The sequence below is a fragment of the Bacillus rossius genome, chromosome 1, assembly GCF_032445375.1.
Source record: "Bacillus rossius redtenbacheri isolate Brsri chromosome 1, Brsri_v3, whole genome shotgun sequence".
Taxonomy (NCBI): domain Eukaryota; kingdom Metazoa; phylum Arthropoda; class Insecta; order Phasmatodea; family Bacillidae; genus Bacillus; species Bacillus rossius.
In genome coordinates this window covers 96156360-96440760 of record NC_086330.1, presented here as the reverse complement: position 1 = coordinate 96440760, position 284401 = coordinate 96156360, and the positions used below count along the sequence as shown (strand labels likewise).

The 284401-nt window shown below is 38.9% G+C and overlaps 1 protein-coding gene and 1 non-coding gene across 2 annotated transcripts; both read right to left on the bottom strand.

The window, feature by feature from the left end:
* Positions 1 to 78100: 78100 nt before the first annotated feature.
* On the bottom strand, positions 78101 to 78172 carry Trnae-cuc (transfer RNA glutamic acid (anticodon CUC)). The gene has a single exon. It is a non-coding gene; the product is annotated as a tRNA-Glu (tRNA).
* Positions 78173 to 164867: 86695 nt separating this feature from the next.
* LOC134532216 (protein scabrous) lies at positions 164868 to 283519 on the bottom strand. Its single transcript, XM_063368667.1, has 8 exons — positions 283305 to 283519; positions 267382 to 267712; positions 199598 to 199666; positions 193770 to 194213; positions 193047 to 193193; positions 188510 to 188618; positions 187813 to 187986; positions 164868 to 168412 (listed from the first exon to the last, which is right to left on the bottom strand). The coding sequence occupies exons 1-8, from the start codon at positions 283517 to 283519 to the stop codon at positions 167979 to 167981; spliced, it is 1923 nt and encodes a 640-aa protein (XP_063224737.1). The 3' UTR covers positions 164868 to 167978.
* Positions 283520 to 284401: the final 882 nt, after the last annotated feature.

The following is a 284401-nucleotide window of genomic DNA, read 5'->3' as shown; positions in this document are numbered from 1 at the left end:
AATTTAAGATTACGCAATTCATAAAAAGGTCTTGCCTTGTAATTATTACTAGCTGCAGTACTCGGCGTTGCCCGGACTGAACACAGGGTGATATATTATCCGCGAGTTAAAGCAAAATTGATAGCGCTAAATTCCAGTGTGGTGGACACAGAGGAATGACACACAAATGCTGTCTATGACCTATGATTTTCTATTTATCCATGACGATCGGTTGAACGGTGTAGAAGTTGATGCACTGCAGTGCCATCTAGTTGCGAGTTATAGCAAAATATATCGCGAAAATATTCTCCGTGTAATATGTAGTTATACCAATTTTCATGACTATAGATTGAACTTAAAAGTTTATGTGTTGCAGTGTGATCTAACGGTGAGTTACAAAAAATGTATGGTATAAAAATCTTTTCCATAAAAAAAACACTTCGATGTGCCAACTTTCATGGCGATCGGTCAAACGGTCGGAGTTTATTGACGAAATACATGCATACCAACATCCAATTATATATATATATATATATATTTTTTTTTTTTTCTGTACACCTTTTTCTGCAAAAGAAAAGTGGTCGTACAATATTACGTTCCAGTTCATCTGAACTTTAATTATGATTGAATTTTTCTTTACTGGATCGGCTATCGTAACATTTATACATAACAAGAAAATGACAGCGGAATTAATATTAAAAACTCTTACAAAAATTCATTCCAAATAATTTACAAATTTATAAATTAACTAACTGCCGCTTGATAAAAATAATTCAAATTATTTTTACAATTGCGATTTTAAGAAAAAGAAGAAGAAAATAAAATATTTATACACACAACTTGTACTCTGTGAAAAATTTCGATAGGTTATATGTGTCTTTCGCTAGTTGAAACTCGCTCGCAATAAAGCGTTTAAATAAGCTGTCACTCGCCTTCAGTTCCGGTGTGAGACTCTTGCGGGTGCGCGGTCAGGCTCGCTCAGCGAGTGGACCACTCGCTCGGCGAGTCGCCACTGCCGTGCTCGCTCTCGTCGCTGCAGCACGCCCGGACACCTGCCTCCAGTCTCCTGAGCCGCGCCTCGCATGCCGACTCGTCCGACGATCTCGGCGACGAGTAGCACACGTAGCTGTGCGGACTCGGGGTAGGTCATGTAAAGTCGTGTTCGGTACAGCAGTGAACAACAACTTTTCAGCTAGCACCTCGCTTTGTTCGTGACTCGAGCCATGTCCGTCTGGTTGTCAAGAGTATACTTAAATATGGCCTTCTGCACCTTACGCCCGTCGAACACGGCTGCCTTAAAATTTCCACAGTTGAAGATTTGCTTAAAACTTTCGTCGCTGTATGGTAGGCTCATTTGAAAACAAGTTCCCAAAGTCTACTCGCACTGCGCAGGTCCCTAGTAGACTCAGCTGGTACGACTGCTTACCTCTTCCGCACCTGCCTACTCGTTCTCGGGCCTGGGCTTGTCTTCGCTGAAGATGGGCTAAGGGCTTTTCGCAAAATAACATATGGTGTCTTGCCACTCGTGGATGGCTAAGTCCAGCTGAAGTTTCACTGCTCCTCGGTCGAGCAGCGTGACGTTGCGTGGCAGCGATTCAGTGCGATGTGAATCCCTGCTCTGTCGTGCTGGTCGGTCGCTTGCCTTCTCGTTCTTCTCTCTCTTGCTGGCTTGCTGGGGTCCCCTGTTTAAACCCCGCGAGCCTGATAACGAACATTTCTTTCCAGAACACTCACTTGGTCACGTGGCGATGACGTCATGGCCGGCGCAGGCAGCCAACTTCTGAAAGTGGCGACGGGCTCGCGTGGCGATTTTCAATTAGGCGGGTAGCCTGCCCCCCGGCGCAAGCAGTGTGGCTAGTCTGCCTCCAGGGGGCAATACTCGGCGCACACCTAAGGTGCTTATACAAAACATCGTTGTTACGTTTCACATGTAATAAGCTCAAGACTTGGGAGAAATCTGACCCTCCCCCCTTGCCAAAAATAAGCCCCCCCCCCTGTTTTTCGGGGCAACGAGGAAAGTTTTGTACATTCATTTTGCTCCCCCCTCCCCCTGTTTAGTTCCCCTTATCGGATGAGAAGGTTGGGGGGGGGGGGAAATTCTAAGCCCCCGAATTTTCTGAAAACGGAAAGTACTCCCGAGGCATGTACCTACTTCATTTGCTACTCTTTCCTAATATATATATAAATATTTATTTCTTTTACCATACCTCAAATTTGTAATGGTTTGCGTCTTTGTGGCATTGATTTTCAACGAACAGTAATTGGGGCAACCCTCCTATCCCTTGCGTCCAGAATCTCCTGCACACGGTGTACCGCGTGCCCTTCGCCTGTGCTTATTTCAAGCATAAACTCACAAGAATTATCTAATCCTCAACCAGATATATAACATCTTATAAAATGAAAAAAAAATTAATAATATTTATTTTTAATAATGTATGATAATCATCCAATACGTTTTTTGAATGATTCTTACAAAGGGGAAGAATGAATTAAAACTTATTTTTGACATACACTCATTTTCACTGCGTGTCATAGATCTGTGCGTCGTTGTGCTGTCATTGTTTTGTCCAGATTATCTGTTTAGTGTCTCCTTTGGGTTCGTCTGTTGTAGGTGTGTTATCCAAGATAGTTTTTTTTGTGTGTATTTACTGTTCTTGTTGCAACTGTCCCGTCGATGTCAGCCCACTGTGTTCGACTGTGTTGTGATGTTTTTCTGACCAATTCCTTCCAGGGAATGCTCTGTGCTGTCACTGCATCTAACTTTTGACATCGTCTGATTTTGGCTTGTTTTGTGTGGTTTGTGTATTCATCTCTTTGTCTGTTCTTGAGGTTTATCTTTTACATTCAGTATAGACCAGAAATGGAATGTGACCAAAAATAATAATTATTATTATTTCTGAAACTGGAGAAGAGATATGTTAACTGCGCAGATACCAATTTTAGAACCCATCATTGACTGACTCGTTCGTGAAAAGAGGATGGACTTGGTCACATCACCATCCAATTTCCGAAGGAGAAAAAAATTCTGCATTTAAATATGCAACCTATGTGCTATTATGAATTTCAGTTTGTTAATATAATTTTTCTTTATAATTATACACTAGCTACTAAGCGGCATTAATTTTTTGAAAGCTAAAACAATCAAAATTAACAAAGAAATGGGGAAACGTTTATGTCGTTGTAGAAAGGCCGCTGTGCTAGTTTTGTGTTGTGTAAGTGCTTATTGGTAAAACTATGTGTTAATGTTGATTGTGTCCGTGTCTTAACTGTACAGTAAATGAAAGTACATACTGTAGGATACCAAAACACACACTTTTATGCATGGGCGTAGATCCCGGGGGGGCCAGGGGGGCCCGGGCCCCCCCTGGAATTAATGGGCCCCTCCTTGGGGGGGCCCACTTCGTGATTTTAAAGTTAATGGTGTACACAACATATATATATATAATTTATATATATATTTATATATTTTTATATATATTTATATATTTTTATATATATTTATATATATATTATTATTTACAACGACGACAGACACTTTGACATGCTTTGCATTCCTACCTTCGAGTTCCGTAGTTATTTTCCCCTACCCCTTCTGCGAAAGCCATGGTATGGAGTTTTCCAGTGAGAACTTTGAAACCCTTAATTCCCAGAAAACGTTCATTCCAAAGGACGAAGCTAGGGTAGGGTTCCGTTAGCTTTTCCTCCCCATTGTTACCCACACTACCTTGTCATCTGAAACGACAGTATTATAGGTTTCAGGTAGTCTGTTTTTAAAGTGGTTTTGCTCTCGTGTGCCCCAGTCTTCTGCTTTCTTGGCAAACATCAACATGGATAAGTTCGTGACGCGGAAGAAATGGAAAACATAATCTGATTCTCACCTGATAAGCTTGATTGTTTTATAAGTAGTGACTATTATTTAGGTAATATATATTTTATTTAAGTGATTATGTAACGTTATTTTTTCCAGTAAATAAACAACTTAATACTTTAACAGTAATTATAGCAGAATTTAGTTTATTTACGAACTGAAACTTATATACCATTTTCTGGAATTTTTTAGCTCATCTCCATTCTGTAAGGCTAGCTGCTCTGTACGTTACATGTGAATATACATGGAATAATTTTTTTCCTCGTCAATATGGAATTTAAAATCACTCCCCTTTTATTATCAAACGATAATTTTCACAATTCATGGCCGATAATCACTTTATAACATTTGTTATTTGATAACTGCAACACTGCACGAGTAAACAGAAGTAAGAGTGAGAAAGAAGTATTTAAACGTTACACATCCGTATTTAAGTTAATAAGGAAGCAAACGCGTCTCTTTAATAACTAATCAAGAGGCATATTTTAACTAAATAATTCACTGCCAAAATACTGATTATACTAAATATAAGCCGAGAAATGTATGTGGTTCAATTAGCTGTAGGATAAATTTCATAGTTCTATCTCCGAGATTTTTCATTTGTGTCATTAAGTTTTTTTTTCTTTTTTACCTGGTTGATGCCTTTACTAAATAAAATAGTCTTTAAGAGTTTTAATATGATTTGATCGTTCATTTGATGTTGATCCGTTTATTAGCTTTGGCGCTTTGGGTTTTTAGGGCGCAGTGTTATAGCGGCAACAGAAATACATCATTTGTGAAATTTTATTCTGTTTTCACGTTTGTTGTATGGGAGCCCCCCTTAAATATTTGTTTTATTTTAATTTAATCATTTATTTTTAAATTGAAATTAGAATAAACACTTTTGGAAAATGGTAATGTATGGGTGGGGTATTATATTCACGTATATTATTTTTATAGATTTTTTCATGGATATGTTATGTATTTAGGTTAGCAAATTATTCAAACATGTTTGAGAGATCACTTCTATAGTCATTAATTGATAATTACTAAAACATATGTTGCTCTGCTTTATTGTTAATATCACTTACGTAAAAATAAAGTGTATAACATACGAGCTTAATATCCAGAGAAGATTTGTTTCGGTTGACCTCTAGCGCAAAATTCTTAAATTAAATTCACGGGCCCCCCCTGGAAATCCTACAGATTTGCGCCCATGCTTTTATGTATAAACATAACCGAAAAATCAAACAAACATAAGAATGAAAATCGTATATATCAAACTTGCAAGATAACATAAAGGTGGCCAACTTTTTACCTCAAAATTCTCAACAGCTGGCAGGATAAATCAAGCAATGAAGTCATCAGAACACAACAAAAAAATAATGGAACGCAAAATAAGCAACGCTCAGAGCAAATAAAGTATAGAGTGTGACAATTGTTAAAGACTTTTATTTGTAGGCTTTTCGTCGCCATGTTAGTTACAACTTTGAACCTCCGGCTATCTACTACTTCCAGAAAATACAGATGGCAGCAGCAGCACTCGATGGCATGTTTGATTTATAGCATATCTGCGCACTTGCCTACTTGCGCCTTTGAATACTAGCTCACTCACACGTCTCGGCTCGGAGCGTCGAAATGTGGATTGTATTTTATTACGAAATGGCGGCAACATGCACCAAAAGAACTTACCATGGACGCGCCATATTCTTAACTAGTTCTTCAGATTGATGTCGCCAACAGCGCCACTGTAGTCGGGAAAGCGGGATATTCAAATATCATTTAAAAGAATTCGCCAGACAGGCGTACTTACCACATACGTTTACACTCGGATACTTGCAATTTTTTCTTATACACTCACACGTTAAACTGTCTACTCTTATCCTTGTACACATGTTTCAAATATTTGTGCACACAAAAAGTTTACTTTACCTCTGTCAGTGAAGTTTCACTTCCAATTCAAGTGGCGGCCACACACACTTTTTTTTAGAAGTATACTAAATAATGATCTGGCAGGTGTACGGCACGCTTTAAAACGAATGTTTGCACTTGCAAAATGCTTTGCTGGAGCCGATTGCGAAATGTAGCCAGGCCTTTATATTTGGGCCATGTTTGCAGAACTGAGTCTAAGCAAAAAAAAAAAAAAAAAAAAAAAGCAACACAGGCCGACGTAGTGTATATAAATAAAGATTTATGTATTAATGTTCCGTTTCCCTCTCTCGCGGCGCTCGCAAAGCCTGTGTACATGTCACGTAAAGCGAACGCTAATGAAAACATGGGTGTGTTTATTCACGCGCGCACACATAAATAAAATACATTGCTTCATCACGAACGACTGTATTTAAATCCACGGAGGTGGGCAGCTAGTTCCGCTCGCGACGCATAGATAGCAGCAGCGGTAGCTGCGACCGTGGAGCGAGAGTTGACCTTCGCCATGTTTGTTGGACCATTCAAATAAATTTTCTCTGTAATTAGTATTGGAGCTCCTTTGAGCCGGACGGCTCCGAGTCTGTCCGAATTATGCCCTCACTGGACGAATCTTTTTCCATCTACGTTTAATTTTTTTTTCCCCGCTGGTCACCGCGTAATCCTATATTCTCTTTCACAAACGAACACAAAGCGCGAGGGCGAAAGAGAGAGCAGAAAGAGTTCATGGGATAAATGAAAATGAAATAAAGAGAGAGAGAGAGAGAGAACAGAAGCTGTCTGTTCCGGTGAGCGGAACTAGGTCAAAGGTAAACTAAATTTTCGATTGCTGGTTCTATTTTTTGTTCTGTTTCAGTTCTAACGTGAACAATAAAAAAAAAGTTACATTTACCAAGACTTTCATTTTCAGAATCAACGAAACATCAACCTTTATTTCTTTTTCATTGCTGCAAATAGATACATTTATTTTTTACGGCAGTAATTTGGTTCGACTGAACTTTCACCCTTTGCAGTGTTGTGTTTCACGAGAGTGCGAACGCTCTCAAGATAGCATTTCTGACGTGTATCACGTTAACTCATGTTGCGGGTGACAGGATATTATTGTTTTATTTTTTTAAAAATTTTGTTGTGTTATTTCAAAAACCAAAAAATACAATATATTTTATTTCAGCTTATTCAATAAGATGATGATGGTGTAGATTTGGAATATGATGGGGATGCTGATGATGACGGTGCTGGTGATTATGATGGTGGTGATGGTGATGATGGATGTGATGGTATTGGGTGATGTGATGGTAGCAGTGGTGATAGAGATTATGGTTGGGATGGTGATTATGGTGTTTATGAAGCTGGTGGTGATGTTTGTGGTGGTGGTGATTATGATGATTGTGGTGATGCTGAGGTTGATGGTGATGGTGAAGCTGTTTGTTGATTGTTATGGTTATGGTTATAGTGGTGATGGTGATGATGGGTTGATCGGCGTGGAGTCTGGTACGGATCCACGGCGTGACTGGAGCGCACCAGGCGCTTACCACCAGTGCCTCCCACAGCGTGGCGGTGACCGGACAACACCACGCGGTCTGTACCTGGGAACGAACTTCTCCCGCGCTGATCGAACCCTCGGCGCTTGGCTCATCGGCCAGAAACTCTTAGGGCGGAATTCATAGTGGTGATATAAGCAATACTTGAAAAAAGTACTGCTTATATGCATGCTTAAGTATGGCATTAAATTCATAGCGAACAAAAAGAGCACTGGTTATTAGGACTACTTCAAGTAATACTTCACGAAGCACTGCGTCAAAATAGTACTGCTCAATACGAATTCTCAGTCATGAAATAAGTTTGCCTTGTTTCGCAAGTATTCATAATCAAATAAGCCATGCTTATTCATTGATATAAGTAATATAATACTTCATGAAGTCGGCTATCTAGGTCACTCAAGCACTGGTATGGATTTGTTTGTTGTAAGGAATAGATTATGTAAGGTATTAATTCCCGTTAATTTTTCCATATATTAAATTAAAATTGAGAGCGTAAACAAATTCAATTTGGGGAAAAGAAACGAAACAAATAGTTGCCGCTTAGTTTTGTAAACAATACAGGCTACATACATAACCTCTTCTGCAGCTAGCGTATTGTTTCGCTACCACCTGGTTAACTTCATCCACTTATAGATCTAGAGCTGTAGCAAACCGTATGTATTCGGTACTGAGTAACGGGTGCGCCATCTAGTAACCACTAACGAAACGTTACAAGTAGTATAGTAAAGTATGTCCGAGATCAGGCTTCAGGCTGTGGTGGTGGTTTCGGAGCCCGACATCTTGGATTGTGAAGTCACGGCGGCCATCTTGAATGAGCGTAACGGGACACAGCGTAACGGGACATAACGTAACGGGACAAGTAGATCACGGCGGCCACCTTGGATCCACCATTTTGGATGACGTCATTGTGTTATAGAAAATTCCGGCATTGTGTTGTCCGCCATATTGGATGATGACGTCACCGTTGCAATTATCGTTATGGTCGCCATCTTGAAATTGAGACGCCATCTTGGAAATCCGCAATTTTTATGTTAGAAAATCGGGATGAATTCCAAAATTCATCAAAAAATTAACTTATTCGAATTCTGATTGATTATATCGATCACCGTCCTCGGTTCGAACCCGGTGAGTGCAAAAAAAAACTAAAAATGGTGACAGGCTCCTTCCTCAATGGTGGATGCAGGCAGACTGACTCCTACCACTTTTTTCAAAGCATATATATCGGCAGCTGGTATGACGTCATGTCCGCCGTCTTGTCTTCGTCCGCTGGAGATCACCATCTTGTTTTCGTCCGCAAGAGTGTGCTGATACCATGTTAGTATAATTATATGGTCACCACACCCTTGACCTTGAAATTTGACCTTGACCTTGAAATTTGACCTTGACCTTGAAAATTGACCTTGACCTTGAAATTTGACTTTGTCCTTGAAATTTGACTTTGTCCTTGTCGACCATCATGGATCCGACAATTTATGTTCTGTACATGCTATCAGGAGCCACCACCTGCCGGAGTACGCCATCTTGTGTGTGTGTACTTGTATTATAGAGTACATTTCCATCTGGATAATTTTATTCTAACCCGCTACAGTGCAGTAATCATTTATTACGGAGGTGCCCCCCACCATCTTGAAATTCGGCCGCCATCTTGAAATCATGTAATAATGTAGCTAGATAAGCGGGAAAAAATCCAAAATTCATTAAATAAATCACTCATTAACTTACATATTGATTCGAACGATTCCTGTCCTCGGTTCGATACCCGATCGATGCAATAATGTTTTATTTTATGTAAAAAATAATAATTTCAATAAACCATGTTCAACATTCGTAAAGAGACTCTAAATCCTCTACTACCATCATCCCATCAGACATCAAGACCACCATATTGGAAATTCGTAATTATAATGCTAGAGATTCGGGAAAAAGTTCAAAATTCATTAAATAAATTTGTAATCTATATACTGATTGATTAGATCGACTAAGGTCCTTGGTTCGATCCCTGGCCGATACAAACAACTTTAATTTTAAAAAAGTACCAGAAAAGGGTAAGGTTCAGGAAATAAAACACCATAAAGTCTTTTACAAACATAATATTTATTACACAATTTCTATCCTACTACAGAATCACTTGCGAAAGCCAGCAATCTTATAAACATTTAGCCCTGCATAGACGTGCAACGACTACTTCTTAGCTCCAACATCTCCAAATGCTCCAAATGGCTCCAAATGCTCCAAACGGCCTCCAAATGGCTCTAACAGCTCCAAATGGCTCCAACAGCTCCAAATGCTACAAAAGGCTCCAAATGCTTCAAAAGGCTCCAAATGCTCCAAATGCTCCAAATGGCTCCAACAGCTCCAAATGGCTCCAAATGCTCCAAACGGCCTCCAAATGCTTGACAGCTCCAAATGCTACAAATGGCTCCAACAGCTCCAAATGCTCCAAAAGGCTCCAAATGCTCCAAATGGCTCCAACAGCTCCAAATGCTACAAAAGGCTCCAAATGCTTCAAAAGGCTCCAAAGGCTCCAACAGCTCCAAAAAGGCTCCAAATGCGCCAACAGCCTCCAAATGCTTAACACAACTCCAAATGCTTCAACAGCCTCCAAATGCTCCAACAGCCTCCAAATGCTTAAGACAGCTCCAAATGCTCCAAATGACTCCAACAGCTCCAAATGCTCCAAAAGGCTCCAAATGCTACAACAGCCTCCAAATGCTCCAAAGGCTCCAAATGCTCCAAATGGCTCCAACAGCTCCAAAAGGCTCCAAATGCTTCAAAAGGCTCCAATTGCTCCAACAGCTCCATCTTCAATTGGTTCCAACTGATTCGAATTACTTTTCTTATCGAACTTGGCATGATTACTAACATGTCTTTATTAGTATACATTTTGACTGGCAGTGGTAACGTATTTTGCACCTTTAAGTTATAAGTTTTATTTAGAAATCAGATTTCGATAAATGGTAGATACCATTTGTAAAGAAAATATAGTAATTTATCTTCAAGTTTAAACACATACATTTAATATAAGCCATTATTGTATGTAGCCAGCTTCCTTCAGTTCTTTGAGTATGAAGGATATTTCTTTAATGTTCGAAGAGTTTCCTGCACAAAGCGATCCATGTAGTAGTCGTAGCCTGTCAACCAATATGTTAGGATCTTCCCATGAGGTATAATCAATCTCTTCTGCTGCGTTCATCATCCTTGCATGTTTATAATAAATATTATTATCTCTGGTGTCTATCGTTTTAACACCAACCACGAGGTCACTTTCGTCATCGTGCCAGTGATTATCACAAGCTTGATCAGGATAATTTATTTTATTACGACGTTTCCATCGTTTTGGTCTCAAACCACCATCACAGTCTTCGCTCTTGCATGCTTTTGGTGCTTCAGCACAGTTCTCAATCATGTCAGCCTTAGATGTGCCAGTACAGTCTTCGTTCATGCCAGCTTCTGATGTGTCACCACAGTCCTCAATCATGTCAGCATCACAAACTTGATCAGGATAAATTATTTTATTACGTCGTTTCCATCGTTTTGGTCTCAGACCGCCATCACAGTCTTCGATCTTGCCTGCTTTAGGTGCTTCAGTACAGTACTCAATCATTTCAGCCTCAGATGTATCACCACAATCTTCAATCATGCCAGCTTCAGATGATTCATCAAAGTCTTCGACATTGTAATCTTCAGGTGGTTCTTCATCTTTCACATTTTCATGGAGACGACTAGATATTGGAGTAAATATATTTTCATTTCTAATGTGGTTACAACTTCCTTCGTTTGTTTTAAATTTTAAATTATTATCTTGCTCTAGATCAGTAATTTTAGCATTAGCTTTTTCGCCTTCGTTCCTCCTCCGCGATGTTGTAGCCCAGTCTTCGTTATCTTTATTCATCTTAATTGTACAGGTCTTGTAATGTCTATCCAAGTAATATCTTCTACCAAAGGATTTCTGACACTGACTGCAATGAACTGGTTTTTGACAAGGACCCAAATTACACTCGCTTCTCTCATGTCGTTTAGCATTCTTTCTCAAGGTAAACACCTTGCTACAGTATCTACAGTGATGTCGTTTTGATACAGCAACAAATCCCGAATCAGGATTCATATTAGTTACTGAGACTAATGCCAGACACAAACTAAGAGTTTTAAATTAGATATATTACTTAAATAGAATTTTTTAATTATTTCAACAGCGAGAATTAATTTATCTCATTCAAAGGTACTTGTTGCAAGTAGTTCTGCTTTTCACAACAGATGTCGCCACATGTTACTTGCAGGTAAATAATATTTAGTTCTTTTATTCCGGATAGGGGATGCTCACTAACGATCGCAAAAGAAGGATGGCTTCGCTTGACACCAAGGAGAAAGAATTTCGTCTTGTACGTTAAAGCTTCACAGAAGTCTCATGATATATTATTTGACCGAGTAATGATTTTTTTGTTTCCACTTGATAAAATCCTTAATGCACAGATCAACTTCTCATCTGTAACCAGAAGCACTCGGAGAATACCATCAGATGTCTAGTAAGGAATAATCAGAAGCACTAAGAGAAAACCATAAAAAAATATTGTCAAGAATAATAAGGAGCACGCGGAGAAAACCACCATAATATTGACAAGAATTATCAGGAGCACACGGAGGAAACCACCATAATATTGACAAGAATAATCGGGAGCACACGGAGAAAACCACCACAAGTTTTCTTTGATATCATAAAATTACAAAAAAAAAATTAATAAAAAATTAAAAATAAAAACAAAAAAATACAAAATTAAATTCTGGCTTGTACTAGAACTCTAACTTTGCACGTCAATGATAAGTTCACAAGCTAGTAGAATGGAAAGCTAGTGGAAATGTATTCTATAATACAAGTACACACACACAATATGGCGTACTCCGGCAGGTGGTGGCTCCTGGTAGCATGTACTGAACATAAAATGTCGGATCCATGATGGTCGACAAGGACAAAGTCAAATTTCAAGGACAAAGTAAAATTTCAAGGTAAAGGTCAAGGTCAAATTTCAAGGTCAAGGTCAAATTTCAAGGTCAAAGTCAAATTTCGAGGTCAAGGTTTAATTTCAAGGTCAAGGTCAAATTTCAAGGTCAAGGTCAAATTTCAAGGTAAAGGTCAGAGTTCAAGGTCAAGGTCAAATTCCAAGGTCAAGGTCTTATTTAAGGTCTAGGTCAAATTTCAAGGTCAAGGTCAAAGTCAAAGTTCAAGGTCAAGGGTGTGGTGACCAGATAATTATACTAACATGGTATCAGCACACTCTTGCGGACGAAAACAAGATGGTGATCTCCAGCGGACGAAGACAAGATGGCGGACATGACGTCATACCAGCTGCCGATATATATGCTTTGAAAAAAAGTGGTAGGAGTCAGTCTGCCTGCATCCACCATTGAAGAAGGAGCCTGTCGCCCTTTTTAGTTTTTTTTGCACTCACCGGGTTCGAAACGAGGACGGTGATCGATATAATCAATCAGAATTCGAATAAGTTAATTTTTTGATGAATTTTGGTATTCATTCCGATTTTCTAACATAAAAATTGCGGATTTCCAAGATGGCGTCTCAATTTCAAGATGGCGACCATAACAATAATTGCAACGGTGACGTCATCATCCAATATGGCGGACGACACAATGCCGGAATTTTCTAAAACACAATGACGTCATCCAAAATGGCGGATCCAAGGTGGCCGCCGTGATCTACTTGTCCCGTTACGTTATGTCCCGTTACGCTCATTCAAGATGGCCGCCGTGACGTCACAATCCAAGATGTCGGGCTCTGACACCACCACCACAGCCTGAAGCCTGATCTCGGACATACTTTACTATACTACTGTTACACACGGCTGCATCTCGTTACTCGCATTTTTCGTAAGTTATGTTTTACGCATGCGCGCGCATATTAGATGAATTTACGTTACAAAGAACGATGTTTGTTTATTAATTAAAGTATAATTTGGAAATTCGTCGTCCAAGTTTTTTTACTATTTATTAAAGGTATTGTGTGTGTAGACAAAGTTTGAGATTGGAACAGAAACAATGTAAGAAAGTATTTTTTACAATTTAGAAATATGTATGTTTTTGTTTTTTTATCATCGCGTATTTTCATGTTTTTTGTTCTTATCTTAAAAGAAATAATATAAAAAAGCCACTCTAATGAGATTTTATTGTTTCTTGGTTAACAAAACTGTTATTTATCAAATATTGTTAATTGTTTATATTCTATTTATTATTATGTACGCGACGTCATACTGTACGCCGCGTGCAGTACGCGTACGGAATACGACTCGATTCGTTGCTGCAACATAACATAGCATATGCGGTATCAGAAGTAACGAGTAACGTAACGATACGATAGTAACGAGTATAAATTGTTATAGTAACGAATACATACGGGTACGATTTTTTTCGTTACTTTTACACCTCTATATAGATCACAGACACAACATAATTTAACAACACAAACATTAAAACCATATTTATGTAGTGGTAAATTCGTTTTTAATACATGTTCATATTTATGTTATTCAAGTTCACTATCAAATCTTTATATATATATATATATATATATATATATATATATATATATATATATATATTTCTTGTGTGCGTGTGTATGTCACTGAACTCCTCCTAGACGGCTGGACCGATTTTGATGAAATTTTTTGTGTGAGTTCACGGGGATTCGAGGATGGTTTAGATTCACAATTGGATATTTTATCTCGATTCTGAGTTAAGAAAAAACTAAAAAATATAATGTGTGTCATAGATATACAAACTGTTAGTGTCATTCCTCTATGTCTGCCGAGCAATAGCTTTCAAGCCATTACGTTACGTTTTGCTATTTTAAGGAGCTAAGTAGAGAGTAAGAAAAAAAAAGCTCTTGACAGTTTGTAGTGTCGCCATATTTGTTTCAATTTTCAATACCGTTTTTGTATATTACTATTTAAATTGCAGAAAAAAATCATGTTTCATAGACACATAAATAGTGAGTGTGTCATTTCTCTATGTCCACGAGGTCTCGCCGCGTTATTTTCTCCTTGGGGCGAACCCGTCCGCTTAATTAAATAAACAGGTTTTATCGTTTAATGGTTTAATGATATATTTCATGAAAATCTGCTCTCATAAAAAAGTTAGTTTTAGACATTGAATAGGTGTCCTCTCTCTCTCTCTCTCTCTCTCTCTCTCTGAAGATCAATCTATGAATCGTTACAAATTTATTTCCTTTATTTTTATAGTTTGATTTGATACAATATGATTTCACTAAAAATCAATTTCTACCCCTTCCTATTTTCATTTCCACATTACGAAGTTTCACTTCTTCCACGCGGAGGGACTCCACGCAATATTTTTGCATGCAATTAAAAACTATGTTTTAATGATGCCAAAGAAGTATAACTTCACATGCGCGTACCTAAGTACACGCACCCATTTTTTAAATTTAATTTCTTCTATATATATTTTTCCTCTCTACCTAGGGCACTCATAATTCTTTTAAATTTCACGTGTATGTTTTCAATGTCATTCGAGGTGTATAATTTTTTTTTGTCAAATTGGTCATTATTTATACTTTGTTTCATTTAAGAAACATACGTATTTTAGGTATTATGACAAATAAAAAAAATTAGTTTCACTAACATTCTTAGGTTTTTATTGTGTGGATAGTTTCAAGTTTAATATTAAGTAGGTACATAAATTCTTAAACTTATAAATTTCTTCGAAATTTATTCATAGGTAGGTAGGGCCTACTAATATTTTCTTTTTTTGTCAATATTGTTTTTTTTTTACATTACCTACTTATTTGCAAGGAGTTTGGTTTAGTGTTTATAATTTATCTGCTGAGCGTCAAGAGTCTTAGGGCTGCTGAGACCGAAGACCAGAAATATTTATCAATTATGTAATATATTGTTGAAAAATTTGAATTTAACTATTTCAGGAAAGTTGATTTTTTTTATTAATTAGAATAGTTACGTGTAATTGCCATCTTCCTTTATTTCATATTAAACATTATGTTTGGTTGAGTGTGAGATAATTTTATTTATGTATGTTTTAATTTCATTTAATTTCTTATATATATTCTTACCTACCTACTTCTATTAAATTTCAGGCGGATGTTAACATTGTCATTCCAGTTGTATAATTTTTTTGTCAAATTATTTGTTATTTATACTTTTTGTTTCATTTTGGACTATGTTTTTTTTATACTTAATTCAAAGATTTGTGGTGTGTACAGGGAGTGATGTCTCTATTAATTTCTATACTCCTTTGGATAAGCGGAATATTGCCACCACAGTTTTACATATAAAGAAATCCTACAAATGTTTTAAACATTATGACAAATAAATATAGTTTCACAAACATCCTTAGTTTTTTTTTGGTGTGTATAGTTTGAATTTTAATATTATGTATGTACGTAAATTCTTAAACATAGAGTTATTTATTAATTTATTTAGATAATTATTAATAGGTAGGTAATAAGCTTTCTATTTGTCAATATTGTTATTATGGTAGATAGGAGTACAGTAAATGCCTACATTCTTATATTCCTTTATATCTCTTTCGATTTGGAGTGTTTCCGAGCCATTCGGGGTCCTCAACGTCAACCCCCCCCCCCCCCCCAGGTGGTTAAAGCCCCAAAATTTCGAAAGTTTAAAAAATTAGAAAAATCTATCTCTTTCGATTTTAAGTGTTTTCGAGCCATTCAGGGTCCTCGAACCCACCGCCCCCCTCTAGGAACAAAGCCCCAAAATTTCGACAATTTCAGGAATTTCAAATATCTATTCTTTCGAGATGGAGTGTTTCAAACCATTCGAGGTCCTGAACATCCACTTTCCGCAAAAGTGAAAGCCCCAAAATTTCTAAATATAAGAATATATATAAATTGGATGTTGGCATGTATGTCGTCGATAAACTCTTACACCGTTTGACCGATCGCCATGAAAGTTGGCACATCGAAGTGTTTTTATCATGGAGAAGGTTTTTATGCTAACAATTTTTTTTGTAACTCGCCGTTAGATAGCGCTGTAGCGCATCAACTTCTAAACCTTTCAACCGATCGCCATGGGTAAACAGAAAACCATAGGTCACAGATACACAAACAGTAATTATGTGTCATTTCTTGATGTCCACCACACTGGACATATCGCTATCCATTTTGCTGTAACCAGCGGACAATATATCACCCGGTGTTCAGCCCGGGCAAAGCCGGGTACTGCAGCTAGTAAAGTATAAATATCATCTTACGTATTAATTTCATTATTTTAATCGCATATATGGTTTGAAACGTGGGCATTTTTATTTTCAAACAGGTAAACTATGTATTTACAGCAGTATATTTGCTTGCGTTACGTTGGCACAAAATTCGTCCTTTACTTTTTGAGATACTTTATCAAGTACAGCATGGCCAATATAAGTAGTGCTTGTTCAAGTATTACTTCGTCAAGTATAGGTTTATGAATTCATTGCTGGAATAAGTACTACTTGAAGAATAAGCACTACTTTATAAAGTATTACTTATTCGCCAAACAACCCTTTGACTATGAATCCCGCCCTTAATGCTGGGCCCTTTTTTTATATGAAACAAAACACGGGTGCTCAATTACAACCTTCTACAAGTTCATGTAAAATAAACTTATTACGCATTTTGAGCAGAATGAACGTGACCCACAATACATCTAAGTAATATCAATATATGACTGTAGATCCGTGCCCTGTACCCAAAGTGTGGTGTTGGTGACGGTGTCTGCCATCTTAGATTGTAACATCACGGAGGCCATCTTGGACGACCTTGATCTTCAACATTTGCCAAAAAAAAATAATACTCAAAAAGTGACAAAATTTCCCAAACTTTCGTCAAAATTTGCCAAAATTTCCAGTTTTTGGAAACAAAGTCCACCTAGGTAATTAAAATAAAAAATTCATAAAAATAAAAAATTCTCTTTTCGGGGGAGAAATCCGAAAGAAGTCAGATATTTGAAATTCGAAATGCCTACAAATATTTGTATCTTAAAAACAATTCTACAAAGAGGCTTAGTTCCCCGTCCACAAGCCGCCCTAAGCCACCGAGTTCATGCCTTCGACCATTAGAATGCCATGGCCGCCATTTTTAATTGTGACGTCACGGTTACAAATATCATTCAGTTAGCCGCCGTGAAATTCCGTAATTATTATCGAAAAAATCGAAAAGAATTATAAAATTGATAGAAAATTAAAAAATAAAATTTTAATAAAAACACATTCCACCAATTTTGAAATTGTGATTCACGTCCGCCATCAATTCTGTCACATCCACCATCTTAAAAAATCAGTTATTATTAAACTAAAAAATTGAGAAAAATTAAAATTGTATAAATACAATTTTGATAAGATTTTAATAACAAAGGGACTTACATCATGGAGCTTGGAGTCTTTGGTTCTAACCTGGTGAAGGCAAAAAAACTACAATAGTAGTATATAATAGTTCCTCCTGGGACTGGCTTCTGGCTGACGTGCCTGTGGTGCCGACCGCCATCTTGGATTGTGACGTCATGGTGGCCATCTTAGATGTCTTAAACTTGTCATTTGACCTTGACATTTGAACTTCACCTTGACCTTCAAAATTGGACAATAATGACTCAAAATTTGCCAAAATCAACCAAAAGTTCCAGTACTAGGGAAACATTTTCTAAAAAAAATTGAAAAATAAAACATTTCTGTATTTCGAGGGAAAAATTCCCATTTTGAGTGAAAATTTTCCGTTTTAGACCTCAAAAATGCCAATGGTTATAAAATTCCTAAAAGTGGCTTAAGAGTCCTAAAAGCAAGCCGCCATTAGTCACCGAGGTCATGACCTTGACAAATAGAATGACATGGCCGACATTTTGAATTAAGACGTAACTGTTGCAATCATCGTTACGCCCGCCATCTTGAAAATTCATATATTTATGCTAAAAAAGAAAAACATTTAAATTTATAAAAAAATTAATTAAAATATAAATAAACACAATCCTCCAAATTGGATTATAACGTCTCGGCTGCTATATTAAAAATCTGTACTATCAAACAAATTGTAAAAAATTAATAAGAAACCAATTAATTAAATTTTATATTTATTATTAAATATGATGTCATAAATAAATATGGGTGCCTCCAGCAGATGGAAACAAGATGGAGGCTATAATGTAATAAATCAAGACGTGGCCTACAAAAGACGAAAACAGAATGGTGGCTGTGATGTCTTAATCAAAGATGGCGGTCTCTATCAGACTAAAACAAGATGGCGGAAGCGACGTCATACCAGATGCTGTAATATATTCCTTGATATTATTGATCGGAGGTAAGTCTACCGGCGGCTTCCGAGAAGGAATGATAAATCGTACTTTCTTTTTAGCCCTCATCAGCTTCGAACCAAAGACTCCGAGCTCCATGATGTAAGTGCCTTTTTTAAAATTAAAATCTTATCAAAATTGTAATTAAATAATTTTTTTTATTTTTCCAAATTTCTAGCTTAATAATTACTATTTTTTAGGCTCGTGGATGTGACATCATTGACGGTGGAATGTGTTCTTATAAAAATTTTATTACTTAAATTTTTAATAATTGAACATTTTTCCCCGATTTTGTCAATAATAATAACGAATTTTAAAGATGGCGGACGTGAAGTCACAATTTAAAAAAAATGCGTAATAGGTTTCTATTATATTATTTTAAATTTTATTAATATTTTAATTTATTTTTGATAATAATTACAGAGTTTCAAGATAGCGACCGTAACGACGATTTTAACGGTAGCGTCACAATTAAAAATAGTGGCAATGACATCCTAATGGTGGTCATAACCTCGGCGGCTTAGGAAAGCTTTTCGACGTGGAATGTAAGCCTCTTTGGGGAATTTTGTTTTTAAGGAAAAAATATTTTGAGGTATTTCGAAATCTAATTTTTTACTTTTTTTACGTCTTACTCCTCGAAAAGAAATTTTTTTTTTCCTATTTTTTAAAATTATTTTTTGGTGGATTTTGTTTCCAAAAACTGGAAATTTTGGTGAAAGTTTGGGAAATCTTGTCATTTTTTGAGTAATTTTGAAGGTCGAGAGCAAAGGTCAAGGTCAAAGTCATCCAAGATAGCCTCAGTGACGTCACAATCCAAGATAACGGACATCGACACAAACACCACACTCCGGCTCCAGGGCTCGGACATACATTTATATACTACAATATATAAAAAGGCCCTCTAAAATCAATCATGTCCAAACTAAATCTAATAACTAACTCACTATGCTAACAAAAAATTGAACCAGCCTTATTTGCTTTTTTTTTTTTTTCATTTTACTCAATAACTAAACTTGTCAAATATTAATCTGGTAGACTATTAAAGAAAATGAACAAATGCCATGTGTGCATATATATGTATTACAACCTCTGACTCTCCAGATAATTTAAGCTATCATCACATTGCACCGCAGGGTTTGAACCTTGCAATGAGTAGGCCCTTCGTAAGATGAGTCAGTGCTAAGGACATTTACGAAAAGTAAAACGATTTAGTGACAAAATTACAAGAAAAATAACTTCTATAAACGTATAATCACCATTTTGTCAAATATCGTTGTTGTAAATAAAAGATACTCAAAGACTTGGAGCAAGTTCGAAACAAAACGTGTTCTTCCAGACGTCTGCTCGCAGCTGGACAGCAGGGTCAGACGGCCGCCGATGGGCAGGCACCATTACCACGTCATGGCTGCACGCGTGGTCGCCGTCACAAAGGGAAAACTTTCGCCACTGCTGGAGTAGGGCTGACGGGATTACCGAAGAAAGACGAGCAGGCCACGTATCAGAACGAACTCGCCTTCGCCAAAGAACTCGGCGGCTGAGTTAGGCCACGGAGCTTGCAAGGCGCGGTTCAAAGGAAGCAACGTGAAGGGTTGTAAAGAAGAGGTGGGAGAGAGAGACACAGAGAGAGAGAGGATAGAGAGAATAAAGAAGTTCCTCCTCAGATGGCGAGGCCCCAACGGCCGACAGCATCTCGAGTTTCTGCCACCGCAACGCGCGGAACTTATTTTGAAGTGAAACTTCTTTACATCCGCTAAAGCGTAACGTAAAGTGAAACGTTCAGTAGTGGGGAGTTAGATGTCGGAGTTGAGGAGGGTAAAGTAGATAGTCAGACAGTAGTATATAATAGCCGGTCCTGCGGCTGGCTTTTGGCTGTGGATTGATGATTGTCGACCGCCATCCTGGATTGTGACGTCACGGCGGCCATCTTGGATGGTTGTGACCTTGACCTTTGACCTTGACCTTGAATTTGATCCTCAAAAATCGCCAAAATTTGCCAAAATTGGGCAAAAATTGCCCAAAATTCCTCAAAATTCGCCAAAATTTCCATTTCTGTGGAAAAAAATTCCGCCAAAAAATCTCAAAAAATTCCACAATTCAAAAATCAGGATTTCGAAAATCCTCAAAAGTCGTTTTGCCCTAGAAAGAACACAAATTCCTAAAAGCGGCTTAAAACTCCTAAGAGCTAGCCGCTCTAAGCCGCCGAGGTCATGACCTTGAAAATTAGGATGCCATGACAGCCATATTGGAAGATGACGTCACCGTTTCAATTTACGTTACGGCCGCCATCTTTAAAATCTTTATTTATTATCCGATTTTAATGAAATTTTTTTTAAAATTTATAAAAAAATTCAATTAATAAAAAAATATTTAAAAATCATACATTAACGACACGGAGCTCGGAGTCCTCAGTTCGAACCCGACGAGCACAAAAAAAAATTAAAAATGGCGACCGATCCTTCCCTCGTGGTGACTTTTGGCAGACTAACTCCCACCACTTTTCTTAAAGCATATATATCGTCACCTAGTATGACGTCATGTCCACCATCTTGTCTTCGTTGCTGGAGACCACCATCTTGTTTTCGTCGGCGAGAGTGCGCTGACGCTATGTTAGTTTAGTTCTTATCCGCTAGAGTGCAGTAATCATTTATTACTGTGACACCTGCCATCTTGAAATTCGGCCGCCATCTTGGAAATCCGTAATTATTTAGCTAGGAATTCGGGAAAAGTTCCAAAACTCATTAAATAAATAGCTCATTAATTTACATATTGATTCGATCCGCTCCTGTCCTTGGTTCGATACCCGATCGATGCAATAATGTTTAATTTTATGTAAAAAATAATAATTTCAATATACCATATTCAACATTCGTAAAGAGTCTCTAAATCCTCTACGACCACCATCCTATCAGACATCAAGACCACCATATTGGAAATTCGTAATTTTAATGCTAGAGATTCGGGAAAAAGTTCAAAATTCATTAAATAAATTTGTAATCTATATACTGATTGATTAGATCGAATAAGGTCCTTGGTACGATCCCTGGCCGATACAAAACAACTTTAATTTTAAAAAATACCACAAAAGCGACAGGTTTGAGAAAATAAAAAAAACACCACAAGTTCTTTTAAAAAAAATTATTACATAAATTCAATACACTACTACAAGTACAAAAAAAACACTAACAAATTACCAAAGCCTTTTGGATTCCTCGTTTCAAACAGTCTTCTTATTGTACGGACTAAGCCTTTTACATGACTTTAAATGTCTATCCGATCCGTTCATTACCTCAGCCAGAGACGGACTGAAGTCCATATCACCAGGGTCTCACTTATATAGACTCATCAGTCGGTACAACACATGAGTCAAAACAAGAACCATGTTCATTATACTCGCACTTAACTTTCTCAAAGCATTTTGTATAATGAAGATGTAAGCTATCAAGACGTGAAATTAGTTTTTTGCACTTATTGCACTGAAATTGTATTCTTTTAACATTATTAGAACAACTGCTTCTTTCATGTCTGCGAGCATTTGAGGTGATAGTAAATGATGCGTCACAGTATTTGCACTGACGCAATGTACGCTCTTCATTAGTTAAAGAATCCATTGCTGACGATGAAACTTCGGATGATGGTGGTATCACGTCTGTTGAAATCTCCTCCAATGTTGACATCGTCGTTGCACACGGGATCTGCTCCTTCTCTGTCGTAGCTGTCGTCAAGGTTCCCGTAGTCGATGGTACAACCTCCGAGTTCAACGTTAAAGACGGTAAAGATGCCATCGAGGTCTCAAGAACAGCTAATTGACACGACTTATGCACCAGAAGAAACAAACTAGGTGATCCTTGCACCGCTGACGTCAGAAACAAACTGAGCGTCCTGCTGTCTAGGACTCGCTTATATACATGCACCGTATGGAATAATACGCTAGTCAAATCAAGAACCATGTACAATAATACTAGAGTCAAATCTACAAATTAAAAAAGAGGATCATTTGATCGAAAAAAAATTCGATCTCTCCAATATACGCCAGGCTCCAAGAGCTACAATTCATGTCATCAGATCCATCTACATTTTGCTCCTATGCTTCAATTGACCATTAGCTGCAAGTGCTCCAACAGCTCCATCAGCTCCAACACGTAATGTACACAATGTACGCGCAATACATACAATTTACACGCAATAAATGTAATGATTACACAGTACACACAGGAAACGGAACGTACACACAGTACACACACACAGGAAACTGAACGTACACACAGTACACACAGGAAACGGAACGTACACACAGTACACACAGGAAACGGAACGTACACACAGTACACACAGGAAACTAAACGTACACACAGTACACACAGGAAACTGAACGTACACAGTACACACAGGAAACGGAACGTACACACAGTACACACAGGAAACTGAACGTACACACAGTACACACAGGAAACGGAACGTACACACAGTACACACAGGAAACGGAACGTACACACAGTACACACAGGAAACGGAACGTACACACAGTACACACAGGAAACTAAACGTACACACCGTACACACAGAAAACGGAACATACACACAGTACACACAGGAAACGGAACGTACACACAGTACACACAGAAAACGGAACGTACACACAGTACACACAGGAAACGGAACGTACACACAGGAAACGAAACGTACGCACAGTACACACAGGAAACGGAACGTACACACAGTACACACAAAGGAAACGGAACGTACACACAGTACACACAGGAAACTAAACGTACACACAGTACACACAGGAAACTGAACGTACACAGTACACACAGGAAACGGAACGTACACACAGTACACACAGGAAACTGAACGTACACACAGTACACACAGGAAACGGAACGTACACACAGTACACACAGGAAACGGAACGTACACACAGTACACACAGGAAACGGAACGTACACACAGTACACACAGGAAACTGAACGTACACACAGTACACACAGAAAACGGAACGTACACACAGTACACACAGGAAACGGAACGTACACACAGTACACACAGAAAACGGAACGTACACACAGGAAACGGAACGTACACACAGGAAACGAAACGTACACACAGGAAACGGAACGTACAAACAGTACACACAGGAAACGTAATGATCACACATACAGTAGCGGAAACACACACAGGCTTAGTTGGAAATCAGAATACAAGAAATAAAAACATTAAATTTTTACTTTTAATATTTTATTACTTCTCAACATTACACAAATACAAGTAAAAGAAGCCATTATTGTATGTAGCCAGCTTTTCTCAGTTCTTTGAGTATGAAGGTTATTTCTTTGATGCACGGATAGTTTCCTGCACAAAGCGAGCCATGTAGAAGTCTTAGCCGGTCAACCAATATGTTTGGATCTTTCCATGATGTGTAATCAATCTCTTCTACCACCATCCTACTTGCTTGTTTATTATAAATACTTTTAATATCACAATCGTCCCAGTGATCATAATAAGCATTATCAGATTTATTTATTATAACACGTCGTTTCCATCGTTTCGGTCTCAGGACATCGCCACATTCTTCGATCTTGTCACCTCTAGGTGCTTCATCACAGTCTATGCCTTTGTCAACAGCCTCAGAGTCACTGTAACAATCACTGTAGAAGACATCCTCTCCACCCAGATTACCGTATGAATTCGCTATCGATGATGTCGAAGTGTCTTCATCGTCTTCATGCTTCCTTTTTAGGAGTCCATCATTTTTACAAAGAATGGAGGATCTACTGAATAAAGGCTTGAATGTATTCTCACTTTTCACGGTGTTGATACTTCCATTAGTTTCAGTCTTCCCGAAGCCATTAGCATCCTTCAATTTATGTTCTTCCTCACGATCGGGTGAGCTAATACCATCACTCTCAGGACAAGGAAAATTATTGTCGTAATGCAGATCACTCTTCTTTAGTCTAGTGGATCCATCGGTGTCCTCTATGCCGTAAGTAGTCTTGACTTTACATGTTCTACCATGTCTTTTTAAGCTGTCAATTCGTGTTAACAACCTGCTACAACGATTACAGCTTAACATGTTGCGTAGTGGGTTTCTAGCACAATCATTCTTCTCATGACGTCTAGCATTCCTTCTCATGGCAAAATCCTTGCCACAGTATCTACAGCGGCTTCCTTCCGATTCAGCTGCAGATAACAAACCACGATCCATGGTAGCTTCTGTGACTAATGTTAGATACAAACTGTCAGTTTTCTCCAATTGGAACCATTTCTTAAATAGAGTTTTTGTAATATTTCATCAGCGAGAGTTAAGTTATCTAATGCAAAGCAAATTGATGCAAGTAGTTCTGACTGTCGTCAACAGATGTCGCCACGTATTGCTTTCAGGTAAATAATATCTATTTCATTAGTGTGGGATGCGGATCGCTCACTATCGATCGCAAAGGGAGGTTGGCTTCGATAGTAACCAAGGAGAAAAAAAAGTTCGTCCTTCCTGCTAGTGCTTCTCAGATTACTTAAGGTCCGACATCTCGAATTGTGACGTCACGGCGGCCATCTTGGATGGGTGTGACCATGACCTTTGACCGAAACCTCAGGAATGATCGCAAGCACACGGATTAACCATCAAAATATTGATAAGAATAATCAGGAGCACACGGAGAAACCCATCATAATATTGGCAAGAATAATCAGGAGCACACGGAGAAAACCGTCACAAGTTTTCTTTGATATCATAAAAATACAAAAAAAAATTAATAAAAAATTAAAAATAAAAAACGAAAAAAAAAATTCCAACATTCTGGCTTGTACTAGAACTCTATCTTTGCTCAACAATGAGAAGTTCACAAGCTAGCAGAATGTTTGAATTTTTTTTTCGTTTTTTATTTTTAATTTTTTATTATTTTTTTTTGTATTTTTATGATATCAAAGAAAACTTGTGGCGGTTTTCTCCGTGTGCTCCTGATTATTCTTGCCAATATTATGATGGTTTTCTCCGTGTGCTCCTGATTATTCTTATCAATATTTTGATGGATAATCCGTGTGCTTGCGATCATTCCTGAGGTTTCGGTCAAAGGTCAAGGTCACACCCATCCAAGATGGCCGTCGTGACGTCAAAATTCGAGATGTCGGACCTTGAGTAATCTGAGAAGCACTAGCAGGAAGGACGAACTTTTTTTTCTCCTTGGATACTATCGAAGCCAACCTCCCTTTGCGATCGATAGTGAGCGATCCGCATCCCACACTAATGAAATAGATATTATTTACCTGCAAGCAACACGTGGCGACATCTGTTGACGACAGTCAGAACTACTTGCATCAATTTGCTTTGCATTAGATAACTTAACTCTCGCTGATGAAATATTTCAAAAACTCTATTTAAGAAATGGTTCCAATTGGAGAAAACTGACAGTTTGTATCTAACATTAGTCACAGAAGCTACCATGGATCGTGGTTTGTTATCTGCAGCTGAATCGGAAGGAAGCCGCTGTAGATACTGTGGCAAGGATTTTGCCATGAGAAGGAATGCTAGACGTCATGAGAAGAATGATTGTGCTAGAAACCCACTACGCAACATGTTAAGCTGTAATCGTTGTAGCAGGATGTTAACACGAATTGACAGCTTAAAAAGACATGGTAGAACATGTAAAGTCAAGACTACTTATGGCATAGAGGACACCGATGGATCCACTAGACTAAAGAAGAGTGATCTGCATTACGACAATAATTTTCCTTGTCCTGAGCGTGATGGTATTAGCTCACCCGATCGTGAGGAAGAACATAAATTGAAGGATGCTAATGGCTTCGGGAAGACTGAAACTAATGGAAGTATCAACACCGTGAAAAGTGAGAATACATTCAAGCCTTTATTCAGTAGATCCTCCATTCTTTGTAAAAATGATGGACTCCTAAAAAGGAAGCATGAAGACGATGAAGACACTTCGACATCATCGATAGCGAATTCATACGGTAATCTGGGTGGAGAGGATGTCTTCTACAGTGATTGTTACAGTGACTCTGAGGCTGTTGACAAAGGCATAGACTGTGATGAAGCACCTAGAGGTGACAAGATCGAAGAATGTGGCGATGTCCTGAGACCGAAATGATGGAAACGTCGTGTTATAATAAATAAATCTGATAATGCTTATTATGATCACTGGGACGATTGTGATATTAAAAGTATTTATAATAAACAAGCAAGTAGGATGGTGGTAGAAGAGATTGATTACACATCATGGAAAGATCCAAACATATTGGTTGACCGGCTAAGACTTCTACATGGCTCGCTTTGTGCAGGAAACTATCCGTGCATCAAAGAAATAACCTCTATACTCAAAGAACTGAGGAAAGCTGGCTACATACAATAATGGCTTCTTTTACTTGTATTTGTGTAATGTTGAGAAGTAATAAAATATTAAAAGTTAAAATTTAATGTTTTTATTTCTTGTATTCTGATTTCCAACTAAGCCTGTGTGTGTTTCCGCTACTGTATGTGTGATCATTACGTTTCCTGTGTGTACTGTGTGTACGTTCCGTTTCCTGTGTGTACGTTTCGTTTCCTGTGTGTACGTTCCGTTTCCTGTGTGTACTGTGTGTACGTTCCGTTTTCTGTGTGTACTGTGTGTACGTTCCGTTTCCTGTGTGTACTGTGTGTACGTTCCGTTTTCTGTGTGTACTGTGTGTACGTTTAGTTTCCTGTGTGTACTGTGTGTACGTTCCGTTTCCTGTGTGTACTGTGTGTACGTTCCGTTTCCTGTGTGTACTGTGTGTACGTTCCGTTTCCTGTGTGTACTGTGTGTACGTTCCGTTTCCTGTGTGTACTGTGTGTACGTTCAGTTTCCTGTGTGTACTGTGTGTACGTTCCGTTTCCTGTGTGTACTGTGTACGTTCAGTTTCCTGTGTGTACTGTGTGTACGTTTAGTTTCCTGTGTGTACTGTGTGTACGTTCCGTTTCCTTTGTGTGTACTGTGTGTACGTTCCGTTTCCTGTGTGTACTGTGTGTACGTTTCGTTTCCTGTGTGTACGTTCTGTTTCCTGTGTGTACTGTGTGTACGTTCCGTTTTCTGTGTGTACTATGTGTACGTTCCGTTTCCTGTGTGTACTGTGTGTACGTTCCGTTTTCTGTGTGTACTGTGTGTACGTTTAGTTTCCTGTGTGTACTGTGTGTACGTTCCGTTTCCTGTGTGTACTGTGTGTACGTTCCGTTTCCTGTGTGTACTGTGTGTACGTTCCGTTTCCTGTGTGTACTGTGTGTACGTTCAGTTTCCTGTGTGTACTGTGTGTACGTTCAGTTTCCTGTGTGTACTGTGTGTACGTTCCGTTTCCTGTGTGTACTGTGTACGTTCAGTTTCCTGTGTGTACTGTGTGTACGTTTAGTTTCCTGTGTGTACTGTGTGTACGTTCCGTTTCCTGTGTGTACTGTGTGTACGTTCCGTTTCCTGTGTGTACTGTGTGTACGTTCAGTTTCCTGTGTGTGTGTACTGTGTGTACGTTCCGTTTCCTGTGTGTACTGAGTAATCATTACATTTATTGCGTGTAAATTGTATGTATTGCGCGTACATTGTGTACATTACGTGTTGGAGCTGATGGAGCTGTTGGAGCACTTGCAGCTAATGGTCAATTGAAGCATAGGAGCAAAATGTAGATGGATCTGATGACATGAATTGAAGCTCTTGGAGCCTGGCGTATATTGGAGAGATCGAATTTTTTTTCGATCAAATGATCCTCTTTTTTAATTTGTAGATTTGACTCTAGTATTATTGTACATGGTTCTTGATTTGACTAGCGTATTATTCCATACGGTGCATGTATATAAGCGAGTCCTAGACAGCAGGACGCTCAGTTTGTTTCTGACGTCAGCGGTGCAAGGATCACCTAGTTTGTTTCTTCTGGTGCATAAGTCGTGTCAATTAGCTGTTCTTGAGACCTCGATGGCATCTTTACCGTCTTTAACGTTGAACTCGGAGGTTGTACCATCGACTACGGGAACCTTGACGACAGCTACGACAGAGAAGGAGCAGATCCCGTGTGCAACGACGATGTCAACATTGGAGGAGATTTCAACAGACGTGATACCACCATCATCCGAAGTTTCATCGTCAGCAATGGATTCTTCAACTAATGAAGAGCATACATTGCGTCAGTGCAAATACTGTAACGCATCATTTACTATCACCTCAAATGCTCGCAGACATGAAAGAAGCAGTTGTTCTAATAATGTTAAAAGAATACAATTTCAGTGCAATAAGTGCAAAAAACTAATTTCACGTCTTGATAGCTTACATCTTCATTATACAAAATGCTTTGAGAAAGTTAAGTGCGAGTATAATGAACATGGTTCTTGTTTTGACTCATGTGTTGTACCGACTGATGAGTCTATATAAGTGAGACCCTGGTGATATGGACTTCAGTCCGTCTCTGGCTGAGGTAATGAACGGATCGGATAGACATTTAAAGTCATGTAAAAGGCTTAGTCCGTACAATAAGAAGACTGTTTGAAACGAGGAATCCAAAAGGCTTTGGTAATTTGTCAGTGTTTTTTTTTGTACTTGTAGTAGTGTATTGAATTTATGTAATAATTTTTTTTAAAAGAACTTGTGGTGTTTTTTTTATTTTCTCAAACCTGTCGCTTTTGTGGTATTTTTTAAAATTAAAGTTGTTTTGTATCGGCCAGGGATCGAACCAAGGACCTTATTCGATCTAATCAATCAGTATATAGATTACAAATTTATTTAATGAATTTTGAACTTTTTCCCGAATCTCTAGCATTAAAATTACGAATTTCCAATATGGTGGTCTTGATGTCTAATAGGATGGTGGTCGTAGAGGATTTAGAGACTCTTTACGAATGTTCAATATGGTATATTGAAATTATTATTTTTTACATAAAATTAAACATTATTGCATCGATCGGGTATCGAACCAAGGACAGGAGCGGATCGAATCAATATGTAAATTAATGAGCTATTTATTTAATGAGTTTTGGAACTTTTCCCGAATTCCTAGCTAAATAATTACGGATTTCCAAGATGGCGGCCGAATTTCAAGGTGGCAGGTGTCACAGTAATAAATGATTACTGCACTCTAGCGGATAAGAACTAAACTAACATAGCGTCAGCGCACTCTCGCCGACGAAAACAAGATGGTGGTCTCCAGCAACGAAGACAAGATGGTGGACATGACGTCATACTAGGTGACGATATATATGCTTTAAGAAAAGTGGTGGGAGTTAGTCTGCCAAAAGTCACCACGAGGGAAGGATCGGTCGCCATTTTTAATTTTTTTTTTGTGCTCGTCGGGTTCGAACTGAGGACTCCGAGCTCCGTGTCGTTAATGTATGATTTTTAAATATTTTTTTATTAATTGAATTTTTTTATAAATTTTAAAAAAAATTTCATTAAAATCGGATAATAAATAAAGATTTTAAAGATGGCGGCCGTAACGTAAATTGAAACGGTGACGTCATCTTCCAATATGGCTGTCATGGCATCCTAATTTTCAAGGTCATGACCTCGGCGGCTTAGAGCGGCTAGCTCTTAGGAGTTTTAAGCCGCTTTTAGGAATTTGTGTTCTTTCTAGGGCAAAACGACTTTTGAGGATTTTCGAAATCCTGATTTTTGAATTGTGGAATTTTTTGAGATTTTTTGGCGGAATTTTTTTCCACAGAAATGGAAATTTTGGCGAATTTTGAGGAATTTTGGGCAATTTTTGCCCATTTTTGGCAAATTTTGGCGATTTTTGAGGATCAAATTCAAGGTCAAGGTCAAAGGTCAAGGTCACAACCATCCAAGATGGCCGCCGTGACGTCACAATCCAGGATGGCGGTCGACAATCATCAATCCACAGCCAGAAGCCAGCCGCAGGACCGGTTATTATATACTACTTCAGACAACTGTTAAGACTCTTTGTGGGTTTTCCGTCACCATGCTTGTTACAATTGTGGACCTGTGGAATGTGCACATTGTTATCAAGTTTCATAGTTCAAAACGATTATTGGAGAAAAAAATTATCATTCGATTGGTACATTGAAGTGTGTAATTTCCGTTTTAACGCTTGTGGATGCCACGAAGAATTATTTTTTATTTTATCAATTTATTTATCCACGTACTGCTCGGCAAAGGATCGGTTTTCAACAAACACGTGTATTTAATGCACCTAACCCTAAAATTTCGAACAGTATTATTTTGTATTATAAATTAATATTTTAAAATATATAAAAGTTTTTTTAATAACATATTTTTCATTTATAATACACTTCCTAAATGGGCAATACTCTCGAAAACAATTTGTTTTAAGTTCTTTAGTAAGTCATTCTACGTTATGCTGGCTAAGAAAGTAACGAAATTTTGTAAAATGTACCTTTATGTTGTGGATCTATTAAATTAATTTTGTGCTTAGTAAGATGGTCATGATAAGGTGTCTGTTTCAATAGCTAATTCAAAAGGTATTTAGGTTTCTTATGAATGAAAATTATTTTTTCTCTTGCCTAGTTAGCCGGAGCAGTCGCTTGTTTGCTGGTCGAGTGACCCCTTGGAGCGGCAGAGGGCGACGAGCGAGAGGCTTCTGGTGCGGAGCTCGGAGCGGACGTGTGAGTAGAATGAAGCAGTGTGTTCGGACAAAGGTGCGTAGTAAGAGACGAACCTCAAACCGAGATCCAGTGGAGAGAGTAAATAGTGGATTGCGAAAGTGCGATTAACTTGTGGACAGACAATAAATTGTTGTGATTTAAATAATGGTCTAAGTATTAGATAATAAATAAAACTACAATAAATTGGGCTTTTCTTTCCGGACTTTGTTTTCCCGCTCGTAACAGTATCGTTTTAGCCATTTACACCATTTTAATATTCTGTGATAATCTTCTATTCAACTTTCATACACACCAAATACATGCGTTCTGCAGTTTTTGAATAATATTCTGAAGAGATTTTTCTGACCTTGTATTATAGTTATAAGAGGAAAGGACCAGCAAGACACAGATTTTGAGTTTTAGAGTGATTGGCAAAATATGTCGCCATGGTAACCGCTCCAATAAGGCACACACACACGCGCACATAAAAAATTGTTTCCATGAGTACAAAAATATTTTGTCATTTTATACCTACAATACTTTGTTCAATTACACCTTAAAAATTTTCATTTGACACCTAAAATAAACATTTTTTTATTTAATACAACATTTATCTGTTACGTTATTTTTGATGAATTTTATTTCAATTAATATTGAAAACCATTTTGCAGGCAGCACTTATAAATTGTTACCATGACAAAATAAAATTAGTGAGTTCTATATTGGTAAAGCTGTGTGCAGCTGGGCTGGACAGCACGGGGGAGTCACTGCTAAGGGTCTACCTGAAGAACTAAGGGGCTTCCAGAAACTTATATCTCCGTCTGATATTTCAACAACAAAGTATTTAATAGTTTTCCGCCGCACGTGGCTGCGAGTACACGCACCAACTTAAACGTCTATCCTTTTTAAGGAAGTTATATAGAAACCGATATGTGTCAGTTTGGTTTCAACAATTTTGAGGTCATTCTTTATTGTTGATCGATATTTATTGTGAAACTAGTTAGTTTTAAGGCGTCCGTTATAAAATATTTCCATAACAACCTTTTGATTAAATATACACTAAATATTGATTACAAATTAGATTTCTTGTAATATTATGCAAATAAAAATAATTCTTTATATTTATAAATATATAAAATTAAATAAAAAAATTGACAAATTATTGATTTTAATGAAGATCCTCTTGAAAAACTTCATTGCGTTATAGTAGTTAGGTTATGCCGATCCGAGCGCAGTGGCTGGTGGCAAAGGATTCAGGATTGGTGACCTTTGACCTCTGACGTCACTGTTATGACCTTTGACCGATGACATCATCACCGATTTCCTGGAAATTTCCCGATTTTCCGCCAATTTTCCTCAAAATTTCCCGTTTTTCCCTCAAATTTTCCTCAAAATTTCCCATTTTCCTACAAAATTTCCCTACAAAATTTCCCCATTTCAGGAATTTTCTAACAACCCGCAAATCTCCGGATAGTGGGTTGGTATCCCCCTTACCTACCCTCCCATCTCCGGATAGCGGGTTGGTATCCTCCTTACCTACCCACCCACCCATAGATGACATCACCGCACCCCCATCTTGGATTACGTCATTTCCGGCCACCATTTTGAATTCTAGAACTTTCAACCATTTTGTTTTCCAGTATTTAATATTATGAATTCATAGCCGCCATTTTAATCACACCTGTTGCAATTTTCGTTACGATCGTCATCTTTGTTTATGAATTCACAACAATCATTTGTTTTCGTCTGCTGGAGGCCGCCATCTTGAATGTTGTTACTATCGCCATCTTGATTTTTTTTTCTTCTGTGCTGGGGCCCACCATCTTGTTTTACATTATGTTCCGCCATCTTGGATTTCCCCATCTATGTTTCTGATGTTTTTTTTTTCCTAGAGAGTATCATCGCCATCGCTCTATTCATACACATAAGGTCGATATTACGTTACATACCAATGTTATTATGGTCCTTATCAATATATTAAAATATTTTTTTTATACAAAATACATTCGGAACTGCTGAGATTCGAACCATCACACAGCTCTGACCTTTAGGTTAGAAAACATACGCCTTTAACCGCTCGGCCATCAAGACAATTACCGATGTAAGAATTAAATAAGGTATATATATATATATAAAACATTAACACACATATTCGGACTTGTAATATTTTTATTGAAAGTAATAATAGCATCATCTTTTCGAGAATTATACGACATATATATTTTTATTATTGTTTCAATACTTGCTACCAGGAGCACTAGTGTCTAGCAGAGTGCAGCCGCCATCTTGTTTTCCGTATTCGCTACCAGGAGCGCTAGTGTCTAGCAGAGTGTGCAGCGGCCATCTTGTTTTCAAAATTCGCTACCAGGAGCGCTAGTGTCTAGCAGAGTGTGCAGCGGCCATCTTGTTTTCAATATTCGCTACCAGGAGCGCTAATGTCTAGACAAGTGCAGCCATCATCTTGTTTTCAATATTCACTACTAGGAGCGCTAGTATCACTTAGTACACACATTAACTGCCAGAGGGCGTCATATTAGTTTGATTCTGCCCTGCTGGAGTGTAGTGCTGTCTTGACCTATAACATCTTAAATATGTCCCTCACCTTGAACTTTCCACTATATTGGATTATAGCATTTATGTTCGTCATCTTGTCACCAACACTATCTTGGCATCATCACATTTCACATTACTGTCGACACCCTGAACTTCCCGCCATCTTGGACTATATCATCACATTTGACTTATAACATATCCACACCGCCGCCAACTTAGATTTTGTTATCACACACTTTAATCTTGACCACCAACATATTATATTATCATCTCATGTATGCACCCACCATACTTGATTATATTAGCATACTAACTTTCATCCTCTGCTAGAGTATGTAGCTTAATTATTCGTAATGAGCATCACCTGATCCTCCCAAATACTAAGATTTAAAAAAATGTATTGTCATTAAACTTATCACGGTCCTTATACCAAAGTCATACTGCAGACTGTGCACTGTAGCACCCTACTCAAACTGACTTACATAGCTTATGTTTTCTTTACATGCTTTCATTCGCGCTTACAATTTCTTTGAGGGCTTTCATTTGCGCTTACATTTTCTTTGCGCTTACATTTTCTTAACATGCTTTCACTTGAGACTACAATTTCTTTGAGGGCTTTCCTCTACACTTATGTTTTCTTTGAGTGTTTTAAGGTTCGCTTATGTTTTCTTTACATGCATTCCTTTGCGCTTACATTTTATTTATATTGTAACTCTGTATTTCATGTAAACAATATTTAAGTATCCATATATATTATTAATCTTAATAGCAAATGTTATGGTCATGCATGCATCCTTATTTTTATAGTTGTCACCATAAAGTAAGCAAGATAAATTAAGGGAAATTAAAAACATAGTATACATGAAACATTTATTTTATTTATAAAGTTTATTATATACACAGTCTTTTTACACAAAGATATATACATCTATTTATCTAGTGGGTCGAAATGGCTAATTCTCAGCTCCAGACGGTTCACCGAATTCAGCGTCCAACCAGATCCTTTACCCATATATTCTTCTTCTTCCTTGCAGAGTTTTTCAATACTCTGTTTAACTGACTGCTTCACGTCGTTTGAAGTATAAATTGCAGTAGCCGATGTCTTGAAAGCACGCTTGCTCACTCGATTCTCGTGCGGCTCCGGTTTACCATATAGACAATCCAACCATAAGTTATATTTTAAAGGCCCATGCGATGCTGTATCGTCCATAAGCTGTTGTATTATATTCTGCTCAATATCACTCAGAAAAGTGCAAATATATTTTGCCTCACTAAAAGTATTTAGATAGTAATAGTCTTTCAGAACTCCTCCAAATGTAGATTGTGCCAAGTAAAATCCATTAGCATTTGTCTGTAACTGACCAAGCACAGTGTTAGATTTATGTCCAGTTGACGATGCGGGTGGTTGTTGATGCTGATTTCCTTTAATGCCGGAGCCTGTGCGCATGGGTACCTCTAGTTTAAATTGAGGAGTCGTGACGTTCACATGCTGTTCTACAGGCAAGCGAACTACACCTTTACAAATCTTCATATGTCTTTTCAAATTATCTTTGCGAGTAAACCACTGATTGCACTTAACACACCGAATCTTTATACGAGAGGGACTCTTCATACATTTACTTCTCTCGTGCCTTCGCGCATGATGAGCAAATGCAAACATCATGTCGCAGTAGTTGCAAGAATGTCTATTTGATGTGCCTTCCATGTCTCGGTTAGCTGTGTCCAAGACCGATGGTGCTTCACTTAAGTTTGGTGTGCTATTTTCAAAATCAATGCAACGCTGTTGTGCTGATGTCCTAACTTTCGACCGCTTAGCTCTTCCTTTGCATATCTTCAGGTGTATTTTCAAATCATCATTGCGAGTTAACTTCTTCCAACATTCATCACATCTAATCATAGTGCGAGACGGATTCTTCAGGCAATTACTCTTCTCATGACGTCTCATATTAAAACCTGTTGAGAACATCATATTACAGTGCGGACACCGATGCTTGTTTGGTGGCGATGGCTACATGCAGGATTCCGAAGAACTCGCGGTAGGATCCATACTCTCCCCAGATGTCTTTGTAGTTAAACAAGAAAGATAGCTCCCAAGCGATGTTCACTATTCGGAGTCAGGATGACAACTAAGCTACTAATTCCGTCCACATCCCTACATATATAAAGACAACACCTACCCCCACTACGGCACTCTTCACATCATCAAAATGTTTACTTAGGACTCAGCTTACACAGGGTCTCTCTCTCTCTCTCTCTTCTACTCCAAATCATTCAACTATCATAGAAGTCTTGAAACTATCTAGATGATGCAGATTCATAACCTGACCAATTCAATCATGAGATGATTCTTGGTATGGTAAACACAACTAAAATACATCTCCTCCAGCTGCCATGATATATTATTAATAAAAAAAAGCCTAGCATCCTCTTAAATATTAACATCCTTATAGGACTTTGCACACCTCATTTAATTTCAAAAACTCCCAACCACTATATCTACGCGGAACAATAAATAATTAATACTATCCCAACTCAGTCTCACACCAGCATATTTGTGTAATATTATCCACTGTATTTTTTTCGTAAAGTTAGCATTCCAACATAACCTACTGACATAATACTTAAATAATGTTATGTAGCATTCCGTCCCATTATATCAGTTAAAGTTGTTACCGTGCATAACTATACTCTAGCCATTGTTCCAAAGCAGCCAGAATTTAATACTACTTAATATAATTCCATAAACATTTACCATATGCAAACATTAACTACACCATATTAAATATGTACTTGGTCCACTCAACAATCCAAAATGAATATCGGTCAAAAGGCAGTTTTAAATCTACGAGCCATAACATACATTCCTATTCCTCAGCCTGCAGTACCCAACATTCTTCAGCTTACAAACTCTTTAAATTAAACATTTATACATTTATGTACTTTCTTTCATGCTTTGAATGATTCTTGCAGTAAAGAATTTTGAGTCAAATACCACTTACAGACATGACCAGTCACATCATGCCATACAAAAAAAAATCACAGCACATCTCGACTTAACCATAGGATAAATCCATACAACATCTTCAACTAAATAGATAATACTTAAGATATGTACAAAGTCCGATCTAACATTCTGGTCGAGTCATTGCATATGAATACAAATATGAGGAGGGTACATACAAGCTAAGTCATTACATACGAATACAAACATGAGGAGGAGGGATCGTAGCATACATAAATTACACCCAACTTTACTCAAATACCAACTATATCAACCAGAAAGTAAATTATAAGAGTTCTGTTTCCAATTTAAATTACTTTCCGATCAATCATTCAGAAACCAAGGCACAAAACAAAACATAAAAATTTCGTCTAAGATCAAAAGAACTGCAAAGTCAACATATAATAAAACTGATGTCACAGTCTAAGCCATAAGATCTATGTCCATCGCATTTTTATCAACCTTTTCCCTTATCCACCTAAAGTGTATGAAATCTAAGGCCAGCAAAAAGAAATACTCGATACATATCGCCCATTTTAATTGTCCTTTTTCACAATGAAAATACCTGTAATGATTATGCGTAGAGATTCCGAAACCAATTTCTTACTTAAATAACAACTACTATGCCACCAATTCATATTATGAGTACTGGTAATACCACATATCCTTACCCACATAATACGAACGTAGTGTCAAAAAAAATTAATCAACCATCATTCTCAGTTCTCATATTCCTCAACATGTTAGTAGATCTACATAACAACAATATGTAAAGTCATATGTATAAGTATTTACAAAACTTGCACGAATCTAGAAGTTAAACCATACAGGCTAAACATCACTTTAAGACTTTTAAAAGCAGTTCACAACGAGTTTTCCCGAACGATGGAACATATATTTAGCTTTTGCATTGTTGCTAAGCTACATACATACACCCAAGTTAATGACATTAGCAATCATTCGATTATTGAGTAACAATATTGAAGCAACATCTATAATGTAATGTCAGAAAAAGGAGAAGTAAATGAAATGAGAAGAATCTAGAATTAACAACAAATGCTGGAATTTGGCGCATAGCTTAATTTTACTATCTATCACTGATACAGGTAGGTACATGATAGCATGGACAAGTTCTTGCACTTTCAATTACGGCCGATAATATTCGATGATTCTGGATTCAACTGCGAAAACATATCATGAAAAAAAATGTTCTTTATCAGGTTCTTGTAGTCGGACATTACTTAATGTGCCAAGTTAAATCTCTTTAGGTGAATATCTATTACACACCGTTAGTGAACAATCATTTCCAACTGCTTCACTTGAAAATCACATCATCATCATCATCAGGAAGCTGGCGAGATCTTGTAAACTGGAGGCCAGTCTCATAGTAGTTTGTGCTGGGCTGGATGCTTTCATAAGAATGAAATTATATGTTGCAGCGACTCATGTGCACATTCAAAATATCGCTTCGTGAAAACAACTTTCCACATCTATCACACTGATGCGACTTGGAGGTAGGATTCACAAGACAATGATGTTCTTCATGTCGCCGAGCACTACTGCTGCTTGCAAACTTCTGCTTACAATATCTACACAAAATTCCGGATTTACACTTCACAATATGGAGGTTAAAATTTTCTCGTCGCATCAACAACTTTCCACATCTGTCACACAGAAGTATTATATCGGGGGAAGTCTTCATACATTCATATTTTCCAACACGTGATGATTCTGGTGACAATATAGGTGATGTAGGCGTTGGTGATGACGGGTGCGATGACCTCGGCTTCATTTCCTGTGTAGTAGAATGATTCACTGCTAGTGATCTACCACTAAATATTTGGCCCATTGCAGGAGAAAAAATAACCCGGGAAGGCTATCCCAAAGAGTCTCCGCTATTTAAAGCCCAGAAACAAACTGATGGATTGCTATTTACATTGCGCCTTATATACTCTCGAAACCATGATCACATCATAATAACCAATTAAAGAGAGCCAAGTTCTCTTACATACATAAATATGTATTCACATGGACATTCACTGCACTCACTGAATACACACAATGACCATACAATGAGACTAAAAACTAGCTCCAAATGGATCCAAATACCTTCAGTAGCTATAATAGCTCCAACTGCTACCATAGCTCCAACTATCTCCAATAGCCCAAATAAGTTCATTAGCTCCAACTAGCTCCAATAGTCCAACTAACTTCATTAACTCTAACTAGCTCCAATAGTCCAACCAACTTCATTAGCACCACCTAGCCCCAATAGTCCAACTATCTCCAACTAGCTCCAATATCAACAACTGCTACATTATCCCCAACTAACTTCATTAGCTCCAACTAGCTCCAACAGCTCCAACTAGCTCCAATAGTTCCAACTATCTCCAATAGTTACAACTATCTCCAATAGTTCCAACTTCTATAATAGTCCAACTGCTGCAATGACTCAAAATGAATCCAACTGATAAAATAGCTGCAAACGGATCCAACTATCCAAATAAATCCAATAGCTCCAACTAGCTCTAATAGCTACAATAGCTTTAACTAGCTTCAGTACTTACAATTAGCTCCAACCTCATCTGAATCTAGCGCCTCAATTGCCCCATAGACTCCAAAGCACCAACCGATTTCAGATATAAGATTACACGAAATAAAAAAGTTTATATTCATATTAAAAATTTATTTCACAATTTTATACACGCTTCGGTAAAACATATTATTGTATGTAGCCTGCTCTCCTTAGTTAACGAAGTATAGTCAATGTTTCTTTGGTGATGTATACTTTTTCAGCATTTTGAAAAGCAAGTAGAAGCCTTAACCTATCGACCAATACATTAGGATCAGCTCATGATGTTTAATCTATCTCGCCTGCTGCTGCAATCTTCCTAACATGTTTGTTATTAATATTTTTAAGCTATCTGAAGTCTTCTGTTTTAGCAACCATCTCATTGTCTTCCACGCAGTGATCATCATAAGAATGACCAGGTTTATTTATTTTAACACGACGTTTCCATCGTTTAGGTCTCACCGCTTCAACATATTCTTTAATAGTTTTATCTTCGGGTGCTTCATCAAAGTCTTTGATGTTTTCAGTAACTCAACACTTCCCTTGTTTAGATCTCACAACTTCATCACATTCTTCAATCTTGTCAGTTTCGGACACTCCATCACATTCTTCAATCTTGTCAGTTTCGGGCACTTCATCAAAATCTTCGATACCTACGGTTCCATCGTTTAGGTCTCAAAACTTCATCACAGTTCATAATCTTGTGAGCTTTAGGAGCCGCATTACAGTCTTCGATATTGCCAGCTTCGAGTGCTTCATCAAAATCTTTGAAGTTGTCAGCTTCAGCCTATTCTATGTTGTTCATAATTTAGTGAAGGTAACTTGAATTTGGTGTAAATAATTTTTTTAAATTTCGAATGAAGACACTACTTTCATCATTAGATTTCAATTCTATTTCATTAGTGATATCTAGTTATAGTTGGTAGAACCAGCATTTTCAACTTCTAGTTCATAATAATTTTTTAATAATTTATCTTCTTTCCTCTTCTTTGCTGTTGTAGACCTGACATCGTTATCATTAGATAGCCTGGTTGCACATATCTTGTGATGTTTATTCAACAAATATCTTCGACCAAAGTATTTCTGACACAGATTGCAACAAAATGGCTTTTGGTAAGGACTTAATGTACACTCTGCTCTGTCATGTCGCTTCGCATTTTTTTTCCCCCCTCAAGGTGAATTCCTTGTCGGAATATACACACCTGTGTCCTTTCGACTAATACCAGATGCATATTGGAAGTTTTAATTTGTAACAAATACTTAAATATTATTATTTTAACATGCCATCAGCGGTAACTAATTTTTCTTTTTTAAAATATGTAGGTTGCAAGTAGTTTCGCTTCATGCTAACATATATAACCACATGCTGTGTCAAAGTAAAGTTTGTGTATAATTAGGTAGGATGCTCTTTCACAGTCACAAGAGATGGAGAGATTCGTTAGACCTCTAGGGGGAAGAATTATTTCTCAAGGAAAAGATCAGGTAACATACCGAACTGATGCTGGTAGCGATAAATAATCCATGTTAGCTTCTACAACCAATACAACTTATGTGTTATTTTAATAGTAGACTTATAAAATTCCAACACCAAGAATAAATGTTACTACTAAGATAAATAAAATAATAAATTGGAGAAGGAGATGTATCAATGTATTTGAATATTAGAATATGTCGTTGCGGATGAATGTATGTGTGTTGACAGCTTTCTTAATATTTTTTTTTATAACAACTGCCTGCAGTCAGCTAAAGAAAAATCAAGCTATAATAAAATAAAATATCTCCCACGACGGACAATTTCTTTTCTGATGTAGGTGGGCACCATATATATATAGTATATAACTTATGCTTAAGCATATAATATGCTTAAGCATAAATAAATTTTAATTTTAGATATGTTAAAATATATATGCTTCAGCATATGTTTTAAATATATATATAATACAAATATGCAAGCATAAAAGATATGGTGACCACCTACATCAGAAAAGAAATTGTCCGTCGTGGGAGATAATTTATTTTATTATAGCTTGATTTTTCTTTAGCTGACTGCAGGCAGTTGTTATAAAAAAAAATATTAAGAAAGCTGTCAACACACATACATTCATCCGCAACGACATATTCTAATATTCAAATACATTGATACATCTCCTTCTCCAATTTATTATTTTATTTATCTTAGTAGTAACATTTATTCTTGGTGTTGGAATTTTATAAGTCTACTATTAAAATAACACATAAGTTGTATTGGTTGTAGAAGCTAACATGGATTATTTATCGCTACCAGCATCAGTTCGGTATGTTACCTGATCTTTTCCTTGAGAAATAATTCTTCCCCCTAGAGGTCTAACGAATCTCTCCATCTCTTGTGACTGTGAAAGAGCATCCTACCTAATTATACACAAACTTTACTTTGACACAGCATGTGGTGATATATGTTAGCATGAAGCGAAACTACTTGCAACCTACATATTTTAAAAAAGGAAAATTAGTTACCGCTGATGGCATGTTAAAATAATAATATTTAAGTATTTGTTACAAATTAAAACTTCCAATATGCATCTGGTATTAGTCGAAAGGACACAGGTGTGTATATTCCGACAAGGAATTCACCTTGAGGGAAAAAAAAAAATGCGAAGCGACATGACAGAGCAGAGTGTACATTAAGTCCTTACCAAAAGCCATTGTGTTGCAATCTGTGTCAGAAATACTTTGGTCGAAGATATTTGTTGAATAAACATCACAAGATATGTGCAACCAGGCTATCTAATGATAACGATGTCAGGCCTACAACAGCAAAGAAGAGGAAAGAAGATAAATTATTAAAAAATTATTATGAACTCGAAGTTGAAAATGCTGGTTCTACCAACTATAACTAGATATCACTAATGAAATAGAATTGAAATCTAATGATGAAAGTAGTGTCTTCATTCGAAATTTAAAAAAATTATTTACACCAAATTCAAGTTACCTTCACTAAATTATGAACAACATAGAATAGGCTGAAGCTGCAACTTCAAAGATTTTGATGAAGCACTCGAAGCTGGCAATATCGAAGACTGTAATGCGGCTCCTAAAGCTCACAAGATTATGAACTGTGATGAAGTTTTGAGACCTAAACGATGGAACCGTAGGTATCGAAGATTTTGATGAAGTGCCCGAAACTGACAAGATTGAAGAATGTGATGGAGTGTCCGAAACTGACAAGATTGAAGAATGTGATGAAGTTGTGAGATCTAAACAAGGGAAGTGTTGAGTTACTGAAAACATCAAAGACTTTGATGAAGCACCCGAAGATAAAACTATTAAAGAATATGTTGAAGCGGTGAGACCTAAACGATGGAAACGTCGTGTTAAAATAAATAAACCTGGTCATTCTTATGATGATCACTGCGTGGAAGACAATGAGATGGTTGCTAAAACAGAAGACTTCAGATAGCTTAAAAATATTAATAACAAACATGTTAGGAAGATTGCAGCAGCAGGCGAGATAGATTAAACATCATGAGCTGATCCTAATGTATTGGTCGATAGGTTAAGGCTTCTACTTGCTTTTCAAAATGCTGAAAAAGTATACATCACCAAAGAAACATTGACTATACTTCGTTAACTAAGGAGAGCAGGCTACATACAATAATATGTTTTACCGAAGCGTGTATAAAATTGTGAAATAAATTTTTAATATGAATATAAACTTTTTTATTTCGTGTAATCTTATATCTGAAATCGGTTGGTGCTTTGGAGTCTATGGGGCAATTGAGGCGCTAGATTCAGATGAGGTTGGAGCTAATTGTAAGTACTGAAGCTAGTTAAAGCTATTGTAGCTATTAGAGCTAGTTGGAGCTATTGGATTTATTTGGATAGTTGGAGCCGTTTGCAGCTTTTTTATCAGTTGGATTCATTTTGAGTCATTGCAGCAGTTGGACTATTATAGAAGTTGGAACTATTGGAGATAGTTGTAACTATTGGAGATAGTTGGAACTATTGGAGCTAGTTGGAGCTGTTGGAGCTAGTTGGAGCTAATGAAGTTAGTTGGGGATAATGTAGCAGTTGTTGATATTGGAGCTAGTTGGAGATAGTTGGACTATTGGGGCTAGGTGGTGCTAATGAAGTTGGTTGGACTATTGGAGCTAGTTAGAGTTAATGAAGTTAGTTGGACTATTGGAGCTAGTTGGAGCTAATGAACTTATTTGGGCTATTGGAGATAGTTGGAGCTATGGTAGCAGTTGGAGCTATTATAGCTACTGAAGGTATTTGGATCCATTTGGAGCTAGTTTTTAGTCTCATTGTATGGTCATTGTGTGTATTCAGTGAGTGCAGTGAATGTCCATGTGAATACATATTTATGTATGTAAGAGAACTTGGCTCTCTTTAATTGGTTATTATGATGTGATCATGGTTTCGAGAGTATATAAGGCGCAATGTAAATAGCAATCCATCAGTTTGTTTCTGGGCTTTAAATAGCGGAGACTCTTTGGGATAGCCTTCCCGGGTTATTTTTTCTCCTGCAATGGGCCAAATATTTAGTGGTAGATCACTAGCAGTGAATCATTCTACTACACAGGAAATGAAGCCGAGGTCATCGCACCCGTCATCACCAACGCCTACATCACCTATATTGTCACCAGAATCATCACGTGTTGGAAAATATGAATGTATGAAGACTTCCCCCGATATAATACTTCTGTGTGACAGATGTGGAAAGTTGTTGATGCGACGAGAAAATTTTAACCTCCATATTTTGAAGTGTAAATCCGGAATTTTGTGTAGATATTGTAAGCAGAAGTTTGCAAGCAGCAGTAGTGCTCGGCGACATGAAGAACATCATTGTCTTGTGAATCCTACCTCCAAGTCGCATCAGTGTGATAGATGTGGAAAGTTGTTTTCACGAAGCGATATTTTGAATGTGCACATGAGTCGCTGCAACATATAATTTCATTCTTATGAAAGCATCCAGCCCAGCACAAACTACTATGAGACTGGCCTCCAGTTTACAAGATCTCGCCAGCTTCCTGATGATGATGATGATGTGATTTTCAAGTGAAGCAGTTGGAAATGATTGTTCACTAACGGTGTGTAATAGATATTCACCTAAAGAGATTTAACTTGGCACATTAAGTAATGTCCGACTACAAGAACCTGATAAAGAACATTTTTTTTTCATGATATGTTTTCGCAGTTGAATCCAGAATCATCGAATATTATAGGCCGTAATTGTAAGTGCAAGAACTTGTCCATGCTATCATGTACCTACCTGTATCAGTGATAGATAGTAAAATTAAGCTATGCGCCAAATTCCAGCATTTGTTGTTAATTCTAGATTCTTCTCATTTCATTTACTTCTCCTTTTTCTGACATTACATTATAGATGTTGCTTCAATATTGTTACTCAATAATCGAATGATTGCTAATGTCATTAACTTGGGTGTATGTATGTAGCTTAGCAACAATGCAAAAGCTAAATATATGTTCCATCGTTCGGGAAAACTCGTTGTGAACTGCTTTTAAAAGTCTTAAAGTGATGTTTAGCCTGTATGGTTTAACTTCTAGATTCGTGCAAGTTTTGTAAATACTTATACATATGACTTTACATATTGTTGTTATGTAGATCTACTAACATGTTGAGGAATATGAGAACTGAGAATGATGGTTGATTATTTTTTTTTTGACACTACGTTCGTATTATGTGGGTAAGGAGATGTGGTATTACCAGTACTCATAATATGAATTGGTGGCATAGTAGTTGTTATTTAAGTAAGAAATTGGTTTCGGAATCTCTACGCATAATCATTACAGGTATTTTCATTGTGAAAAAGGACAATTAAAATGGGCGATATGTATCGAGTATTTCTTTTTGCTGGCCTTAGATTTCATACACTTTAGGTGGATAAGGGAAAAGGTTGATAAAAATGCGATGGACATAGATCTTATGGCTTAGACTGTGACATCAGTTTTATTATATGTTGACTTTGCAGTTCTTTTGATCTTAGACGAAATTTTTATGTTTTGTTTTGTGCCTTGGTTTCTGAATGATTGATCGGAAAGTAATTTAAATTGGAAACAGAACTCTTATAATTTACTTTCTGGTTGATATAGTTGGTATTTGAGTAAAGTTGGGTGTAATTTATGTATGCTACGATCCCTCCTCCTCATGTTTGTATTCGTATGTAATGACTTAGCTTGTATGTACCCTCCTCATATTTGTATTCATATGCAATGACTCGACCAGAATGTTAGATCGGACTTTGTACATATCTTAAGTATTATCTATTTAGTTGAAGATGTTGTATGGATTTATCCTATGGTTAAGTCGAGATGTGCTGTGATTTTTTTTTGTATGGCATGATGTGACTGGTCATGTCTGTAAGTGGTATTTGACTCAAAATTCTTTACTGCAAGAATCATTCAAAGCATGAAAGAAAGTACATAAATGTATAAATGTTTAATTTAAAGAGTTTGTAAGCTGAAGAATGTTGGGTACTGCAGGCTGAGGAATAGGAATGTATGTTATGGCTCGTAGATTTAAAACTGCCTTTTGACCGATATTCATTTTGGATTGTTGAGTGGACCAAGTACATATTTAATATGGTGTAGTTAATGTTTGCATATGGTAAATGTTTATGGAATTATATTAAGTAGTTTGATGATGATGGACTGATAGTATTAAATTCTGACTGCTTTGGAACAATGGCTAGAGTATAGTTATGCACGGTAACAACTTTAACTGATATAATGGGACGGAATGCTACATAACATTATTTAAGTATTATGTCAGTAGGTTATGTTGGAATGCTAACTTTACGAAAAAAATACAGTGGATAATATTACACAAATATGCTGGTGTGAGACTGAGTTGGGATAGTATTAATTATTTATTGTTCCGCGTAGATATAGTGGTTGGGAGTTTTTGAAATTAAATGAGGTGTGCAAAGTCCTATAAGGATGTTAATATTTAAGAGGATGCTAGGCTTTTTTTTATTAATAATATATCATGGCAGCTGGAGGAGATGTATTTTAGTTGTGTTTACCATACCAAGAATCATCTCATGATTGAATTGGTCAGGTTATGAATCTGCATCATCTAGATAGTTTCAAGACTTCTATGATAGTTGAATGATTTGGAGTAGAAGAGAGAGAGAGAGAGACCCTGTGTAAGCTGAGTCCTAAGTAAACATTTGATGATGTGAAGAGTGCCGTAGTGGGGGTAGGTGTTGTCTTTATATATGTAGGGATGTGGACGGAATTAGTAGCTTAGTTGTCATCCTGACTCCGAATAGTGAACATCGCTTGGGAGCTATCTTTCTTGTTTAACTACAAAGACATCTGGGGAGAGTATGGATCCTACCGCGAGTTCTTCGGAATCCTGCATGTAGCCATCGCCACCAAACAAGCATCGGTGTCCGCACTGTAATATGATGTTCTCAACAGGTTTTAATATGAGACGTCATGAGAAGAGTAATTGCCTGAAGAATCCGTCTCGCACTATGATTAGATGTGATGAATGTTGGAAGAAGTTTACTCGCAATGATGATTTGAAAATACACCTGAAGATATGCAAAGGAAGAGCTAAGCGGTCGAAAGTTAGGACATCAGCACAACAGCGTTGCATTGATTTTGAAAATAGCACACCAAACTTAAGTGAAGCACCATCGGTCTTGGACACAGCTAACCGAGACATGGAAGGCACATCAAATAGACATCCTTGCAACTACTGCGACATGATGTTTGCATTTGCTCATCATGCGCGAAGGCACGAGAGAAGTAAATGTATGAAGAGTCCCTCTCGTATAAAGATTCGGTGTGTTAAGTGCAATCAGTGGTTTACTCGCAAAGATAATTTGAAAAGACATATGAAGATTTGTAAAGGTGTAGTTCGCTTGCCTGTAGAACAGCATGTGAACGTCACGACTCCTTAATTTAAACTAGAGGTACCCATGCGCACAGGCTCCGGCATTAAAGGAAATCAGCATCAACAACCACCCGCATCGTCAACTGGACATAAATCTAACACTGTGCTTGGTCAGTTACAGACAAATGCTAATGGATTTTACTTGGCACAATCTGCATTTGGAGGAGTTCTGAATGACTATTACTATCTAAATACTTTTAGTGAGGCAAAATATATTTGCACTTTTCTGAGTGATATTGAGCAGAATATAATACAACAGCTTATGGACGATACAGCATCGTAAATAATGCAATACTTTGAACATGTCTGACCATGAAACTCAATACTTCAACCGGTTTATTCAAAGAAATGGGGTCCAATCTAGTGAACCGAGAAACCGTGAAATTCAAATGAGGAATGGCAGAGGGCCAGTCCTCATCTAAACAATCCTCCAATGAGGGGAAAACTGTGTGGCTGGAAGCAGTCCGTGGAAAAATCTTTAATTTCTTTAACCTGGTCCAGGCTGCTGGGATCACATGAAGTAGTTGAAACTTTGACTTAGCTTTATAGTCACAAGGGTACAATTCATTAATTTTCAATTCACTATTCAAATACAATCGACAGTCACATGGAACTTCTATGTCCACAGCACCTGGTCGTTCTTCATCATCTATAATCAAAGTTTGGTTAGGATTCTTGGCACACTGTAACTCCACCTTGCCCCTAAGGTGAGTCAAAAAAATAGCGTTCCGGCCCAGCCTGCGTGATCATGAGGTGAGTTCCGGAACGGCATTGAAAAGTACAAAGTTCTGCAAGTCTTTCGATTGTAACCCCCTGAAACAAAGCTTTGGGGCACAATGCACTTCCCATGGTGTCTCCTGAAAATCTAGGCACAAAACACAAATTCTCCTCCAAAGGCCGGCAGTCCAACAAGTTACGTCCTTGGATCGTCACTAGGTGGTTACCATCCACCGCTAAAAAGTTTGGTTCATGTTCTAGGTGACATGTATTATTCTTCCAATGAAAAGGTATACCAACAAACTGAAACAACTTCCAATTAGAGCTATAGCGTACAATAGGGATTTTAACTGACACATACAGACTTTCTTTAAACGCATTACATCTACAAATGGGCAAATGGAAATAAGCCTGAACTTGGGTACTACTAATTGCTAATTTATAACCATCTTTAACAAGGATAGTTTCCAAATCCTGCAATTTTTCCTGCAAAAGTGCCGGCGTAATCAAAACAGAAGGAATCTTATGTGAGCGGCATTGATCCAAAACTTCAATACGAGTTAGAGTGTGAGCTTGCTTAGCTAACTGAGCCGCTAATAATAATTGTAACTGAAAAGAGTGACCTATTTCTTTTACCATCCCGGAAAAACGAAATGTCATTGCTTCTCTAAAAGTTCTCAGGTAATCAGTAAGGTTAGTGAATTTCGTTTGAACTCTTTTCAAAACACTCGTCATGGCTTCATTAACAACACTAATAGAATTACTCAAATTGGCAAGCGCCACATGGTCATCTATGATTTGTGCTTCCATCTGATCAATATGCAGAGCAATCTGTTGCTGATTTAGAAATAAACTTTCTACTTGACTGGTCACCGCCACATCACAACACCATCTTACAAAATCGCCAATAAAAGATAAGCCTCGCTTTTCTCTATTAACCACACTGTCATACTCCAAATTCTCACCAGCTGCATCATTTAGTTTATTCAACAGCATATCAGAATAAAACATAACCTGTTTTAATTCCCGGAAAACTGAACACCAGTCAGAGGATGCATTAGAGGGGCAAGAACTCAAAAGGGTTATCCCTTCATGAATTTCTGTTAATTGTAATGGCCAGGGGACCTTAAAATTTAAAGGTACCGATGAGGTATACAACATCACCTTTGGTAGAGGTTCGAAATGGGCACCAGCAATGACCCCCACTGTCTCAGGTTGGAACGGCGAATGAGGCGCGTCATCCCCTCGAGACAGCACCAGCATACCCATCAGTAGCCACCAGCAAGTTGTCTTCATTATGAGGGCCCGAGTGGCTTTGAGGGTACCTGAAACACTCTTACGAGCGACTTAAAAAAAAAACAAATCTTAAATTGACAAGTCACTATTAAACAAAATAACCCAGGACCGAAATGAAATGTATCACAGGTTACAATACACAACAAACGAACACCAAAAACAAATACTTGATGGCCTTACAAAGAATCTAGACACAATACAAACAGGGCTCACAATTAACATCACCATAAAAAAAATAAAAAATAAATAAATAAAACTCAGGCAGCAAAGAATGGTTTCATTCTTTCCACATTAGTTACCTCATAGCTAACTTTACCACGTTGACACTTTTTTAACTGATACAGATTATCAGATATTTTTTTCTCAACAACAAAAGGACCAAACCAGCGATGCAACAACTTCTCCGAAAGCCCCTTTTTCCGGATCGGAGTAAACACTAACACTTCCTGCCCCACCTTATAACTCACCGCTCGTCTTCGTTTGTCGTACCTACGTTGGTCTATTCTATCTGGCTTGGGATTATTATAGCAAAACACATCATCATGCAAAGGAACATTTTTGGTTCGTCTACGTAATTTTGTCTTAGGTCCTGAAGGCATTAATCTGGGGTCAGACTGTTGCTTCTTAGTCAAATCAATATCTTGCACAACAAAAACAGGTAATTCTAACGTTTTCTCTTTGCCCCTTAGGGTTCTACTACTAACTTCCTCTGCTAAATCATTACCTGCAAAACACACTGGAATTCGTTGATGCATCCTAGCCTCGTTGTGTGAATGCTCTTTTATCCTGACACAACCTAACCTCAAAGTAGGTTCTGATTCAATTTTGTTTACTTTAGGAGGATCATCTTGGGTTCCTGACTTCTGAACTTGGTTATCACCAGGGGGTGCGTTAATTTTATCATGTTTTCTGTGTCTGTCCTTAGCCTCCCTCACCTCTGCTCCTTGTACTGAAATGCCTGCAGTGGGATGGTTTATTGTAAATAAAGTATTTCTGTTTCCCTTACATGAAATTACTGCCTCAAACTTAGTAAGAAAATCACATCCTAAAATAAGACCACGGACTGGTGTTTCTACCAGTCCCACTGGGTGATGATAAAAAAATTGGCCTAATTTAAAACCCAGCATAACCATGTGATTCAAGTGGTGGGTTTGTGCAGACACCCCTGCTACAACTCTGTGTTCTGCTGGTTTCCAAAAACGTTTAGGAATTAACTTACTATCCACTAAAGATACAGCAGCGCCGCTATCTATAAAAACGGGGATCTCTGTCCCAAAAATCTTAGTTTTTAGACTGAACACCCCATCGCACTTAAAAAGGGACATTGTGTTTTTACAGAATGCATTCCTAGTCTGTGCATAACTTTTCCTGCCTAGTTTCCCTGTTTTCTGCATATTGGGCCTTTAAAATATAACTTATGGTTGGATTGTCTATATGGTAAACCGGAGCCGCACGAGAATCGAGTGAGCAAGCGTGCTTTCAAGACATCGGCTACTGCAATTTATACTTCAAACGACGTGAAGCAGTCAGTTAAACAGAGTATTGAAAAACTCTGCAAGGAAGAAGAAGAATATATGGGTAAAGGATCTGGTTGGACGCTGAATTCGGTGAACCGTCTGGAGCTGAGAATTAGCCATTTCGACCCACTAGATAAATAGATGTATATATCTTTGTGTAAAAAGACTGTGTATATAATAAACTTTATAAATAAAATAAATGTTTCATGTATACTATGTTTTTAATTTCCCTTAATTTATCCTGCTTACTTTATGGTGACAACTATAAAAATAAGGATGCATGCATGACCATAACATTTGCTATTAAGATTAATAATATATATGGATACTTAAATATTGTTTACATGAAATACAGAGTTACAATATAAATAAAATGTAAGCGCAAAGGAATGCATGTAAAGAAAACATAAGCGAACCTTAAAACACTCAAAGAAAACATAAGTGTAGAGGAAAGCCCTCAAAGAAATTGTAGTCTCAAGTGAAAGCATGTTAAGAAAATGTAAGCGCAAAGAAAATGTAAGCGCAAATGAAAGCCCTCAAAGAAATTGTAAGCGCGAATGAAAGCATGTAAAGAAAACATAAGCTATGTAAGTCAGTTTGAGTAGGGTGCTACAGTGCACAGTCTGCAGTATGACTTTGGTATAAGGACCGTGATAAGTTTAATGACAATACATTTTTTTAAATCTTAGTATTTGGGAGGATCAGGTGATGCTCATTACGAATAATTAAGCTACATACTCTAGCAGAGGATGAAAGTTAGTATGCTAATATAATCAAGTATGGTGGGTGCATACATGAGATGATAATATAATATGTTGGTGGTCAAGATTAAAGTGTGTGATAACAAAATCTAAGTTGGCGGCGGTGTGGATATGTTATAAGTCAAATGTGATGATATAGTCCAAGATGGCGGGAAGTTCAGGGTGTCGACAGTAATGTGAAATGTGATGATGCCAAGATAGTGTTGGTGACAAGATGACGAACATAAATGCTATAATCCAATATAGTGGAAAGTTCAAGGTGAGGGACATATTTAAGATGTTATAGGTCAAGACAGCACTACACTCCAGCAGGGCAGAATCAAACTAATATGACGCCCTCTGGCAGTTAATGTGTGTACTAAGTGATACTAGCGCTCCTAGTAGTGAATATTGAAAACAAGATGACGGCTGCACTTGTCTAGACATTAGCGCTCCTGGTAGCGAATATTGAAAACAAGATGGCCGCTGCACACTCTGCTAGACACTAGCGCTCCTGGTAGCGAATTTTGAAAACAAGATGGCCGCTGCACACTCTGCTAGACACTAGCGCTCCTGGTAGCGAATACGGAAAACAAGATGGCGGCTGCACTCTGCTAGACACTAGTGCTCCTGGTAGCAAGTATTGAAACAATAATAAAAATATATATGTCGTATAATTCTCGAAAAGATGATGCTATTATTACTTTCAATAAAAATATTACAAGTCCGAATATGTGTGTTAATGTTTTATATATATATATATATATATATATATATATACCTTATTTAATTCTTACATCGGTAATTGTCTTGATGGCCGAGCGGTTAAAGGCGTATGTTTTCTAACCTAAAGGTCAGAGCTGTGTGATGGTTCGAATCTCAGCAGTTCCGAATGTATTTTGTATAAAAAAAAATATTTTAATATATTGATAAGGACCATAATAACATTGGTATGTAACGTAATATCGACCTTATGTGTATGAATAGAGCGATGGCGATGATACTCTCTAGGAAAAAAAAAAACATCAGAAACATAGATGGGGAAATCCAAGATGGCGGAACATAATGTAAAACAAGATGGTGGGCCCCAGCACAGAAGAAAAAAAAATCAAGATGGCGATAGTAACAACATTCAAGATGGCGGCCTCCAGCAGACGAAAACAAATGATTGTTGTGAATTCATAAACAAAGATGACGATCGTAACGAAAATTGCAACAGGTGTGATTAAAATGGCGGCTATGAATTCATAATATTAAATACTGGAAAACAAAATGGTTGAAAGTTCTAGAATTCAAAATGGTGGCCGGAAATGACGTAATCCAAGATGGGGGTGCGGTGATGTCATCTATGGGTGGGTGGGTAGGTAAGGAGGATACCAACCCGCTATCCGGTGATGGGAGGGTAGGTAAGGGGGATACCAACCCACTATCCGGAGATTTGCGGGTTGTTAGAAAATTCCTGAAATGGGGAAATTTTGTAGGGAAATTTTGTAGGAAAATGGGAAATTTTGAGGAAATTTTGAGGGAAAAATGGGAAATTTTGAGGAAAATTGGCGGAAAATCGGGAAATTTCCAGGAAATCGGTGATGATGTCATCGGTCAAAGGTCATAACAGTGACGTCAGAGGTCAAAGGTCACCAATCCTGAATCCTTTGCCACCAGCCACTGCGCTCGGATCGGCATAACCTAACTACTCGTTATAATTGTCTCTGGGCATTCAATAATCTTTCTGGCTATGGATTCGATTCAATATACTTACATCAGGATGGCAACATTCGTATGAAGGTGATTCATTGAATAGAGTTCACAACAATATTAGCATGGTACAATTCAAATGTGCCTTAGCATATATTCGTGATCAATTTAATCCTGTCATTAGCGCTGGAAAATTTACACCACAGTTGTTGGTAGATTCTTATTCGCGAGTGGAGGCCAACAACTTTAATTATATTAAACAGACACACGCGGCCAAAACGTAGCAAACTAAGCCACGGCTCGCTGCTTTATCACCGAAAACTACTGAAACAATCGGCCTCATCAAAATATGACGCTATGTCCCCCTGCATATTATCTTTGCGTTACGGACTCGACAGCAATGCTAGGAGGAATAGGTTAGCAATGAGCGAAGAGCAATGAAAATGTTACATGAAGTGCATGAAAACAGAATTCACACAACATTACTGAATCAGACAGTGATGAGCGTACCTATTTATATTATGTATTTGCCTTCGTCTAAGCCTATATCTTACATTAAAGGATCTACAAATACCAAAACATGGTGTCGGTGAACAATATTATTAAAGTTGTAGTCATTCCCAACAGTAAATTAAATACAAAAAGTCGGTGATTTCACAAAGGAAACTGCTTGTAGCTACCAGTCACATTTATCTTCAGGCATTCCTTAACATCATATCATTAGAGACCGGAAAAATTCGCGAATTCTTTCGCGATAGGCTAAAATACAAATAGTTATACCTCAATGCTGCCTCTGCTATTCGCTCACCACTCACCTGGATGACTCTGGGCCAATGAGAAACGCCCGACCAAAGCTTTATCGAATCACAGGCTGCTACGTTGGGACGTCTGACAAGACAGCAGCCAATGAGAGGGTGACATTTGACCGAGTGTACGTAGAACTATGGAGTTCATCCTGGAGGTCATTGAACCCGCGAATTTTTCCGGTCCCTACATATAATATATCTCAAAAAAATTTGTTGTCTGTAAAGTCGGTTTACGGACGATAGTTTAACGTGACAACGTCATAACAAAACACTGATGAAATGATTGCATACTAAATGAATAAAATTGAATCATTCTTATTTTAATAATAAAAGAATAAATACCTACTTGAAATTATACTAGTAATCAGATTTTTAAAATGCAAGAATAATTAACCTTTATTGCCGAAACTGTTGTTGTAATAAGCAATGAAAACCACGTTAACTTTTCACTTCACTTTATAAACAGTCGACGAAACAGTTCACGTGTAGATGACTTGTAATTAATTTTAAAAACTGGCGTTTAGCTATAAGTTTACATATAATTATGAACAAGTTTTCATATAAATAAAATGTAACCAAATAGCTATCATCAATTATGTGAATCACCATAATTTTTTAGTCAATTGTAACATAACCTATTATTACTGCACTCGCCGACAGATGCTACTTTATTTAGTAATAAAAGAATAAATACTTGAAATTACACTATTAATCAGATTTTTAAAATGCAAGAATAATGAACCTTTATTGACGAAATTGTTGTTGTAATAAGAAATGAAAACCACATTAACTTTTCGTTTAAATATAATTATGAACAAGTTTTCATAGAAATAAACTGTAATCAAATATCTAACATAACCTATTTTTACTGCACTTGCCGACTGATGCTACTTTATTTTTAATAATAAAAGAATAAATACTTGAAATTATACTAGTAATCAGATTTTTAAAATGCAAGAATAATTTACCTTTATTGACGAAATTGTTGTTGTAATAAGCAATGAAAACCACATTAACTTTTCACTTCACTTTATCACCAGTCGACGAAACAGTTCACGTGTAGATGTAAGTTGTGTGCTGCCGCTGTCTTTCTTCTCCTCGGACGCATAGGCCAATCGAGTGGAAGAGAGATAGATGCGGCGCAAGCGTACAATGAGCGTAACGGGACACAGCTTATCGGAACAATGTGCGTAACGGAACACTTTTTCGTGCGTGCAGCCGGCGTTCATAGATTTATTAGACGTCACGTCAAAAAATGTTGAAACCAAGATGGCGTCTTTCGTTTCCTGCCTCTCAGTTTCACCCACCATGCTCGCTAATTGCAGATTTTTAGGAAGAAATAATTTGAAAAATGAGGCTATAAGACACATATTGTTTGCGTTTCCCAGCAGTGGACGAATGAAACTTCTGGTGAGTTTCCACTTTGAATTTAGTTAGGAAAATATTCATAATTAATGTATTTGCCTGAATAAATAGAAGTTCATTTTCTGGGAATAGGTTTGCACAGATTGTTAACGCATGCTAAATATCTCTTAATGTTTCATTAAAAAAATAAAATTCTTCTTCTTGAAAATCTGAAATGAGATTAGACAAAATTTTGATACATGGCAGTTGAAGAAATAAATAAGAATAAAAAACATAATCTGCCATTTGACTTAAACCCATGCAATTTCACCTAGAATTATGAAAATTTTTGATTTATTAATGCATCACTATTAACAGTTAGTAGTTATTCCACAAGTTTATTCACCTAAATACTTTCGGATTTTATAAATAGAGATACAGTTTTTTTTTGGTTATTGAGTGACTGTTTTTCCTGTAAAAAAGGTAAAGCATACTGCAGCATATTTTTACAAATGTATTTTATAACTGTTTTAGTAAACGTCGAATTTGTGTTTTTAGTTTAGCACCCTCCGTAACATTTAAGATTTGCTTAAGTTATTTAACAAAATATTAAAATCCTGGGGAAATCAATTTTTGTAATTCGTCTCTTTCCTTCCTCTTTAACCAAAGGAATCATGGTTTTTGAGTTTTATCTTGGTCATGGATGGCTATATATTGCCTTTTTTTATGGCAATTAATGAGTTAATTAGTAGTCAAGCCACTGGGATCTCTCTTGACATCTTTAGGTGGAAAAAAATCACGATGTGTTTGTTATTAATTACTGAGATTCATAATTAAATTTAATTTTTACCATGAGAATGAATAAATTGATTTGTAGCCAAGTTTATTTGTCAACAGTATAATTCAACTTAAAAAGAGCGTGATTGTGTTGATATTTTCCTGAATATAGACTAACAAAGCCAAATTAAAAATAGTTCTTCCAACCATAAATATAAGAATGAGTTACACTGTTTTGCAACCTATCTTCAAACTATTATTCTATTTTAATTTCTATAAACTCACATGTTCGGAATACGTATGTTTTGTTGCTACAGTTAGTTGCTCTGTTTTCGGAAACCCGACACCATTTTGGCAGAACTGAAAACAGGTTATGCACGTGTACGTCCCCCTTAACCCCCTCCCACGCAACTTTTTTATGTTAGATCCTACATTTCTCCCTATTGTTTCCGAGAGTTTTGGCCCATAAACCTCGTCTGGGGAACATAAATCTCCCGAACAACTTCCAAGTCTAACCATGGAAATAACAAGAGGGTGACGCAAAACTTCCGAGGAGTAAAAACAACGCTGCTACATTTATGGCAACCGTTAAGTAATTTTATCACGTTTTTGTGCACACCAACTCACTCTTAAGTTGTTCCCGCAAAGTTATAGAAGCTTTGCACGGGAAGAGTAAACGGGATAGTAACTAGGGCAAGTAACAGGATCGACTATATGGGTAGAGTAAACTTTTGTCAAAACAGTCTCACCAAATGATTCTTTAGTTTAAACGTTGCATTCAATGAGAAACTAACCTTGAAAGAATATCCAAGTTCTTTCGACTGTAATACAGCCTGGTGTATCAAAAATGCTTTTATTTTTATTTATTTTTTGTCTTTTCGGCAGTAATTTTTTAGCGTTCACATAATTTCCGCACTATTTTCAAGCAATTTTCAATTTTTACAAATTAAAGTGAATAATTTTTGAGCCATAGATAAATATAAAAATTTGTATACAGCAGTTGGGAGGCTAAATAACAGACTTTAATTAAATTTAAAATAAAAGATGGCGCCTCAAAGGCCACAAGGAAACATGTAAGGACGAGAGCAACTCGTTTTTTCACGAAAGGCTGCATCGGCGATTCTGTGAGGATCTTTGCGACTATTCGGAAGGACAGAAAAAGACTGACAGCATTTCATATCCACTTTTGAAACATTCTTAAGGCAGGTTGGCAAATAGCTTCTAAAGTCACTTGTTTAATGCACGCTATTTAGTGTATTTTTAAATTCCGAAGTTTGTTGAACTCTTAATTGCAAAATTGACTTGTGATGGATTTGCGTACACAACTATTAAGGCCCTACCACATTCGCGCCTTCACGTTTTTCTGATGGAGCAGATGCAAATATGGCATTAGATTAGGTTACGTGACCTATGATGTTAGGTGTTGATGGTAAAGTTGCGTGGAGCGATCTGTCTGGTCATAGCTGGAGAACTTGAACTTCCGAGGTCAGACAGCACCAACTGCATCTGACCGCATGCAATATTCGCCAATAAGAAGCACGATGAATACAAAAGAATTTAAGATAGTGCGAAAAAAATAATTTTAAAACAAAAATTTAGATTTTAGGGCTTTTATAATTTCGTCTTGGGCACCATTTTGTTGCGTTTGTTTTCCGTTAAGTTGCTTTGAAACTGAAAAAGATGTACCCAAAGAGGTAAATAAAAATGATAAAACTGTGTTTACATGAAAATAACATTTTTTCTCCAAATACCTATATACTAAACTCGAACAAATTTTCAAGTAATGTATCGAAATTTAACTAACACGAATTTAATTTAATCACAATTTCGTATAAATCTCTCGAGTGAAGCCAAGCAACCTACGGTGATGCCCTCGACGATTGATAATGCGGACCAGATACATCAGACACGTGAAAGTGGCACTCTGCTACAGGAAACGAATCAGGCAACATGGTCGAGCATCGCGGTCAGACAGATCAGCCAGACGCTACTGTGCGGATGTGGCAGGGTCTGTTAGCTTCCGAGAGAGGAACGCCATCGAGGTCATCAGAGACGAATGGAGGAACTGGCACATTCGCGCAGTCGCGTCTGTATGATCTGTCGGAGCTGAAGGTGCAGATTAGTTCCCGTCGTGTATTTGTATTTGTTACGAAAAAAAAATGGGTGCGTGTACTTACATAAGCGCTTTAGAAGTAATAATAACGTGGCGTAATAATAAAAAAACTTTAAATTTGCAAGAAAATAACTAATAGAAAAAAATAATAAAATTACGGGAGTGATATAATAAATACGGTTTGTAAAGTAAAAATTTAATCAAATAAATAAATAAATATACAGTATTTAATATTATTATAAACATGTGTATAAAATTACTTATTTAATTTTAGTAATACAGGCGGGATAAATTTTAATAAATAATGAAAATCATTAAGTATGCTAAGTGTTTATCTAATTTATTAATTGAAGTATTTATAAACAAGCAATAAATTATAATGAAAATAAATTATACATACAAGAACATAACCTTACTTATTTAAATATACTTGAACAAGTTTATAAACACAAATTCTGTCTTTAATTTTACAATAAATTAATATTTTTATTTCATAGACAAGTATTCAACATCAATCACTAAAGTATAATATTTAAAAGCACATAAATAATTTTATTTGTATGTAGTTTCTTTTTTATGTAGCCATTTTTCACCCAGTAAAATTTTTGTTGTATAGTGCGCGCGCGTCGTAAAAATTCATTTTCATCATTTTTTCATCACGCACCCAAAAAATTATAACTTAAAAAAAATCCTTAAAAATGTAATAATTGGTTTTAAAATTGAGAGTCATGAAAAATTGAAAGCATTGGCCCAAGAAATGTATCGAAATATTGCTCGATTGAACACAGAAAAAATTCGAATTCCATCGAACTCATTCTCGTAAAGTTCTTGTACAGCCCAACTCACTCACTGCCTGAAACTACAAATCAGCCAACAAACTCGAACCACCGTATGGCTCCCTTCTTGTAAATAATTTTGACATCCACCAATGAGGTGACTTTCTCTTTTTTCTTGTTTTAAGCGAGATGTGTGTACAAATGAAGGCGGCCGCTGCAAGTAGCTGCTGATGAACTGCCCTTCTGGTGTATCTACGGGATACGGATACGCTGTAACGTGAATGGCACGGTGGGAACTCCAACATGGTTGCACCGCGTCGTGTCGCAGGGATATAAGTAACGATGCCACGCAACAGATAACATGCGAGACCTTACCGTGCTGCCCTCTGTGCACCGTCTCGTGAAGCAGGAGCGTCAGACCGGCGAGTGCGGCGTGGTCAGCCGGAGCAGACAGACGCGACTGCACTGAAGTGTCAGCGCCTGAAGGAGAAGCGTCGAGACCGCGCGGTGACGGGACTCAGCTGTGGAAGAAACAGGAGCCCCGACACCATAACAGCGTACTTCGAACAGAAAAAGAAATTGCATTCTGTAGAATAATGCACAAGAAAAAATTAAGATCACACGAAAACCGATCCGGTATGGGGCAGTGGCTTTCGGCCTCCGTAGCATACCACTTAACCACATACGTGTTATACAATTAAACGTAAAGTTACAAGAATGCATACCTAATCTAACTCAAACAAAAGAAAATAAACAAGTACATGATCAACAACTGACAAAATACAATACAAACTAAATAAACAAACCAATTACTAGCAAAAGTATAGAAATATGATTCACGCATATTAAGCTACATGTTACTGATATCACAATTGCTACATTTTTTAATAGGACAGAAATATAAGTTGCCAAATACATTGTAAACTAGCGCTTGCTCATACACCAACAATCACAACTACTACAGTTTCACAACGACTCGGGGTTACATAAAAAAAACATTAAGGGACGGAGGATTCAATGGTGACTGTTAAACTTGCCCATATGTCTCTAATCTTAAAAAAAAAGTGAGAGGAGTATATCAATGTATTTCCTGCACCTGGGTCAGAATGAGGATTGAGTGAATGTCCGTCATCTTGGATTTTAACGTCACGGCAGTCATATTGTATGGTCTTGGCCTTGACCTTAAAAATTTGCAAACATTTGTAAAAAATTCGTCAAAATTTGCGACAAATTTTCAGTTTTTTTAGGAAAACAATTCCGCCAAAAAACTAAAAGTTAAAATATTCCCTATTTCGAGGGAAATATTCCCGTTTTAAAGGAAAATTTCACATTTTAGTCCTCAAAATTGCTAGTGGCTTGTAAAGTCCGCAAAGCGGCTTAAAACCCACGTCTACAAGCCGCCATAAGTCAATGAGGTCATTAGCTTGACAATTAGGATGCTATGGCCGCCATTTTGAATTGTTACGTACCGTTGCTGTTTTAGTTACTGGCCGCAATATTAAAAATCAGCAATTATTATCAGATTTTAATTTGAAATTAATAAAAAATTAAATAATACAAATTTTAATAAAACATTTTGATATGTTGGATTATGATGTCATATCCACCCTCTTGCAAATCCGTAAATATTTAGCTAAAAAATAGGGAAAAATTAATACTTAGAAAAAATATAATTAATCAAATTTTAATTTAAAAGCGCACTTACGTCATGGTGTCTTCGGTACGAACCCGGTGATGGCAAAAATTAAAAATAATGGTGACGGATCCTTCCTCCACGGAAGCCACCGGCAGGCTGACCTCCCACCACTAATGCCAAGGCATATTTATCTCCAGATAGTATGACGTCACGTCCACCATCTGGTTTTCGTCTGCATCCAACATTTTGTTTTCGTCTGCTAGAGGATGCTGCCACCATAATAGTTTAATTTTTACCTGCTAGAGTTCACTAATCATTTATTACTGTGGCGTCCGCCATCTTGAAATTTGGGTGCCATCTTAGAAATGTGTAATTATTTAGTTGTAAATTTGGGAAAAAGTCCAAAATTCATTTTTAAAAATCTGCAATCAATAGGGCCTATACTGATTTGTTCTATCAGTTCCTCTCCTTGCTTCGATACTTGATCAATGTTAACAAATTAATTTCACATAAAAAAATGTAGTCAATAAAATCAGCTTAGGTTCGTAGTCTACCAGCTCCAGTAAGCCGATGATGACATATTGCTCACCATCTTGGAAATTTGTATTTATTGAACTAGAAATTCGGAAAAAAATCCAAAATTCATCAAATAATTACTTATTAAAATAATGATTGACTCAATGGATTTCAGTCATTGGTTTTATTCTCGGCCAGTGGGAAGAGAAACTAAAACTTAGAAAAAAATGTAAATTCTGTTTAATTATCTTTCGTGGAGTTTATTAATAATTCTGTCTACAAAAAAAATACTCAATACAAGATAACTGTCCGTATAAATAACTACTTATGTATGGAGAACTGGGTTAGTAAGGGATAACCTAATTAAGTTATATTACAGAGTTATTAGTTATTAGTTACTAGTATTTACTTTAATAATAAATAAATGTACCTAACAATGTTTAATCCCAAGTCACTAGCATTTAAAAATGTTTATTCTCATATCCCTCAATGTCTGTCAAATTCCGCAGTTGACACTTTTCACTGAAGCTAGGCTCAACAGTGGTTCGCCCCTTACCTCACGCCTGTCCACACGCAGATTCACGCCCCTCAGTCGATGTACTCTCACGATCCAGTAGAACTCCGCGTCGCGCCACTGTTGATGGGGTCTCTCACCCTCTTCGCCGATGTCGCACTTCCCTTCACTCGCGGAACTCTCCGAACTCTCTCGGAACTCCCGCGGAGGCCAGCGTCGCTGCTTAAGTACTAGTGGGTCGTCTTTCCAGAACCGACGAGAGTGGCTGTGACGAGTCGCGTCATCTCCGGTGGACTCGATGCCCGAACAGTCCAGACGGTCGGCGTTCATTCGCCCGGGGACCCGCGGAATTACCAAGTTCACTCAGTGCAGAGGAAGGACGATGCAAGGGGAGTGGAGGGGGAGGGGAGTAGCGACGACCCCTGTAATCCGATCAGGCACACGTGGCATGCCTTGCGTCATTGGAGGGCAAATGACACGGTTCATGACGCCAGTGGCCTGGCAGGGCCGCCAGCCAGCTCCGAACCTGGCGCGTGTCGCTGTCCTGTCTGCGTTCGTAACAATATACTGTCGCTGTGCCTATCATGGAAGTATAATTTTTCGATACTTGGAATACCATCCAACCAGGTCTTGTACTATGTACTCGTACCACGAGGACAGGTCATGTACAATGTCAGACGTATGGACCAGACATCTCCGGACCACAAGACATTGTTCGTCGATAACAAATATAACATATTTCAAGCAGTCAAGACAAGTCTCCGAACTCTTAAACCTAAAGAATCGATAAGATCAATTACAAGCAATTAGACAAAATGAACTTGAACACACAATACACACAGACATGCAACGGGTATTGCAACGGGCATATAATGCAGACATTGAATATGCAGTCACGAGAACTTAGTTAGAAATAAGATTTAGTGAAAAAAATAAAATTCTCTTTAAAAATCCAAAAATATATATATATATATTATTTATACAAGTGTATAGGTAAATAAGTCATTATAGTATGTAGCCAGCTTCCCTCAGGTCTTTGACTATGAAGATACTTCTTTGATGTGCGAATATTTTCCTGCAGAAAGCGAAGCATGTAGAATTCTTAACCTGTCAATCAATACCTATGTTAAGATCTTCCCATGATGCGTAATCAATATCTTCTGCTGTCATATTCCTTGCATATTTATTATAAATATATTTAATATCACTATCGACCCAGTGATCATCGTAAGCCTGTATCAGAATAATTAATTTTATCACGTTTCCGTCGTTTTTGTCTCAGGGTTTCATCAAAGTCTTTATTCTTGCATGCTTTAGATGCTTCAGCACAGTCTTCGATCGCATCACCAGTTTCAGAGTCAATGTCGCCATCACCATAGAAGCCAGCGTCGTCACCCGAATTACTGTAAGAACTCGAAATCTTGACGTCGAAACTTGTTCGTCATCTAAAAGCTTCCTTTTTAAGCGTCCATCATTATTTCAAAGTATGGAGGATCTACTTATATGAGCTTGAATTTATTCTCACTTTTCATGATACTTCCATTGGTTTCAGTCTTCCTTAAACCTCAGCACCCTTCAATTTAAGTTCGTTGTCGAAGTCAGGAGAGCTATGAACATAATTACGTTCCAGACAAGGAAAATTATTTACATTATCTAGCACACTCCTCCTTAGTGTTGTGGCGTTATCGATGTCTTCTATGTCGTACGTGGGCTTGGATTTACAAGTTCCGTCGTGTTTTTTTAAGCTATCAATTCGTGTAAACAACCTGCTACACCGATAACAATTTAAAATTTCGTGTAGCGGGTTTTATGTACAATCATTTTTCTCGTGTCCTTCTCGGGACAAATTTCTTGCTGCAGTATCGGTGTCCTTCCGATTCTGCTGCGTACAACGAACCGAGATCCATATCAGTTTCAGTGACATGCCAGGTTCTTACTGAAAGTTTTAATTTGGATCAATTACTTAAATATAATTTTTATTTTTCGTCAGTGAGAGTTAATTTATCCCATTAAATAACTTGTCGCAGGTAGTTCCTATTCCTACCAACATATGGCGCCACATGTTGTGTTGAGGTAAATATTATTTATTTTTTATGCGGAATACGGGGTTTTGTGATATTCTCTCACGGTCGAAAGAAAAGGAGGGCTTCTCTAGACATTAAGAAGAAGGAAGTTCATCTTGCATGATAGTGTTTCTCAGCTTTTAAAAGACGTAGTATTAGACTGAGAAAATATTTTTTTTCGGATGCCACCTGATTTAAATATTGTAAGTACTGATATATCAACAAGAATTCAGCAATTTATACGAAATCCTGAATAAAATTGCATGCCTCTATTAGTAAAAAATTTTCATGCAGAGATTGATTTCTCGGAGAACATCAGCAGAAGTCTCGCCAAGAATAACCAGAAGCACACGGAGAAAAACCAACAGAAGCGTCACCATGAATAACCAGAAGAATTTGGAGAAAACAACATAATATTTACAGAAATAATCAGGAATACATGGAGAAAACCAACATAATAATGGCAGGAATAATCAGGAGCACACTTAGAAAACTAAGGCACGTTTTCCTAAATAAAATTTAGTGGACCACAAAAATTAAATTAAAAAAAATCTAAAAAAAACTTTAAACTTTACAAAAACAACTTCTGGCAGCTTGTGAACTTCTCCTTTGTTGAGCAAGAATAGATTTCTAGCACAAGCCAGAATGTTTTGTGATTATTTAGTGCTCACCTACGTTGTATAGGGATCTCCTGTGCAAAATTTCATGCTTCTTGAGCCGCCGGTTTAATCTGTGTGTTGTCTGTCAGCCAGTGTTAAGAATTTTATTAAGTATGTATGACATTATAATGTTATTAAAAAAAGTAAATATTTTTTTCAAGTTATGAGATTAGAGCTACGTCTCTAGAGGTTACCAATCGCTGACTCTATGGCATATGCTACTAAGCCTTTTAGAAATATAGAAGGAGAATAATTATTATAATCATTGTGTATCCTAGTTTACCAAATATATTCCAGGATAGATTCACTATCATAAAGTTTCATTTGGCATACCAATACGTTTGGCATGTACCCTATTGTTTACGAAAGTGAGTATATGCGGGTTTATGTCGCTACACATGGTTCCACCATCTTTGTGTCACATTTCCGTTAATCGACTTCAGTTCCATTTTCACGAAATTACTCCTACCTGGTGTCCTATACCGAGAGCTAAGATGTATATACAGTAAAAAACATTTCGCGAGAATTTACACATTTTCACGATTTAAGATTATTTTAAATGTCACTCACTTAACCTACCCAACCTTTCATTTTAACTACGATCACCTGAACTTTCGAAAACCTTCCAGCCTAGAAAAAAAGAACGAATTTTTGCGAGTATTTTATATATGCGACAGTCAAAAAAATAGGAAGATGCATGAACGCGGGTTATTGGGGCTTCTGCCTCGTGGTTTGTGAGTTTTAAGTTTCTCGCATCCAAACTCTTGTGAAAAATTTTAAACGAGGCTGTGTGGTGATTTGAATTTTTTCTAGAGGTGAATGCCAACTTTGGTGAAGAGGGCGTTAGCGTTAGAATCGATTTTCATCCGTCAGGTTAATTACTCGTTGAAGAGGACCGTTTCACTTATATGGGTTAGGATGAATCTTGGGAAAGAAGAGTGAATAGGATTTAGGGCTGTAAGGAAGATACATGACCTGCAGATAAGTTTAAAGTGGTTACACGTCCCACAAAAAAAAGACACCAAAAGCAAATTTTATTTAAACTGGATAGTAAAAAAAATGTTTGGGAAAGTAGCAACCAAAAAGGGATTTATAATCTAATTTTTCGCATAGAGCCATTACGAGCATAAATATGAAAGTTCGAATAACATTAAAAATATGTGTACATCGAGTGATTCAATTATCCTTGATGAAAAATAACAGACTGTAAATGCAATAACTTGACTTGGTGAGTTACAATTATTTTAACATGATTATTATTGTTTTATTAAAATTCCTACACAGTTTTCACAATACGTTTTTGTTATTAACACTTTATCTGTTATTTATTAAGAAAGTCACAGCCAAATTTTTGTCTGTCTGTTAGGGTCATAGTGACTCAAATACATGCATGTAATTTTATTTTTATAATCCCTGTTTCGAAATGTTTCTCTATAAAGGTCTGGAATTAGCGATGACGCGTAGGTAGTATTCGGAACTAACAACGTGATGTTTACGCGAATAAAACAAAATATATGTATACATATAGTTTTAATTGGTGTGAATGTTTATTTAGGCACAGAACAGAACCCTGCATCACCCAGTCAGTGCTCCCTTCCACAGGCACATCGCCGAGTCTTGCCGGAACCTCGGAGCTACTCGCTGCAGATTGGCCAGCCTAGCTCGCGGCGGGGCTGCAGTCGTAGGCGTCGACTTGCTTCTTCCTGCGTTTTGCTCACTCATTTTTATCTTCGGCGACGTTTTCACTGCTTCACAGTTATTCATGTGTAACATCTTAGCTCTCGGTACAAGGCATTTTGTAAGAATAATTTAGTGAATGGAACGGACGTCGCATGGAACGGAAATATGTAACCACTATCCTGCCATCTGTGGCGTGTGGCGCGAATCAATGTTAACAAAGCCAAAGGAAAACTTTATAGTATTAACTGTTTAATGAAATTTAAAAAGAGCACTATTTAAAAAAAATTCCTCCCCTAGGTTAGTATTTTTTTCAAGCTTTTTTTTTTTGTATTCGGAGTCGTTTCATTCTACAGTTTAAATTTCGCTGTGCAAATCGATTGATTCGAGAGTCGACAGCGAATTCTAGCGGCGGGTGCTGAAACTGCGAGTGATTCGCGTAAAAAAAAAAATTGTAGTTGAAAACCCAATTATTATTAGGCTCGGCATTATTTTAAAGAATTAAACGTTAAATTTCGTGTCCGGATTTCGTATTATAAGTGTAAGTACGAGAACACGTGAGGTTGGACGTGTCACATCTGTGGCGCTCGCTCACGTGAAGGCTACGTCCCCGCGGTCCCGCCCGAGACCGGGTCGGCGCGCGGCGGGGCTTGACGGGCCAGCTGCTCCTGGAGGCGACACCTGCTGGCTCCGCGCGAGGGAACACTGAGCGGCGACTCTGGCGGAGCGCGAAGCCGCGGCTGAGACACAGGCCGCTCCAGGGTCAGCACCGGAGGGTGGCTACACTCTTGGGAATTAAAGTTTATCTACTAACTTTTCAAACAATTCACCTCAAATAAACGAAAGTTCTTCGTAATTACCAAGAACTGGAATTTACGTAGAAACTACGGCGTATTTAAAATTTAGAATTCTGTATTTTTTTTCCTTCGTATGAACAGGGAAAACACATTTGTACAAGAAATAAGTCTGTTTTTTTGCATGATTCTTAGGGCGGTATTCCAAGAAGTTCTGGTAAGGTAGCGCATACGCATTGCCTTGTTGGGATACAACCGTAACCTGACTCGCGGGCCGTATTCCAGAACGCGTCCAAGCCGAATCCCAGTCAGGAAACAAAATTGGCAAACAGTTTTAATAAATGGTTCCCTGCGCGAGGCTAGAAACTGGTTACAGTGCATTCTAGCGGACGTTTCGCAATCATCGATACAATCGTTGCTGCAAAATACTAGAGGTAGCAGCATCATCGCACAGAAATAGAACCCCCTCTCTAATTATCTCAAGTAGTTTTTGTGTTGCGATTGTTTCTTCCTCATAGTGGGAAGCCTACAATTTACAGGAATCAGAGCCACACACGAACAATTCCGAAGTTCTCCGAAGTTTGCCGATCGTTCATGAAAAATAATTGCAATGATTTATATATTTTAAGTTCATAGAAAATTTTAAATAACGCTAACCTAACCTAAAAAACCTTCCCTTTTAGTTATGATAACCTAACCTAACCTAACCCACCCTCCCGGAAAAATCTTTAGCTTTAGTAAACTTCGGAACTGTTCGGGTTCTGGTTGTGGCCTTCATCCCTGTAAAATGCAAGCTTTCCCTTCATAACTGTGCTACAAGATCGCAAACTTGGCAAACATGAATGTGGTTTTGTCACGCTTTTAATTTACAATAAACGGGTTGCAAGTCAATAAATTATAATCCTTCTATTTATATATACAATAAATAGTTAACATGTGTACAAAATTTGCATGAGGAAACTATGGGTTCTTTGGTAAACATGTGGAGTAGCAGCCCTTGAAATTTCTTATAGAGCTTCTTAGCATTTTATTTAGCTGATATAACGATTTCAGTGTAATTTGGTAGTCTGTCCTTGTAGTATAACACACAGGGCACATATAAAATTAATGCATATTTCTCAAAAACTCCTATCACTGAATGAGATTCCTTGCAGCTAGCACGTCAGTCACTTTCATCATGACATGTTGTCTTTTTCGTTCTGCCAAAACTCAGCACTCGCAGCAGGTGATAAAAAAAAATGAAAATAAGGTTTTTCGTACTTAAAAGTAAAAACTATTCGAGGTTTCTATAAAGCTGAAACTGAACAGAATAAAATACTTGATGTCTTAAATATAAGCTAGAAAATTGTATCTTTTATTTTGGCAAGGTTTGATTAAGCGTTGAGCTATGAGTGAAGCTGGCTCACTGCTCCGTGCAGTGTCCACCCCGGGCGAGGGACAAGAGGAAAGGGAAGGTTGGACAATAAGGGTTGGCTGACGCGGGGAAGGGTACGAGGGGGAGGAGGGAACTGTCGTCTTCTCTCCACTGCCCGGTTGCCTTATCGGGTTTTGCCGTTGATCGGAAGGGCGGGAGTGCTGGGAGGAAGTAAGGAGTGGTCGCCCTTTCCGCCCGCCGATCAGCTGATGTGGCACGGCAGGTCCTTGGTGAGCCGCTGTGCACGCGACCGGAATATATCGAGCTCTATCCTCCGTTGTACCCTCTCTCCTTCCTTCCCCCCTCCCTGACTCGGCAGCCCCTCTGGGAGAGGCGACGTCTTCGGGGATAGAGTCGTCAGCGGCGGCGCAGGACCTCCCCCGCCGCGCCTTCAGGGACGCTCCCTCCACTTCCCGGATTAGAACTGTTTTTTATTTCTTTACGTGGACGTAATCATGCCAGATTGGCAGGTCGAGAATGTTAGCAAATACGCTGGAGACTAGTACCGGAAAACTCCAAGATATTGTTTTTGTGTGAAAACCTGGTGTTGTCTAGTCATTCCGATGGATGACAGAAGTTTGCTTGCTCTGTACGAACGATGTACCTATATGTTAAATACTTATGGTACAACATTACGACCACGAAAACAATTCTGAGGAAGTCTTCCAGTACTCGTCAGTGATGTGTAAACATCTAACCTCGGTAACATGCAAATTCACGTGTTCTCATGTTCCAAATAAACTTAAAATGTGAAACTCGGACGCTAAATTAAAGTTGAATTCTTAAAAATAACGTGAGCGTGATAAATATAAGAAAAAAATTATTTGGGGGGGAAAATGTTACAAATTTTTTCCCCTTCTTGAAAAATATCCATAATTCTGTTAAACAAGATGGTACTATTGATTTCTCAGGGCTAGCACGTCGCATGTAAATTCTTCAACACTGAACATGACACATATTCCCCTCGACCGGAATTATCATTGCCTGAGTTTATGAAGTTATACTTCTTAAGACACGTTGAGGGTGCAATTTTTGCATGCACCAGAAAAGCAATGAAATAAGTGCGCATTACACAACGGTAATTTGACAGGCTTTAAGACCAATGCGCATCCAAGCAGTAACTGCTATAGCCACGAGTAGAAATCGTCACAATGGCGGACCCATGTGTGGCAACATGCACCCGTATAAGCTATATGAACTTTCCTTAACATCCGGCAATGTACTAAGCGTAGTGATGTGCCAAAGTAAACTTTATGGTAGTGAAACTATCCTGGAATATAGTTAGTGATCTTGAATATTCATAATAAAATGTAATAGCAACTTTAAAAATACCTATAGGGCCTAAATTATTAACAAGGAAAATGTATTGAGACGAACATGGGTCAAAGATATTTAAAATTTGGCTGGTTTTCTAAGACTTTATGAACGTGGCGCTATCTTTCAGGTATTTTTCAAATTAAAAGATGCACACAAATAGATCCCAGTTTTTGACTGATTTTTGACAAGGAAATTTAGTAAAATTCTGCCCATCTTGTTAAAATTCACTAAACAGTTAATACTATAAAGTGTCCGCACACTTTAGAAGTTATACTTATATGGCATTACTAAAGTATTAAACTGAAAATTTTTAAACTACACATTATAACATTAAGTGTATTTTCAACATTATTGTAAATTTGTTTTTACTAAAAAAAAACTGAAATTAGTCTGTAAAAAATTCCTACAAACAAACCTAAACCTTTTTGAGCTGATTCAAAATTATTACAATAAAAAAGTACAAAGATATTTTTAAAAAATAAAAAAGGTTGCAAGAATTGAACCCCGCCCCTTCAGGTTCTACTACAAAACTATCGGGACAAATAAGTTCAGGGAAGAGATTATCAAAATTTTAATGCCATTTACCTAACGTATTTCAAAACTTACTATGATTATTTTACTTCACATATATTTCAGGGTATTTTCCCTATAATAAAGTTTAAATTGGTACACCAATACGTTCGGTATGTATCATATTTTTTTATGAAATTGACTGAATACGGGTTTAAGTTGCTACACGTGGGTCCATAATCTTTGTCGCACATTTCCGTTCATTGACTTCTGTTCCATTTTCACGAAATTACTCCTACCAAATGACGTATACCGAGAGCTAAGATTTTTACACAACACAAAACTTTATTTTAGAAAAACCAGCATGTTATTGTTCACAACCTCGCTTGTGTTGCTAGTATAGATCAATCCCGTGCTAGTCTGTGGTATAACTGATGATAGCTAACCGCGGCATGTACATTGCTATACCAAGCAGGAACCAACTCTAAAAATATACACCTCTACTGAAACTTTTCTTAACAGGAATCCGTTGAATTTTTTTTCAAATATTGATTATGTTTCGTCAGTAGCGAGATCATTATAGTAAGTGCCAAGTAAACTAACTAAATTTTATAGTTCTCAAAAATAGTCTAAGCAGATTCTGCCACTGTTTTTATCTACCAATGTCATGTGATTGTTAGTGTTCGTAAACAAGCATCATGGATGTGACATTAGAGGAAACAGGTACTCCTTAGAATACTTTTAAGAGCTGTGACATTTGAGAGAAGTAAAAAAAAAAGTAACATAAGGAGATACAGTAGGTACTAATGGCACTGATATCGAGAGCTGTCAAATCTGAGTCAAGTTACTTGACATAGGCTTTGGCGACGATATACGTAACTACACAGGCAATCAATACAGTAAGGAAACATTCCGGAATTTGCCTGGAGTGGTTTCAGGGGAATCAAAGTTAACCAAAACATCATGGCCGGATCGGGTAAGAAAAAATAATTAAGTTAACACCTAGGAAATGAAACTGCGATAGAAGAAGGAATCAAAACAGTAGACAATAGCCAACATAAATCAGAACAAGTAATTATTATGAATCAATGTCCTGAGATGCGTGCTTAACAATGGCTTTTTTTTTTCGCTTTGTTCGATTGTGCTATCTTTGTTGTATTGTCCTGAGTTGTTCACCTACTTTATACCTAAATATTTTTTTTTAAGTTCTTTGCCCATTTCTTGTTCTGGTATTTGTTTTATTACATATTTCTTGTCAATTATAGTTTAATGCGCTGTACAAATCCTGGGAACTGACAAATTGCGTATGGTCGTAATTCATCTCAGAGTTAACTGCAACTTCTTCCCCCCCCCCCCACCCCCCCATATATTAACTACAACTAACTTTGAATATTAATTTTAATGATATGACTTACATTAATATAAAAATCATTGAACACAAAATACTCTGAGACATCTCTCGTTGTTTCTAGATTACAGTGGCTAAGAATGTGTAACAGTGTAACCTAAACTGTATTTCCATGAATCACGACCATAAAAAAATTGCAGAACTTGCGTTGTGTTCTAAATAAACTAGACCTGGAATGTGTTAAGATATGTTTTTTTCTCTTACTTGAGCGTAAACGTACCCTAAAAGTATTTATCCTAAAAAATTAATTTTATTTTTAAACATTTAATACCAGTTCATCCGAAAAGGCTATAGCCATAAATATGGTTGGTCCTCTCTCCAGTCCCAAGCACATTCCACTTAAAGGTTTTATCCAAAAAATCGTTTGCCTTAACCGCATTTGCGCTAAACATCGTTTACCAAAATGTTTTGGCCCTAAAGCATCGTTTTCCATAAACGAATTTAACGAATTTACCCTAAAACATTTTTTACCTAAAGGCGTTTCCTTTAAATATAGTTTGTCCTAAACCATCGTTTTCCAAGATGTTTATGGACTAAAATCTTCGCTTGCCTTAAATGCATTTACACTAACACATCGTTTGCCTTATACACAATAGCCCTAAACATCGTCTGCACTAAACGTATTTTTTTTTTTTCTATAACATCGTTTCCCTAAAGGCATTTTCCTTGACTATAGTTTGTACTAAAATCATTGGCCCTGAACACCGTTGCTCTAAAGGGGCTTGTCCCCAAAGGAAGTGCCTGGCTGCTCGCGGGTCAGAGCGCGCGGCGACGTGGAGTCGACTGCTGGCTGGCGCGGTCCCCATGGCAACAGCGAGCACACTCCGGAGAGACTTGCAGATTCCCGCGTGCTAGCCGCCCCTCCTCGCGTCGATAAGGACCCGCGCTCGCCCAGGGCACGACCGCCTGCCGGGGCAGCCACCTGTTCGGCCCCGCCTCCCAGCCTCCTGAGTCTACATCATCTGTACAGGATGCCCGTGAAAGAATGCCACAGTTGTACATATTAATAGCATCAAATGTCAGCGTTGTAGAGTGTTGGTTCAAGGTCACAATTAAAAAGTAACTCACAGTTTTAGACAAGCGCATGCACGAGTATTGCACCTACACAAAATGGCGACACCTGAGAGTAATTTCCCAAATTAGTAGAGGGTGAACCTGTAAACTTTATTTGTCAATAGGATAGAGTCCCTCCTCATTAGAATCTCTTTGTACGAGTGTTGTTGACGTTGGTCACACAACGTTGAATTGGTCGCAATGGTCGAGACGACAGAGCTCTTTTTCGTTTGGCCTCCACGTTCACCTGACATAACGCCATGTTTTTTTTTCTTTTGGGGCTTTATAAAAAATAGTATCTATTTTTCGCTGCTACCTTGTTGTTTGCCAGAGTTGAGATACAGAATTGAAGAGTCTATTTCTGCTATTACTCCGGATTTGTTAACCCAAGTGTAGGAAGAATTTGACTTCATGCTGGATGTGTGCCGTATAACTAAAGGTGCACACATGGAAAGTTTGTAAGAAAAAAAAATTAGTTAGTTTACTTTGAATTTGATCTATGATTTGTTGTAAATAGACTAAATAAAATTGTTATCATATACCATTACACTTGGGACATTCTTTATGGACCTCCTGTACTAAGGATGAATACTTTGAGACCATTATTTCTTTACAAATATTTATTAAATACTAGCTTAAGTACCCGGCGCGGCCCGAGCTTTACACATCATTACATACCAGGCAAGTCTGTAGGACATGTACTTGAAAGACGGGAAAATTTGATCTGTAACGTCCCCGCAACCCGCCTTAGAGGCTGATTTTAGAAAATAATAATCCTTGCTCAGTTAATGTGTATGTAATATAAAGAACATCCCTTCCGAGTTTCCAGTTCGTATATGAGATTTACTTGAAAGATGGGAAATTTTTAATCTTCAACGCCCTAGCAACCCGCCTTTCTAGCTGATTAAGATCTGAAAGTGAGTAAAGAATTAAAAAAACGTTGACAGAAGACCCAGAAGACAATAATAATGCAATAGCCGTTGCCATGAAAACGAATAAAGCACCGACAATGCAATATCATTGACAGATAGGGAGATTTTAATATTTAACGCCCCCGAAATTCCCATTGGAAGCTGATTTTCATCAAAATTCTTTATTTGCAGATCTCTACGTAGCAAAATGAAAACACGTTCATAGCTTCAAGTCTGTTGGTCGTATAGCTCCTGAGAATTCGTAACGAGTGAGTCACTGATTGGTATATAGCGTCATACAAACTTTACCACCCCTTTTTACCCCTTTAGGGCTTGAATTTCTAAAACAAAATCTCTCCTTAGTGCACCTCTAGGGTACTCAAGGAATATTTCCTCCAAGTTAAAAATCTCTAGGTCCACCGGTTTAGGCTATGCGTTGTCTGTCTGCCACTGTCAGTGTTATGCAATACCTCAATTTATATATATATATATATATATATATATATATATATATATATTGTAATTTGTTTGAAGTAGGTACACACATACAAAGCATCTCTCTCTAATCATCTATCTCTTTTATCTATGTATATATCTATATCTATATATACATATATTTCTATCTTCATATATATAGGTACGTACATACATTTCTCTATTCCTCTTTATCTTTCTCTAAATTTATATATCCTTCTAAATCTCTCTGTTTCGCCTATATGTACATATATTTATATCACTCTAAATCTATCTATATGTCATATATATGAAAGAAAATATTAGAACTCTATGTTTTAATCAATTTTTATTTTGGTTTATTTTTTTACATGTCACAAGAGTGACATAGCCTGTATATAAAAACACGCGCGTATTCGACTGCAACGTTGTGTCAAAATTCCAAAGCAATAGGTGAAGAGTTAAGATTTTGAACGAACAAACGCGCGCGCGCGCGTGTGTGTGTGTGTGTGTGTGTGTATACACACACATATATATAGTCTCATAGCCGTAAAACGTCACACAAGTGTTCATGATTATGACCACTCGCGTGACCTTTTACAGCTCAAAGTAAATGCAAGATAGCTATCGAAATGTATAAACAGAGAATCACTACATTAAGAGTAACGACAAGAAGATGAAATAACCCTCTTGGCTTGAGAGGCCCAGCCTAACGGACAGAAGAATTGCCAGGACCGACTAAAGATGAACTCAGAAGGATTCGTTCAGCAATCACGTGATCTGCAGCCGACCAGATCGTTTGGGAAATTGCATCTCTCAATACGTAAAATTTTTTTGGCCAAGCTTGAACTTTTAACGGACGGACGGGTGAAATTATAACCTTAAAAATTATTTATTTGCAAGTCATTGGAATTTTTATATAAGATTTCAATTAGATTTTTTATCTGATTTCACAACATGTTTTTAACTCGCGTTGAAAACGTTTTTTATATTTTATATTTTCAAAAATTACGGAGACACAGTAGTGTTATTAATATAGTTACAAACGCAAGAGACCAGACCGCTATGCCAGGTTCTGAGCTGGCTGGAGTCTGCGCACGGCCACTAACGTCACGCGCCATACATTGACGTAAGGCATGCCAAGTGCGCCTGGCCGGATTACAAAGGTAATCGTAACCCCCCTCTCATCCTCCAACGCACGCGCTTCGTCCTGCCTCGGCACTGTTATCTATCGCTGAGCGGCCTTGAGAATTTCGCGGGCCGCCGCGCGGAGTAGTGAGAATAAACACCGCCTTTCTCGATGTTTCGGGCCTGGGATGACGTGACTCATCACAGCACTCGTCGGTTCGAGAAGGGCGCCCCCCTTAAGTACTCAAGCAGCTACGCCGGCCTCCGCGACAGTTTGGTGACAGAAGTTGGCGAGGGGTGCCGCGTGAGTTCTGCGATGAGTCCCGCGACAGTTCCGAGCGGATTCCGAGCGTTGGGAAGTGCGAAGAGGGTGAGAGACCACTCCCCCCCCCCCCCCCCCCCTTTTCTGAGAGTGGCGCGACGCGGAGTTCGACTGGATCGTCAGAGTGCGGCAACTGAGTGGCGCGAGACTGTGTGTGTGGACAGGCGCGAGTTAAGGGATGAACCGCTGTTGAGCCTAGCTCCAGTGAGGAGTGCGAACTGCGGAACTTGACAGACATGAGTGAACTGTTATTTATTATTATTTATAATTAATAACCTATAAAACTGTAATAAAACTTAATTGGGATATTCCTTATGAACTCAGTTCTCCCCACATTTTAAATTGTAACAATATCCTACGGTCCGTCGACAATATCATAATATATTTTAATACAATAAGAACTCGCATGCAGTTGATCCATAAATATTTGTTATCATTATGAAGATTGATTATTTTTTATTTAATAATATTGTGAATACAAATAGTTTAATGTATATATTTTAATTTATATATTGTGGCAGTAGATCGCCACCACATATGATACGCTAAGTGTACAGTGTGGCGATCAACAGGATCTGCCAAGTCTCTGCGTATGTGTACACCCCTAGGTGAAGAATGCAGCGCACCCTAGGGAGTTTCCATATCCCGGCTGCCGAGGGGATTATACCGCTTTCCCATCACTGGTGGTGTTCCAGGCCTGTGTAGAGATACACGTCAGTTCCAGTCTGCAGTTCTGGACTGCTTTCTCGGCATCTAGCTTCATTAGATTCTGTCATTGCTTTCGCGCATGTGCACAAGTAGGTTCATAAGGTAGGTTAATTAATTAAACAGAACAGCAGTAAAACCGCATGTCGCAAATATTAAATAAATGACAATCAAAATACGAGCGCAGGCTAGCCAACCACAGTTTTACAAGTACAAGAAATACCATCGCAAATAATATGCTTGTCGGGATTTTCGTTCTGGGATTGAAAAAATCAACAAATATTTCGTTCAATAAGAAATACATTTGAAAAATGTAACGCAAGAAGTAACGACAATTATCGTTACTTTAAGGCGGAAAAATGCAATTCAGTTACAGTTACAGTTACTGAAAACTTAATATATTGCGTTACCACGATCGTTACCATAAAAAGTAACTGTTACAAATAACGTCGTTACTAGTAGCGCGTTACTTCCAGTCCCTGATTAAAACTAAGTGTATTTGGGAGGGGTCTGGGTTAGGCAAAGACTCTAAGTGCGTATCAGGCCGAAGCCTATACGCTCTAATCAAACATAGTTCAGCCATGCGGGAGAGGGTGCATGCATCATGTGCTAGGAGGGGGGTTGGCCAGCCATGGCAGCAATTGGCGCCATGACTAACTCCCCTCACTGACTATTCTAGACTAAAAACTAGATAAGTTGAGCCCAGGTAAAACCTGCATAGACACAGGGAAAACCCTGGGCACTTACATGCGGGATGCAAAATTTCATGCATTAATTACACACGGGTTGGCTACGGGATTAGAAGGATAGCTCAGGAAGAAGAGTTGGAAGAGTAGAAAATATCTACTAAGCAAGGGCGAGCACTTAAACATGTTTTGTCCGCATTGGGGGTTTCGGGCATTACTGGTTTTTAGGGGGCGACTATCGTCGTTTCCCGCCAGGCTGCCAGCCAGCCAAGTTAATTGAAAGAGCATAATTATATGACCGCAGCAGCCAGGTTGCCCCAGCCACCACCGCCATGTTTGTCCGACACATTGTGCTGCCAGCCTGGGCATGTCAATCATTGGCTAGTCCAATGTTGCTTATTTGCACCGTCGAGTCTCTCTGCGACAGCTCTGTTATGAATGTAGTGTTTGTTCGCGCACTCTGCGCCGTCAGCAAACAGTTGTTACCAGTATACCTGTGGTGTATTTTAACGCGGGCCTCTTTCCCCGCAGAGTAATAAATAGCCTCATAGCTACGTATACTATTATTGAATATTCGTTTGTTTGTTCGAGTATAACGCAAAACCTACAGACGAGATTTTGTTGAAATTTGTTTAAAATCTAATTATTAGTCTTAGTCTGTCTCGCTACGATGGCAGGAGCCGGCGATATATAAGAATAAAACCACTGAAGTGTGTCTGGCTGTTTGTCTGTTTGCTTGTTTGTTCGAGCATCACGAGAAAACTACTGGACCGATTTTTATGAAACTTTTTATTTTAAAGCTTTCATTTGGAATTAAAAACTGTGTTCATCTTATCTCGCTGCGAAGACAGAAGCCGGATATGTATACTAACAATAAAACCACATTTTTTTTAACAACTAAGTGCAACCAATATAAGGAGAGCCAACACCCACTTATACCAATACTGCTATGTACCCTACACATAATCTAAGTGATTTAATTTATACAATCAATAATTATTTCAAGTTTAATGATAACGTTTTTATTACATGATGTGATAATTAAATTAAAAAATATATCACTGTGCGATTATTCGCACGGGGACACATACATTTGTATAAATAAATATAAGATCGAAAAAAAAGAGTTTAATTTTACAAAATACATACACTCAGAAATTTAATCAGTATAGACAGTTGGCAGCGTGGATTTTTAAGTCGACTGGTTGAAGAATGAGTGCATAGGAGACGGACGCGACTGATCGAGAGCTCACCTTTACTTCACAATAAAAAAAAAAATTAAAAAAAAAAAAACATTTTAAAATTTTTTTTACACTTATTGTAGGGAATCTACTGACTAACAAAAGTTTATTACTTTAAATTCCGGTACCGGGAATCGAACCCGAGCCTCCTGGGTGAGAGCCAGGTATCCTAGCCACTAGACCATACCGGATATGACTTTAATACAGGAATAGAATAACTGGCAACCTTCTCCAAAGCAGGACAATAAGACTAAGTCTTAAGGCCAAATATTTTAGACCTAAGTGTCTTAAGGCTAAGTCACGATATGCCAAACAAACTTACGACAAATAAATTTACACCAAATAATACAGATAAAAATAATTATTATGAAACAGTTTAAGGCCTGCATTTACTGTTGTTTCTAACAGTGCAGTTGGAAGGTTTTACGATGTAGGGTATAGCAGTGTGGAAATGTCCATTTCTCTGAAGGGTCTCGCATGAATGTTTATTACATTTGAAACGACTTGAAGAAAAAAAAATCCCTTTCGGCACAGCCTACAGACGTAGATAGATTTCGAATTACGTTACGTATTTATTCTGGAAATATTTTGGAAACTTCTATAACCTTCTGGAACATTTTAAGATCCTCATGTACATAACATATTTATGTTCTCCAATATTTCAAAATGATCGATTGAATATTTGCCCATTTTCCATGCAGCGAAAATATTTCGAATATTTTTAACTCAATGTATCCAACATTAAATAGTTTACAACACTATTTTTCATCCCTTGCACGAATAACGTGGTCGTATAAAAAATTTTCTTTGCGCCAATGCTAAAAATAATATTAATATGGTTTAAAATACATTCAAACGAACTTGATACTAAGAAAGATATGAATTGTTTAAAATTTCAACCCATGTTTTACAATAATAATTCGTTTCATCAAAAAATGTTTCAGCTAAAGTTTTCAATGACTTTTAGAACTCATGCAATAAATTATAACTGATATGATATAATATATTTTAAAAAAGATATTTTTATGATTATTTTTTATTTAATAATCATGTTATTTTAACCCCTTGCAGTAATGGTTGGGTAAACAAAAATTCTTTTAAGAATAGTTATAGTCAATATTTAGACAGTTAAACAAAAATAATAATGGATTCGATAGTGTACCGGGTAGGGAAGTTTGATTTATTTTCTTATTACAACCCCAGGTTTTTTCACCCCCTTGCAATAATGGTTTGTATTGTTATGATCTACCGGGTTCGTAAATGATAGCCCAATTAATAGATTTTACAACACACTACACAGTTTTATTGATGGCCACTACTTATGTCACTTACAATTAATCTTCTAAAATGGCCAATAATCAATTGCACTTAAAAAATAATGTTGCTTCCCCTGTCACTCGTTTTCACACACCGCACACCTCGCTGGGCCGCACCTCGGGCGCAACTCTCGCCGCAGCACCCCTCGTGGGTCTCCGCCGCGGGACTCCGCGCCGCACTACGCCGCCGCCGACGCACTTGCCTTAGCCGAGGATCCGCTCGACGCCTCGCTTGGAAATTAGCTCGGAACTCCGCCGCGCCCGCGACACTATCGCTCGGAAACTCCGCCGCGGGAAAACTCCCGACTCCCCTGAACTGACTCACTCACTGCCCTGGAACCTTCTTTCAAGGACTTCGCCACTCTACCGCAACTTTTCAACTTTTTTCTTGAGATAAAAGTTTTAGATTAACATTATAAGATTTGCAAACAATTTGAACGAATTTTATTGTGTACCTACTAAGGGCGTAATGATTTTTTTTTAAATGTTACCTCTTATTTTTTCAACCCCTTGCAGCAATGGGTAATCTAATCAAAAATAATTTCAGACCAAAGTTTTAGATAAAAATTATAAGATTAATACAAAGTTTGCACGAACTCCACGTTGTTCCTATGAAGGAAGTTATAATTTTTTTTGTCCTCAAACCCTTGTTTTTTCAACCCCTTGCAGTTATGGTTGGCCGTATAAAAAACGTATTCGGCCAAAAGATTTTTGTATTAATCCTAAGAGTTATAATACGTTCAAACGGATGTGATATTTTCCATATTATGGGAGTTACAGCGATTTTTCTGTTTTTCAAAAAACCTTCCCCATTTCTACCACTTTATTCGGATATTGCCCATTAACAAACACGACCAAGATTTTTAACTATTCGATTTTATGTATCAGTTTGGAAGTGATTTGTGAAAAATTGCGACAGCTATAGCGTCCACAAAAAAGTGGCGTATGTTTGTATATGTGTATGTGTGTGTATATATATATATATAAACTTGTGAATGACGATGATTTGGGGTCTATGGATCTGACAAATAAACTATATAAACATTTTTCGAAAGTCGCTCCATGGTAACGGCTATAATAGGTAATATTTCTTTTAAATCTACCTAATAAAGGCATCCCGCGATGTCCGGAGATTTTGGTTCCTATTTTTTCCGTGTGGGGACGGATTGTGAGTAGGCTAAGCTCAGTTGCTTTCGGCAAACACGAGTACACAAGGCACAGTTTATGGTGAAAGCTTGACCAACTATGAAACTAATACCTTTGAATAAGGGCAAGGAGTTACATTCTAAGGGGCCCGCAGTCAGGGGTTTATTTGTTATAGTGAGTCAGGAGGGTAAGGTCGATGCTTGCTGGTACTTCTAGCGATGTATCGTCTCTAAACGCAGGGCTCTGAACTGGTGCGCAGTCTTATCGTCGTGCATTTACCGGTAACCTTCATATTTTATGGCGAAGAAATAAAGATAAAGATGTAATACAAGTTTCTTGAGATCTTTCAAGAATATTAACCGGATATTTATTGCCCTAAAATGTATTCTGAAAACACACGTGTTAGCCATTATCACTCTTCTTAAAATACAGTTTAAAAACGAAATACGAAAAAAGAACTACTCAGCATATTATGAAATGTTTTTCGTAATCAGAGACGTGGTATTTTCTTCTGAAGCTCTACACACCGCATGTGTGCCCAGTATGTTGTAAGGAACGTGTTGTGTTTGTCATAGAAACAACATTAACTCGCATTTTTAATATACAAACTTATTTATTTTGCAGTCTTGAAGTGCTAGGAATGAGACAGTTCTACGATATTGTTGCTATATTCATCGAAAACAGAATTAGTACAGGCAAATGCTTTTCACCCCTCTAGGCTTTAATGAAAAAATATATTTTGTTTTGGAACAACAATGAGTGTTATGCTAGATGGAACCAACTGCATCAAAAAGAAAGATAATAATTGTATGATGAATTAAGTAATTGCATTAGCAGGTTTTACATTTATATCATTGCACTAATGATGATTTTTGTTTATAGTTAAATGTGGGTAACATATAGGGCAGTTATATAAATTACTGCATTCAGGTTCGAATTGGAATATCTACCTTCATCTATGTAAGTTTGTTTCCAGTTAATGCTCATGTATATAGACTTTATTACTGAAGATATTATTTGAAAGCTCAAATATCACTGAATATATATCTTGCTTAGACATGAATAAAATTATGAGCGTATAAGTAATTAATAATCTTTATTTCACAAGAACTTCTGAGAATTGAACTTAATGCCAGGTTAATAAAGACTAGTTTTGGCTGGTCACTCACGAACATACCAGTAGTCTTGAAGTTTAATACTTGTACTCCCCGATGAACTAACTAGCTGAAAAAATATTATATAAACTCTATACTGATAAAGTTAAAAGTTGTGCTAAAGGGATGTTACTATTTCGAAACTATTGATCACTGAGAATTGTATTTGGTTATTTGAAGAAATATGCTTGTGTAATCTAGGTCCACCTTAACTCCAGATTTTAATGAGTCATAATACTTTACAGTTTGGATTAACTCTTATGTGATACCTAAGTAACTAATGTTGAATATTGGCTACAATTTCGATTACATTATTTTATATTCTAAATAATTATAAAACTTGTTTATTAAATAAGTTCCGAATTGTTGTAAATCATCTCAAAAAGACACATTAAATTGTTTGACTTGGTTGTTAATTATATACAATTATTCTTTGCTGGAGTATTAGTAATAATTGAACAATTTACCTATGTAATGATCCCGTTATCCACCTATCATTTCTATAATGTGTTTGATAAAAAGCTATTTACCATTGAGAATAATCCATAATGTGAATTCAATAGCCTATGACAAAATAAATATAACCTTACATAATATCAGTAACCTTTAGTTTTTGCACCCATGTATTTTAAGAGAGATTGAACTGCCATCTGTAACACGAATATAACTGTATTTCATAAATGCTTTCACTTTTACAGTATCTGTAACGATGAATAATTTGACTGAATCATACAATATAAAAAAAAAAGATATTATAAAGCGTAAGAACATTAACATATAGTACCATAAATAGTGAAGTCTTAACACACTGCAATGTGCAAGTATTTATTAATAAAATGATCTACGATTCATAGCTGTTATGCAGAAAATACAAACGAGGACTGGTATTCGTTGTCCTCGTACAAGAATAGATCCAACTGTCAGCCAGGCTTTGAGACGGCCTGCGCCTGGTGCACTCTGAACACCACGACCACGTGACTGGCGCAGGTAACAAGCACGACTATTAATCACGCTCCGCCCCGTGTCCAGTGAAGTGACGTCCGCGTTCGCTGGTCCAAACTCTTCTCAAGTCAGCTTCACGATAATCCCTCCGTCGAACTGCTGGCGTGTTCATTTTTTTTTTAAACTAAAATACTGACTGGTGTTCAACCAGCCCAGTTGAGAGCAAATATGGCTAAGACGAGTAGAAACATTCGTGGGATCAATGACCTAGCTACAAACTGGGTCTGAGGATCTGTCATAACTTAGAAACACGCGACTTCGAAAACCAGGAACTATAATTATCTAAGTTATTTGATTTTAAATTATGATAGGTCTAAGTTAAGACATTATAAGCCATGGCAGTTCTAATTTGCGTGTTGATAAGTTATGATACCTCTATAAGCTATACTTTTCTAGGTTATAACGCCCTCAAGGTGTATGCTTCTAAGTTATGTGTTCCTTGGTTGACAGTTCTAAGTTGTGCATATTTAAGTTATTATCACTCTTGCTTATGGTAGTTCTAAGTTATTTGGATATTTTCAAGTATTCTAAGTTATAAATTCTAAATTGTGACATTAAAATTATGTGAGGATCCCACTGAGGCCAATTTCACTTGTACATTGGCTGCTCTCTCTCTCTCTTTCTCAAGAGAGATAAACATTTTAATTGGCTTGCCCGTGTCTGGACACTTATTTGTTTGAGGGTATAAAATTGGTTTAAAGTCACTTCAATATAAACTATTGTACCAACAGCGGATGAAGCTCAAAGGTATGCGCGTATTTAATAAACACCACCGCGAAATGAAAGCGTAAATTTTTCCGGTCCCATGTAAAACCGAATGGACACGAAGATTAGCGGAATCATCCATTGGCAAAAGAGACTTGAAGCACACGTGTATGTTTATTTAACTGCTATGATTGGCTTTCAGCTCTCTTGACACGCCCTGAGCGACTCCGAGCCAGTAATAAACAAGGAGAAGGAATGACTCAGTAATGTGTAACTCAGAATTGACCACTGAGATTATTGAAATGGCATGATTATAAAAAGAACACCCAAGTATAGGTTGGAACTGACAGAATCTGCCAAAAAAATCGTACATTTAGCTATAATGCCTACGTTTTACCCTTAAATATCTACGCAAGTAAACGTTTATAAATATTGTTTCAAGGTTTATTCTTATTTAAAAAAAGTCTTTGCTGCTTCTTAGCATATAGTGCGTAGTCAATATATGCCTCACCAAAATCTGATTGCTAGGAACTAGATCATTTCTCGTATTTTTGTATTCAAACGGCTAATATTTTCAGCACTGAACACGCTCTGAACAAGTACAGCCCAAATTATTCTTTGAATTTCCACGTCTGTTGTATAGAGCCGACGAGACTGCAAAGAGAAAATCGAAGTCCTTGATTGAAAATATGTTGCGTGCGGTTTAAAAACTCCGTCAAAATAACATACAGTAATAATAAAAAAAACTTTTCGTGGCTACCAATGCATACAGAAAAAAAAGTAAAACACTTTCTAAAATGATACGGTTAGATATTGCTAAAAATAAACATACATAGAATTAATTAAAAAATAACGAAAACGAAACAAAAAAAGATACATCATTAAACTTGCTACTCACTTTAAAAAGGACGCAAACCTGTATGATTCTAAAGGGGGCCGCGGAAATTTGCGGGAGGATGGGCGAGAGTTTTGCGCGTGGGGATTTAAATACACAACTCAACTCTGGATACGGTGCTTGTTTGGGCCTACATGCATGCAACAAGCAGAAAACTATAACATATCGCTGCCTTAGAACCAGACTGTTCTAACTCCACTTTGTTTATTTTTCTGTTTTTTTACATCGATTGTTCTAACTCCTATTTCTCTACCCACGCGTAGCAGCCGAGTCAAAATATTTTCATTACAATAGTCAGAAACAACACGTTCAAACTCCATACAAGATAGTCCACACAGAACCATATTGTTCCAACTCCATTACTGTAGTAACTTCAAGAATAAACATTGTAATATCATAGTGTGTCATGTACCAAAAACTGACCAATGTGATACGTGTCAAAAGTTAGAAACTCTAAAGGAAAATACTGAAAGCATACCAAATGAAAAACAACAGGTGTTTAATAAGCATCAAGAAGAAAAGTTTTTTGCTAGAGAAGAGAAACTTAAAGATAAGGCTGAAATTTTCCATCTCATTAACTATACAGTAGTGTGTTTCGATCTTCAGAAGGTACTTTCATGTCCACAATCCAGTACATCGGCTTTCTATTATAAACGTAAACTTTGTGTTTATAACTTAACAGGATATGATATAAGAACCAAACAAGGATATTGCATTTTATGGCATGAAGGTATTGCATCAGCTGTAACCAAACACTTGGAAGAGATAGTGAAAGAAACACCTACTCTAGAGCATACCATTCTTTGGAGTGATTCGTGTGTACCACAAAACAGGAACTCACTTATGGTGCTAGCTCTGAAAAACTTTGTTGTTAGAAATGACAATTCAGTTAATAAAATTGAACAAAAATTTCAAGAACCAGGACACAGCTTTGTGCAAGAGGTGGATAGTCTCCATAGCGTAATTGGAAGGCATTTCCGTGGGATTGAACTACGTAGTCCTCTTGCCATAGTTAGACCATTATTAAGCTGTCGATCAAGGAAAAAACTTAAAGTAGTTCAAATACGAGTTTTCAAGGATTTTAGAACTGTAGCCAAACTAACCAATTTGAACAATGTACCATTTAGTAGAGTGAAACACATAATTTATGAAATGGGAGAAGGCTCTATCTTGTTCAAAACAACGTTACAGCCCGCTGTTCCACTGAACAAAGTGTCTTTACTTTAACGAACGTCTTCACGAGGCGCAAAGAAAAGCAAAACGTCTTCTTTGCCATCTCCATCCATTGTGACAGGAAAACCTCAACTAGATGCAGCAAAAGTAAAGGACATTAAATCATTGTATAAATATTTTAGTGGAACTGACAAAATATTGTGCAACTCTATTCTCAAATAAGTTGTAGTTAGTATAAATTGTTTGAACTGAAATGCCTGTTATCATACTGTTATATTTGTGTAACATTTAAATTGATTAATTAAGTACTATAAGTTCTAATATTTTGATCATTAATACAATCTTTATACACAGGCAAACCTAACTTCAAAAGTTTAAGCATGGTCCAAAATAACAAATGTGGAGTTAGAACACTAACAAAATTTTATTCCTTTAAAGAACAGCTTACTTGTTCTAACTCCGGTGCACGTATTTACTTTATATAGTTTGTTTGAACAACTCAATGAGTAATTGTCTTCTAATTTGCAGGAATGGCTGTTCGATTATCAAACTAAATAAATACAGCGAGTTAATATAAATCAATTAAGGTACATACAAATTGTATCATTGTAAACTTTCAATTCACTCTCCTGAAAAATTTACAAAATGTGTGTTAGAACAATCTGGTTCTAAGGCAGCGATATACAGAAAGTTTTCTATTAAACGTAGTGTCAACGCTTATGTTTATCAATCTCGTTTTAGAGTCACGATTTTGATACCTCAAAGGGTCCCCTCAGTGAGGAGCTTCTTAATTCCATGATGACCGGGCCCTCTGCCCCCCTTCCCGGGATATTTACCTATGAACTCAAATAATAAGTGGTCTAATAAAAACAATTCTTTAAAAAACATGTCGCCAATGTTATCACCATCTCAGCCAGCTAACAGAAAATTTCTCCGCTGAACAATGCAATGTAGAAATCCAGTGAAACTAGCGGCAGATCTGTGAAGTTGGCAACATGGATCATGCAGCTTCACACGCGCCAGTCTCGCCAAGTGTTTGACCCGGGGTAAAGAACTCGCCCCTACCCACTCTGTTCGCCGCTAAATTACATTCGCGTGACCCATGGGGGGTGCCAGCTGTCGTCGCGTGGCCTGTTACGGTGTTGGGCGGGGGTGGATGGGGGGTAAGGGGTCAGTTTCCGCCCAACACATGGCGGTGCGTTGTCCGCGGTTAGGTTAGTTCCCGTCCATTTACATCTACGTCAGAACTTCGCCCGCCTAGTCACAGGAGTTGTATTTGCGTTATTGAGATGGGACGATAAGGTGCTTCTGGCGCGGTATCGCCTCTAAGCGCATTGCTGTGGACTGGCGCGCAGTCTTCTCGCCATGCATAGGACAACTATGAGATTTGAGTGGTAACCATAACATTATATGGTGGAGAAATGAAGATAATAAGAATCTGTACATTATGTTTGATGTCTGAAAACATGCGTTTAAGTCATTTTAATAAAGTTTATTAAACGAAATACGGAAACAAAACTACTCATCCGTCTTCAGTGTATACTTAAATGGTTTTCATAAACATAACCAGTCTTATATCTTGAGCAGTTTTCTAAAATTGTGGTTTATTCTGAAACTTTGTACACCGTACGTGTGCCCAGGTAAGCGGGGCACTCAGACATAATTACTAGAGCCATGGTTATTTCAGAGATTAATTTCCCTCAAGTTGCCTGTACATTATCAACCATTTAAAAGTGCTCATTGGTTGGTAGCAAGGTCGCATCCTTTGTCGCAGGTTCCACGTGATCAGGTAACTACTTATACTTGTTTATAACTGGCTCAGGGTCTTCAAGGGCGTGTCAGGAGAATTGTAGTCCAATTACCAACCTAAAGCAAGTGTACACACATAAGTGCTTCAAGTCTTTATGCTACCCAATGAATCCGCGCGATAATCATAGCTCTAATTATTGAATTCATTTCGAGTTTGGGTTGTGTTCAAATAAGTTTACCTTTCTACTACTTCTGTTATCGAGCCAAAGAATATCAGGACTATTAGCTAATCAAAAATAAATTGGACATACGGGAGTTTTGGATAAGAGGCATTCCAGTTAACAAGTCTCACAAGACAGAAGCCCACGAGTTGATCAAATTTTCCCGAGAGCATAGATTGTGGTTAGATTCATCCAACAGCTCACTAAGCACGCGTAATTAATTTTCCAGGTTACAATATTTTTTAAAACATTTTTGCTCTCTGTATACAGCATTAGGTAGGAGTAATTTCGTGAATAGAACGGAAGTCGCGTGATACTGCCATCTGTGGCGGATGGCGCGAACCAATATTCACAAAGCCAAAGGCAAAAATTTTATAGCATTAACTATTTAATGAATTTTAACAAGATGGGCAGTATTTTAGTAAAATTCTTGTAAAAATAAGGATTAAGGCTGGAAATGATATTTTTAAAGTTTTTTTTTCTCTTTTATCGGAGCCGTTTCTTTATACTTATATGGTTTAAATTTCGGTCTGCAAATGGAATGATTCACTAGTAAACGTAGTTGCTCCGGCAACGAATTATAGCAGCGGGTGCGGCGTCTACGTGTGATTTCCGTTCAAAAATTTAGTTTAAAAAAAATTGGTTGTCTGTAAAGTCGGTTTACGAACGATAGTTTAACGTGACAACGTCATAACAAAACATTGATTAAATGATTGCATACTTTTATGAATAAAATTGAATCATTTTTATTGAATTATCACTATTTTGTATGGATACAAAGAAGGAGTGAAATGAAATCTACAATTTAATTGATAAATTTACTTTTATTTGCACTCATTAATTCAAATATGTTTAATACTTTAACGAAGAGATTATTTTAACTATAACTTTTATACATGTTTGCTATTTAACTTCTTCCAATCTGTGTTATTCTGTTAAGGATAGGACGATGGTAGGAAAAGTAGGAAACGAATGGGAGTGTTTCAAGTTTAATGTGCCTCGAAAAAGTCAAATCGATGGTTGTTCCAATCTAGTGGAAGAGAGATAGATGCGGCGCAAGCGTACAATGAGCGTAACGGGACACAGCGTAACGGGACAATGTGCGTTACGGGCCACTTTTTCGTGCATGCAGCCGGCGTTCATCGATTTTTTAGACGTTGTCACGTCAAAAATACAAGTAACGTATATTTAACACGCTCGGCATTATATATAAATAATTCTACGTTATACTTCGTATCCGAGTTTCGTATTATAAGTTACTTTGCAACATGAGAACATATGAACTTTCTCGTTACCGAGGTTAGATTAGGTTACTGGTTAGTTAGGTTATTTAGGTTACTGGCGAGTACTGAAAGATTCGTTACAATTTTTTTTTAATTTGATATGTTTGGACCTGTATATTGTTTCATGGTGTTAGTTTCGAATGACACAAATTTACATCCATGCCTTACCTGGGACTCGAACCCGGAACTCACTTCGTAACCGAAAATCCGCGGAAGTATAGTACATCCACAGAGCTTGAAGGTGAGACTGCAGTGTGATGAACCTGGCAGAGCCGCTATTATTTAGAGGATTCGCCCTGCAGCAGAGTAGACTTGAAGCACATAGGTACACATCTGGTTCTTCTTGAATATCGGACTACGGTGCTCGCTACGCCCCTCTGACGACCCTGGGCCAGTTACGAGCAAGGAGAAGAAGTGGTTCCCCAACACGTGTAACTCGTCCAAGGATGTGAACTGGCTATAGACCAGTGGGTAGATATTTGTGACCTGCGTTAGATGTAATTCGCTTTATTGTACATAAGCAGGGCAGTGTCGTTTGCTGATTGGCTGCTACCACATCGTACGTTGTTTCTTGGTTCCTTATGATTAAGGCCACTACTTTTCGCGAAAATATTTCCAGACCAACTATGTGTTAAAACTTTGTAGCAATGCAGCATTGTCTTTGTTTCGTGGTTGGCTGGGCTTATTCCAGGTACATGTCTAATGTCAGCACACCACCAGTGTTAGCCATCCAGCGCGGAAGTAAACAGCACATATGTCTTCTCTTGCAAATTGATGCCAATAACAAGGGAACAATCGTTAGCGCAGGGATACCTTATTGCAATCTTATAAGTGATCAGATTATTTCGCGAAAAATCATGAAGAATATTTTTTTTTGCAAATTGGTCGTTGGGGTCTAGTCCTACAGGTAGTGCCGAGTAACACATAAGCTAATGACAAAAAATGTCGAAATTAACAACAGTTTGCAGCTTGGTCTGTTGCCAAATAGCAACGCGAATTTTATAGGTATCTACAAATACAGTTTGTCCATAAAATAATGTTCCAGTTATAAATTTTAATAGTATCAACTGTAAGCTTTGTAGTGTGTTGGTTAAAGGTCACAATTAAAGAGTAACTCAAACAGTTTTAGATAAGCCCATGCGCGAGTACAGCTTTGTTGTTTTATCTCTTGCCGCGCCACCTATATTGAAAGAATGATTCTTTCCCCAATAAGTAGAGAGTGAACCTGTAAACTTATTTGGATGGAGCCCCTCCCCACTGGAATATTTTTAACAAGAATGGTTTAACGTAGAAATCCCTCACCATTGTATTAGTCGTAATGGTCGATACGACAGAGATCTTGTTTGCTGGCCTCCACGTTCACCTGACATAACGCCATGCGTTTTTTCCTCTTTGGAGATTGATAAAAGTTCGGGCCTATATTCCACCGCTACCAAATGATTTGCCAGAGTTGAGACAAATTTGAAGAGGATTTGCTTCCATTACTCCGGACGTGTTAACCGAAGTGTAGGAAGAATTAGAATTTAGGATGGAGGTATGCGTATAACTAACGATTCCCATATTAAACATTTGTAAGAAAAAAATGGTTAGTTAACTTTAAATTTGATGTATGTTTTGTTGTAAATAGTCTAAATTAAAAGGTTATAATATTCCACTGAAACTGGGACATTCTTTTATGGACATCCTGTATTATTTTGGCAATTTAACTGTAGCTTGGAGTGAAATAAATACGTGAAATAATTGTGACTCTAAAAATTAGTGTTTTTTTTTCTTTCCCTGTCGTGTATGAACGTCAAGTTTCTGATCACATGCTATAGTCTGTCTCACTCTTAGACTACAGTAATGGTTCCCACTGTTGCCAGATTGATAACACCCAGCTTTTAACATTAAAATTACTATTTCGTATATTACTCATATTATAAGTTTATTATATTTTTGATATTACCAATTTGTTGATTTTTTAATACCATAAAGAAGTGACTTTTGATAGTTTTACAGTTGTATAGGTACATTATGAAAAAAAAATTATCAGTTCTAAACACCAATTATTATTTTACAGACCAAACTTTGTAGCAGTCGGTCAATATTAATAACAAAACATTCCATTAATTAATTTCTATGGTCGATTAGAGCTCAAATTTTTAATATTGAAATATATTAAAAAGACGTATTCTCTAAATTATTTAATATAAACTCTTTAAATTAAAACGATGGATGACCAAAATGGTTGAAGCCAAGATGGCATATTTATGATAAATTTTCTCAGAAGAGAGAATTGAATATTGCCAGATTATGCTCTAGATGAAATACAACCTGAACCTACATTTTAAAAATGGGTGCGTGTACTTATGTACGTGCGTGAGAAGTTATACTTCTTTGGCATCATTAAAAATAGTTTTTAATTGCATGCAAATAATTAATTACAATAAAATAATAAAAGGGCTGGAAAAATATAGTAAAAACAGTCAATAAAGTTCAGTTTAAATTTGAAAAATTAAATAAATAAAATTTAGAGAATAATAAATATAATTGACATAATTTGTACTATGTTTCCGTACCATGTGCGTCTCTGCCTGAGGACGGAAGCAGATAGCAGTTCCCGAAACGTCGCTTGTTTCTGTTTTGGTAAAACTATTGTGTTCGTTTGTCTTTTCGTTTTGTTGTGTTTTTCTCTCGTTTCAACTGTTGTGCTGAATTATTTTGGGTTCAATATTTTTGTGTTGTCATCATTTGTGTTTTTTTTTTTTTTTTCGTTCTCTTAGTACATTTTTCTTTGTTTTTCTTTGTTTGTTGAGCATATTCCTGTTACGGAATATTTGGTGGTGTTCATATCCTTGTTGACAACAGCAATTGTTTGCTTAATTTTGTGTGTTTTTTGTCTTTTTTGGGTATTTTTATTTATTTATTTATTTTATTTTTAGTTTTTCTTCAACAGAAAAAGTTCTTAGCAATGGCGTATGTCCAAAAACTTACATCAAGTCATGCACTCCCATTGCACAAATCTTTAAAAGATAACACAAATTTAGTATTAAATATTTATTAAATTTATTTCTTTATTTTGTAAATATTAAAAAACCAATAATAAATATTTAACATTAATAATTTAATAATATTTAGTATTAATTATATTAAATAATAATATCATACGGATAGTTAACCTCAATTATATTGGAGCACTTGAAAAAGTATAAAGGCACAATTTGTTTTCTAATATTTACGAATAGTAACAAATATTAATCAAAATATTCAATTTAAATCACTAATGAATTTAATTTATTAGCACATATATAATTCGCACTTGTATGAAACTAAAACGCGTGTTGTGAATATAGAAACTAGAAACATGTGGATAAATATTATAAATATGAAAACAGTGATTAGAGGCGACGAGCGTGCCAACATGCGCGACTAATAGAGGTTCTATTTCTATTTTGTTGGTAGCTTTTTTTCGAGACTTAATGATCGATTTAGCGGGGAGCTTTAACCTGTTAATTTTGTGTTACAGTGATGCGCGCGCATCTTAAAATTTGACTCTCATCATTTTTTCATAACGCGCCTATAGAAGTATAACTTCAAAATAATCTTATATAAAATTTACTTTTTAAATATTTTTTTTCTTTAATACATTTAATAAATATAAAAACCTTTTTAAATTATAAAGTTGTATCTAAAACTGTTGTGCTCTTTGCATGTATCTGGCAACAAAGACACCAAGCTAAGGACAGCGCTAATAGCAGATATTGTGCACTGGAAACAGAGAGTAAAAAAAAAATTACACATTTCAATCTAAGGATGAGGTGCGCTATATAAAAACGTCAGTAAATTGGCACAAGGGCTTCCCGCCAAGGGAAGAATCGTGAGAAAGGAAGGGCATCGCACAGTCCCACGTTAAGGGCTGGGTTGGCTTGTCGGGGGGGAGGGACAGAGGAAAGAAGGAAGGAAAGGGGGGAGAGACGCCATGTTTGGTATTCCGGGACGCCGCGCGGCGCGCTTCCGTGGCGGGTCACGTGACCGCCGCGAGGAAATGGCCGCGCTACGACGCGACATGTGCGTAGCACGCGCGTCACCCCCACCCCTCCCCGCCGTAGACTTCCTCCAGCCACTCGGGGGCAGCTGACGGGAGGCGCTGAATTATACCGAGCTGTCGCTTGCGAACACGTTCCTCCCGCGCTTCCCATGTCCATTGCCCTCCCCTCTCCCCGCGCTGATGGCCGTGGGAGAACTGCCGCCCGGCCGGATACTGGATAATTCAACACTGCTGCCGGCGGACCCCCGAGCCCTGGCGGCACGCGCCGGAACTAGCGCAGGCCCCGCGGCTACACCAGGGCGCGCGTTCACACTTCAACCTGTACGCCAGTTCATGATTGAATTAGCGGTCTTTTTATGCCGGCCAATAAAAACGGGCGAGAAAGCAGCCATGTTATTTAAGTTGAATTTTTGTATCCGTAGGTATCGTCTACATTTCGGTTTGTAATTTTGGTCGATTGATAACTTGTTTAACGGTGAAATTTGTTCAACGGTGAAATTGATTATGTACCCAACTTGAAATACCAGACATGATTGAACGTAAAAAAATTTCGTCTTTTCCGCTTGTAATCTATAATAATCCGTACACAAATCAGAAACGTGGATTTTTAACTTAAATATATAAATGATAGTTAATTCAAAGTTAATATAATCTTTTCCAAGCCATCAAAAAATGGGTTTACATTAGGAAAATAATTCGTGAATTTTGAATACATATTTATAAATTCGTGTAACACTAAAAATTAACCAAAACACATCAACATTATCAATTTCCGTAATCTTAACACAAAATAAATATTCAATCCGAGCTTCTTTTAATATTTTCGTGCAATGTCATTCTAAGTATTTTATAATTTCTTAACTTTATGATAGCAGTATTTCATACTCCTTTCGCACTACAGCAATGCCTGCTTTCCCAACGAAACATTTCGCGCCAACAACACATCCCACTGTACTCTTATTGGTGCTTCCCTTAATTCTTTATGAAAAAGTATAAAATATACCATCTCTGTTAAGTCTTAGTCAGCATATAATTCGCACAGACACGTCATAATTCCTACACGAGAATCATAAACCATTTCACTAGTATACATAGAGTCATATGTTAAGTACACGAGTAATTCTTAATTCTTAATTTTTAATCGCAAACCCACCTTAATTCTCTCTTTCCCTCTCTGCCATAGCGCTGTCCTTGCTTCGGTGTGCTCTGATAGATTGAAACCGGGAAAATTCGCGGATTCATTTCGCGACAAGCTATAAGCTAAAACAGTTTACCTTTCTCCTGCGTCTGCGATTGGACCACAGTTGAAGGCCTCTTGACTAGAAGGACTCTGAGCCAATGAAAAACCCGCAACGTGAGACGTATCGGATCACAAGCAACCCCGACAACAGGTCTCACTACTCAGTAGCCAATTTGCAGATGGCATTGTACGGAGAGGATTATGGAGTCTCACCTAGATGTCAATGAAACCGCGACTTTTTCCAATCCCTATACAAATAGCAAATTACTTTATCAAATAATGAAAGAAACCTTTATTTGCGTATGTGAAACATTGAAATTTGTAGGGTAAATTTTGGAAATACATTTCCTTGTTGTATTTCATTAAGAATATAATATTGATAATATTCCATTTTCACTTATAACGAGACGTAACGTCATAATGGTTTCCCCGTTTTTGTCAACAATCTTTTAATATAATTAAATATTTAAAATTTTGGCTATGTTTAAGCTTTTCGCATTATTTAATTGACTGTTTTGTTATTAATAGTGACCGGCTGCTAAAACTATTTTTTTTAAGGATTAATAATTTGTAGGGGCAGGCATTTTTCGCGAAAAAAATTTGAACTTCTATTAGACTATAACAAGGTATACCCGCACCAGCGGCTTCTTCCTTGTGATTGGCAGCCGTCTGCAAGAGAAGTCGTTGCTTTATTTGACCGAGCCACTCAGGACGCGTTTGCTTCCGCACTGAATTACTGTGATTAGTGCTGAAATAATCGACATGTACCTGAAAGGAACTTTCTCAATAACGAAACACAGACGATGCTACAGTATGCTAATTTTGAACTAGTCTTGGAATCTTTTCGCGAAATATGCATGCCCCTAATTATTGGTGTTAAGCACTGAATTATTCTTTTTTCTTTCAGAATGACAAATGTACTACAGTTAATAGACACTATTTTATGATATTAAAAAAATTAATAAATTGTAAAATTCAAAAATTAAAACTTATCATTAACGATGATATACATAGTAAAATTAATATAACAAGCCGGGTATTATCTATCTGCCAATAGTGGGCGCCATTTTCTCTGAACTGCAAACTAGGAGTGAGTCACTCTATAGAGATCGTGATTCATCAAAGGGGAAATGATGGGCTTTGAAACGCTTTGCTCGTATTTGCCACGTTTCCATTGATCGTGGGCTCTGATCGGCGAAATAAGCCCGTCACGAACACTTGACTAATGTTACAAGTACACAGTCAGAAATCACGGTAAATTATAGAACTTCCAACAAAGAAAGCATCTCAAACAAGGGAAGAGCCCTTCGTAGTTACATTACACGGATCATCGTAGAGACTTAGCCTGATTCTAACTTCTAAGTTCCAAGTTCCAAGTTCCTTTGTAAACAAGGAAAAACATTTGCGTGGAAATAACAGGAGTGGTTTAATTGTAGACTTTAAAAGTGGTTAATTCTGATGTAGAGCCACTTTTCTGAAAAATAAAATTAAAAATCCCCAATTTTTTTAATTCCTTAAATGATTTTGAACTATTTACTAAGATAACGTTATGAGAAATCAACTAGTTTACCAGTAATTCACAGTTTTAAAGAGTGGTTAGATATATGTTAAATACTAATAGGCCTACTTTTCCGCAAAAAAAATTTTTAAATTACTAAATGCATTTAATTAATTTCTAACATGTTCTATAATCATTCTGTAAAAGTGCATTGCATTTGAACAAGTGGTTTCCCGTAATAAGCTTTTTAAGAAGTGGGTATGTTAAGGTAGCCAAATAGAAAAAAAAAATAAACCGAGGAGTTGACAAACACAAGTAGCGTTACGAGCATTCCTTAGCTTCACTGCTGCGTCATTTCTACCTCCCCTGCCGGCCGTTACAACTAGCGTGTAGCATGCCACTCTGCGTACCTATCTCCCTACTTGCCAACTTCCCATTCGACCGCTAGCGCATGCGGTGGAGTGGCGTCGCCGCTGACTCTCTCCTCCTCTACCGGTTCCCCCACCATGTACCTTACTATTCCCCTCACGCGGTTGGAGTTTTCGTAACGCTCGAAAATTGTTGCTTCCCTCAGTAAAGAAGCTTCACTTCAAAACTGGTATGTTTGTGTGAATGGTTGGTGCAAAATTATTTTAAATATTACTTGTCGAGTAAATATCGTGACGTGAATTTATGTTGTACTTCAAAAGCGCAGCCGAGACTGTTTTCGCCTAGATGTAGCCCTGATCTTGTTGTCGACACCCTGTTTTCTTAATACTGGCTGCAATTTATTATTAGTAATAGCAAGAAAAGAAAATAACCAACCCGGTGTGTGAGACTGAGGCATAATATGCGACAACCGTCCACATTAAATTGTACATTTTCAGACAACATAACGTCTCGATGACAACACGTCATTATAGGACACACTTAGCAATCAACGGGGTTGTTGGGAAAGGAATGGCTTGTTCTAAGGAGCCGTCCTAGTATTTTTCTGAAGTGATATCTGCGAACCAATGAGAAACAGAAATGGTAATGGTCGAATCGGGTTCGGAACCCGGCTACTTCCTGACGCGAGTCTGTCTAAAGTACTAAAGGGCAACACTGGACATCTCTATGCTACCAACATTATCGGACGTGTGACATACCTATAGAGGCAAAGAGTGACAATACAGTTATATTTTAAAAATTAACATTTAAATTATGTGTTTAGTTATCATTTAACAAACAATTTTTCTTTCATGAGGACATTGGAATCACTGGAAATATATTGTTTCCATAAATTTGTATTAAGATTTTAAAAAATCCCAAGAAAAAATAACGTAGTTTACATTTTCATAATGTTGGTATCGTGAATTTCGAATGCAGTGCTAATACTGGCCACATCTTCTGCCAGCTATTTGACTGACGTGACAATGCCAGGTTTTTTTCAGCACAACCTTGTAGCTCTCCGGTTATATACTCTAGCGTATTCGAGTCCATGCGCTACCTCGCTGCGCATCTAGAAATGACGTGCAGGTGACATGTATGCTACGAGTCGTTCATGCGGATGTGTTAGTTCGAACAATGATGAATAATCCCGATGTACGCCGTGGGGAAGGGCGTAGCGGGTGTAAGGACGAGGAAATGGTTGAGGGAGAGAGGGGGGGGGGGGTCTACATTCGTGCGCACGTTTAATATTGATGGGTGGAAACTGGACCTGAAGCGGTGAACGTAAACAGACGCAACTGTCTGGCTGCGGGGCTTCCGAGTGACCGTTACTGGGATGTTTGTTCAGTCTTTTGGATGCGAGATCCACAGCACATGCCGAGAAACATAAATAAACAAAGCACGCTTCTGCCCGTTGGAGACGCTCATTATTTCACACACGTGAATTCGAAGTGATATTGCAGTGCGTTTCTGCTAGTTCGAACACGTATTAAAAATCCCATTAAAAATAATTACTACCCGCAAACACACACAGTCCTTTGGGCTTATTGTTTTATGTTTCTGCTAAAAAAAAAAAAAAAAAGTGTGTGTATGTACTTATATACGCGCGTTAGAAGTTATATTTACTTGGCGTACCTAATAAAAAACTAGCTTTAATTTTGCATGTAAATAATTAATATAAATAAAATAATAAAAGGACTGAAGTGATATATATACGGCTGGTAAAGTATAAATTCCAGCAAATTAAATAATTAATAAAATCTCAGAATTCAATATTAATATGAACACGTTTAAAAAATTAATAAATTTAGTAATATTTTTTTTAAAATTTTAAGTAATAATGAAAATAAATAAATTGTTAAGTAATTATTCTAAATGATTAATTATAATCTATTTAAATAATAATATAATAATTTATAATGAAACTAATTTACAAATACGGTATCATATTGTCTCTTATATAAATACACTTGGAAAAAAATGTATGCGTGGAGTCCACACACGACAGAAGTGAAACTTCTTGCTTATTGGGTATGAAGATAAATTATTAGTATTTTTTAATTTGACAATAGATAATAATTGAGAAGGATAAGGGTATATTCTCAAATAAAATTAAAAATCAAAGCCTTTTGCGTCCTGTACTATCGCATCTGTTCACTCGAAATTATTGGCGCCTCTTTTGGTGGTTTATTCTCACATTGCCTTTTATAATACCTTTTATATGCTTCTGCCTTTTTATTATTTTTAGGCATGATATGAAATAACGGTCTTGAGCTAAATCAAATGAAAGGACAAAAAAACTCCATTCGAACGTAAATACACTTATAAAGTCTATCTCCGAAGTATTATAATTCTTATAAGCGTTTGACATTTCAAATCACAGTGTTCACATATCAAAAAGAAATTACACTTATAAAGCTTGTTCATATAAAAAAAACTACTCTTATAAAGCTAACCTTTTAAGTCCATACGTCTTTTTTTATATTTTCAATAACACTATTCACATAAAAACAAATGATATTTATAAAATTAGTTGCACAAATCAATAACTCGTTTCCACTCGAATAAATTAATTGTAGCTACATTAAATGAAAAAAAAAAGAACATGGTAGCGCTAGTCATTAGCCGTTACGAAATCTGAGGTGCATACAAACTGCGTCATTTCTATCTCTCTCCTGCCGGGCGTTACAACTAGCATATCGCATGCTACGCTACGTCCCTATCCTCCCACCCCTTCTTTACGTCTTCTCATAATGATTTTTCTGTCTCCTCTCACTCAATTAATTATGATGAATAAGTAAAAGTAAACAATTGAACATGGTGGGATATTGATTATTATATTTAGGATTATTCAATACGATGCTTGCAAAAAGAGCCTCAAACGGGTGAAAGTATCAAGTAGAAACGTATCGACATCGAAAGTAGCCTCTAGATACCAAAAAAATATTTATACTTTCCACTGTACTTGCTTTTTGAAAATGATCTCAAGAGAATCAACTCGGAGTAACAAAACTTTCAAATACTTGCAGGTGATTCTGAAGCTAAGCCAATTTCCGAACAAAACAAAATATTGAAATGCTTTTCAAAATTCCTCATATGTTTTTGAATAAAGTAGTTTATCAGTAGGCCATGTAGCCTCGAAGATATGTAGCCTCATAGTCAGTTGAAGCCAAAGATATTTGGAGCCAACGATAGTTGGAGCCAAAGACAGTCGGAGCCAAAGACTGTTGGAGCCAACAACAATTGTAGCCAAATACTGTTGAAGGCATTAAATCCTACTTTATCTTGCGTCCGATCGTATCATACTAATGGGTTCGTATCCTACTGAGTAAAATGTACGCGCAAGTGTACGTTCTGTTCGTTAGTTATGCTTTATTTTTTTAAGTGCTTCCAAATGTGCTTCATTTTTGTCGAATGTGCTTCTTTTTTGTTGAATGTGCTTCCTTTTTGTCGAATGTGTGTCCAAATTTTCTTCCTTTTTTTTAACGTGCTTCCAAATGTGCTTCCTTTATTTTTAATGTTGTTTTGACTCGTGTATTAATGAAAAAGGTTCTTGTTTTGACTAGCATATTATTTGGTGACTGTAAGTATATAAGCAAGGACTAGAAGACGTGACTTTCAGTTTCTTACTGGCAACGACGGTATAAGGATCACCTAGTTTGACTCGTCTGATAGGCTATATAAGTCAACAATTACCTATTTTTTGAGAACTTTAGGTCATCTGTACCATCTTTAACATCGAAGTCGATTGAATTTTTCCCATCATTGATGGAAACCTCGATGGCAGCGATGACGACGGTGGCGACGCAGATCCTATTGGTATCGTCGACGACAACTACGCAAAACTTTATGGAACTGTACCATCGACATCGGGGGCCCTGAGGCTTCAACGATGGCGACGCAGATCCCTATATAATGTTTAATATCGTTACCGACAACATTAAAGAAGACTTAAACAGATATGGTTCCACCAGCAGAAGAGAGACTAATTTCTGAAGAGATGGCTAGAGGAAACGTCGATGAATGACGTTTCGCCAGCGAAGAAGACTTCAATGGCTGGTGATTCGTCAACAACTATCGAGCATCGATGTCGTTACTGTGGCAAGTTTTTCTTGAACAACAGTAATGTTTGACGTTACGAGAAGAGAGAATGTGTTAAGAATCCTCTTTGCAAAATGTTTGGCTGTGAGAAATACCATAAGCAGTTTTCCAGAAAAGATATAATGAAAACACACCTGAAGACATGGAAAGGTCGTGCTGCACGGCAGAAAATAAAGCTTTCGCTGAAACAATGATGCATAGAGTGCATAAGAGTATACCGGGAATTGGTACAACTGGTTTGGATCTGAAAGGTTCATCTTCATTGACTAGACATCCTTGAGGCTACTGTGATATGCCGTTCGCATTTTCACATGATGCACGAAGACACGAGAGAATTAGTTTACGAAAAATTCTTCTCGTATGAAGTTTCACTGTGATAAGTGTCATGTTTGGTTCACACGTATTGAGAGTTTGAGACGACATGCGAAAAATTGTAAAGGTGAAGTCCAAGTGCCTATTGAGGAACTACATGCAAACATCTCAACTACTTAGTTTAGGTTGGAGACTCGTATGCTTACAAGCACACAAGCAGATTGGCAGCAACCGATTGCGATGACGCCTGGGCATGAAACTAAATCCAAGACTGTGCTTGGTGCATTAAAGTTAAATGATAATGTATTCTACTTGGCGCAATCAGCATTTCGTGGAAATTTGAAATACTAACGTTATCTAAATACCTTTTCAGTCAAAAGGATATTTGCACGTTTCTTGACGATAACAAGCAGAATATTATCAATCAACTTATTGATGAAGTAGCAACGTACGGACCTTTAAAATACAACTTGTGGTTGGAATGTGTATATAGTAAACCGTATCCATTCAAGGACCAGGAGAACAATTGCACTTTTAAGATTATGAATACTCCCATCTATAGTTCTGACAATGTAAAGGAGTCTGTTAAACACAGTATCGAGAAACTCGGTCAGGAAGAGGAAGACTGTCAGTAAAGGATCTGGCTGGTCTCTGTCTTCAGCAAACCAATTGGTGCTGAGAATTAGTCAGTAGAGTACTAACTTTCGTAAGTGTTCCTGTAGGGGAGTATCATTTACATAATAAATTTTTATTGGCAATTTTGTTGTGTTTTTCTTGAACCTGTCAATTTTATGGTAATTTTAATTAAAATATTTTTTTGCATCAGTCAAGAATTGAATCAAGCACTGTATGCAATCGAATTAATAAGTAATTTATTTTAACAAGTAAATTAATTTATTTTAACAAGTAATTGATTTGATGATTTTTATTTTTTTTTCGGAATTTCTAGCTAAATAATTACAGAATTTAGATATGGCGGCCACGACAGCCGGCAATGTGGCGGATGTCAAGGTAATAAATACTACTGCACTCTATCGGTTAAAAATTAAAATAATATGGGGGCAGCGCCCTCTAGCAAACGAAAATATTATGTTGAATCCAAGATGGCGGGCTTCATCAGACGAAAACAACATAGCCGCCATGACATTATACTGGCCGAAATAATATCTGCCTTTGTATTAGTGATGGGAGGTCAGTCTGCCTGTGGCTTCTGAGGAGGAAGTAGCAATCGCCATTTTTAATCAAATGACTTCATCAGGTTTGGATCAAGGACTCCGTTTTGTACGTTTTTTATTTAAATTTTGTTAAATTTTTATGAATTTTAAATTTTTTCTTGATTTGCTAGCATAAAAGTTTGAATTTACAAGTGATGTCACTATTAAAAATGACGGAAGGTTCTGGAATCCAAGATGGCGTGTGTAACATGAAATAATTTGTTTCAAAGTTTTATTTAAACTTTATTTCAGAATTTTAAAATTTTTTTATTTTTTAATAATTAATTACATGTTAACCCGCTCCGGAAATATAACCAAAGACCGAGATGTATTAAGTAACTTAACATTTGAAATAAACCATTTTTTATATTTTTGAGAATATTTTTCGAATTTATAGCTAAATAATTACAGAATTTCAAGTTTACGGTCAAGGTCAAGGTCATGACCTCGGCGGCTTAGGGCGGCTAGCTTTTAGGAGCTTTAAGCCACTTTTAAGAATTTTTTGTTTTATCTGAGGCAAATATATTTTGAGGCATTTAGAATTTAGAATTTTTGAGGAATACGTATATTGGAAATCTTCCCTCAAAACGGGAATTTTTACCTCGGAATAGGGAAAGTTTAGGAATTTTGAGGCTTTCTGAGTCATTTTATTAGGAATTTTGAGGGATTTTTTTAAAACCAAGATGGCTACCGTGACATTATGAGGGTCGGCCATTGAACCCATTCTCAATCCTCAGCCTGGAACCTGTTTCAGGACCGCCATTCCTATACTACTGCTATTTAACAAATACTATGATACAGTGTCAATAGTTGGTTAGAATGGATTTATTGAATTCCTTGTTTTAATTTCTAATAATTCTGTGGAGCCGCAATCCCATATTTCAAGTACTTCAAATGTAAAATATTACCTTTAGAAACGAGTAGAGCAATTTTTTCTAATGCTTAAATAGTGCATCCAAGACTGTTTCTCACGAGAGATATTCCTGAACCTGTTATTCTCCAGACATCCTCATGTATATGGCATAGCCGAGGATGTTTTCAAAAAGACAGATATTTAATGTCAGTACATTACTGTCGGGGCCAAGACTGGTTTCCACCTTAATTTGTTTTTCATTTCAAGTGAATATTGTTCAAAATGTTCAATTTCCTGCCAATTTATCCCAATAGTTTGTTACGGATGTAATTGTGTCGCCCGTAACGTTCTCATTTGCGATCCCGGACTTGACTTTAAGCGTAGCCCCTGGTGGCATACCAACCGCAACTTTTCCGTGTTCCCTGCAGTACATCGGCATCCCTGGAAGGTTAGACTTCCCCGCCTCGCTTCACGTCCCTCCGACGTGGCCGGAAGCCAGCTCCATCACGATCCTGTGGTTGGATGTTCTCAGCACTTCTAGACGAAGAAGTTCGTTACCCCTCCGGGTATATAAGCCCCTCCAATAGGCGGACAGGGAGAGACGACTACAAGTCTCCGCACCGAAGCCACCTCCGCCTTGACCGCCCACCGCCACACGGAAGTTTGGCCTTAGCTGCAGAAACTGGTAAGAAGGAACTTTGTTATTTTCGAGTATGGACTTGGTGCAGAAACAGTCGGCGACCGCACGGATCATCCCCGAGGACTCGTCAGACCACTCTACGAGGTAACTCGCTCGACTGCTGTTGGACGCCACTCGCGCCAACAAGTTGAACTCGCGCAGAGAGTAATTAGTGAAAACTCGCGCTGCAGTTTTTGGAAGGTAATAGGAGGAACTCGGCGATGACGAAAATTGGTTACTCGTCGGACGAGTTCGAATAACAAGAGCAAAGTGCAGGACAGCCACATAGGACAGCTGAGCAGCAACGATGGTCGAGGACTGGTTGGTGAATGACAGCGCTAATGAATGTGGTGTTATCACACTGGACAGTATCTGGGATCCACGTACTCGGACAACTGGTTGGTACAGCAAGCTGTGATGGTGGTGTTGTGAACTGGCTCGCGGTTCAGTGAGCGAGGGCTGAGTGGTGCTCACTCCGAGGCAACGAGTGCCTGGCTGTGGCGAGACCTCGCCGCACAGGTCGGTCCCTGGGGCGGCAGGAAGGAGCCGTCGAGCTCAGCAGTTCGGGGGAGCGAGTGTGCGACGACTGGAGAAGGCGACTCGCTGTGGTGCCGACTCTCAGACCGACCAGGACATTGGGGCGAGTGTCAGCCTAGTATTCACCCTCGTTGTAGAGGAGGACATACTCGTCGTAATTAGTCCTTTTAATAATTTATATCAACTGTCGTTTGGCTGGCATTAACTTTGTTCGGTGGACTAAAGATATTGCGATTCAAGTCTGGCCGGTGTTTTATTCAGTCAGTATTATAGTTGTGTATCCATTCAATCAGTATTATATTTGTGTATTTATTATATCAGTATTATATTGAATATGAATTAGTTTTAATGTTTTTCAGAAATATCGAGTTAGTAGATATCTCCTGTCACGTATGAAAAGCCTTGGGTCAAGTAATAGTGTATTATTTGTTGATGGCGATTGAAATATTGCTTGTAACCAATTTTTGAATAGTAATTTCAAATTACAACAATTTATTTTGAGAGTCAGTTATTGATATTTTGAAAAATGGCCCAAATAATTTATCTCCTGTTTATTAATATTTTAAGGATAATTTTAGAGGCTTGTATTGTTATTGTTTTATGTAGTTTAATGCTTTGGTTAATAATTATTTCTTATTGAGGGTTCACAGCAGTTGAGCCTTGAGAGCGAGTACAGCATTGTGAAACTAGAACACTCGTTGTAACCAAGCGAACATGTGTAAAATCGTACATCTTGTAGATCAATTATACTGTGTTTAAAAATAAATGTATACTGCCTGCATATATTGTTCTATAATCAAAAACTATTCCTGTTGTTTCTATTTGGGGCAACAATTTATCTTGCATTTGTTGTTGGGTCATACATTTTATCACTAAATAAATACTTAATTTTATTTTTAAACTGTTAAATTATAATCATGTAATAATTATGATCACTTGCCTAACTGTTAACAGCTGTTAGATATTATAAAATCGTTTTATCCATTACTGTGTGCAACGCCACGGTGATGACAGGCTTTATGTGTGCCAAGGCAAGATGATTCTGCCTTCCGCGCGATGAAGGTAAAAGGATCACCACAAACACTCAGTCCTGTGCCCGGAGAGAAGGTTTGAAAAATCCCCTCCCCGGCTGAGAATAGAACCCGGGCCACTTGGCCCTCCAGCCAGACCCGCTAGCCACTTTTTTTTTTTTTTTTTTTAAGTTTATTAGTTTATTGTGATATCATGTGCATGTACATAACATTACAGCTCACATCAGATTACAGTCAGTACAAATGGGTTACACGATACTGATACCTTGCCCCTGCGGATTAACACAGTCCCACACCATCTGTACAAATTTCAAAACATGAAAAGGTAATGTCCAAATCTCCTTCTTAACGTATTGTTCTTTACCATAGACCATCTGTCACGTCGTAGCTGGGATATGAAGTCCCGCAAGAAATATGGCACTTGAGTTTTGAGCACAAAATCGATCAAATTCGCCATCAGCCACACAGCCGCCCGCCTCTTCACGGTAGGGAAGGCCGTGATGTCGAGGTAGCACATGCGGTCCGCGCACACGTCTCGTGGAGGTAGGCTGAGCAGTCTGGAAAGTTTGGTTTTACACCACTCCCACAAGGGGTGCGAGAATGAGCAAGCACATATGCGATGTAGGGCGGTGTCACGGTAGCCACAGAGTTCGCAGTGGTCATCCTGGGATAACGCAATGCGTTTCTTGCGATAAAGGGTGGGTGTCAGGTCGTTGACAAACGTGAAAGCTGCGGCACGGAGATGAGTAGGTAATTCAGGATCAGAAACGTTTTTCCATATGTTCAGCCAACGCAAAGAAAGGATCTTATTCCGAATATTCGGCGCAGAGGGTGTTGCTCGTCGCTGGAAACCATAAAGTTGTCTTGTGGAGACATGCGTACCTTCGGGAAGTTCGGAAATCGTCGTGCGAAGGTGATCGGCGGCGGACTTGTAGTGTCGGGGTAGGCGCTCCCTGGCGCCCCATGCGGCTGTGTACAAAGCCGAGGAGCGACCACCCTGTAAGACACGTTGTATGACGCATTTCTGGAACAAGGCTCGTGCTTTTTGCTCATGCTCAATGAGTCCGAGACCACCGTTACTGACAGGCATCGTCAGCTGATCGCGGCTGACCTTGAAGAGGAATCCTTTCCAGATAAACCATCCAATGTATTGCCTGATTTGAGCTGCAATCGCAGCTGGCATGGGGAACACCTGTGCCATGTACCAGAGTTGTGAAAGGGAGTACATGTTAATGATATATACACGTTGGATGATGTTGAGGTTTCTAAGGTGTGACTCAAGCAGGCTACCACGAACTTTCCGCACCACTCCGTCCCAGTTCTCTTGAATGGTATGTCCGATGTCACCCGTGAAAAGTATTCCAAGTGTCCTGATCGCATCCGTAGACACGAATGAATGCTGTGGCACAATCACATCTGGCGCTGCTTTCAGATTCAACACTTTGGTTTTCGCGAAGTTGCATTTTGCATGTGTTGCCTTGTGGAAGGCCTCAAGAATAGCATGAGCGGCCGTGAGTTTATGTTCACTACGCACAATGACCGTAACATCATCTGCATACCCAATGCACGTTAAAGGATTCCCTTGAATACTCAGTTCTGAGAGAGTAGAGTTAAATTTCTTTATAAGGGGCTCAATATAAAGGACGAAAAGTACCATCGAGAGCGGGCACCCTTGTCGGACAGAGGAGCGAATCGGAAATTTGTCACCAAAACAACCATTGATGGACATCTTCGAGGTTAGGTTCTCACGGAACGTGCGTAGGACAGCTCGAACTGTGGGAGGGAAGCAAAGGTGCTCGAGCACCCTGTCGAGAAAGCTCCATTGCACCCGGTCAAACGCTTTCTCCAGGTCAATGTTCAGGAGGGCGACAGCGCCCGGCGTTGTGCGCGCCAGGAGCTGCACATCGCGGAGCACAGAAGTGCCTTGTGTGATGGACGTCCCCTGCACAATACAATGTTGGTCCGGCCCGATGACATCAGACAGCGCTGATTTAATACGATTGGCATACAACCGTGCGATGATTTTGTAGTCAGCACACAGAAGTGTGATAGGCCTATAGTGGGCTACTTCACGTGGCTGTGGTACCTTGGGGATGAGCACAATGATTCCCTCTGTTTGCGTGCTGCACAGACGCCCTCGTCGAATGACCGTGCGCGCCATTTCGCAAAATTCCTCTCGAATCGTTGGCCAATAGTGCTGGTAGAATTCGTAGGGGATACCGTCCACACCAGGGGATTTGGTTTTTGGGGCCCTCCGAACAATGTGTGTGATCTCTTCGTCAGTTGGGTCGGCCTCCAGATGGCGCTGTGCTATGTCGTCAAGGCTGCTGTCATACACATCGAGGAATGACGTCCCTTCATCATAGTCAATGTCGTGGTCCGCATAGAGTTCCCTGTAACTACTTGTAAATACTGTGAGGATGGTTGTGGAATCCCTTACGACCGTGCCATTCGCGTCCACAACCGAGCTGATGTGCCTTCGCGTTCGCCTCTTCCGATCTCGCATGAGGGAGTGAATGCTAAGCCTTTCTTGCTGTAGCGCACTCTTGGTGTTGTTGAATACAATGCGACTTTCCATGTTCGCTCGGTGTATGGCGATGATCCGTTCCTTAAGGCGACGGGCCTGATCCCTCAGATTGGTAACTGCGGTTGGATGCGTACTTAATTCCCGCAGGGCCCTCTCGTGCAAATAGAAAAGGGAGTCCTGCTCCCGTCTACAACGCCCGCCATGGTGCTTAAATAATTTGGCCAGACCTGGTTTGACGCAGCCATCCCACCAATCCGCTGTGTCCGCGTATCTCTGTTTACATCGCAACCAATGAGACCAGCGCCGATGAAAATCATTGTCCACTTCAGTTTGACCCAACAAGCGTGTTTGTAGTCTCCAGTAGTTACGCCCAGGTGTGGGTGAAACCTCCGGAGCAGCCACAGTACAAACGACCATGTAATGATCTGTGACAGCCACTGGCACCACATCATATGATCGCGCGTTGTGTCGATGTGTGCGGGACATATAAAACCTGTCGAGGCGCGAACTAGATGAATAGGCATGAAAGGTGTAATGTGGTGTGGGTACTTGAAGAATGTCGACCATGTCTTCCACAGCAATGGCAGTAATGAGCTCCTGCAGTGCCGTGTTAATGGGGTAGTGTCCACCAACGTGATCACTGGGTTTAATTATACAATTGAAATCTCCACCTAGAATAAGACCCGTGCCATCATTCCTTATAAATGGAAGGATTTCCTGGCGAAAAAATTCCTGGCGTTCTGTTCGACGCTGAGAGCCAGAGGGGGCATAGACATTCACACATTGTCCGATGATGCTCCTGCCAGTAGCGCTGGAGGGATTGAGCGCTATGAGTGTGCCAGAGATTATCCTCCCAGATGCGTGCGCTCTGATGTGCGTGAGTTCAAGATGGTTCTTCGTGACAACAATGGTTCCTCTCCCTTGAGGGCCGATGTTGGGGTACACATTATATTGGTCAAAATATGGTAGCCACTCTAGCGCACACTCTTGTAAAAATAGTACGTCGATAGCATGCGCACGTACAATGCTGTGTAAAGCATGAAATTTTAAAGGAGCTTCAATTGCACAAATGTTTACAGTGGCAATTGTTAAAACTCTAGTCATCCGCTACGTCTTTGCTACTAGCTACGTCATCCCCTCCCCCACTCTGTTCCGTTATGCTGATCGCGCCCCCCTTGATTTGCTCGATCGCATGCTGGGCAATGCGGAGTGAATATTCACGTTGTGAACGCGGGCTGTCCGGTAGGGCGGTGTCGCAACTGGCTGGACTGCGACTCGCATGACGGGCCTTTTTGTCCCTGCGCCCGCTCGGGGGCCGTTCACGCCCACCGGACTTTTTGCCTGAGCGGGGGTTGGTGGAGTGTGCCTCCTGTGAGCATTCGGACATTCCGTCATCCTCCATGTCCGTGGGCGTATCGAGTCGTAAATCCGGGGCGGGCATGTCCTGTTGAGTCGGAGCAAGAGGTGATGCGGTAATGGTGGACAGCAGAGTTTTGAGTGGGACCGCCACATAAGGCCTCTCCTCCCTGTCTTCTGACGTCAGAGTTTGTGCCGGCGGTTGTAAGCTCGCCCCAGAGGTGGTGGGCCGGTCCCGCACTTCGTGCGGTTCTGTCGAGCGACTGCTCTGCGCGCCACTCTGCAGTGTCTGCGCCCACGTGCTCGGCGCGCCCGACCGCTCGCGCGGAAGAGTGGGGCAGGCCGCGCGGTGGTGTCCCGCCTGCGAGCAGTGACTGCAGGTCTGGAGTTGTCCGTCATACACTACGAACCCGCGATGCCCATCGACTACCAGCTGTGAGGGAATATTTTGATTGAGTTCCATTTTCACTATTCGTACCCCTGTCTTGGCTTTGAACTTGCGATACACCCCCCACATTTCGTCCACGCACGTGTGTATCTTTCCGTACGGAGTGAGCGAGTAAACAATCCGTTCATTTGGTACTTCCACGGGAATGTTTACGACCCTGACGGTTTTCAGGTTGTCTAGCGCCAGTTCTATGTCTACTTGTAGTGACTCACCGCTCGCTGCGTGTATCTGAGACGTTCCGCCGGTCTCTCGGATGATCCTCTCGCAGTGTAGTAGTAATGTCAACTTCACAAAGATGCACCGTTGGCGTCCGTCGACCTGTACAGCAATCACTTCGTCATCCTGCAGCCCAAGGGTCTCGTCGAGCCATCGGAGTAAGTCCAACGCGAGCGGTTTGGTTTGACACTTCACGCGAAGGGTATTCACTCGTGGGGTCGGTTGGCAAGTCGCCATGATGGTCCTGCGAAAGTCAGTAAGAAGCCTTTAGAATACGTTACGTGTAAGCCGCACGACACTTAACTCGCTCTCGCACTAAACCAGGAGAGTAACAGCGCACGAGACACGTCGCGTCGCACACGCCACTAGACCAAGTGGGCACACAGTTTCTTTTATAACACTTAGCAAAGATATGTTGAGAAAATTTAAGACGAAACATAATATGCAAGAGTGCTGTATGATAAAATTACAGGAAAAACTTTCACATAAAGAAATGGCAGTAAAATGAAACAATTTACATGGCAGTTGAGACACCGAAAGAAAGCTTAGTTTGCCTCAACAATATATTTGTTTGTAAATGGCCAAGTAAATGCATACGGTTGATTCAAGCAAATGTTTTATAGTATGAAGGATTGTGTTGGACCGAAAAAAAATGTTTTGTCAACTAAAATAAATACATATATACTGATAAGGGTACACTATCAGTTGTGCTGCACAGAACACTTGGTATGACCAAACAAATATTTTGTTACATCAAGCAATTTTTTGTTTTTCCATACACAAATAAATATTTGTTTGTCTCAAACAAACTCTTTACTTTGGGGAATAGGCCTTGATTGCGCGTATTTTGAATGTCCCAAATGATTCACGTCAGTCACCTTTCAAGCGCGCTGTGTTAGCTCTTGCTGACATGCATGCTGTCCCCGAATGCAGAGCAGCAGTTCTGTTGCCGATAACCTTACAAATCTTTATTTTGGTATGCAAAATAGTATCTTGGTGACCCACAAAAATTGTTAGTAGGGAGAGCGAGAGGACACTGGATATTACTGCTGGCAACCTGTAGCCCACGGTCCCTCCCCCCAATTCCCACATGCACCCAAACAGGGTCATCCTGTATCATCTCCCCCCCCCCCCTTTTTCTCATGGAGTTTGTTTGGGAAGAATTCCCCCTCCCTGTGGGGTGAGAAAGTAGGGGCGCTGTGATTGGTCGTGAGTAGGCAAGGCCATGCTTTAGGTGCCACGCGTGGCAAAAATGACCGGATTTCCTCCAGCCAAGGTTGGGGAGGGAAGGTGGTTCAGCCGAGAGGCAGGAGCTCCTGGACAAGGAATCTCACAGTTTACCCTTGTTGCCACAGTCCCACCCTCCTCTCCACCAAACATATCCTCCCAGAGGCGTCGAAGCAGCGGGGACACTGGCAGGACCTCTCTGGACATTTGCTTGACCGAGAGAACATATTAAACTGCCGTGACCGAAGTCTACTTGTAGAGTGAATGAAGGATGAACCTCCTTCCTTCCCCTCTCGTCCGAAGAGGAGTCTAGCCGAACCACAGCGACCTCCCAGTGATATGTGCCTGGAGGGAAACCAGTTCGTCACCTCTCCCAGTGCACATGGGTGAAGCTAATGCGATGACTGAGTCACAGCCTCCCTGGAGGCTAAATGGTGGACTTGTAGACCGTGTGTGAGGCAAGAATCGAACCCATCTTCCCCTTTTCTATCCGTTCGGTACAGGAGGCTTAGCCAGGACACAGAAACCTCTTAGCTCTAGGCGTCGAGATGTAAAATGAAATACACTCATTAAGTGACCAGATAGCCTGGATAGCCCAGGATAAGCTAATGTGAAGGTGATGACAGAGAAAACAATAATTTTTTTTTTCTCCAAACAGTAGGTAACCACTCACCACCTCTCCTTGCAGACCGGGAGAGGCTAACGTGATGACCAATTCGCCGCCTCTCAGGAGACTTCAAGGTCGAAGAATAATCGAACGTCTGTCTCCCTTACCCTTTCGTTCATTGAGAGGAGCCCTAGTCAGTACACAGTGATTTCCCAGTGCTTCATGAAACGACATGAATTTCATTTTTGTATGTAACCAGTTGTCGCCTCTCTTAGCACCGTCTAGTACTAGGATTCGAGAAAAAGTCCCATAGAAACGGAAGACAAAGCTAAACCAAGTAAATTTGTGTATTGTACAATAACTTTCCGTTTTCTCAATACGCCTTGCAAAAATGTGTATTGCAGAAATAGCCGCGGGGCCCAACGATACGTAGGTACTTTCGCTCTCTAGGTTTTTGCTAAATTGATATACAAATAGAAGTAGCAAGAAAAAAAATCGTATGTTTTTTCATGCCTGCACAGTGAAGACAAGTGTGACCCAGAGTAAATTTGCATTTACACATATTTTAAATTAAGGAATAGAAACAAATAACTTAAGTGTGGATGTGAGGTTAAAAAAAATCATTGTGCGTTACTCTCTGGCCTCCCCAGCTAAGCCAAATGCATTATCGAATGAGTTTTCTCTTCAAATATTCAATTAAATTAAAATTCGTATACACATTTCCAACAGTGTTTGTGCAGTTTTTAGTTTGATTTTGTGTACTCTCCAAACTCCCTTTCCTTCTTTCTATAAAGTTTCATTTATAACGCTCGCAGTGGTCACACACACATTTTTTTTTAATCCTTCAAAGCTAATTTTGAGACATTGTGATGCCAACAAAACTTTTGTTTCTAGTGTACCTACCCAGATAATATTCAGAAGTTGTAATATGTTTTTGTAGACATTAGCGCTGAATTCTCGCTAATGGGTAGAACACTAATGAGGTATACCGAAAAGCAAATCGAACTCCTATTACAGATCCAACGATTAAGAGAGATCAAATTATTCTAGTGACTGGTTCGAAGTCCACGATAATTTTATAGATCGGTGCTTGAAATCCTAAATTTACGTAGCTTTATATTATCGTGATTTTATCGTTACTTTCCTGTGATTGTGCTACGTCGAGTTAAACATGTAAGAAACTGGATATACACGGTACATGATTCTAAATTCTACGACACAGAACTAAAACTTAATTTTGTGGCAAGTAAAGGGCTACAAGGGCGATACTGTTTCGCGTGCCCAATACCTCATCGCCTCCACGTGCTTTTACCGCAACAGCTGGGATGAGGAATGAAAATGGATTCAGACGGAGCGGAAATCTTCGTGTCGGGGACTTCCCCACGACGACGACGACGACAACAACAACAACAACAACAACAACAATAACAATAATCACTCCCAGACGCCCCCACTCCACAGTCCCTCTCTCACCGGGCAATGCCTCGCTCTTAGATTGCACTACATGGCATATGGCTCCCACTGCTGCCAGGTTGATACTACTCAGCCTGTTAACATTAGCATTATTATTTCGTATAATTTAATTATATTTTCAATTATACCAATTTTTTGATTTTTCAACCATAAAATAGTGCATTTTGATAGTTGTTAAAGTTGCATTGGAACTTTATAAAAATTATCAATCCTAGAAATAAATTATTAATTTACAGGAGAAACTATTTGTAGCAGTCGGTCACTATTAATAACAAGGCATTCAATTAATTAATTGACATGGTCGTTTAGAGCTCAAACTTTAAATATTGAAAGATATTAAAATGTGATGAGAAAAATGGTTGGAACCAAGATGGCGTTTTTGTGATAAATTTTCTTAGAAGAGAGATTTGAATATTTTCAGATGATTAACTGGATGAAATACAAGAACCTGTATTTACAAAAATCTAATTCCAAATGGTACTCTCAAATATTACATTTTGTTCTTCTTTAATGCTTTAATTTTTTTTAAAATTTAAAGTGATGCTCTTTGCATATATATGGCAATGAAATACGCCGAGACAAGGACAGCGCTAATAGCAGATATGGTGTATCGAAAAGAAAGAGTACCCTAATATGATGAGACGTGCTATACCCTCTCTCGCGTTCCTTCCAACACACCGTGCCAGAGTAACGTCAGTTCAACCAGCCCCGAATCGTATGATTATTTTCCTAACCTATTGTATTCTAGGTGTGAAATGTCTCATCTCTCACGCTTTGTTTGCAGTGCAGATTTGATGGCTACCACTGTTGCCGGATTGACACTACCCGGCTTGTGGACATTTAGAATCTCGTTTTGTACACCATCGCTAAGTATAATAAGTTTAATTTTTTTAATTTTTAAGTTTCCTAACAAAAAATAGTTTCTATTGACCGAATTATAACAGTTGCCGTCATTCGGAGGGAAGAGAGGGAGAAAATAGTTTTAATCTTTACATTAATTATAATTTAATAGGAGAAATTATTTGTAGCATTCGATCACTATAAAAACAAGGTATTCCAATAAATTATGTGCTATGCTCAAACAGACACAACAATTTTAAAATTGAAATATATAAAAAGATTTTGACAAAACGTTTGTAACCAAGATGCCGTATTTTAGTTACGTCTCCTTAGAAGTAAAAACTGCGTGTTATCAGATGATTATCTTGATGAAATACAACAAAGATATGGATTTTAACCATTCTAATTCCAAATTTTCATATTAAAAATACAACGCTTCAGATACATTAAAAAAAATTCATTTTAAAGTTTTGTCACAAATTTTTGTACTATATGGCGTATATCTGCCAACAGAGCTCACCGTGCACATTGGAGAGCGAGAATGAACGCCCATTTAAATGCACGCTGCAAACTAAGGATGAGACACCCCCCTCCAAACTCTACGAGTAACGTCAGATGAACCCAGACGCCACGCACTGACACTACACGAACCACGAAGACTGGAACACAGAGCACGGGGCGGTCAACACAAATGAAACTACTCTCATTGGGGGCCGAACATATGTTCCTGAAACCTCTTTGCTCTGCTTTCTCCCCACGTTGTATTTCCGATTGCACTCAGCATAGTAGGGGTTTGAGCCCTGACCGCATCATCGCCTACTTATTAAATGAAGCCCTCGGTATGGTCACCGGAAGCAGCCCATGGTTCGTGCATCGTGCACCCAGGAAGTGGGCAACAACAATCCATCACCTGTGACTCCGCGGCCCGCGGCTTGGTGTCGGGTCTGGCTGTCCCGCTGGGGTGACTGCACAGTTGTCGCGGTGTCGTCCGGCTAGTGCCGCTTCACGCGGGGCCGGCCAGCTCGTTCCCTTCACACGTGGTACTGGCCGCGCTGCCAGGTCAGTTCACTGTCTGCATTGAGACCGTTCACACGGGAGCAACTTTCGGCGCGGCCGGAATAGTTTATAGAGATGTCTGATCATAATTTTGACACGGAACGGTTTCTTTTAGAGATACAGGGAAGTCTTGCAGCATGGGACATCAGTTTCGAAGGAGTACTCAGACATCATATTTTAATAACTGCAGTAGTTTATTAAATGATGTTAAACCCATTCGCATAAAAATGTAAAACTTATCTGGACTATTCCTAAGATAATTATAGGCATAGTTAGTAAAAAAATCTCTTTTTGATGACCGGTCTTGCATTAGAGAATGAATCCAAAATTTCCTTCTGCGACGCTTTTTGTTAAGTAAAAACCACACAGCAAGCGCACCTGCATCTTCAATATCCATTTTTCTACTGAAAATATTTTGACTATTCTATGGTGGCGCCAGCTCGTGTGATACGGCCCTAAGGATTCCGCCTACTTGGACACACACACAGTGGGCAGAGCTTCAGGGAAAAAAATGGCGCGTTTTATAAACTGCTCAATATTCCAGTGGTGTTTGTGTTCGCTTTGGGTGGACGAGTAGTTCTGTTTCCGGATTTCGTTTTTAAAATGGATTTTTGGGGGAATGAAAAGTACTAAAACGCTTGTGTTCAGAGTAACGTTTGGGCATGAAAGACCCAATAGAGATTCTTGAAAACATTCAAGGTCCTTGCATTTCACCTTCATCTTCATTTCTCCGCCATATAATGTTATGGTTACCACTGAATGCACGACTAGAAGACTGCGTGCCAGCTCAGAGGAGACACCACGCCAGAAGCACCAGCCAGCGTCGCACTCATCATCCCGCACCAACACAGACACACCCCTGATTGGTCCTAGCACAGCAGAGTGTGGCAGTGCTGCCAACACGAGTTGTCTGTATTTGAAAAGTTCGATTTGTTGGCTTGCGTTTAAAGCAAACACAGGTTCGAAAGCCCTGATTTTAAAATTTCACAGTCAGTTCGTAGTGTTTTTATTCGCCGACCCGCGGCGAGGTTAGGTTCTTTATTACAAGGTTTATTAATGTCTGAATTGTTCAGATCTGTGTTCCCGTGAGAAACTCCTTTTCAATTCCAACGCCTGAGGCAGTCCAGCCGACAGCTACTCAAGGCGCACTGGCCAGCCCGTGGGTCACGAGAAAAATAACTCTCATGCCGAGATTGTATAAAAAGTACACACGGAGATAAAATAAACTTTACTGTCCCCGCGGCGGGCGCGTTAAGACCGGGGCTACAAACTTTTTCCATTTGCGGTCCGCGGGGCAAAGTAAACACGTCGGCGAGCGAATCGACGAGCGAAACAGTTCGCGCGCGAAATGAAGAGGGCGCTCTTCACGCGAAGAGACGGCGAAGAGAAGGTGAAGAGCCGGGAGGGACGTGCCGTGGACCGACCCGCTGAGCTGTTCCCACGCTTCTTAGAGCGGTCCTTGGTTTAGAGGAGAGAGAGAGAGCACATCCCACACGAAGATGGGAGGGGGTGAAAAAATACAGCGAGCACAAAGCTTGATAAATTCGCGGTTGTTACTCAGCGGCAAAAGCTACGATCCTCCGCGCTGGAACAAGATATATTTCCTTCTCCTGCCGCATTTTGGAGAGAAGGCAACTCCCCCCCCCCCCCCCGTTTCTTAGGTTAGCACAATCGCAGCATCTAACCTAGACTCGATTATTCTTCATTAACTCCTTTTTCTTTTCAAAGGCTGCAAAACAACCTGCGGTGGCATCACCACGGGAGCAAGTGAAAAACAAAATTGTGAGCGCGTCTTTCAGTATTCGCCAGTGATATGTATATTTATCCTCAATAACGAGTAAATCCGTGTGTTCTCATGTTGCAAATACATTTATAATGCGAATCTCGGACACGAAATTTAACGTTAAATTCTTTAAAATAATGCCGCCGAGCTTGATAAATATACGCCAATTGTGTTTTCAATTACATTTCTTGACACGAATCACAGATAGTTTCCGCAAGCGCCGCTTGAATTTACTGCCGGAGCAGCTACTTCGACTTCCATATCATTTGATTATATAATGATAAAAGCGAAAAAGACTTGAAGGAATACCAAACCCCGGCTTTGGACCTGATTTTTGACATGGAATTTTATTAAAATACTGCCGATATTGTTCGAAATGCATTAAAAAGTTAATACTATAATTTTTTCCTTTGTCTTTGTGAAATTTTATTCGCACCATCCGCCACAAATGTCAGCACCGTGGTTACACATTTCCGTTCCATGCGATTTCCGTTCCATTTTCGAAATTACTCCTACCAAATGCCGTATACTGAGAGTTAAGATGTTTCCACACACAAAAAAAGTCTTGCTGAAGACTGATGTGTGCATGAAGCATAAGTCATGTAAATGCTTGAACTGAAATAACTTTACTTTGTCACTTTATTTCTAATCAATTTTCAAGGAAGGGGCACTTTAAGAGCCGGGTGCTCTTGTGTATAGTTTCTGTAGGGACTTAACGTAAATACCAAGGGCTGGCTTGCATGTGATACTGCGTGAAGCCACTTACTGTCTGGCTGATTAGTGCGCTTTGTTTGAAGTACACCCGACGCATTAGTTGGAGTGTAGTGTTGTCAGTGTGGAAATCCTTTTAAAGAACAGTTTTTCATGGAAGCGACAGTATGTAATGACGGCTACTCTAATTAATTCTCATTAACCATCATCAGGCGTAGTCAAGCACCATTTCCACAATGGTTATGGTGTTGACGTAAAAGGTGTCTTAAACTACGTCAAAGAACGCCAACTCCTGGTAATTCCTAACTAAATTGTTAATATCACAATAATAATATATCCAGGCATATGCGATATTTTACAAACCAAGGAAGAACTTTGTCGCAGTGAAAACATTTTTAAATGTGACTCATATTGAATGGCTTGAGCTTCACGTGAATTTATAGTAATAACGCGAAACATGCTCAACATCCTTAATACAAAGGCTTAATTCAGGCAGTAGCCAACAAGCTTACGGGAAGATAAAACTAACAATACTGGAGTTTCGAGTATCGACACTTTATTTTTGCTTTTTTCCACTGTTTTCTTTGTGTCATATTCATTTACATTTCTTTTTTCAGGTGATTGTTAATTCCTTTAAATAAATGTTTTGGGAATCTCAAGTTTTTATTGGATATCTTGCGAGTCCTATTTTTTTTTTACATTTGTGGACATTTTAACTGATTTATGGTCATTTTATCACATTTTTTTGTTTTTTATTTGTGTGGCACCTACAGTTTTCGGACGAAAGCCACAACCACTACCCGAACAGTTACGAAGTTTACCGAAGTAAAGTGTTAGGTTAGTTTAGGTCAGTGTCATAATTAATCTAAAGGATGTTAAGGCAGGATTATAGATGAATAAAATATGTACTCTATGCCAGTAAAATATATAAATACTTGCAATATGGTGTTTATTCACGCGTGATCGACAAAATCGCAACTATTCGGTTGTGGCTCTCATCCCTGTTTAGTTTTCAGTGCTTAAATAGCATTAACACTATGTTCTGCGCACTGGAGTAGAACTGTGCCTTTCCGCACCTCGCTGCTCTTTGGGCGACAGTGCTGCCGATCACCGCATGACCCGGGGTCAAAGCCGGAGGTAGTCTTACAGTGAGAACCTCAGCGGCGGGAAGTTGGTAGTCGTGCGGCCTGGAATTCGTCGCACGGCGTCGGCTGCCGGAGGGACTAAAGGTTGTTTGAACACGGCTCCGCCGGCTGGATGACGTACAGGGGGGGGGGGGAGGGTGCTGACCACAGGGTCCCCTTTATTGATCAGGACCTCGCATCCTGTCAAGAAGTTGGTCAGAAACCGCAGTACGTGAGGGGAATCCGCGCAGATAGCCCCCCCCCCCCCCCTTCCCAAGGATGCCCCGCACCAGACTCTGCCCCGCCGCAGGTGCCGTACCACGGACATTCTCAACTATGTTCAAGCCTCACACTTACTGCGCAAACTGTTTCATATCAAGCTGCAGCTTCCCGGGCAACGTGATTCAAGTCACAAAAACAGTTCAGTAGGTAGCCTACCTAAATCAAGTTTCTGGCAATTCAAAAAAAAAAGTCTTAAGTCCACAAAAAAAACTCTGTTCTTTCTTCCACTTCCATTTTTATTTATTTAATTTACTTACAAAACAAGTTCATGTAACAAACTAAAAGTACTGACAATACAATACAATACAAACTAAACCAACAAATCACTTTTAAACAATAAATTTTTTTTAACCTATATGATATTACAACTGAAATTTCATAAGATTGCTTAAAATATATATAATTCTATAATTGTGATGGAATTAAAAACATTTTGTGCCGGAGCCCGGAGGAGTTCCCGTGGAGAACCAGGCGTGTGGGACTTCCTGAGAGACATGCTGTGTTTCCTGGGGCTAGGCGGGCCGGTGGCCCCTCGGCGGGCACCGAGCGGGCTCCGTGAGCGAGGACTGTGCATCGGGGACTGTGTCGAGCAAGGAGTGTGAGGTACAGTGTTGAGGCAGAGGTGCGCGGCAAGAGACGAGCAGCGGGGAGATCCACTGTCGAGCCGAGCTCCAGTGGGGAGAGTGAACAGTGGAATTATTAAAAGTTTGATACAAAGTTATATTGTAATAACTTAATAACAGTGTAAATATTAGTTCATAAATAAAACTCTAGTTAATTCATTGGGGCATGGGCTTAGATCCCAAAAGGCAGGGTGAAAAGGGGGGGGGGGGCTTTAGGCCCGCTTGCGCTTGCAAAATCGTGACTGTGAGACGGCTTTAATGCACGTAAACATTAAAACTACGTATTTAGGAAAACATTTGTTTCTATAAATTTTTCTTTTAAGTATTCTGCTTATTGTATTTATATAGGCCAACATATTGGCAGTATACAACATTAAAGCACCCCATCCACAGATGACTTGTGCCAGTTACCCCCATGCCGAAACTCTTGCAATGCCCTCCTCCACAAGAATCCATCGTATGCGCCCCTGCAATGGGCTATCTTTCCGGAGGTGTTTCTAACTTGTAACAATTTGTTTGGACTCTATCCTGCGACTAAACCACGGAAACATTGCGTAAGCAAACATAAATATAGTTTGCTGTGTGTCACCTACATTTCATTACTTTCCCCAGTAATCTGGTTAAAAAGGAGACGGCATTCAGGGATTACTTCCTGTGCGGGTTTGTCATGAAGGCAGTGCTGTTACCTATTCCCAGTGCGAACATCCACCGAATCGGCGGCTCCTCCTGCCCGCGAGGGCCGTGGATGACGAGAGTCGCTACAATTGGTCCTCGTTGGGCATTCTGCACGCCTGGTGAAGACATCGGGCGAGACGGCCCCCCCTGCCCGTCCCTCAGTCCCGTGGGTGTAGCCACGTCGCCGGAGGGCGAGAGGCGAGTGCACCTAAATACGTCGAGTGAACAGAGAACCATAGAACTCTTTCTTGGGTTCTATGGTAAAGTTATAGATATATATAATATTTCCACCTATGTACTGACTCATCACGATATCTCTGCAACCATAAGGCCTAGAGACTTAAAATTTTGTAGGAATATTCCTTTCGCCGAGTAGAGGTCAGCTAAGAACGTATTTTTCGAAATTCCGCCCACAAGGGGTTTGCGGGGGCGTTAATAAAAAAATTCACATTTTCAAGCTATAGCTCTTATAGGTATAAAACTTGGCCCGAATATTCTATTTGGCATGCATGAAATTTACCAAGAACGAATTTTATGAAATTCCACCCACAAAGGGCAGTGCGGGGGCGTTCAAAAAAAAAATAAACTTTTAATCTATAACTCCTACAGGTTCGAAATTTGGAGAAATTATTATTTTTGTCATCTTGAGTTCAAATGAGAACGAATTTTACAAAATTCCACCCACGAAGGGCATTGCGGGGGCGTTATAATGAAAGTAAAAAATAAATTACTAATATAGTTCGGGTTATAATCAATAATAAAGTTAATATGTAGGATTATATACGGGTTCAAAATTTAAATTGCTGATGTTGACAGAAATATTCTTTTGTTAAAGTAATTAAATAAGTGTTGTAAAAACATAACCACAATTCTTTGTTTTTGTTTTTTTTTGAAAATCCACCGGAAAATTGTAAAAAATTCGTTCAGTTCGTGAGTTCTGCCGTCACAGGTATTCATTTCAAAAATTCTGCATTAAATATGTCAGTGTTTTATCAGGGGTTATCATATATTTGGTGCATTAATAACCGTAAAATATTTTCATAGCATAACATACTTAACCGTTAAAATTATCAAATTGGAACATTAAATTGATATCAGTACGTAGTTAATTGATATAAATGCCACCAATGAGGCACATAAATATTGGCCGGCGTACGCACAACGCAAGCCAACGACATCATCGTTGAGTAAATGAGACTGACTAAGAGCTTAGACACCGTTTGGAAGAAAATTAAATAAGAATTTCTCAAGCACGATACATTGTGACTCCAGAACAATGAATACAGTCGAGTTCGACTCGCTCAGTTGAAGCCTAAACACAAAATAATTTGGACGGTGACAAAACAGACTGCCAAGCGTGACATTACGACATAAACGTTTGGCATTCAGATAAGATTCAACAGTCAATCACGCCGCGGATGTATCGGTTGATTTCGGAACAATGAGCACTGTTTGTCAACATTGCAATGATTTGAGATTTCCACATGAACCACCAGGATTATGATGTACGAGCGGAAAGGTCAAATTACCACCAGGGCCACTGGCATCATTGCTTTCTGGCCAAGAACCTCTATCAAAGCATTTCTTGCATAATATACAAAAGGTACAACAATTTCTTTCAAATAACATCGTTTGGGGCGAATATAATCGAAGAACGAGGTTTCAACCCAAATTTTAAGGTACATTCTTCTTCAACTGCATCACACATCACAAAACGTTTCACCGAGGCCCATAAATCAAGTATTTGTTTTCTATTTTACATATTCATCACCAAGCTTTGCAATGAACGCATTAAAACAACTAATGATTAACAAAATCCCATTTATTCCATTAAATTAATTATTTTACTAAAATTTTGTTTTTTATTTAAAAATAATTTAAGAAAATATTTGGTTGGTTCAATCCCTTCTCGACGAACTGACTGAACATATATAATGAAAGAGGCACTTCAACGCATGCCGGGCATTAGCTAACATAACCAAGTAGTTATGTTAGTCATTTTTAACGTATTTTAATTGTCCCGACATTCAAAAAATAAGGGGCAAATGACATCTCCCCTGAGGGGGCAGAGTGGGATTTTGAGGAACCCGAATGGTTTTCAAACACTGCAAATCGAAAGAGAATCAACTTTCGAAATTTTTGTAATTTTGTGGTTTTGACCCCCACGATAATTTATATAATTATATACACCAACCTCCATGAAAATCAGAAAACATAGATATTTTAACACGGAGAATATGTTCGCCATATCCATTTTGCTATAACTCGCCACTAGAAGGCGCTGCAGCGCATAAAATTCTAAACCGTTCATCCGATCGCCATAGGTAAACAAAAAAAAATAAATAGGCCATAGACATGAATAAATATGTACATTTTTTTTCTTTCATAGGTCATAAACATACAAACAGCAATTGTGTTTCATTTCTCTATGTCTACCACACTGTCATATAGCACTACCCACTTTGCATTAACTCGCGGACAATGTATCAGCCTGTGTTAAGCCCGGGCAACGCCAGGTACTGCAGCTAGTGTATATATACAGGTTGGCCATGAATATGTGTTACACATTGATAGGGATGGTAGATGCAGATGTGTGGAAAACATTTTATTAAGAAACCCATGTCCGGAAATGCATCCTTATACCTGAAACTGCGCAACAAAGTAACAGGGGTAGGTAGGCAACTAGGCGACAACAAGCCAGTGAAAACATGTTGTGTTGTCTTACCTACTACCCGATTTGACGATCAGTAACCGCACGAATCAATGTGCATGTGTTACACTCGCTATTGTCGCAGTTGCAGAGGCGACATGGATGGCTACACACTGGCAGAGCTAGCCGATGTGTATTTTGTGTATGGTGCAATGGAATAGAGGCGGAGAGACAGTATCGTGAGAGGTTCCCTAACCGACGGCACCCTGCACACACAATGTTCTCACGCATTGCCCGCCGTTTGCGGGAAACGGGTTCCCTGCGCGTCACGAAGCCAGCAAGTGGTTCGAGAAGAACAATACGGACACCTAGCTTTGAGGAAGATGTGCTGAAACGAATTCAGGACACACCATCTACCAGCACACGGGCGATAGCACATGCCATGCACACTTCCCGTCAATCTGTTGCACTGGTATTAAAGAACAACTTCTGTGCCCGTATCATGTACAGAAGGTACAGACCTTACAAGAAGCTGATTTTCCTGCACGACATGCGTTTTGCCGATGGTTGCTGCAGTGCTGCGAAAACGTGCCACAGTTCCTACAGCATTCTGCTTCACCAGGGATGGCTTGTTCAATACCCGTAACACTCACATTTGGGCCGAGCAACACAGCCACACGACGTATCCAACCCGCCACCAACAGCGATTTTCAGTGAACATCTGGGCTGGGATACTAAATGACAGTGTACTAGGGCTACACATTTTGCCACCACGCCTCAACGCTGCAGAGTATCTGCGGTTTCTGTGCGATGTTTTACCTGACATGTTGGATGACGTAAGTCTTGATATTCACGCGTCATTGTAGTTCCAGTGTGATGGAGCACCAGCTCACTACGCCCTCTGTGTTCGAGACCACCTGATCAGAGCATTTGGACAGCGGTGGATAGGACGGGGTGGTCCCATTGCCTGGCCACCGCGTTCCCCCGACCACTCGCCTTTGGACTTCTACCTTTGGGGCCATGTGAAGTCCTTTTTGTACGCCACTCCTGTACATACCATGTATGAACTGGTGGGCAGGATACATGCTGCGTTTCAGACCATAGGAAACACACCAGCTGTCTTTGCCGATGTGCGACGCAACCTGTTACGGCGCTGCACTGCATGTATCGGGTGTGGCGGAGGACATTTTGAGCAGAAAATGTAAAGCGTACGAATAAACCTGCATAAATACAGATACACATGTGTCGTTATTGACATCCGTCGTCACCGTCCCTGCCAGGTTGCCGACCTACCCCTGTTATTTTGTTGCGCAGTTTTCAGGTATGCGGATGCATTTCCGGACATGGGTTTCTTAATAAAATGTTTTCCACACATCTACATCTACCATCCCTATCAATTTGTAACACATATTCATGACCACCCTGTATATGTATGTACGTATGTGTGTGTGTGTGTGTTTTTTTTTTTTTTTTTTTTATGTGTAACATCTTAGCTCTCGGTATACGTCATTTGGTGGGAGTAATTTCGTGAATAGAACGGAAGTAGCATGGAACGGAAATGTGTAACCATGGTTCTGCCATCTGTGGGGGATGGCGCGGATCAAAGTTCACGAAGCTTAAAGGAAACTTTATAGTACTAACTGGTTAATTAATTTTAACAAGATGGACAGTATATTAAAAAATATTACTTATGGAAAATCAGGTCCAAAGCCAGGGTTTCGTATTTTTTCAAGTATTTTTCGCTTTTATCGGAGCCATTTTATTATATATTTTAAAATTTCTGTCTACAAATAAAATGATTCTATAGTCGACGTAGCATTCTTGCAGCGGGTACGGAAACTACGTGTGATTCCCGTCCAGAAATGTAGTTGAAAACACAATTTTCGTTTATTTATTACGGTCGGCTTTATTTTAGAGAATTCTACGTTATATTTCGAGTTCGAATTTTGTATTATATTTTTATTTGCAACATGAGAAGACATGAATTTTCTCGTTCCTGAGGTCAGATGTAACATATATTTTTCGAGTACTGAAAGACTTGCTCACATGTTTTTTTTATATATATTTCAAAGCGATTTAATTTTTTCGGATGTAATATGATTAAGTATGCATCATTACTAAAATATATCGTGAAATGAGATATAACACGTATATTTAGCATAAATCTCAAGACATCCAAGTATTTTTTTTTATCTTGTCCTTGACTCACAATTTTAAAGGGGCAACCACGAATCGGTAGTGATTATAATAATCAATCTGCAACCTAATTAGATTCTTTAATAGTTTGTATCTATTACTTAAGCTACTGCACTATGGTACTCTTTAGTAATCTTACAATATGACAGTGATTGGCTACTGCGGGCATTACAGGAACACTTTTGTGTTACCATAGACCTGTGTAGCTTGTCTCTCTGTAAACAGTTTTGGAGAGTCGAGGATACGTTAAACTTAGATACTGTAGTGATTTGACGCCAAACCCAATAGTGATTTATAAATTCCACTCGTCTTGTTTTAGTGAAGGAGTAAAGGTGAAAAGGGGGGGGGGGGGAGAATCGTTATCTGCTCGTGCGGCGTGAATCTCGATGTAAACGACCGAGCTGACATTTTCCATTCGTGCAGGATGTACCTCCACGGCAGGCAAATCACGACAGTTCGATAAAGGGAGGATTGGAAAACTTTAAGCGGATTTGTAAAAGTTGAAGGCAGGTAGGTTTTTCTTTTCTTCGAGGCATGGTTTTCGCCAGAAAGTTTTAACTTGGCAAGAATTTGAAGATTTCTGTAAGCTATAAACTTTTGGGCACGGCCTCGATGCCTAAACATTTCTGAAAGTGTCAAGCGTATGCCCAAAAAGTATTTTCTGTGCTTTTACGGAACATTCCTGTAGAATCCAGTAGCTGTCAAGAAATAGTTTGTAATACAATAAAAATATTGTAAGTTTGTACAACACATGAATGTGGTTTGTATTACATATGTAAAATACGTTTTTCGAGATAATACTGACCATTTCTTACGAAAATTGACGCTTAACTATATATTTTAATTAAGTTTTCATTCTAGCATATTTTTTCATGTTAAATATAAACGAATATTTAATAATTAGATTGCATTTATTTTTGGCTTATTTATGTGCACAGTTAATACTGAAAAGCTATTCAGGAAATGGTAAACAAACAAATTAACTATTGTAGGTACTGGAAAACACAAAGCATAAATGCCCGGGTAAAAATCCGAACCCAGTATTACTGCGAACAATTTTTTTGTAGAGATACATTTTTTTTTCATGTAAATGTACAAATGATCAAATATCTGTAATTTTACATGAATATTGCTGTTCCATTTACAAAAAATAATTACCGTTTGGGAGAGAAAATGTACCTAGCTATGTATTTCCACAGTGCATTTCTACTCACTACGTGAGAAAGGGCTAGAGATTAGAGAATTAATTAATTTAATGAAATGTTTAATCGAGGCCGCATGAAGGAAAAAGCATGATTTGGATGAGGAAAATATCACTTAAAACAACTGGGTGAATTACAATGGTTGATATTTGAAATATTTTCTGTGAAATAAGTAAATGAACACTGCAATGTTTATTATAATTGAAATAATAATTGTGAATTTTATACACAAGTTGGGTAATATATAATGTATAAGGTAACTTGCCAAAATCCACTATTTTGTGACAAAATCTCGTATTGGGACCTCTACGCGGATGACTTTGTAACATAAATGGCTCGTACCCGCCATCTACTTCGTGTATCTCGACAGCTATAGGCAACAATTACCACCTACATGCATCAATTGTTTTAGCAGTAACGATGTATTTATTAGTTTAGATAGATTCATACACGCTCGTTTTCTAAAAGATAGCTTGCGACGATTTAGGACATCGATAACGGCGTCAAAATAAAGCTTACAATACATCTTTGATGTGTTAGAATTGTTGTATTAAATTGTAAACCTTGAGCAGGCCACATTCGTCACAGGAACGCTGGTTTATTGATACTACACTGAATTACTGTTGATGAGAAACGTTGCAGTTGTGTTGGGCAAGACGGTCTAGTTGCTGGATGCCGAGGGAGGGGAGTAAGGAAGGAGGGGCCTCAAGTCTGCCCGAGGGCAGGCTCCTTGCTAATTACTCTCTGGCGGAGTCAGTTACGCGTGAGCTTTGTCGCCCCTTTCCCCCCTCCCGAAAACTAAATATCCTCCAACGACCACCAACAAACAAGATTCTCCACGAGCGATGCTCCCTCCCCCCTTCTGCCCCTACACAACTGGCAGCCTCATCGCGTGGTCAGCCCGAAGTAAGTAATTAGTCTCTATACAAGACGTGCCCACGTATGACACCTAGAAAAACAAACTGTTCTTAGGTTCAAAACATTGTATCATTGAGTTACTAACGACATGCTACCTTTAATTTTGTATTATATAGTATGTCCATAAAAGAATGTCCCAGTTATAAATTTTCATAGTATCACCTGCAAGCGTTGTAGATATTTTGGTTCAAGGTACAATTAAAGATTATATCGATTAGGAAGTTTGTACCTTCGCAGTTATCGGTTGGTTAAGGATTTGTATTAGTCTGGAGAGTCATGAGTTATACTAGTCCATGCTTATTCTGTTCCATACCCACGCCATTTTAAATAAGAACGTTTTAGATAAGCGCATGCGCTTGCTGCGCCACCTTCGCAAAATGGCGACTCCTGAGCGTAAAGTGTTTAGTATTCTGCAATTTGCTAAGAGTGAATCTGTAATTACATTTCAACGTGCGTTTCGTTTAATATTTAATTGTTATCTCCCATGCGGCAAAAGCATCCGCCGATGGTCGGGATGACAGAGCTCTTTTTCGCTAGCCTCCGCGTTCACCTGACATACAGACAAGTGATTTTTTTTCCTTCAGAACTGTATGAAAGATCGTGTCTACATTCCGCCGTTACCTAACGATTTGCCAGAGTTTAGACACATAAATGAAGAGGCTATTGCTTCCATTACTCTGGACTTGTTAACCAAAGTGTGGGAAGAATTAAACTTTAGGTTGGATGTGTGCCGTAAAATAAAATTGCACATATTGAACATTTGTAAGAAAAACTAACACTCTGAACTTATTTCATATCTTATATCTTATTTTTGTGAATCGCTGAACGAGTTTAGTCAGTTTGCTAAACTCATCTTGTTATTTAATCATTACACGCACTGAACATGTGTATGTGCCCGTCACCAGTTTACGTTTATGCTAACAGACTAATTTCATAATCATGAGTGATAATCAATTAAACATTTAATTATTTAAATAAAGAATTTAAATGTGATGTGCTTTTGTTAAAAAAAAATTCAAAAAAAAATTTGTTTTTGGCGTAGTGCACTTTTCAGCAGGTGGTAGCCACGTCTGCATGATTACATTGAAACAAGAGGAAGCCGTTTTCTTCAAGATAATAGTCTGCACCATGTTAGTTAGACGCTCAAAACTTTGGTTGAAGTGGACTGAGAAAACCGTTGCTTTGAGAAAACTGTTTTAATTTTTTTTTTTAATAGTGAAAGTGACTGTGTTTACCGACTGAGATTCTAACCAACATCAGACGTGATCAAGCACAATTTCCGCAATGTTTTGGGCAAGAGAATATGGCGCTGGAAAGTTAAAAAAGAAACCAACTACATCACAGCATGCAGTCGTTTGCCAACCGCTAAATCCATGCATTTAAATAAAGCGGACACCAATAAACTGCGGTTTGTCATGCATGTAAGAATATGAGACACCAACAAGCAGCGGGTGGTCATGCATGCATTACTGCATGGACACCGCGTGAAGCCACGTTTTGTCCATATGCTATGTTTGCGAGATATCCAAAACCTTGGGTGAAGTGCAGTGTTTGCCTTTTAGAAATTTTTTTAAATATGTAACTGTATTTTATGGAAACGGTTGTTGATGAGTAACATCTTAGATCTCAGTATACAGTAAGTGGTGGGAGTAATATCGTGAATGCGACGGAAGTCAAGTATAACAACCGCAGTGCTGCCATCTGTGAGTGTTGGGCAATGGGAAATAGTTTTTGAATTTTAACAAGACAGGCAGTATTTTATTAAAATTCTTTGTCGAAAATCAGTTTTTAAAGCCGGGGTTTAGTTTTTTTTTTCCAAGTCTTTTCACATTTATCGTAGCCGTTTCATTATATAGTTCAAATTTCGCTCTGGAAAACTAACTTTTCTATAGTAATGTAGCTGTTCCGTCATTTAGTTCTAGCGGCAGTTGCAGAAACCATGTTATTCGCGACAATAAATGTATTTGCGTATATATTTGTCATGCTCAGCGTTATTTTAAAGAATTCTACGTTAAATTCCATGCTAGAATTTCGTTTAATAAGTGTATTTGAAACGTGAGAACCGAGGTTAGATGTTACACATCTCTGGCATGTACTGAAATACTCGCTCACATTTTTTTTTTTAAACGACGGGAGTTCAAAGTCACACATAATAACCATGATCACGTGTGGTCAAGCACCATTTCCACAATGTTTTGGAAGTGACAATAAAGCGGTAGTGAGGCAGAAAGTTATTTCAACCAAATATTGTAATAGAGGCGATATTTGCGTCAACTACGTCACAGCATGCCATCTCCTGACAGTTAATAACTTAATGCTAACCAACTAACATTTTTCATGAGAACGTGGATTGACCGTGTACTAAACCGTTTCATAGCCTAACCAAAGTGCCAACTGATTCTTCACGATACAGCGGTCAATTAGCAACGCTGTTCCTTTGTTCACTCTGCGAGTGTGGCCGTGTTCACCGTGCATTTGAAGTCAAGTATTCCACGAGAACAACAGCAGCGTGGAAGAAGTGTTTTAACGTTCAAAGTATCTGTAATTAACAAAATGTTTTTATAGGACAAAAAATATTCGGTTAATTCACAGAAACGTAGTTATAAAATAAGGATCTAATGTTCTCTTTTTTTTTTTTTTTTAAGTATGGGACATTTTCCTATCTTTTCAACCCCTCCATGAGTCAAGGTAGCAGATGATTATTTTCAATTGACACTTCTCAAAAAAATTCTTCAAAAAAATTTATTTCGTAGCAGATATGGTATTTTCGTCCACCACATTCAATGCGGTATTCATGGATATAAGAAGTATGGAAGTTGGTGTGTACAATCTTTGCCATGTTAGCACTTGAAGTCAAAATGGGAACGACCCCTCTTCCCTCTTTCCTATCTGTATGGCATAACAATTTTTGATTATAACAAAGTTTATGCTAACTTATTGCATATGTGTTGGTATTGGGTCTGTTTAGCAATATTTACTACATTATGGAATCTTTACGATTCTTCCTAGCGAGTTATTTTCAGGTTATTAAACAAATTATAGCATATAAGCCCTTATACACTGTAAGAAATTACAGTAAATTTACGGAATTTTCAACGAATAATTAATCTCAAATAAACGAAGAGTTCTTCGTAATTTTAAATAACTAAATCTTCTTAGAAACTACACCGTATTTGGATGTCTGAGTTGTATGTATCGGTCCAAAATAAGATTAATTAACACTTGGACAAAAGAAGAAGGTATGATAATATACCAAGAATTTGTTTGGATTCATGTTCAAAAAAAGTCATATCAGTGTCCGTAAATTTACGAAGATCTCGGAATAATTAGTAGCCAGTGTTCTTCGTAAAAAGAAGGTGAAAATTTTTAACAGTGTAAGCTAAGATTTGGTTTGCTATTCAGTTGCTTGCCAGTTGACTTTAAATTCAGAACAGACACGTACTCCATTGACTAATACCTCCATGGCGGGAATGAACTTAAAGTTTTAGTTATCCTTAAATTACTTTTTTCTAGAATTTCGGTGAAGTGGGCTTATCTTCAGTTTTATTTTTGATTTCGTTGTGTTTACTGCGTAGTCACTGAGCATTTTACAGGAAAAGTAAAGCGCTAAATTTATACGTACTTTCTCATGTTTCACTACTAGTTAAAGGCACCCGCTAGCCCCTGCCTGGATTCCAAACTTCGTGTGCTGAGCGTAATTAGGAGGCGCCTGATAGAGCGGTCGGAGCGTGGGAACACGGAGGATTAAGCAGCACTCCGAGGAAATTACTTGAGGAGAAAGTAATGACCAAGAACGAGGTGGTTAGGCGCAGGGACTAGTGAGGCAAGGACACGGAAAGAAAAAAGAAAAACCTAACTAAACAAGCGAAGTAAAGAAGTAGAACTCGAATATATACCTATAGTTTTACTCTCACCCAACGGAAAAGTCGGAAACCGACAGCAAAGGTGATGCACATTTGAATAGTGTATACTAATTTATTCAGGATTACGGTCACGTTAGTTTGGGATTTCAAATGTTCAGCGGTTTTTCTATTCTTCAAACTCTTGTCATCTTATTAACATATTCTGCTGATTTTTCTCTACCAGCTTTCAAGCGCCTTAAGTATAGTAAGTATTATTTATATTAAATGGTACAAGTATAAGTAAACATAAGTAAACATTTATGTTCTACGAGATTTAAAAAAACAAAAAAACAAACAAATTGTTAACGAAAGTTAATGTTTCGCAGATAAAGTACAAACAAATAAATCATAAAATTTAAGTGAGACACTAAAACTTAAATAAATACTACAGCCATTTTCTTACTGATTCAATTAATCTATATTAAATATAGCTATTCACGCTCCTAAGATAATAGTATTTTTAGTGAATAAAAATCAAAATATTGGAAAAAAATACACGTATAGTTAATTCAAACGACTATGGCATTGCTGATATTCCAGGCATCCAGGAACCCTAACTTAGACACTCAATAGAATATACTTGACATATGTTGACAATTTGAGCCCCTGTAAGACATTATGTGAAAATAAGTCTAATTCTGTGCAGTTGTCGTCAAGCAGAACTGTCAGTAGATGGTTTTAAAACATCCCTTTTTATTTAATTCTAAATATTTTCTCTATTCATTAAGCAATGATGCACCAATTCTCATTATTATTTTAATCATATTTGACTGCTCAGTTATACTATCTCAGATTGGCTTAATAATTCCATATAATAATAATAATACAAGAAATAAATGAAACTTTCAATATGAGTAGAGAGAACAGCTTAATAAATTGGTGTTTTAAAAATTATAATACTCTCACAAACTGCAGCCTTTCACTGAAATGAAAATTAAATAAAACGGTATTTTAAATTTATTATAATATTTAATTTTAACTAGTATTTCATTAAAATTAAAAATTATTAGTATTCTTGTCCTAATTTTGGGAGAGCTGTAAATATTTAAACATTGAGGGTGTTTTAAAAATAATTAAAATAATAATTTTAGTTTCATTTTGTCGTAAATATTAAAAATATGTTTGTATTCTTGTCATGAATTTTGTTTAGAAATTTTCCACATTTATGTCTTTGTCCGTGTGTTGTGTTGCTATGTGCATTGTCCCTGTATGTATATTATCAATTGCATGTTTGCTTTAACAGTGTTTTTTTTATGTAATTATGTGTTTTGTGTGTTATTGTGTGATTTATAATATGTTTGATTATTGTCTCATTCTGTTAATGGCCTTCAGCTGTCGGATGGCATAAAACCAAAACAAATAAAATAAACTGAAAATGTTAACAATAGTTAGAGTGCACTGTAGTATACATGTTGCTCCAATTCTACGGCGTGGAGGTGTATGACCAGCTGTCGTCATTTTCTCACGCCAGGGTGATTCTGCAATGGCTTACTGTCGCCTTTCGAAGCGTGGATGGGAAGAGTTCGCACTATACCTCAGTCCAGAGCCCGGGAATTCCGACTTCTTGGGCAAATGGTCGGACAGTTTATAACGTAGGCCATTTACATACTGTGAGTACCTACATTTATGAATAGGTCTGTATTGTATCTATTATTAATAGCCTAACTCTGAGAGTCAGCTATAGCCTACAGTTCAAAAGCAACATTCAAACATGCACTGTAGTATATATATTTTTTTACATAGATCTATACATCTATATATATTTTTACACAAATTTAATGTTTTTCCAGCTTTCCAGGTTTTCACTTCCTTACCGTATAAAAACGCTAATTATTACATATATGCAGAGTCTACATAACAAATTCGTTAGAACCATTTGAAAGAGCGTTAAATTTCCAGTAACACAATATATTTTTCAAATTTTCAGTCTGCTGAAAAAAAAATTGCTCAATATCAGTTCAAACATTTAAAAATATAAAAAAAAACCTATAATTCGTAAAATTGCACAGTAACTTCTTCATCCAATAGACTTTACATTGCTATAAGTTTAAGTAGGTTTAGTAATTAGCAATTTTATGTTTTAAAATATGGCTAAAGTGAAACTTTTTTTTAGAGTGGAAAGGGATTTTCAGTGAAATTTTAATAGTGGTACTAGTTATTTTTATTTAAAATTTAGTAAATATAAAATCAATAATTTATCATTTCTAAAATTGTAAATGTTCCAATAACATGGTTAATTTTACAAAATAACTCTGAAGATTTATAAAAGGTTGTTGAACAGGAAACGTAACGCTCTGTCGTACGGTGCAATCGGATTTGTTGCAGCCTCGGCATGTGTGTATCTCCTGAATGAAGTAGATTTTTGTGAATATTTTCGAAACGACGTGTGCGGCTCACGGCTCCCTGCCTTCCTGCGAAGCGGAATTGAAGCAGGGGGAAGGGGCGAACGCGCGGGGCAGTTATCCGCGCCCTTTCTTCCTAATACCATGATCCGCGCCGTCCAGACGCCCGGCGACCCTGCGACGCCTCAGTGCGCCTCCCACGGCTATTTGCATGTTCATTTTCTATGTTTGCCAGTTTTATTATATATATATATATATATATATATATATATATATAGAGAGAGAGAGAGAGAGAGAGAGAGAGAGAGAGGCATTAATGGATAAAGTAAGTCTTTATTTGTTGTCAGCACGTAATAACGTGCTCATCAATACTATCGTGAAACTATAACGGTGTGTTTTTCCACATCTATTTCTGTCTCTGTCTAAAAATTTGTGACGTCACTCTGGAGAGACTTTGTTTAGTTAGTATAGGAAAATATACGTTAAACTGTGTAAACAAGTTGTTGAAACAATGATTATCAACAAATTTTTAAGGTTCTGGCATCTTGATTTCCATTAAATTAAATTAGGAGATACATTTGATACCTGTCATTAGTTTAATTGCCTCAATGTGTTGTCCATAATACTTGTTTATCTTCAACGTTGTGTTTATATTGTTACGTACGCAAACAGGACCGCGACAAGCGCCAGGTTTGGAGCTGGCTGGCGGCCCTGCCAGGCCACTGACGTCATAAACCGTGTCACGTGCCCTCCATTGACGTAATGCATGCCACGCGTGCCTGGCCGGATTACAAGGGTCGTCGCTACCACCCTCCTCCCTCCAAGCACCCGCGCGTCGTACTGCCACGGCGCTGTTATCTATCGCTGAGCGACCTTAGGAATTACGCGGGCCGCCGCGCGGAGTAGTGAGAATGTACGCCGCCTTTCTGGACTGTTCGGGGGTCAGGTCGGCCCAGCATGACGCGACTCTCCACCGCCGTTCTCATCGGTTCTAAAAAGACGACCCACTAGTACTTAAGCAGCGACGCCGGCCTCCGCGGGAGTTCCGAGAGTTAGGAGAGTTCCGCGAGTGAAGGGAAGTGCGACATCGGCGAAGAGGGTGAGAGACACACTTGAGAGTGGAGCGACGCGGAGTTCTACTGGATCGTGAGAGTGCGGCAACTGAGTGGCGAGAGACTGTGTGTGTGGACAGGCGCGAGGTAAGGGGCGAACCACTGTTGAGGCTAGCTCCAGTGAGGAGTGCGAACTGCGGAACTTGACAGACTTTGAGTGACTTGAGAATAAACAGTTTTAAGTGCTAGTGACTTGTGATCGGAATTTTTTAAGTATATTTATTTATTATTAATATAAACACCAGTAAATAATAAAACTGTAATAATAAAACTTAATTGGGCTATCCCTTACGAATCCAGTTGTCCCTTCATAATAGGTCGTAACAATATGTTTGCTGTGTTGGCCATATTTGTTGTTTGCCTGCATTTAATCTGTCTCGTAGTTGTTAGGCCACTGTGTTCGTCTGTGTTGTTATATTATTTTTCATGACTAAGTTCTCTGAACAGAATTCTTGTGGTGTCTGATATTTAGAGGTTGAACATTTTTTGTCCGTGCTGTCGTCGTTGTGTTGTCCATAACACTTGTTTAGTTTCTACGATGGTTCCATCTGTCCGTCATCAGCTGATTCAGTCTTGTTTTATGCGAATTTTTATCTTTATATATATTCGTAATTTTTCCATAACAAACAATGCAAAACTGCAATGGCGTATGTCCAAAAAGCTGCTTTAAATTAAGTTTTCATTTGTTTATTATTGGTAGTTATATTCATTCATTACGCTTAATTAAAAACGGGGTTATAGTTATCAATCTTTAAGACATACTAACCCTTTTTACCCATTAGGGGTTGAATTTCGCAAAGTTAAAAATTGTGCTTGTAAGTTTTCGTATGTTCATTATTGGTACCCAAAATCATCCCTTATGCTAAATTGAATTTGGAGATATAAGTATAAACTTTTAAAACATACTTACCCCTTTTCACTCCTAAGGATTTGAAATTCGTAAAATATAAAAATTTTCATGGGTAGTTTTCGAATGTTAATTATTGGTACCCATTAACCTTTCTTAAGATTGATTAGTTTCAGAGATAAAATTAACCATCGCAAAACCATATTTACCCCCTTTTCACCCCCATAGAGGTGGAATTCTGTTTTTTGTCATAGCCTCGTTTTTAAGTTAGCCAAAGAATTTTTCATTAAAAAAACTTTATTAAAATACGTATAGTAGTTTTCTATTAATGCTCGAACAAAGATAAACACACAAACAGACAAAAATTTTAAAAACTATATTTTTGAGTTCTCAGTAATGCAAATAGCCGTTTGCAATAATGTTTTCATCATTTCACCCAATGTACAGACTTTTTGCCTCGAATAGTTGTATTATTAATACCTACATATTACCTATGTGAATTAGTAGAAATTTATTTCTTAACAAACGTAATTAACAATCAATCCAGTGGACTAAGCTATGTATTAAAAAATATTATAGCAATATGATAAACAAATAAAAAGTAATCTTTTATTTGTTTAAAGCACAATTTGTATAATCCAGAAACCTGTAATTAGAAAAAAAGTACTTTATTGTGTCTAGTTTTGAACCACGTTCATTAACATTACTAACCATGTACTATAGAACCAGTGCGCTACGAAGTCTGACGGTATATTACAAGTAGAATATGTATTATACCGGTTGTAATACCTGTATCCGTAAGTTTTTTAAAACTTGAAATTACACTTTTCTATGAAGATTTTAGTTTACCAATTATAATCTAGAGTAGTTTCTCTATAATACAGTTTAATTTGGCACACCAATACGTTTGGTATGTCCCATATTTTTTATTAACGTCACTATTTATTTGTTTATGATCATACACGTGGGTCCGCCCATCTTCATGTGAAAATTTATTTGCATGGTGCGTGCGCATCGTAAAAATGCACTCTCGTCATGTTTCCACAACGCGCTTAAAGAAGTATAACTTCAATAAATCGACTTGTTTGTCTGCAAACTTGTAGAGTCTAGAACGGTACCAGAAAATAGAAACGTGAGTGGGAAATATATGCATTCGGAAAATTTTCTGGCAATATGTAACCACATATTTTTGTCCGTAATACGTTCCTTTTTTTTTTTTTTTTTCAAAAACCAACATAGATAGCGTAATATTTTTGTTATTAGTTAGCATTTTCCTACCCATCTCTCAAATTTTAATTGAGCCATTAAGTGTTAAAGAAAAAAATGCATGTTTTTTGATTATGTTTGTTTAAAAATGTTGATAAAGTTTTTTATATGTTTATGTGGGAAATATAACTTTGAAGATTTTACAGTTTTGCAGAAAATAAATTTCAGGAGGATTAACATCTCTACCAGAATATAACGCGAATTATGCACGTATATACACACTATTTATAATTGACGTGATAAATTTCTTTAGTGTAGTATTTTAATGATAATAGTTTCATTAAATTAAACTAATCTTTACATATATCCGTTTGAATATAGTCTGCACAAATACAATTATTATCTTCCAAAACGAAAACTACATTTATTACAATCAAACGTTTTAGGTCAAAAGTAAGAACTACTATTTATTTTATGACAATATGTATTATAATTTATTACAAAAATAATAAATGTCCATTTTCTATGTACAAATAAAACTTTTCAAAATTATCACTCCAAGGGCAAAAATTGGATGATTCGTGACTTAATGGGCCCAATTAAAAATATCACGGCGTCAAATTAAAAGGCTTCTGTTTGAAACACCAATGCCATGCGTAATGATTAACTCTAGCTGATTCTGAAAGTTTTATTTTCACATGTGCAGAAGATAAAAATCAGCCCATATCGTCATTAACTAAAGTTAATTCGTCGTTGTCCCATTAGTATATTTTACCGCTTGTCTACTGTTAAGTTTCTGGCCGATGAAGCAACATTTTCCGTGAAATAATGGAAAACAGCACAGGGTATATAGTATGGGACTGAAAAAATAATATTATTTTATGTCCTCTAAAAAGGTGGACTTAAAAAGTACTATATAAACTCGGGCAAATGTCACCTGCTTATTGGCTAATCGTTTAAAAAACATCTTAACTGATTTTACCGTGGTTCCATACCATAGGTCGAGTGTTTCTCAAAACGTCAGAAGTTACCGTAGCCCTTTAAGATGCTTATCCCCCCCCCCCATAAATTTAAATTTTCTCGTTTAAATTAAACTTGAAGGTAATCCATAGCAACCAAAACCCTACAGCTACTCTCTCCACATAAACCGCGTGCAGTCGTAGAAGCTATTCAGAGATAAAATTGTTTGCACCCTATCGCGGAATGTGACATTTTCCGGTCTCTAATAATGGTACGTCACTGTTTCATCAAATGATGGATTTAATTCACTATCTCGCGTCGCTGCATTATGAAACAAGCTTTTAAAAATGTGAGTTGTGGGTGAGTAGGATGATCCACTTGAATAACATGTTGGAAGCGCCATTCCCTACGTGCTTAGGGGCGTAGCGTGGGCAAGACACTGCGGCAGTGCGGCTGAAGGGCTGTATCCTGCCTACCCCCTCCCCAGCCCCGCTATCGCGACCTTCATTTGTTACCGCGGTACCCGCGTGCGCCCCGCAGCCTGCGCGTAATCTTCCCGGGCTTCCGAGAGATTACCCCTTTCCCTCTCCCCCCATTACGTCCACACTCTCCTCCCAAACCTCCTCCCTCCTACATCAGCACCTCTCCCACTTCCCGCACCTTCTCCCTTCACCAGTCACCCACCATATGCTCTCCACCAACACCTCTCACAACACTTTCCATCACTCCAACCAATCCCACATCCACATCTCTCATCTCACACCTCCTCCACTTTGCTCCCACACATCCACCCATCTCTTCCCAACACCTCCTCTACTTCTCTCCCACACATCCTCCCCTCTCAACCAATACCTCTCCGCCTATCCCACACCTCCCCCAACCACGTCATTCCCAGAGACTTACAGTGAAATTTGGAGAACTATGAATTCACTCTCGAATAAGGGCAAGGAGTTACATTGTAATTTTAAAGTAGGCCTGTTTATTTTATAATGCTTGAAGTCTCATAGATGTTATGCAGAAAATACTAACCAGGACTGGTATGTGTTGTGCTTGTTCAAGAATAATTTTATCTGTCACCAGCCGTTCTGACATCTTAAGCCTTTGGTAGGAGCGTACGCCGAATTCCATTTCGGGGGATAGAACCACTTCTCCTGCTGTTTTCTGTCAAAGTCTTTCCATTTGTTGGTGGGAATGATATACTTGTTTTTAGGAAATCCGGGGAAGGGGGTTATATTCCCCATCAGCCCCCTCATTTTGCGTAAGCCTCTGCCGAGTGAATCTGGTACCGACGAATTGCATTAAAGGATGTGTGAAACATTCGCATCGCAGGAAGCATTGGTACACATTTAAATAGTGAGGGCCCATTTATTATCTTTCATGGAGTACCATATTTAATATTAAAAAACAACATAATTTATCACTTTCCCCTTCTTTTTATACCATTTTAAGTTTATGATAGAACAAAATAACCAGCAAATGCACATTGTATCATGGAAATTGTGTCTACTTCAACAATAATTTAAATTAAATTCACCTATCGAAATAATGCAAAATATGTGTTTGGTTTCAATTTATTTTTTAGTTTGGTAGTGACGGCAATCTTGGATATTTTTCAGAAGACGACCTAACCTCAGCAGTTTGTATATATTACCATATTTCCCATATATGTATAAAACAGTTATTTGTAGTCAATAATTTTTTCCTAGAATGTAATCTTATAAAAATCTTGCCGAACCATCCCTTTTATTCTGTTTCATAATACTACAATTTCTAACCCAGAGGCCAACGAAATAAGTTCTTGATATGATACTTTTTACAAAATGGTGTAAAAATACTGGTAACAATTATATATGTTATATATGTTGACTGTATTTCGACATGTTCAGTGTATTGATGTGAAAGTGGACTATTTTCACCACTCAAAAATGTTTTGCACCGCCTGGATTACTGTATAAGTAAGTATTCAACATTTTATTTCGAACAGTGAATGAACATGTACATTGTAAGACACCGACACTCAAACTTTACTGTACAAACCTAACCAAAAACAAAGCCTGAAATCTGATAATCGTACATATGCTTGCAAGACAACTGGGCAATATAAATTAATGTAAACTCTATAACGTTTCATGCCTGACTTTCAAATACAATACACATCATTTGCTGTTTGTTTCAAAGCATGCATTACATGAAACTAACACGAAGGAAGAAGTAAGGAAGTTGGTGTTCGCAATCTTTAACATGTTAATACTTGAAGTAAAATCAATTTTTGGTTCTAATGAAGTTTTAATGTTTTTCCTTGCAGGTGTGCTTTTCTCTGACTACACGGTGGAAGTTTTAAGATTCTTCCCAGCGAGTTCCTTCCAATCTATCAAACAAACTTCTAGTATATTATCGACTTCTTTTACGTGGCGAAGTTCTGAGTGTGCCGCCTTGTCTGCCACTTAACCACAGACATGTTATTCAATTAAACGTAAAGTTATAACAAAACAAACATACAAAACTAAGCTAATATAAATAACAGAAAATAAACAGAAACGTGATAAATAATTAACAAAATACAATAAAAACTAAATAAACGAACCAATTACTAGCAAGTAAAGGAGCATGATCTCTCATATTAAAATACATGTTACTGATATCACAACTGATACTTTTTTATAGTTAACACAGGACACTAATATATTTAACAAAAAAATTGGGGTGTTGCTGTGTCGTGGACACGGCCGTGTGTTGTACGTGAATAAGTGTACGTAACAGGTAATATTTTCTATACAAAATATAAAATACACTATTTTATATATGTTAGAATCTTTTTTTAACACTATATATATTCACTGTAACTATTTTACACTGATGTTTTATGTATGCAATCGATATATTTTGACGATAGCTGACGATTGATACCCAATCGAACATCGTAGCTTCTCCGAGTCAAAAGTTATAGGCCTACTAAATGGAAACCTCGAAACGCAGCAATATGACCTCCAAATGGAGGCGCTTCCCCCTCCACCGCGCGCGATGCGTCACAGTCCTCACTTAACGTAACGAATTCTTTGATCCTTTAGCTATCCAGTGGAGTAATTAAATTTTGGATGGAGATGATAGATATGTAGCTGCAACACCAAACTCTATACCCCGATTTTGTTATCATTCGTTTTTGGAATTGCCTCCCAATATGGAAACAATTTTAAAGACGTATTCACGTCAAAATTGAATATAAATTCCGTGCCAAATACATTAGAAACTAGAAACTATTTACCATTAATCTCAAGATCAGAATTTTTAACCCATATCAAACAATTCAAATAAGCGTGCCCGCACACACACTTGCACAAAGCTCAAAAAATAAGTATCACAAACACTACTTACTCCACTTTGCTAAATTGTATTGTTTTCTGAAATTTTTGATAACAGATTTCCTGATACGAAGTCACGGTTTTATTTGCTATCCAATCGCTAACCATTGTGACTTCAACGTCAGAACCAACACCCACTCCTTAGAAATGGAAAATAACGATTCGATATTTAAAGCAGTTTACTGAGTTCTTTTTTTTTTTTTTTAAATTTTTTCGCGCTCCCGCTGAACGAGTTGTCGCGCTCCCGCGCCCCGTAGTTATGACGGGAAGGAATCACAGCTGCCGAATACCCAGCATGCCTGGGCGCGCGTGGACGCATTACGCATTCCTCCGCTTCGTCGCGGCGGGCGACCTGCGAGTGTGTGCGCATGCGCGTGCCATCGCCTCGTCGCGTGCAGCCGCGTGCCGAGCTAGCAGAGGCGTCAGTGAACCCACATGACTGCATCTGTGGCCAGGCTCTCGCAGTGGGGTGTTACACAACCTATATGTAGTGGAATTCCATTTGTGACTTTAGTGTTTTGAAACTTAGAATAAAATTATTTTGCTTTCTTAGTAAAAGGATGGTTTTAATATAGAGCACCTCCACCAAGCCTCCCCACAGTATTATGTGTGAAGGAGAGATAGGAAATGAAAGACGCTAACTTCTTTTCAAACATTGTCCGGGAGAATATAGTGTACCTATACAGATTATACCATAACTCAACGTCAAGCCGAGAACAGCTGATAGGACACTAAATTACGGCTTTGAAACCAAAAACCAAAATTCAAATTATTTCGTAGTTGTTGAGTTATAGGACTATTTTCAAAAGTTTTTAAATCTCACTCCTGCATCAAAATCATAAGAACTGCATCAAAATCATAAGATACTGAGACTAAAATTTCGCTAATTAAAGCAAATAACTTGCTTTTACCTGCTTATTTTTACAATGAGAATAGTCCAAGTCACCTGATTAAAAATGGTTGTCGCTTAAGTCATACAAATTTTTTTTCCCCAATCTCTTGTTTCATTTTTAATTGTTATCAATAGTACCTACAGTTATTTATATTTGCGTAAAAAAATTTTTAGTCACACTATCTAATAATTTCATACAGGATAGGAATTAAAACACTTTTGAAGAAAATGTCTATAACTCGAAAACTACAACACATTTAAAATTTTAGCTTTTTGATTTTAAACTGTAATTTACTGGTCTATCAAAAATTCTAGACTTGATGTTGAGTTATGGGACACCCCGTAATTTAGTGAAATACCTTAAAGTTATTACTGGTTTCTAAAAATGTACTCTGTGAAGTCATTGGCGTCTGTAATTTTATTTTGGAACTAGCTGCCCGACCCGGCTTCGCACGGCTATACTAATGTAAAAAAATTAAGCCACATCTCCCATTTACAGTAATGGGAAATTAAAAAAATTCAGTGAAATTTTATTACAATGCTGTATAATGTACCGGAGAGAAAATGAATAGCACCGATGGTTTCCCGACTCGTGCTCGCAACGTACAACTGATGTACCCGTACTTCGCTACGGCAGTCTACAGGCAGATCACTCTTGCGCCGCTCATTATACATGCCCCTCCTTGTGGGTACGCCACTGCCATGCGATGCCCGTTGCCATGGAGACGCAGAAGGCATGAACAATGCAAAATCCTGTTCTCATGCAGACAAAGTACCCACGGTTGCCTGGTTTTAACCACCCATTGGATATAATTTTCGGAAAATGTCATCCTGCGTAACATAAGGAACATTACTGTGAAGTTACAAGTCTGTAATATATATACACTTGAAAAAAAGGGCAGTAAAAACAAATTAAACACAGAGAGAGGAAAAAAAACAATAGTTTACGTTTGCGATTTAAAGTGATAAAAAGTATTTAAATACTAATTGAACTCTTATGAGGGTACTGATTGCTTCGTTTTTAAAATCACACGGGTGTTTTTTTACTTGTATGGGAAAATTAAGAATGATAAGGCATATAGTGCGTGGGAACAATGTTAATAGGCAATAGGAAATAAACGTCTAGCGCCAGCGGCATTGTCAACACACACTTCGTACGTGTACTGCATGTTGTATCTAACCCCCTCCAACGCATTTGATTCTAAATTACACTTTTAGTAAGGATCCCTAATGTTATTGATAATATAATATAGCCTATAGCCTTCCTCGATAAATGTACTATCCAACACGGAAAGAATTTTTCAAATCGGACCAGTGGTTCCTGAGATTAGCACGTTCAAACAAACAAACAAACAAACTCTTCAGCTTTATAATATTAGTATAGATGACGACTACTTTGACATGACATTTACACTTTAATGAAGTCAAATTTTCGAAATTAATAGATCAATTTTTTCATTTATATTAAACGATTAAAAAATGTGAGCGAGACTTTTAGTACTCGCCTGCAATGTGTAACATTAAACTGCAAACACGAGCAAAATCACGTGTTTTCATATTCCAAATCTATACTAATATTATAAAGCTGAAGAGTTTGTTTGCTTGTTTGTTTGTTTGAACGCGCTAATCTCAGGAACCACTGGTCTGATTTGAAAAATTCTTTCAGTGTTGGATAGTCATTTATCGAGGAAGGCTATAGGCTATATTATATTATCAATAACATTAGGGATCCTTACTAAAAGTGTAATTTAGAATCAAATGCGTTGGAGGGGGTTAGATACAACATGCAGTACACGTACGAAGTGTGTGTTGACAATGCCGCAGGGGCATAGAAGTATATTTTCTATTGCCTATTAACATTGTTGCCACGCACTAGATGCCTTATCATTCTTAATTTTCCCATAAAAGTAAAAAACACCCGTGTGATATTAACAACGAAGCAATCAGTACCCTCATAAGAGTTCAATTAGTATTTAAATACTGTTTATCACTTTAAATCGCAAACGTAAACTATTGTTTTTTTCCTCTCTGTGTTTAATTTGTTTTTCTTCAAGTATATATATTTTAAAGTATATATATTTACAGACTCGATACTTCACAGTAATGTTCCTTATGTTACGCAGGATGACATTTTCTGAAAATTAGATCCCATGGGTGGTTAAAACCAGGCAACAGTGGGTACTTTGTCTGCATGAGAACAGGATTTTGCATTGTTCATGCCTTCTGCGTCTCCATGGCAACGGGCATCGCGCGGCAGTGGCGTACCCACAAGGAGGGGCATGTATAATGAGCGGCGCAAGAGTGATCTGCCTGTAGACTGCCGTAGCGAAGTACGGGTACATCAGTTGTACGTTGCGTGCACGAGTCGGGAAACCATCGGTGCTATTCATTTTCTCTCCGGTACATTATACAGCATAGTAATAAATTTTCACTGAATTATTTTATTTCCCATTACTGTAAATGGGAGATGTGGCTTATTTTTTTCCCATTAGTATAGCCGTGCGAAGCCGGGTCGGGCAGCTAGTACACTTATAATACGAAACTCAGACACGATATTTAACTTAGAATTCTTTTAAATAATGCATAGCGTGATAAATATGTACGCAAATTGTGTTGTCAAATAAATATTTGGACCCGAATCACACGTAGCTTCCGCATCCGCCGCTAGAATTCACTGCCGGAGTAGCTACGTAGACTTACGAATCGTTCGATTAGCAGAGCGATATTTTAAACTATTTAATGAAATGGCTCCGATAAAAGCTAAAAATATTTGGAAAAAAAAAACTAACTAAAACCCGGCTTTTGATCTGATTTTTGACAAGGAATTTTAATTAAAGTACTGCTCATCTTATTAAAATTCATTAAACAGTTAATACTATATAGTTTTAGTTTAGCTTTGTGAACTTTGTTTCGCCCCATCCGCCACAGATGTCAGCACGTGGCTACACATTTCCGTTCCATGCGACTTCCGTTCCATTAGGTACTCCTATTAAATTCAATATACTGATAGATAAGATGTTACACATAAAAATTGTTATGGAATTGAAAACTCTCTGTAAGCAATGTGGCATGTTTCGGTTGCTATATGTGCCAGGCATGTGTTAACTCTAGACCCGACCACAGAGCCAGGAAGATAAAAGAGTCGCAACTCAGTGCTATAAATAACGCTCTTATTTTATTTGGAAATCAGCGAACTATGCGATATTTATAAGCAACCTAATAACCTAAAAGTCGTTAAATTTGCGAAAGTAAATGTTGGCAACTTATTTTGGGTCTTTTTTGCTGGAAAGATTCACCATATAAATTTAGGATTATTTTTTTGCAATACGGAAAACCAAAACACTATGTTAAAATGTTTTATCGTTTGTTGAAAAAAATATATAAAAACTGTATTGCCGAAAATGTATGAGTGTTAAAAATCATAACTACAGTTTCAATTGAAAAAAAAAAAAACGAGCACATGCATGTACGTGTACACATGGCATTCATGTTTATTTCATTGCTACCAAGATAATTCAACATTGTCAAAAGTTCTTCCAAAGTATAATATTTTGCACATATACGCAAAACGCCACTTCGTTAATACAGCATTCCATAAATTCTGAACTAGATATGTTTGTGATATTACATTTTTTATTTATTTTGTTTACTAAAAACTCTATGTTTACTTTATATTTAAAACTTATTTTGTGATGTTGGTACTTCTGAGTGGCCATGACCCGCCTGGGCCCGGCTGTGCTGCGCGCAGGAGCAGCAGTGCGCAGGCGCAGATAGCGATCACGACGCGCGCTGTTCTCCCGGCTGTCGCGGCTCGTGGCCGCGGCGCTGGCGTCACTTCCGGCCGCGCTTCCTCCCCCCTCTCACTCCTTCCAACCTAACTTTAAACTGGTGCATTTGTAGGCAGGGATCCGGGTTAGGGAGGGAGGCCGAAGCCTATATGTCTAGTCATGCTGGGATTAGCCATGCGTAAGTATCGCATGCTTTGTTCGGGGACTGGCCAGCCATGGCAGCGATTGGTGACATGACCAACTCCCCTATCTGAAAACTGCGATAAGTTGGACCAAGGTAAAACCTGCATAGACAAAAGAAAAACCCTGGGCACAGACATGCGGGACGCAAGGGCATGCATTAATTGCATAGCAGTATACGGGATACAGCGGATGATATGGATGAAGAGTTGGTCAGATTATCCTCCCCAAATCGATTTTTTTTCCTAACCTAACTAAAACTAAGTGTTTTTGGAGGGGCCCGGGTTAGGGAGGGACCTAGGTGCTTCTCAGTCCGAAGCCTATACGTCTAGTCATGCTGGGATTAGTCATGCAGGGAGAGGGTCGCATGCATCATGTGCTAGGAGGGGATTGGCCAGCCATGACAGCGATTGGCGCCATGACTAACTCCCCTCACTCTTAAATCTAGACTATAACTAGAGATAGGTTGGGCCCAGGTAAAACCTGCATAGACACAGGGAAAACCCTGGGCACATTCATGCGGGATGCAAATTGGCATGCATTACGTGTAGGAATTTACAGGAGACAGAGGATGGTCTGGATGAAGTGTTGGACAGAGTAGAAAAGAGTCTACCATGCGGGGGTTGGGTACTTGGACTCGTGGTCCGCTTTTCTAATTGTCCAGTACTGGATTTAGTGACCAGGGACGCAAGCGCCCCTGGTGGTGAGTGGTTGCACTGACCACTCACTTCGCCGCCAGTCAGCATCCCCAAATCGGGCCCGGCGCACACACGCCGAGCCCTGCCGAGTACTGCCAAGCATTGCCGAGCACTGTCGAGCACTGTCAAGTACTGTAGAGCACTGCCGATTTTTTTTCTAACCTAACTAAAACTAAGTGTATTTTGGAGGGGTCCGGGTTAGGCTGTTGATTCGATATAAATAAATATGACATTCAAAGTTTGTAAAAGTTTTACCCTCAAGGGTGTAAAATAACAATAGGGAATAGTGTATGAAAGTTTGTATGGAAATATGTAAGTTTTAAGTGAATGTTTTATAAGTTTGCGACAAGAGACAAAATAAAAGAGCTATTCTGATGTAACATTTACGGAGTCATTAAAAATTTTTAGAAACTTGCCAAGGAAGGGGGGCGGAGCGCAGCGTGTTAGGTACGGCGCGGTGTAGGTGGGGAAATATGCCTAAGTGTGCTTACCCGAACGAACTGACACGTGAGGGCAGACGACTGTGTCACACGCATGCGAACACTGATTTTTTCCGCTGCAAATTAATTATTATTCACTGCAAATTGATTACAATTCGATTTGCTCACACGATTTTTTGTTTATTTAATTAATGTTCCTCGTGAAATACAAATAACTTTAAGTTTTTGGATTAGGTTATTAATTTTTTTTTCTTTAGTTGAGTCATTTTTTTGTTTATTTCATTCGTCAAAGGTAGATTACTTTCGAATTTAGTTAAATGTTATTACGTCATTATTATTTGTTGTACATTTGGATATTAGCTACTTAAATAAACTCATATTAATACTTTAAACGTTATGTACTTATATACTTCAATAATTTAATAAGCTCTTTGCAGTGAAACACTGCAAATAGCTCATTAAAGTATTTATACGTATGTGTCCTTTTTGTAAAATAATTAGCCTAAATAATAAAAAATGCTACCCATAGATACTATTCCACGCGGACGAAGTCGCGAGAACAGCTAGTAAATATATAAAACCAAACTTTGACACGAAATTTAATGTAGAATTCTTTAAAATAATGCCAAGCGTGATAAATAAACTGTTAAATAAAATACTCGCTTTTCAAATACCAAAATTTATGGATGCGAATCACACACTCACACATATGTTCTGCGCTCGCCGCTAGAATTCACTGCCTGAATCGTAAACATTGCTTGCCACCATACCCGCAGATAGCAGCTAGAGATGAGCGAAGCCGTAATTTTCCAATAACAGTTATGGCAGTTATGGTTCCGATTGAATAACTGGTTATTTAGATCGTTTACTTTATTAGTTATTGGGCATGAATGTCTGTTTCCGGTATTATCTATCCCAATTGCTAAGTGCGCCAAAAAAATCATTACATATTCAAAAGAAAACGATATTTGGTCGTGGTTGAAGACGTAATTATATACAATTTGATCCGAGCACCATATTTATTTACTTAATTACAAATAAATTTCAACTGATTGAATAAATAACACATTTAATATAATTTAGCTCATATTCCGCTTAAGTTTGATGTGTATACGCTGCAGTCTATTATTAAAATACTGCCCTTCTTGTAAAATTCACTAAACATTTAATACTATAAAGTTTCCGCACACGTTAAAAGTTATATTCTATGGCATTACTAAAATGTGAACCTGAAACATAAGTGGACCTGTATGTTTGTTTATTTGTTTTTTTCTTAAACGACTGTTGTAATCCTCCTGTAAATGCTTGCTACAAACAAACTTTAACCTTATTGAGCTGATTAAAACATTTTTGTTATACAATATAATGTTATTAAAATAGTAAAAAATGATCTCCAGAGATTAAATTCGAAACACGCCCCTTGAGATTACTAAAAGCGGGCTATACAGCATTCTAGAATTCTAGAAGGAGAATATGTATTAGGTATAATCAATGTAATACGATCTTTGTTAGGTATTTTTAAACTTGTAATTACCTTTTACTATGACTATTTTATTTTACCAAATATATTCCAGGATAGTTTCACTATCATTAAGTTTATTTTGGCACACCAATACGTTTCGTATGTCCCCTAATTATTACGTAAGTTACTGTATACGGTTTCGTGTCACTTTACGTGGGTCCGCCATCTTTGTGTCACATTTAGTTCATTTTCACGTAATTACTCCTACCAAATGCCGCAGATGGAGACCTAAGATGTTTACACGCCAAAAATGAACCCGAAGCTGCACAAACACGTATTATTCGGTGATGTGACTAGAGCAAAGTGAATAGTAGGATTGCCTGACGGCGTGGGAGCGGAGCTGCGCGCTCGTCTCGGGAACACGTCGCCGCCAGGGGTCGTCCACACGAGCCCTCGTAGACAGCCAAGGTAGCTCTGGCCTCCCCGCCGTGTAGCTATCAGGTGACAGTGCTACCACCCGCCTCCTGTTTCCTCCCCGCTCAGGCAGCCGTGGGACTGGCACTTGCACAGCTCATTATTCTACTAACGCTCCCCACCTTTAGTGTGGGCTGCACGGTGTGTGTGCGTGTGTGCGTGCGTTTCTGACAGAACTATTCGTGTAAACTTACAGATATTTGTAAATTTGTACATTTACACGGAAAAAAAAACTATGTCACTACAAAATAGGGTTCGCAGTAATACTGGGTTCGTATTATTACGAACACAAGAGACCAGACCGCGATGCCAGGTTCGGAGCTGGCTGGCGGCCCCACACGGCCACTGACGTCACGTGCCATCCATTGACGTCAGACATGCCACGCGTGCCTGGCCGGATTACAAGGGTCGTTGCTAACCCCTTCCCCCTCCACTTACCGCGCATCGTCATGCCCCGGCGCCGTTAGCTATCGCTGAGTGGCCTTGGGAATTCCGCGGGCTGTCTCGTGAGCGCACGACGCCCTTCTCGACTGTTCGGGTGTCGGGTCGGCCCGGGATGACGCGGCTCATCATCAGCCCCTCTCGTCCCTTCGAGAAGGACGCACATATGTACTTAAACTGGGACGCCGGCCTCCGCGACGGGTATTTGGGCACATGAGTTCTTGGGGCGGCGTGGGTACCGCGACAGAGAGTGGCGAAAGTGCTGCGGGTGCGGCGGCAGTTCCGAGCGGATTCCGAGCGAAGGGAAGTGCGACAGCGGCGAAGAGGGTGAGAGACCCCCCTGAGAGCGGCGCGACGCGGAGTTTGACTGGGTGACGGAGTTCGGCGACAGAGTTTGGTGACGGAGTTCAGCGACAGAGTTTGGCGACGGAGTTCAGCGACAGGCGCCGCGTGAGTGACGTGAAGAGTCCCACGACGGTGAGTGTCGTGAGGAGTTTGAACTGCGAACTTGCAAATATTGAGTGACTTGATAAACATTTTTAAGTGTTAGCGATTTGTGTTTAGTGTAAATATTAGTAATCAATAAATCCATTACGAACCCAGTTCTGCCCACATTAATAAATTGTAACAGTAATTTTACCCGGATATTTATACTTTTTGTTCTCCCGATACCTCCAATAATTAAAGTTATTAAAACCGTTCCCTGTTTATCGTTCCAGTATTAACTGCGCACATTAATAATCACAATTAAAAAATTCAAATTATTTAACATTCAATTATCTTTTCCATAGTTTAAAAAATATATATGCTTGAGTGAAAAAAACAATTCAAATATCTAATTATGCGCCAATTTTCGTAAGAAATTGTATTATCTCGAAAAACGTATTTCATATATGCGAGAATAACCACAGCCATGTGTTGTACAAAGTTACAATATATTTCTTGTAGTATTACAAACTACTTCTTGACACCTGGTTTCCTAAGGAATCTTTTGTAAAAGTAAATAATTTTTCTTCTGTGTTCCTCCTGTCTTCTCCAGTCTTAGACCAGGAAGGACCGGCAGAAAATGATATCTCCTCTGTGACAATTTTTTTTGTTACGCGAAGAGCATCAAGTTAGCTACCTGTCTGTTGTATGCACAAAAAAAAACTATTTTTGTCTATTTATGAGCAAGCACTTATCAAGAGCTATTTATTTGTTCAGCGAAAAGAGAGGTAGGTAGGGTTTATGACAATGAATCCTATTCCTAGCAATTTTAAGATATATTTGTGTTATGGAGAAATTTGAAGATTTCAAAATTAATCTCTGTAAAAGATTTTCTTACTGTCTGTTGGGTGCTACACAAACCATATTTTTAAGTAGGGCCAATTATTTTTTAAAATTCCAACAACACGCGTTATACATTTCCCCAGTCTTTGTCCTGGTGAGATGTAGGCCTACGTAGTTATCCTCCCCTCCTCGCTTGAATCCTGTCTGCTAGTGAGGCTGGAATCACATCACGACGCGATGCGCGCGACGCGAATAAAAAATTGAATAAAGAATCATGTTCGACACATCTGTGGCGTCAGCGCGTAAAATATTCGCAGACGAGACGTAAACTGACCACGGTAATTAGGGGATTAGACAAAATTTATCAGGGGATCAGAAAAAATAATTAGATGATAGTTGTATATTTGCACACTTCATCACGTTTAAATATAGGTGTACCTTTCAAATGTCCAGTCTTTCTATTTGTGATGTTCACTTCTAACGCACGTGGAGGACACTATTTTTATAACTTTTATAACTCTTGCCTGTTGCGTAATTTGAGAGCACCGCTAGTGCGAGTGGCTACCCTCCCCATTGCATAATTCGAAATTATATCAGGTGACATTAAGCGGAACAACTAGATAATTTTACATATAAATATTTTAAGATAATTTTTGGACTTCAAGTTTAAATTATCCGGGTCAAACTGCGCAAAACGATTTAGTCAAGTGACGTGACACCAAAATGTTTATGCTGGAATCACAACAGTGGAACGTCGCAGATGAGACTGACGCAACACTAATAATATAACTTCCTAGCTGAACACGTTCGACACACACTTATCCGATTAGAGAGATTTTCTACTTATATCGCGTCCGGCCGCGACGTTAGTGAAATGTTGGTCAGAATTTGGTTTTCGAATGGTGGCTAAACTGGTACATTGGAAATATTGTTTTTTTTTTAATGTTTTGTTTACAAAATTTACCTGTGAAACTTTTAAATGTGTTCACGCAGTGTTATTTTTTTCTAGAATGAACGCTGAACTTAATTGAAACATGTTTCTGTCGAATATATCGACTAAAAATAAACTTGTTATCATTGATGGCTGCTGTATGTGTGGGATGTGTAGTTATCCCTCCCCTCCCCCCCGTAGATGAAATTCTGTGTACGCTCCTGCTTGTGGTGCACATGTAATGTCCAGAAACATTTTAGATAATATAATTTAGTGATGGGTTAAAATCTCAATTTTCTCGAAACCAAATCTTGAATTCGAATCTCAAAGATTGCATAATATACCCGTCAAATCGTAATCTGGTTCTCAAGGATCAAAAATAAAATAAAATATAGGCCTACACTTAATTTAAAAATATTAACTATGGTGTTGAATAATTCAACTCTTTAAATGTTGTGTTCACAAATTAAGATTCCAGAATCACTAAATATTGTAAAAGAACAACATCTTGAGGAATGGTAACAGGATAAATATAAAGAAAAAAATTGACCTTGTATTCACAGGATAAAAAAAAAGCTACATCCAAAAAAATATTCTTACAAATAACATCTATATATGTGCTTTTAAATATTATAGTGATTGATGTTGTATACTGGTTACTATCATTAAAAAACATTTATTTATTTTGATTATTAGTGATAGATATTATGTTTATAAACTTTATGAAATTTATTTTCAGTGTATTTATACAAGTAAAAACCTGTTCCCTTATGTATAATTTATTTTCATAATGAATCATTGCATTATTAATGAATAATACCAATTAATAAATCAGGAAACAAATTCAGTATATTTATTGATTTCCATTATTTATTTTATTTTATCTCGATTACTTTACCAAATCAAAAAATAATTTTATAAATGTTTTTATATTAACATTGAAATCTGAGTATATATTTTAATGTATTAATTTGATTTAATTAATGATTTACCTAACTAATTAATATCACTCCAACCCTTTTATTATTTTATTTATCTTAATTATTTGTATGCAAAATGAAAGATAGTTTTTCATTACGCCAAGCAGTATAACTTCTAGCGCTCGTACATAAGAACACGCTACCTAATTTTTTAGTTCACCTTATTTCCTATAATATTTTTTGGAAACATTATCCTCGAATATTGAATCCTTCGAAAACTAAAGATTTGATGACGTTTTAGGATTTGATTGTCCCATCCCTAAAGGCCCCCACACACGATCAGTCCAGCTCGCAGTTTGGACTGAATTGTGGTCCTCTCCACACACGAATAGTCTTGTGATTGTGTTGGATGTATCATTTCATTGTAGAACTTAGAATAAACTTTGGATATTGCAGTTGCAGTTGCAGTTGCACTTTTAAGTTAGGAAAAAGAAAAAAAATTGCTAAGTAACCTAAGAGTATAAACAATTATGTATACCACGACACTTAGCTAATGGACTGATTGTTTGGAATGACAGTTTGGACTGGCGAGACGCTTTTCACACACTTGGCAGTTCGGACTGAGTGCTCTCGGGCTCCAATCAGATTTGATGTGAAGCCATCAGTTCGCCAGTCCATCAGTTCCAACTGATTATTCCACCGTCCTTGCTCGATGACGGCCTTGGGCCTGGTGCAGGCTAGAGAGCGACGAGTGGACTCGCGGGTAAGCGGGTGACTGTACAGTACCGCAGACTGGAGAGCGACGAGTGGACTCGCGGGCAAGCGGGTGACTGTACAGTACCGCAGGCTGGAGAGCGACGAGTGGACTCGCGGGTAAGCGGGTGACTGTACAGTACCGCATACTGGAGAGTGACGAGTGGACTCGCGGGTAAGCGGGTGACTGTACAGTACCGCATACTGGAGAGCGACGAGTGGACTCGCGGGCAAGCGGGTGACTGTACAGTACCGCATACTGGAGAGTGACGAGTGGACTCGCGGGCAAGAGGGTGACTGTACAGTACCGCAGGCTGGAGAGCGACGAGTGGACTCGCGGGTAAGCGGGTGACTGTACAGTACCGCAGACTGGAGAGCGACGAGTGGACTCGCGGGCAAGCGGGTGACTGTACAGTACCGCAGGCTGGAGAGCGACGAGTGGACTCGCGGGTAAGCAGGTGACTGTACAGTACCGCAGGCTGGAGAGCGACGAGTGGACTCGCGGGCAAGCGGGTGACTGTACAGTACCGCATACTGGAGAGTGACGAGTGGACTCGCGGGTAAGCGGGTGACTGTACAGTACCGCATACTGGAGAGCGACGAGTGGACTCGCGGGCAAGCGGGTGACTGTACAGTACCGCATACTGGAGAGTGACGAGTGGACTCGCGGGCAAGCGGGTGACTGTACAGTACCGCAGGCTGGAGAGCGACGAGTGGACTCGCGGGTAAGCGGGTGACTGTACAGTACCGCAGGCTGGAGAGCGACGAGTGGACTCGCGGGCAAGCGGGTGACTGTACAGTACCGCATACTGGAGAGTGACGAGTGGACTCGCGGGTAAGCGGGTGACTGTACAGTACCGCAGGCTGGAGAGCGACGAGTGGACTCGCGGGCAAGCGGGTGACTGTACAGTACCGCATACTGGAGAGTGACGAGTGGACTCGCGGGCAAGCGGGTGACTGTACAGTACCGCAGACTGGAGAGCGACGAGTGGACTCGCGGGCAAGCGGGTGACTGTACAGTACCGCATACTGGAGAGTGACGAGTGGACTCGCGGGTAAGCGGGTGACTGTACAGTACCGCAGGCTGGAGAGCGACGAGTGGACTCGCGGCCAAGCGGGTGACTGTACAGTACCGCATACTGGAGAGTGACGAGTGGACTCGCGGGCAAGCGGGTGACTGTACAGTACCGCATACTGGAGAGTGACGAGTGGACTCGCGGGTAAGCGGGTGACTGTACAGTACCGCAGACTGGAGAGCGACGAGTTGACTCGCGGGCAAGCGGGTGACTGTACAGTACCGCAGGCTGGAGAGCGACGAGTGGACTCGCGGGTAAGCGGGTGACTGTACAGTACCGCAGGCTGGAGAGCGACGAGTGGACTCGCGGGCAAGCGGGTGACTGTACAGTACCGCAGACTGGAGAGCGACGAGTGGACTCGCGGGCAAGCGGGTGACTGTACAGTACCGCATACTGGAGAGTGACGAGTGGACTCGCGGGTAAGCGGGTGACTGTACAGTACCGCATACTGGAGAGTGACGAGTGGACTCGCGGGTAAGCGGGTGACTGTACAGTACCGCATACTGGAGAGTGACGAGTGTACTCGCGGGTAAGCGGGTGACTGTACAGTACCGCATACTGGAGAGTGACGAGTGGACTCGCGGGTAAGCGGGTGACTGTACAGTACCGCATACTGGAGAGTGACGAGTGGACTCGCGGGCAAGCGGGTCCCTTCGCAGGCACTCTGCCCATGTGCTTGCACGACTACCCAGGCAACCATACTGTGTTAGAGCTTCGGTAAGACCACGTCATTTGAAAAAAATTCTCAATCTATCCGTTTAAGAATGCGCTGCGGGCGGATTGTTGCATTTCCTTATTTAATATTAAATCTCTGTTTTCAGAAGAGTAAAAATGGCTAAAACGCGTGTTTTATGCAGGAAAAACACCGTACAGATTCTTGAAAGCAGCACTCAAAGGACTTGCATTTCACCTATTATCTTCATTTCCCCGCGTTCTAACCTTACGGTCACCGCTCAGATCTCACATTTGCCCAATGTACGACGGTAAGTTACGGCGTGTGCGTCTATCCTAACCCTAGACCAAAGCAAGTAGTCGCCAGTAAAATAACCTGAGCAAAAATTCTAGCAGAGCAAAATAATAAACGTGACCTAGGATTCGCAAAAAGAAAGCACATTAAACCATTCAGAAACATTTACTAGGCTCAAAAGTGTATTGTATTTACACTCCAGTATGACTCGGATGCTTTCAGATGATTTTACAAACTATACAATACTTATTTCAATGTATTTTTGAGTTACCGTGCATAATTAATTACTTTTGTGTCTCAGACAATTTTTGTTTCAAATATCAAACTTAAACCTGTTCATAGGAAAGTTAAAAACGCAATACGGAATCATCTAAACAAATAAACCAACTAAAAACTTAAAAAAAAAAGGCAATGACTTTCAGACATTTCTGAGGTTAAAATTTTATTGATCCGTCTATCCGTCGAAAGTTAGAGCTTGGCAAGGTTTTGACGGACGGGCGGGATGGAATTCACGGGACCAGCTGACTGAACGCATGTCATGAGTTGAGCGTACAGACGCATGAAACGGATAATTGTGAGTCCAGCTTTGCTTAAGTGTAATAAGCAGCTAAGAGCAAACCAGAATAATTTTACTGAGATGTCCCGAGTCAATTAACCTCTGCAAAGAACTCTGAAGAACGAGGTGAAATTTCAACTAGAGTATATCATGTATTATCACCCAGTAGAAAAAAAATGTGCGTAGAGTCCACGCGCTACAAAAGTGAATCTTCTTGCTTATTAGGTATAGACAAATATAAATTATTATAATTTTTTTATGGAACCAGAGATGATAATTGAAAATATCTAAGGATGCGGGTATGATCACAATGAAATTACTTTTTTCCACACAAATAAATAAATTATAGGTTCTTATAACAAATGTATTAAATACTTTTTCTCGTACCTTTAAAAAACATACTTGCGCGAAGCACAGTTAAATCTGATTTTAAATAATTCTTCAACTTGAAACTTGCCGATAATTAGGTAGTTTATGCAGCATAACTAATCATCAAAATGGACGGCATGTGAAAGTGACAACATGGCATACGAATAGGACCTAGCTCACTGCTAATTTATAGAGCCACAGTCACCCACAGCTACACTCCGATCGAGAAATATTCACGCCTCTTAGATGAACTTAACATATCTACACGCTCGTGGGCTCGTAACTATAATACGGCGTGAAATTTAGTTAATCAAATAATTCGTGACAAATAATTACCCATATCTAACTAAAGTTTAAAAAGCTTTATACCAGCAAAAATATTTAGTTACACAGCTAAAACAATACTCGCATAACACTATTCAACCATACTGATTTACTCAAGTAATTAAATTAATAATACTTACATGTAATAACAATATTTTCTTGCGAATATAGCCCGTGGCGCGGTGCACAACAATAAGCTCAAACCCCGTTGTGCTGCCCTCTGCCCAAATACTCCCTAAAGTCGGGGTGACGTCAGGCGCAGGCGGGTCCCTACTGTGGTGACCCGCCTGTCCCTGCAGCACGACAGGGTTCAACCTGAGCCGCACGCCGCCACGTGGAGCCCGCTCCAGGCTGCTCCAGCGATCACCGCCCGCACCAACGGCCCCGGAGTGGGGATAGCGTGACGTCCACCTCCAATAAACAAACACGCATGTGTAAGTGCGCGAGTGCGCGACTAAGAAAGTGCGCAAGATAGCAAAGTAGCAAGAGCAAATGTGCAATCGTGCAAGCGTGCAAGCGTGCAAGGGTGCAAGTGTGCAAGTATGCAAGTATGCTGTGTAATTTATACCTTTCCCTGCTGTCTCCTCTACCGGTTCCCCCTCCACATACATAGATATCTCCCTTCATGCGATAGGAATTTTCGTAGTGCTCGAAAATTGTTGCCCCCTCAGCGAAGAAGGTTCACTTCACAAATCGTTCAAAATTATATTTTTTTATTATTGACTGCTGTGTGTACTGCTTCATAACCATAGCATAGTATATAAGGGGAGCACATTTAATTTACATGCTATAATGTTTATACTTTGCGAGGAAAATAAATATTAGTGTGGTATGGCCTGCATAACAATTATTACTGAGAAGTAAAATATTCATCCCTTGTTTCGAAAACAATATAGATGAAAAAATTCTCTGGCAACAGTAGACTACATCTGATAGTTTTTTTTTTTTTTTTGCTTTTAGCCAGATTTTCTTCTTTGAAAGAAAATCAAACTTAGAAATGCTATACTGGGAAGAATAGGATCCAGATTATATATATGTATATGTATAAAGATATAGTTTAGAAGTGTAACAAAGGTCCTGGAACAGCAGCATTCCAAATGTGAACATTTTCCTCGCAAACGGATGGTCCGATATGTTAGTCTGGTTGGCCTGTCTGCGTGGTTGGAAAGCCACGTGTTCAGTCATGTGGTCTAGACCCGAGGTGCTCCCACACATTCCTCGAACTAGACCTTCCAATCATCACTGCACTAAAATCCTATACATCACACTTCATATGTATCTGACATTCATTTTTTCCCAATATTACTTCAAGTAAGTGCCGGGACAGATCCTTTCGATCAGCCAATTAGCCACCTTTCTTCCAAAATTTCCCTGCACTTCAAATGTTGTGTGTATTTACGAACTCTGTCGACAAGACACAAACCAAATTTTAAAAAAAATGTTCGTAAGAAATAAACTTTTAAATTGTGCCTGATGACTCAATCTCCCTCTATATCTTACATTCAGGTTTCCATCCCTTGTCTGATACTTGGCCAGTAACTAAACATCAACTGTATTTGTGCTTAGAAAAATTTTAACGCGCATCAGCGCTGTTGCAGGATTAGTTGTTTACCATTTTTTTTTTTTTTAGATTGTAACAGAACTTTTCACTCGAATCGTGGACTGTTGTTTGAGTCCTGGGGTAAAATTATATTTCATTTTATTTGGGGCAATGGTACAAAGAGGTCTCGTATCCAGAGTTCTCAAGGCTGTTGATTCCTCTCCGGCAATAGTTATTCAAGTTCCAGGCAACTTCTGCAGTAACGGATACAGGAATTTTTTTTTCGGGAAGGAGGGGAGAAATTAAAACAGCAGAAAACGTTATAATATACAGAAAGTTTTCCGTAAAACATTGTTTTGACGTTTACGTTTATCAACCCCGTTTCACTTACACGATTTTGCAAGCGCAAGTTGGCCTCCTCAGTCAGGGGCTTGTTAATTCCCCGCGGGGAGGGGGGGGGGAACCTCCCCCCTTATCTACGCCCATGACTTGGCATATTAAAAAATTGGTACGAATAGTTTAAAATTAGAATAATAGCAAAAAAATATAAGGAAAAAAAACAGGATTTCTGGGGATAATCCCTCTTCCTTCTATTGTGTGTACCGATCTCCAATGAACTTGCCGGTGACACGACGAAAGCTTGAATTCAAATAAATATTTTTGAAGCTAAACATTATTGTTATCTTTTCAACCCATCCTCAAGCATGGAATAATCTGGTGGTTGGTGTTCGACCCTGGACTCTGCTCATCAGCGGTGCTGTGAGTCATAGCCTCCAGAGACCGGCTGACGTACTCCGAAGCCTTAGAGCACGCTCCTTGGACGGAGGGGGAGAGAAATTCTAAGCGCAGTGAAATAATCGATACATCACCTGATACTCGGTGGACGCCATCTGTCGTCAAAGTAGATGGAGCGAACCGCTTCAAAGAATGGGGAAAAAAGGGGGTGGAGTATAGTGGCCTCTCCTCACTAACCAGTGTTCAGCATTGTCACCATGGTCAGTGTGTCTGTCCGGAGAGTTCAGGTCGGTCCGATCTTTCAATGATTCTTGCAAAGTGGAAGATATTTTTTTGTTAGGACGTACCTACTGTATGTCATAGAGAAACCTCAAGAACGGATAACGCTAACACACACAAAACAAGCCATAATCAACCGATGTCGAAGGATAAAATTCATAAACTGCCCAGACAATTCCCTAGAAAGATTACACCACAGATAAACACAGTGGGTTGAAAACAAGACATTGTTTAAATTAATCATGCAATATGTGTATTTTGATTTAATACAATTTTTTTTGGATATACGCCATTACTATTATGCACTGTTTCTCAAAGAAATTATTCAAGAATGCAAAGTTAGAATTAAAAATGAAAAAATAAACCCACAGAGAACAAGCCTTAATCACCTGCTGTTTTCAGATGGGTCCAACGATAAAACTAAACACGTAGGCCTATTATTATTATGTTGAAAAGCCTACGTATTTTGTTGTAACTTACTCGTTGTTGTTAGCCCACTGTGTTAATCCACGCTGTTTATTTTTCATTACAAAATTCCTTCCACGGAATTGTTATGCTGTCTGATATTTAAAGTTTGAATGTGTTCGTCTGTGCTGTCGTCATTGTGTTGTCCATAATACCTTTTTAATTTCATCGTTGGGTCCATCTGCTCGATATCAGCTGATTTAGGTTTTTTCTCTGTGTGTTTATGTTTTCATTTTTATTTCTTATTTTGCTCTCTTGAATTTTTTTCCATGACAAAAAGTGCAAAACTGAAATAGCGTATGTCCAAAAAATTGTATTAAAACGACGAGACAGTTGCAATAAGAACAGTTAATAAATACAAAAACCGACCAACATAGCGACAAAAAGATGAACGCAGCAGATAATTTGCAATGTGTCCAAACAGATATCTTGACACACAAAGACGATAGCACAGACGAACAAAAAAGACTTCCTAAGACCAAACAGTTGGTATTTGGGCGCTTACTGTGTTCGTCTGTGATGTATCGTTGTGGTGTCCAAAATATCTGTTTAGTCAAATCTCTGGGAACGCATGTGCGTCTTTGTGTTGTGTTGTCCAGATTAACTGTTTGTATGGAAAATTATATGAAAAAAATAAATAAAAATCTGGTCGGATTGGCTTGAAATTTGGTATTCGTGCTTTTTGACATAAGTAAAGAAAGAATTTTTATCTTTTCTCGAAATTAAAGACCTAAGGGGAGGAAAGGGGTGACAAAGTTTGTATGGAAATATATATTTAAAAAAACCTTTGGAAATATTTACTGGAAATTAAATGATTTTCTCCAATACATTTGAAAATTTTTTTTTAGAATATTTATATTGAACCCTAAAAACAATGTTTGTTAAAGTTTGTAGGGAAAATTAAAAAAAATAAAATTGTGTCAGAAATACTTCAAATGTTGCATAACTGCTTCTAAGCACAATTATTTTTTTCTTTTGGAAATTCAATGATTAAGGGGGAAAGAGAATTATTTCTTTCTTTTTATGTCAATGGTAATAATTTTTCCTAACCTAACTTAAAACTAAGTGCATTTGCAGGAGGGGTACATGTTAGGGTGGGATCAAGGTGCCTCTCAGGCCGAAGCCTATACGCCTAGTCGTGCTGGGATTAAATATGCAGGAAAGGTTCGTAATCATCGTGTGCTTTGTTCGGGGATTAGCCAGCGATGGCAGTGATTGGCGCCATGACTATTTCCCCTTTCTTAGAGCTAGATTAAAACTATGCTAAGTTGTGCCCAGGTAAAACCTGCACAGACACAGGGAAAACCCTGGGCACAGATATACGGGATGCAAGGGCATGTATTAATTGCGTAGCAGTATACATGATACTGAGGATGGCGTGGATGAAGAGTTGAACAGAGTGGAAAAGAGTTTACGAATCTTCACGAAGATCGCCAGGTTGACTACCCAAAGGAGCACACACGTGAGGGCTCGCCTCACCGTCGTTGCATATTGTAGCAGCTTAGTAGGCTACATTCAGAATATTCAGACGTCTCATTCAGAGTAGCGCCATCTATGCATGATGATTTATTATTTAATAGATTAAATGTTTAATAATTCATATTTTGCGGCTTCGGAAAAAGGTATTCTGGTTGGTTCATGTTATTACACAATATTAGATCTATGTAATAAAGAAGTTTCATGAAAAGTTATAATACTTCAGGTTGTAGTAATAAAAAAAATTGTTGTGGCCGGCAGGGCCACATTTTTACTTGTAATTTATTTTTGTTGCTGGTCTCTAGTTTTACATGGTTTTTTATTTCACGTATTTATACGCCTTTTTTAATTAATGTTAATTTATCTGTAAATTTTTTTAATTATATTTGTTTCTGTTAATTAGTTATACGCCGTTTGGTAGCTATCGATTATGAGTTTAAGAACATCGATTGTGTTTCACGTAAATACCACTTGGCGAGCGCCCGGCGGTTGGCTGATGACGTCAGACATTCGGCTTGCCGGGAGTGAAAATCAGCTGGGGCCGCGTGGGGTGTGTGGCGAGCGACCGTCGAGGACAGAGCCATGTGACGGCGCGGACTGGTGTGCCGTACGGCAACGGGCGACGAAGAGTATGGGGGTGGAGGCTCCACGCTGGGTGACAGGGCAATGGTTTGCCCTGTGATACTGAACTTATCAAGGTAAAGAGAGGCCGCAATTTTGATTTTTACCCTCGTGGTGCTGCACTGGTTTTTGGCAAACCTAGTGAACTGTGTATTTTCCCATACTAAATTTTATTTGGACGGAACTTTTATTAGCCTGTTTGGTGAAGAGGCCCATTCGTTTCACACGTTGTTCCAGTGTGGGATTTTTTAAAAAGGTCGCCCGTTTGCCTGTAGTTGTAATAAAAGTATAAGTTTGGAAGAAACGAACATTTTGCAATTTGTTTTTGAGACTTTGTCTTCGGAATTTGCATACTTAAAGTTGGCTTTAGCTAATATAATCAGCTTATGCAGTATTATTAAAAGTATGCGATCGGTATTGGACTACATGCGCAGCCTGATGTTGGTTGGTGCGGCCATTCTACGTTTTTATGAAATCATTGGCAAGTTAATAAAGAAGTAAGACTTTGTTTGAAGTAGATGATAAATACTTCTGTGGTAACATAGTTATGTTACGTGAAGAGTTTTTGCTACATTTCCCTTAAAAATAAGATAATTTTTTTTTGATCATCGTTCACGCCTTTGTGAATTCGTACCTATGGCCCGGCGTGGCATTAGACTCTGGAGTTGGTGAGGAAGGTCAGGAAGCCAGCGCACGCCTAGGATATTAACTTTGTTTTTTGGCAAGTCTTTAGCAACGAACATCTGAAGAAAGACTAAACCGTTGATTGAGAGTTTAAGAACTTTATTTAAATAAATTTTTTGTACTTCAGTATTATTATTGTAGAATTTTTTATATATTTGTATTGATTGTCTTGTTTGATTTTTGGTATTAGGGCAGTCAGTTAAATTTGGTATTTTATAGTGGCCACGCCTCACGCCCTTTTGGTGATAATAGTTGATTACTTATTAAAGGCGTTGTTAATATTTTATATATATATTTTTTTTATACTTGTTGTTATCAGTATTTATATTTTTACGATTTTTTAAAGGTTATTGTTAGTATCGCAAATGGGGATAAGATGCTGCCATTATTAACGTCATCTTTTGTAACTAAGCTTGTATGGTTATGTATAGTAAATACTATTTTTGCAAATTTCTATTTTTTAATAACATACGTCCAAAGTCTTGCCTCTTGTTTGTTTAATGGTTACTCTGCTATTATATCCTTTGAAGTTTTTGGCCTGACCCCTGGGCAGTGGTGTGGGGAATTTATTTTGTTTAGCTTTTTATGCCTGGTTTTAATATTTATTTTTTCCCTTCGCGCCCAGAGTGAGTCGGGGACGCAACCCCTCTTCCAATTAAGGAGGAAGAAGGGTTACATTGTTTAGGTTAATGTATTGCCTAATTTTCTATTTTTCTTGGCGCTATTTATTATTTTGTTAGGTTTAAGCATTCATAAAGTACTTTATTTGATTTAAAGTATAATAAAACTAATAGGTTTAAGATCAGTCGTTAACGGTGGCAGGCACCGATCTAAGAGAAGATGGCAGTAGGTACCATGTGGCCTGTACTAGAGTGAGCTGCGACAGCAGCCTGATGGATTCATCACCATATAATAGAACCGCAAATAAGGTGTACGAATAAGTTCTTTATTAAATTCTAACGTCCTGTTCGCAGCTTTGTGTGTGTGGACTACACTGTGCAGTTTGTTTGTAACTACATACTTATAATTTCGAGAGAAAAAAGTGAATAAATCGTGTACTTTTTCTGTCTGCATCCGATTAGGAAACAAACTACCCATCCTTTATTTATAATGATCGCACTACCTGATGTAATATTACACACTTGACGTTTAGAATAAGAGAAACTAATGTTTACAAAAAAAACATGTGACCGAGTCTTTCATTCGCCAGAGATGTGTAACATTAAACCTCGATAACGAGCTGTAACATGTTCTCATGTTGCAAATACACTTAAAATACGAAACTCGGACACGAAATATAACCTTTGACTTCTGTTAAAAAAAAATTATGCCAAGGGTGATAAATAAACGCAAAATAAGTTTTTATCTACATTTCTTGAGGAGAATCACACATATTTTCCGCACCCGCCACAAGAATTCGCTGCCAAAGCAGCTACGTCAACTATATAATCATTCAATTTGCAGAGCTTAATGTTTTAACTATAAAATGAAACGGCTCCGATAGAAGTAAAATGACTTGAAAAACTATTAAACTCCTACTTTGGATTTAAATTTCAACAAGGAATAGTACCAAAATACTTCTTATCTTGTTAAAATTCGCTAAACTATTCATACTATAAAGATTCTCTTTGTGTCTGTGAACTTTGGTTTGTGCCATCCGCCACAGATGGCAGCACTGTGGTTACACATTTCCATTCCATTCACGAAATAACTTCTATCAAATGCCTTATACCAAGAGCTAAGATGTTTATACATCAAAAAATCCCCCTCACCCTGCTAAAAGCCCGTGGAACACCAGGTACTCTTATTAGTACAGTGTAGCCAGCAATGGGGTTGTTCAAAAACAGTTTTTAAATCATTTCAGTTTTAATGGCTTTTCCCAAAACCACCTCATGACCGATTTATAGTCAGAATGTTATTGTTTTATATTTTGACCAACTTTGTTGTTGGAAACTAAAGATTTCACCCTTACCATTTTTATTTTTATGGATGTAGTACATGTCACCAGTTTTGTGCATAAATGTATAAAATTTATTAAAATTGCGATATGTAACACATTTTATGCTAGTTAAATATATTCATCTAAAACATTTTTAATATTTTTACTCTTCCAGTATACTCTGAATGATTAATATTTTTCTTAAATAAAGAATAATTGACTGTAATTTAACTTTTATTTGACAGAATTAGGTAGTTCAAGTGAATTTCTCTGCACTAAGCCTTTTGTCTTAAATTTCTGTGTGGTGGAGTATTGACGTTTCGTGTTAACATATTTATAATTTATCTTCATTCTAAGATATTACAATAAATGTCATGGCATAAAAACGGTTACAAAAATTTTTTGCGTGTTTTGGTTCCCATCCATCCCTATTAAGAGAACTTCCTTGGAATCTGCGAGACACATCCCTGAATGTTGCCTGATGTAATACGACATAGGTGTAAAAGTAATGTGTCACTAAAAACTTGTTTCTTCTTTGCTCATATGCTCTTCTAATAGAAAAAAGGCTGCGTGTCATTTATCGCACAGACTCATGAGTAGAGACAAGATTAGGTGGTCTTATTTTTAGTACAATTTCTTTTTATAAATAGAAGATTTCGGTGTCATTTCTATTTTTATAAATACTGTTTTGTAATACTTGTATTTGTAAGCTGCATTTTTACGATAAAATAATTTGTAATAAATTTGTCTAAAACAGATAAATTCAGAATAATAAAAGTAAATTGGTGAGCATTTGTGGTTTAAAAGTCATTCAATTTAATATGTACAATAAAACAAATTAAATTAATTTTTCTTTTTTATTCAGTTTGGTACAGTTTTCATCCAGAAATAATTTCATTCATATAATTTAAAAAAATAAAAGAATCCCCTTTTTTTGTGATTTAAATTAGGTTTGGTTAAATGCTGCTTAATTCAATGATATAACTTGCTCTCGGTGCCATTATGGTGTATTAACTGGCATTTTGGTGTTAAGAGGTATATTGACATGCTTGTCGCTGTTATCACAATTCACCGTATATTCTTTGTCCTCACTCATGAGATAGGAGTGTTTGGAGGGGGAGGGAGGAGGAGCGAGACAATATTATTGTATTATAAGGCGTGTCTCTGGGTACAAAATTTAAAAAGGACTGCTATAGAGTGGTGGTTTCTTAACCATAGACTTGAGATAAGTTTTTTTGTTAAATTGAAGTGAATTAAAAAATTGCTCAGAATGCATTTAACTCTTTTACATTAATTTGAAATTGACTGACATGGCAGATTTAGGTAGTTGTCAACTTTTCTCTGCATGTCCACATGCAAATTAATGTTTGAATATTACATTTATCTGAAATCAAGGGAGTAATCCAGTAAAGTACTTTGGCTGACATTTTTAAGTAGATATTTTATTGATTTTGTAATACATCAACTTAAAATACTTTTGACTTACATTTTGCCAATATACAAATTTATCAACGATCATGACTAAAGGTACATTTACAATATATACAAAAACGCACCACATACGCAAAGTGATTCACAAAATCATTTTAACAAAATCCAACAGGTGTTCGCTAAACCATGCTTATGTACACACTCATAAATACAAGGACTAAGTAAATGCAGTTTTTACCCTGATGGGCTAAATATTATTTAACTTAAACCTACATCTAAACAAAAAAAATACTCTTATAAGCTACAACTTTGGTCTAGCCACGACGTTATGGCAAAAGAAGTATGCTCAACTTTTTTTTGAAATAGTACAAAATTTCTTTTTGCTGTATTATGAATATTTTTTTTAATACTTTCAACTATCAAACAATTTATTATACAGGTGACATAATTCTACCGACAAACTTTGACTGCAAGTTCATCACAACAAAATGTAACAACCCACAAAATATGTATCAAATAAAGGTGTTATCCCCAATTATTTCCATGAAATTATTTTGCTACAGTGCCAAAATTTGCTGTGGTGGTTGAACTTCGTTTAGTTAAACATAATCCAGACGCTCAGTGTTCTATCTTAAATTAATTTTCTATGGTTGACATTAAAAAAAGTTATTTTATTGTAATAAACATGCAGGCGAAGTTTATCGATGCAATTCAGACTCATTCTGTATATCATAGTATTAATTAGATTTACATGATCAGATATTTTATCAACCAAATATTATTCTGTGTACAGAAATGTAGATAAAATATTTTTGTCTGTTGAAAAAAGGGAAATAAGAAAAATCCATTAAATACTTGCAGAGTTAACAAACACTCAATGACATTTAAAACAAAAAATGCCAGTTTCATTTTAAGTCTTTTTTGTTTGTATACTTAACAAGTCATTACGCATTACGAAAGAGTATTGAATTTGAAGTACACTCTCCACTCAACTACACAAATGACTACAGAACACTCATATGGCAAGATATCAAATGTCCTTACTTAGCTAATTTCCAAGCCACATTTCCTTCAAATATTTAAACCATAAGAGCTAAGTAACCCTACAACTAAATTCACAGCCTTGGAAGGACTTAATACAGTACAGCATAAATACTATGACGTCATTACAAATAATATAGGCTTAACCTATAAAGGCAAGACAATGCAGCTTTAACACTTTAAAGTTCTACTATTATTAAATTAGTTTATTTTTTGGACAATATTTATTAATATTATTATCATTCAGCAAACATTTAAAGTCTGTGTTTAACCCTGTTAAAAACCGAACAAAGTGCAGAAAATATACATATTGTGATACAATGGTATTTATAAACCACAGTAAGCTACAACATGGGACACTTAATTTTTTTAACAATTATTTTGGGGCAATTAACATTACTTTGGGTGTAGCGTCAACTAAATTTTTAACATCATTACAAAATATGTGTTTTGGCACTGACTAAAACAGTGGAATTAGTTCACACATGAAAACACTAAATAACTTACAGTTTAACTTGAACTACACGAAAGAGTTAAAACATTTAATTTGCTTATGATTTAGTTACATGGCTGTAAATGAAAACAAAACATATAATTAAAAGAAATGGAACACTTCATCAATACCTATGAGGTCTGTATAAATATAATAAAATAATACATAGTAAGCACAGTGCATTAAAATTAGTGACTAGCAAAAAAGAAATTAAAACAACTAATCAATAAACACCCTTAAAATGTGCTCAAACAAATTCAGTCAGCACTAAGCAGTCTACTTTGTTTTCGCCTAATAACATTCTTACACACTAAGACTAAGTGGTGAAAAGTTGTATTACTTCAACTATTCTGGAACACTGGAGGACAATAGTGAAGTACACACTATTTTTTATAATTACCATAATATTTTTATTATGGCCAGGCAAAGGCGAACAGAATGTTGGTACTGGAAAATAAATGTTGCATTTCATACCTGATAGTCGAGTTTCCGAAACACAACTAACTACACTTGCGACAGGTTTACCCTACTCCCGCGCACTTGACGGATAGTAGTTGGTGTTCACACACAAACACACACCACGGCCGAGTGACATCGGTCAAGGAGGGTCGGGCATCGGGTTGGGTCCGTTGGCACAACCCGTACGGATTAGCTCAGCAATGCTGAGCTCTTCCGTTTAAGTTATTCTGTACGACCGATAGAAACCCGAGTATTTAGCTGAAATGGTATTCATGTTTATTTACATTTGATATGCGTTAAAACTTGTTCCAAGTATCAGCATACCAGGTGTTATAATCATTACTTTGTAGTTTATTTTAATTAAATATGTAAATCCTAATCGTGTTAAGTTCTCGGAGATCATTTTTGATGTGTAAAATCTTAGTTCTAGGTATACAGCATTTGGTAGGAGTAATTTTGTGAATGCGGTGGAAGTCGCATGGAACGGAAATTATTAACCACGGTGCTGCCATCTGTGATGAATGGCGCGAACCAAAGTTCACAAAAGGAAAGGGAAACATTTTAGTATTAACTTTTTAATGAATTAAAAAAATATATGGCCAGTATTTTAATGAAAATTCCTTGTAAAAAAATCAGGCCCAAAGCCGGGGTTTAGTATTTTTAAAGTTTATTTTTCCGCTTTTATCGGAGACTTTTTATAATGTAGTTTAAAATTTCGGTGTGCTAATCAAATAATTAGATAGCCGACTTGGCTGCTCCGGCAGTGAATTGCAGCGGCGGCTGTGGACACTAACCGTGACTCGCGTCAAGAGATTTAGCTGAAAACACAATTTGCGTTTATTCATCTCTCTCGGCATTGTTTTAATGAATTCTACGTTACATTTCGTGTCCAAATTTTCGTATTGTAAGTGTATTTGCAACATGAGAACACATGAATTTGCTCTTTCCCGAGGTTAGATGTTACACATCTCTGGCGATTTCTCAAAGACTAACTTTTTTTTTTAATTAATTTTTTTTTTTGAAAACGTGAAATTCAATTATATTGGTAGCAATTCGTTACATTTGAGTGAAATGTCCCAGTGGAACAAGATGCCACGCGCACGCCGCTTCACGCGCCGCCGGTGGCGCCGCACGCGGCCCGCCGCCGAACCTTCATCTCGGACCACGCCACGGCGATCCACTCGTTCTTGGCGGCGTCGAACCACGTGAGGCCGAGGTTGTAGCGGCCGTTGAGGTTGGCGTGCTGGCAGTGCGAGAACCACCAGCCGCCCTCGTAGTTGGCGGCGCAGTGCGTGTTGCTGATGTCGCGGTCCGAGTCGATGGCGCTGAACTGCATGCGGTTCTGGTAGTCGAGCGCGTCGCTGGCGTTGCCGCGGTAGCCGGCCACGTGCAGGCGGTAGCCGTCGGCGCGCGCCGCCACGCCGAACTCGGAGTACTCGGCCAGCCACGCCTTGCCGTAGATGTCCTTCAGCTCGACGCGCAGCGAGGAGCAGTTGTCGGCCGTGAGCCGGTGCAGCGCCTCGTTGCCGAGCCAGAACTCGCCTGCGAACACACGGCCCCGCCGTCAGCCACTCCGTGGCGAGCTTTATAGTAGTAACTGTTTCATCAGTTTCAACAAGATGGCAAGTATGTTTCACTTTTATCGGCGCAGTTTCATTACGTAGTTTAAAATGTCGGTATGTTAATGCAATGATTCAACAGTCGACGTAGCTTCTTCCGGCAGAGAATTATAGCTGCGGTTGCGGAAACCACGTATGATTCACGTCCAGAAATGTAGCTGAAAACACAATTTGCGTGCTTCTGTCACGGAGGGCAATATTTTAAGGAATTCTAAGTTAAATTTCGTGTCCGAGTTTCGGATTATAAGTGTAGGTATTTTGCAAAATGAGACCACATGATTTTGCACTTTACCGAGGTTACATGTCACACATTCTACTCGCAAGTACTAAAGACTAGCACACTTTTTTTTAGCTTTATTAATATTAATTTACACTTAATCACGTTAATTTTTAATAAGTAAATGTAAATAGTTAATAAAACCTTGCTTATATAACTAAGTCAACCTTAATAAAAACAATAACCAAGAAAATAAAAACAAACTTACAAACACAATACAGGCTTAATAAACCAAAAACCAGCAAAGCATAAAACCTAGTAGAAATTAAAACATACAAGATACTAAAAGTGATTTCACGTAGCTTATAGGATATTAAAAACATATTATAAAATCCCTAAATAAATCAATCATTAACTTGGTTATTTGCCAATACAGAACTGTCAATATCGCGTGTAATGGCGGATACAGTTGGTACTATACGCTTTGTTTGTAGCAGTTAGTGTTTGATAGTTCATTAATAGTTAATTCAAAAACATTTCCTGGTCTGATTTCAAATATTAACACGAAAGTTTTATAGTAGACAAACATCCGTGTCATAATTTACATTTTATTTTGACAGTTGTGTTGGCAAATCGCACGCCTCTCGCTCAGATGACAAGTTTCAGTGTATATAAGTTAGTCCTTGGGTTCAGCCCCCTCACTGAGCGTAGCGACCCTAGATAACTCCGCGGTGGTGGAAGCCGCGACGCACTTGAAGTTATCGCGGCAGGGCGCCATTTTTTTCCGCAGCACGGAGGGACGCTGACAACACCCTGAACTAGGGAAGGCAAACCCGGCTGGGAACCGAACCCGCGACCTCAGACTCGCCTACCGAGAGTCCTGACCACTAGGCCGAATAACAAACTGTTGACATTTGTGATGTGTCAAATCCCAATTTGCTCGAATCCGAATCTCAAATTCGAATCCCAAAGAATAACTTGAACATACCCCTAATCCGTATCTCGGTTTCAAGGGTCAAAAATAAAATAATGTCTAGTAAATTAAAATTTATTCTATGATGTTAAAACAACCTTTAAATTGTTGTTTAAAACACTCAGAAAATAATAGATATTGTAATTTTATTTGTATAATTACATGTTAAATGTACAATATCTTGGAGAATAGTAACAGGATATGTATGAACAAAAAATGTAAACTTCAGAGGTTAATAGTGTTATAATTTTTTTTTAATTTACTCTAGTTCGCTAATTTTTTTCTTGAATATCGAATCTACGAACATTCAGGATATGATGTTATTTGAAGATTTGAGAACTGGAGGATTTGGTTGGCCCATTCTTAAGTAAATTCTAAATATTTAAGGCCCCCGCCTACCCGGGCACACACACGGTGCGCAGAGCTTCAGAAGAAACCACGCCATTTGATAAACTGCTGCCGCTACCAGACTGGGGTCTCTTTACGAGAAGTATTTGAGAATACGCTGAGTGTGCATGAGTAGTTCCGTTTCATATTTCGTTCTTTTCTAAACTGTATTTTTAGAAGAGTGATAATGGCTAAAGGGCGGGTTTTCAGATAAATATATTTAGGCATGAAACACCGGGTAAATATTTTTGAAAGCACTCAATGATATTCCATTACACCTTTATCTTCATTTATCCGCCATATAATATCATGATTACTACTTAAAATCTCATAGTCGCTCTATGGATGACGAGAAGACTGCGCGACAGTTCAAAGCCATGCGCTTAGAGGTGACACCGCGCTGGAAGCACCAGCGAGCGTCGCACTTATCATCCCGCCTCACTAACACCAATGCACCCCTGGCTATACGGGCTCATTAAATGTCTGTTAGTTTATAAAGTACAGTCTTACAGAATATTCCAAGGCACAGTTATTCACGTGCCACCTAGATTTTAGTGGGCTCCGAACAATGTGGCTACCGACTCGGGTGCTCTTGAATGTGAACGATCGAAGCTTCAAATTGAAACCCCAGTGTTCCCCACGAGGGCATGGCTTGTTAGCGATCACGCATTGCCTGCCAGCCTTGACCACGGCTCGTCACGCTACGTACTTCCTGGCGTTGGTGGTCGCTGAGTTGTCGATGCTGAGTCATATGTAGAGACCTGTAAAATTCGCGTATTCATTTCGCGATAGGATAGAGTCCAAATACTTTTGACATTATTTTGCTTCAGTGATTGGGCCACAGTTTATCTGAAGGAATCTGGGCCAATGAAAAATATTTAACAGAAGAATTAGCGAATCACGATCATTCCAGTCAACAGGTGTTACGAGTCGGTAAACAATCAGCAGATGTAATTTGTACGAGTGCGTAGAGGATCATGGAGTCTATCCTTTAGGGATTTGAAATCGCGAATTTTACAGGTCTCTAGTCATATGTATTGAGAAGTGATTGTCAGTCTTCAACTGTAATGCTCGTCGTTGTAGGAAAGATTGATTACCGTAATAAAGAAACAGCTTATGGTTACACTCATACAGTGAATACATGCTACTGCGCACTGTCACTGTATAGGCAGAACGTTTTAATGTGTAAACATACGGCATATGGTAGGAGTAATTCCGTGAAAACGGAATGGGAGTCGATGAACAGAAATGTGATACAAAGATGGCAGACCCACGTGTAACAACATAAATCTGTATATAGTCACTTTTGTAAATATTAGGGGACAAACCAAACGTATTTCTGGGCCAAATGAAACTTTATTATAGTGTAACTACCTTGTAATATATTTGGTAAACTAAAATAGTCATAGTAAAAAGTAATCCCAAGTTGTAAAATACCTAAAAAAATTCCATTACAAATATTATACTCTTTATTCTCCTTCCAAATTACAAACTTGCTCGATAGTGCAGTGGTAGAAAGCGCGGTTGTAAAACCCAGGGGGTAAATTTTTAACGCGGCTCAAACATTGTGACTGGAATTTTTTTTTGTTTTTAAATTACAGATGATTGGATTTACAAATTGTGCTTTAAGCTAATATATACATTAATGATTTTATTTGTTTATCTTATTGCTATATCATTATTAAATACATGGCTCCGTCTACTCAATTGATTATTTCATACAAGGTTGGCCTAACTCCTTTATTTTTACTTAAAATAAAATAAATTACATTTACTAAGAAATGAATGTAAATTAATTTGGAAATGTATTAAAAAAATACTATAATAGTACAACATTAATTTCATATTTTATTATAATTTATAGTCATCTAACGTGTTCAGAAACTTTATAGTATTAACTTTTAATATATTTTAACAAGATTGGCAGCATTTTAATAAAATTCCTTGACGAAAATTAGGGCCAAAGTGGGAGTTTAGTGTATTTAAAAAAAAATATTTTTACTGCTATCGGAGCTGTTTCATTATATAGTTTAACATTTTGCCCTTCAAATCTAAATATTCGATAGTCGACGTAGCTGCTCCGGCAGCAGTTGGTCTAGAATGTACGCACTTGGAACACGAATGTTTATCACGTTCGGCACTGAACAACACGACGGATTGCCATGTGGTTTTTTTGAAGCTGGGTTTATGAACTACGCAAGAAACGCTATAACGCAATTGACTCATATTATAAATTTTTGAGAACACATGAGTTTGCTCGTTGCCGAGGTCAGATGTTTACACATCACTGGCGAGCACTGAAAGACCCACTCAATTTTTTTCCTTAATATATAATATATTAAAGATTTTAATTCCGTGCTCAAATAAATAAGTTAAGGTTTTTCCCAGGAGTATTATTTATGTTGGATGTTTGAAGATATATTTTATGATGATGAGATGCCAATATAAATTGAAAGAAAAAAGTTTTAATTTAAAAGTTTAGTTTCGTTGCGATGGTTATTAAACATGAAAAATTAAAGTACGTTTGGCGTCCGATGTTAGTTTCCACGGCAGACGTTGGCCGCAACGATCCACTATCCACTACTGCGCAGCTCCGTCCGCAATATACTTCCATGTCCAGTCCAGGCTACTCCAAGAGGATATATTTTTTTTATTCGTGTTGTCAGCCTGTAACAAATGAACATCGTAATGTGCCCGGAACCTTTGATGCGGAACACACGGAGAGTCGCCATGAGGCGTGGTACTGTCGAGGATAAAGGGTCCCGGAGAGGGGGGAGGGCACAACTGGCCTTTCTGCGGTCTGGCGGACAGCTGACGCCTTTGTGCGGCCAGCGAGAGAACACGCCAGTGCCAGGCACAGTCCCGCCTCCAGACGGCTAGTACCGCGAACAAGTCTTCAGTCCGGCATGTTCGGTTGCTGGATTGGCGATTTTGACGGATTATCGAACCTCAAAATAGTTTTTAAATAGGAAACCAAAGAAAAATTAATATAAAATGCCAGCGGCGGATTCAGGATATTTTTTTAATCGGGAAAATATGATAAAAATTGAATATTTAAATTTCAATACGTTTATTAAAAAACTACCATTATCTCTAACACACTGACAAATAGGTCTTCAGTAATATACACGCGGTTTCTCGTGGCAGTTGGCATTGCAGGTGTTGTAAAAACTCACCACAATATACAGCCTTCATTATATTTTTAAAATTCGTTCCCAACTTCCGAAAGGGAGATATATTGCCTCTATCCCCCCTCCACCCTTACGACCGCAACTTTACAGTAGAATGGTATTCAAACAAGTTGCAGTAAACTGCTCTATAGAAATACAAATTCAGACGTGCTTAAAGAAAGTCAGATACAACACGTTGGGTCCGTGATTCATATCTACCCCATTTTCAAATAAAGCAGTAGGAAAAACAGTACTAATGTGAACACCAACAGTAATGATTAACTATGAGCAAACTATAAACACCGAGTGCGCAGTGCTAAGACCTTGCGGCCAGGCTAAACAGCAGTATTCCACACTGTTAGAAATTACAATAAATTTATGGAATTTTTAATGTAATATTTAACTCAAATAAACGAAGCGTTCTTCGTAATTTCAAATAACTGAATCTTCGTAGAAACTACGTCGTATTTCGATTTTCCGAGTTGAATGTCTCGTTCCAAACAAAGATAAACTAACACTTGGACAAAGGAAGAGCGTTTTAAAAATATTTTTGAAACGTGTGTTCATATATATAGATTCTTTTGGATTCATGTTCAAAGTAACTGAACTGAGTGTCCATAAATTTACGAAGATGACAGCAGTAAATTTACGGAGATCCCTGGATAATTTGTAACCTTGCATTCTTCGTAAAATTGAAGGTAAAAGTTTTTAAAAGTGCATTAGGAAAAATTCTGATCGTGAACGGCTCGATTTGTGCCGGAATACAGATTTTTCCAAAACCACAGAATGTTGGGACAAAACCTTTCACGTTTTGGTAAAGATTTGAAACATGCAATGGAAGTTATTTACCTGTACGACTGTATGGAAAATTTAACATGCAGATGTATCTCTCATACATTTATATAGGAAATGAACCAAATTCATAGGTACATTTCCCATAAACGGTAAATATTTTTCTGTAATTTACAAGGGAAATCCTTGGAAACTCATTTGCCAACGTTAATACTTGTAAAACTGCAAGGCAGATCTTTGTAAAATTACAAATGGTGCAGTACACAGTACTATTGCATTATATTTTTAAATAACTTCCATTACATGTTTAGGAACGTTATCAAAAGTTTCTTACAGTGTGCGTGTTACAAGCAAACACTGAATAACAACGGAGCATTATTTTCCTTCGCTCTGGCAGATACAAGTTTAGTTCACAGAATACGGATCCCTCTAAATTTCTGTGAACTTAAAATTGAACTGGAGCAAGGTTGCTGGCCCTGTGAGTAATCAAAAATGTGAGCGAGTTTTTCAGCACTTGCCAGAGATGTGTAACATCTAACCTCGGTAATGTGTTCTCGTGTTGCAAATAAACTTATAAAACGGAACTCGGATACGAAATCTAAAGTAGAATTCTTCAAAGTAACACCAAGCGTTATAAATATACTAAAATTGAGTTTTCAACTAGAATTCTTGACGCGAATCACACGTAATTTCTGCGCTCGCCATTAGAATTCGCTGCCAGAGAAGCTACGTCGAATATCGAATCATTTGATTTGCAGAGAAAAACTTTAAACTAGGCCTATATAATAAAACGGCTCCGATGAAAGCGAAAAAGATTTGAAAAAAAAAAAAAAACGAAACCCCGGCTTTAGACCTGATTTTCGACAAGTAATTTTTTTGGACACTGTCCATCTTGTTAAAATTAACTAAGCAGTTAGTACTATAAAGTTTCCTTTAGGCTTCGTGAACTTTGATTTGCGCCATCCACCACAGATGTCAGCACCGTGGGTACAAATTTCCGTTCCATGCGACTTCCGTCCCATTCACGATATTACTCCTACAAATGCCGCACGCAGAGAGCTAAGATGTTACACATCAAAAAGAAAGACTCCTTTCCGTATTCGTCGGTGCCACAGTAAAAGACTGTAATAGACTGGGAGGAAAAGGTAAAACGGGCGTCTAAACGTAAGAAAATAAAGAATTTTTTTTCCCCCTTCAGACGAAACAGTCTTATTAGAAGTTAAATACGTTAATTTATGGTTTTCAGTTGGTTTATTATAACATTTCTCACAATTAATTTTGCTCCGTGGCGGAAAGTTCGAAGTTTTCTGAAATAAGAAATTAATCAGGAGTTTCATTAACCTCAATTTAACAGCGGAACAACGAGAAACTTAAACTGCAAAGTTTTACATTTTATTCCCTGCAGAAAATCAACATAAATTCCATTCTTTTACGAATAACCTGATGAAAAAATATTTTAGTTTTAAAAAATATATAAAGGTGGGTGCGTGTACTTATGTAGCGAGTTAGAAGTTAACTAACCTTGGTTTGCATGCCAATAATTATTAGAATTAAAATAATAGAAGGACTGGAGTGATAGTAGACATACGGTTGGTAAATTATAAAGTCAATAAATTTGAAAAATTAAAAAATACTACGTATTCAATATTAATTTATAAACGTGTACAAAATCAATTATTTAATTAAGTATAAAATAATTGAGATAAATTATAATAAATAAAAAATTAAGAAATATGCTGAATGTTTGTTCTAGTTTATTATTCTAATTATTTATCAATAATAATGTAATAATTTACTATGCCAGTAAATGATATATAGGTAAAATGACCTCACTTATAGAAATTCACTTGAAAAATTTTATAAAAACAATGTCTATCACTAATATTCACAATAAATAAATGGTTTTAATAATATGGACCAGAATTCAATATCAGTCATTAAAGTAAAAGATTTAAAAGAACATATATATATAATTTTTATTTATACATATGTAGCATTATCCATCTTCTGAAAATTTCGTTTCATGGTGCGCGCGCATCGTAAAAATTCACTCTCGTAATTTTTTCAAAACGTACCTAAAGAAGTATAACATAAAAAAACACACATTTATCAGTTACACGCTGAAGTTGAAAAGTTACACTATCCACTTCCTGGCTCCAGCATCAGATCAGTTCGATGGTACCAAATTATTGTACTGACATCCGGATTACATATACATACAAGCACTTGCAAAGTTTCAAGTCGATACGACAATTAGATGTAAGTTAAAATGACTACCAAGGTTTGTTTATATAGTTAGTTACAAGTGAGGCTAATAAAAGCGTGTTAAAAAGAATACATTGTGACGTCACCGTGTGCAGCCCGGAGTCCCACAGTTAATCTCCAATAAGCAAAACAGTCCCTGAAAATCCATCTGACAGGGGAGCGATATTTTTCCGGACGAGATCACTGCTTCCATAAACTGCCCCTGGCTAGCCATTCTAAACACAGAGCAAACGAACCCACGCACACTATCATTTTATTTTACGCCAAATTAATTTTTTAACGTCCCAAGGGCACAGTAATTAATTTTCCTTCCCTGCAGCGGTGTATCACATGACACCACAAACCCTGCGTGGAAGGAGGGGAAGCGCGTTCCCGGTGGGTATTTTTTCTTCTTCCGATAATTTTAGAGCCGACCCATTAGTTGAAATTGTGTTGTAATCCAACTGATTTAAGATCAAATTTTTTTTTTAATATTATATAATTACTGATTGTGTTATAATGACGACACAAGTTTTACGAGAAAAAAAAGCCATGTGAAAAAATATGTGAGCGAGTCTTTCAGTACTCACCAGAATGTGTAACATCTAACCACGGTAACGAGGTAATCCACGTGTTCTCGTGTTGCAAATACACTTATAATACGAAATAAACTGGGACCTCAGTCACGAAATTTAACGTAGATTTCTTTAAATATTTCGTGATCGATGAACGCGAATCACACGTAGTTTCCGCACCTGCCGCTAGAAGACGTTAACGGAATAGCTTCGTTGACTATAGAATAATTTTATTAGCAGACTGAAAATTTAAACTAGATATGAAACGGCTCTATAATATGCGGGGAAAAAACTTGAAAAAAAAAAAATTCTAAACCTCAGGTACGGACCTGATTTTCGACAAGAAAATTTTCAATTTTGTCCGTCCTGTAAATATTCATTAAACAGTTGAAGTTTCCCCTTGGCTTTGAGAACTTTGTTTCGCGTCATTCGCTACACGTGGCAGCACCGTGGTTACACATTTCTGTTCCATTCTTACCGGGTATACCGATAGCTAAGATGTAAGCAAGCATAGCTAAGAAATAAGCAAGCAGTAAGAGCCGAGCAGGTTACAGACGATTGCACTGGACCTTGTTAACGTTATTCTTTTCAATGTCCCTGGGGCATCGAACAACTCCACGAGCCATGGGTTACACACCCCTGTTATTAAGCCAGAGGTTGCGAGTTCATCTCGCTAGCTCAATACGCGGGATGGAATAACAAGAGTCATTAAATGAGTCTGCTATTGTCTCGTTTCTCTTTTGTTGCCGTCCGTTCAATAATTTCCACGTGCATCGTACGTGTATTATCCACGTAACGACGCACTCGCATGTGAGCGGGCAACAAAGCCGTGTCTGCGCAGAGGAGAAAACACGTACTGGGATCAGCGACATGCTGTTCAGGTGCCTACATGACTTTTAATAGACGCTGGGTTTCAGATCCGTTGTTGAGCTAAACGCACACACGCTGACCGTACGGCAGTAGGTTTATCGCATGGGCGCGCTGTGGCGTTCACTTAAGGGTGTGTGTCCAATTCCAGGTCATTATTTTATTTTTTCGTTTAACACGTTTTTCGTTTAACATCGTTAAAGTTGTAAAATTATTGTGTGGCTGACCTTCAACAAAATGATACTTAACGGAACTAACAATGTGGTCTAATGTGCATCCTGAGAACTACGGCTGTCGCAATCCTGTGGTTCACAATGCCAGCGAAATAGATAAAGTTTGTTCACTTTTTTATAAACATTTTTTTGCAGCTCTGCTAAACATATTCTTTTCATTATTTTTCCGCCAAATATGTTTATAAAATTACAAATGCATATCTCAATCAGAAATGTAATAAGAAATAGTTGCAAGGAAAACAAATAAAGTTATATTCGGGCAGGCCAATTCTTGTTTCAATATATATTTAAAAAAATGTGAGCGAGTCTCAGTACTTGCTAGTGATTTTTAACACTGAACACCGGTAACGAGGTAGTGTTCTAATGAAGCAAATACACTCATAATACGAAACTCGGACATGAAATTTAACGTAGAATTCCTAAAATAATGCCCAGCGTGATAAATACATACGCAACTTGTGTTTTCAACTACACTTCCTGACGCAAATCACATTGTTACGACACACCTGCAGCGACGTCAGCGCACATACTGGGACAGCGCTGCGGAGCGAGGCTGGCCCCCGGGTCGAGAGGGGGTAGGCACGAGGACTGTCGAGGTCTCAAACACGGCAGCCACGCCCGGTGGGGTGGCCGTGCCGAGACGGAGCCCGGTGCGCGCCGCCGCTTCCCGCCTCGCCGAGAGGTCTGCCGCGAGCGCGAGACAAGAGAGCGCAGGTAAGAGACTCACAGGTGTGATAGCGAGCCACGTAGATTAACTTAAATATATTTTATAGATCTAACTCAACGGGTGACGGCGTTTACAACTGTAATGGTTAGTACCTAGTAAATCGAAGTGTAACTGAAGTTAATGTCGGGACCTTATTTTATGTCCCCTTATTCCCTTCAAACCCCATTTAAGGAAGAAGGTAATAAGACTTTCATTTGGAGAGAACTCGACATAACAACAAGTAGTTTTTGCACCCGCCGCTAAAAAAACTTTAACGGAGCTGCTACGTTGACGATCGAATCATTTCATTACCAAACCGAAATTTTAAACTATTTATGAAACGGCTCCGATAAAAGCGAAAAAGACTTGATAAAATACTAAACCCTGGCTTTGGACCTGATTTTCAACGGTGAATTTTATTAAAATACTGCCCATCTTGTTAAAAATAACAAAACATTTTTTCCCTTTGGCTTTGTGAGCTTGGTTCTTCGCATCCGCCCCAGATGGCAGAACCGTGGTTACACATTTCCGTTCCATGCGACTTCCGTTCGATTCACTAAATTACTCCCACCAAATGCCGCATACCAAGAGCTAATCTGTTACACAAACAAGAGAAAATTTTGATTTTGAACACAATTACAGCAGGCTACAGACGGCAGCCACAGCAGCGCAAGATTTGGTATACTTTCCAAAACTTTTGTAAACGTTTACGTACATTATCACAATTTTGCACTTTCGCAACTCTTAATTTGCTACTCTAAACTCAGGTGTTAGCATTAGAATTGTGACAATTTGTACGGACAATTGCAATATAGTCATGTGTCATGTTTTTACTATCATAAACCCATTAATTAATTCTTATATTTCACTGAATTACTAAAGAACCTTTTTCACAACGCATGATCGCGCGTGTTTCAAACAATAGAGTAGGTGTCCTAGAAATGTCCCAAGCCTCTGTGATGAAGTTTGAACTCTAACTGCGCACTCAGCTCAACCCCCGGCTGCCGAGACGTCTCGGGCGACCAGCACGCACGGCTCTGCCCGGGACAGAACACAGCAATGAAGGCGGGGATAAAGGTTGGGGAGATGCGCCGTGAACGATGTCATTTCCTCCTCGAGGAGTGAGACGTGGCCGGGTGACTAATGGACTCCGAGGGCATTCACGCGCACGCCCCGCTGAGAGCCGCGCTTGGTTCCAACTCCCGACACGGCGCGGCGCGGCGGGCGACCAGAGAGACCGAGTCCTGCTGGCGGAACAACACCACTAAGAGAGATGTAGAACATTTTTGACACGTAATTGAGCAGTTGGACCGTACATTACGGCTCGGGCTCACACTCTACGTTGACTTCAAGGTTTTTTTTTCGACATTACTTATATTGAAGGGCTGCTTCTACAATTTTTAACTCATTACTTCCCTTGCGTCCTGACAAATATTACCAACAAGTATTCACTGGGGGTGTTATCATGTATGCTAAAAGGGCGCGAAAGTGATGATAATTACGAAGATTTGCGCGCCTTTTTACAACTAGGATATTACACAAAGTGAATATCTGTTATTAATTTTTGAGGAAATATTAATGCTAAAAAACGTACATTTCTAACCTCTGTAAACAATAACGCGTAGTCATTTAGTTATTTTTTAAAATAAGGGAAAATCATACAACATAGAGCACCCTATCCAGAAATAGATTTTATTCTTTACCCCTTCGTGTAAAACCATCAGACACATAAAATTTAACCCCCCCCCCCCCCCAAATCATTCAGTGGAAAAAAAAAAAAAAAACAATTCCCCATTTTTACAGACATCTCCACCTCTGCAAGGTCGCAGCAACTGTTGATCTGGCAACATCGCCGTTATAAAAAAGAAAAGGATGTGGATGAATTAAAAGGGGAGGGGAGGAAGAGAGGTGGTCGTCTGCTAATTAAATTGTCGTCACAGTTCCACTCTGCAGAGCGGAATAGTACTTTGATGACAGGGGACCACGCGGCCATTCCTTGTGTCGGCACCCCCGCTCGCCCCTTGTGCAACCACCCTTTCCCCAAAATCTGCCGCTCTCTGTCACGTGACGTGCGGGAAGAAGGGCGCCGCTCTTCCGAGGGCACACGCATCATCGCCCGTCAGCGAATAAACATTAATTAATTACAACTCTAATTAGTGGCTGTTTGAGTGAGGGTTTTTTTTCCGGTCGAAGAAACTCTGCGGAGAAACCATATCTACCATTGAAAGACGGAGCACAGAGCGATGTCCTCCGGCGAACCGAGACTTGCTGATGTTACTTGGCGCCAGATGATTCGAGGAAAGTTTGACGGAGACTTACAAAAAATCCCGGAGGAGAGAGAGAAAAAGTGAGCGGTCTTTCAGTACTCGCCAGAGATATGCAACATAGAGCAAATTCATGTTTTCATGTTGCAAGCACACTTATGAATACTTATTATGAAATTCGGGCAGGAAATTTAACATAGAATTCTTTAAAATAATACTGGAATGATAAATAAACGCAAAATGAGTTTTCATCTAAATGTTTTGACGCGAATCACACGTAGTTTCCGCACCCGCCGCTAGAATTCGCTGCTGGATAAGCTACGTCGACTATCGAATCATTTGATTAGCAAACCGAAATTTTAAACTATATAATGAAACGGTCCGATAAAAGCGAAAAAAGGCTTTTAAAAACTACTAAACCCCTGCTTTGGACCTGATTTTCAACAAGGATTTAAATAAATGTTAATACTATAACATTTTTCTTTGGCTTTGTGAACTTCGGTTTACGCCATCTACGACCGATGGCAGCATCTTGACTACACATTTCCAACCCTTGACTTCTGTCGCAATCACGAAATTACTCCTACAAAATTTCGTTATCAGAGAGCTAAGATGTACACACATTAAAAAACAGTACATGCATTTTTCGTATTTCTTGTAGTTTCATGGACGAGCTACGCGAACTTTTTCGTGGTAGTAAAAAAATTCTCATTCGCTTTCTAGTTGATATATCCATAAAATAATAGACGGTACAATGAAAAACCGTCGTCTTGACTGACAGATTTTCACGCACTAACGTAATTGAGCACCTTTAGTGCAACGGTGTATTCATAATTTATTAATTCGCATTTGTAAACTACGAAAAACAAATCTAAGAAACAAATTTACGGAATTTGCTGTTTGTATAGATGATGTATAATGCATTTGCAAGGCTCCAACATCTCTCTCCCCCCCCCCCCCCCCTTTCAAATCCTCGTGGGAAATACGACAAGTCAACATTATTCACAGACTGAATAGTCGAGAAAGTTACCCTTGGATTCCCCCTCCCTTGAGTTTTCCAATCGCGACCGTTTTATCAGTACAGCGATTTCCACTGCATCCCTTCTCTTCCATCCCCCCGCACACCCTTCACTTCCACCAGCCATTCCTTTTCCACGGTCGCACGCCTTGGCGGGAAGCAATTTTTCCTGCGCGGGTGCCAGGGCTCCTTGCTGAGCGAGTTACGCCCCAGTCGCGGACAAATCGCCTCCCTCAGAGGCGCTCCCTAGCTAACGACCGCCATTGTCCGCGATTCTATTCGCACCTCGCCGCCGCTCGGCGGAAAGACAGACGCGCCCATTGGCTCCAGCCTCGAGACGTCGCGGCGGAAGACGAAGAGGCTCCCTCGCCGGCAAGGCTGCCAACTGCTCAGCCTCGGGACATGGCGAGCAGTAACTCTGTCGCCTGCCTACGGGAGGGAAGAAACATCTCGCTCGATAAGTTTCCGCTGGTCTCTACGTACTCAATTCCGCCATTCACTGTTCATTGTGCGTTGGCACGTTTTTATAGCGGTCCATTACAGGGGGGAAAAAATCACCAAAACGTCCGTTGTAGAATTTCACACCAATTCATTCATTTGAAAAGAAAAAAATGCTAAATGTTTCGTTACGTACGACACCTTTTTTTAATGGTATGTGTTTGTGTACTAAATAATATCGAGATTGTCATTAAGTGTCAGAAATGCTAAGCAGTTAATTACGCTCACAGGAATTTGCACCAAAATAAATTAGACACGTTATCTTAGGTATACTGTGAATGAGAAATTGCGGTGAAATTATTTCTTGTGTTATAAAATATATACACACAATTCCCTAACACACAACACGAATAGTCAAATCTCTGGCAGTTGCTATATTACTAGTTTCACTTGCCGTTGCTGACAATCGCAACACTTATAATATGTTAGCGTTAGGCTAGGGGGGAGGGGGTTGGAAGAGGTGAAGTAAAGCGGTTAATTATGAGGGCGAGGGGGTGGGAGGGGCTTATCGCCTGGCGGCGCCCGCGGCTCGCCGGCCGACCAATGTCAATGTTTTTCTTTTTCTCGTCATTACTGTTAGTTCAGGGCTATTTATATTAATTTAACGCTTTACCTGTCTTAAATTTATTGTTCTGTTGCAAATATTTCCAACATATATTTAATAAGGGTTATATAATGGGTGTTAAACGAAAAGCAGTGTCTGAAATTATCACTTGCGTGACGTTTTACACCCATTATATAGCACTTAGTAAATACTTGTTGAAAATATTTGTAACGGAACAACAAATCAAGAGAGTTTTTGTGTTAAATTTACACAGACATTGACTAATAATAATGACGAGAAATCAAGGAAAAAATAATCAACTAGGTGTGTGTAGCCCCAACTATATATAATCAAGAGACTTTTTGTGTTCGTAGTTCTTTTGTTTACGCAATCAGTGTTTACGTAATATTTCTAGATAATTAAAATTACCTAGTGTTAGTTATAGTTAAATTTTGTTTAAAAGATAATCCGGCACTTCTGATGGACAGAACACACGTACACCTCACCCTCCATCGAATTCCAGTGTCTAGTGAAAGGCATGTTGTAGGGGCAGGAATCGTCACGGGCATCGCGCATGCACGTACACTGGTACGATGACGTCACAGGAAAAACCAATATTGAGCGATAATCACGTACAGACCTATCCGTAAGGTCAAACATTTTACGCGGAAAAAAAAATTTCTGAACGCCTATTAGACTGCAACAAGGTATATCCGCACCCGCGGTTTTTTTTTTCCCTTGTGATTGGCGGCCGTCTGCGTAAGAAGTCGTTGCTTTGTTTGACCGGGCCACCCAGGACGCGTTTGCTTCCGCACTTAACTACTTCCCTACTTCTGTGATTGGTGTTGTTAACAATCGACATGTACCTGAAATAATCTCACCCAATCATGAAACACAGACGACGCTACAGTTTTTTTTTCTTTCAACTAGTCTCGGAATATATTTTCGCGAAACATGCATGCCCGTATCTATCCGTTGTGGGCTGAACCATCGCTGACGAATTATCAGTCTCGTAGTCCCGTAGTTATTCACACGAGGCAGTTGGACCGAAAGGACAACCCGACTGCCGCGTGGAACGAGAGGCGAGCCGTGCGTGGAGGAATCACGGGCCCGCGAGGGCGACAGTCGACGCGCGACTGTGACGGCACACACTCCGGCACTCCGCTGTGCGAGCAGCCGTTGACCCCGGCGACTCTCGAGCGACAGGGCAGCCACCTTCCCGCCGAGGCCTGGCGCCGACCAGCCCGTGCTGGACACTCGTACTCAAACATTCTGCATTTGTTCCTTCTGTTCGTTATTGGCCTAGCTTCGTCCATAACAGGCAAACAAATTAACTGTTATCGAAACATTTAAATATGCCATACTTTATAAGTGTTTGAAATCGGTGTCGGATACAGGAATATTTTTCAAAGCGGTAGAGGAGGGTTTGAGGAAAAAAAATAGAAAAAAATGTTTAAACTCGAACACATTTAAAAATAATTAAATTACTATTGACCTTAACACACTGACATATATGTCTACAGTAGTATCCTTAGGCGACTTGGCTTCTCATACAGTAAATACCATCTTCACTGATATGTCGAAAATCTTTTCATAACTTCGTGGGGAGGGGGGAATACATCTCCCAATTCACTGCAACCCCCCCCCCCCCCTACTCCCTGCGTCCGCAACTGCTTAAAATGTCTACAATTTTAATTAATGAACGTACCAAATCCACGTTACTCTAGAAACAGTATCTTGGCACGAAATGATTTCGCTGAACACAGCTTTCTCGACAAATGCTTAATTAGTCTTGGTATATAAAAAATTAGGAAGTCCATCCTGTAGGTCACTCAACCCATGAGGTTTTCCTGCTCCAAGTCGTAATGTATGCCTGAGCGTCGAGTCCACGCACAACAATTCTGGCGTTAGCGTCACTTAAAGCTACCTACGTGTGCATGACCGTGATGTGTAAAACCATGCCTTTGCCCGAACAGCAGGAAGAAAAACCTTCCATGTGCGTGACACCTTCATAGTTTATACGTTTAAACCAACAGCCTGCGAGGAGTAATTATTATTTTTGTTTACCTGTTTTTTTTCAACAGTGTATAATTTTCTAAGAAAATTGACTTCCAAGCACACACAAAACACCGTTACTCCATGGCTCGAAAAGTAGAGTAATTGCTTCGAAGATAACCACTGCGTGACCAATCTAGACCCGCGGACAGAACTGTTACGAATATAGGGAAATAAAGACAACAACTGTAACGTATTTTAAACAAGGTTATTCTGAGCAAAATAAAGTTAAACCTAGCAACAATACTTGGCATTTATTTTTTGGTAAGTTACTAGTGACCATGATTACACCATGTGCCACCCACTTATATAGGTATATAGCTTCTCCCAAATGAACCACAATCGGGCAAATGCTTTGCTCGAAAACATCTAACGATTGTAGCACCTAACATATACATACATTCGAACCTACTAAGAGATACCAGCTCTGAACAGCTGGCACACTTGTTCTGCTGTAATTTGGTAACACCTGATGTTTATTTTAGCTTTAAAAAATATGTATGCCTTTTCTTCGTCATTACATACTATATTTTAGTGTTGATAAAAATTACTTTATGTACAGTCAATATTTTTTTAACAGTAACTCGGGATTGTATTAATATGTAACTAATTGTTAAAGGAGTGGCACTATACTGAGTTCTGGCCAAACTTTTTTTGTTTTCAATGGTTTCTCTAATCACTCCACGCAAATTCTGAGATGATTGGTCGTGGCTGGAGACCCTCTTACCATTTCCCTGCATATCCGAAAACCAGACTGGGCTCCAGAATCCAATAAATACCCCAGGAATGGTTATATTTACAGTAGCTGTCGTTTGTGTTCAAGAGCGTACGCAGAATTTAATTTTGTTTGTGAAAATGATAGATTTTTTAGAATTTCAGGAAAGGGGTTATATCCCTCATCTCCCTTCTCTCCCCTGCGTTCGCCCCTGCTGGTGTTAGACGCCATCTTGTTCATTGGCTTGAGCTATACGGAATGCAATCACCCAAGAACTATTTGTTTACCGCTGGCTCCAGGTCTTCCAGGCTGCGTAAAACTGTCTGTTTTGGACCAGTCATCCGAGAAGAAAAAAATGCACAGTTTTTGAAAGGTAGCCTGGATGTACAAAAAAAACAGTGAAATGGTAAGAGTTTCTAGCCATGACCGAATCGATCGCCGATGTTTCTGAGATGTGTTACTGGCGCTAATGACTAGAGACGAGAAAAATTCGTGGATCCAATTCGCAGCAGGCTAATAACTTTACTTTTGGGCTGCTTTTGGGACTGGCCTCTTGACTTATCCAAAAAAGGAATGTGAAACCGCCGGTGAAATTAGGAGCGCGAATCCATAGCAATCGAGCCCAGTCATTTTCATTAGAAGGAAATTAAAATGTGACAATAATCCTTGCAGTCTACCCTGGAGGTTACTGAACGCGTGTATTTTTCCAGTCCCTACAAATGACTAGCCACGATCATCTCACGAATTCATTTCACTCCAGGCTGAATTCAACTTGCCTATATATAATCAGGTATATTTTGTATGCTGATTGGCCGATAAAAAAGTTACATTTTTTAGGCGTGTTACACGTGATTGGTAGGGGCATACAATTTTTTTTCGCGAAATAATCTGATTGTTCAATAGACTGCAATAAGGTATGCCCTACGTTCTTTAAATGTTTCATACATTAGGGAATTTTGATTTAATGCAGTTTTTGGACATACGCCATTGCAGTTTTGCACTGTTTGTCATGGAAAAATTCCTAAAATTAAAAAAAATAATAAGATAACAAATTCACAGATAGGAGAGTGAATCAGCTGATTGAACAGAACTATTGTGCTGTTTGATATTTATATGTTAAACATTTTTTGTCTGCGCTATCGTCGTTGTGTTGTCCATAGTGCTTGTTTAGTTTCATCGTTGGTTCCGTTTGTACGACATCAGCTGATTCAGTATTGTTATCTGTAAATTTTTAATCTTAATTTTTTTTTCGGAATTTTTCCATGACAAACAGTGAAAAAACTGCATTTAATCAAGGTATTCCTTATTTGGCCGGGCCATTCAGTACGCGTTTGCTTCCTCACTGGATAGCCGTGATTGGTGTGCTGAGAGAAGAAGTGTACCTGAAAGACACCCAGCCAACCACAAAACCCACACAGAGTTTTAACACACAGCTGGTCCGGAAATCTTTCAGTGAAAAGTACATGGCCCTGGTGATTGGGTAACCACTTCTCCTTGTTCATAACTGGCACGCGCCAATAGCAAGTGTTGTCGAATCATCAATGTGAAGTGAACGTGTATGTGCCATAAGTCCTCTTTGTTACTCAATGACATAAACGTGGCAACTCAAGACCCAGTTTTTGACGGAACTAAAGATGGACTCAATGATACGCACGTCCGTCAAGCGTATTTTAATTTAAATGCTGTCAATAATTGTGAAAAATTAAGTTTTATAGGTATATTGGATTGATGATCATGGAAGTTAAGCACTTAATTAACCATTCAACTCAATTTTTTTGCTCTGATATTTATTAAAATGTTTTCAGATGTTAAAAAATATGTTTAAATGTAAATTAATAACATTTAATGGAAGCAGCTAAACAAATACATATATTCAGAAAACCTTTAAGACAGTAGGGGTAACTGGCAATAGGTTTCTTGTTAACATTTTGGAGTTTATTTCATCCTTCCGTCCGTCGAAAGTTGAAGCTTGGTATGGTTTTGACGGACGGGCGGATGGAACTTCAAGGGGCAATGTGATTGGCTGCAGCTGAGTGTGGGGGGAGGGGAGGCTTGGCGCGCTCACCGGCGGGCGAGCCGAATCCCGCGGCGTAGTCGGCCCAGTTGCGGTTGAACTCCTGCGAGCCGTCGACGCGGCGCTGCACCACGGTCCAGCCCTGGGGGTCGCACGCCGCCACCAGCGGCCCGCCGGGGCCCGGGGCGATCAGCGCCAGTCCTCGGGCCGGCGCGTCCGCGCAGTCTGCGGACACACGCCTCGTCACACACCGCCACTAGCTGGCATAGCCCTCCACCGGGGGATTGAGGAGCCCCAGATAGAAGTGGTGAATCGGGGTAGGCGCCAGCAGTACTGGGTCTAAGGGTTCAAGGCCCCATCAGTCAACTGTCTGGTCAGCTGAGGGAGCAGGCCGGTGGGTGGGGGGGGGGGGGGTTGCCCTGGTGGTGTCGATGCTGGGCTGGGTGGCCTCAGGGTCTCGACATAGCTGGAGCCCTAACAGCTTTCCTGGTTGGGTTTATAAGGATTGTATCCATCCCCTTCTGGACATGGGTAACACTGCATCCATCTAAAGCTGACCAGACCTCCAGTCATATTATGATTTATGCCTTAACATGCTAAAATTTGGAATAAACATTTCAAGATTAGAAATTATATCAAAAAGATGTAAAACTCCAAGGTGGTGGGGCCTCAAATCCCCCTGAAGGCTGTAGTGTAGTCTAGTGGCAGTGGCTGGTCAGGCTGTGCGCTCGAATGAGAGGGGCCTCACCTTGAGGCAGTCGCTCCACGATCTGCTGGTACTCGTGCTGCACCCTGGTGAGCTGCTGCACCACCGCCGTCATGGAGTCGTCCGTGCAGTTGTCCGCCGCGCCCGCCTCCTGCAAGAGGGACCACCGCCGTCACAGCCAGCGGCCCGCTGGGTCACACTCTCGCCTCCAGTGGAGAGGGGGGAGGGCGCGGCACGCAGGGTCAACTGACACAAGGTGCTTGTATCGTGTACACTGCCCATACTTTGGCCTATATCCGTGCAAAAAGCACAAAGCTTTAAGATACAGAATGTGTTCCCCCTCCGTCGATATCCCCGAGTTTACCCTGTCTCACCATTCCATAGATACTTTTCAACAAACTTAAATAACTTTCATGAAATGTTTTCACAATACATAGCTTGCCGTGTTACCATTGGCCCAGGGGCGAATAACTTCATCACCCCCCCCCCCTCCTCTTGTTATTTAATGTACAACTTTTTTCGAACCCTGCGCTCTAAATAAATCTAAAGACTGTAAACATTACCGTGGACATAATTGTAAATGGGACTTGCGCATATCACACTACTTGTTGCGTATCCTGTGAATTATATTTTTGTCCTATTGAGGGTAAAACCTAGCATTAAAAAATCTTTAATCTCAACTCCTGTGCCCGGGCCTCGGAATTTGATTTCCCCCGCCTCAACCACTCGACGACCCTGTTTCCATCGACATATAACAACTAACTATGCTTCTGTTTACCTCGAAATGGTCTGTAATTATTAATTCTAGATAATGTAAGTAAAAATCCTGTCAAGGACTACCAGCGACACGAGAATTTATGATTAAAATTTATACTGGTTTTCAAATACTGTACTACTGTACGAAAATTTCCTGGCACTTTTTCGCACCTAACATAGTGTTAATTTCATTGCATTTTCCACGTCAATGGGGACCCTTTCTTTCAGTCAATATCTAATTACTTTTTCTAACACGTTTACACTTGGAATAGGTTAAAGCTAGATTATTTGCAGTTTTTTTGGTGGGAATGACTGTCAAAAAACAATTCAATTTTTTTTTTAGATTATATGGAATGCATTATAAGCCCTACATTATGTAGGTATAGAAGGTTCTTCGTGACAAAATGGAACAAATGAAGGAGCTGGTGATGGGCGTTATTTTGATGGTTGCCAGCCTTTGAGTAGAAGTCCGAACACATCGCCTGCAAGGGAGTGCGTTCCGCCGCACTCATTTGAACCGCGCGCGTTGCGTCGCTCAGCCGCGCGCGCTCTACGGTGACACAAATAAAGAAAAGCCAGCTTCCACCATCTTCATAAATTGGCATACTTCTCCCTACACTTTCTTTACTTCCTTTTAAATATATATATTCATACGCCATTTTCTGTTTTTTTTTTGACTATGGACAAACAAATGCTTTTACATTCTGGATGATGTCAAACCGGCACTGTCCCTTTACTGGGAAATTTCCATGATTTTTCCAGGGTTTAAAGTAAATTCCCTGACCTTCCAGAATGTGGACACCCACGCGCGTGTACATTCCTCAGCTGACCACATCACCGGACGTTCGCCCCAACCTCCAGGGCCATGCCCATCTTCGGAACATCCCCTCGCAGAAAATGGGCTCCCCTCGCGGAACAGCCTTTGAGAAATTTAACACGCGCAATCAAAGTTCGCGGAACTCGTTTCTTACATCCATTACGTTAGGCGAAGAGTTGGGGCAGTAAAAGTAGGTGGGGAAGGATCTGATAACTGGCGAAATATCTTATACGCCTCGGCAAGCACGCGCTTTTCGTCGGGGAATAATTCCGAAGGCCTCCTTTAATTGCCGTGGAAACAGGAGGGCCAGGGAGCAGTAAAGGGGGGGGGGGGGGGGCGCCCGGGGCGTGCCAAAGAGACCGCGAATCTGATCGGGCCGGCGATCCGGGTGGTGTTTCTGCCACGGAGTGAAGGGGGAAGGGGGCAGTCCGGGCCGCCGCCTAATTGGACAGCGCCCGGACGCCCCATTAGAACGTCATCTTCGCCGGCCGTCGGGCCGACCCCTCTCGGACTCCGGCGAGTTCAAGGTCGCAGGCTCGCTCCTGCGGTAATAGTCGCGGACAGGCCGGCAAGAAAAGAATAATAATGGACAGGCGAGTGAGAGATTGACCGGATGCCCGAACCCCAGACAGAACCGAGGTTGTTACGCGCGCACGAAATTGGGCTGAGGCGGAATGAAGAAAATGACCAGATCTCGGAACAGTCGGTCTGAAGTGTTTTTTTTTTTTTTTTGCGTAGTCTCAAAGCAGAACCTTGCAATTTATGACAGCTTCTAGACAACGCCGCTGATAAGGCCGGTTTTGCAATGTAAGTATGTAAGATCTTTTTTTTCTTTTACATGATAAATTTGAAAATAACCTCCACTCTAACCAGTAATTAGTACTGGAATGTTTTTCAAATTGCTTTTACCAGTAAAAAAGAACAACACAGTTTAGCTAAGCAATGGTTGAGTAAAAAAAAAAAATGTTAGAATGGTTTAATATAAAAAGGGTAAGAAAGAGCCACAGAACATAGAGAATAATCTTGACACGAAGATCACTATTACAAGGCATACTAACTCGAATAAAAACATGTGAGCAAGTCGTACAATACTCGCCAGGGATGTGCAGCACCTAACCTCGGCAAGGAACAAATTCATGTAGTCTCATGTTCCAAATATACTTATATCACGAAACTCGGACACAAAATTTAACGTAGAATTCTTTAAAGTAATGCTGAGAGTAATAAATATAAGCAAATCGTATTTCCAACTACTTATCTGAACGCGAATCACACGTAGTTTCCGCAACCACCGCTAGAATATGCTGCCGGAGCAGCTACGTCGACTATCGAATCATTCGTTTTGCAGAGCTATAGGTTAAACTATATAATGAAACGGCTTCGATAAAAGCGATAAAGACGTGAGAAAAAAAAACCCCGGCTTTGGACCTGATTGTCTACAAGGAAGTGTAGTCTATTAAAATACTGCTCATCTTGTTAAAACTAATTAAACAGATAATACTATAAAATTTCTCTTTGGCTTCGTGAATTTTGGTTTGTGCCATCCGTCACATTTATGTTCCTTGCAACTTCCTTTACATTCACAAAATTATGCCTACCGAATGCTATATATCGAAAGCTAAGATGTTATACATCAAAAATGGCCTGTGGTCAAAATAATTTCCCTTCTCCTCCCTGACGTGTGTGGTCACGCTCAAGTTACTTGCTAACAAATTTAAACTAAGTTAATTGGGTTAGGAGAAGTGTGGCTTGATTTGAGGCAAAATTAATCAATTTTCCATCTGATTAACCTGCAAAGTTTCCGCTCAAGGCCGGTGTCACACTATGCGATTAAACTGAAGAGTTTGCCAGTTTCTACTCGGTGATATCTTCCAGATCAGTTCGAGTTTCATCTATTTACTTAGTGCATAATACACAGACCTGCATTTGCGCTGAAAGAAAAATGTTGGAAAGAATATTCAGCAAAAAAAAAAAAACCCCGCTGTGGAAGTTTTAATCACAGCTGCAGAAACGCATTGTGTGGCACCAGCAAAAGGCTTCCTTACACGGTAAACATTTTTATACATGGAACTGAAGAAATAATGTAAAATTACATATATTTGTAAATTTGTACATTTTCATGTAAACAATTATATCACTACATAAATAAATGTTCGCAGTAATACTAGCAGGACATTTATGCTTCTGTCCGACCTGACTGACCGTGTTGTCCGAACATGCTGTCTGATGCATTTTCTGCAGCAGCACGCCACATTCACTGCCTGAAGCAGCTGGTTCATTCGCTTGTCTGAAGCAGTTGGCTCACATGCTAATACATAGCGGGCAGCACGGTAAATTTCTATAGATATTTACCTTGGCTTTACTCGAGAACTTTATACAAAATTTAGAAAAGGGAACGTTTATTAATGGAATTTCGAATCTAATTTTTTTAATTTAACCGAGATTTTTTTATGTATATTTGTGTCAAACCTGTTATTTTCAAGCTTACATTTGTTTATAATTTTACATTATTGGGTGCTTGTTTTCCGAAAATGCTGCACATGACGAAAAATTAAAAAAAATTTTGTTTGGAAATAATTATTTTCGCGTGATTTTCAGTATGACTGTGTCATCATGCTTCTTATTGTTCATGATTGTCAGATGAATATAGATGTGTCTATCTAATCTCGGATTTTCAAGTTCGCCTATCCAGTCAGACATATCACTCCACGCAACGTTAACCATGAGCACCTGACGTCATCAAATGCCATATGTGCATCTGACACACCAGGCGGACGCAACTGCTCGAATGCGGCAGGGCCAAGTTTGCAATAGGGACTATAGGGGAAACGCGGGCAAGTGCTAGCGAACCTGGCGGTGCGGTGTGGAGTGTACCTACGTGTTTGAAGCGCGCGAGACTAGTTACAGCAGTGGCATATAGCGGCTGCGGAGAGGAAAACAGCTGGAAGTGTCTCGCGGTCCGCTCCACAGCTCCCCTCGCGTGTGTTCCGGCTGAGGCGGGCTCACCTGGCGCTCCTCGAGGCCCGGCAGCGCGGCGCTCAGGTTGGCCAACTGCGCGCGCACTGCGCCCAGGCCGCCGTGGAAGTTGTCGCACTTGTCCTGCAGGGCCGACAACCCGCCGCCCAGCGCCTTCACGCTCGCCCGCTGGTTGTCCTGCCAACACGTGCCGCCTCCCGCGTCAGCTAGTTCACACCCGCCACCCCGTGTTCAGTCCACTATTACAAATATACTTGGATGGTAAATAAATAGATTTATTTGTAGTCGTTCAATTTTTAATACATCACACCAGTTCGCATCTCAAGCCAAAATATTTACTACTGAAGCTTTATTGAAAGCGGTATCAAAATACTTGAAATTACAAGATGGGGCGGCCTAATTCCTCTTAGCACAGTTCTCAAAAGTAGTTAAGTACCAATGGGCGCAAATCTATAGGATTCGCGAGGGAGGACCGTGGAAATTTCCAGTGGAGGCCCGCGCGACCCGAGAGATTTGCACGCGGGGTTAACCGAAACGTCATCTCTGGATACGGTACTTCTTTGCTGTATACTGCCCGTATTTTTTGGCTATTTGCATAAATTAAGCAGAAAACTTTCAAATAAATAGAACTTTTCCATAAGACATGTGTAGTTTTGACATCAAACCCGTTTCACAGTCCCACTTTTGCAAGTGCAGGCAGGCAGGCATCGTGTGCTGCTTTGCAAGCGGCCCTTGATAGTGAGTTACACCTACCTGCTCCTCCTTGACGAGCGACAGCGACGACTCGGTCTGCGCCAGGCCGAACTCCAGCTTGGAGATCTCGCGCTCCAGCACGGGCAGGCTGCTCTCCACCTTGTTCTCCAGCCCCTCCAGCGACTCCAGCAGCTGCAGCTGCGACTGGTGCAGGCGGTCCAGCTCGGGCAGCTGGCGGCTGGCGTTGAAGGCCGTGGCGACGGCCCGGCGCGCCGAGGCCTCTGCCGCCTCCAGCCGCGCCTCCAGCTCCCCTCCCGCTGCTCCCCCCTGCTGCTGCTGCTTGGACAGCCGCCGCACCTGCCGCTGCAGCTTGCGCAGCGCCATCTCGGCGTCCTGCAGCTGCTTCTTCATCTGCCGCTGGTGGCGGAAGCGCGGGCCGTCCGCCTCGGGCTGGGGCGCGCCGATGCTGTTGTCCAGCTCCTCCTGGCGGTCGCCCTCGGCATCCTGCGGCCAACACTCGGCGTCAGGCGCGCGTCAGCCACCAGGGGTTTGTTTTGTGAATTCCCATCGCGCTGGACGGGAATGTTGTGTATCAAATAAATAAAATGATTTAACAAAATTATTTATTTGACGTGAATCCTATGGACGTTTTACTTGACAGTCGGGCAGCCACGCCAGAAAAATTACAACACCAAACCACGACAAAATCGGCCCGTCGTTCACAACAACTGGCTCTACTGACTCCAAATCAACATCACAATAATGAGAGAGCATATCCACGTCGATTACCAAACAATGTTCTCATTCTCCGCTGCTTCTCGCGAGGTGGACGGCTGAGGCTCGCTCCAGCGCAAAATTCGCGCCTCTTTCGAGGGCTCGTTTTGCCCCACTGGCTCATTCTCTGGGCTACCTTTAGCCTCATTCGATACCTACGACACTTCTCTACGTTTTTAATTGCTTTTGATCAAGCGATTTGGCTTGTTTTCTTTCTCTCAACTGGCACAATTCAGTGCTCACTCACGAGCAAATTAAAGTTTAAATCAAGCAATTCGGTCTATTACTTTCTGAGTTACAGCTCTCCCTGACTGCAATTCGACACTGCCCATTAATGCTCATTACGTCATCACTGCAAATGTTAACCGGGTTAAATCATACGTAACGACCACGAACCAAGTCTGTTCTACTAATTATATGTAAGTATATTTACTTCAACTCTCTAGCTTTCATAGATTAAGATATTTAAGCGGTGTCGAATCCTCAGCCGAAGTGACACCCAACCCGAGATTAAAGAAATTCGTATTCCTGTCGGAAATTCATGTAAAACACCAATTTAACGCATTCCAGGTGTCACGTCAACATAATTTAAATTAATAAGTAACACACTGTATTTTTTTATAAATAGAACAGAAATATTCATGCAAAAATTACAGATATTTGTCAATTTTTACATTGATATGAAACAACTGTATCACTACTAAATAGTATTCGCAGTGATACTGGGTTCAGATTCTTGCCCGGGCATTATACTTTATGTTGTGCCAGTACCTCCAGTAGTTAAAGGTTTTTGTAAACCGCCCCCCCCCCCCCCCCCCACCAATAGATTTTCAGTATTAACTGCGCATATTAATAAGCACGGTAAAACAAATAATGTCCAAAATTAATTATTCGGTTATCTTATCCATGGTTTAAAAAAAATTATGCTTGAATGGAAAATCAATCAAAATATAAAATTATGCGCCAAATTTCGTAAGAAATACTCAGTATTATCAATATCTTTCTTGAAGTATTACAAACTATTTCTTAGCAACTGGTTTCTAAAGGAATATTTTGTAAAAGTACATAAGATCGTTTTCTGTGAACTAAAAAAAATGTAAATTAATACATTAAGAAATATAAATTGCCGCGACTTCCAAGGTCAGGTGCGGCCTGGAGAAGCTAATCACTCCAGAGTATTCTTATAGCTATTGGGGTTATGGAAAAAAGAGTGAAAAAGGGGAAAAAAGGGGGGGGGGGGGGCTACAATAACTAGCAAGGGGTGTCTGTCAGTAAGCAAGGCGTCAAAACAGCTATCACTTGTCATTATATGTCGTTAGTAATTACCGTGGTTTTATTTTGGTTTGTTGGAGTTTATTTTTAACTTTGCAAAATTACTATTATATATCACGTAGTTCAAGTATAAGAAAAAGGCTGGTTCCTTTAACCTCGCCCCAATAATAGACGAAATAAATTGAAAAAATAAAACGATTATGACAAACAATGATTCAGTTGAAATGTATTCAGTTCAATGTCGATTCTAAACGATTCCAAAATGTTTAAATTAGAAAGGGTAACTATCTACAGTCAGTTGTGCTAACTATTACGACTTCGGATAACATGTGTGCATTCGTCCGTGGTAAGGTACATCTTAGCCAGTTCATAACATCACATGATTTTCAATAAAACTGATTGTGATATAACAACGAATAGTTAAAGAAACCCGATTTCATGTAGGAAATTGCATAACTTCGTTCTCTGTCTCGTGGTTTTGTAGTCATTAAAACAATGTTGTATTTAGTGAGAAAGCATTTGTAATACTGAAATATCTAAGAGTGTGCTGCAGATCAATGTGATTTCTAAAATTTGCAACTTTACGGACACGATATTTGTAGGTGTATATTTATGTACCAGAATCGTTCCTTCGGAAAAATACGGTAAAGCTAAACGAAAGAAACGATACTAGATTAACAAGCAAGCAGGAAAAACCATTTTGACAAACGATACGACTGGAGTAAAAGTACTGTTTCGTTGCAAACGAAATAGGTAAAGAAGGAATTGGAAGCTTTAGAGATATCGATAGGAAGAAATGAAAATAAACACAGATAGAAGGAATGAGGAAATAAACCGAGAAGATACGGTTATTGGACGTTACAAAACGGCAAAAAAAAAATGGCTGGGGAATGATCCATGGAGATGTTAAAGATGGCTACCAGAAAATGTAGTACATGGAGATAGAGGAAGGTTTCATAGGTTTCACCCCAAGGAAGGAATTTCGTCCATAACATATAAACGAGGAACGCTAGTTCGACGCTTATTCTTTCTTAAGCTGTGGTCACAATGCCACGACCAACACAACACGGAAAATCCGATTATATGTCTTACACCATTCCAGATCGACAGAGTTAATTGCGTAGTGTCACAATACCATGACAACATTAACACGGTCAACTGTAATATGGCTCTTGGTATATCATTCTAAGCCAAATATAGGCTTCGTCTATTACACAAAGCGAGTTTATTTTGGATACAACTAAGCAAGCTATAGATATGTTGATAAAGGTCAGAAAATAATTCAGCTGTTAGCTATGCCAAAAATAAAATTAAAAAATTTAATAAATAGTTGAAGTTACACTACAAATGTGATAATGTACACTAAATGCTAAATGTCCTTTTTTTTTCAGCATAAAGATTTACCAACTGTGTTGATATTTTTGAAGTTTAGTTCTATAAGGTTTTCGATTTGCTTTCCATCGTGCGGCACGACACCACAAATTATTAATAGAATCTACTTCTTGCAGACCGTCGGGGCGCGTATTTTGACGCGTTGACGTCACTGTGACCTTTTATTATATTGGCTACTGAGCGTGTCGGGCCTGTCGTGTCGTTTTCGTTATGGCATCGTGACTCCAGCTTAAATCTATTAGGACATTCAACTAGTAGACTTAATATTTATACCTAATGCTATGTTTAAAGGCCACATCATACGTACATATTTCTTCAACAAACGAGATCATTTTTTTAGCTTGGCTTGGTACAGTCAGTTTTATGTGGCTATTATTTAATGTATTAAATCAGTAACTGACTCCATACATCTGAGTCTTTTATGTCATTACTTGGAAGTCCTTAAGCAAAATCGCAGTAAGTAGTCTTAGGCCGGTGTCACTCTATAACGTTCTGCCACTGCAGTTAAAACTCCCGCGGCGTTGTTTGGCTGAATATTCTTTCAGCCGCTTTTCTTACAGTGCATAATTGATCTAGAAGAAATTTCCTGGTATTAAATGGCAACCGTTCAGGTTCAACAGCTCAGTGCGATAGTGGCCCTTATGTTGAATGACTCCTAGTCGTATGCCTGAATCGCGGAACTTCTGGCAAATAACTCGCTGCCTCGCCTACACACGTCCACGTGATGAAAAACAGTTGCTGAATCGCCGACTTTCATTATTCATATCGCGTCTTCGTGCTACAATATTCGCAGTCTTGTTACCTACAGCTCCTCCCCACAATCCTCTTCCGCCTTGAGAAGTTTTTTTTATTTTTTTGCATCGACGCGAAGACATTTTTCTTTGACGCAAAAAAAAGAAAAAGTACGGTGTAAGCGCGATTTTCGCTACCATACGCGGACAGGTCTCTGGAGACCGACAGTACTCCCAGCTGCAACTGCTAGTTGCCCTACAAGACGTGTAATTGTTTCCTTTGTAGCTGCCTGGATCCCGCCAGTGCCAACTGTTTCCTTGGAGTTTCTTCGCCGTCTGTCTTCACTCAAATTCCATTCAAGAAATACGGGGCTCTTTGCCAAGCCGGATAAGGAGGAGGATTGAAATCGTTACAGGTCGTACGAACAAACAGCCAGGGGCTTATTTGGTAGGTAATTTTTGGATAGCATTGTTGTCACAGTTTCAACCAGTTATTTTTTTTTAACGAGGCCGTTCGTTAGATTTAGAAGTGAAGCGACGAGTATCAGCAGAAAAGACTCCCTGTCGTGAAATAAAGCGAAAGAGACTAAAAAACACGACGGTGACCTTAAAAAAAATAAAGAACTTGGTTCAAAGCTAAATAAACAAGCCGTCTTCGCCGTCCGTAAACATGTATGGTTGGTCTACTCCTAAAGTACGGTAAATACAGAAAGCCTTTTACGTTCATCATCCTACAAGGTTCCCACGAGTTTATTCCAGCTAATTTCCTGAGTTCTTCCTCTTCTCCCTGTCCCACCCAAGGTTTTTTGCTGTCTCACTGATCTACGTATATGGCATGATAGAATTTATAGATCCCGATAGGATTGTATAGCATTTGGTTAAATAACAAACAATAGTAAAATACTATAAATTACCTGAACAATTATTTGTTTGGCTTATATACACATTATTAAAGAAACACATTTCAACAAAATGTATAACATATATGATTGACTATAAAATTCTTTCCTGCACAATATTATTATTATTAAGTATTCAACACTGGCAGCGTAAGAAATAAATCTAGCGTAGGTTGTTTGATCAACTTATTAAGAATAAAAATACATTATTAACTGCCAACAGCCGAAAAAATATAGATATTTGGCTGTGCTTCTAATGAAAACACAGTTAAAACAAGACAAAATTTTGGAGAAACAAAACTCTGAAAACTCTTCACTTGCCATTTCACTTGATACTTTTCAACTCAGGATTTTTTGAATCACTCCTCAACTTAGATTAATTTTTATGTAATACACTGTGCAAGGCTTTTTATCCACGAAACAAGTAAAATACGTATTTTGCACACCAGAAATAATTTTTATAGGTCCTTCTAGGATTTACAGCATTTGGTGAAATAACAAACACTAGTTAAATAATGTAAATGTCTTTAAAATTATATGTTTAGTTACTTTAAAGGTAATACAAATCCTATTCCGGTGTCTTCAACAAAGCAAAGAAAAGAAGGAAAACAGTTTGCTAATTCTTGAACTAACTGCCTAACCGCCTTTGACCGTTCAAATTTTGATTTCTCTATTCTTTCAAAAGCACGCAGCGAAGTAATAAACGTCAGAGAAGATCAGATATAGATTATTAACAGTATATGAACTCATAACTGCTTTCGAGAATTATAAGCGACCAACCACCAGCAGCCACATCCTGGACAGAGGCGGAACCACTGACCTTGAACGACCTCTTGGACTTCTTCAGCGCCTTGAGGGTCGTGGTCCAGTCCCGCTGAGCCGCCTCCAACTGCAACAACAGAAAGAAATAAATGTGGTTAAACACCATTATTTCATCTATGTCACTACATATCCATCAACAATAAATTTTTGGCTACTCTAAATTATTTTCGTTTTTCCGGGGCCATTGCAGTAGTCGTTATAAGGTTGTTTTTTTTAAATTGTATTTTATTTAATACTTCGCATATGCTCGGCGCAATTTCGTGTAGGTAATCGTATAGGATTATCTAGGTGTGTCATGTTTTGACGGTTCGATACACCTGTGAGGGAAGAACCACCGAGAAACTCTCCAGGGCCGTGTCTTGCGCACTTCTGCCGACTGGCAGTCGTGGGGCGACGAGTGAAGTCGCTCGCCGCCAGGAGCGCCACTGGCTCCAAGCCAGACGCGCACAACAAACAGTGTGGACCACAAGCCCGAGCGCCCGACCCCAGCATGTAACATTATTTGTGAGGTTTCCTAACCAGGTCTCTGGATTTGGCCCCCCTTCTTCCGGACCATCCTTCTTGTCCTGTACCGAACCTGCCTGCTTGGTTCTTGCAATAATTTAACCCCACAGGATTTTCCCTGTGTCCATGCAGGTTTTACCTGGGCTAACTTAACTAGTTATAATCCCCATATAAGATAGAGGCGTTAGTAATGGCATCAGTTGCTTGCCATGGCTATCCGATCCCCGAACAAAGCTCATGATTCATGCTACCCATTCATTCTCCATGGCTGAAACCCAGCAGAACTATGCGTACAGGCTTCGCCCTGATACACACTTAAGAGTCTTCTCTAACCCAGACCCTTCCAAACAAATACACTTAATTATAGTTAGGTTAGGAAAAAAAAAACGCTTATAACTCAGTACACGTGATAGAAGTGAAACTTCTTTGGCAATTCAAACCTTGACTCGTAAGTGCTCTCTTTATATATATTTAGTGTCAGAAACGTTACAAAACAAGGTTTTACGTAAACGTTGGATTAAAATTCGGCTTTGAAATTATAATCGAAATTTTACTCTCATCGCGCCCAAAGAAGTTTCACTTCAAAAATATTTTTTTACACATCTAAAACAACATATGTAACACGGTTTAACACTACTGATTCACACAAGTAATTAAAATATTACGAATTAGAAATAACAATATTTTATTGCGAATATGGCCCGCCGCACGGTGCACAGCAATAATCTAAAACCCCGTTATGTTGCCCTCTGCCCAAATACTCCCTAAAGTCGATGTGGCATCAGGCGCAGACGGGTTCCTACCACCGCGATCCGCCTATCCCTGCAGCACGGCAGGGTTCAACCTGAGCCGCACTCCACCACGTGGAGCCCGCTCAAGGGAACGGGGCCCGACAAGTTCTCTGCACCGTCCGCTACATATTTTCCATCCCTTTCGTATCAGAACTCCCATCGCACCCAAAAAAGTTTCACTTCAAAAATTATTCCTTTTGCGGCAGGGTGTTTTATCATATATTATCATCATCAATTCTTGTGTAAATTCTTACCCTTTGAGCTGCGTATGTACGTCGCGTCTCCTGGACGTGGAGCGTGGAAGAGGAAACACGTCTTCCTCGTCGAAGGAGGAGTGGAGGGCGGCGCCGAGCGTGTCGGCACGTAGCCGCGGCCCGCAGAGAGGCAGCCGGGTGTTCATTAAGGCGCGCTACGTGCGGGTACTCAATATTTACGTGGCGGGCAGTTACCGGAACAAGCGTCACGTGGCTCCGGAGATGACCTCGAGGCCGACACCTGCACCGCCCGCATGGGCCCCAGCAGTCGCGTCTATTAGTCGTCTCAGGCTGCTGTCAGCCGTTCACTTTCAAGGTTTTTGAAGTCATACTTCTTTACGAGAGTGAATTATTACGATGAGCGCGCACCATACAACGAAATTTTTACGACATGGAAAAAGGCTGTATACAAATAACAATTATATATATGCTTTTAAATCTTGTACTTTAGTGATCGATATTGAATACTGGTACTTATCTATCATTAACTAATTTTTTTATCGTGAATATTAATCATATAAATTGTGTTTATAAATTTTTTAAAGTTTATTTATATAAGTTAGGTTATGTTCCCGTATGTACGTAGAACGTAGTAAGTTTGCCTGTAAGCTTCCACTGACGCTGGCAGGGAGTGTGTGCGGAAGGTTTAGGAGTCTCATGGCCGTTTTCATGGGAATGTTTGTGAGGTTACGCTCCTGTATGTATAATTTATTTGCAAAATAATTATTTCATTATTACTAAATGAATAATTATAACACTAAATTAGAATACACATTCAACATATTTATTGATTTTTCATTATTGATTGAAGACACTGTTCTTTATCCCGTGACGGTCTCAACATTGATATTTTTTTTTGGAAAGTGCGCGCGAATTCCGACTCCAGGAAGGAACATTTCTAGCCGTCGGCTGTCGGCTGGCGCGCATGAATATTCCATTCCGCCCCGGCTGCGCGCACATACATCATCCCGGCGAGGCCCCGGCCAGGTCGCCCGGCTGCCGCGGGTCCCAGACACCGGACACGCTGCCTCTGTCCCCGACGTCATCCATCTCGCTCGCGGGGATCCCCCCCACCCCCCACACGCTCACGTCACGTCGAGTGTTTCACTTTCCGTGGAGTGCGCAGCATACCAAGGAGTGCACCACCACAACGACTAAACCACGCGACTTCATATACCACAGGGGCTTCTGTTCACGAAAAACATTAGAATACGCTGAGTAGTTTTGTTTTCGTATTCCGTTTCTTAAAAGAGTGATAATGGCTAAAACGCGTGTTTCCAGAATAATTTTCAGTCGTGAAAACCTCCGGGAAGATTCCTGTAAGCACTCAAAAAGGCTTCATATACATCTTTATCTTCATTTCTGCGCCACATGTCACGGTAACCGCTCGAATCTCATAGTCGCCCTACGCACGACGAGAAGACTGCGCCTTGCGCTTATAGAGGCGATAGCACTAGCGTGCATCGCACTTACCACCCTGTCACAACATTTCTCACCAGATATATGATAAACGTTATTTCAGTGGCGTGAAACGTTACGCAGGTGATTTAAATTACGAAAACATACGTGATTTTTTTCTACAGAGATCAGATAATATTTATTTAAATCTAGCAAAATTTGATACGAACCATGAAATGCAAGAGAGCTAACGTAAATCTACAATGAAACCCCATAAATAATTTTAAAGGCAAGAAAATGAAATTATCAACATTGATTATGAGACCAAGCATTAAAGCAAGTTTACGAGCCGATTTATTTTGGCGATCGGTCCACAGTTATTTAGATACTACCTTTATACCACGAGAAGAAAACTATACATTACACAACAATATTTCTGCGGAAATAAGCTAATAATGAAAGCTTTTCATCTTGAAAATCACGCACTGAGCACTCAACACAATTTATGGCATTTATGTTGCTTTTGGAGTTAAGGCATTAATAGCCTAAGGCATGATCTAAAGAAATTTACTGGTGTATATGAAACTTATGGTTATTTTTAGTTTCATTCACTAAAAATAAATATTTAATAATTAAATAATAGCCATAAAAAATTTCCACTCGACAGTAATGAGCATCGTGTCTCATTTTCCCTTTAAAATATTTTTAACGTCGTTATTAAAACGAGCTGGATGGATCTGTTATTACATATATCATGATACACGATAATACCCTGTAATTACAGATATAAAAATACACGATAATACCATATTGATGGTACTTTTGTACTAATGTGAATAGAGGCGGGTGGATAATCAATTGTGTGGGCAAGAGTATAATAAAAAAAAATAAAGTCCAGTTATTGAATATTCTATTATCTTTTCAATGGTTTAAAAAGTATGGTTGAATGAAACATAATTTAAAATATAAATTTATGCGCGAATTATCGCAAAAAGCACACAGTATAATCTCAAAAAAGTATTTCATATATGCAAAAAATACCATATCTAATTATTGTCAAAGTTATAATATGTTTCTTGATGACAATTACTAACTCTTTCTTGGCAATTAGCGTTTAAAGAAATATTTTGTAAAAGTACTGAACTTTTTTTTTTCTGTAAAAATACTGAAGGTTTTGGCCTTATAGAACTGCGCAGCTACTGTAGTTAATCGTTCAGTCATGACGTCACAATGGAAAAATTGACAGTACAACCGACTGTGTATGGAAGCCCTTTAAAGTTTTTTTTTTATTTTTTATTTTTATTTTTGTGAAAGCCAGATGCCGAGGATTGTTAGCCTACCTGTCCCACACAAAACTCCTGAAAGGACAAGAGGAAAGTTCGTATCCGAGTAAGGGAGGTCGCGCAGTGGGAATCCACGTGGAATTCCTGGCGGCACTTGGTTCTCCGTTGGGTGTGTGAAGCGGCTTCTAGGAACTTGTTATCAGCCTGCGGCGGCGGGAAGCAAACAGATTAATCAGCGGGGGCGAACTGTCAACCACTTTTTCGTACCTGGACGATCAAAAGAACCTCTCTTCTCCCCCTAACTCCTCCAGGCCCCCTCCCCTTCTGGAATGTGTCACAGAAAGGCATTCCTCGCTGGAGCTCCTATACACCTTCCCCTATTTTATCCTATCTCTTAAGAGGATGGAGAGAGAAATGTGAGAAAAAATCCCTGTGGGAAAAGGGCAACCTCCTCCCTCCAAAATGAAACGATTCTTTCTCCCCATCCGCAGTTTGGACCCTGTAGGGCGAAGGGAAGGCTATAACTGTATCCCTTAATGACCGACACTTACGACGAAAACAAATGTTAGCTGGCCGGGAACCTGGTCTTAAAAAAGAGAGAGAGCGATGAACTCATGTCAGTTCTTTGTAGAAGCGAGCGCACGATGTATGAATGAGCTGACATTTAGACCGCGAAGAACATTCCCCTCACAATAATTTTCATTTCAAAACGAATGTCTAGTTTAAGCCTTGGGTAAGCTCTGTAAGTCTTGGGTATTTTCTTTCCTGAGAAAGGTCCTGGAGAGATATGCCTAGGCGTCGGACAAATACTGAAACGAGTTAAAACTAGCCCCTAAGAACACCTTCGGAATTTTAAGGGGAGGTATGCCCCGTAATCTTGGCTTTTTCCATGTATTTGCTATAATTATAATTTTGAACTATTTATTCCAATTTTTGGCATGTCAAGGCATAACTAACATCTCTCAGCCTATACCTTGTTGCAACCACATAATTACTAACAGGCTCTAGTCTGTAAGCGCCGCAAGGAAATAACCTATTATTTCACGTGGGCGACTACAACTATATATCATGATAATCACACTAGCTCACAAGTTTCTACCTACACAAGAAGCCAAAGCTAAGTCTATGCCATGTCAAATCAAAAAATCTAGCACGGATACAAGCGGTATCAAAATATTGTAAATTGCAATATTATGGCGAGGCCTAATCCACCTTGAAGCATCAGACTATTTATTATGACGTAGCAAAAACTATGAAGGTAAGATACACGTCCCTGAGCTGCTTTCAAGATTACATACATGAATTACAATAGCTGAAAACTTGATGTTGAACACGAGTTTCAGCTGTAATCATCCAAAGCAGACATATAGAGTTTTACAGTTTTTCTGAACACTTAAAATTTTTTTGCCAGATGTTTTATTTCAGCTGATGATTCTCACTTGTTTTATTATGTTGTCAGTAGGAATAGGTCTAGACCAGAATACGTTTAAGTTAAATTTGTTTCGCACTAGTTCATTCGTAATCCATGCGCTGGCCGAACTAGTCGTTTTCTCTCCAGTGTTGAATTCGTTCCTCGTCGGAGACAAAAAGAAACGAGGAAGTGACATCGAAAAAGAATTTAAAAAAACCTACAAAACGGTACTTCGAAAGGCGAACATAAAAATACCGTTTTAAAAATGTTAACGTACATTTCCTAATCTGTTTACATACCCGGGTTAAAAGAGCAATAAAGATGTGGCGTGGTGAATTCTTCACTGCACCACCTCGTAAACAAGAGGATCGCACCAGCCGAGAGCTCTCGGGAACAGTTTTGTTTTTATCGTCGCGCTCGCCGACTACCAATGGATAGGGGGGAATGGCTGCACTACGGGGATGGGGGAGGGGGAGGCCAAATAAAGGCAAAAAGTGGCTGTTTGCCCGTCGCGTTCCTGGGCCAGGGCGATCTGTCTCGCCGTCCGACGCGCCGGTTCCCGACGACCGGCGGCGCGAGCTGCGTCGATCCATCGCGAGCCTCGTCGATTCATCTTGAGCATTCTCGATTTATCGCGCGACGGCACAGGCAGACAACCGCGCGCCAGCACCTCCATAGATGTTTTAGTCTATGGAGGGGGTGTCTGTTCCATGGAGGTAAGTAGTACGCTGTAGTTTTTTTTCTTTCGTAAATGGAACAGAAATATCCATGTAAACTTAACAAATATTTGTAAAATTGTACATTTAAATGAAAAAAAAAGTATCACTACAAAACAATGTTCCAGGAATGCTGGGTTTGTATTCTTACCCGGGCAGTTGTGCTTTGTGTTATCCTAGTCCCTCCAATTATGAAAATTTTTTGTAAATCGTTCCCTGAATAGCTTTCCAGTATTAACTGCGCACATTAGTACGCACAATAAAACAAATTAAAGTCCATTATTGAATATTCGATCATCTTTTCCGTTGTTTAAAAACATTATGCTTCAATAAAACATCAATTAAAATATAATTTTATAACCCAATTTTCGTAAAGGAATACTGAGTATTATCTCGAAAATATATGCAAAACAAAACCATAGTCATGTGTTGTAAAAAGTTAAAATATTTTCCATGTATTATAACAAACGATTTCTTGGCAAATAGTTTTCAAAGGAATCTTTTGTAAAAGAAAAGAATTCTGTTTCTGTATTGGGGCACTTTTTTTTTCGCGAAGAAAATCTGTTCGCTTATTAGACTGATATTAGCGGCCGTCTCCAGGAGAAGCCATTGCCCCATTTGACCGGATCATTCAGGATTGGTTTGCTTCCGCACTGGATGACTTATGATTGGTGAGCTGACAGTAGACATGTACCTGAAATAAACCCAGCCAGCCACGAAACACAGACGATGCTACAAAGTTTAGACACACAGCTGATCTGGAAATTTTTTCGGGAAAAATGCGTGGCCCTAGTAATTAGTCTATGTATTGACTAGGAGTGTGATAAAAATGTTGAAGTCATTTTGTTAGCTACACAAACTGTGAATGCATAAAGCCTAATGCTATAAGTTTGTTTGGAAGAATAGTTTAAAAATGCCATTACGAAATGAGAAGGGGCATGAATTATTCGCTTAAAGATTTAGAGACGCTGAGAGTAACATTCAGCGCGGAAGAAAAAGCGTCCTGGTTGGCAGATTTGGATGGATGTTTCAGTCTAATAGGCGAAAAAGCCTGCCCCCAAGGGACGCAACTCTGTAAAAAAAGGCCTGGGGATGTTTCCCGAAAGTTTTTCACGTTAGTTTTTTTTTTTAACCCGCACGATTCATCGCTGGATGGGTGCTTGTATTTTGTATACTGCCCATATTCTGGTCTATATGCATGCAACATGCAGAAAAAAAATTTAAAACATGCCGAAATGTTTTCCATAAAACATAGCTTTAACGTTTATGTTTATCAAACCCGTTTCAGACTCGAATCTGCAAACTCAGTTAGGGGCTTCTTAATTCCACGGTTTGGGGGGGGGGGGGCTGGCACCCACCGGGATCCACGTCCATGCCTGTCCAAATTTAGAGAGTGTTTCCGAGTGTTGTTCCGAGCCAGCTGGTGAACTGGAACTCCCAGACTGGCGACCGCCGGCTCCACTGAGAGGCCGTTGGGCTAGGACGCGGGGAGGGAGCATGAAGAGCTGGTTAATCGCCGGGGGCGGTTCCCAGAGACTCGCCTCCCCCTCCACCCCCCTCCCAGACACCTGGAGGGTCAGTGGCCGCGGCCGGTGCGCGCGCAGGCGTGTTTGGTCTGGAAACAACACACTCTCTGCCCCGAGTCAAGTCGACGCGGCCCAGGCCTGTGGCCGAACCGACCGTGTGCTCCTACTTTATCCCCTCGCTGCTCCTCAAACATTCACCGCACCTCGCCCTCCTGCCATAAACCCCTTCCGAGAAGCGGGAGCAGTCACCTCGCTAACCTCCTGCCCACTCGCGCCCGCTGTGATGCTGGGAACAGCACGCAGTTTTCACCCGAGCGAAAAAACAAAACGATCACACTTAAAATGTTTCTGTCATTTGAATAGCAACATACATGCGACAGACATTACATATTTACATAATTTTTGGTGTTCAATGTTTTAACGGCATTTGGTTGGAGTAATTTCTTGAATGGAATGGAAATGTGTAACTAAGGTGCTGCCATCTGTGGTGGATGGTGCAAACTAAAGTTAACAAAGCCAAGGGAAACTTGATAGTTTTAAATGTTTGATGAATTTTAACAAGATTGGCAGTATTTTTTAAAAAAAAAAATTCTTAGGTTCAGAGCAAGGGTTTAATATTGTTTCAAGTCTTTTTCGCTTTTATCGGAGTCGTTTCATTATTTAGTTTTAAATTTATGTCTGCTAATCAAATGATTCAGTAGTCGACGAAGCTGCTCCGGCAACGAATTCAAGCGGCGGGTTTGGAAACTAAGTGCAATTCGCGTCAAGAAATTTATTTTAAAACACAATTTGCGTACTTATTTATTACGCTCGGCATTAATCTAAAGAATTATAAGTTGAATTTCGTGTCCGAGCATCGGATTATAAGTGTATATGCAACATGAGAACACACAAATTTGCTCGTTACCGAGGTTAGATGTTACACATTTCTGGTGAGTACAGAAAGACTCGCTCACATATTGTCTAATAGTCATTTTTGATAGAAATATCTTGGATCCTAATTTAACGTTCATTGGGAAATAAATCACTGGGCGTGAACACATTTCAAATATTTCGTCAAAACATTTTTAGCAAACAACCCTTTTACAAATATAGCAATAATAAATACTCGCTCACGACGTGGTGGAAATATAAAATCCATCTAATGGGAATGTCTGTCACACCAGAGAATTACGCGTCAAAAACGTTACATTTTTTTTTTACGAGCGTTGCAAACCTTCGGGCTGTTGTTTCAGACTGAAGCTGTTGACTAAATTCTTTGTCCAAGATTAGGTTATTATGCGACATGACGTATTCAAGTCGACGTCATATGTTCGCTGTGGCCTTGAATTTTCGACTGGTGTTTACTGGAATGCGCGTGATTCTGCTTTGCTTTTCCGCTAGTTTATTTGCATCATAATTCTGATGCATTATTTCTCACAATCAATGTAACTATGTTACTAATACATTATGAAAGCTACTATCTAGCGGGTGGGACCAAAAATATTTAAGAAACTATGTCTCAAGCCTTGGAAAATAGTGTTTCTGTCCCATGGTCCTTGTTTCGGTGCACTCTGTTGCCAGATATTCGCCATACAGCACAAAAATTTAGATACAACCTTATAAGCCATGAAAATTTGGAATGAGAATTTTGGAAATACATGTTCTTGTTGCATTTCACGAAGATTACATATGATAATATTAAATTTTTACTTTCAACGAGACGTAACTGAAAAATGCCATCTTGGCGTCAAAAGTTTTTGTCAACCTATTATATAAAATTTAACATTTTGTCTCTTTTGATCACAAAACAATAAAACCTTTTACTACAAATAGTTTCTTCTAAGAAATAATAATTGGTGTTTAGCATTTAATAATAATAATTGTTTTTAGAATGACTACACTGAAATAATATTGCCAAAATAATCTATTTAACAGTCCTAGAGGAAAAAGTTAACAGTTATTATCATTAAAGATGGTATACAAAATAATAATTGTTTAATGTCAGCAAGCCGGGCAGTATCAGTCTGGCGCACGTTGCAGTACTGCGAGCTAAGCGTGACCGCGCGAGCGTTGTTCGCGGTCGAGACGACTCGTGCCACGCTCCGGACGCGGGGCCCGTGCTTGGAGAGCGTGCCGCCAGGCGACGTGACGGCGCTGGCGTCGCCTGTGGGCGGGGCCTGCTGTAATTAATTACCCTCCGCGGCTATCACGGGGGAGGGAAAACACGAGGCAAAACTGCAGCAGGAAGGGCAAGCCAGTAATCTAGATTCGCACGCCACTCACCCCTTCCCCCTTTTTCCCCCCTCATTCACGGATCAAAAATAAAACAACCGCATGCTTCACTCACGCGGGGCCGGGTCGTTGAAATTTCAATAGAAAAGAACGTAGAGTGACCTGTTCCCTAATGCATTACTGTAGAATAGGCCTATGGACAGGGATTTTTATACTGACTCCCCAACCAGATTAGAATCATAATCATAAGCATAATCCCTTCGTTAGAATTTTGATTGTACCGGATGTAAGAATTTGTATATTAGTCTTGAAAAGTTGAGAAAAAAAAATCCCGCGAGAGAGCTCTACTGTGATTACTACAGCCAACACGGGTAGCTGTATTAGTTATTTTTAACTGCAACATTTTTGTTTTCACATTCCAATACTAACTATTGCCAGAAGGCATGCTGTCACTTTACAACCCGCCATCGTCAAACTGCCAAACACAAAAATCTTCGGAAATGTTGATTTACCACGCCTAGTGATGGTTAACAAATATAAATTAGAAAAACCGTCGTTAAAAAAAAAAACCACTGACATAAAATACAATCATTAAGGGATCCTCCTAGTCATGGGTGTATTTGTGTTGGTGAGGTGGGAAGATAAGTGTGAACACCCGCTGGTGCTTCTAGCGCTGTATCGCCTCTAAGCGCAAGGCTATGGACTGGCAAACAGTCTTTTCGTCGTGTATAAAGAAAACTATGATATTTGAGCGGTGACCATTAACATTATATGGCGGAGAAATGAAGATAATGGTGTAATGCCAAGTCGCTTGAGAGCTTCAAAGAATCTGTACCGGGCGTTTCATGTCTAAAAATTACCTGGAAAATACGTTTTTGAAACATTTTCACTCTACAACCAAATACAGAAACAGAACTACCCGTCCGCCTTCAGCGCATTCTTAAATATTTTTCGCAAACAGACCCCGCTCTGGTAGCGGGAGCAGTTTTCAAATGGCGTGGTTTCTTCTGAAGCTCTGCACACTGTATGTGTGTGGGGTGTCGGCACAGCAGGACAAGGGGCTTCCCGCGGTGACGTGTAGACAGGGCGGCTCCGGGGCCCCGCGACGCCTTTTCAGTTCTGATTCTATTTTGTATGTTTTTTATGTAAAAAATATGAACATCATTGGTAATAGGAAGAATTATATTTATATTAGCAAATAATTTAAAGTGCTGGCCAATAGGGCCTACTTAAAATAATAAACCTTTCAAAATTTATATTCCCTTATATGACGTAATTTTACAGGCATCTGATCGTTAGAATTTATAAAATTAATCCAAGAGTAATTTACCAGGAAACGGGCATCAAAAATTAATAAGAATAAATTGGATAATCATCGTCGAAATTTAAGTTTCAGGTTAGCTAAAAAATATATTTTTTTTAATATCTGATTTTTAAAATTTTTCTAGGGATGGTCCCCGAACCCCCACCTCCTTTATCACTGTAGGAGGGTGGGGGTACGGGCGCAAATCTGTAGGATTCACAAGATGGCCTAGCGAAAATTTCCCCATAGGGGGGGACAAATTGTGAGTGGGTTTTAACCGACACAGTCATTTCTCGATAGCTTGTATGTTGTGTACTGCCCATACTGGGACTATATGCATGTAATAAGGAAACCTTAAAATATGTAGAAAGTTTTCTGTAAGACATAGTTTTGACATAAAACTCGTGTCACAGTCACGCTTTCACAAGCGCAAGCGGGGCTTCTTAATTCCAGGGGGCAGGCCTCCTCCACCCCCTGCACGTGACCGGTAACGCCCCTCTCAGTAACACTAGGGACGCCAGTGCAGCAGGGCCGGCGATGGAAGGAAGCGCCAGGGGTCACGGCGCGACCCTCCCCCTCGCTGGCACGAGGGGACGGGGTGACGGGGGGAGGTGTGGTGCCGGGGCCTGCATTCCTGCTCCCTCCGCCCCGCCGACCAAGCTGATTGTCGGCTCGTCGCGTGATTACACATCGCCGGCCGCTGCCGGGGTCGCTCCTCCTCACAGTCTGCACTCAACTTTATAACTATTTCACAGCTCCGTACCACTCGCCGAGCAAGTTAGCTCAGTTTCTACCGCCAGCACGGACACACGCCATTTGAAAACTGCTTCCGCTACCACAGTGGGTCTGTTCACGAAAAGTATTTAAGAATGCTCTGAAGGCGTACGTTTAGTTCTGTTTCCGTATTGTTTTGGAGAATGAAAATTGCCAAATCGCGCGTTTTTAAGATAGTTTTTGGACATGAAACGCCCGGTAAAGTTTCCTGAAAGCACTCAAGGACCTTGCTGTACATCTTTATGTTCATTTCTCCACCACATAACGTTATGGTTGCCCTACGTACAAAGATAAAACTGCGCGCCAAGTTCAGAGCCTCGCACTTAGTGGCGACACCGCGCTAGAAGCACCAGCGAGCGTCGCACTTATCATCCCGCCTCACTAACACAGCTACACCCAGAATAGGCGGGCCCCTTAAGGGCTATTTCTGTCAATTAAACATTTGCATTTGTTGTTCTGTCACACGTATATTCAATGGTTATTTGCCATGATTGTGAATAGTCATGCGCGTGATAACAATTATAAACATTGCAACAATTTTTCACATTGCAATGTTGCAAGAATGTATTAAATGTTACAGATGAGTCGTACAACATACATAAAAAAATCGCAGTCACAATCTGTGATTCATCGCACGAAGTATGTGTGATCAGAGCAGCAATATCATCGGTCGCAATCTTGTGTGCGACGTGACTAGCTTTCCAACCGATGTGGCAAATACAGAAGTTCGGAAACTCCGACTGGTCCCATACCACCAATGGCAGAGCAGCTTCCAGTAAACTGTGACTGCTCAAACAATCAATAGCAATGCAAGTAGCTTTGGATCCCTTGAAACTGTGATTGTTCCCACACAACCAATAGCTGCACACTTTTTTTTTACCGTCTGGGCCGCAGATTTTTTTTTATTCGTAAATACATCGAACCACTTATAGAATAAATAAATAAACTACAATAGTTATTGACTGGCCGATAGAGCTCAGCTCCTGTTCCCACCGAAACAAATACAAACTTTATGTATCTAATGAGAAAGAATTTTTATTTGTAATCCACGATTGTACTATTATTTTCTGGAGGATTCTTTAGCACGACTTAGCTATAATAACTGTTGCCTAAGAAAATGCAGGGGACATGATATTTACAACTTTTATTATTAACGTTTTGTAAAAATAATGTTTTTTATGGGCACATTTTGTAATTTATTTTTAATTTTAATAATACTAGTTTACACATATTATACGATAGTAGTTTTCTAAAACATATATATCATAATTACTTCAATATTAACTTAACGTTTTTGTTTTATTTTTGTTCTTGTAACAAAGTATCTTTATGTGGCAAACATTAGTAATATTAATTAGAATTAATTCATTAAATTGTGTCTTGATGTGGGCATGTTTTGAAAATACTAGCAATTGTAAAGTTGCGTCATTAGCACTTGCCGTTTACTCAATTATTACTTTCACCATTAGAGCAAACAGATACATCACAGCTAAAAATCACAGATATTCAGAATCACAGTTGAAATTGTGATCGTGTGTGTGTGTGTGTGTGTGTGTGTATATATATATATATATATATATATATATATATATATATATATACACACACGAGTGTGTGTTTGTTTAATCTCTATTAAATGTATCCGAAACATCCCGTGATGTATACTTTATAATAACGATTAAATACTTTTACAGCCATAACAATCTCTTTACAACGATATCCGACATGCCTGTGTAATGTTTTATTTTGAATGCCTGGAATACGGTGTTGGGCCACAGCAACAAACAACAACCGGCTGTCAAATTCCAATCGTTAGCTCGTTTGCGAGTCGCAAGCCAGGGACAGAACAGGAAATGCGTCCAGACGTCTGGGTTTCCCCCGGAGGAGGGGAAGCTGCGACCGCGCGCCCGCGGGTGTTCAGAACGCGCCGCGACGCGACTGCAATTAGCGCGTTCGCGTTCGCACCCGCCGCGTACGCGTCCACCCGGGCCGCAATAACACGCTCGCGGTCCCACGCCAGAGCCGGCAGACTGCGTTTATTAGGGTGGAGCCCGGCTATTACGTCTTCATCGTTTTTTTTTTATAAGATGGCGGGCGGGCCGATCGTTGCAACTCCCTCCCCCCCTCTTCCACCCAGAAAAACGGCTCCTCGTCTGTCCGAAGACGTGGCCGGAATAAATTCGGGCGAGCCTCGACTCGGGGCGTGCGAAAATGATAGCGGCGCGGGTTATTAGGAGACGGATGAGCCACAGCGGGAGGGGGGGTGAGAGAGGGGAAGGGGGTCCGGTCCAGCTGCCTCGGAGGAAGGTAGGGGCAGGTCTGGGGCCGACGGCAGCACCTGCCTGCCCGCGGGCCGTCTGGAGCGAGGCGCGCGGCGGCGTTGCCAACTGTCACCCGCCGTGACGTCACCGCACAGCTGGTCCGCGACCCCTGCCAGCCCAGAGCCTCTTCTCGTCCGGACCAAGCAGTAGAGAAGTAAACAGACACTTCACTCCCAGGTAGGGTTACCAGACGTCCGGCAAAAGGAGGACATGTCCTCCTTTTTATGTATTTTTTTGTGTCCGGCCGGATTTTCCTTAATGCTCCAAAATGTCCGGCTTTTTTATAAAGTGAGATAATTCCTGCAGTTACACTCTGAGTAAAATGCGCGGTGCGCGCTAATGCGCTGCCGCAGAGTCACCCCACTAGTAAGTAGTTCTATGACAGCTTGACAGGTAGCAGCACATGCAGAAACACGTGTGGTGTGTTGCAAGTTTATTGTAAATAATTATAGATGGCAGGAGGATGAACTATGAACGGCCAGCTCAACGCGTACACGCAGGACACAGCGCATGCTTAGTTTGTGTTGAATCGATGAATTCTGTGGTGTAACAACCACAAGTCCACAAGTCGTTTCTGCGTTTGTAAAAGCCACATCATTTTCTAATTGTTTATGCATTAATGCGGCGCTAACTTGTAGTAGTGTGATACAATGTCTAAAAGAAAGTGTAAATTTAGTGACACTTTAAAAACTAGATTCCCAAATTTTGTTTGTGGAAGAAGTGAGCATGAAACTAAGTGTGTGTTGTGCGACTGTTACGTTTCGGTAGCGAATAAAGGTTCTACAGACTTGGAACGCCACGTGAGTAGTGAGAAACACAGAAAAATTGTTCGCAGCTCTTCATCAACTACAACAGCAAGTTCTTATTTTGTAAATGAAGTAAACAGTAATGTAAGCGCCGCAGAAGGAGTATTGGCGTTTCACACCATTAAGCACCACCATTATTTTAAGTCAATGGATTGTACGTCTAGCCTGAACAGAAAAAATTTTGGAGACTCGAAAACTGCAAAAAATATATATTGTGCTAGAACTAAAGCCGAAGCAATTATTCGAAAAGTCATTGCTCCTCATGCAATCGACATTGTTGTTGAGACATTGGGAAGTATTTCATGTTTTGGTGTCGCTACAGATGCCAGCAACCCTGGATCAATGAAGATATTTCCCATTCTTATTCAATATTTTGACTGAAAAGAAGGCGGGACAAAAACCAAGGTAGTTGAAATACAAGCCCTAGAAAACTAAAGGTCAGATACTATAACACATTTTATTTTGATGACCTTAGAAAAATATGGCCTTGCCTCGAAATGTGTTGCGTATTCTGGAAACAATGCAAACGTTAACTTTGGTGGGCTGAACAGAAAAGAGGGACGAAATGTGTATTAATTTCTAAAAATCAGGCTCGGTAGAGACATCGTAGGAGTTGGTTGCCCAGCACATATTTTGCATAATACGTTGCAGCATGGTACTGACTTGCTTAAATATGATATTGAATCAATAGTCATGAAAATTTCAATTATTTTTCCGTGTATACAGTTCGCACAGAATCTCTCAAGTAATTCTGCGACTCAGTTGATCTAGATTATCAACAACTGTTATCGAACAGTAAAACTCGTTGGTTAAGTCTTTTCCCAGCTATTGAGCGAATACTTAAATTATTTACAGCTTTGAAATCCTACTTTCTTAGTCAACCACAGCCACCATACATAATCAAGAAATTTTTTGAAGATGAATTTTCAGAAATTTACTTGTGGTTTCTACACTCTCTTATGTCTGTTTTAGATTTAAAAATACAGGCTATTGAAAAGGAAATGAATTGTATTTTGGAAGTTATGAATCATCTGGAGGCAACACTTCATTGCCTCAAAGAAAGGCACCGTCACACCATTGTTCCTTTGAAAGTGAGAGAACTGATTAATAATAGCAAACAAGCCGGATTGTGTACGGAAGAACACTGTTCTGATTTTTTAGGTGAATGTCAGATTCTGTATGAAGCATGCATAAACTATTTAGAGAAATGGACAACAAATTTAGAAGAATTTGTGTTTCAAGTGGATGTACTTGAAATAGAGACGAAATATTGAATTCGACGATTTGTTACCAAGCATTACATATTTGAAGAACAAAGGTATTGCTGTCAATTTTGTCAGACTTTTTGATCAGTACTGTCATTTGACAGCATTCCACAAGGAACAAGATGAAAGTTTCTTTGATGGGAGTTTGGATGTGATATGGAAAACATTTTTTTAGTGAATGCGCTAATTCAGACCAATTCTCAGAACTTTTAAAAATATGTGAATTTTTTTTTTCTCTATACCAGGACACAATGCGTCGGTTGGAAGAATTTTTTCCATGATAAGCAGTCAGTGGACAAAGGAGAGAAACCGACTTCTACCAGAAACTGTCAAATCCATCACCACAGTAGTTTACAACTTCAAAGAAACAAGCTGCGAAAACGTTTACTCATATCTGCTTAAGAACCCTAAAATCTTAAACAAAATTAGTTCATCTGAAAAATATTAAATGCATATGTCTGCTAATTATGTAAATATTAAGCTTATTGGTGTTCCTGCAACAAAATATAACATTTATTTGTTATACACAAGAAGATTTGTTATTTTGTGTGGTATATGTAATATTATTTTGCGTTTTGGATATAGTATGTTTATACTGGGTTATTCACTTTTTGAACATGTGTTTTTTTGTATAGGATTGATGTACTTGGTTATTCACATCATCCATTGTATTAAAAATAGTTATCACATAAAAAACGTGTTTTTAATATGCTGTATATGCGCAGTTTGTTTGATTCTTTATATTGAAACTGCATGAAATGCCAAAACATTGTAAAATATCGTACTCCATTGTAATTAATTGTTTTTTTTTTTTTAATATATTGTCCTCCTTTTTAGTGAAATGTCCTCCTTTTGCGAGATGAATGTCCTCCTTTTTTATTATCAGTGTCTGGTAATCCTACTCCCAGGTTATAAACATAGTTCATTATTTGTTTCTCTGAAATCGGTCACTAATGATGCTCACACTACCAACAACACAGCTTAAACCCAAATAAATTTCGTTTTTTTCCTGAATTGTATATATCAGGATACAACCCACTAACTCACAGATCTACCAAACTTTCAAAACCAAAACTAGTTAATTATGTCAAACATACAGTTATACTTGGGCCGCTTGCAGTCAGGCAAGTTAAAGGCCAATCAAAATGTTAGCAGTTAATACAATGGAGAAATACTGACTTCCCCTTGCCTTCTAAGTTTATTGTTCAAGGCGCCCGCAGTCTCGCGTGTTTATTTTAAACCTTTTAAGATGCATGCTGATAAGACAGTGCGTGGAAAGATAAATGTTTTCATTGATTGATACTTACAACAAAGTTTTTAATATTCAAAAGCATTTTTCTTAACATTTTCAAAACTATAAATGAAACGACATAACATCCTGCGCTCGGTTTCAATGAAAATTCTCAAATGGCGTTCAAGAGCTGCAGACCTAGATATGCTCTCACCGGCCACAGAGGCGAAGACGGACTGTGTATAGACGTGAAAATAGACCTTGTAGTCACCCTCACCGGTTCAATATTACGAAGGAGTCCCACGTTAACTCTTAAACAACAGGGCTCTCATCAATGACTCGAAAAGTATAATGAGATGCATTTTTAAACAACGATGATTCTACAAGGAGGAATTTAATTAAAAGCGCAGGTTTTCGGGCAGCTCGTCGGGTCGTGGGTTATGTGTTGCCAACGTCATCATTCTAATAACAGCCTTCCCTGTCAGTGAGCCAAAGTTAAAAATAAAAAAATAAAAAGTGAAACAGTCGATATCCATTCAATGCGCCCTTTCACATCGTCGCTAATGACGTCACCCCTACCCTCTTCCCGCGGTGTTATTTTTTCCACCCCCTTTTCCAATAACCGCGTGAGAGCGCCGCCAGGCGGCGGACAAATGTCCAGGAAGACGTGTGTTGTCCTCCGGCCGAGTCGCGGGCAGTTCGCCGGGTCGCCGCCAGGCGCAGCACCGACACAGAACCCCCGACTGTGTCCACGTCGAGCGATCACGGCGTCGCTTCACTAGTCCACGAGGTTGTATTGGGAGACACTGTGATCCTTTGTTGGAAATGTTCGCTTCACTGTTAAACATTTTCACCTAAAATGTAATTTCAATATGAATCAACAACAATAATAAATAAAACATTACTCTAGTCATATAACTCACTGACTTACTCTGTAACGTTGAATGAATTCTGTTTTCATGTGCTTACATTGTACTATTTTAGTGGCTCTTTGTACCTGTTCCTCCAAGCATTGTTGCCGAGTCCGTGGCGCAAAGATAATATGCAGGGGACCATAGCGTCATATTTTGACGAGGCCGATAGTTTCAGCATTTTTCGTGTTAAAGTAGCGAGCCGTGGCTGTGTGTCTGTTTAATATAATTCAAGCTGTTGGCCTCCACTCGCAAATAAGAATCTACCAACCACTGGTGTGTCAATTTTCCAGCGCTAATGACAGGATTAAATTGATCGCGAATATATCCTAAGGCACATTTGAATTGCAGCGTGCTAATTTTGTTGTGAACTCTATTCAATTGAGCACATTCATAGATGGTTGCTATCCTGGTGTATACTGAATCGAATACCCAGTAAGGGAGATTATTGAATCACCAGAGACAATTAACACGCAATGTTATTTTTCAAGAGGTTCTTCGTTAAAAACAATTTTTTGTCAAATATATTTTTATAATTTAGTATATATATATATATATATATATATATATATATCAAAAATAGTTTTCATTGACAAAGTATTTAAATAAACTTAATTTTTATACATATTTGGAATATATTATTAAAGTGTTTGTTATATTCCCAATTTTTCAAAGGCGCTTAGGCGCTTAGACCAAAAAAAGGTTACTTAAAAATAAAAAATATAAATAGGGCCTACGACGTGTTTTTATATCTTATACTTTACTTAGTGTTTGATATTGAATACTGGTTCATATAATTAAAAAAAATTATTTATTGTGATAATTAGTGACAGAAATAGTGTTTGCAGATTTTTCAAATGTATTTTGTAAGTTCCCGTATACATAATTTATTTGTATTATAAATTACAAAATAATTATTTAATAAATAAAAAACTAATAAAATAGTATAAACATTTAGCATATTTATTGATAATATTAATCATTAAAATTAATCAAGATTATTTTACAAAAATAAAAAATTAGATATATGTGTTTACTTTAATTTATATTAAATGACTGAGTATGTGTTTTTTTAATTATTGAATTTAAACGTTACTAACTGTGTTTATTTAATTACTCCTGTAATTTTATTACTTTATTTCTACTAATTATTTGCATGCAAATTAAAGTTAGTTTTTTTTATTGCGCTAAGCAAGTATAACTTCCACGCTGTTTGGTGAACTTAGCGGGAGGACATTTTTTAAAAGTTTTAAATTATCCCACATCACTAGTTTCAGCGTTAAACTGACAAACATATCTTGGTTAAGCGGAGTCTGGCATGAAACAGTATACAGAAATTACCTGTTTTTGTCAAGGTTCTATTAAGAAACCTTTGGTCCAATCACCTATTTGTTTTATTTTATAAGTTAATTTCAGCTCACTTTGAATAATTTTTAGCAGGTGTTCCCATAATTTTTGTTTAATACTTAGCATCACTGCATTAAAATAATTAATATATTATATAGAATAATTTTACTTGTGCGAAGATAGCGAATTCTTGAAAGTCTCTACAATAATATTGAAGCTATTGTAGAACAAGACCACAGTGTTTATCTCACTCGATACGTGACTAAAAAATCCTCAATAAAATTATACGAATGCTGATGCGACACTCAGAGGCGAATTCAGGCTTCAAGACTCCGTCTGACATTCCATGTTGGTTGTAATAATTTTCTTCTCATTGATGCAAATTAACGTATTTTCCTGTACATATATTCTGGTAGCTTTCTTACATTTGTTGCTGGACCACCAATATTAACCATTCATGTTATTTTATGACTGTAAAAGATCACGCAAGTTTTCATAATGCGTGACTGATAGAGAATGTTCAGTAGATATAATTAGAGAAAATTTGAGCCGATACATACAACGCAACACAGCTATGGTGGTAAATGTCCAGGGAAAGCCCTCAAATGAAAGTGATGGCCATAAAATGGAACACCCAACATGGCGCGTGAGCCTCGACGGCGCGAAACGTGGCAACGCCGCCCGCACGCCGCGAGGAATGCCACGCAGCAACGCCGGCAGCTGGCGCACAAAGCGGCCGGGTGCTTCCCTAACAAACTTGTAAAGGCTATACACGAGGGGGGAGAGGGGGAATAAAAAGGCAGCTGGAACAGGAACTACGAGGAGGGGAGGGGAACAACAGCTTGAAAGGTGGCGTCAGGCGCAGTTGTGTAGTGGCACACAAACAAGCGGTCCGCGCAGGGGAGGGGGAGCCAGGTAGGACGACGTGCGCAGGTACAGTCCGCTGCTACTGCTGTTGCAGCCGCGCACACACGCACGACGGGGCGCGTTCCGTAAACAACGGCGAGGGGGCACGTTCCGATATCCGCCCGCGCAGCTGCACCAGATACATTCAAGAGGAGAGTTATGTACCGAAATATGCCATATTGGTTTCAACATTTTTTATTAAATAACATTTTTTTTTACTTTTAGTATTGAAGATTTTCCTTCGTTAAAGGTATATATATATATATATATATATATATATATATATATATATATATATATATATATATATATATATATATTCTAAAAGCCAGTGACTTTAAAGAAGAAACTATTTGTACACGACAGATGTATTCCATTTAATTTATGCTTTTATGTTATGCACAACTGTCAAAGTATTTCTGTTAGTAATATCATACAGTAGTAAAATGAAGGATGTTTCAGTCAAATAGTTCAGTATAGTGCATTATTAAAAACTCTTTCAATTATCTTTTTCAATTATTCGGAAAACATCTTAAAATAATTTTTTTCTTTATAAAATTGGTGGATGTGTTTGAGTGAAGACTTGTTTACCTCACGTTTGTTGTGATATTCTGGGAAAACGTAATTGCATATTCTAACACATATTCTAAATTTATCCAGAACATTTCAGAATTATGGGAAATAGCGTTTCTTCATCATCATATATTATTTCTTCCAAGCCACCTGGAAGCGAGCAAGCTCCGATAGCTTGACCGATATTGCGCTTATCAGACTGGAATATTCGAGTTAGGTTTCCCGCCACACAGTTATACGTGACGGGTAAGCCTAACACCAAGGTCATGGTGGAGTAAAATATATCCTGAATACTGACCGGAACAGTTAACCATTGCTTTATTCACATTACTGTGGGGCCCATGGGTTATTAATATGTAAATACCGTGATTACAGGTGCAAACCTTCGTATGTTTATGTAACTATACAACGTCTCTGACACGTCCCTAGGCGGTCTAAACTAATTACAAACCAAACAGCAACCAGAACGGTCGAATCTAATTCTGTTCATTCGAGGCTAAACAGGAGATAGACAACTACCTGGTCAGCAATTTCAGGGATTTTTTCCTGGCCTTCTGTAACAATTATTTTACATTTGTTGTATCACAGGGTCATTTTATATATATTATAAGCAAGGCACAAATCTAAGACTCTCAAGGGGTGCCGCACGACCCGAGAGTTTAGCGCGCGGATTTTAACCAACACAAGGCATCTCTGGATACGGCGCTTGTATGTTGCAAACTGCTTTATTTTGGCTTATTTTCATGCAATATACAGAAAACTTTTAAATGTACAGAAAATTTTACATCAAAAAATATTCTGACCCCGTTTCACAGTCAAGATTTCGCAAGCGCTAGTGGGCCCCTTCGGTGAGGGGCTTCTTGATTGCAAGGGGCACCCCCCCAGCCCCCAAGGAATTTACGTCCAAGAATTATAAGCAAAATTAAACAATATAGGAAATTTCTCTACCACGTATTCATGAGAATGCCCTGATTTTTTATGTTAGATAGCTAAAAATCCTTTTAGGAATTATTTTTGCATTATTTAAGAGTGCAGTCTCCAACTATTTATATTTCATGTGAGACTACACGCTTAAGTGTTTTCTATAGAATACAAAATGTAATCTAACAAAAGGCTGCTGGATATTAAACGTTTCGTGACTACCAAACACCGCTGCTGTTTATTTCGGGATTTTTCGTGGCTTCCGTGACCTGCAGACACCTTGCTGAAGGCGACAACCTGGCAACCTGGCAACGTGATTAACGACCGAGGAAACACATCTCCATCGAACCGGGTCACTGACCCCTGGTAAGCAGTATGCGCGGGTCTTCAACCACGATTTGCGTGAAGAGAGCCTGAATGACTATATTGTATTTTTTTTTGTAGATGGATAAGCAGTATTCGTGTAAAAATTACAGATATTTGTACATTTGTATATTTACATGAAAACAAATGCATCACTACAAATAATACTGGTTTCAGATTCTTACCCGGGCATTTAACTTTGTGCTGTCCCAATACCTCCAAAAATTAAAGTTGTTTGCACACTAATAGGCAAAAAAAAAGTTCAAATATTGAATATCCTATTATATTTTCCGTGGTTTAAATAAACATGTTTGAATGAAACATTAATTAAAATATCAAATATTACGCCAATTTTCGTAATAAATACACAGTACTATCTCTATATCTTATTTCATGACTGTAAAAAAAAATAACCATAGCTATATGTTATACAAAGTTATAATATTTTCTTGTAGTATTGCAGACGATTTCTTGGCAACAAGTTTCCAAATGAATCATTTGTAAAAGTACAGAAAAAATATTGTGTATGTAACCTAATAGATGTAGTTTTTAATGTATTGAAATGCACTGTAAGAAATATCAGTAAATGTTAGGACTTTAATGAAGAAAACGCCTAAAATAACTTAGGGGTCTAGTAAACTAGATATTCATAGAAACTAAGTGACATTCAGACTTCCTGCCTTTTAGGGAGCCGGTTAGTCAGTGGTTTATTGTACTGGTGATGCTCGCTGGTGCTTCTATGGCGGTATTTGCCTCTAAGCGCAGTTCTCTGAACTGGCGCGCAGTCTTGTCGAGTGCATTAGGCATTTATGAGGTTTGTAAGTTAACAGTAACATTATATTGCGGAGAAATGACAATAAATTAATAATGCAAGTCCCTTGAGTGCTTGCAAGAATAATCTGTGCCGAGTGTTACCTGCCTAAAAATATTTCTGAAAACGTGAGTTTTAGCCAAAATCACTTTTCTAAAGCTACAGTTTTTAAACAGAATACGTGAACAAAACTACAAATCCGCTATCAGCTTTACTTAAACAGGCCCCACTCTGGTATCGGGAGCAGTTTTCAAATCCCGTGTTAAAAAAAACTGCTCCAGATTTAATTAGAAACGGCTAATAACGAACTCTACTTACAACTTCCACATACTAACAGAATTTTTTTCTTCGTAGTTTTGATTTACAAAAAACTGATTCAAACTGATATTAACTTGTGGCTGAGCACGTTTGAGTTATTGATACGTAAAAAAACGTAGTCCAACCTTGGGTTTGTATTTATCTAATCACATGATGAAAATTTCTGTAGTGTCGAAGTCGTATTTTTAGTTTTATTTCAATATTCACCATTTTAAGGGGTCCGTAAATTTTACACATTTTAAACCATGATATAAATAAATTATTTTATTTCAAAAGAGAAATAAAGTACGTCAATCAGTTAGGCTGCTATTCATTAGAAAATTTCTCGAGGTTTTTGTACGCTGGTACGAGATGTCTTATTTTCGAAGTAGGCGTAGTGTACGAAAGGATAAAAAAATATATATCCCAGACGCAAGAGGCCTCCCCGTCTTATTAAGGTGGGGTCTCACACACCATGTTTGATTATTTTCATTTCCTCGTTATTCCCATTAGTTAGGAGTTATTTCTGAATATTTTTTAACGCTATCCTCACTTGCATTTGTTGTTCTGTCACTAATATTTTAAATAGATATCTACAAAGTGTTATATCATGGGTGTAAAAGTTCACGCAAGTGATTATGATAATAACAAACACTTGCGCAATTTTTCACAGATATCATATCACACTTGGTAAATATACATTGAAAATATTTATGACAACAACAAATGCAAAAGATATATAGTGTTAACTTGACTGATAGTAATGACGAGAAAATGAAGTATGAGACAAAGGGGCGCAAATCTGTAGGATTCTCAAAGGGGTCCCGCGGAAATCCGCAGGGAACTGGGAAGGAGGATGGGGGAGGGAGCGTGGCGTGAGTTTTAACCGATACAATTCACCTTTGGATATGGTGCGTGTATGTATGTTGTAAACTGTCCATATTTTGGCGTTTATGCATGAAATAAACAAAAAAACACTAAAATATAGAGTAAACTTCCATTAAACATAGTTATGACGTTTACGTTTATCAACCCCGTTCCACAGTCACTATTTTGCAAGCGCAAGCGGGCTCCCTCAGTAAGGGGCTGCATAATTCCCGGCCCCCTCGGGATCTACGCCCATGGTGTGACTCCACCTTAAAGCGCAGTTGAAGACGGCCCGGGTGACAGATGCGCCCTGGAGGGCAATGCGTACCCTTCTCCCTCCCCTCCTTCCCCAGGCTGAGGCGAGGAAGCGTTTTTTTTTTTTTTTTCCTAACCTAAGTTAAAACTAAGTGTGTAAGGGAGGGGTCTAGGTAGGGAAGACTCTAAGTGCGTCTCAGGGCAAGCCCTATACGCTCTAAACATGCGGGTTTTTAACCATGCAGAAAGGTCACGTGCATCATGTGCTAGGAGGGGATTGGCCAGCCATGGCAGACGTTTTCGCCATGACTAACTCCCCTCACTCTTAATTCTAGACTAAAACTAGATAAGTTGGGCCCAGGTAAAACCTCCATAGACAGAGGGAAAACCCTGGGCACATACATGCGGGATGCAAAGGTCATGCATTATTACAAGCAGGTGGATTACAGGAATAGAAGGATGGTCCTGGAGGAAGAGTGGGGCGTGGTAGAAGTTCTACTATGCAAGGGGTGGGGCACTTGGACTTTTAGTCCGCATTGGTTTGGTCAGGTCTGGTCTTTTTGGGGGCGGCTTATGCCGTTTCCCGTCGTGCTGCCAGTTAGCACTCATTGTGGCTGTGTAATATGATCGTGTAAGTGGGGCGGTCGCGAACTGTGGCGTCGGACTAGACTCCAGAGTGGTGACATAGCTTCAGGTCGACCTGTCGCCAGTAAAAGGCTAACCAGCGAGGATGAGGGGTAGTTGACGAGGAAAGGGGAGGGGTGACGAAAGAAGGAGGACGGAGGGGACAGGGAGTTACGAGCAACAGAAGAGCGATAAAGCTCCACGCGGAAACATCAGTTTCATTAACCCGGACCCCTTTCACAGCTCCTTGTCTCTTCTGGGTTCCCTTCCGCAACCCCCACCACATGACTTCCGTGCCGGACGGCTGCGACCAATCAGGCAGCTCCTCGGTCCGTAACGAGCGCTCCCGGCCGCCACTATCTTCCAAGTGTCACCTACCATAGACTCACACCCACCTAGACTGTCACCTACCATACTCACACCCATGCAAACTGTCACCTACCATAGACTCACACTGACCTACAATTATTTTCTTTTTTTACGCACTATAGAGGTACTTTGAAAAGCACCCATAGACGTATGATATTGGTTTCACATGTTTTATTTTCACTCTGTACGTTAGATATCTTTGCTTTATTATGAAAGTTAATTGCAACCTTTTTCTCTATGAGTATTTCAATTTGTCTTATACTTATTACTTTCTCGGAGTAAAATTTTATTAAGACCTTGTTTGGTAATGACCAATGAAAAATTACGTTACCACAAATTCTGTATTGTCTCTACAATATAACATTTAATAGATCGCAATTCATTGGCAGCTAGATGTGGAATAAATTTTCCTTTTTACATTTTTTTTTTTTTACGATTTCGAGCGATATATCGCCGAGCAAGGACACAGAATATTGAACTGTTTGAAATTTGGAAAGTCAGTTTTTGTTCGACTTTCGTCCAAGCTAGACTCATAATAGGTAAGCTCCAGAATATAGAGAAAGCTAAATGGAAAGATCGTCGTAAAACTTCAAGATTAAGGTAAAGGAGTTTCAGTAGAGATATAATATATTTATATGATTTAATTTTTGTCGGCACTACGATGTTTGAGAAGAGGTAGTGACCACCCTTGACGAATTATACTTCACGATCGACGTGATACAGGCAATAGTAATTGGCATTATATTTGAGAGTATATTCAAATCCGACGAAGTAAAAAAGAATAATATCAGTCCCACGACGCGGAAGGAAGGATGCACGCTACTTAAGGAGACATTGCGGATTAGGAGACCCGAGTTCAGCGCCCACATCACCACAATGCTGAAGGAAGGATGCCGGTCTTCTAGAGGAGACAACGCGAACCCCGGACCCGGAGTGCCGCATCCACCACGACGACGCGGGTCGATCAACGTCTGTTACGAAAAGGAGAGAACCAGAGCAGTGACTAGGGAAAGACCGCAGTGATTGCCGTACCAGTAAGACAGAAGGAGACCACCGATACGTAATGTCTTCTCGATCAGTTCCAAATCGAGACATGGATCACTGAGGTTTGTCTTCCAACCCCAAATTAGTCGAAGTTGCCCAACAAGGAGTCTGTTTTAATAATTGAGTAAAACTTACAACACTAAGTACCTTATTTCACTAACAAGCTAATCAAAAGGAAATTTTGCATAAGTAAATGATGATGTCTTAAGTGTTATGTCGTAGAACGTCACCACAATTTGTTTCATTGAGATATTTTCTTATTTAACTGATATTCAGTAAAAGACAATGTTAATGAGCCAATCGAGTCATGACAATAATAGTCAGTTTCGAGACCAGAGGATCCCTTTTGCACTAAAGTAAAGACTGAGACACTAGTTGGCATAAATATTGTTTTAAAAAACAAAATAGTGATAATTGAATAGCAAGTTGCATTTTATCGTCAAATTTGTTAATCGAAACAAAACGTATTTACTTTATTGATATTAAATTTACATGAACTAAACTAAAGACTCAAATACTAGAGATATCATTTTATAAGTAAAAACCAATGATACCACTAAAATACATATGATATACTGTAATACGTGTAATGTGTTGATATTTGTCTTGTGCAGTGTTAGTTTGTATGTCCATGTAAATAAGTACATTGTCACCATTGAAACACACGTTCAGATACAAGTAAAATAATTTTGAACAGTTTTTCTTTACTTTCAAGTAACTGTTGCTGCATTATTGTTTAAACACTATTACACTTAAATTATATTCATTCGTAGATATTGAAATCAATAGTAGAGTTTTGTAAGAAAGTCAAATTACATATCAGAAATACCACTTTTATTATTTTTAATATTTATATTATTACTTAAAGAAACTGATTGTTCATCTTAGAGGCTTAATATGATATATTTAATATCATTATTTCTATGAATATAAAATGTACATAGTTTATAGTTTCATAGCACATTCACACAATCGTCTTAAATTTTCCAACAAAACTTGCATTATCTGCTAGTTTTGAATTCTATTCAATATAAAGTGTCACTTCACGACTGCAAAAATACATCCAGGATTCTGACAACTGAATATTTGTACAAAATTAACAACAAAAAAATCAGACCTACACAAGATAAGTTATTGTGGTCTACGTGTATCTGTGTTTATTATGTTTATAACGTCACAACACATACTTAGCTGCTAAAGTCCGAAAGATCTTCTGCCTGTCTTATCGCATCTTAAATAGAGTTTACATCCAGATGCCCTTTAAATTAAACTGAATTCAATTAAATAATTTGAAATCTTTTTATTTTTACTGCATTTGAAACACACATTCTACACATCATCAATAGAGGTTCGTTTTGCTACGATGACAATGCAATGTGTGTCTTACATGTCCTTTAAGGTTGCCAAACTCTCCTGTGAAAACTAAGGAGCCGTTGTCAAGAGCGTGGAAGGAAGGGGGATATATTCTCCATCCCCTCTCGAAATCCATATATATATAGACAAAACCGGGTGGTCTGATAAAACGGGGTACCGCTGTTATTTCCACTATACCGTGCTGCCATCTACCTCTGATCGTGTCAGTTAATTACTCGTACGAGTACCGCTAGCCAGCAACAAATAGCGTGGCAGTCGGCAGCGTCAAGCATTGTCTATTGAGAAAAGTGTGTTTTCTGACTGATGTGATGTAATTTTTGGCTTTTGTTTGTATGATAACTGCAGATGAATGAAACCGCCAAACTATACAGGTGATTGGGCATAGAAATGAGTGTAGTATGCACTACAAATACGTGTGTGTACTAACTTGTACGTTTATCATCTTTCCTTAGAAATGAATTTATTTTGTAGCAAGGCGTAGTCTGACAAAACAGGGTACTGCGTGGTCGTTTAAAACAGGGTAGTACCCTGTTTTATCCGACTATACCCTGTTTTATCAAACCGTTTCTTAACTATAGTTTTAAGTACAATGATCATTTCATATTGTTACCCATAAGTTCCAAACCATTATTTATTTGGTTTCGGGCACAAATTAATGTACAGTATTTTATTTAGACAGTGAATAAACATGCCTTATGTTCGCCAAACCAACAAACAGTCTTGGTCTGATGCTATGAAAAATGCAGTTGCTGAGGTTTTGACTGCCAGAATGGGATACCTTAAGGCTTCTAAAATGTTTGGCGTCCCACAATCAACTTTTTAAAGCGAGAGTGAAAAAAGCCAGAACTGGTTTATCGCTTGAGGATGCTACTAAGAAAGGCAAGCACTTTAAAATTATCGCATTCTAAGAAGTGTAAAAAATAAATATGTATCATTTTTTAATATATTTATTGAAAAAAAAAAAACTAAATAAAATCTCTATTATTTTGCTGAATGTTGACTTTTTAAAATAAGAGAAAGTTTGGCCATTTCAAGCATCCACCAACCATTGGTACAACCTACCATGGCTGAATCTGAACCTATGGCCAGCACACCTGAACCTGCATCTAGCCAACGTGAATCTCATGGGCCATTTTCGCAGTGTCTTTTGGATTCAGAAGCATCCACATCAACAGCCACATCGGCATTTGCTGTGTCACCGAAAGACATTAAACCCATACCTATAGCTCAGAGGAAGGTTGAAACCAAAAATAACAGGAGACGTGGCAAAACTGTGATCCTCACAAGCTCCCCTTATAAAAATGAACTAGGCCTAATTGCTGCACAAAGTAAGACATCTGCGCATAGTTCTACTGCTAATCCCAAAACCGTAAAAAGAAAACTGAATTCAACTAGAGACAGGTCACATGTTAATGAGTCTACAACTCGCAAAGACCACAGTAATAAAAAATGCAGTAAAATATCCGTAATGACTCAGGACAACTCTGAAACATCTGATGAAGAGGAAACAAATGCAGCATGTATCTTCTGCTATGACTTGTATTCAAACTCCAAATTAGAAGAAGGGTGGATTAAGTGTGTTATGTGCGATGAATGGGCACACGAAAAGTGTGCAGGTATAGACAGTGATGATGTTGGTCCTTACACTTGTGATTATTGCCAGCGATAGAATATTGTTTTTGGTATAAATGTGTTGTATAACTTGCACTGATACTCAGAGAGTCTGTGATTTCAGGCATTTTGAAAAATGAGATCCTCAGAAACTGATAATGATGACATTTGACTTCCTTATTGTGCTATTTGTTAATGTATCATAGTAAACTGTAATATACATGCAAGTCATAAATCATATGTAATAACGTTGTCAACACTTTTTATTAAATATGTCTCAATTTTTATCGAAATACCTGCACTAATATGTTCGACATTGATGTACCCCGTTTAATCCGACCGGTATGATAAAACAGGGTACTTAGCAACATTAAAGAAAAATATTAATGTTTTATTTCACATTGCTTGGATCCGACTCTTCATATGCACAATATCAGTAGGGATATATATAGTGTTTCCTTGCAAATAAAGGATATTCAGGTATAATTACCAGCCACTTAATGAGCATATAAACACTAAGTACCCCGTTTTAGCCAACTCTCCCATATATATATATATGTATGTATGTATATATATGTGCACATATATATATATACATATATATATACACACATATAAATACACACACACATATATATATATACGTATATATATATACGTGTGTGTGTTATGAAGGTAATAATTAAACACCCTCATCGAAGTACAATGAACAGTACTTCAATACCTGTATTCTCTAACCCAGATATTTTTTGTTCGTTCTGTAGGATTTTTAATGTTTTTTTTTAATCTATGACTATAAATGCAAGAATTAGTTACTAAATTTGTTTGGTAATGTATGTACACAAGATTAATAACTAACGGTTTTCCTGATTTGGACGAAACAGTTTATTTATTCAAATTAGTATGTGTTTGTTTGAAACAAAATAGTATTTTTTATTGCAACAGTTTGGAATTTTCGATCGAACGTTATAGTCGCAAATCGTCGGCAGAACTGATCGAACGTGTCGTCTGGTGACGCAGTATTTTATTAGTGTGTACGTCGAATAACATATAATTGCACCAGTAAACTATCCAAAATAATTTTGAGAGTATTTTGAGAATGAAACGTTTGCAGTTACGTTTCTACGACCGACGGATTTGAATAGTTTTGACATCTTCGAGTAGACTGCGATACGAACTAAAAGGATACTGATTCGAAACTACCACCTACATCAAGATCAAGACATATTTTGTTCTATCATCAGTACAAGATTGATTAAGGATCTATTAAGAGGCCCAAACTACGACATAGAAGTGAGACGCCGTACTTGTGGAAGGTTTTTGAGGAGTGTCTTACGTCTGAGAAGGATCTTCGTGACAAGTATCGGCTTCGCACTGAAGGAAGGAGATCTCGGGTCCCTGTGATCACCGCCTGGAGGAGCTGTTTAATGAGCACCAGCCCATCGGCGCGGACGGAAAGCACTGCGGAGTCCCGTGTGTCTGCAGTATGACCCTGCCCCAGAACTTCTTGTCCAGGTGATCAGGTTCCAGAACACGAGGTTGGATCGTTCTATGGATTCTCAGGACACTAGCTGAACTGCTCGTTCAATTTTGTTTACCAACTTTAAAATCCTTCACAAGGATCGTTACAAATCGTCAAAGAGATTTTCGTTTTTTAAATTAATATTTTCGAAATGACTTCAAGTATGTGCACGGATTGAAAGTGCATTTGAGAGTACCTTAACTTGTTAAATATTTACTTCTCAATATTCGATGTATATAATTTTTTTTTAAACTTTGATCGTAGTCCTACTACTTAGCGAAATGTAATTTCAAACCAGAGGTCCATTTTCTCTACAGCTGAGTAACACACACACACACACACACACATATGCTAGCCCTGTCAAGTAATATTTTTGAATACATGTTTCGATTTTGTTGAAATAAGAGTTAACTAGCAATACTATAACAAAGTGATCTTGTTTGATTTTATTTAGAAATATTACATGAGTAATTGTACTTCAAGCAGACGTCTGTATTCAGAAATTTATTTGTGTCCAAGGTTATGAATTGTTCACTTACTTTGTTAAAGTTTTGTCAAGGGTTATGTTCTTGTGATAACGTGATAGAGTCAAGTTTGTTTTAGGAGTACGATGTTTTCATGATTTAGGTTAAGTTAAATGAAAATTTTGATTCATTTCAAAGGATTTGATGATATTATTTCAAACTTTGATTTTTTTCTAATAAAAGCGCCTACAATCTAACCTAATTATCATTCTTATTTGAAAGTTTAAAACAACACAATCAAATTAGGATTTTTTAATAGTAAAAGTACAGTGTATAGCAGCCGCTATACAAATCAAAGTTAGCAACGAAGAATTACCGGAATAAAACCAAAGTATATATACACGCATATATATACATATAAATGTTCGTTTAAAATCGTAAATCTTCGAAAGTTCTTAACCGATTGCTTTGAAATTTTGACATAACGTTTCATTCGTATACGCGCGTGTTTTTATACACATATGTCACAACTTTAACAGGTAAAAAGATAAATGATTTAGATAGGTAAAACATAGATTTTTAATCTTTTCTTTCATATAGAGTGACATATAGATATATATGTTGTAGAGATATAGAGGGATCTTTAGATGTATTGATAGAGATATACATAGAGATAGAGAGACACTTTGTATATGTGGTTATATTTCAAACAAAAATGACAAAAATAAATCGATTGAGGAATTGCAAAGCCTGCCAAGCACTAGTTTATAAGTATATATACACACATATATATATAATATTCCCACAAACAAAAGCATCTGTAAAAGTGGTTCTACTCCTCCGCTCTCCTGCCGTACACATACCTTTATTACCCCGTTATGTGCCGCACGGGGTGGCAACACTGTGCGTGCGGTGTTGTCTGACTCAGCGCCTGGCCCTCAGTGGCCGAGGATAGAAACAGAGAACCAGTCTCGCGGCATTCCAGTCGGAGAGAGCGCTGCCGGGAGGTCGCGTCACTTCACTCTTAGAAATTACAGTCAAATTATGGACTTTTCAACGAAGGTTGTCCCTCGAATGAACGAATTAGTTCTCCGTTATTTCTGGTAACTGAATCTTCACAGTAACTACATCGTATTCCAAATTCCGAGTTTTGTGTTTCTTAGTAAACAAGGTAAACAAATACACACGTGGAAAAAAAATCAGGAGTTTTTTTGCTGAAGATTTAACAGGTTTTTGAATGTTTTGTTAAGATACCAAGATTATTCTTTTGGATTCATGTTCCAAGTAAATGAACACAGTAACGTAAATTTACAAAAAAAAAAAAAAAAAAAAAAAAAACCTGGATAATTTTTAACCTGCTTTCTTCGTAAATTAAAGTTTAACATTTTTTTACCAGTGTGACTATCCGGCACAAGGATATGGGGGGGGGGGGGGGGGGGCATGGGAGAAACCGCAGCTCTGAATATAGATCTATTATCAACCGAACCGAAAGGAATTTCCAAGGTTTTCCCGGACTCTGTACCGTCAGAAAATACAGTAAATTTACGGACTTAGGAACGATGAATCCACCTCTAATAAACGTAGAGTACTTCGTGATTTCAGATAACTGGATCTACGTAGAACCTACGCTGTTTTTCAGCTACCGGGTTTTGTTTTCCGGTAAAAAAAAAAAACCATTGTAAACGCACACAAGGAAGAAATGAGTGTTTTTTATATATAAGTCTTAACCAGTTTTTGAATATTTTTTTTTTCTTATGTACAAAGTTTATTCTAGTGGACTCTCTTTCAAAGTAAGGAATTTTTTCACCCGTAAATTTATGAAGATAACGATACATTTATAAATATCGCTGGGCAATATGCAAACAGCGTTCTTCGTAAACTGAAGGTGAAAATGTTTAACAGTGTGGTGTTGTAATGTGACGGTTTAGTTCAGTGCCGCGCAACTAAGTAGGAAGGGGGGATAACTTGGTGCAAGCTTCCTTCTTACTGGATATTGAGTTTATAATTATTATTTTACAGATTAATATCTACATAATATTGAATACAAGACATATGCATATAAGACAAATATTCAAATATATGCATATAAAACACGTATCTAAATATTATTTTCTGTTATAATTTTTTTTTACTAATTTGTTTATGTTATTAGTTTGAATGGAATAGTGGCTGAATGAATCTTAATTATTGAGATAGACTTCCGTGATGTCATTGAAATCCCTTCTTATATTCTTTTGTTACAATTGCTGTCACCCCTCTCCTTTCTAGCTACAAATCCTAGGTTGCATTCCTTACCTAGTCTATAGTATTTTTAATGTTTGGCTGTCTCGTTTTCAATTTCCGATGGGGGACTTTTACAAATTTGAAAGATTTTTGTTTAGTTCCTAAGCCAGTTTAAAGATGGTTTTATCTTAGTTTATAAATAAGTAACCTTAGGGCATTGTCTCGAGTAACAGAGATATTTTTAAAATCGGTAGTGTAGTCTGTATCTCGTAGACACATTATTAAGGTCGGGTTCATAAACCAAATACGAAACGCAAGCAAAATAAAATGTAAAATAACGACGTTTTCAAATACCCGTTTTTATAAATGACTAGTGACCACCCTTGCTTCGCACAGATGCAATCTACTAACGTGGGGTCGTTTCGATTTAATAAGTACTAATATAGCAAGATCTCGTAAGAGATAAACTGACAAAAATAATTAGGTATCTATAAAGTAATATCGCGCTAAAGAGATCGGTTTGATGGATCGCATATGATATGATGTAAAGCTCAGTTTCAATCTAAATTAAATGCCAAAGTTAACGAACGTATTTAATTGGATGAAGTTTAATACAATGTTGGTCAAAATAGATTCACGAAAAAATTCTTTTTGAACCAATTTTGCAAGACAAAAATGATTACTTTCAGTGATCCGAGTTATCCTTAGAAGATTAACCTATGCTATCGTGGACTTTTCTGTAGGCCTATTCAATATCTACAGTTGTAGTACATTAATTTGATGTATCAGTGATGTATAAGTCAGCATTAGCCATGTAAGGACCCAAAAGTCCTTTTTTACAACTTCATTAAAAAATCGAGTTTTCTCTAATATATTTAAATTTAATATGAAGGTATTATACACAAAAACCTTTCGGAAGAAATTATCTATATGGCGGAGTAAAACCGCATCAATATTAATTTTGTAGTATAGAAGTAAGCCAACAAACCGACAGACGCGGATAGCAATTTTTTTTTTATACTATTTAACAAAGATAAAGAAGCAAGACGCAAAAACGCAACGCAAGCTTCACCCAACTTTCAATTTATTGAATTGTTCAAAAAACCTTTAAACATGCAGACGTTGAGATCGTAGAAGGTCATTTTCATCACACGTTTTATACAATTACCGTAATATCGCACGTTGAAAGTATTAGTTAAAATTATTTTCAACAGTATTTTAGTTTCAAGTTGTAGGGTTGGTGATGTCTTCAACTTGCGTGTTTTATAAACTACTGTAGTTTTCTTACGTTGTTTACGTGTTCTGTCCTTGTAAACTTGCTTTTGTTGTAAAGTTTTTTAACACAGCCTCAAACTATGGCTTTTTTTATAACAGTCGAGGTTTCTCTCGTCCTCACAGCTCTGTGAACCCGTGCCCTTTTCTTCCCTCACCCGCCCATCCACCTCTAGCCATTTCTTAAGTGAATTTCATTTCTGGAAGACTCAACAGGCCGCGCTAGTCATAAGATGTCTGCCTCCCTTACTTCCTCCCTCCCTGAAACTCGCCCTCTTTTAATTTTCTCGTCCATTTTCCCTCTCGCGTGTTTTGTTCTTCCCTGGAATTCCGGAGAGAGCAATAAAGCCTCTGTTGGCACAGCCCCGGAACGTACCCGCCATTTCGCAGCAGTGGGAGGAGAGGGACCGGGTCCGACGTCTGGGGTGTCGCCGGAGATATCGATGTATCGAACTCTCCATTTCCATTCCTCGAGCCACAGTCGTCCGACGCAGTCGATGTATTGCGAGGGCGCCCGCGATGTAAATCCGATACCCATGCGCGCGATCAGAATGCGGTATTTATGGAAACTGCCGGGCGCGCGCGCTCCTGTGGTTCCTGACTCTCCGAGCAGAAATGAAACCGGACTGATCGGTTCTCGTGTTCTCGGCCAGGGGGGGGGGGGTTGGGACTACCCACGCCGCGTTCAGAGTAGCACATACACTGTAAATGTCTGGTCTATTTTAACTAAGAAATTACCTCAAATAAACAAAGAGTTAGTCGTAATTCCAGATAGCTGAATCTTCGTTCTTGCTGAAGACTGAACCCATTTTTGAATATTTTTTTGGTTGGCATATTAATATTACTCTTGTGGATTCATGTTCAATGTAATTTCCGTACTTACAAATATAGTCTAATTAATAGCAGATTAAAGAAGATCTCTGGATAATTTGTAGCTAGCGTTCTTCGTATATTTAAGGTGAACATTTTTAACTGTGTAGCCTAAAGCTGGAGTCAAAATGCCACGACTAAAACGACACGATAAGCACGACAAACCCGACAAACCGTCGTACAGTTCCAGCAAGACAGAAATATTACCCATAAATGTCTGATTTGGCTAGCGGAAAATCGTTCCAAGCCAAATAATTCAGTACAATGCCGTATAGAATGGGCTAAAAACAGTGTAGAAGAGAAAAATGACATGCTATCTCAGCCCATGCTTTTTTTTTTTGCAGATTTCTGTAGTCTTTCAACCCAATGTAATATAGAATATCATGAGCCTGAAATTTATTAATTAAAAGTTCTTCGCTGAACTCGCCAATTCTTAAATTAAATCTTCACCAATCTACAATAACAACATTGACCATAAAGAAGATGATATCCGTTTATATAAACAGATGAATGCAAGCTACTAATATTGAAATGTACCCACACGTAAAACTAATAAAAATATGTCAGCATAAAGATTTACCAAATAGGTAAATGTTTTGTAAGTTTAGTTTTGTAAGGTTTCCGTTTCCGTTTTTCGTTTCTGTCGGGCGGCACGACACGACAAAATTAGAAATAGAATCTATTCCATGCGGGCCGACGGGTCACGTATTTTTTCGTGTTGACGTCACGACGACCTTTATTTGATTGGCTGCTGAGCGTGTCATGCCCGTCGTGGCATTGTGACTCCAGCTTTAGCTCTGTTGCAGGGCAACAATATGAAAATGGTTTCAAGGCAGGCTCGACCAATTCGAAATCACCAATAGGAGCACGCAATTTTTTTCTTATCGTGCTTTTATTACGGCTTTTTACAGTTCAACTACGTGTATAATTGATTACTTTCCGATATTATTCTTGTCTATGGAGTCTAGCTATACACAGATTGCTTGTAATTTTTTTAGACAATATCCTTAGCAAACAGCTCACACTTTCTTGCACATGAACATTTTAAATTACTTTAACACCTGGTTTTTTAAAAGTTGTCTTGTTTCAGTATTTGGTTGTTGGAAAATTAAAAAAAAAGATATATATATACATAAGAGGGTTTTTTTTCAACATCCTATGTGCTCTAAAAAAAGACAAATTTACATAACATAACTTTACTACCAAAAGTTCAGCAGGGTCTTACTTATTTTTAAACATAATCGCCAAAACGGATCGAGGCATTTGTCATATCGTGACACAAGCTTCTCGATGTCGTCTCAGAAGAAGTTAGCCGTCAGTGAGGAGAGATACAGGGCCAGCGCCTGGATCTCCCTCTCCCTCACGACGTCGCTGTTAGGCGGGTGGACTAATCACGCGGCGCACTGGCTCCCGCGTCAATAATAATCGCAAGAGATGCGAATAGTGGGGCAAAATGCGCCGCACTATTAGTCTATCCGCCTAACAGCAGCGTCCTGAGGAATAGGGAGATCCAGGCGCTGGCCCTGTATCTCTATTCACTGGCGGCTAATTTCTTCCGAGAAGACATCGAGAAGCTTGTGTCACGATATGACAAACGCCTTAACAGTTTTGGCGATAAAATTTTGTTTTATGAAAAATTTGTATTTTTTCATAGCACATAAGAGGTTGGAAAAAACAGTCCTCGTACATATACATCTACATCTGAAATAAACTTTGATTAAATGTATACCCACAACGTGAAGGCCTTAAGCTGATGTTCAGTGATCCCAGGGTGTAACTATGTTGGACTTTGAATTTCAAACTTTTTTTTTAGACCAATGTTGGAACAACCAAGATGGCGGTTATGTACGCGTTGGTCAGTAGCGCGGGAGAACCAAAAAAATTTTTTTTGCCGGGATGTACTAAGTAACACGGAACAGCTGTTTCTGTCACTGTCTCTGTCTGAATTTGATAAACATATTTCTCCATAAGAATGGATGATCTGTGAAGTGACGTGGGTTCGCGGAGCGCTAATACCCGTCGCGGCGACCACAATGACGCAGTTCATTGTTCCGTATCACGTATACGAGTTCATACCTTGATCCTGTGTATACTGGTACCGCGGTGCATGGTGCTTGCTGCCTTATGTCAGAAGATGCTGGCCAAACAAACGCTCGAAAATCACAAATACAAACAAATTATGTGCATGGTTCGGATTTAAAAACTTCTGGGGAAAAAATGCATATAACTAGAGAACTACGACATTTTTTGAATATATTTTTTTCATTCAGAACCGTAATTTACTGGCCTATGAACTTTTTCTCGGCTTGAGGTTCAGTTACGGACATTTTCTAAAAAATAAAAGTAAAATTAATGTCAACGGCCTTAATCCCCCCCTCCCCCAAAGTCGGCACGCGAGCGGCTAGATCGGTGCCGGATGATAGAATGCACCAAGCCGACGAATGCCGGGTTAACGAGAGTAGAACCCACGGGCCAGTCGCGCGCACACGGCGACCTCAATTGTGATTGCTTCAAGGTTGCCCGCATTTTTTGGTAAAGACTGTGAGGGCCGTTGTAGAAAAATTACTGCACACTCCACCACACTCCCTAAAATTTGTTAGTGACCAACCAAGAAAGTTGTTTTCCTCCAAAAATACAACAGTCAACATCGGAAAAATGTTTAACTCAACAATAATTAAATTAATTATAACAATAAAACGAATGAAATCCACACTACTGGCATATAACAACGTAAATATTATATGTATATTTCCATTTTATTTTATCTTAAAATTAGCGAAAACACAAACAATATACAATTTACCGAGAATACGTAAGTTATAATTAAATCTGCATGATATTTCTGAGAATTTAAATACGCAAATGTTGGCGCAAATGTTTTAAATCGTAATACAAAAGATATGACTGCATAAGATTATGATTTTTATTAAAACAGATATTTATGAACCCATAAACTGACAATTTTTATTTTTCTACTGTCGTATTGCCAACCAGGTAATCCCATAATCCCTGCAATGATAAACAACCTCTCATAAATAAGAAAACTTCAAAGCTTAGAACAGTACTTAACGAATACAACTTCAGTTTTAACATATTACAGTTGGAAGAAAAAAGACGGAATATGAACTTTATAAGGTGTTATGCTAAAAACACTGTATACGAGATGTCAAAATAACCGTAGACCGAACAGAAACCCAAGGGCGTAGATCTCCCTCTCCCCCCCCCCCCTCTTGTATTATGAAACCCCCTCTCTGTACGGGTCCACCTTGCGCTTGCACAAAATCGTGATGTCAAAACTATGTGTTATGGATATGTTCTGTACTTTTTAAAATGTTCTGCTTATTGCATGCATATGGGCAGTAAACAACAGAGATCACTAGTGTATGTTACCCCCACGCACCGCGGGGGCTGGCAACCCTGGCACGAAGGACTGCCCCGTGAGAGGGGGAGAGAGGGGTAGAGAGGGGGGAGAGGCTTCCCACGGGAGCCGAGGAGGAAGACCCTCCTGGGTATGCGGCGTCCCCCGAGTTCCCACAGCCGCTGTGTCGGCGGGCTCCCGGGGGAAAGTTCCTGCCACGGTCTGGGGGACCCACGGCAGCCAAGGTCACCCCCCCCCCCCAACAGAGAACAACATTCCTGCCATGAATGGGGCCAGTGTCGCGGGGGAGGAAGGTGCAGGATGTCACCAAACACGCCGAGCTCTAACGCATAGGCAGCCCACGCATTCACGAACTAGACCAGTGCGACAGGGCAATCAAAATAACCTAGCTGATTTCAAACACAGGCTGAAAACACCTACTACGCGACTTACGTACTGCGTGAATCTGCGTGTGATGTGTGAGTGACTGGTTTCCATGTAATACCTACTATCTACTATCTTGTTTTGAGGACGCGGAATTTTTAAAGTTTTAATTACTTTTCAGCACGTGTATGCCTATTGCTTAATTTTTGCTTACCTGTAAATTACCTTCTTTGTTAAATCTTAATTCTTATTTATGTCCTATTACCTATTTTATCATCTCTTATGTTCCTGTTTTGCTTATTATTGTACAATTTCAATGTATGAAATAATAGCAGAAAATGTGGTTAAGTGTAAGAAAAAGGCGTATCGCCTTAACTTCGTCACCAATAATGAAGATGGTAAAAAAAATAAACTCTGAGTTATTGTCACCTCTGAAAAACATACTGTAATATCACAGTATTACAGAGTACCGAAACTGTGCTGATTAAGTTTGATTACGTTTTGCCTAGAGATAACGTCATATGTGCTCTATTTACATTCTCCGGATGTTTGTTTACACGCTGTGTTTTGTTTTTAACAGTATTTAATGACTTTTGAGAGTCGTTGACACTATAAATTTTATTTAAATGATTATTTTATGAACATTTTCAGTCGTTAAATTCAGTTTATTTTTCTGTTTCTCGGCTGGTGCTTCGTGATGTCTGAGGCTTGCCGGCGCCTGTAAATAAGCACCTGGCGCCGAGTATTTATTACAATACGATTGGATACGTGTACTTAAGACCATGTTGGTTATTGTCTTATTGCATTCATTTGAATTTAACACGATTACTCTTGTGAGTTTTGTTTCATCTCAAATTTTCTCAAAAAATAATGCATTTACTAAATGTCATCTGATGATGAGGAGTTGTTTAAGCCCAGTACTGGGTGTCGTGAACACAGACAACGCCACGGTGGTTCTTACGCTTACCAAGACAGGACGATTCCCCTATGGTGATAGGGACATCACAAACACCCAGTCCTGAACTCACGGAGAAGGTTTGAAAAAATTCCCCTCAACCCTTTCCGGATTCAACATCAGACACGCCAGCCACTAGACTGTGTTCGTAATAATGATTTCTTGCATGATCTTTACACCTTGAGAATAATAATTGTTAAACATCTTATGAGAAAATTAGCGACCCAAGAACAAATGCAAGACATCTACAGAATAAATTTACAGGAAAACTCTTTAATAGAAATGACAATAAAATGAAATAACCAACTCGGCATGTAATATCGACTCTTGATTTGAAAATATTCCAGAACTGCTACATAAAGAAGCGTATATGTATTAATCGTAAATGTGGGCTGGGTGTTCGCCGGCGAAAGCAGTCGAACATGCACGAATGTTTCAGAGTCGAGGAAGACAAGCGCGGCCTGGAAACGCATGAACTGATTGGAACTGGTGAAGGAGAGGGATGGATGGCGTGTCATTAACATTCTGTTATAAGAACAGCTCCGCTTAAGAATTTACTATCAAGACGTGACATGTAAGTACTTATCGGTGCCGGCTTGATTCCGCAAGCAGAACACGTAGCACTGAATTCTCAAGATTAAAATTAGACCGGCCACGTTCAGCTCCACAATTTTCCTTCTTTACTAACTTTTTTTTAAAGTTATACTACTTCTTTTCGCGCGTTATGGAAAAATGAGGAGGGTGAATTTTTATGAAGCGCGCGCACCATGCAACGAAATTCACAAAGGAAGATGGCGTACACACGTGTTTGAACATAAACCCGTATATTGTCACTTTAATAAAAATTAGGGAACGTAACAATGATAGTGAAACTACCCGGAAATATATTTGGTAAACAAAAAAAGTCTTAGTAAAGAGTAATTTCAAGTTACAAAAACCTAAGGTTTTTGGTATCATAAAAATTATAATACATATTTTCCTCATAACTTTCTGTAAGGCTACGTAATGCAGTGCGCGATTAATAAGCTAATGGACCGTGGTTCAAAACTGGGCAGAAGAAAATATTTTTAAATTAAAAAAAATACATTTTACGGGTTTATACAAAATTTGCTTTAAGCAAATATACATAAGAATACGTTTTATTTGTTTATCTAATTACTATGATGTTTATATTAATATTGAGTACAGAGTACTTATTTAGTTCATTTTTGTTCTAATAAATTTAAAAAAAAATTAAAAAGAATTATAATTCTGACGTGGGTACATAAGTACATACACATTTTTTTGCTGCACACGTGAATTGAAAACAAAACAAAAAAATATTCTTCCCGACGTTAAGACTCGGCCACTTCATCTCCGAGCTGCGAGTGAAGCGGAAACTTCCCGCTGAATCATCCTGCAAGTCCCCACTGGCAAAACTGCCATCATTGCCCCGCACAGAATATTGTGGATTGTACAAAGGCTAATATTCAATTATTATAATCATCTTCATCATCACCATATTATTATACGCTGCAATCATTTTTTTTGTAAATGTAACAGAAATCTCCATGTGAAATTACAATATATTTGTAAATTTGTATATTTACATGAATAAAACTGTATCGGTACAAAAATAGTGTTTGCTTTGATACTGGGTTCGGATTCTTACCGGGAAATTTATTATTTGTGTAGTTCTAGTACCTCCAATAGTTAAGTTATTTGTAAACTGTTCCCTGAATAGCTTTAATGTACTAACTGCGCACATTAGTAATCATAATCAAACAATATAAAGTCAAATTATTGAGTATTAGATTATCTTATTCATAGTTTAAAAATATATATGCTTAAATAAAACATCGATTGAGCGCCGTTTTCTGTAAGAAATACTAAGTTTTATTCATAAAAACGTATTTTATATATGCAAAAATAACAATGGTCATATGTTTTATAAAGTTACAATAAGTTTTTATAGTATTACAAACTATTTCTTGGCAACTACTTTCCAAAGGACATTTTTTTGTTGAAGTAGAAATTTTTTTCCCTGTGTTAACAAAAAGTAGCTTCACGCAGTGGCCGTGCCGGAATGCCTACTTGGCCACCATTGGTTTTAATTGATCGTACATTAGTAACACTCTAAAACTGTTCTCAACTCACGTAAATTGACGAAGGAAGGTAGCCTACCGTAGGACGCCTGATGGATGTTTTGAAAACCAGCATGCTCCGTAAAGTGTTTTACGTGAGGATGTGTTACAGTGTACGTAAGTGATGAAGGACCTATGGCGAGGCTTGGCCGTGCAGAAGGAGGCGAGTGGGGACTGTGTTGCTCCTCATCCCCCCTGATACGGCGATATTGCTCGGCTCATCCGCGGACCAAACACGGTCCACGTTATGAGGCTGCAGCGTGACGGAGCTCTGCAGGTCAGCTCAGCACTTCCACATACATTCTGCGTTCTTTCTTCCCGCCCATAACATGCTATATTAACTTACTTGCCCTGGCATCTTATTGACTGCTCTACACTCTTAAAAATGTTCAATTTATTCCAATAGCAGAGAAATATAACTGTAGTTAAATTGAATTAAATTGTTTATTTTAACTCATAGATATTTTTTTTTACAATTTCATAATGTACTAAAATTTGCTTTAAGGAAAATGTCATAATTTTCTAAATAATACCTACTATTACTATGCACACATTTTACAATTAAATATTTTTAAAAATTTACTTTATTCAATATTTTACCACGGTGGAAAGGTTTTACTAAACTTTAATTTATGTATATATGTATTGTGTTCAATTTTGTATGAGATTCACGGAACAAAATAAATTGTTATAAAATTTTCGTACGGATACCATCTAAGATTTATGGTAATTGAGTTAACGCATTTAAACATTTAAGAAGAATTCTTCGTTTGAAAAGTCCGCAAATGTACTGTAATATCTAACAGCGTAGCTGCATGACAAGCTAAAATAAAGGAAACTTTTATTATCATTAATGAACATGTTTTCTGAATACTAATGTAGATTGATGAAGAAATTATTGGGTTAAAAAATACAAGGAATTTGGGAAGGGGGGGGGGGGGGAAGCCGAGCTGCCTCTTATAATACTGATTTACAAAAAAAAACTAGGAACTAAATAGCAAATAGAAATGTCACATTTAACTAGTCAGTTATTTAAATTAATTTTATAAGAGTCCCGTTTCACCAAGCCAGGATAGACTGTGACGCTTTTATTTTTGTTTATCTTTTTCACTGGATACTTAGAGCTCATGTAACGTGTCCAAAAATGGTGCATCTAGTGCTACGCCAAATCAAAAATTCTGGCACTGCTGTTTTGTCAACATTTTAGCGCAATCCTGGTGCAATGGCGTAAATCTGTAGGATTCGCGAAAATTTCCTGAAGGGGAGGGGGAAGGCGAAAGTTCTGCACGTGGGTTAACAGACACATCATCTCTGGATACGGGGCTTGTGTATTTTGTATACTGCCCATATTTTCGCCTACATACATGAAATAAGCAGAAAACTTTAAAATGTACAGGAAATTTTCCGTAAGACACAGTTTTGACATCAAACCAGTTTCACAGTCATGCTTTTGCAAGTGCAGGCAGGCCCCCCTCAGACAGCCCCCCCCCCCCCCCCCCGCGGTAACCACACCCATGTCCTGATTAAGGCTAACAATGTCCAGTTGAAAGCTGCGAATTTAAAATAATCTTTTTTGAAACGTGAGCGAAAGGACCCTCCCCCCCCCCTGATGTTTACTTTAATTAACGCGAGCCCATCCACGTGGGCTTACCTGCGCCTGGCGAGCGACTGGCTGCTGATCTGAAGTGAGAGCCCATCGATACATCGATAATGCAGATTAGCTTCGTTACGTCACACGAGCTTCGAAGTAATGATCTGTGTGGAGTGGGATGAGAGATTACGAGCTTGGATTAACAAGTCCGTCGGCGATCCCGGCTTAACAGTAACAATTACACCATTTCTTCAAATTAGAACCAATAAATTATAAAAAAAAAAAAAAAAAACTCATGAAGATACGGATCATGTGTTTTTTCTCTCGTGTCCTCTTGTATTACTTGAAATACATATTTTATTTTAATAATTTCGAGAATGTTAAGTTGGAAATCCAGAACAGTTATAGGCTTCTATTTTAAAATGAAACACTTAAAAGTTTCTTATCACACCTTAGAGTAAATGCAAATTTGAACACATACAATTAAATAAATACACAAATCTACCTACAAATAACGCAAGATGTTTTTCTTTTGAAATCAGCAAATAGTTGAAAACAATTTTAAGGAAAAAAGAATAATCATTTCAATTGATTTTAACAACGGAATTACATATCTACACACAAAATTAATCGTACCAAGCCATCTGTGGAATGATATGCCAGACTCCCTTCGGCAGAGCACGTCCATCGCGGTTTTCAAACACATTATCGCGCACTGCTTCACAAGAAGCAGACAGCTGGAACCCTGCCGCATTAAGAGAGGCAGCGGCGCACTGGAAGTGTGACCCTACCCAATCAATATTACCAAAGACTAGTCATAAGATGTGTATAATGTTAAGAAATAAACTTAAGTAGGTTTTTTTACGAATGTGAACTGATTAATTTTATTTATGGAAGGGCTAGCCTTACTTTTATGTTAGTTATTAAGTTTCTTTAATTGTTTTCTATAGCGTGGTTTAATATTTAGTGTTCACCTAATATTTTACTTTTTGTAATATGTAAAAAAAACACGAAATAATTGTAAACCGGCCCAGTGCTGAATTTTGTTCGTGTATAAATAAAATAAAAAAACAAAATAAAAAAAATCATTTTTTTATTTTAATATATATTTTTTTTTACGCAAAGGACATAACGAAACATAATAATCTACTGAGGAGAAAACATAGAATAAAAAAATTCTAGGCCCAGAGTTTCTAGGATATTGCAAGGTTTTTTAATTTCAACTTGTAACCAGTACAACTGTTTACAGTTATATATTATTATTTTTATTATGATTGTAATATTAATTGTATATTCCATGAGTGAATATTATGTATTTAATTGTTTTGATTGTAAAGAGGACAACCAAGGCATAACAAATATGACACATCTTATTACCATAGACGACACACTTTCAACTTCAGGGTCTTCTAAGAATTATTCCTTGGAAACTTTATTCATTTGGTCTAAGTTCGATTCTTTTACACTCCAACATCCACGTTTTTATTTCACTATGCAGCTTATTCTGTTTGCTGATATCGATAGCTCCTTGGTTGCTAGGGAGGCCAGTAAATAGATATTAGGAGGAAGAAGGAGACGCCATCGCCATCTTGCGGAGAGAAGACGTTTCTCGGGCTGGGGCGAACCAAAGTCTTGGTTGCCGCCCGAGAAATAGAAGATTTCGCGTCATCCGCGATCGTGTCCTGATTAGCATTCTCCTCTCTACGAGTTGAGAGAATTGTATCTGGATTAAATAAATCCTAGATAGGGAGTATCGGCGACTTCGAGTGCCAACTTCCGCGTCGGTCCCGTTTTCGTCTCGTTGTGGTTCCAGACATCTGAGGGCAGCGCCAGCTGAGATTCTACCACGAAGATTGGTGAGACCAATCCAGAATTCAACCAGATTTTCCAGGACGAGAGGGATGTCGAGTCTTCATCCGATACCCGGCGACCTCAGCACCTCTGTAGTTCGCTAATTACAGCATTACAGCATCCAGAGTTCCAGTGCAGCAGCAGACAACCTGGAGGTCCTGTGAAGAGAGCCTCAAGCCTCCGACTACGGATAGCTAGACCCGGCAGGACATTCAACGTGTACTAGTGACGTCATTTGCATCTAATTTCCGACACCTAGATTTGACACCTTGGTTGTTTCTCAATTAATCTCATTTTAAACATAACTTCACACCAATATTTAAGAACCATTAAAATCATATGTTTTTCAATTATTATTATTTCATTTATATGCAAATTTCCACTATTCCCGTAACACCACTAAATTTACTTTTTATAATTACTCTCCATACAGTAACCCAGGGCAGTGACGTGCTAGCTGGACTATCAGTCTGGGCAGAACATCCAGCAGTAGCGGTCCTGGTATTTACTGCAACGAGGGTAGGCGCCAAGAACCCCGTGAGAACACATTAATACAATAGCAAGGAGGTTTATTACAGTGGCTACCACAAGCTAGGAGTAGCAGCATAAACAGAGATTTGTTTCAAACTAGTTAATGATTTCACGCCGGTTTTAGTGAGAAGGAGAAATAAAAAAGCTTTAATAAGTACAACACGTCTAATTATTTCAGTAAAACTATTTATTTTTTCAAAAAGTAATACAAACGTTTTTCGCTGTAACAGTCTGAACAAACCATTAAGTGCGGAAAGACAATAAAATTCCTCGATGAATTAGTAAGTAGCCAGGGCTAAATTCCATGTTTATCACATCCTCTATATTCAACGTAAAAACCACTTTTCAAACGAATTCGCTAGAACTTCTTGAAAGGAGGAAAATTACGTAAGGGAATATCAGACGTGAAAGAATAAAGTTACTTCATCTTTCCTTCCTGAATGAACTCAGCAGCTTATGGAAATGAAATACCAACCACTTTCGGAATACTTAACGCTCCGTCGTCCTGAAGGTGTTTAACCAAACAAGCAAACGCACATTTACATTTCATTTTTAGCTTCTCTTGAATTTTAAGTTCTTTTAGCCTTTAATTCTAACAGTTTACAAAACTCGAAAGTTTCGTGGAGTCAGCGAATAAAGAACCTAATTTGTGTTGCAATTTATTCTTATAGATAAACATCAAATACTCTGCGACCTGAGATGCTAAGGAATTAAACGTCAGTATGGAAGACATAATAAAAAATGGAATGATTTGAACTGGCATTATCATTCTTAATACCATTACGAACATTTTTGTAATTTATAATAACATATTGGTAAAATTACAAATATAAATTTTAAAACTTTGGCAACTTACAATGAAGTAATAGTATGAGTTATTAGTCCTAATCAATAAATTTTAAACTGTTAGTCTTGTTAGCTAGTGGATGGCTTAGGTTAATTCATAATGCAATGTCATGTTTAAAAAATGCCTATGAATTATAACAGTCTTTGGTCCACACTTGCGTGTTATCTAACTCCATAGCTCTTCTGGCGTGGCGCAGTGACACACCAGTGTCAGAACTCCCTCGCATTTCACCTGGCGTAAACATCCCAGGAAATAAGCGTGTCAAGGACACTATCACTTCTCTGCGTCTCTAAGCCGTGGGAAACCTTGCAAAACTTTCAACTCTGCAGTTTTTACTGTGCACAGCGTCACGACACAGGCAACCACGAGCCGGCCGAGCATACAGGGAGAGTTGGACTGAGTTGCGGGTTCAGCGGGTAGTCTGCAACACAGTGCAGTTGTTCTTATTTGTGGTCCTTACAAGTTACGAAGTAGGCATAACTAAGCTGCGATATAGTAGGCTTGAACTACTTCACAGAAACATCACATGGATATACCTGCATATCAAATTCACAATAAATACTTAAAGTAAGTAAACAAGAAGGAAACGTCATTATTAAGCATTTTAGACGAGGTTTTTGATCACAATAGTTGTGCTATAAGGCCAGGTAATCGTATGATACCTCATCACAGGATCATACCCGCGGCTAGTCAGGATTTTCTGTACATGCCACGCTAACCTAACTTAACATGTCATAACTCAATAGGTATCTAACATAGATCATTCTGTCAATTTGCAGAATACTAAATACAAATGTGTTATTAAAATGTGTCTAATAAATCGCATGTAAAACGGATATAATTGGTTACCTATGCAGGAAATATTTTGCTGTACATTTCCAAAAGATTCCTTTGCCAAAAATAGTTTTAATACTACAAGAAAGATATTGTTACATCGTACAAACCCTGGCTTTGGTTAATTTTGCATTTACGAAATAAAATTTTCAAATAATACTTAGAATTTATTATTGAAATTTGTGCTTAGACTTATATTTTAATCAATGATTCATTTAAGCATTTTTTTTAAATCATGGAAATTATTACCATATATTCAATAATAGGACTTTATTTTGTAAAATTATGCTTATTAATGTGCGCATTTAATACTGGAAAGCTAGTCAGGGAACGGACTACAAATAACTTTAACTACTGAACGTACTGGGACAACACAATGCATAAATGTCCGGGTAAGAATACGAACCCAGTATTACTGTTAACACTATTTTGTAGCAACAGTTGTTTTACATGTAAATGTACACATTTACTAATCTGTAATTTTACGTGAATATCTCTGTACCACTTACAAAAACAAATTGCAGTGCAGGCGGCATATCTTCCGGAAGTGACGTGCATTAAGCGCGGTAGTTAGGAGACTGTGGTTAGGGAAATGATAAACAGCGAGGCAAAGGCACTAAGCAGGATGTAAGGTGGTAGACTCTGGGGGGGGGGGAGGGGGGGGGGCGATTAATCTCCGGTATATAGCGGCCCGAGGGCTCATTTTGAACACACATTCTGCGTTAAACGACACGGCAAACAAGAAAGGTCGTAGAGATTACTGAACATCATCAACAGCTGTAAAAATGCCACGCATATGTTCACATTCATGATATCTTGCGTGACCTTTTACAGCTAGAAAAAAAAGAAGTTTAATAAATAACTGGTAACATTTGAAATGTTACATAAATGCCAGAAGCTATTGCTATAAGTTTATAAATAGCTCTTAATAATTATTAGTAATGACAAGAAAATATAATCACCAACATGGTGTGAAACCGAAATTAACGACATCATGGCTACATGCAAACCATCCACCTTCGCCACGAGTTTCGGCATATAAATTAATTTGTGATTGAAAACAGTTAAAAAGTTAAAATAACTTTTTTTAAATATATGGATTGTAACAAGTTAGTTCGCAACTAAGAGTCTGGATGTACAAAAGACTTAAGCCGGCTTACGTCGTGAGTACGCCTGTATAATTTCATGCACAGGCTGAAGAAACATCTTTGGAACACCAACTTACCCGTGAACACATCGCGGCTTACGTACTGCTTGAATCTGTGTGGGAATGTGTGAGTGACTGGTTTTAATGTAATACTAATTATCGTTATCTTGTTTTGGCAACGATTGATTTTTGAGTGTTAATTATGTACTTTCCAGCACATGTATGCATATGCTTAATTATTAGTTACCCGTAAATAAGTTTTTGGTTAAAACATTTTAACTGTTACCTCTTTTCTTTGAACATTTAGTTTAAGATTAATTCTGTTTTCTATTTATTAGGTACCTACTTTTACTTTCTATTATCTTCATGCTATGCTTATTTCAGTAAAATTTAAATTTATGATACAATAACAGAAAATGCGGTGTGAAGAAAAAGTATCGCCCATATAAAAACGATAGTAAATATTTAAATAAATTATCGTATAATATTCCGAATCAAGAGTTTGTTTTAAATCCTCTCTAAAAATTATTTTCCTCAGACAACCAAATAAAGTTATAAGTAAGTAAGTGTCTGAAGTTGTTAAGCCTGGTTTAAAAAAAAAATCAATTTTTATTTTATCAAAACAACATTATCTGACGTAAATCGTTAGTCCACTAAGTGGTTAGATTCTAAACGGTTTTTTGTGTGTGTATGTATATAGATGTATATATATATATATATATATATATATATATATATATATATATATATAATGAATAAGTAACCCACGAAAATTAAGAATGAAGGAATCCGTCTGAAATAGTTTGTAAGTTAGGAACTCGTGTTCGACGGCAATGTCTGTTGGCGGACGGGGTGGTGGTCAACCTGTTCCGTGTGTATGAGGGGGAGGGGAGGGGGTTATAACAGCCGGCCACGTGCCCCATTAACCACCCATCTCCCCCGCCACTCGCCGCCGGGATAGCGCGTGGGAAAACAGGCGGGGCGAGCGAGCAGACATGCGGCCTGATGAAGGGGTAGTGGCGCCGCGGCCCTCCCCTGCCCCTGGGGTAGGAGATGGAAGGGCGATTCGCAGGATGAACAAGGGATGAAGCCTTCCCGCGGGCTTCAACCCCTCACGGCCGACAACCCCGGCGGAACACAATTAATAAAACAACATCACGCTAGGAAAAAGGGGAGGTGGGGTGTACTTTCCCCGCGGGTATTAAAAAAAACCTATCGAGCATGCGAGTAAATATATGTCAGCGTAGAGCTTCTGTTTAACGGTAAAAAAAATTAAATTAAATTTTTTTACATAAAAATTCGAAAGAAGAATAACCACAGAATCAAAATCATCAAACGAACAGAGATCACAATTATAGAAACCCAATGAGATTTGTCTAAACCGTATCATACAAAACTTCTGATGTGTGTTAGATTTTACTGCAAATATACTTTCTTAAACTATTTTTTTTAACAGAGAACACAAATTTAAGCTAAATAATGAACATCGAATGATAGAAAATTTTAATGGATAAATTCCGTTGAAACCAAGAAGGTGTATTCAAGAATCGTTACAGGAAGTTTCATGTCTAAAAATTCTTCTGAAATCGTTTGTTGTTTAGCCTTTATCATTGTCCTGAAATCACAGATTAAAAATGAAAACTGGAAACAGAACTACTCATCCTGCCCCGAGCGTTTTCTTAAAATATTTTCGTAAACAGACCCCGTGGCGTGGGTTCTTGCGAAGCTCTGCGCACCGTGTGTGTAGAGGCATGTATTGGCGTAAGTGGCGTTAAGCCCAAGAAACTGTATTAAATCATGGCTGTGATTCTGTGACTGGTGTGCTGACAGTAGAAATGTACCTGAAATAAACCCAGCCAACCACAAAGCACAGACAATGCTACAAAGCTTCAACGCACAGTGGAGCGACGTGAGAACTGGGCGGGGCCCCATCTTTCCCCCTCCTTTTTTCCTAACCTTAAGCCCTGCGGGCGGGGTTATCGTAGCGCCGCGATAACAACCACGAGACGACCCGAGCGTGGAAGAGTCCCCTCCCCTTCCCAAGGAGTTGTTTATTAGTTTTATTGTCCGTGTACTATCTGCCCGCAAATATTACCATTACGATATCACACATTTCAAATTATCAAGGTATTTTCTAAAACGTTATTTTGAAGCTGTAAAAGGTATGTTATTGTAAATGTGTTACGTTTTTCGTCTTCTTATTTTGTGTCTTTCTATGTATATCTTCTCTATGGAATTTTTATTTCTGTTTTTTTTGTTTTGTTTTGGTTATTGTATAGCGTCAACCTGTTTTTGACAGCAGTAAAAATTAATAAATAAAATTAAAAATGATGTATACTTGCGTGATATTTTACTGCTATCAGATAGTATTTAGTAAATATATGTTAATAACATTGAGACGAAGCAAAATGCTTGAGAGCTATTGTGATAAATTCACATGAAAAGCTTTCTAATAATAGAAACGACCAATATGTCGTGTGGTGTCAGTAACTAGAGGCAGCATTCTTTCACGGATTCATTCAACGACAAAGTACAGATGCAACACATACTCAGCTTCTTCACGTTGATAATTGAAACACAATTCGCTGGACACACTCTACAAAACGCTGAGCCAGCAATGAAAGGTTAGAAGCTGTAAGCCTGCATCACGTGCCGCTCAGTCTATAAACAGAAAAAAAAATCTTTGTACTTTTGTATAAAAGATTCTTTTGAAAACCAGTGGCCAAGAAAAAATTATAATACTACAAAAGGTATTGTAGCTATGTAAAACACATGGCTAGGGTTATTTTTGCATATATGAAATACGTTTTTAGAGATAATACTGAGTATTTATTATGAAAATTGGCGCATAATTTTATACTAGTCATTATATTTAAGAAAACAGTTTCCCACCACCTGGGCACATGTAAATTGATGAATACATGGGCATTCTTTATAATATACGGCCGTCTGGCTAACCACGGATTTTATTTGAGAGAATGCACTTGCCTATGGATCTGTCGACGTTTTTAGAGCGCCATAAATTAATACAAAACGCATTTAAGTGGGATGCTATTTATGAAAGTTATTAATTATATTAAATCAATCACAGCTATAGAGCGTCCCACTCTTAGTTTGCAATGTGATTGTAAATAGGCTCTCCCTCTCTCTCTCTTTTTCTAACACACGCCGACTGTTGTAAGCGCTGACCTTGTTTCTACGCGCGCTGTTGCCAAATATAATAAGTATTTGAAACTGAGGTTATTGTATATTGTTTATTGATTTATCAAGTGAATATTTCAATTTTCGTTTATGAATTCATATCAATGAATATGTGCGAATAGTTCTTCGTTTTAAGTTAAGAAGAGGTATGTATTACAGATTCATTAGTGCGATAGCATGTACAGGCCAAAAACATTATATATTACTCAAATGGATACTTAAAAGGGTTTAAATGCATTCCAAATTCAAAAGTAGGACATCACCCTGGAACTTCTTCGTAGCGTGTTAGAGGTCTGGCAACAGCGCGCGCCGTAAGTCGTGTATTGCAATCAGAGCATGAGACGATTTATAATTGTGAAAAAAAGTATTCAGTTGTATTCTTGTATGTGATGCAAAAAAAATGAGCCGTCCGGGTGGAGACGGCAGAGTTCGGCTACCCTTGGGAATTTTCGGTGAGGTCGCGGGTTTTATTTCCTTTTTCTTGGCCCTCGAATGTACGTACGGGCAAGCTGAATTTCTGGGCGTCGGCGTCGTGCGAAGACCGCATTCCTCGCGGCGATGCGCGGCGGAGGAATTATTATTAAAAAAAAACAAGCGAATTACACAAGACATGGGAATAAAGCACGCGCTCTTCCCGTGTCTACGAGTTTCTCTCCCCCACACCTCTCCTTCCATTTCCATTCTCCTGCCTCGCAGTCATCTGCACAATGCACATTAAAAACATTCCTTTTCGATTTCCCCCCTCCTCCCGAACGAACTCATTCCACGAGACTATGGTCTATCTCTCTCTCCTTCTTTGTCCGTAAAGAGCTCCCGACTAAGCCTAGGGAATAGCACGGCGGACACACAGGCACACAGACACACAGTGTCCCATGCGAGATGAATAGCCAAGACGTACAACGTGCGCATGGAGCTCCCTCGGGATCATACCGCATTCATGCACGGGTAAAAAAAATTAACTCGGTATCATACCGCATTCATGCACGGGTAAAAAAAATTTAAGTCAGGGTACCCACCATGGAAAATCATTTGGTACCAAACTCAAACTTTGCCAGGAAAAAGTACCAGAACTAAAGAAAATAACATGTAAGCGAGTCTTTCACTAATCGCCAGAGATGTGTAACATCTAACCTCGGTAGAGAGCAAATTCACGTGTTTCCATGTTACAAATACACGTATGATAATAAACATGGAATTCTTAAGAATAATTCAGAATATATACAGATTGTATATCAACTAAATTCCTTGACACGAAATCACACATAGTTTCCGCATTCACCGCTAGAATTCGCTGCCGGAGCAGTTACGTCGAATATCGAATCATTCTATTAGCAGACCGAAATTGTTAAACTATAAAACGAAACGGCTCCGATAAAAGTGAAAAAGACTTGGAAAAAAATACTAAACTCCAGCTTTGGGTGTGGTTTTAGACAAGGAATGTTAATAAATCCTGCCCAACTTGTTAAAATTCATCAAACAAGTTTATACTATAAAGTTTCCTTTTAGCTTTGTGAATTTTGATTCACGCCATCCGCCACAGATAGTAGCACCATCATTACATATTTCTGTTCCATGCAACTTCCGTTCCATTCACGAAATTACTCCTAGCAAATTTCGTACACCGAGAACAAAGATGTTACACATCAAAAGTACTAGATTGTTATTTTATATTGTTCTTCACTATTAAGACAATTTAGCAACATTGAAACGTTAATACAAAATAAACTCAAAATGTAACTTTTCTGAACGAACAATAAATATTAAAAGAAAAAAAGGCCAAACACTAATGAGGTGTTGTAAACGTCTATGATTGTTAGACCTCCGTTTTCGGTCTGGAAAGGCAACAAATTTCAGTTTTAAATATATTTTGCGCTTGACACATTGATTTACTATGTAATATTATATATTTTAAATAATACCATTATTATTTTTACATAGAGATGTTAATTATTTAATATTATAATTTACACATCCATAGGGTATAACTCACGAGGAGAAGACAAAAAGTATTCATTGATTTTTTATCACAGTTTGATAAATTTGTGTTTAATTATAGTCCATTTAACCAAAATTATTTTTAACTTGTTTCTTTATTTATTTTAAATCTAAGGTCACTGCTGGAAATATTCTTTTAATTGCTGCTGTTGAAAAAAAAAAGACGCACAGAACACCTTTGACTAAGATTGTTGAAAGAGGAAAATTTGCTCTTGTACAGCATTTAGAATTACAAATAACGTACTGAACCACTATAAATCTACAAAACGTACTAGATCTAGTACGAAAGTAATATCAGCGGATAACCTGTGGTTAGTTCAAGCGGGTTTGAAAAGAGCTTTATGAGGGGGTGAAGGGTGTAACATCAGCCATCAGCACTGTCTGCAGTTCAATCCCGGAAACAGAAGCACTGACGACGAGCTGGCAGATTTAACTGAGAATTAATATTTTTTTTCTATTTTGATTTACGATCACTACCCCCCCCCCCCCCTTTTTCCCAATTTATTTATATTTTGGGTTCTGTACCTCACTTTTATACTAGGTAAGGTGTTATTACACTTTGGGATAAATGAGCAGTTTCTAGCTTGTAGCTTGTAATTTCAGCGGATGAATACTACATTTAGAAGACAATATTAAAAAATAATTTTCAACACCAGGCCTACTACGGGTCATTGATGACTAATGGCTCAGAGACTGCCATGCTCACGCGACAGGTGTCACGGGTTCGAGTCTCAACTCCGGCACTGAGGCATACAGGATAAGCTTGTTTGTTTGCAAGACGTCCGACAATAGGTCTTGCTGGAAAATAGAATTTACGTGGTCATTCGAAAAAATTTTGTCACCTTAAATTAATTTGCATGGTGATTACTTCCATCAGAAGACTAAAACGTTCCCATATAATGTAATAAAATATTTATTTCAATAGCCTACTTATTCTCGCTGACTACTGTTAAATTTTATGGTGAATTCTAGAAGGGATTAATTACACTGGGGAGGTAAATGAAGTGGTTTACAGGTGCGCATTTTTTTTAGCGGTCTCCAAAGTTGTAACTGATGTCAGCTCCAATTTTCTTAGTTCGTAAGCATTTTACTGGAAATTAAATATGAATAATTTATAAACAAGTTTTCTCTATCAATGTGAAGGGTTTTTTTTTTCAGTTTTAAGGCTTGTATTTCATGCATTATTAATGTATTTTCAACAAGGCTATACGATAAGTGAGTAAATAGAAATGACTGGTCTGAAGTTTCAGTATGAGAATGACTATATACAAGGAATATTATATATAAGTTTCAAATTGAATGTTTTTAGGCATCCCGTTTCGTTTGGTATAGATAAAAAATAAACTATCACTTCGGTCGCAGCATGTTTATTTTTCCTTCGCTCTCAAATGCAAAGAAGAATATACATTTGGTTAAAATAGTTGGATTAAATTTGCAATACCCTTTCATCCGTGCAAGTTCATATTTGACAAAAGAAAATTTGTATGCTTACAAAAGATTCCTTTGGAAATTTGCCGTTGCCAGTTGCCAAGAAATAGTTTGCAATACTACAAGAAATATATCGTAACTTTGCACAACACATGGCTATTGTTATTTTTCATAAATTAAATAGGTTTATCTAGATAATATGGAGTATTTCTTAGGAACATTTGCGCATAATTTTATATTCTGATTGCTCTTTCATTCAAGCATATATTTTTTTAAACATGAAAAATATAATCCTATATTACATAATAATTGGACCTTATTTTATTTTACTATTACTATTAATGCGCGCAGTTAATACTGGAAAGCTATTCAGAGAATTGTGTCAGATACAAATATTTATTGGAGGTACTGGGACAGCAAACACAATGCATAAATGTCAGGTAAGAATCAGAACCCAGTATTCCTGCGAACACATTTTTGTAGTGATGGTTGTTTTCATTTAATGTACAAATCTGTAATTTTACGTGGATGTTTGTATTTTACTTTCAAAGCAAAATACACCTTTACAGGATGATGCGGTAAAAATGAAATAAACCAACACGACTGGTGCCACCGGTCATTGAACTGATCCTCGGGAACCGATACCTGGGCATCTCGGCTCGAAGCCACCTGAAGGGCACTCCTGCTAATTGCCCGGCGAGTCATCTCGCCAGGAAGCGGAACTTCGGCGCCGCGTCGGGCCCTCGGCCTGACTTACTTCCGGCCGAACGACCTCCAAGTTCCGCGACTGCCGAAAAGTTTTCAAACAAGACCTCCCCCGACCCTTCCCCCTTCAATCGCACGGGCTCCGCGGGAACAGGTGAGTTCTTATTTATTATCGCGGACGGAATGGCCGGGTTCGAAAACTTCTCCCTCTCTCTCCCGCACGGTTCGCAGCGCGGTCGCCAGACAAAGACCGCTTCGGGAACGCTCGCCATAAATCGGAGTGCCTCGCCGGCTAATCCCGCGCAAGTTCCGGGAAGGGAGGGGAGGGGAGCCCCACCAACCCGTCCGGAGCAAGAGGAAGGACCGAGAAGAGGCGCAGAGGAAACCAAGAGGAAGCGTTGGCGGAGCAGGAGGGCAGGAAAATTGTGTCCACGAAATTTTCACGGCCGGAATAACACTCCGAGTTCTGGGTAAACATCCACGCGAGGTTTTACGAGATTAAGATATTTCGGGACGAAAATTAACATATTCAAACTTCCGCACTGGGTGGAGGAAGGTAGGGAGGAAACAAAAATGGGCGAGAGCGAAGTGCGGAAAGGGGAGGAGTTCACCTAGGAGACGCAGTGCAGGGTATTTCACGCGCAGAAGGGGGTGAGAAGGGCAGGGTCGGGAACTTTAGCTCCGTGAAGAGGCTCTGCTCTGCAAACGATCTTATTCGTCGACGAGGTACAAGGGGCTAGCGCGGGGTGCGGGCGGAGGTGAACTGCAAAGAATATCCGTCGACGAGGAGGCTGGTCCTCCACGAGCCCTCGCGAGGTATTGTTGCGACTCGGGACCGCCCGTGGGACGAGGAAGATGAAGAAGGGCGGGTTGTGAGGATTTTTCCGCGAAGCCCTCTCGCTGCGCGAAGCGTCGGAAAAAAAATTCCAAACCCTGTTTGCCGGCGAGCTCCACTACAGGATAAAAATAGAACTTAGACTTTCCTTACTTTTTTTTTTTCGAGTGTCTGGGCAGAGATACTTCGTTTATTTGTTTCTTCCCGCAAAACATTTTATTGAAAGGTAACAGCACGATAACTTTGTTCAGACGATTTTTTTGGTCTATTTCAATTTGCCGACACAAAAATTAACTTCTAGCGAATAATGTTGTAAGAATGACCCACAAAATTACATAGCCTAATGTTTCCCAGCACTTATATGTCTTGATGTGCCTGGTAGATTCCGCACATTTCAGTCAAAATAATATTTTTTTTTTCAAGTGAAACTCCTTTGTAGGTGGAAGGGTAGTTCGAGGCAATGACATCAGAGCGCAACTTAAGTGCAACTTATGCTTATATTAAGTGCATCCATTGAGTGCGTGGGCGATCGATGACGGGGAGAGGGAGGCAGCTCAAAAGTGGAGTCCCCGGTGGCCTGTTAGCATTATTGCGGACTCGTTTACTAGCTCACTCGCACTCTCGCTCATTTGTACACATTCACAAACCTCTATATCTGCATCACCCACGTGTGTTGTTTTCAGGAGAGGAGTCTAAGGACGGATATGTTAAGTACGCAAGAAAAGTTACGTCTTAAGAAATGCAATTCGAAAAAATTCACTACCGGCGTTTTCAAATGCCCGTTTACAAACTACGCAAACACGCAAAAAACGCAACGCAAGCATTGGCCAACTTTCAAATTCCTCCGTTACCGCCGTCCATGTTTGAAGTGAGGTGTTCCGAAAACTTTTTAAAACGCATAGGTGATGTGTACGCAATTTCACGATTTTGTTGTTTTCATGATATTCATCACGTTTTCACTAATCAAACTTTGGATATGAATTTAAAAAAAAAATAAGCCAGGGATGTTTTATGATTTAAAATTGAAGGGTTGGTGACGTCTTGCTGTTTTCGTGTTTTATGTTAAAGGGCCGTGATTCTCTTGCGTTGTTGCGTGTTGCGTTCCTTCAGTTTGTAAACCCAGCCTGAATGGGAGATACACCCACTTCTCTCCCCCCTGGACTCCCGCGGCACGAACGAGGCTGGGGGCACGGGAAGCCTGACCGCCGCCCAGCGCCGCGCTGATTGGCGCGCCGGCGCCATGCCAGCGCGGTCTCCGCGGCCAACAAGCGCCTCGCAGTAACGACCTGCGACGTGCAATCTCGTAATTGCGCGTAGTGAGGGCTGACGTGTGGTCAGCGTCCGATCAGCTATCACAAACCACTGACAATCCACCTAAAATAGTCATTTGGCTGGAGTACAGCTTGTGTGTGCTTGGGTGCTGGTTCATGTTTATACAAACATACCGTTTCGCTCCGAGTATCATTAAATTACATTTGGCACACCTTACGTTCAACACTCGAGGAAGGACACTTGTCTACGCGGGTGATGTAGGGAGTGTAACAGAATACAATAAGACTATTTTTTAAAAACTATGTTTGTCTGTTTGAACACGTTATCTCCAAACCTACTGAACGAATTTTCATGGGGTTTTCACAGATAACTTGAGCGTAGCTTGAGACAACATTTAAGCTTTATTTCATCAAAATTGGTTCACGGAAAAACATATATATTAAATAAATTTTTTTTAGTCTTCTCAACTTATAAAACAGTTCGCAGAAAAGTCAAAAGATGGAGCTTCATTAGTTTATTTTTAAAAAGCTCTCACATAAGTTTTCAGATGTTTACTTCAGTGACTCAATCATCACGGCGTACTACACCTGATGTCGCTTTGTGTTTTAGATATTAAAAACTTAACGAAATTGCTTTGCTTCTTTCAACAGTTTTTATTTCTATTTGACGTTTTGGCAACGAGAAACGAATTTATTGGGTTTTCTTCGTAATTTGTGTGCCTACTTATTACATTTTCATAAGAAGTTAGTCATTTTTGAAGTTTTAATGTGGAAATTGGTGTTTAGGCTTGTGTTTATAAATGCGTTTTTGGAAAGTCATCAAATATGAGGGGAAATCCTATCGGGCACACGGCTAGTTTAACGTATTTATTCCAAACTAATCGATTAAAAGACCTGTAAGCATTGACGCCTGTCGAATGCACAAACAGTAAGAAACATGTAAAGTATAACCACCGATCTTCGTTGTTCGCGCGGGTGAAGGCCCGCTCGCACAATGACGCGATGCTTCGCTGTGACTCGTCTCCACGGGGGCGAGGGAGATAAGCGACTCGGGGGATGAACAACCACACGACGCGCTCATAAATAATGGACCGCGCCCTGGCACGAGGGAAACGAGGGGGAAGAGAGAGCGAGAGAGAAATAAAGACAGAAGGGAATCTCGAGGATAACGTTAAAGAAACGCGGGCGGGGATATATCCGAACGAATTTGCGAAAAGGTTTCGTCTCGTGGTAGAAAGGGCGGGAGTTTCTGGTTGAAGCCGAGGAGAAGAACAAGGCCTTAGGCTAAAGGATTGCAAACGTTGCTGTGTTTGGAAGGGATGAGACAATGCTAAAAGACGTGTCAGACAGAAAAAAAAAAACTCTCTTTGGATACCTATATAATGGGAAGTGCTTCAAGTCGACCAGAGGAACTTGTTAAAAAAAAAGTTAATTTTATGGTTTATTTTATTTGGGCTCAACTCGTCAACAGCGAGGTCGTTAGACGTAGCACACGTGACTCAGGACTTAAATACTGGGGAAGGATACAGCAATGTACTATGGTTTTACGGCACACAGAAACCACCCAAACTTTTCAGCCCGTAAAAAATTGGGTACCGTACCATTGTGCTCATGAGATTGTGTCAAGTCGAGGACTGGACACGAACACACGACCCTCGCCACCGTGTCAAGAAGACGCGGTCTCACATGCCAGGGTGATTTTTGTTTATGTATTATCGTCATTAATTTTTGAAGGCTTTTTCCACAAATACTTTCAACAGATATTCACTTTTTGTAATATCATGGGTGATGATAAATGCGAAGACTTGCGCGCATTTTTTTACATACTTACATGATATTACACTGTTGAAAATATTCGTGGCAGAACAACAAATGAAAGGAGGTATCAATTTAATAAAAGTAATGGTTAAATAAAATCTGCATGGCGTGGGAGACTGAACCTTAAGGATCTCATAGTGATCTTACGTTCTAATGTAGTAATTTATACGGTATGTATTTCATCGGCGAGTTCTGTTCTGTTCCACGCGCAGGTGCGACACGCCTACAACATTCGGCGCCTCCAGCGAGCCGAACAAACAGAACGTCTCACGTATACACAGGCCACGCGCTCGCGCCCCTAACACCGGACTAAAAAAAGACTCGAACTTTCAAATCAGTGGATAGAGAGCGCCGCATGCATAAAACATGAAATATCCACTAAAATGGCGGCGGCTTTTGCCCCCTGCGCTCCGCTGCGCGCCGCCCGCGCGCCCCTGAACCGACTTTTAGCGCTCGAGGAGGGGAGGAAACGGAACACTTTGGCGGCATAAAAATTCAGGCGGCGGGCGAGTCAAGCACACCGCGGACGGCGCGATGAATAACTTGTGACGAAAGACGTGGCCGCCGTCGAGTAAAGGCTGGGCGATCAATGGAAGGATTCCGAAACAGAATAAGAGCTCGCGAATACCTAATGGAAACAATTTTAAATGGGATAGGGAGCTAGTCTTTCAGTATTCGCCAGAGATGTGTAACATTTAACCTCTGTAACGAGCAATTTCACGTGTTCTCGTGTTGAAAATACACTTATAATACGAAAGCAGACACGAAATTAACCATAGGCTTCTTTAAAATAATTCCGAGCGTGATAAATATAAGCAAATTGTGTTTTCCACTACTTTTTTTTGGATGCGAATAACACGTAATTTCCGTACCTGCCGCTAGAATTCGCTGCCGGAGCAGCTACGTCGGCTATAGAATCATTCAATTTGCAGACCAAAATGTAAAACTATATGATGAAAAGGCTCTGATAAAAGCAAAGAAGACTTGAAAAATATAAAAAAACGACTTTGGACCTGATTTTTGACAAGATACTTATAAATATATTGCCAAAGCTGTTAAAATTCATTAAACAGTTAATACTATAAAGTTTCCCTTTGGCTCTTAAACTTTGGTTCGCGTCATTCCAGCACTGTGGTTACATATTTCCGTTCCTTGCGAATTCCGTTACAAACAATAAATTACTCCTAACAAATGCTGATATTGAGAGATCAAATGTTACACATCAAAAATGTTTTAATTATTTCACATAATGAAGGGATGAGGGGTAGTGTAATAACGATTTCATTATCGAATCAGAATTTAATAAAAATTTTCAATTAAAAGTTATTGTGAAAGTTAACGAAAGGTAATTTAGACGTAGGGAATGTACCGAAAATAAAATAATGCAGTTACTACGTCGCATAAAATAACTGGTACAGATAAAATAAACATACATACATCACCCTCGTCTGAAGTACATATATTTCGCTACCTCTTCAATATTTTGGTAATCGGCTCAAACCCAAATAAATATTAAGGAAAAGCGTAATAGCATGCATAAGTCCATTTTTAATAATTTTAAATTTGATTTGAAACGTATGTTATAAATCGATGCGGGCTGGGAAAAAAATAACTAAAGGAAATATATTAGAATCCTAAATGTTGAAACACTTAGGATCCTTGCTTGGTGACGATTTAGGTTTGTAAAATGGCAGTTCCGAACACACTAGGGGCCTACAAGCGACATGACTGTGATGGTGTTCTACTTTGTTGATCCAAGGAAATATCGAACTGCAGGATCTGATGTTCCAATGCGTGTTTTGGAACCTTAGTTCCTCCTACCGTCCCTGATGCCATACCTGACCTACGACACTAGTTGCACGAGACGAATCCGATTTCAGCGCAATGATACCGGTCAGAGGCCCGGAAATTGAGCGGATTCATTTGGCGTCAGGCTAGAATTCACATTCCTATATATAATGTGCCCTCGAATGCTCCCCTACTGGCTGAGTTCTTACTGCACAACCTCCTCTTCTTTGGGGTGGGTCAATATCATCCGGCCACTCTACAGCTAGCTGGCAGTTGCCTGTCCCACAGTCGTAGCGGGGAGTGGCGGAAAAATTGTGATCCACTCATGCTAAGGCATGGATGTTGGCAGTTTAAATGGTGACCAAAAGAGTCCGCAAATTTTCTGGGTCTCTACCTGCAGTTCCATTCATTCTGTCTCTATGCAGATGGATTAGTCAACGTTCCTAAAGTTCGGTAAGGTTTTTTTTTTAAAACTGCCTCTACGACATACGCAGATTTTAGGGCGGTATTCCAAGACGTTCGGGCAAAGTAGAGAATATGCACTACATTGATGGGATACAACCGTAACCTAACTCGCGGGCTATATTCCAAAACGTGTCCAAACCGAATCCCAATAAAGTAACACATCGTCAACCGTTTTAATTAAAGGTGCACTGCGCGAGGCTAGAAACTACTTCCAACGAATTCTAGCGGACGTTTCGCAACCATCGATACAATTTATTGTTACGGTAAAAATCCTGGAGATAGCAGCACCATCAGGCAAAAATGGAACCACCTTTCTACTTTTCTCAAATAATTTCTAAGTTGATTTTATTTCTTGTTATACCATTAAAGAATAGTTTCGGTTCCATAAGTTTCATTTGGAACACCAATAGCTTGGTACGTTCCCCAATGTCCACAGTTCACGATGCCTGAACAAGATCGTATGTGTTTTATGTATGTGCGTATGTGGGGTGAGCAAGCATATTAATATAATAGTGTTAATATTCGCTATTACTGCCTTGCTTAATGACTAAAAATTAATTTTAAAAGACAACCGACCTCCATTGTACTCAGTGAAGCAATTAAAAAAAAATAACCAAGCCAAGTAAAATATTTTATTACTAAGCAGCCCCATTAATTTCCATCCTACTGAAATATCTATGTGATGTTCTGATTAATCAATTGTTCGCATGGTATAATTAGAACTAAGATTAATGCTGCAGCCGAATGTAAACTTGCATGTTAGATGCGAACGCTGCTATCGATGTGTTCAGCAACAATCGATTGTCCGTGATCATGCGGGCACGTTAGATTCTGCAATAATTTTATAGCAAAGCTTACGGCATATATAGTACAACGAAATGTTTAACTAGTTTTACAAAAACAGAATGGAAATTCAAAAATTGTTCCTAAATTGTCAAACGCTGTATCAACAAAGCTGAGTATTTTGGGAACGGCTCAGTGCGATCCGTTCGGAGAATCAAAGCGATTATCTTCGGCGACTCGATGGCTGTCGTTTGCAGTCCAATCATCGTGGGCCGGCGGGCGCTGTTTTGTATCCCGCGCAAAGCAAAGCGCGCCACTCAGGCCTGAATCAATACCTGCGTGAGCGCCCGGCGAGCCGGCACGAAACAACACCGGCGCTCGTCAGCAGCGGAACTCGCGCATCCCCGATGTCACCGAGTCGAGAGAGAATCGTGTCGTTCGACTCGAGTCGGAGGGTAAGTCGTCGAGGTCTGGACGTGACGAACGAGTCGCTTGTAAGTTGAAAGTCGAAGCGAATGGGTCCAATCCGAATGAAATGGATAGGGGTCGGGGTTGAATGACGAAATTGAATGGGGTTTCCTCGTCGCGTTGAATCCAGTTGAAACATGTCGCGGCAACTTCCTCAGTCTTTATTCTCGAAGTCCTTGCGTGAACATCGCGTAGTGCTGCGTTTCAAGTGATTGTTTTGTATTAAATAATGGAGTGGAGAGATGAAGACATTTAGAAGTTCAGTGAAATAAACCACGTCCGGATTTCGTTGTGGGATTCAAGGGATAGTGCTTATAGAAACAAGGAAAAAACACGATATGTTAACGGAAATTGCCGTTTCATTTGTAATTGATGAGGAGCAAGAAGAACTCAAAATTAAAAAAAAAAAAATTACAGACCTATTTCTTGAAGGAAATCTCTTTCAACCCTTTCGACTCGTCCTCATCACAAAGCTGTTTGGACGCAATGAGGAATCAAACTAGCCGAACGGGAAAGTCGGAACAGAATGAGACGAAGGACGCCATTCGTCATCGAGTGGATGCGTCCTCACACGAGAGCTCTCAACAGCCTGTTCGGCTGCTCTTCACGCCGCTGTGTGGACCCGCGCCACGCGTCCGATCAGCGTGGTTACTGTTTTGGGGGGGGGGGGGGAAATAAAATAATTTTGGACCCATAAGTGTCGACAGACTTGTCAGAAACGTATGTCATTGAGCTCAGAGTTGGCATTTTATTGAAGTTCTATGACCCTGCCGCACTTGTTTTATTGTAAGTCAGAATACAAATGCGCAGAGTTATTTTTATCTTTCGTGAGTACACAGTGTGATAACACTTTCAGCCTTTACCTCAACTGACGTGATGGGCAAATAAACTTTAAATGTGTAGGTCGTGGTGTAGCCTACATTCTAGTCGATATCATTGTTTAGGGCTATGAAAAAAAAAGTTATATTAAGTTTTATGTTATAATATAAAAATTACATATAAATAAGTATTATAATTAGATATTGAGTTTATAAGTACATAATAAATAGTTTATTAAAATTAAAAATGAAAATGGTATCTTATCAAATATCAAATTGTGACTGAAATGTTAAAAATTTCCTCTGCCTGAAATGACTTTATTACAATGAACAACATTAACATAAGTAGTTTGTAACAAATGTAAATAATTTAAATGTAAATTTTTTAAACAAGCTGATTCGTACAGTACATGATTGGCCTGTGCGAAGAATACAAAACTACATTTTGTTTTTTTTTATTTTTTTTTATTTTTTACTAATCTGTGGTCTGAACTAACATTGGTCCCCTCCTCCGAATCAAACTTTTATTTTTTAATGTTTAGTTCCCAGCAAGATGCAGCATTGCACTACCCAGCACCGCCGCTTGCAGTGGGGAGAAGGGGGCGGGGGTGACTTGCCGCAGGAAACTAACTTTATAACTGTGTAATAAAGTTAGTGTGGAGTTCTCTTATAGACGGGGCTCCATAACACGGTCCGCTGATTTGGGAGGCATGAGGGAGGGGGAAGGGAGAGAGACGCATGCGAAATTCAAAACCGTGCCGTGGAAAATAAACAAACACCATAAAACTGGATGTATACATGAAAGTGGCGAGAGAATAAATAAACAAAAATAAATAAATCCGGTTTGCGACGATCCATGTAAAGGCGTCGTAAAACCGAAACTAACAGTGAGTTAACAGGATATTTATGCTGATGTGGGTGTAGGAATCAAAAGAGCTTGTGAACAAACCAGTGAGTGGGTGGTCCTTACAACTCACACGTTGGACGAAGAGTCAGCCAACATGCCGGAAATGAAATACACGATGATGATTTGGCTAAGAAAGTAATATAAATATTTTTTTTCTCTTGAAGGAAGTATTTCATTTGGATGCGGCATTGCCCAAAAACGAAGACTTGCAAATAAGAAGTAAAATCATACGTACACTTCCACCTTTTACAATGCGCTACACAAACATCCTATTTTCTTGTACACTCTGTCATTATTCGTGTGAAACAAAAACAGTGTTCCAAGAAGCTGAAGGTCGTATGAATAACGGGTTCGCATGCTGCTTGCAAAAGAGCCTCCGTGATATCACACAAAGTAGTCAGCAAACCAGAGCATGAGAGAGTTCTTAAAATATGTCATGTGCAATCCTCCTTAAGGTGAGGTTTCATGATGTCTGTATGCAGGAAAAAGCTATCATTTGTGTGATTAATAGTTTTAAGACGGACCCAATGTTTTGCATGGAAAAGACAACCAATGGTTGGGGAAAAATTGATAAAAAATTATTTATTGCCATTTATTAAATTTAAAAAAAAATCTTTATTACTCTACCTCTGAATAAAATCATTCAACGATTTTGAATCCATCACTTTAATGTGGATTCGTAAAATACTATCTCCCATATTATTTATAGTACTTGACTGGAAAGCGGGAGCTACGCTGCAGGCTTGCCACGGCGCGAGGCTTAGGCGGAGCGGAAGCGGACCGTGACCACGCACATCTGTGCAGATAATACCTCGACACTTCCGTGGCCAAAATTATAAATTTACCTAACAAATATTAAAAAAAAAAAAAATAATATTTTACCTATTTTTGCAATCGTCTGAGAAAAAAAATAATTAAGACAGTCCATCCTTCACCACCCTCCACACAGCTGTATACTAGTTCAAAACAGAATCTTGAATATGCCATTTTACAGTGTGTGGGACTATGCACTAAAAACAGGAGATAAGAGCTTTCAGTCTGGGTGATGGCATATCATCGGAGGATGACATTTCCTCCCTTAAAAAAATAATCCTCACTGAGGAATTTCCATGAATTTCACCGTTTTGAAGTAAATTCCCAGAATTTTCCCTGACAAATTTAAACTTCCATAACTTTCCCTGAAAAGTTACCAACTTCCTTGACAAATGACTTGTCGTTGACGGGTGTAGGGGTGTACGGGTGCAGGGGGCGGACTGACCTGCCGGGCAGCGGCGGCGCACGCGGCGGCGGCGGCCTGGCTGCGGCGGCGGGCCGCGGACACCTCCTGCCCCAGCTGCTGCTCCCTGGCGCGCGCCTGCTCCTCGCCCGCGCGCAGCCCCTCCGCCTCGCGGCGCAGCCCCGCCACGTCGCCCTGCAGCAGCCGCAGCTCGCCGCTGGTCTGCTCGCGCCGCTGCAGCTCGGCCGAGGCGTTGTGCGCCGCCTGCAGCTCCGCCAGCTCGGCGCGCAGCTCGCCCACCGCCGCCTGCAGCCACTGCAGCGTCAGGTGGTCGTTCCTGCGCTGGTTGCCCGTGGCGCCGCGCGCCTCCTGCCTGCGGGCACCCAGCACGCTCCACTTTACACCCCGCGCCTGCACGCCCGTTACACACCTGGTTCCCGTACTGTCCCTACTGCAATACTTCCAGTCGTGATCAAGTACCACGCACCCAAACAAACAACAATCACTTTAACATAAAACATAAATGAAAGGGAAAAAAACGATCACATCCCAAAAATACAATACATGAAAACAAACTTATAGGCCTAAATAAAATTAAAGAATATTCACTCCTCAAAAAATTTAAATAATTGCTATTATATATTCAACATTAAAACCAGAAACCAATTCAGGATCACCCATCAACAAAATAAAAAAGGAGTACGATTAGTATCAGCCAATAAAGAATAAAATAAACACAAATATCCTCAACAAATGAATATGCAAACGCACACGAAAGAAGCCAAAATCAGCAGATGTCAAAAAATAAAAAAAATAAAAAATAAGGACAGCACAGAAAATTCGACTGAAGGAACTGGTCAAAATTTTATTAAAGCACGCTCAAGAAGCCTTCTGTGTTGGTCTGTGCTATCGTCGGTGTAGTGTTCAGGTTGTCTGCTTTGTCACACTGCTGGGTTCGCATGTGTGTCTGTGTCATGTAGTGTTGTCTACATTTATATTTAGTATCATCTTTAGGTTCGTATTAGTCGCTGGGTTGTCCAATGTCGTTTTTTTGTCAATGTTTACTGTTATTGTTGCTACTGTCTCGTCATTGTCTGTCTGTGCTTAATAATTTTTTACTAATTCATTCCGTGGAATATTCTGTGCAGTCTATTTTTCTTTAAATCGGCTGATTTTGACTTGTTTTCTGTGTGTTTGCATATTCATCTTTGTTGACAATTATTGAAGTTTCTTATGATAAACAGTATAACCAGCAATGAAGTACATCGAAAACATAATCTTAATTTAACCTCACTCTATCACTACACACTTTAATATTTTCACTCTAAATTTACCAAGAACACTGGTTATAAATTACATTAGAGATAGGAAAAAATCATGGATTCATTTCGCGATAAGCTGGACTCAAACACATTTACCTTCAGGCTGCTTCAGTGATTAGACCACAGTTCACCTGAAGGACTCTGAGCCAACGGAAAACCCTCGACAGAAGAATTGCGAATAAAGAGCATCCCAGTTAACAGGTGTCATAAGTTGCATGTGCAATTTACCCAAGTACGTGAAGGATCGTGAAGTTTATCCTAGAGGACATCGAAATCACGAATTTGTTTAGGCCCTACAAATTATCCATAGATAGGGGCATGTACATCTCGCAAGGGGAAAAAATATCACTCATCAGACTGCAACAAGTTTTGCCCGCGCCAGTGGTTTATTTACTTGTAATTGGCAGCCGTCTGCAAAGGAAGCCATGGCCTTATTTGGCCGGGCCATTCAGGACGCGTACTTCCGATCAAAATCTCTGTGATTCGTGTATCCGACAGTGTAGACATGCACCTACGATGCTACAGCGTTTTAACACATAACTACTATCAAAATATTTTCGTGGAAAATATTTGCCTCATTCAATGGATATTTGTAAATTTGCAGATACTGAGTTTTAATACTCGTACTTTGAACATTATCTAAAAGAATAATATTGTTTTAAGTTTTAATAAAACCGTAAACTATTTATTCATGCCTATAGCGGAAGCACTCTCTCTTTCCACATGAATGTTACCCTACTTAAGTACAACGGGTAGCAGAAAATAGAAATATAATTCTGACGCATGGTTTCTACGAACTAGGAACTAGGAACTCTGCGTTTATTTGAGTTGAAATTATTCACTTGAAAAATTGTCAATTTACGAGAGTATTTTTTTTTTCAAGCATCGTACGGCCCCGATCACTTCACAGATTATTTTTTGTAGTTACAACAGGGTGTCCGGCGTAAAAAATAATATCTAACATCCAGCCTCCACTACCCCTATAGCTGTACTAGTTCAAACATAATTTTTTGCTTACACAATATTACAGTGTTTATGACTATGCACTAAATCACCATCTGAAAAAAAAAATAGCCGTGTTCAAATTCTGGGTGATGGTATGCTGGATCATGATATTTATCCATCAAATTACTATTACTGAGGAATTTTCCTTGAATTTTACAGGTTTTAAAACACATTCTCTAACATTCCCTGACCAACAATGAAAACTTCCCTGACTCCAGAAAGTGGACGCCCTGTGCAACTCCAGTGAGCGGGTTGCTGGAACCGCGCGATGGAAGAGAGAAGTGTCCGGCGCCTCAGGGCCTCCTCGGCCGTCGCGTCTTCACCTTCCGACCAAGAATAAAACTGAAACGCGCCACTGGGTCGATGAAGGTAACGTGTAAGCCCACTTTCGTTTCGTTTTACGTAACGCGAACAACCCGCCCGCCCGGCGAGTTAGAAAGCGGCGGCGGACCCAAGGTCTTGGCTCGGCCGCTACTGGTTCAGGTTCCATCCTCCAGCTCGAAGCAGTCTTCATGTTTACTTAAATACGGTACCAAGGTATTAAAAAACCATAATTTTTTTTTGTAAATCATCAAAACACTTCTGTGTAAAACATAAAGGATTATTTATTTTTCAAAACCTTTTGACAGCTGTTAGAGTACGTTCTTCAAATGATTCATGCAATGGAATATTGTGATTTAATACAATTTCTTGTACATACGCTATAGCGGTTGTCATGGGAAAAATTAAAAATGCGAAATAAGAAATACAATTGAAAACATAAACCCACAGAAAACAAGCCTAAATCAGCAGATGTCAAACGGATAAATCCAACGATGAAACTGAAAAAATAATAAATTCCTTCCAAGGAATTCTTGTGCTGCCTGATAATTAAGTTTCAATGTGTTTGTTTGTGCTGTCGTCGTTGATATGTCCTGTTTAGGTTCGTCGTTGGGTTTATCTGTTTGACATCAGATAATTTAGGCTTGTTTTCGGTGGGTTTATGTTAACAATTTTATTTCTCATTTTGCATTTATGATTTTTTTCCCATGACAAACACTGCAAAACTTCAATGGTGTATGTTCAAGAAATTGTATTAGATGAAAACATTACGCTGAAGACTTAACCTACTACAATCTGAATTTTGAAACAAACCCTTATCGAATCGTGGATTTATGTATCATATTTAAGCTATCAAGTTATTTGTTGAATAGAAATGTTAATGAGCTGCCGGAGAACTAGAATCAGTATGTGAAGTTCACATATAATGCTAGGCCAGAAATAATTAAATAAAGTGAAAGATTTTTTGTTAGGCTGCCCTAACAGTGCGAATTATAGCTCACCTAATCAAACTAACTTTAAGCCTTAGTTATAATTCGCCCTATTTCCAGGAAGCTGCTACACAGAAAAAATTCTATGTACCTATACAAAAGATTCCTTTGGAAACCAGTTGCCAAGGAATAGTTTGTAAAACTACAAGAAACATATTGTTAACATTGTATAACACGGTTATTTTTGCATGTATGAAATACGTTTTTTTCGAGATAATACTGAGTATTTCTTACAAAAATTGATGCATAATATTAAATTTTAATTGATGTTTCATTTATGCATAATATTTTTAAACCACGGAAAAGTTAATCGAATATTCAGCAATTAAAATTTAGTTTGTTGTATCATGCTTATTAATGTGCGCAGTTTATAGTGAAAACAAATTCAAAGAATGGTATACGAATCAGCTATTGGAGGTACTGGGACAACACAAAAAATTTGCCCGGCCAAGAATCCGGGTCCCAGTATTACTGCGGAAACTTTTGTGTAGTATTAAAGTTGTTTTCTTGAAAATGTACAAATTTACAAAAATCTGTAAAATTACATGGAATATTTCAGTTTAATTTACCTAAGTCTCTCCCGTCTGGTCACCATCTCCGAAAAACAAATTTCTCGCCGTGTCATCGCGACCAATAAGGACGCGCGTTCCTTTCTTCGCCCCCCCCCCCCCCCCCTACACTATCACGCGCGCCTAACGAGCGGCGGGACGAGAGCTGCGGAGGGACTTGTATAGAGGCTCGGCAGATTCCCTTTCCTTCTTCACCCTTTGCAGGTCAGGCCTTATGAAAAGTCTCGTCTGATGGGTCGTCTCAAGGGGAGAATTAATGTTTCATGTCGGGCGAGGGGGCGGCCCTGGCTCCCGAGGGCCGAAAATGGGGAGGGGGGGAGAAGCAATTAACCGAGAGTACAATGGGAGACGGAGGAAGACCTGGAGAGAGAGAGAGTGGTTGAGGAAGACCTGGAGAGAGAGAGAGAGAGAGAGAGAGAGAGTGGTTGAAGAGTCCAGGTAGCCGACGTGCTGGATAAAACATCTCCTCGCCGAGTTGGAACGGGTCCAAGGAGGCTGGCTTGCAGCCGGGTGGCAAACGACGGAAGTAACACACACACCTCCTCCCCCCCCCCCACAAAAATATTACAGTACTGCCCAAAACAATGTGGATAGCAATGTCTAAGTGCCTGCCCTTTGCTTAGTAGTTTCTTTCTAGCGCGACCAACTCTTATTCCTGGACCATCCTTATGTTTCCTGTGACAAATCTGCCTTGTTTAGTGCATGTATTTTGACTCCCACATGGCTGAGTCCAGTATTTCCTTGCAGGTCCATGCAGGTCTTACCTGGACCCAACTTTACTACTAATTGTCTAGATCTAAAATAGGGGAGTTAGCCATGGCATTAATTGCTTGCAATGGCTGGCCAATCCCCGAACAAAGCACACGATGCATGCTACCCTTTCTCCATGGCTGAAACCCAGTATGACTAGGCGTATAGGCTTCGGCTTGAGACGCTTTCCTACCTAGACCCGTCCAAAACAATTAGTTTTTATTTAGGTTAAGAAAAAAGAATATAATGGGTCCAAGGTATCCGTGATTGCTAGGACGTCACGCTCATGTGGCGTTGACTGGAGTTGTTATGAGATAAACTGAGTCATTCTTAGCTTAACTGGATCATTCTGAGCTAAACTGACTCATTCCGAGCCCAAATGACTGAATCTGATCCAAACTGGGTCATTCTGTGCTGAACTTTCTTATCCTAGTAAACGCCGCAGCCCCTCAAGTTACTCGTCGGATACACAGGCGGTGGGCTGCCGCGGCGAGTCGCTCGGGCCGGGTCGCGGTCAGCCGCGCCTGGGAGGCGCGCGGGAGCAGGTGCGAGCGAGGGTCGTTGATCGATGACCCGCCCGGCCGGGGTCACCACGCGTCTCTGCCGGCACCGTGCCTCCGGGCTCCGCCGTCACACCACGGGCAGTATGTGTGGATCAGAATCCCCGGCGTTAAAAACATAAAGCCATTTAAAACTGTTTCCACGGTGCAAACAAACCCTACACTTCGGGCAATGTGTCGGCCGTCCAACCTGCATGGCGCAACAATTAGCTGAACGGAAATAAACGGCTTCACACACACTTGCCACGCAGCCAAGCCCTCGCGGTTAGCCCGGTCTGTCTACACGCCTCTTCCGCATTTCCCTTGCTCGCCCCCTATCATTTCCTCGTCTAAACACTCAGTATTCTGTACTTGAACTAAGTTATTATTTGTTGTTTTAAATTTTTCATTCAATAAAAATTATAAAATACAATTAAAATAACCTTATATATAACCATAACATTATAACATAGAAAACAATAATATTTACTATCATAGCAGTGAAGGATGATTTCAACTAGAATGTACACCATAACACCATGACCAACTCATCCAAAGTCTGTACACAGTATTTTTTTTTTTGGAAATGGAACAGAAGTATGCATGTAAAATTACAGAGATTTGTAAATTTGTACGTTTACATGAAAACAACTGTACCACTAGAAAATAGCGTTCGCAGTAATTCTGGGTCTGGATTCTTACCCTGACATTTATGCTTTTTTTTATCCCATCACCTCCAGTGGTTAAAGTTACTTGTAGACCGTTCCCTTAATAGCTTTTCAGTATTAACTGTGCACATAAGCATGATACAATAAAATATATAAAAGTATGCAAAGATGTTCGTATTATAAGTATTATCTCATATATCCAAAAATAACCATAGCCATGTGTTGTACAACTTGGCAACTGGTTTCCAACGGAATCATTTGTAAAAGTAGGGCCTACATATTTTTTTTTCCTGTATAAAACTTACGCTTAGTCTGCCTTGTACATATTCAAACTGACAATGTTAAATGAAAAATACTTTAGTTTTAAACCTTCTTGAAAAAAAATACAACTGTTTACATTAGTTTCCATAAGCAATATAAGTACGATGCCTAGTGCGATTATGTAAAAACGCAGTTCGGAAAATCAGCCAGTGAAAGTGGTTTCTCCAGTGTGATTCAAATAACAAAAAAAAATTGTTGTAAAAGTTGCATGTTTGTGTTTCTGATTTACTTTCACAGTTACGCACGTACAAGGCCCACGTCGATTTTCAATTTCGACCTATGACAAACGACTACACAGTTAGGATAAAGAAGATCTTAAGTCTAACTTCTTAACGTTTGTAATGAATTATAACCAGGCACAGAGAGAAAAATGAGCAAAGTAAGGGCATTAGAATAATACTATAATAGGTTTGCACCGTACCAGTTAACAAACAGCACTACCAACAAAAGAATGTCATGTATACGGAACTATTAAAACCACATTTTATAACAGTGTAATATGTATTTGGAGGAAATGGTGTACGTAATCTTCATCCCTGATTATTCCTGCCCCTATCCCAACAAACTTGATGGTTGCGAGTACCGAAATTTTGTTCCATCAATCGTGCTTTCTTTTCAAATTATTAACTAATCTTCCAACTGCCCATGCACGGAAGGTTGTTACCCAGCGATTCGCACGCGGCCTTCGTTGATCGATAGATCGATTGTTTGCTAATGGGAGTGCTTCATTAAAAACCCAAGTGCCACGAGCTGGCGTGACTTTTAGCCCAGTTTGCGGGAGACCCACTGTTTCAATCAGAGAAATAATTCACCGCAATCCCGCCGAACGGGAAATCCTGTGAGATCGACTAGAAGTCGATACCTCTGAGCGACGGTGATTCGGTAGAAGCCAAAAAGATTAGCACTAAGGGATGTTGTCTGAGTTCTCTGGTTTCCAGGGGAGAAATTATTAATTTATTCCTTTTGGCGACACAAAACGAGAATGCAAATAGAATACAATGTGAGTTTGAATTACCATTTGCGTATCATTATTCAATATCTGTACAATAGAATGGGAATATTCGACCTTAAAAGCCCGACTTGTATGGCGGAGAAATGAAGATTAAGATGTAGTGCAAGGCCCTTGGGTGGTTTAAAGAATCTTTACTGGGGGTTTCATGCCTAAACATAATACTGAGAACATACGTTTTAGCCATTTTTTCTCGTGTAAAAATGGAGTTTAATAACGAAATCCGGAAACAGAACCACTCACCCGCCCTCAGCGTATTCTTAATTGCGGGATCCCCAGTCATCGGGGCAGTGTCCAAGGGAAACTGGGTAGACGAGGGGATTCCGTAATGTATTACCGCTGTCTTTCACAGCAAGCATGTGTTCCGGGATCTTGGCCAGGAACAAAACCCGGAACCTTAAGTGCACCAGACATGTATTCTCGCTACTGGACGAACAGGCTGAACGTAGTCGAACGAAGTTATTTCAATTGTCAGTTGTTTTTTTAGAGGCACCGAATGGTTATCCTACAAATTGTTACTCCTGGACTTCATGTACACCGCAACGTTTCCGAGCGATATTTGGGTGCCTATACTGCTAGGCGCTTGACTAATGTACGTTTCATTTAACGCTGCATGAACACAAATTTAGAGGCACGTATCTTAAAATTGCACTTGTACTGATAACATTTTCTTTTTAGTAAATCGATTATTTTCTAAAAGACTCAGAACGAGGCACAAAAGAGTTCTTACGCTTTGATGGTTGTTAAATTTCAACTTATCTAACAGATGAACAGCAACATAGAATTGTTTTTCTTCATCAAAATTACCTAAGTTGTAAACACATTAAATCTTTTTAACATCTTAATACTATATAAAACAGGTATGTAGTGCTTTTTTCCGAGATAAAAACTAACGTTAAAAATCAATCCAAGTGGTTTTCCAACTAGCATAGCTATGTATTTATAGTTACTTATATTTATCGTATGTAGGGTGGCAGTTAATTGAATATTTTACGAACGACTGTGTAAAGACTTCTGACTTCATCTGCACCAAAATAGCGTTTAAGTTCCCTCATGAATTCCCCACGAAAATTTAAGATTGCAACTACAAGTATAGCGGAAGAAGATATTCACACCAAATCAACATTTCAACTGTTCGTAGATGATATTTCAAGCCAAGAGTCTTGTTTAACCTTCCACGTACGACTTATACATACTGTAAATTTATGGAAAAGGTTTGCGCTTAAAGTACCACAAATGAACTTAAACCGCTTCTATAATGCCTAAGAACGGATCCGATCTCCGTATTTTCAAATACGGAACTATTCGTACTTCGTAAACGCAGGATTCAATAACGATCATTGCCAAAGATACAAGAAGAGTATCTACGCCTGAGAAACCCGATAAATGCTCGTTTCTATTGTAATCGAGCCAATAAACCAACAAACTTGAAAGTTCTTTATGGATTTACGAACATCTACACCAGCAAGAATACTTGTTTTCTTGATCTGATTTTAAAAATTCATTAATATGATAAAAATATCATTTTAAAGATTCAATTTCCAAAACAAACAAAAAACTAAATAATGATGTAACTATTTACGAAAAGTTTCGTAATTTTATGGATATTCCGAAAATTTATGGAAGTTTCTGGAGAACCTTTTGCCAGTAATTTTATGAAAAAGTGACAAAGCTGTAACGCCCCCGAAGCCAGATCTCTTACCAAAATATTAATTATTTGACTAATCACAGACATATTTCTAAAGCTCTGCGTGTCTCTTCATGGTTAAAATTATTAATGACTGGCTGCTACTGTGAATTCAATGACATTTAGAACTGAGTTAATTTTTTCTAAGAATTACTAAAACTGAAATAATACTGGCTTTGAAAATTAAAAATAGTAACAATTTTATTTATTTACTTTTTTTTTACACTTTGACTACAATTCACTGAATTAAACAGTGAAATTTAGCACTCACAAAAGCAAGCTTGTGTGTGAGTGCATCTAGTCACTTTAATCTACATGCGGTATTTTGACTAAAGTAAACATTTTATAAACTGTAACAATCAAAACATAAATAAAAATTACTTAATAAATCTTACATGTAAAATTATCCAGCCAAAGATTGGCATATTTCTGATATCTGCCTTATTAGCGATGAAACATTTACAAAATTAAACGTTTAAAATTTCAAAGGAATGAAAATTACTGTTGAAACTAATATGGGGTCTTTCGAAACCTATCTTTCCTCTTTAACTTTAGTTTAAGTTCTAAAAATAGCTGCTTAAAAATGAACAGTAATTTTTTTTTCCTCTCGTAGGTAGAAAAGCCGAATGGAAGGCGGGTGATTCGTATCCGCTATGTACACGTGCACTGTCTGGCGGCCTTTTCCATTCGCAATGATTAAAACGCCTAGGAGCCGCGGGAGTTCATTTCACCCGCGACTGGACGCCGTAATTCATATTCCGGGGCCGCTGTTGGGCGTACGCGAGGCGCGTTACGTCGCGGGGAAAGAGGATGGGGTGAAATCAAGGGGTAGGGGAGGAAGTGACGTTTGCAATGGCAGAAGTCCACAGGGAGCTCTCGTCACAACACACACACACACACACACACACACACAAGCATCTGACACATTCAGCTGATCTTATAAAAAAATTGCCCTTTGTTGTTTTGAAGTGAAACTTCTTTTCTGAGGGGGCTACAATTTTCGAGCGTAATGAAAATTCCGATCGTATGAGGGAAACAGTTAGGAACGTGGTGGGGGAACCGGTAGGGGAGTCGGCAGGGGAGAGGTAGAAATGACGCTGCATACTTGCACACAAGCATACTTACACACTTGCTCAATTTCATACTCGCATACTTGTACACATGCATACTTGTACACTTGCATGATTGCACACTTGCATACTTGCACACTTGCATGATTTCACACATGCATACTTTACACTTGCACACTTTCATACTTGCGCAATAGCACAATTTTGCGCACATATACTTGCATATATTTTTTTCTATCTGCGACCTAAGTCCAAGAGAATTGTTTCCTATGCCTAATAATATAATAAGCAAGAAGTTTTACTTCTGACGCGCGAGGACTCCACACACACACTTTTTTCTTTGATTAAAATTTTTGTTCACACCTCATCAAGAAATTCTATAACTATAAATCATATAATGACATTATTTTCTTAAATTAGGCAAGTAGTTAAGTTTTATTTTGAAAATTATTACCAGCAATAATTATGCCACGGAAGCTTGTAGATTGGAAGTGATTTCATGAAATCACTGAAAATCAAACTCAGGATGGTCGGGCAAGGATTAAAACTCAGATCCTTAAGTAGCATATTTTTTTAAAGTCAAAATTTATGAGCCCACAATCTCCCTTTCAATGATTTAGTATATAAAAAGTTAACATACAAATTATTATTTGACTGTTTAGTGTCCATGTGACCTATTAGTGGCTCATATAGGCAAATGCAAATTCACATTCCCACATTATCCGGGACTAAAACCCGGAACCCTACCGAAAGTCGGAGTCGGTTTGGCTGGCAAACCAGTAATGAAAAATCCCCAGTCTTTTCCAGACTTGGAAAAAAAAATCCCTGACCATTGATATTATTTGTCGCCAATAACAAATTGAAAATCGCGACTCGTTGGCCTACCACAATTCACTATTTTGTCACATGACTGTTGATAGCACTGAAATCAGTGGCGCGTAGTCGAAGGGTTTATATAGGTCCTTATAATCAAAAATTAATGGGAGGGAAACTATTTTAACACTTAGAAATAGGCTGGCAAGGTGCAAGAAAGGATTTTTTAATGGAACCAGTGTAAAGGTCTGTGCTTTAACTTAAACTTTACATTCATCTCATCATTAAAAATAGTCATTTTAAATATTCCTTATTTAAGAAATTATTTGATTTTCCCTTGACTTTTCCCTGTTTACCCTGTTGGTAGACACTCTTGGGGTGCAACGAAAAATCAACTTAAACATGAGACGTGATTAGATTCGTATACGATCGTTTAAATTTGACATTTTTTTGCCGTGCGGAAATCTGTCCTCTCCTCTGCCTTGTTGAGTAGTTGGGTGAAAGCTGTAGAGAGCGTACCATAGACCAGGCCATCTGCATTAATTTTACAATTACCTGAAGTTCTGGAGGATGAAAAAAAGTAAAAAATAAAAGACATGTGAGAAAGTCTTTCACTACCCTCCAGTAAGGTGTCACATCTAACCTCGTTAACGAGCAAATTCATGTGTTCTCATGTTTCAATTACTCGTATAATACGACAATTGGACACAACATTTATGGCAGAATTCTTAAAAATAATGCTGAACCGTGAAAAATATATACGCAGTTTACACACCCGCCGCTGTAATTAGTTGTGGAGGAGCTTCGTCGACTATCAAATCATTTTTATTTGCCGAGCGAAATTTTAAAATATATAACGAAACGGCTCCAATAAAAGCAAAATACTTGAAAAAATTCTAAACCCTACTTCAGGCCTGATTTTTTAAATAAAAGTATTTTATTAAAATACTGACCATATTGTTCAATAACACTAAACCGTTAATAATATATAGTTTCCCTTTGGCTTTGTGAACTGTGGTTCGCGCCATCCGCCACAGATGGCAGCACTGTGGTTACACATTTTTGTTCCTCGCAACTTCCCGTCACATTCGCGAAACTACTCCTACCAAATGCCGTATACCGAGAGCTAAGATGTTACACACAACAATATTGTAGTTAAAAAATATAAAAACACGCTTTTAAATAAAATTATGTACAAGTTATTTTTGATCAAATGACTGATGGGTTGATTGAAGCGCGCTTCAATCGATTTGCTCAATCTTATGAACGAAAGATTGGCCGTCTAGACCTCCTTAGATTAGACACAGGTTTTTGTGTCCTTTATATTTAATTAATGTTAGTAAAAATAATACATGGATTATTAACAGCCAAATAATTTCTGATTAAAATAAAAACCGGTTTTTAACACATTTAGATACTACATAGTATTATTAATAATTTATAATGTTTTGTACTTGAGTATTGACCATTTCCCAGTGTTTTCCAGGTTTCAAATATACATTTTCAATTCCCTGACTTTTCCCCCTGTTTTCCAGTTTCTCTCTGACTGTGGGAACCCTCACAAACGCATGTGATTGACAGTTTTGTAAGCCAATCATGGCCTCGTGCGCAGAATACAAGAATCGGCCTATACTAAGTCATCAGGCTATTAGATAAAAAAAAACTATTCGCTTGTGTAACTGGAGGTAATTTCTCAGACCCCGACTGCTCGTTTGCCACACATATTCTACACTAGACAGACAGCAGTTAAAACTATCTCTAATTTTACAGGGGCAAAGGAACAGTCATCTTTTATTTTTGACTATAACACTTACGTAACTGTTCCACTTCAATTTAATTACATCGATTTATCAGGACTATACAAACATCCCCAACACAACCGCTGATCCGTTGGCCTTGAATAATGTCATTCCAGAGACGGAAAACGTAAAAAATAATGAATTAAATGCTGCTAATCTTTTATATTCGAAAAGAAAACAACTGGATTCGATTAACTAAGTAAAACAGGATTTATTACTGAGAGATCCAAATCAAGCCTTAAGAGAGCAAAAGGAATCATAAAAAAAAAAACACTACGAGTCACAAAGTGGGCCTGTAATTAGGGCAAGTCAAGGATCTAATTGCGTCACACATGTAAAACCAGCAATAATTTGTATGTGAACAGAGAATCTATTAATTTATAGAAGACTTTTCCGTCGGGAGGGAAAGTAATAGTGATGCTATTTACGACCTAAGAGAGCACGGCCATGATAAACACAGAAATAACTTAATTTTAATCCGAGAAGTGCTCGACCACGCCACAAGTCTGTTTTCGTTCCTCTCCATCGCTCACCGGTTGTTCCTGCGAAATTATGGGTAATTTACGTTCATCATGTTGGGGAAATAATCTTGCTCGCACTCCGTGCGGACGTTATGCAAATCCCATCGCATGCGGTTTCACGGAGGCCACCGTATTACAGAACAAGATTAGAATGTTCCCACGCGAACGCTCGCCGCGAAGGTTTCATTAAAAACACGCACCTGGTTGGACAGCCGCGATCGAGGACTGTTAAGCTGGAGTGACAATACCACGACAACATTAACACGACGAACTCTAAATTGGCTGTCGGCAAATCCTTCCAATCCAAATGCAGCCATGAAATGCAGTGTATAATGCGCCAAAAACAGTGTAGGCCCTAAAGAATTTTTTTTATTTCCTGTTGATAGCTGAAGTGCATAATAATATAACATTTAGTTGTTTCTTGCCCAAAATGAGGTTAAGTTTATTTTAGATACAAGGAAGCAAGCTATAGAATTGTTGGTAAGTGACAGAAAATAATTCCATTGTTATCTATGCTTAAAATGAGGAACAAATGTAATAAACAGTTGAAGACACACCACAAATATTAAAGTGTACCCAAACGTAAAACGAAATTAAGTTTTTTCAACACGAATATTTACCAAGTATGTAGATATTTTTGAAGTTTAGTTCTGTAAGGTTTCCGATGTGCTTTCCGTCGTGCGGCACTGCACGACGAAATTAGAAATAGAATCTACTTCTTTCAGACCGCCGGGGCGCGTATTTCGTCGTTTGACTTCACGATGACCTTGTATTTCATTGGCTACTGAGCGTGTCATCCAGCTTAACAACAAATGAATACTTCCAAGTGACTATCTTTTTTGCGCCTATCTACAATTTCTAGTAAAAGTAGTTCAAAATCAAGGTCAAAGCATAACGCTCAGCTAGCTAACGAACTTGTGTGCAAACTTGCGAGTAACCAAGTAACCAGCCACAATGAACTCTCAATATGCAGTCATGGTCTAAGTATACAAGCCTGTTTGATTCGGGTTTTTTTTTTTTTTTTTTTTTTTCGTTCTGCGCATACACGTCACGTTGGAGGTACCGCAGACGATATTGGCGCTAATCTAGCAGGAGTTTCAATGTAGTTTGATAACATGAAATGACAAAATGCTTAACAGTATGTAATATTGTTGCCTAAATAGTAGTGATTAAAAAAAGTGAATTTAATAAAGAATTACACTTCCTTTTAATTGAGGGTGTTCGTGCAGAAAAGCAAATTAAAAATTAAAAGGTTTGTGTAATGATTAAAAATTTTGTAATGTTTTGTATCGTAGTGGGTTTTTCGGAAGAAGGTAAACTAACCAACAAAATGATTTTTTTTTGAGTATTTAGAATTACCAATTTATTATTTTCCAGCGCAGTAGTTTCTTATTACATGCAGTTTTTTAAAACATATAATAAAAGATTTAATTACGTGTGTTCTCAATTAAGAGTGGTAATCATCATGGTCGTGGCAAAAAAATAATAATAATAACTGCACTCACTGCTACAAATTTGTAATTTTATTAGAACCAAAATTGTGTTGTAAATGTATTTCTCAAGAACAGATACCACAAACACTCCGTAATATATTAAACACATAACAATCTTAAAAGCTCTCGTAGCTTTCGTCCATTTGAAACCTAGGTCTGACGGAGAAGAAAAATAACACCGATAAAAAACATATTTAGACATGAATAAATCATTTAACTAATTATAGGTATAAAATGTCTCTTCTAATTTACTTAATTGGAGATCAAACTGCCCTAAACTCCGATATTTATTGATAATTGCTGTTTGAACAAAAAGTAAACACAGTTTTACATAAATTTCCCTATACCTACTATAGCAAAATACCTCCAGTGACGTAACAAACTGTTAGCGAAAAATATATGTGCGCAAAAGCACACGTATATATTTTCACGATGTATATAGTTATATTTCCGTGTAAAGGAAATCCGAAACAATACATTCTAGGTTTCCACTTCTACGTTCGCGGCCTGAGGCTACGAACGAGGCTCTCGTTATTTCAACCCACGCACGGCTTCGGAAGAAGTCGTATCGAGTTCTAAGATGGTCCTTCCGTCTCAGTGAACACCCACAACACCAGTGTACGTCAGAGCTACATCAACGGGTACACTGTTACAAACTGCACTTTTCAACGAATAATTCACCCGCAAATAAACTAAGGAATCTTCGTAGTTTCAGATAACTGAATATTTATGGAAGTTACTCTAACCTCTTGTGTTCTGAACGGGATTGTAAATAAGCAAATGCTATGTGCTTAAACTTTATCAATACTCTAAGATGGGTCTTACCAAATCATGTTTAAATTTAGTGAACAGAAAATTTAATGAGTTAAACATAAATTCCTGGAAAAGCCTTAGTTTGTAATCGGTTTTATTCGTAAATTTAAGGCAAAAGTTTAAACAAGTCAGTTCGTCGTCTTCCAGGTAAGATCTACAAAGGCTTCATTGTTCTCAAAATCACAACAATAACAATGGTTGGAAGGAAAAATGTCTAACTAGTGTCTGACTGCTGTGTGAGGCCAGTCGGGACCACGAAGACACGCGGCGTCTCACCTGAGCGACTCCACCTCCGCCTTGAGGGCCGACAGCTCGGAGTTCTTGTCCAGCGACGAGCGCAGGGACTCCTCCAGCAGGCGGTAGTCCTCCTGCCGCCGGTCCAGCAGCGCCGTCACCTGACCCCTGAGCGCGCGCACCTCGTCCTCCAGCTGGGTCGCCGCCGACACCACCGCCACCACTAGCACCGACAACACCGCGCGACGACCTTCCATCACGCCCGGCACGACGCGTACTGACCGGCCCGTCGCCCCGGCGCGGCGGTTTTGTCTCCCCCTCCTCGTAGGGGAGGGGAGGGGCGCGCATGCGCGGGGCGCCAGGTGGAGGCCGGCGGGATGCCGGCGGGCATTGTTAATAGCGCGGGACAGGTGCGAGCCGAGGCCCCTCCCGTCCCCGGCCCTAATTGCCACCGCCGTCTTGCCATCTCGTCCCTGGAGGAGCGTGCCGCGCGCGTGCTGGAGGGGAGGGCGGGCTCCAGGAGGCAGATGTCGAGTGCAGCTGCGCCGCCCGCGCTGCAGATGGGATCGCGGCCGACTCCGCGGGTGACAGCCGGCCTTAATTGGCAGCGAGGGCCAGCTGGCGTGTCATCGGCTGGAAGCAGATACCATCCCGAGGAGGATGGGTGTAGGGACCTCGGGCAGCTGCCGGTCTCCGGGCGCGCGCCCAGGTGTCCTCTCGCGAGGCGTCAGGTCCCAGAGGAGCGGGCATGCGCGGTCCATGAGGCGCGCCACTCGGCGACTGCTCACCGGCCGACCCTGCTGCCAGGCCACCCTTCATCTCGGCTCATTTAGCGTCTTGTCTTGGGGAAGGGAGATGGTCAACCTAGGGTCACTCATCCCACCCGTGAATCGCCACCAAGCGAGGAACAAAGTTGGGCGTGATATGCCTAAGGGTCATCCTGAAAATCATCCTTGTGTAAGCAATGGCGGTCCAGTGGAGGGTTATTCGAGCCCCCCCCCCCCCTCATGTTTCTTCCTATACCATATAAATAAAAAAGGCCGGGGAGATAAAACTAAAATAGACTAAGTCCGCACTTGTCCACTAGTCGTTTTTTTGTAAAAAAAAAAAAAAAAAATTTTTAAATTGTTAGCGCTACT

What these genes read in the sequence shown, in the direction of transcription:
- LOC134532216 (XM_063368667.1), bottom strand. Translation starts at nt 283,519, where the DNA reads ATGGAAGGTCGTCGCGCGGTGTTGTCGGTGCTAGTGGTGGCGGTGGTG. An exon ending in GCGCCGCCGCTGCCCGGCAG is followed by an intron (nt 199,667 to 267,381) that starts GTCAGTCCGCCC and finishes CTGTTGTTGCAG; the next exon opens with TTGGAGGCGGCTCAGCGGGA. An exon ending in CGTGGAGCGACTGCCTCAAG is followed by an intron (nt 187,987 to 188,509) that starts GTGAGGCCCCTC and finishes GTGTGTCCGCAG; the next exon opens with ACTGCGCGGACGCGCCGGCC.